This window comes from Martes martes (genome assembly GCF_963455335.1).
Source record: "Martes martes genome assembly, chromosome: 9".
Lineage (NCBI taxonomy): Eukaryota > Metazoa > Chordata > Mammalia > Carnivora > Mustelidae > Martes > Martes martes.
This window is the reverse complement of record NC_137896.1, coordinates 15,000,324-15,279,227: the sequence shown is the minus strand read 5'-3', so window position 1 is coordinate 15,279,227 and position 278,904 is coordinate 15,000,324. Positions and strand designations below refer to the sequence as shown.

At 47.8% G+C, this 278,904-nt stretch overlaps 5 protein-coding genes across 15 annotated transcripts; 3 read left to right on the top strand and 2 right to left on the bottom strand.

Moving 5' to 3' along the window:
* The first annotated feature begins 9,852 nt into the window (after positions 1-9,852).
* TTPAL (alpha tocopherol transfer protein like) lies at positions 9,853-47,239 on the top strand. 8 transcript variants are annotated; one of them, XM_080813264.1, is made up of 6 exons: positions 9,853-9,957; positions 10,265-10,424; positions 35,653-36,112; positions 38,425-38,618; positions 40,663-40,773; positions 43,007-47,239. In XM_080813264.1, exons 3-6 carry the CDS (start codon positions 35,668-35,670, stop codon positions 43,283-43,285), a joined length of 1,029 nt encoding a protein of 342 aa, XP_080669390.1. In that variant the 5' UTR covers positions 9,853-9,957; positions 10,265-10,424; positions 35,653-35,667; the 3' UTR covers positions 43,286-47,239. The 8 variants fall into 8 exon arrangements, with proteins under 8 accessions (XP_080669390.1, XP_080669392.1, XP_080669395.1 ...); XM_080813266.1 differs by having other exon boundaries at positions 9,918-9,957; positions 10,270-10,424; XM_080813267.1 differs by lacking the exons at positions 9,853-9,957; positions 10,265-10,424 and adding exons at positions 32,280-32,377; positions 32,889-33,000.
* Positions 47,240-51,710: 4,471 nt separating this feature from the next.
* Positions 51,711-73,837, bottom strand: SERINC3 (serine incorporator 3). The gene is made up of 10 exons (XM_080813263.1): positions 73,689-73,837; positions 67,992-68,153; positions 67,174-67,367; positions 65,585-65,664; positions 64,798-64,935; positions 61,981-62,150; positions 60,005-60,095; positions 58,987-59,167; positions 53,688-53,915; positions 51,711-52,665 (listed from the first exon to the last, which is right to left on the bottom strand). Exons 1-10 carry the CDS (start codon positions 73,725-73,727, stop codon positions 52,527-52,529), a joined length of 1,422 nt encoding a protein of 473 aa, XP_080669389.1. The 5' UTR covers positions 73,728-73,837; the 3' UTR covers positions 51,711-52,526.
* Positions 73,838-80,014: 6,177 nt separating this feature from the next.
* Positions 80,015-176,260, top strand: PKIG (cAMP-dependent protein kinase inhibitor gamma). 2 transcript variants are annotated; one of them, XM_080813907.1, is made up of 5 exons: positions 143,061-143,223; positions 152,918-152,987; positions 171,672-171,741; positions 172,145-172,318; positions 175,541-176,260. In XM_080813907.1, the coding sequence occupies exons 3-5, from the start codon at positions 171,705-171,707 to the stop codon at positions 175,618-175,620; spliced, it is 291 nt and encodes a 96-aa protein (XP_080670033.1). In that variant the 5' UTR covers positions 143,061-143,223; positions 152,918-152,987; positions 171,672-171,704; the 3' UTR covers positions 175,621-176,260. The 2 variants fall into 2 exon arrangements, with proteins under 2 accessions (XP_080670034.1, XP_080670033.1); XM_080813908.1 differs by lacking the exons at positions 143,061-143,223; positions 171,672-171,741 and adding an exon at positions 80,015-80,078.
* On the bottom strand, positions 176,033-203,853 carry ADA (adenosine deaminase). Of its 3 annotated transcripts, XM_080813905.1 has the most exons (12): positions 203,736-203,853; positions 193,136-193,197; positions 187,778-187,900; positions 183,097-183,240; positions 182,303-182,418; positions 181,151-181,278; positions 180,370-180,441; positions 180,181-180,282; positions 179,867-179,931; positions 178,237-178,366; positions 177,502-177,604; positions 176,033-177,037 (listed from the first exon to the last, which is right to left on the bottom strand). In XM_080813905.1, the coding sequence occupies exons 1-12, from the start codon at positions 203,766-203,768 to the stop codon at positions 177,024-177,026; spliced, it is 1,092 nt and encodes a 363-aa protein (XP_080670031.1). In that variant the 5' UTR covers positions 203,769-203,853; the 3' UTR covers positions 176,033-177,023. The 3 variants fall into 3 exon arrangements, with proteins under 3 accessions (XP_080670031.1, XP_080670030.1, XP_080670032.1); XM_080813904.1 differs by having other exon boundaries at positions 180,181-180,441; XM_080813906.1 differs by lacking the exon at positions 193,136-193,197 and having other exon boundaries at positions 203,736-203,829.
* A 48,059-nt stretch (positions 203,854-251,912) lies between these two features.
* CCN5 (cellular communication network factor 5) lies at positions 251,913-264,937 on the top strand. The gene is made up of 5 exons (XM_080813233.1): positions 251,913-252,206; positions 252,378-252,470; positions 256,302-256,518; positions 261,897-262,151; positions 263,877-264,937. The coding sequence occupies exons 2-5, from the start codon at positions 252,411-252,413 to the stop codon at positions 264,095-264,097; spliced, it is 753 nt and encodes a 250-aa protein (XP_080669359.1). The 5' UTR covers positions 251,913-252,206; positions 252,378-252,410; the 3' UTR covers positions 264,098-264,937.
* Positions 264,938-278,904: the final 13,967 nt, after the last annotated feature.

Below are 278,904 nucleotides of genomic sequence, written 5' to 3'. Positions count from 1 at the left end.
AAGAGGGGAGGGGTGTGGTGGGAGAGTGATGGAAAGATCTGGGGGGTTGGCAACAGGGTCCAAGATGGAGCCCAATTCTGGGTCCTTGCCAGGGACCTGGGCCAGCGACTGGCCACGGGGCATGAGTAGGCATGAGGAAATTTCATAAAGACAAGTGCCGTTTTAAAAAAGAGTAAAGGCGAGGACGCACCTGAGAATTTCTAGCCAGGTCTGTGGCCACCTTGGCCCTCTCCCCTGGTAAACTAGGTGGGTGGGCTCGTGCCGGGGCCCCCACACATCCCAGTCTCATGTTCCCTCGGAGGGGTGTGTGTCCTGCAGACAGGACTGCGTTTGGCAGTGTGACATGGATGGTGACGGTGGGACAAGACCAGGCAAGAGCTACAGATCAAGGCTTTGCCCCTGGGGAGCGGTTGCTACACATCACCAGCACGCCACAGCATTCAGTGATGGGGGATAGGGCTTGCGGGGTGGCCGGACTCCGGAGACCCAGGTGTGGGGTCCCTCAAGGATGAGAGTGGAGCAGGACAACCCTTTTCAGCTTCCCCAAGGGAGGTGACGACAGTTCTGGGCCTGGGAGTCACAGATCGGTGTAACTCCACTTCTCCCGAGCCTCATCTGGAAACCGGGAATGACGCCTCCCTCTGGGAGTGTCGTCAGGATTAAAATGAACGAGACCAGAGTAGGTGGAAGAGCTCTTGGGTGTGAGGTGCCCACCACCAGGGGTTCGGTGTGAACCCTCCATCCAGACTTTCTTTCTCATGAGATACAACCATCAATTTCTCCAGCCTCGAGAGCACCTGTGAGCTGCCTGCAGCTCCCCGAGGCCACTCCCGCCTTCCCCTGTCCCTTCCCTCCCCTCCAGAGCTCCAGGAAATGTTTTCCATAGTGTTGCAACACAAGCCTTGTCCATGTGGCTGCCAGCATGGACCTGGGGGCTGGAGGCCAGCGGAGGCTACCGCAGCCCCAGACTCTGCTTAATAAACTCATATCAAAACCATAAACCCTGGGCCCATAAATCCCTCTGGCCTTGGCTCCTCCACCTCATCAGCCCTTTGCCCCAGTTAATCTCAAATCTCTGCGTGGGCGGCCAGAGCTCCCAGTTTGATTTCCATTTCAGTTGCAAAACAACATCAGCTTGGGTGACAAACAGCGAATCCCATCACCGCCAGGTTCGAGTGGATGAAACCAAGATTCGGAGAGGCCAAGGAACTTGTCCTAAGGTGCCCAGCTCGGGAGCCATTGAGCCAGAACTTGATCCATGCTGCTTCTACCAACCCATATGGCCTCACTGAGGACTGGGAACTGCCCCCCCCCACCCCCACCTAAAAGGTTGCTTCCAAAGCCATGATGCACAAAGCTTCTTATCCCATTATTCTAAATGGCACCCCATTGCTCAGAGTGGGGAGGAGACGTGAAGGTGTTAGGCTGCACGAGGGAGTACCGTGTGGTGTGAATGACCCATCACCCCAAACTGGCAGGGATGCCCTACTTCCTCTTTCACAGAACACAGATCACCTTTGATCTACATTTCTCCAATGGGAATGTCATATGTAAATTCCAACATGTGATCTAAGAGACCAGAATCCCAGGATCCCAAGCAGCCTTTTTGATGACAGTGGAACTAAAAACCAAATTCCGATTCCAAGGACAACATTTGACTTCTTCCTCTTTGCCAGGCTTTGATGGACAGAATCTGATCCTCACGATAAACCCCCAAGTTGGGCACCCTGTTGTTCTGTCTTACACATGCGGAAGGGACTTGCCCAAGGTCCGTAAGTGATGTAACCGCTGAGATTGAAACTGCTAGTTGTCTGACCCCAGGGGCCATGGTGATCGAGGAGGACATCGATGACTGGGTCACTGCATGGGTGGACATAGAAACAGTCAACAGGCAAAGCCTCGCGCTAAAGCATCCTGGGGGTTATGATGAAGCAATGTCACGAGGGGCCTCCTTCTTGGATCTTATGATTTTCCTTTGTAGGAGACAAAAGCAAGCAGTTGAATATGAAGAGCCCAAGGAGTGAGAGCGACAGGCCGTGAGATGGGAGTTTGAGGGAGTGATTGCTGTGGTCGGGGAAAGGCATGGCGTGCTCTTACAGGGGTGGGATTCAGGGTCTAGGAAGGCAGAGAGAAGAAGCACATTTGAAGTGGAGGAGAGGGAGTGGAGCCAGAAGTGAGGGCAAGAAGCAGGAAGTGCAGCCTGTGGGCGGGAAGAAGGACAGGGACCAGTTTCCCACCCCACAGTCGTTGCACACGCCATCTAATGTTGTCCCTAGGTGTCCCTAAGGTCACTCAGCGTGCTACTGAGGTCCTCATCCCTCACCTGGAAGCGAGCTGTGGTGGCTCATCCCTGCCACGCGTCAGGGACCCCAAACGCTGGGCAAATGGAATTTCTTTTGGGGAAACAGGAAACCACCTTCAGATCTGCAATTGGGGCAAGGCTCTGGCCAGATCTGTATTTTAAAAAATTGCTTTTTAATTTATATATTTGAGAGAAAGAGAGAGGGAGCATGGCGGGTGGGGGACAGCGGGAAGAGGAGCAGAGCGAGAGGGACGAGCTGACCCCACCCCCAGTGTGGAGCCCAGCGCAGGGCTCGATCCCACAACCCTGAGATCGTGACCTGAGCCGAAATCCAGAGTTGGACGCTTAACCAACGGAGCCACCCAGGCGCCCCGAGATCATTCTGGCAGCTTCATGGAGGACAGACAGGAGGAGATGCAAATGTAAGCAGAGAGAGCAGGGAAGATGGGCGGGCCCAGGTGACAGATGGTGGCAGCAGAGATGGAGGGGAGGGAACCAGTCCAAAAAAGCCGCACATCTATGCGTTCACTCACTCACCACGTCTATTTAGTGAGCGCCGCGCACAGGTGAGCAACACAGAGTCCCCGACTCCACAAAGCTGGCTTTCTGTGGGGAGCAGGTAGGTAGGGTTTTCCAGTCAATAAAAAACGAAGGTGATTTCAGATAGTCGAACATCAGACTCTCAGAGAAGCAGCCAAATTCTTTAAAACAAGGTAACGTGGAAGTGTGGCTATAAAATAGGAATCACAAGACAGGGTAATTTGAAAGGACTGGGGAAAAGATCCCGTCAGGCTGAGAGGGGGATCCGGACTGAGGTCTGGAGGAGGAGAAGGAGCCAGCCACGCAGAGCTCGGGCCCGGCTGGGGAAGGCCAGCCAGGTGGAGGGACTCCAGGTATAAAAGCTCAGGTGAGAGACAGCAGAGAGCACTGGAGGCTGAGCAGAAAGGTCAGTGTGGCTGGAGAGGAGATGAAGTCTGTGGGGGGAGGGGCAGGGTCGGGGGGACCCTCTAGGCCATGAGAAAGATCTTGGATTTTATTTTAGGTACAATGGGAACGTCTTAGAAGTTTTTAAATAGGGAGGTGATGCGATCTGTGTTCATAAAAGGTCACTCTCCGCGGGGTAGAAAACAGATAATATGGAAAAGGAGTGCAAATAGCAAAGCCCAGAGGTGGTGTGTGCGGTGGTCCAGGGGAGAGAGGATGGCCGCTGGGCCAAGAGCAGGGTGGTAGGCAGCATTCGAAGGGGACCTCAAGACTCCTGCCCCCTGGGCTATACACACCGTCTCTCAATTATTCAATCAGACACTAATCTGGGTGCTGCTCTGAAGGGATTCCACAGATGTAATGAAGGTCCCAAACCAGCAGACTTTGTAATAGGGAGATCACCCTTGGTGGGCCTGCCCTACACAGCTGAGGCCTTCAAAGGAGCTACTCTCTTTCTGGTAAACGAAATGAGAAGCACGAGAGGGATTTGAGTTAAGGGAGCGTCTTCAAGCCAGCTCTGAAGACGGAGGGGGCCCCATGGCAAGGAACGCAGGCAGATTCTAGAAACGGAGAGCGACCCCCCCCAGGGGACAGCCCGCTGAGACACAATGACCTCAATCCTGCAACCGCGAGGAACCAAATCCAGGCAACAACCTGAATAAGCCTGGAAGTGGATCCTTTCCCGGAGCCTTCAGGTAGGAACTCAATCTTATAAGACCCCGGGGGGAAGAGAACCCCGTCACGCCATGCCTGGGCTTCTGACTGGATGCTGAGATAGTAAGTGAGTGTTGTTTCAAGCCACTAAGTCTGGAATAATGTGTTAAGGGGGAATGTACAGGGTGGAAGGGACAAGATGGCCAGATTGGGATTCGGGGAAGTAGCACTGCCAAGAGCTGGCTAATGGGTGGGATATGTGAATGAAAGAAGGGAAGTAGCTGTGGGACCGGTGGTCCTCATTATTGAAATGAGGAGGGCTTCGGGCTGCAGATTGAGGCGGGGGCTGCAGAGTTGGTAGCTGTAGAGTTAGAGGCTACAGATTTGGGGGTCTGAGATTTGGGGAATTGTCAATTTGAGGAGCCACAGATTTGAGGGGGGCTGTAGATTTGGGGAGCTATAGGTTGGGGGGCCGTAGAGCTGGGAAACCATAGATTTGGGGGCTGTAAATCTGGGTTTGAAGGCAGAATTTTGCTGGGGATGTTTGGTTTGAGGTGCCAGTGAAACATCCAAGAAATCATTGGATGGATATACAAGCCTAGAGATCAGGGCCAAGTTGGGCTGGAGAGGAGGCCAAGTCATCGGCATAGATGGAATTTAAAAGCCAAGTGGGAATATTGCTCAGCAAGAACAGGGAGCAAACTGCGGATCCCAGCCAGCAGGATCTCAAATGCATCATTCTGAGTGTGAGATGCCAGACCGCGAAGGCTACACGCAATAGCCATCTGTCTGATATTCTGGAAAAGACAAAATTCTAGGGTCGGGTGATGTGGCTGCCAGGCACAGGGGCGGGGGTGGAAGGTCCAGTACAAAGGGTCCTAGAGGAGGGGGCTTAGGTCACGGAAATGCTCTATATCTTGACTGTGGTCGTGGTTACGTGGCCGTGTACACTTGCCCAAACTTGCAGAACCATCCATTAAAGAGGTTAAGACTTGGGGCGCCTGGGTGGCTCAGTGGGTTAAAGTCTCTGCCTTAGGCTCAGGTCATGATCCCAGGGTCCTGGGATTGAGCCCCGCATCGGGCTCTCTGCTCAGCGGGGCGCCTGCTTCCTCCTCTCTCTCTCTGCCTGCCTCTCTGCCTACTTGTGATCTCTGTCAAATAAATAAATAAATAAATCTTAAAAAAAAGAGAGAGAGAGAGGTTAAGGCTTAGAATCTGGAAATGTATAACTTAATATAAAAGAGGAAAGAGAAAAAAAAAAGCCAAGTAGTTGGTGGAACTCATTTAAAGAGGGAGCATATGGGGTATCTGGGTGGCTCAGTGGGTTAAGCCTCTGCCTTCAGCTCAGGACATGATCCCAGGGTCCTGGGATCGAGCCCCAAAATGGGCTCTCTGCTCAGCGGGGAGCCTGCTTCCCCCATTCTCTCTGCCTACTTGTGATCTCTGTCTGTCAAATAAATAAATAAAATCTTAAAAAAATAAATAAATAAAAATAAAGAGGGAGTGTAGCCAGCAGTGATGAGGGGAGGACTTTACCCTGGACCATACCACCACCCAGGCTGGAAGAAGAAGAGGCACAAACAACAAATGGAATGGAAGTCGATGGCGAGGGAAAGGGATTCTAGCCACATCCCCAGCAGGCCTGCTACATGCTAAGTGCTTGCCGACACATCGTCTGGTATAAGCACCTCAGTGAGGCTGTGAGGCAGGTGACATCAGCTGTCCTTGATGTACAGATGAGAGGAAGTGACTTGCCCTGGGGCCCCATGGCGTGTCATGGTGGCAAAATCAGGAGCTCTGTACTGGTCTGCCTTGCAACCAGTTCCCTGTTTGTTGAATGAATGAGTGAACAAATCAGTATCACTGTACTCCAGGTGCTGGTCTCACCCCCCCAGGTTCACACTGAGGATATGAGAACACGGTATTTTTAGAGAAGTTGGGGCCATAAAACTTGTTCCCTTTCCCGACTTGTGTAATGCCCTGCCCCGCCTCCCCCCTCCCCCGGCACCGTGGCTCTGAAATTGCTCCCCGGCCTTGGGAAGGGCTCCCAGGCTTATCTCAGGGGGAGAGTGAAACTATAAAAGCCTTTATAGCTTGAGATCACGTCTAGCAGAGGCAGTGATTGTCGCCATAAACCTGAGCAGCCCTGTGAGGGCGATGCCCCAGGCCAGGAGAGTCAGGGGACAGTTGAGCAGCGCCAAGCAAGGGACAGCCACTGCTAAGCCAGGCACGCGGGGCCTGCGGTCAGGGCCCGTCACACACTTATCATGTTCTGGCCTCACGTAAACCCCAGGAGGATCATTAAACCCGGTTTAATTAATTTAAAGCCGTTATTGGGGCGCCTGGGTGGCTCAGCCATTAGGCGTCTACCTTCAGCTCAGGTCGTGATCCTGGGGTCCTGGGATCGAGCCCCGTGTTGGGCTTCCTGCTGGGTGGGAAGCCTGCTTCTTCCTCTCATGATCTCCCTGCTTGCGTTCCCTCTCTCCCTGTGTCAAATAAAGAAGTAAAATCTTTTTTAAAAAAAATTTAAAGGGGTTATTGTGATATTTCTATGAAGCACCTTTTTTCACCTTATGTCTCTGAAGGTAGGGTAGGTCTGTAAGTCAGTGGCAGCCTGCGATCACTGGTGGTAAGATCGGGGGGCAGTTTTCTTTCTTAGTGCTACACTCAAGGGAGTGCCTCTTACAGCTGAAGCATCTTGGGTTAGATTCTACTCATATCATAGACGAGAAAACCGAGAACACAGGGCATAGGGGAAATAAGTGATGAAGACAGGATTCTAACAGCAGATGGCATGTTCTTTCTGATCCCCAAGGCTGCCTTGGACATGGACGTTGACTTTCCCTTCTCCCTCCAGAGCCTTGCCCCCAGCCAAACAACGCCAGCCTGCCATCCCAGGGGGCTCTGGGAGGCAGCAAGCTGCCCTGTTGTTCAAAATTCAAGCAGGAGACAGTTTGCAGGGAGCCTTCTGCCCAATGGACCAACCACCCCTGGGACCCATCACCCAAGTCAGCAACCCCGGCCTGGCCAAGCCCGTGAACCAGACCTTTGGGCTTTCCCTCGGACTGTGGTGTATGTGCCCAATACAACCCCCCTTCTGACCACCTGGTCTTGCTCCAAGCAGTCTGGACTCTCACCTCATTTTACAGATGAGGTAACTAAGGCCCAGAGAGGTTGCCTGACTCTCTCAAGGTCACACACAAGTCCATGTCAGAAAAAGAGTCTGGAATCCAGGGCTCAAAAGCCAGTGCTCTTTCCAACTTTGCAGCTCTCCTAGATCCAGAAGAGAGAGGCAGATATGGGAGAGCAAGGGACTCAACGTGGATCAAAAGAAAGGACAGGGGGTGCCTGGATGGCTCAGTGGGTTGAAGCCTCTGCCTTCAGCTCAGGTCATGATCCCGGGGTCCTGGGATCGAGTCCCGCATCAGGCTCTCTGCTCAGTGGGGAGCCTGCTTCCCTTCCTCTCTCTCTGCCTGCCTCTCTGCCTACCTGTGATCTCTGTCTGTCAAATAAATAAATAAAAATCTTTAAAAATAAGATTAAATAAAATACTAATTAAAAAAAAAAAAAAGAAAGGACAGTATGACAAGAAGGATTGCTGAGTCCTGAACACGTAGCAAGATGTCTTTACCTGGGTCTCGTTAACACTAGCAAGTTCTGGGACAGCTGCACTTAGCGGGGCAGCAGAAGCGCTGTCTTGCTCAGAAGATGGGGACAAACTACACCAGCCATCTCTTCCATCCCTACCAGATCCTATCTCTCCCTCTTAAAACCCTCCAGTGTCTTCCCACCATCCCTAGAACAAAATTCAAACCCTTTACTGGGGCCCCAGACCCTATATGACATGGCTCTGACCCCTTCTCCAAAATCATCTCCTACCCCCCTACCCCTCAGTCATTCCATTGAAGCCCCCTTGGCTTCCTCCCTGTTCCTCAACACACCAAACCTGTTCTCATTTCACAGGCTTCACCCTGATGTCTCCCTTTTCTGGAACACTCATTCTTTCCCCCCAGCTCTTCCCATGGCTGCTTCCTTCTAACCATTCAGGTCTCTGCTCAAATGTCACCTCTTAGAAAGAGTCGGTCCCTGACCAACTTAGCTAAATATACGAGGCTTGGCAGGCTATATGGTCTCTGCTACAACTGCTTAAATCTTCTGTTACAGCGTGAAAGCAACCAAAAATGATACCTAATTGAATGGGCGTGACTGAGTCCCAATAAAACTTTATTTACAAAAGCAGGCAGCAGGCCAGATTGGGCCAATGACTGTCCTTTGCCAGCCCCTACTTTAATTTATTATCTTGTGTGATTTCCTTCATTGTGCTTACCACTATCTGAAAGTATCTATTTATTTGTATATTGATTTATTGCCTTCCTCTACTCTTCCCCCTAGACTGTTACACTCCAAGAGCAGGGTCTTGTCATTGTTATTGAACACTGCCGTGGTAACCAGCCTCTAAGACGGCCCTCCACGAGCCCCACTGCCTGATATTGACACATTCTGAGGTCCTCTCCCAAACTGACTAGGACTGGCCTGTGTCATCCGCAGGATACTCTGGACATGAAGGAGTGTGACTTTCAAGGCCAGGTTTTAAAAGGTACCAGGACTCCCATTTTGCCATCTGCCATCTTGGATCACTTGCTTTGAGAAAGCCGGCAGCCATGTTGTAAGGACATCAAGCAGCCTTGTGGCGAAGTCCACACAGAGAGGGGCTGAGGCCTCCTGTCACGGGCCAGCCTCGTGGATGAGCCATCTTGACCGTGGACCTTCCAGCCACAACCAAGCCTTCAGGTGACTAGGGCTCTGGTGGACACTCTGACGGCAACCTCATGAGAGACGCTAAGTCAGACTATCCAGCTTGCCCCTCCTGAAGTCCTACCATGCAAAAACTGAGATAATACATTTTCTTTAAATCCTGGTAATTTATTATGTAGCCACAGATAAAATACAGTTGCCAGCATAGTATCTGAGCATAGTATGTGCTTAACAAAGATTGGCTAATAAATAAGTTTGGTACTTAATACATATTATAGTAGGATACATGATAAAAGGAAACATTTGAAAGATGTGAATGTAATATTATATAAATATATGTTAACATATAAATTAAATATATAGAAGAGCACAGCTGAGACTTTCCTAATCCACTAACACCCCTTAGACGAGTTACCTGTACAAAAATTCTTCCAACCTTGAGATCCTGTTTTGGGGGTTCTCAGTTTGCATTTCTAATACTCTCTAATTGATGAGTCTACGATTCTGGGATTTCAGGTTTTCGTTTCAACAATCCATGATTCTCAAATTTTGTGATTCTGTGATTCTAACATATTATTATTGATTTAACAATATATATTTTGTTCAATGACTCTTCTCTGCAGGCATAGTGCCAGGAGCTAGGGGTTCAGTAGAGAAAAGGTGACCCCCTGTTTCTGCCTTCCTGTAGCTCATTTGGCTGATGGGGACACAGGTAAGCCCATGGGCATATGTGATACCTAGCATAGTGAGCAGTCATGTGGGGAGGCACAGGAATTGGGGACAGGGAGTGGAAGTGGAGAAGGAGGCACTAACCCAGCCTCCTTGAGAGGGGTGTGAGCAGAAATTCCTTCCCAGAGGAGACAGGAAGAGAGAGGGAGGATTCCAACCAAAGAAGGTGGCGCTGGTGCACACCACACTTGGTGATCCAAGTGGAGGGAACAGCAAGTGCAAAGGTCCAGGGGTTAGGAAGAGGGAAAGAGTGGATAATATCTGGTAAGATGAGGTCTGTATGAGTTGGTATAGAGCCGGTGGAGGGGTGCTGGAGAGCAGCAGAGTAGCAAGAGACTATGGCCAGGTGACAGAGGACCTAGTAAACCATGTTAAGGAGTTTGAACTTTATCCTGAGGGCAAAAGGGGAGCCAGTGAAGGGTTTTAAGGCGAAGAGTGGCATAGTGTGCCTAGAGTTTGAAAAGTTGCCTCAGCTGCTGCATGCAAGTTTGGGAAGAGGAGAGACCAGAGAGAAGGCTGGAACAAGACCCCAGGTGAGAGAAGAAGAGACCTAAACAGATGGGAGATGGGCCAAAGAGAGCTGTTTTATCCATGATGTGGTGAGAGGATGGGGGGGGGTGGATTATACTGCTAACCTGTGAGTCTGGGTCTCCTGGACCTCATGATTTCTCTGATTCTTGGATTCTGTGCTCAACACTCCATAATTCTTCATCCCAAGATGCCTGTTGATATCACTATACATTGACAATCCCTGACCTCACACTGCCCTGCACCCCACCCCCTCTTTTTTGAGCCTGTTTTCCTTGTTTGCAAAGTGGGTCACCAACACCTTCCTTGCAGAGCAGCCAAGGGAGTGAGAGCTGGTGTGTGGTCCATCCTTGCATGAAGCAGGCATCTGGTCCATGGGAGGCATGTTTGCCCTAAGGGCTTGATATACAGGCTTTGCCTGGAAGGAAGTGGGTCTTGAGAGAAAAAGAGAGATCAGCATGGAAGAACAGAGGTAAGGAAGAGCCCTGTTGTTGTCTGCTCCCGGTGACCTGGGTTGCTCCAGCTTCTGGGCTTCTGGCTGGGCATCTGGCTCCCAGATTTGGTTGTTTGCTGGTATACCAGTTGACTGTAGGATTCCCCACATCTGTCACCTGCTGGCCCTCCCAGCTCCTCCTTCTGGTTCTAAACTCTCCCTGGGGCTGCAGATACCTGCAGGGGGTAGCCAAGCAGAATCTGGTCTTTCCTGGGCAGGTCTGAGCCAGGCCAAGCACCATGCAACCTGCTTCCAACCCAGCCCACCCTCGAGGACATCCTGCAGTATTCCCTTCTTAGGCAACTATTCCCTTGACTCAAGCAAAAGCAGGTCTTTGGAGACAGAAACCTCACTTGTCTCCCCAAAACAAGCACATGTGGTCTCTGGAACCACACCCAAGGCTAATGTGTGTTCCTGGGTTACAATGTGCTTCTTGCCAGTGCTTCAGCTTTCATTCAGTTTAATCCACACAACATCAGTTGAACAACACAACTCTGGGCAAACCCTACAGGGCTGGCAGGATCCTTGGAGACTCACTCCTTGCTTGGAGGAGGAAATGGGAAACCACAGAGCGTTTGGTAAAGGGTTGAGCTTAGAGCCCAGAGCCAGAACTCCTGGTCCGTCTCTTTGCACACAGTAGGGGTTCCACGAACACCCATGAAATTAAGTCGAATTAGGAGTTTATACATTTCCCAGCTACCATTTGCCTTGATTCTTTCTAGAAGGTGGTAAGAGACTGGAGAGAAAGGTGGCCTCTGGGGAGGTGAGTTGGGTAGCTGGGGTCATGGGTGGGAGGAAGACCTACTTTTCATTTTATGCCCTTTTGTACCATTTGAGTGTTTTATTTTTACCCAGTGCTCATAGATCAGAGTCAATCAATCAAACAAACAATCATAATTAAATAAACAATTAAGTGAGCCAGGCTCTTTTGTAACTCTGTGCCTTTGTACGTGCTGTTCCCTCTGGTGGAAATGCCCTTTCCCGGTCTACCCCACCTGGAAAACTGCACAAGTTACAGGATTGAGCTCAGATGCCCAGTGTCTGGGGCCTGCTGCCACCTCCCTGTGACGGTTATCTTCCATTCGCCCATCACCTCCGCATGCCCTCATCTGCCCTGCTCTGTGCCCTGGGAGGCACCCACGCCTCCTGACTCCTCACTGGATCTGGCAGAGGGAGGAGTCAGTGGTAGATTAAAGGGCAGGATGACAAAGAATGAGGTGTTGATATGACCCGTCACCACCCGATTTTGCCTTCATCTTCAAGGGGGCCACATTTCTCCAAGACCTACACTCTTGCCTTGGCCTCGCTTCTACAGTTCCAGCTCTCCCCGGGAGCACCAACACTGTTCCCGGTCTTGCCCCTTCAAGCTTTGGGGTGATGACAGCTCCCCGCTGTTTCTAGTCCCTGGGTGCTTCGTTATTCCTTAAAGTTTCCCTGAGCCTGCCCATATACTTCCTTCGTTAAATTTGCTTCAGTTAAGTCATTGGTTCCCTACTTGGAATAATTTTGCCCCTTAGGGGACAGCTGGCAATGTCTGGAGATATTTTTGGCTGTCATTGCTGGTGTGAGGGTGCTACTTTTTTTACCCCTAGCAGGGGTGGGGGACCAGGAATGCTGCTCTTTATCCTAGAGTGCACAAGACAGCTTCCCACAACCGAAAATTGGCCCCAAATATTAATGTTGCTGAGTTGAAAAACCCTGATTTACACCCCTGAGATGCCAACCGCTCCCTGCTGGGAGCCTGAGAGTTCCCAGCTGGGGATTCTGGACACCGGTGTCTCTCCCTGCACTGTGACCTACTCAACCTACCCTTAATGGCAGAGAGATGAAAAGACCCAGTCTTTGTCTTCAAGCCACCCCCTTTACAGTGGGGAGAGAACCAGGGGAGCTGGGTCCCTCACCAGACTCAAGTCCTTGAGGGCAAGGTCTCTGTGTCATTCACCACATAGCCCCAGGGGTAGGAGACATTTGCTGATTCAATCAAATAATCCTTCCACAATGTCTTAAAACAGGCTACAGCCGACAAGGGTCTAGACTCAGTGACTAAACAAGATCCAGGAAACCTGGGTGTTTTGTAACAGAAATTTCAGGGAAACCACAGTTAAGCAAATACATACAGAATGAATGAAGAATGAATGAATGATAGTCCTGGAGATATGGGTGGGAGGGTAAGACGGAAAGCAAGAAGGCAAGAAGGTGTCTCATCTCTTAAGTGGGTGTCGTAGTAGAACCCACCTCCTAGGATTACTGTCGGAATCAAATGAAGGGAAAGCACTTAGTATGTTACTCAGTGCCTGGTGAGCACAAAGAAACCATATCCATCAGCTGTCTGGAGGAAGTGATGGAGGAGAATCGTCAAGGTGGGGGCTGCCACAAAGAGGGGGCTCCTTTGCATCTCTGGGCATCTGTAAAATGGGCAAAATGTAAGCAAGATTAGTGCTTTGCAGAAACTATATCATAAGGGATGCTTAAAAGAGGCATTGATTCAAATACTATTTTTGAAACCAAATCTATAATTTAATAAATTTAATAAATAAATAATATTAATTAATTAATAATTTAATAAAAGTAAAAGGCTCAGTCTGTTAAACTACAGTGAGATATAACTGTCAGGCAGGTTTAAAGTGACCAATTCATCTTTTTTTTTGCTTGGGATCTTGCCTGTTTTAGCAGCAGAAGTCCTGTGTTCTGAAAATCCCCTCAGTCTTAGGCAGGCTGAGAGGGTGTGTCTCCCTAGCAGGTCAGATGATCAGTCTGCCCACGTGATTTTTAAAATAATAAGTAGCTAACATACATTGAATGTTTATTCTGTGTTAGTTGCTTTTCTCATGACCTTATAAGTATTATCTTATTTAATCTTTATAAGAACCCAGTAGGATAAATATTATTAGCATCCTCTTTGTACAGTGGCACAGAGAGGTTTTGTAATTGCCTGAGGATACACAGCTCCCAAGTAACAGAGTCATGATTTAATTCCAGGTTGTCTGGGTTCAGAGTACCCACATTTAACCATGACCTCTATGAAACATATGAACATATTTTATTTTTTAAAAGATTTTATTTATTTTTTTGACACAGAGAGAGTGAGCATGAAAGCGAGACAGAGAGCAAACATAAACACGGGGAGTGGCAGAGGGAGAAGAAGAAGCAGACTCCCCGCTAAGCAGAGAACCCGACATGGGGCTCCATCCCAGGATCCTGGGTTCACGACCTGAGCCAAAGGCAGATGGTTAACCAACTGAGCCACCCAGGTGCCCCCATATGAATATATTTTAAAAGAAACTTTGAGATGATAATGGTATTAGTAATAGTGATAATGATGATGATGGTGGTAGTAGAAATATCCTTTTAAAACATGGTTTCAAATAATCATAATGATAATGCATTTTTTTGAGCCCTCGATATTCATCCCAAAGATTAACCCAGTGCAGACAGCTTAGGATTCTAACTTAGGCTGCCGGAGCTACCTAGCATGAAGATCTCAGGGAAAAACGGCCGCCTCTGCTGAATTGTAGACTCAGATATTTACAAGTATTTCACAAGCAGGGTTTCTGGGGGGGCTGGCTGGCTCCTCGTTCTTCATCGGGGGCCCCTGACACGGTGGTGATGGTGTTCTCTTCGTGAGGATTACCAAGCTGTCCATGTAGGCTTTGTGCATTTTAAAAATGCATATTTTTAAAATTACGTAAAACTTTCGAAGCACACTTACGCACAGATTGTTACCATTTAGAAATTTGTCTCTGGGTGAAGCAGAAGTGCCTTCGGATGTGAAGGAAACCAAATACTGAAACAATTGGATTTTGGGGACTGGCTTCCCTACAGGAAGCGACGGATGGCTCTTTGATGAAAAGATGCAAATAGAGCGATTGTCAGGTGTGCCCTAATTGGAAGTGGAGGTGTTTAATAAAATAGTTTGTTTTTCTCGATGATGTCTTCATCTAAGAATATCTGTGTTTAGAAGCATGTCCGTTTTGTTCACCTTGTCTCACCTTGAGAACCCAAGTTCTCAGGTATCTGAAGTTATAAAAAAAAAAAAATTGTATACATTTTTATCTATCAGCCTTTCCTGGGGAAAGGGTTTCGTGGCTAGCATTTAAAATGTGAGAACCTTAAGGTTCTAAAATTCTGCCTCTGAGAAGCAGGCTCCACACAGTGGGATGGGTGTGGGGGTGATTCACCCGCAGGGATGGGTGGCAGGGGAGTGCCCGCCCTTGGGGGTGGAGGGAGGACCCAGGAGCCACCGCAGCCACCTCTCCAGGGGCGTGTCTCCACTTACAAAGGGCCTTTTCATCTTTAGTCATCTCTTCAGCAAACATCCAAGCACCCACTCTGTGCCAGCTTACAGGGTGTAATGTTCATCCAGTCATCACAAAGACGGAACTACCAGCAGTGGCGAGTCCCAGGAGCACAGGCCGGGACCCTCATTGGTCTCCACCCCGCCTCCCCAACCACCCAAACCCACCCCTTCTCACGGCCTTCCTGGGCCACCCTGGCCTGGTCTTCCCCATCCCCAGCTCTGCAGTCGCCACCTCGTTGGGCTCCTTGTTCCATTCAGATCCCTAAATCCATTCTCCATGCTGTTTTTATAAAATACAAATCAGAAGGCCTTACCCCTGCCCTACCCCTAACTCGAGAGTTATACCCATGACGCAGAGTGGTAGCCCACTTACCACAGGCCTCCAATCACCATGGCTTGCTCTCCTTTCTCCCTCTCTCCAGTCACGTGGGTCCTGCCTCAGGGCCTTTGCTCTGGCTCTTCCCTCTGCCTGGACTCCTCTTCTCCCATATCTTCAATCAGCTGCTGTTTCTCTGATTCAGATGTTGCCACAAATGTCACTGCCCCCCCTCCCCGGCAAGAAAATGGCAATATGGGCCTTTTTGGCTGGGTGATGAGTACTGCCTGAATTTTGTACCATGTGTCTATTCAAATAAATTGTTAGTTCAAACAAAAACGTCTCCTTGGAGAGGTCTTTCTGGAAAGCAACCTTCCCTGCTTACTTCCTCTTATGGGGCTATAATTTTCCCTTATGAAGTATATAATACAGTCTGTAATCGCCATGGGTTGTTTTGTTTTTAATCTCTTTTTTAGTTTATTGTCTATCTCCCCCTCATGAGGACACGGACTTTGCCTTGTCTTACCTACCTACCACCTACTACAGTCCTGACACATAGTAGGTGCTCAATAAGTATTTATTGACCCAGTAATGAAAAGAAGTGGTGGGGGGAGGGCAGGAAGGATGCCTGAGCTGATAATGGAGAGTTACCCTACAAAACAGGGGGTGGGAGGGTTGGGCATAGTTCCAAGCAGGAGGGAAGAGTTGGCAGTTTGAGGGCTCTGAGAAGATCAGGCTGACGGGACCAGGGACAAGAAAGCCAGGGTGTGAGGCAGGCAAGATTGCACCCATGTTACAGATGAGAAGTCTGAGGCTCAGAAAGGGCAAGAGACGCACCCAAGTTGCCCAGTAGGCAAGGATTTGAGTTTGGAATCCAGGTCCCAACTCAGGGTTATGTAGAAAGAACCTCACGGTTACCGCGCACCTATATGCACTAACTTATGAGATGAGTACTATTATTACATCCTTATTTGATGAAGAAACTGAAACACAAAGAGGTTGAGTGACTTGCCCTAGGTCACACAGCTTGGAAGTAGCCAAGCCTCAGGTCTTTCTCTGGCTCCCAAGGTTTCCCAGTTTCCACCTCCCAATTCCCCCACAGCCTCTGGTCTCACCCAGAATTCCAGCCGGGACACGGAGGGGCTGTGAGTTTGAACACTGACCCTCTCTGGAGTGTGGGGCAAGGCCAGAAGCTTCTCTGAAACCTTTCAGAACTTGGATTCCCCTAACTCCAGACAAAAAGAGAGCAAAACTAGCCCACTTGCAAGGCTGCTGTGAGAAAAAAAAAGCGATAAAAAATAATTATGGGACTCGTAAGTGATAAAAATAATTGTAGGGCTCCTGGCAAACAGCCTGGGCTATAGAGATACTGACTAACGACAGCAGGAATTTATGGCCCTGTGGGCCCAGTCTTTTAGAGGCTGGGGTGATAGGAGCTGGGGTCATGAGTGGGGTCACAGGCAGAAAACTCCCAGCAGCCCCTTCCTATCCTACCAGCCTGGACAGGGATTTCGGGGTTCCCAGATGGCCATGCCCTCCCAGCCCAGTGGGATTTATCACCCCTTTCATTGGGTCTTGTGTCTCTTGCCACTTCTAAGAACCTGTAAATTATTCATGATTTGGTTTATTCGTTAATTCGTTAATTCTCAGGGCCCCAGGGAAGGCAGGACGCAGATCTGGGTGGTGGAGAGATGGAGAGCAAGATCCAGGCACAATGATTCCCGCCCCCCTGCCCCCGGGAGCCAGCGGACCCTTACTGAGGACCTACCCTGTGCCAGGGGCCTTGTTTTCCTGGTGGACCCTCCACCCTGGGGTAGGAGGACGTGATAGCTGGAACCTGAGTCCCCAACTCCAAGGACTGTGGTCTTCCCACCACAAAAAAAGAGTGGGAGTGGCTTGTCCCTAGAAATGTTCACAGCTAATTCTGAAAGGCAGCAAACACCCTCCTTAAAACCCCTCGTATTGTTGTTTTTCTAAAAACAAAACCGACATATCCGCAAAGCTCAAAGAACACAGAGAGATTCAAAGTTCAAAACACTGAAATTTTACCACCCAGAGACAGACCACCCTCCCCAGAGGTAGCGCTGAAGTGCTGAAGCCAAAATGTCGCGAGCTAGCGGTCAGCTCTGCTCTGCCTCAGTTTCTCCAACCAGCAAAATTGTCCCATGGCAGCACCTGGCATCCAGGGGTGCGAGAAGGCCTGAGCTAACTACTTAGAGAGCACTCAGCACAGCACCGCCACTGTTCCGCTCATGCGCACTACACCTGCTTGAGGAAGACCCAACGAGATATTCTAGGCACCTTTCCTTGTCTGCAAGCTCGTTTAGGGAAGTAAGGTTTTGATTTAAGGGCGGAGCAGCTCCCACAGGTGGGACCCCCTTCCCACGATGGGTCCACACTTGCGCCCTCTAGAGGCTGTTTATCTTCCGCCTGTATCTGCACCAAGGGCTCTCTGCAGATCCCTAAGGCAATCTGGTGCAGAAGTGTTGAAACTAGGGCTCGCAGACAGTAAGTCACTTATCCGCGGTCCCAAAGCTGCGACTTGAGCCTCTAACATCTGGAGTCCAGAGGCAGAGCTCAAGACTGAGAAACAAGCCCAGAGAAATTCAAGAGGGTTTGGAGTCAGGTGGACGTGACTTTGGATTCCTGTTCTGCTGCTACTAGCTGTGTCACCTTGGGCCAGTGCCTCAACCTGCCTAAGCATCAGTTTTCTCATCTGCAAAATGGAACTGCTGATACCCATCACACAGCGTTGCCACAGAGATGGCTCCGGTCTGGCTAATAGCTGCTGGTTTTGGAACAGTAATGCGTGTGGGGTTCCATGTTAAGTGCTTTCCCGACAGTATTTCATTTAACTAATAAGCATATATTTCATAAGAGCAGGGACTTTGGTTGTTTTGTTCAGTGTACAACTTCAAGGTCTAAAACAGTGCCAGATGTAGAGCAGATGCTCAACAAAAATTGTTGAATGAATAAATGAGTCCAATTTCCTCGATATCAGTGAAAAAAGGTTCTGTTACTAGGTATGTGACTTCGAGCGAGTTTCTGTCTCTGAACTTCCATTTGCTCCTGGGTCTAATGGGTACAATGACACTGGCAACATTTATTGAGCACCAACTGTGTGCTGGACCCTATTCTAAATGGTTTATATCTCCCAACAGTAAGTCCCCATTAAACCTTACAAACCCTTTGAGGTACTATTATTAGCCCATATTAAGGTTGTCACGGGGAGGCACAGGGAGACTGTCACCAGGTCTCACGAGCAGTTAAGAGATGGAACTGGAATTCAAATCCACTAGGCCTCTGATTCACCTGCAGGGTACACCTGCTTAACACTACTCTCTAGGGCCTAAGACTAACCTTCCCTTCCCCATCAACAGTAGAAGTAGTAAATATATTGAGGTATACTTGTAGAGTGGGATACTAATTAGTCATGAAGAAAGAGTGAATTGCCAATAACTCTAACAACAGGAGTGAATCTCACAATTATGTTGAAAGGGGTCAGTTGTGAAAGACACTGGAGTTGCCAGAAAAAATACGAGATGTTCAGGTGAATTTGAACTTCAGATAAACAGTGAATTTTTTTTTAGCACAAATATTTCCCAGGTGAAATTCAAATTCAGATGGCATCCTGGCTTTTTATGTGCTAAAGCTGGAAACCTAAATATCACATATGTATGACTCCATTTATACGAAGTTCAAAAAGAAGCAAAAGGAATAAATGATGATAGAATTTAGGAGAGCAGTTGCAGGCAGTGGGGGTAGGGTGGAAAGGCGGCAAGAAAGGTCATATATCTTGACCTGGATGCGGGGTTACCTGTGTATACACACTTGTAACAATTCACCAAGCTGTACTGTTAATATTTGCCCATTTTAAAAGATTTGTGAATTGTGACTCCTTAAATGTTTAAAAATTTGAAGGAACAATACACTCTATAAAATCCTAAGTAAACAGTATTTGACGGGGTGCTCGAAAGGATAAAATGAGATAAAAGTTGTGGGTCCCTTAGCACATTTGAGGAGCTCATAGTAAGAACTCAATAAATGTAACCACAGCATTCATATTATTATTATCATCGTCACCCCCTTTTCGTGATTTTCTCTATCGCAGGTTGATAGGCGCGCCCTCCAGTGTCTACATTTTGTCATAACACCTCAGTTACCACCCTTTAACCAAGCTTGGAGTCTCGCTGCTTGAAAGTGCAGGGTTTTTCCTTTTCTTTTGCTCCAGGACACAGACGAAAGTGCCCAAATCCACATCGGACTAATGGGTCCCAAGTCCAACTCTAGCCCTGCCCACAGTAGCCCCCTGAAGTTCGTGAGAAGGCAGGCAGAAGGTGAGGCACAGGTCTCTGTGTTTCGCTGTCCCAGCACAATCGCGAACATCCTGTTCCCCGGAACTCACATGATCTATCTGAACGTAGCATCGGACAGACTACAAAATGCTTTCACATCAACAAGAATCCCAGCTAGCTTTCAGTGAGTGCTTCCTGCTGTGTCACACACCAGGCGAAGAGCTATGTGTCCGTCCCCCCGCCCCCCCCCACCACCTTTTAATCCTTAAAATGACCTGGGAGGTATATCTTGTTTGTAGCCTTTCTGCCATCCACCCCTCCCCAAGAGTATGCTTTGGGCATCCTTCCATGTCAATAAATATAGCTGGGGCGGTAAGTACTTGATTCAAAGGCTGAGAAACTTAAACAGTCAGCAGCCACTGCCCAGGTGAAGATCAGTAATAGTTAACATTTATTGAGTGCTTTATTACACACCAGGCCCTATGCTAATTGGTTAACTCGAACTATCTCTCATTTGATCCTGGAGGCAGTCTCGAGGTAGCTTCTATTATTATTCAGATGAGGAATCTGAAGCTTCCAAGAAGTAAAGGAGACATCCGAGGTCAGACAGACGGACAGCGGGTGTAAATGGCAGAGCTGGGATTCAAACCCAGGTGGGTCTGATACTGGTCCTGGGCTCTCCACTGGCACATTTGAAGGACAATATGGGGGAGACTGCAAGGGAAGTTCCCCAAGTGGAGCAAGGAGCCACTGACAAAAATCCCAAAGGCAGATAGAAGGGCATTGTGGACCCAAGGCCATGGGAGAGGCAATTTCTGAAAAGCCGTAGTTTACCACGGTGGGGATGGAAGTCTTCCTGGAAGTGGTGCCGTTTGGGCTGACTATATATCTCCAGCCAAGAAAGGGGGGCTTTTAATAATTCACCAGCTTCTGGGTGGTTTCACATCAGACTTACGTGGCTTCAAAGACTAATTGCGCCACTCTCCAGTTTAAAAACAAACAAACAAAAACCAGCATTATTGAGACATAATTGATGTACAATGAACAATTCCTACTTAAACTGCGTAATTTTATTTGTTTTGACATATGTGCATACCCATGAACCCATCACCACAATCAGGAGGATGAACGTCTCCCTCACCCCAGAAGTTTCCTGGTAGCCTGGTGTAAGCCATCTCCTCCTTATCACACCCCCTCCCATCCCCACGCCACCACGGTCGCGGTGGAATACTTTTCTCTTCACTGTAGATTATGTTAACATTTCTGGTACTTTATAGAAATGGAATCGTACAAGATGGACCCTTTTTGTTTGGCTTCGCCATTGGGCATAATTACTCTGAGATTTACCCAGGTGGTTGGACATATCAATAGTTTGTTCCTTTTTATCGCTCTTTTTACTTATTATATGTATATCGGTTCATTTATCACACTCCCCTGGGGATGGGCATTGTTTTCCCCAGGTGGGGATCATCATAAATACAGCTGCTAAGAACATTCTTGTGCACGTCTCAGAGTGGACAGACACTCTCGTTACCTGAGGGCAAGTGCCGAGGAGTGGCTCTGCTGAGTCATGTAAGGGTATGTTTAACTCTTTCAAAAGCCACTGCAAACCATTCTCCAAACTAGTTGTGCTATCTTGCATCCCCACCAGCAGTGTACAAAGAGTCCCAGTTGCCAGGGTGAGTCTTTTTCATGTTGGCCATTCCAGCTGGACGCACCAGCGTCTCTTCTCCTATGGCCCCCACCGGTGGTCCCTTAGCCCTTCTGGAGCCCAGTTTTCTCCTGTGTAGAGCGGAAGTGACCATAACAGCTTTGAAGGGTAGTGAAGACATAGGGAGCGAGCACACAGGCAACATACGGTATCAGAACGAGCAGATCGTCGGTGTTTCTAAGAGATGAGGGTTCATTCTAACCCGTGGTCCGGGGCCTTACCCCAGGACACACCTTCGAAGCAGAGGGTAACAGCTGCCTCCTTCAGTGTGGAGTCAGGGCTCCTAGCCCAGAGGAATAGGAGAGGCAGTGACTGTTAGAGGCACAGGGTAGTGGGGATGGTAGTAAGGGGAGTGGGGGGTGGGGTGGGGGGTGAATAGCCCATTCTTATAAAGCCTTGAGGGGATTGGTTGGGTTGTTTTTTTTTTTTTTTCCCTCTATTTTCCACATGGGAAAACTGAGGTGTGGAAAACAGCCATTGGCCACTGTCATTCAGCAGTTAAGGGATTGAGCTGGGATTCGAACCTAGGTCTGTCTGTCTGATTTGGGATCTGGGAGAATTGCTAATGGAGTAGCTGGCTCAGGGCTAGCAACATAGCCCAGTCGCAGAATGCCTCCCGAGGCTCAGGGTGGTCTTCAGTCGGGTTCCCTGGAAACAGAGCCTGAGGCAGGGATGAGGTACATGCAATTTATTGAGGTGGGCACCCATAAGGGAGGGAAGAAAGCAGGATGGGATGGAACCAAGCAGAGAATTGTTCTCAGGTAAAGTCTGGCAAGGGGGCTGGCCTTTTGTACCTCTTATGGGTCATTGGCTGTGAACAACCTGTGGGTGAGGAGGGTAACCTCTTGGGTGAGGTGACGACTGAGGTCACGGTGCTCAGGAGGAGACGGAATGAGACATCAGATGCCAACCACTGGAGCATCTGGGGGGCTGTGGGGGCGGTGCTGGCCCCATAAAGGAAGGAATCAAGAGATCCTCAGAGGCACCACACTGCCTGCCTGCCTCATGAAGCCAACTATAGGGCATTCGGGAACATCCACCTCCAGCCTTGTTTCGGAGAATCGTCCATCCTGCTGCAACCATCATGCGGAACAGACCGGACTCGTGACGTAATCTAAACACACCTTTATTTTTGTCTCCCAGTGTCCCTTTCAAAATTTATTCAGTGGAGAGACATTTTCTCTGCCAACTAGGTGAAAACTCATCCCAGTTACTTTTCTGCTCATTCTCCAGAAACAGACAATTGTATAATCACTTTAGGTCACACACACACACTGTTGATTTAGAAATTAGAATGTCCAGTAAAGCTACTGATCACAACTCCCAGCTTGATTTGGGTTTAAAGCTTCTCCCCTGGGCCAGCTTGGTCCTGCTTCAGGCTGGCGGAGGTGGTGTGGGAGGCTCCTCTCTTTCTCCTCCCCTTCCCCACCGGTGGGGCTAAGGGAGCTGGGTAGAGATGGAGAGGGGAGAAGAAGGGTTTCCCTTGACCTGCCACCATCTTGGATGGCTTTGAGCTCTCTAGGACACATTTTAAGCTGCCCCTTTCTGTCACGGGACACTGTTGTGGGCTCGTGGAGATGGCCAATGCCACAGGCCCTTCTACCTTGACCTTGATGGACCCACCTGTCTTCCTAGGGGTCTCTAGCAACTCCTTCCTCAGCACCAGGAATCTAGCATCCAACTCTAGCTTTCTGCTGCTACCACCCCTCTGCCCTTCCACAGGGTCCTGTGGGATATGACTGCACTGTCCCCAGTGACCAAGAAGTAAGCTTGGACCCCTTGTAGGTACTCTCTGCTCATGCTGGTCCGTGGGAAACACTGCAGCCACCTTTGCCTTGGAGCATGTGGGCGTGTGAGCTGACCTCAGCACACCCGCATGCTCTAGCTCCTTCACCAGCACAGCTGGACAGCCCATTTCTCCCAACCTCCAGGCATCCCTGCCCACATTAAGCTCTTCAAATTCTGCCCCCCTGCCGAGAGCCCCCATCATTCCATTCCACTTTTCCAAGAAGATGGCCACCGAAGGACCGTTGTCTTCTCTCCTTACCATAGGAGAACTGTGGGTGAATGTAGGGGTAATAATACATATCGGGGTTTTAAGTGGTCATGGCCAAGTTTTAGCACTTGTGGGCTTTGGACTATGTTTTTGAAAAGTTATCGCTGGCTGACACAGCTGAGCTTTAGAGCAACACTGTACAAGCCCCGTCTGCCTCCCCGAGCCTCCGTTTTCTCATAGCTTCATGAGGGTGACAATACCTACATGGTGGGGTCATTGTGAGGGCTGAGTGACATATATAGGTTGTTGCCAGATCTGACTCTCTAGGATCCCATAATCAAAGACCTGAAACCCCATCTCTGTGTGACCACTGATGACAAGTCATTTTCCTCTCCTGGTCTCAGTTTTCTTACCTGTCCAATGGTACTGGTAAGAGCCCCCACCTGATAGCATTTCCACAAGGTTGGCGACATGAATATATATGAGGCGTGTAGCACAGCGCCTCGCAGTGGTAAGGACTCAGTACTGCTGGATGTTACTCATACAGTGGAGGGTGGTCTGGGTGGGTTTTTATGCTGGTAGTGGTGGGGCTGGGGGTGTGGAGTCTCTGCCCCTCTTGGTCTCCTACTATTCCAGGCCCTGTTTTGGAAATGCTTCAACCCAGCTGGGCTCTAGGGCCCCTGGGAACAGAGAGGACAGCCTGTACCTTCAAACAGTCATGCTGACTCAGATTTAAAAATCAATGTGTGACCAGAACAACACAGCTGGGCTCTCACCTCTTGTGGGAAGTTCGCACAGCCAGCCCCACTCACATCTTTATCTCTAGCTCAGAGAAGTGACAGCCCAATTCTGGGCCCTGACTCCAAGGCTTGTGAGCGAAAAGTCTGGCACAGAGAGTAACAGAAGCCTCTGGTTCCTTGAGGCAAGCCAGGCCCATGGGTCACAAGCTTCGCATGATCCCCTGGTTGGGGTCAGGCATGTCTGGCGCTTGCCAAGCCCTTGACTTCTCCCAGCCCTCGTCTGGACACTTCTCAAGCCAAGTCAGGCTCTGGACGGCTGGTTGGGCAACCCGTGACCTCAGACTGGGTCAGATCCACCAGATGAGCATCTGTTTAAGAGTATGGAACATTTTGTTCTTTAGAATCCCAAGGGCCAAAGAGTGTGAACCTTCCCCATCCACAATTACCATACCCCACCCCCAACCGCCATTCATTTTGGGCAAATTCCTTTGCCTCCCTGAGTCTGGTTTTCCCATCCATCAAATGCAAACTAGCCAGCACCTTCACCCACCAGGGCTGTTCTGAGATTCAGGTAGTGAGTCCCAGGAGATGGCACACACATCGGCAGGCACTCGGTAGGAGGACATTATGCCTGCAAACACTCACTGGACACCAAATGAAAACCAGTGAGTTATATGTTGTGCGTGTGAGTAGGGACTATAGAGGCGTACTGCTTGGGTTCAAAACCAGGCTGCTTTACCACCTTCTGTGTGACCACAGGTGACCTCTCTCATTCTCAGTTTTCTTCTCTGTAAAATGGGAATAATAATAATAGAATCGTGAGGATGCCTAGATTAGATGTACTGGGAACGGTGCCCGGCACATAACAGTCACTTAATGAGTACTACCTGTTTTTGATTAATCCCACAAGTTAGTAATGTTAGCAATGGTGCTAAAATCACACAGGCAAGGCTATTCGATAGGATTAACGGGAAAAGGGAAACGTATTTATTGAGTACCTACTATGTGCCAGAAGCCAGATGTTCAAACATGTGTACATACACACACACATATACTGTGAAGTAGGTAGTTCTGTTTTCATCTTTTAAAAACTTTATATTATGGGGGTGCCTGGGTGGCTCAGTCATTAAGTGTCTCCCTTCGGCTCAGGTCATGATCCGAGGGTCCTGGGATCGAGCCCCACAACGGGCTCCCTGCTCTGCTGGGAGTCTGCTTCTCCCTCTCCCACTCCCCCTGCTTGTGTTCCCTCTCTTGCTGTCTCTCTCTCTCTCTCTGTCAAATTTAAAAATATATATTTTTTTCTTTTTTTTTTAAGGATTATATTTATTTGATAGAGAGATCACAAATAGGCAGAGCGGCAAGCAGAGAGAGAGGAGGAAGCAGGCTCCCTACTGAGCAGAGAGCCCGATGTGGGGCTCGATCCCAGGACTCTGGGATCATGACCTGAGCCGAAGGCAGAGGCTCAACCCACTGAGCCAACCAGGCGCCCCTAAAAAAAAATATTTAAAAAAACTTTATATTATAAAATAAATGACAGATGTGGAAAATCATACAAATTAAATTTGTAGGGTAGTGATTACTTGAGGGGCAAACATCCCAGTAACCACCACCCAGGTCAAGAAACAAAACTTTGCCAGTGACCCCTGGAGCCCCTCCATGTACCTCATCTCAATCATAGCCCCTCCCCCCAAAAGTAATTCCTAGCCTGACTTCTATAGTAATTATTTCCTTGCTAATCATTTGAGTGTGTATCCCTAGACATTATAGTTCCATTTTGCCCATTAAAAAAAAAAAAAAACTTAATCTGTGTTTTAACTCATAGATTCCCCCCGTATCTCTTTCTTTTCCTTGTAGTCTATCTGTTATGCTGTTGGACCCATAGCCTTTCTCAAAGTCTGGATTTTTGTCTACTACATCTTCACAGTCCAATTCAACATGGCCCTTGCCCTCTGCATTTCCTGTGTATTAGCAGCTGAGTCAGTCAGTTTCCATCCCTTTGGCATAATTATAGGTGCTTCTGTCTTCTTTAATCAAGAAGCACATACATGGCTAGAGTTTGCTGTTCTTTGATATTAGCTGCTATTGTGGTCGATGGCTACGTACACTAATTCATGGCAGGGTGCAAAACCGCAATATTGTATCATTTTGTTTTCCTGTATCATTTGTAATAATTTTATAAAAAGATGTTTTTCTTCATCTATTACTTGCTCGCCCAAGTAGTACAGTTCATATAAGAAAAGTGGAACAAATACTTGATTTTTCTGTTTTATTTACATAATTTTAAAGAATGTAATTTGTTTCTATACCATCTTCAGAAAGTGATCAGTTAGTGATTTTTGCCGAAGATCACCATGAGCTTATTGAAATTTTTGATGCATTTAACTCGATTGCAATTACAATCTTCACTGCAGCTGAAGTTGTACCAACATTAGGCTGGTTTCCAAGTCCACCTGATAGCCTCGGTGGCTTCCTTGTTAACTGGTATGACAAGATATCCCAGGCTCATCTTTTATATTGCCTGCCACAACTCTAGAATCAGCAATTTCTCCAAAGGGTCCCTCTATTTTCTTAAGTAGAAAAAGGCATCCTAAGGCTATAAGATGAGTGTTATGTATGCTCACTGCTACTAGATTAGCCATTATTTCTAGACCTTTTTAGTAACAGAATTATGTATTTTATACAAATATAGACATAGATTTTATATATTTATTAATATAGATTATAGAGTATGTATATGTAAACCTCCCACATATATATCAGGAGATGCAAAATTTGAAAGGTTCAGGGTGCCTGGGTGGCTCAGTGGGTTAAAGCCTCTGCCTTCAGCTCAGGTCCTGATCTCAGGGTTCTGGGATCGAGCCCCGCATCGGGCTCTCTGCTCAGCAGGAAGCCTGCCTCCCTTCCTCTCTCTCTGCCTGCCTCTCTGCCTACTTGTGATCTCTGTCTGTCAAATAAATAAATAAAATCTTTTTTTAAAAAAGTATCGCTGTTGAAGATTCTGATGAGAATATCATTTTATTTCTTTTTTGCCTGCATGCCCGGGGCACCTAAAGAATTTTTTCTTTCTCTTTAAAAACCAGTAATTTTATAAACGTGTGCCTTGGTATTGGTTGTTCTGGGTCGATGATGTATTCCTTGCTTTGTTTTTGGTTTTTGCTGTTTCTTTGTCATATTTGTCCCTTCAGCGACTCCTCTTATTCCTAAGTTAGATTTTCATTTCCAAACTCCAGTATTTGTCCTTTTCCCTCAAATTCTCTTATGTCCTCATTTTACTTTAATTTTTTAAAATGGTCCCCCTTTCACTTTCTGTGTAGCTCAACTATCTGTTGATTATATTTTTTCATTTGCTCTTATATTTCGTTTAGTTCACTTTTCATCTTAAAAATAATTTTTCCTTTATCTCTGGTTCTTTCATGAGTTGGCACCTGGTTTCTGAATTTCTGTAGTTCTGATTTATGTTGTTCTCTTTTTTCTTACATCATTTTGTTCATGTTATTATCTTGCTTTACTCTCTCTCTCTTTTTTTTTTTTAAATAAATGTCTTTCCGGTTGGCTTTCCTTGTCTGTAGGGCCGTTATTCTGCTCCTCCTTTTTTCTCCCACTCTCTGTCTCTCTCTCCTCTTCCTCCTCTTCCTCCTCCTCCTCCTTCTTTAAGCCACCTTGTTTTCCCAGGATTTGACTTCAGTACTTTCCCATTGCTCATTTTTTAAAAAAGATTTTATTTATTTATTTGACAGAGAGAGACACAGTGAGAAAGGGAACCCAAGCAGAGGGAGTGGGAGAGGGAGAAGCAGGCTTCCAGTGGAGTAGGGAGCCCCATGCGGGGCTCGATCCCACCACCCTGGGATCGGGACCTGAGCTGAAGGCAGACGCCTAACGACTGAGCCATCCAGATGCTCCTCCATTGCTCTTTTTTTTTTTTTTTAAGATTTTTTGTTTATTTATTTGACAGACATCACAAGTAGGCAGAGAGGCAGGCAGAGAGAGAGGAGGAAGCAGGCTCCCCGCTGAGCAGAGAGCCCGATTGTGGGGGGGGGCGGCGATCCCAGGACAGAAGCACTGAGCCACCCAGGCGCCCTTCCATGGCTCATTTTTACGTGAAATTAGTTTTTCTGAACATTTAAGAGGAGGCTTGGTTAAGAAAACTTTTGTATTTTCACAGAGCTCCCCCTTCTGTTGTTTCTGCATATTGTTAACAAAAATCTGGCTTTACCTCTGAGTTTCTGGCTCTGTTTTCCTCCCCCACGTTCATCTAGCTCAGTTATTTCCTTGATTTCTGCTTTCCCTATCCTGCTCCATTGCAATCTCCTTCCCAGGAGTTTCTCAGCACGGGGCCTGTCCTAGAAGGAAGGTTTGGTGGTCTTTTCTGGGATTCACAGGCATTGAACTCTGTCAGCCCTTAGAGCTCATGGCAGACCCCTTGCCCTTCCCCAGTTGGAGTTGGCAAAACCCTTCCCAATTCTGGCTGCTGTTTTCAAGTGGCCGGGTCGTGCTTTCCCGCGAATAGATGTTGCAATTTGGGGACTCAAATTCTTAGGTCTGTTAGATACCTTGCTGCTTCCCTGTTGTACCTCCTCCCAGAGGCCCTAGTGGCGCTCAGCCTCCTAGCTGTTGCTGATTTATCCTCATTCCTTTGTTCCTGGAGTTCCTGAAAATACCTTGTCACCTAGCTCTGCTGCAAATATGGGTATGGAATGTTGTTTCTGTTTTTACGTGGGAACTTGGGAGGATTTAAATCTGGGTTGGGTATCATTGCCATCATCTTACCAGAACTCGCCAGCTGCTATCATTTTACAGATGAGGAAAACTGAGCCCCGCGGTCAGTTTCTCAAAATCACACAGCGAATGACAGGGGGTAAATGTATGTGAGCGCACCTGCCATCCAGCATGGTACACAGAAGATCTTTAATACAGACTACTTTCTCCCTGTCTCCCTTACTCTTACTTCTTCCTTCCTGCTTCCACCAGCCAGTGTCCCTCCAGGATTCTGTTATTGAAAATTAAATGTGATTATTCAGGCAAAGAGTTCATAGCACTGCCCGCCCCCCCCCCAAAAAAAATGAAAGAAAGAAAAGAAAAGGTGATGAATCAGTGGTAGCTGTTAATAGAGCATTTGTGGGTGAAGAAACCAAGGTAAGTAATTGTTCCGAGGTTCCCCAGCTGACTCGTGTCTGTCTGACCAGAAGCCAGCTTTCTTTTTCTATACCAGTGGTTCTTAGCTGGGGAAATTTTGTTCCCTAGCGCATATTTGGCAATGTCCGAAGGCATTTTTGCTTCTCACCACTGTAAGTGTGGGGTGCTACCCTCAAAAAAGACTTGCACAGCCCCAAAGGTCAATAATGTTGTGGATGAGAAACTATGTCCTATATCATGGTGCTATCCTAAATAACCCTTACCTTAGAATCAATACTAAAACCGGTTCTAGCAGATCGTCTGAAGTCAGAATCGCATGCTTTGAAAAAGAGATAGAGGGGCACCTGGGGGTGCTCAGTCAGTTGGGCGCCTGCCTTCGGCTCAGGTCATGATCTCAGGGTCCTGGGACTGAGCCCCATGTTGGGCTCTTTGCTGAGCAGGGAGTCTGCTTATCCCTCGCCCTCTGCCCCTCCCACAACTCATGCTCTGTCTCTTTCCCTCTCTGTCTCAAATTAATAAATACAAATCTTAAAAAAAAAAAAAAGATAGAGAACAGTGGTAGGTCAGGCATTTCTGGCCTCCTCTAGCACATATCCAATGGCCAGACTTCTTTCTTCAGAGACTGGGTGAACTTGGGAGGGCAGGGTGTGTGGAGCCCTCCAAACCAAGATGCAGGACAAGCTGCCCTCCCTCCAGTCACTTTTCTGCTCTCCATCAGGGCAGTCATCAGGAGTTAGCAGACATGTCATGATCCAATGTACGAGACTCTGCACGTGCCATTCTACTGACTCCTTCTAAGGACTCCCTAGACAGTGGGACACATACTCCCATTTTACCCACAAGGGAATGGAGCTTTCGAGGAGTAGTTCCAAGTGAGTTACTTCTGAGTTCAGAAAAGTAAAAGACAAGTTCGAATCCCAGCTCAGTCTTGGAGTCATCATGTGACCAAGGACAATTTCTTCTCCTTCTCTGAGCCTGCTTCCCAACCCGTGAGAACAAAGAGGAAAAGCAGCCTCTAAGGCCAAGTAAAATTTGGGGCTGTGCTGTCATACAGACGTGGGCTCAAACCCAGTTCTTTCATTGACTCTACTGAGCCCCTAGGCAAGTGACTTTCCCTTTCTGGGTTTCAGTTTCCCCATCCAGTTCACAAGGTTGTAGTCATTGAAATCATACAAACAATTTAGCACAGTACCTAGTACCTGGTGTATATAATCTCTCAAAAAGCAATTATCTGCGAATCTTCTAATCCTAAAATAACCTGGTGTCGTGATATGTAACCAAAAATAATGGCCCTCAGTTGAGGATGGGGCAGGGACTTTTGGGGCATCTCTGAATGGCCTCCCAACCAACCCTCCCCTGCCCTTGAGACAGGTTCTAGTCCTAGGTTCTTCTCCACCTGCTGGCAGTATCTGGGATTGCAACCTGGACATTCCACAAATGGGTCCTGGTCTGGGTGGAGGAGAGGAGTTTCTTCCAATGACTAGGACGCCATGTTTTGGAGAGGATCATCCCTTGCCCTTGGCCAGGAGAGCTGCCATTTGTAAAAACACTTTCTGTTTTCTGTTTGCCTGGCAAAGAGCAAGGTTTTCCCCCCTATGAGGTTATTTAATTAGCTTTTTTGCCCGTAAGGAACTAGAGGCTTTAGAAATTTGAGTGACTTAGCTGTGGTCACACAGTTGGACATAGCGTTGCCAGACTGTGGTAGGCTGAATAATGGCACCGCAAAGATATCCTTGTTCTGATCTCGGGCGCCTGTTATTATCTTATCCTGTATGATAAAAGGAACTTTGAAGATGTGATTCAGTTAAGGATCTTGAGATGGGAGATAATCCTAGATTATCTGGGTGGGTCCGGTGTAATCACAAGAGTCCTTATAAGAGGGAGGCAGGACACATTGTATCTATATCAACGATAATGTATTGCACACTTAAAAAATTGTTAAGAGGGTAGATCTCATGTTAAGTGCTCTCACCACAAGAAAAATTTTTTAAAAATTTAAAAGAGGAACTTGAGGTTCAGAGCAGTAGTAAATGTTCCAACAGAAGTAAGAGGCTGGAGTGACTTGAGAAATGACCTTAATTTTAGACTTCTGACTCACAGAACTGTAAAAGAATAAATTTGTGTTGTTTCACATTTGTAGCAATTTGTTACAGCACTGATAGGGAACTAATATATGGATTTTGGGGATAAAACCCCAAACAAACAAAACGCAGGATGTCCAGTTAAACTTGAATTTCTGATAGATAATATATTTTTTAGTATAAGTATATCCCAAAGGTTGCATGAGACATACTTACACTTTAAAAGAAATTGTTGTTTATCTGAAATTAAAATTTAACTGAGTACTCTGTTTTATCCTAGAAGTGGTGACGCCAGAGCAGGAGTCAAAATTTAGGACTCCTGGGCTCCGCTACTTTCCTCAACAGTCTGGGATCTGGCCAAAATTGCCATCTTCTTATGGCCCTCATGGGTCAGTTCCCACCTCCCAGAGCTCCTCTTGCCTCTGGGGTCAGGAAAGGAAAGGATTGTTTAAGGTCATCTCTTAGATACGCCTTCGGGCTCTCAGTCCTACCAGGCCACAGAATTTCTCTCTAGAAATGGTTTCAAGTCTTTACTCTGCTTGAAAGAGCGACCCAGGAGCTTGTTCTCAAAGCCATAGTTGCATGAAATGTATGTTGGGGCGGGTGTCCGGCTGATGGCGCTGGGTTTTAATGAACTGGGGGTGGGGCAGGAACACTTTTCCAAGCTACCACTTTCTGAAGGAGACTTTATGAGTCCCAAAGAAGGACACAAGTAATTATTCAATGGGGATTTCAAAGCAAGAATCATGTAACATATGAGGAAACTGAGGCCTGCAGTCACTGCGCTACAGACAGACAGATGTCCGCTGGATTGGCATCTCCCCTTTTGCAGCAGCCAGTCCTGATGGCAGCTGCTGTGGGAAGAATCCTGGAATGCTAATCCCCCAAGGTCGAGGTCGGAAGCCCCTTACACTTCATTGACTGCCAATTTCCCTTCCGTGAAATAGGGGGATTCCATAAATACGAGGATTTAATAAGACAGCGGATGTAAAACACCAGGTACATAGTAGTATGTTCTCGGAAACCGCAGCTTCTTTCCTTCTCTCTCTGGGCTTCATTTTCCCCATCTGTACTACCCAAAGCGGCTCGCGCTCCCCCTGACCCTCCCGACTAGCCTCTCCGCAGGCCTGACTCCTCCAGCGCGCAGATTTGGCCGCTAGGTGGGGACAGAGGGCCGGCACTGCGGCGAAATATTGCACATGCGCACTCACGGGCGGCGCCTCGCCTTCCCACGCCCCACGGACGTCACTTCCGGCGCGAGGGGCCGGGCAGGCCGGGCAGGGAGTGCGGGTCGGGTCTGTGCGCGTTGCCGGACGAGGCTCCCGCAGCCGATATACCCGCGCTCCGCCCGGTAGCCCGGCCGGTGAGTGCCCGCGGGTCCTTCCGTGTGTCATGGGGGTCGGGGAGAGGGACCCCTGAGGGGGAGGGATAACCGGAAGTTAAGGGACACAAGGAGAGAGACCCCAGGAAATGGGGACACCTGGGGAAGGGGTGACAGCCGGAAGTGGGGGGCCTCAGAAGGTTGTCAACGGGACATGGGGTCTCTGGGGCTCCAGGAGCGATGGCCTTCAGGCCTCTGGTTGGGATGGGGAGGAAGGCGATGCTCACAGCATGATGGGCTGCAGGTGAGGAAGATTCCAGGCTTCACCGTAACAAATGGTGTTTGCACGCATCCATACGCCCACCCATCATTTCATTCTCGAGACTGAGTCCTGCTCTGAGCCTGATAGGACCGAGGCCCTGGAGATTAAACAGGAATCTCCAGGTGGAGGGTAGAGCCCAGAGTGGGGCTAGACACATCCTCGCTGTGCCTCACTAGGTGTGTACCCTCCGGGCACATCACTTAACCTCCCGTCGTCCGCTAATATTCGCAGAGCACCGTCATGTGCCAGGCTAGGCCTCTAGACACTAGGCCTAGTGGACACGACAGTGGACACTGTACAGTGTGTCAGCACACTGTACTGGACACTACAGTCTGTCTCCCAGGTAAGCACTGCATTGGGATTACAGGCATCTGTTGGTGACTCCCATGGAAGCAGCCCAGGGTGGGTCCTGTGAACCGGGATGGTTGCTTCATTCCTCACTTAGCATTCCTCCGCCAAGCAAATACTTATTCAGAATGAAATATATTTCACTCAGCAAATATTCATGGAGTGCAGACTATGTGTCTGACACTTTGTTAGATGATGGGTTTAGGGTGATGAACAAGACAGATATAGATGTAGCCCACAAATTGCCTGTAGACAATTACAGCAGAAGGAGAGTGCTATGCCAAAGACCTCCTGGTGGGGAAGCTCCTACCCTGGCCTGGAGGGTGGAGAAGGCTTCCTGCTTCAGGTACCATCATCTCTTACCTAGGATACTGCAGTAGCTTCTGAATGGTCTCTTTACTTCTGTCCTTGTCCCTTTACAATCCATTTGCAAGACAGCCGAGCAATCCTTTAAAATAGAAATCAGATCATGTTACTCTACTCAGATGGGTCCCACCAAACTCCGTAAAAGTCAGAGTTCTTACTTGCCCTCAAAACCCTATACCCGTGGGGCCCCCAGACCTCTGTAAATTCATCAGCTAATATTCTCCACCTTGTTCATTAGGCTGTAGCCATAGTGGCCTCCTCTCTGTTCTTTGAAAAAAAACAGGTGTGTTCCTGCCTCCGGCTTTGCCCTTGTTCTCCTCCCAGATGTCCGACTGGCTTGCTCCCTCATCTCCTTCATCTTTCCTCAAATGTCATTTGCATGAACAAATCATCCATAACCATCCTATTTAAAAGTGTAATCCCTATTCCCAAGTACCTCTAACCCTCCTCATGCTTTATTTCTCCCCATAGCACTTTCATCTGTTAGATTATACAGTTTAGCTTGCTTATGGTCTGTTTCTCCCACTAGAATCTAAGTTCAACAAAGGCACAATTTTTTTTTGTTGTTCACTGATGTGTCCTTGGTGCCAGGAAGAGGGCCTGGTACATGGTAAGTACTCAGTATTTGTTGAATGCTTGAAATGACATCTAATTGGGACTTTAGGATGAATCAGTATTGGTCAGGTGAGGAACCGGAGGAAGAAGCAGCCAGCCAGAGGAAAGAGGATGTGAGCAAGACAAGAAAACACAGCTTTGGGAGGAAATGAAGGCAGCTGGGTGGGGCTGGAGGTTAGAATGCAAGGAATGGAGTGGGCATTCCTAAGATTTAGGGGGTGGGACCTGTGCACTAGCTATATGCAGAGGCTCCTGAGATGGGCTCTGTTCTCCTTGAGCTTGGAGTCCGGGACCAGTGGTGTCTGTGGACAGGAGCTTGGGCTTTAGAACTGGACAGCTGCTGCTACCTTATTCCTGGGATATCTAAAGCAGCTGTTTTGTTTTTGTTTTTTATTCAACAAATGTGTTCAGATATCCCAAGAAGCAGACACCAGGATCAGGGTGAGATCAGGCATGCAAGAAATCAATTGGAGGAAGCACCTGTGAAGCAGAAAAGGGAGGGGAGCTGCAGAAGTTGCAGGGAGAGCCTTCAGACAATGACAGAAGTCCAGCCCCCTGGGAAGGAGGTTTGGACAGGGAGTCATGGACCGCCGGGCAGTTCCACAGAAGGTTCAGGCTGAACCTCAAGGCAAAGTTAGAGGAGGCCCATATTTCACTCAGTCACTGGGAACAGTCTCTGGAAAGTGGCATCTGCTGGACGAAGGATCCAGGGGGACAGCAGCTGGAGCCATCCCTCAGTTATGCTCCAGGGAGAGCCAGTCAGCCCAGTTTCACAGCCATCATGATAAGACATATGTGTGCGGTCAAAAAAAGTCAAACAGTACAGGAAAAAGTCTCTCTCCCTCCTTACGTGTCCTGTGGTCCAGTACTCTTCCCTAGAGGAACCCACTGGGAACAGGTTTTTTTTTTTTGTATTTCCTTAAAGAAATTTTAGGTGCATTCAACATATAGATATATATTTTAAAAATATGAGATGATCTTATGCACACTGTTCTGCAACTTGTTTTCTTTTCCTTAATGTGTCAGTTCATAAAAACCTGCCTGATTCCTTTCCATGAGTGATAGTATCCCATTCTTGGGATGATATTATTTAACCAGTCTCCAGCTGGTTTGCAGTTAAAGTATTTCCCATCTTGTCCCCTTATAATCAGTACTTGCAGTGATCCTTCTTGTGTGTATTTTGCACACACATACGCAAGTATATGTCCCCGAAGCAGGATGCTGAGCCAAAGGGTGTGTGGTTTTAAATTTTGATAGAGATCAACAAACTGCCCTCTGACTAGGCTAGGCTAGTCTGTTCTCTGACCCACAGCAAGCATCTCAGCGCCCATTTTGCATTCTTGCCAATCTGACTTTGAGAGTTGTTTTAGTTCACATTTCTCAAATTACGCGTAGGTCGAGCAACCATCCGTACATCTGGAAGCAAGGCCATGGCGTTGGGTGGCGAGTGTGTGTGTCCCGCTGCAGCTGCCCGGGGGCCTTGGTGGGGATCCTCCCTCTGTTCGGTCTGGGGTGGGACCTGGGCACAGGGTTCTGAGCCACTTCATTCCAGCTGAGCACCCCCACTCTGACCAAAGTGCCCCCCCTCCCCCGCCCCACATGGGGCTGCCCTGAAGTGAGTGGCTCCGGGCTTTGTTCACTTGGCTCAGGGTTTGTGTTTTGGCAGGGATCCTGGTAGCTAATGTCAGAAGAAAGTGACTCTCTGCGAACCAGCCCCTCTGCGGCCTCGCTCTCGGAAAATGAGCTGCCGCCGCCGGCCGAGCCTCCCGGCTACGTGTGCTCGCTGACGGAGGACCTGGTCACCAAAGCCAGGGAGGAGCTGCAGGAGAAGCCGGAATGGAGACTTCGAGACGTGCAGGCCCTCCGTGACATGGTGCGGAAGGAGTGCCCGAACCTGAGCACCTCCCTGGATGATGCCTTCCTGCTGCGCTTCCTCCGGGCCCGCAAGTTCGATTACGACCGAGCCCTGCAGCTCCTGGTCAGTTACCACAGCTGCAGGAGAAGCTGGCCCGAGGTCTTCAACAACCTGAAGCCCTCGGCCTTAAAGGATGTCCTCGCTTCGGGATTCCTCACCGTGCTGCCCCACACCGACCCCCGGGGCTGCCACATCCTGTGCATGCGCCCAGGTACTCCCCGAGATGGTGGGCAGGGGCCCGCGTGCCCTGCTCTGTGTGGGATGCTTGTGCCCCGCACCCTCTCTCCCATGCCTCGTCTTTTTGCCTTCTCCCCGGTTTGCTCAAAGCTCTTTTGATGACAGATGACAAAAAGCTACTCAACCCGGCTTAGGAAGAAAGGAAGGAGTTAGTCTGATGAAACATGAGCCTCCCGCAGAACCAGCAAGCCAAAAGCATAGCTGCTTTCCCAGGGCCCCGGGTCCCAGAACCAGAATCCAGTTCGTTCCCCGATCCGGAACTAAGCTAGCCATTCTCCCTGTCTCTGCCTCTGTCCATCCGTGTACCCCTCTGGGCCACACATTTCTGCTGTGCCGTGCGTATCTTCTTGGCTCTTCTTCTGTAGACTGGCTTTTGCTGCCTCCATGCCCCTGGCGAGGTCTCCTACCCCTTAGTGCCCAGGCTTCCTGGGCCACCCAGTTAAGTTCCTCCGTGGAAATTCCCAATTTCTAGCATGGAGAATGTAGTGGGCTGAGAAAGCAGCCCTGATCATAGGGTACAAACAGGCCTGCCTGTCCCTCCTTTGTGAGTAGGTGAGGCAGGCATCAGTGGGGGCTGGGCGGGTGACTGGAAGGGTGTCTGTCCATCTGCCGCTTGCCTCTTCCACTTTCCCCTCCTTTCCTCTACTTTGTTAAGCTATTGATTCACTCTAGATTCACTTTTCGGTCTCAGTCCTTACTGATGGTAATCAGGACATCTTCTGGCAGTAGTTTTAATTAGGGGGACCAAATGTGCTGTCAACTCGGGAGTGAAGGAGCATTGTCCACTGATCCCCACCCCCACAGCTTTAACATTCTCTGTCAGACTGGAGCAGAGACAAAATCTGAAAGTAAGATTGCAGTGTTCTCCCAACCAAAGCCAGGAGCAGGAGAACATACCTGCTGGGAGCCCTCTTCCGCTCACTCGTACCTAGTCCTCTTGAAGGGACGCCTCACGGGGAGTGGAGACCTCCCTGCGCTGTCCTCTGTCTTAAAGCCACATCACTTCAGTCGTTTACCAAGCCCTTTTTGGAAACCAAACCATCCTCTTGAGCCTTTGCTGTGTGCCAGGCACAGTGTTAGCTGCTTAACCTGCTGTTTTTACCTTTCCAAAATTAGGGTGGTTTATTTTAAAATAAGCAGCGCAGTGGAGATTTTAGGGCACCAGCAGACCTAGGAACCAGTCAGCAGGTTTTTCCCACTACTCCTCTGTACTCAACTCATAAGGATATTACAAAACAGATTAGCACACTGGTTTCACCTCTTGGCTTATGTGGTTTCAACACTTGCGCTTATGTGATTTCAACCCTTTGCTTGTGAGATGAATTTCCCCTACGTGTGTCTGGAGCAGAGCTAGACCCTTCCCACCAATGCAACTCTTTAGGGGGAGGCACACTGAGGAGGTTTTGTTCTCAACTGGGTATTAGCTTTGCCTCTTTGGAGACATACGTTCTTGAGAAGGATGACCTCCGGTTATGCAGAAGCAGGTGTAGTTGGCAGCAACATCCAACAGCAAGCTGGCACAGCTTTCCGACAAAGACTTTGTTCATAGGAATTTTGCACATATTACATATCCCCGTGGTGGCGGCAGTTATATGGAGTTTCATCTTCCTAAGGAAAGGACACACAGGTGCTGGTGTGATTTTCTTGAGAACAGCGGTTTAACAGTCAAAAGTTGTCGTTTCTTCCCAGAGAAAGGAATGATTCCTTAAATATACAGGGAATACTAAGGGAGCATCTTCCACGGTCGCAGAGTTGAGTCCCCTTTGGCTGTTTGATCAGGCTGGGGTCACGCACTGTGGCCGGGAGGATGTAACACCCGCATTGACCATGTCCACCTCTGCCGCCAGGAGGCAGGTCACTGGTACCCAAACCGCAGGGCTAGCATGGGAAGAAGTGGCTCAGGGCAATGTTATGAAAATCTGGGCACACCTCTGTTGGCAGACAGCACAGATGACCATTAAGGTTAGTATTACGATCCCATCCTACTTTGGGAGACGCAGGCTGAGAGTGAGGAAGGAACTCACGCAGCTGGTAAGATTCAAACCCCTGGGTGTGTCTGACTTCAGGCACTCAGTTGCATTTCCATTTCAGAATGTGCTGCTGCCTTTGGAATTAACATCAGCTGCTGCTAAGGTGTCCCATTTACTAACCTGAATAGAGTCACGCCGGTAGAGTATCTTTCTTTCCATTTTTAAACAAGAGTTCTAGCAAGGAGATAAATCTTGGCCTGTGATGACTTGTTCGTATTCATCTCTGTAACATTCCGTCCATTTCTTACGACCTCAGACAGATGGATACCGAGCAACTACCCAATTACTGAAAACATCCGAGCCATATATTTGACGTTAGAAAAACTCATTCAGTCTGAAGAAACCCAAGTGAATGGAATCGTGATTCTTGCAGACTACAAAGGAGTGAGCTTATCGAAAGCATCTCACTTTGGCCCTTTTATAGCCAAAAAAGTCATTGGCATCCTTCAGGTATGGCCCTCGTTTGTCGTGTACCTATTCCGTGGTGGTTTGGGCTTTTTCCCAGGGAGCCCTGTCTGTTCACCGCTGGGCCCACATAATACACAAACCCCACTTCTTCTACAGTCTGAAAGAGTCAAAAACATTATGGGAAGAAATGTAAATGTCCTGTTTACCGCTCACTCTCGTCAGATTCTTCAGTAGTTTCTGAGGTCCCTTTAGTCTGGGCAAGATCAGCTTTAAGAGCCCAAACAGCCAGAGAAAGACTTTAGGTATGTTTTTTCTTTCTCCCTCCTTCTCTTTCTTTTCCCTTCTTTGGAGGACAGAGGAGCAATTCTAACAAATGAAACTGGGAAATTGTGTTTCTGTCTGATGTGCTAGACCCTGCCCTGCCCTCTGGGACCTGGGGACAGGGAGCCTGTTGGACTGTTTTGGACAGATGCTTTAACATCTTGTGTGTTATGTGTGTTTTTTTGTTTTTATTTTGAGAGAGAGAGTATGCGCCCACGCACCTGTGTATGGGGGCAGGGACAGAGGGTGAGAGAGAATCTTTGCAGACTCCACCACCAGTGCAGAGCCTGAGGCGGGGCTCAGTCTCATGACGCTGAGATCACGATCTGAGCTGACATCAAGAGTTGGATGCTGGGGTGCCTGGGTTGCTCAGTGGGTTAAAGCCTCTGCTTTCTGCTCAGGTCATGGTCTCGGGGTCCTGGGATCGAGCCCTGCATCGCATCGGGCTCTCTGCTCAGCAGGGAGCCTGCTTCCTTCTCTCTCTCTCTCTGCCTGCCTCTCTGCCTACTTGTGATCTCTCTCTCTCTGTCAAATAAATAAAATCTTTGAAAAAAAAAAAAAAGAGTTGGATGCTCAACCAACTCAGCCCCCCAGGCAGCTTGTATTTTAGAACTTAAGTGCAGGGCAACCCTCCCAGGTCCCCTTCCTCTTCGGGAGCTTTGTGCTATTACTTTGCTATTGCTCAATAAACCTTGCTTTACTGCCCACGAAAAAAAGTATGGGGAACCAGAAAGTTCCTCCCCTAGCTGCACAATGTTCAATGGTTCACAAAGTGCTCCTACAATTATTATAACTCATTCAGTCCTACAGGGACTCCTCTGAGATAGACAAGGCAAAAATTACTTTTTCTTTTCAGTACATGTGCTGCTGAAGCGAGCACGAATTACTTTTCTTTTTGATGGATAGGGACACAGCCCTCGCGGGGGTAGCCTGGCCTGAGTCTTAACGGCTCTAACAGTTTGGCTCTTTGTTCCCTCTGACCGGCCCATGGGTGCTGTCTCTCGTGAGCTGTGGGGCACCAGCAATAAAACAGTTTCCTCTGTGAATCCCACACTGCATGTGAGCCCCTACTAGGTGCCAGGCTGATTATTTAAACATCAGCATCCCATTTGGTCATTATCAGAAATGTGGAGCCAATACTCTGGCTTCCCTTAGCTTCTGTTCTTTTCATGCCCCGTAGATTCAAGTATCAGGATAAGGAGTTTGGATCAGTGTTTTCTAGTCTCCTAAGGTGATCTGGGGGGAGAAAGTTCCAGGGTTAAATAAGTTTGGGAAATGTGGTTTAGCATGTCCCTTTCGTGAGGACACATTTGCACACGACAGTCCTGCAGCTCAGGAAACCCGTGTGACTACATAGTGTGCTATTCTCAAACTTATCTACCTACCATGGAACCTTTTTTTGCATCACACCTAGTACCATCCTAAGAAATACCCTTTGGTAACACCAATCCTGAAGGTCTGATGTTTGCCAGATCCAGCTACACAGACTCTGTTTTTTGTCCTATTTTGTTTTTTGTTTTGTTCTGTTTGCCACCAGGGGAGCAGCCCTCCATTTGTTGGCCTAAGACTAGGCCCTAAGACAGACCGTCTCTCTGAGGCTTATCTTCCTGGTTAGCCCCCACTTAAGCTGGCTTTGAGGAGGCCATGACACTCAGACCAATCAGACTGATTTGGGGGCCTAAAGAAGATTTAAAGGAGGGAGGCAGGCTGTGGACTGTCTGTGGATGCCCCACATGTTCTAACATCTCCTTCCCTTCCCCCACAGGATGGCTTTCCCATTCGGATAAAGGCAGTCCATGTAGTGAATGAACCTCGAATATTTAAAGGCATTTTTGCCATCATAAAACCATTTCTGAAGGAGAAAATAGCAAACAGAGTAAGTGATGATTCTATTGACCTGATCTTTTTTTTTTTTTTTTTGGCTCCCTTATTTGTGACATCAATAAACTTCTCTTAGTTTATTATTTTTGCCATGGGATGATTAATTTGGAAAGTACGGAGTTACAGATAAAATAAATGAGCAATCCTTTCTGTGAAAAGAAGATAAAATTAATAGGATATAATATTTGACAGAGGAGAGAGCAGAGTGGGCAGCTCTCCTGAGAATTAAATGTTGCGTAGTCATTTAGACTCGTTATTGAATATCCTGACCTGGGCACTGTGAACCAACATTGTATTTCTTGCGTGAGAGGACAGGGAGAAGGGTAGTGTTGGGCAGGTAGTTAAAAAGTTATGGTGATGTTTTACTACAGCTCCTTGGGGTTTAAAAATGCTATTTTAAGCCCTTCTGTTTACCAAATTTGTTGTCTTGCTGTATCAAGTTTGTGGAATAATTCATGGTTTATGAGATAGATGAGTTTTAGCTTACCTGTTATTTAAGAAAGGATAGATGGCACATTGAAAGATGGTCTTCCTCTCTGACCTAAAAGAGCCACTTCTCACCCTCTGCTAGTACTGTGAATGCATGTGATGTCTGGTTTTTTTCCTCTTCTTCCTGAGGCCTAGGAACATTGTGGTCCCTCCAAAGACTGGGTTTTAAATTTTGTACTTTTTTTTTTTTCCAAAGGATAAACAGAGAGAGTCTCAAGGTTACAAGGGAAGGTCTTTAAAATAGAGCCGGGGTTGAGGGGGCACCTGGGTGGCTCAGTGGGTTAAAGCCTCTGCCTTCGGCTCAGGTCATGATCCCAGGGCCCCGGGATCAAGCCCCCCATCGGGTTCTCTGCTCAGTGGGGACCCTGCTTCCTCCTCTCTCTGGCTGCCTCTCTGCCTCCTTGTGATCTCTGTCTGTCAAATAAATGAATAAAATCTTAAAAAAATAAAAAATAAAATAAAATATAGACAGGAGGCATCTGGCTGGCTCAGTTGGTGGAACGTGCCACTCTTAATCTCAGGGTTGAAGTTCAAGCCCCATGTTGGGTGTAGAGATTACTTAAAAAGAAAATCTTTACAAAAATAAAGTAAAATCCAGATTCTAGGCCCTTTCCCTGAAGATTTTAACTCCAGTTCAGGGGTGGAGCCCAGGAGTCTGTGCTTTTAAAATCTTCTTAGGTGATTCTGATACACAGTCAGATTTGAGAATAATTTAGTGGCATCCCTGCCTGGGTTTGAACCTATCTCAGTACCTGGAGATCCTGTTTGGAACCTGCTTTTAAAGCCAAAGCAGCCTTTGGAACAGGCCTTTTATATCTATGAAATGACCTTATTTGTGGTCCATAATCTTGTTCATTTCGTCCTTCATATGTTCATTCATTCATTCAAAAATATCTATCGATCAACTACTATAGTGTACAAGTATGTTCTAGAATGAATAATACAGACTAAAATCTCTGCCTCCGGGGGAGCTTACGTGCTAGAGAGAGAGAGAGAGAGACATGGCCAGCGGATGTATATTATCTAGAATTAAGATGTGATAAGTGCCGTGGAGAAAAATGAAGCAGAGAAAGGGGCCAGTACCGAACAGGGGCACGGGGTTGTAGCATTCAGTAGGGGGGTTAGGGATGGCATCAGTGAGAAGCTGGCCTTTGAGCAAAGACTCGGCAGAGGTGAGGGAGGGTGCTGACAGATCTCGGAGGACCAGCAGCGACGCTGTCCTGAGGCGGGAGCACATCGGGCTTGGGAGCAGCAGCAGAGGGAAGGGAGAGGGGATGGAGGGGCAGCAGAAGAGCCACAGGGGTCAGACTGTCACAGGCCCTCCCTGTAGGCCAGCGTGCGGGCTTCAGCCTCTCATGTGAGGTGGGAGCACTGGCAGGCCCCACAGAAAGGACTGGCATGATCTGACCAGCGCCAAGAAGAGCGGAGGCTGCAGAGCAGGCTTCGAGTAGGGAGAGCAGGCACAGGTCGTCGTGGGAATCCAGGGGAGAGGTGGGGGTGGCAGGGTTCCACGAGGCGGGCCACAGCGTGGCCTGGATCCTGGAAACATTTTGAAGGAGCAGCCAACAGAGCATGGCATATATGGAAGGGAATTATGGATCCTCAAGCTTTTTGAGGAACTGGAAGGGTCCAGTTGCCATCAGCTGTTCCTTTAATCGTTCAACAGATGCTTGAGCACCTACCTGGCCCGCAGGTGACTGACTAACCTGAGGACACATGTGTTTCCATTTCCCCTTTAGTTTTTCCTCCACGGGTCTGACCTGAACTCTCTCCACACAAGCCTTCCCAGAAGCATTCTCCCCAAGGAGTATGGGGGCACGGCCGGAGAGCTGGACATCAGCGCCTGGAATGCAGTCCTGCTGGCCTCAGAGGAGGACTTCGTGAGGGAGTTCTGCCAGCCGGTCTCTGTGTGCGACAGCATCCTGGGCCAGGCCCTCCCGCCTGAGGGGCTGACCTCGGACGCGCAGTGTGATGATTCCCTGCGGGCCGTGAAGTCCCAGCTCTACTCCTGCTATTAGCCAGTCCCCTGTGAGTGCCACCCTCTTGAAATCCTTTCCTTTTTCTTTGGAGAGGCACAAGGAGAATTTGAGGTACCGTGGAGTCTGTCTCGCTCCTTGTAATTAAATTAAAGCCTGTAGAGTCTGAGGGTGAGCCACGGGGTAAGCCTTTGGTGACTTGAATTAATCCATGGAAGACATAGAAGATGTCGCCAGTGATTCCCAAACGTTTGGAATCCCAGTTTGCAGCCGCTAACCTGGAAGCTGTATCTGGTTCTTGGAGATCTTGGAACAAGAGAAATCAGGATCAAATCACTTTGGTTCCCCATTCCGGGAGAAAACCACCTGACTGGCCGGTCAGCACACTCCTGTGAAAGAACCTGGCTCTGCCTACAAGGTGGTCACACAGACGACTTTGGGAGTTTGTGTCTTTCACCTGAACCCTAACTACAGACTTGTGTTGCTCACCAGGAAGTTTCTAGTTGGAGGCCCCGGCCCCAGCTGCCACACTGGGTTTGGAAAGCACCTTAATCGACTCATGGGAGCATCAGGACATAAGCAGCATCTCCTGATCAAATTTGGGAGCCAGAGGCGTCAGAGAACCTCTGGGATTCATTGACTGACTCTTGCAATAGAAACGGAAGTTTTCCCAAACCCACAAAGCCTTAGCCCTGGTTCTCAGTACAATCATACAGGATCCTAGAGGGATGTGATTCTACTTAACCTAAAACGCTAGACGCCAGGCCCGAGGAGCTGAAAGAATTCTGGCCCAAGAATGAAGAGACCAGGGCTCCAGCCTCAGAAGTGTGCCTATAGACAAGACCTGGACCTCTGTGGGCCTCACCCTTCTCATCTGTAGAATGAAGCTGGATGAAATGATGCCTAGGGCCTTGGCTGACGTTCTGGGATTTGGTTTAGTAACTGAATGCTAGACATTTGTTTTCTGCCTAGATGGCTCTCAAATGGCTCTCAAAGAGGCAAGTGGTTGGATCCTGCTTTTTTGTGGTACACCTGGGCCTCTCCAAGAGGCATATGTCACCATCTGGCCCTGCCTTTAAGGAAAGTGTATGTATATTCTTGGGACCTGGCGATAACCAACTTCTTTTCGTAGGGAGGGTTGAACTGGAAAAGGGCAGGTGAGATGACCAAGGTTTGTGTGAATTCCTTCTATCCCTGAGGCTCTGGCCATACACTGGAAACCTGGCAGCACGGAATGGCTAATTACTTGGGATTCTTAGATTTGGTCTCTGGAAACGAATGCAAGCGGGTGCTATCGCCAGATCACTTCTGGGGCCCCCGCCCTCCCAGACACACTTGCATTTCTCTTTCTCTGGTACGGGTGGACAGACTCGTCTAGCGAGCGAGACCAAATGTTAGTTCTGCGTTTCAGTACCTCAGACCCTTCCTGTCAGAACTTCAGCCTTAGCCCAACCATCGAACTAGGTGTTTCTTCTGGTGGCTTTTGACCTATTTCCTTTCATAGTCATTCCTTAAAAATTCGTGCATTTCTGAAACCAGCAGGCGAGGGGACCATCTGTGAGGAGGAGGGCAGCGCTCTCGAAGGCAAAGGCCCGTCTACTGAGAATAAGCTCGTCATCTTCACACGCTGCTTAAAATGCCTGGAGAAGGTGGAAATGACTCACCTCATCAGTGCCAAGTCCAGGCAATGCTCTGCCCTGTGGGTACCAACCCTGGGTCCTCTAGGGGCCACGCCGAGCTGGAAGTGCCAGCATGCAGGCCCCTGGCAGCCCCCAGTTCCATCTGCCAGGAACAGCGAGACCGGCTCTGCTGAAAAGATCTTGACAGCACGAGCAGGATGTCTCAAGCAGAAGGTTCAGAATCCAACTGCTTGGATGTGGGAAGTGGTTAGAGGTGTTCTCAGACCTCAGAGAGGAAAGAGAGATTCCCCACCACCCCCAAGCGAGACAGAGGGAGAGGGACTGGTCAGCTCCACCAAGTTTCCCGTTTACACGCTGCACTGCGTTCCTGGCCCATGTGGCCCGTGTCCCTTGACTTGAAAAGCTTGAGTGTGTGTAAACTCACCTAGGCAAGGATCTCCAAGACCGGGACGTTGCGTTTCCTAATCCCTTCCAGGTGGCCCAGGGAGCGGTTTCATTCAGCTTCTGAAAGGAGACAGAGCCATGATCTGTTTGCCTTCTGCAGCTGCTGGGCTTGGTTTTGGTTCCAGAGGGAGATCAAATAGTTTGGACACCTCAGGAGGACTGGACCAGGCTGTGAACGCAGGAGCTCCCTGGGTGAATATCAAGGCGGTTTCTGTGCGGCTTCACAGGCGTCTGTGTAGAGCCGCCCAAGCAGGGTGGTGGGATGATCACTCGAGCACGTGGTGAGCCTGGCTTGGGAGCGGGGGTACACCAGTGGGGGCAAACAAGCGAGCATCGGGAGAACCGGGAGTGTTTTCCTTCAGGGAGAAGGTCTGGCCCATTTCATGAACACCTGGAAAGTAACGTTTCCCTAAATTTGTGGTACTGTGGAACAGGAAAGGGAAAGGAGTCGACCAGGAGACCCGAGTTCTGGCTTTACACTGCTGTGTGGCCTTGAATGAGCCACTGACCACCCCTGAATCACATGCTAAAGGGATCCCCACTCTGAGCTCCGAACCGTCTGTTTTAGGCATCATTTGGCTTTACTGCCACAAGGACATTGTACTCTACCTTTTAGAGGCTTCTTCCCCCCCCCCCCCCGTCCCCCTCCAGTCTGGGTTATTTTATAGGCGATGTAGGTCTGAATGAATTGCTCCCAAATGAATCTGTAAGCTTAGGTAATATGGGGGCTTTCTCCCTCTTCTCTTGTACAGAATCTGGGAAATTGTGCCTCTTCCTGGAATCCTGTTCTACCTTCACGGGGACAGGCTGGAAGAAATGTACAGAAACAGCTGTGCAACCCTGGCTTCCTCTCCCGAGCTTACTTGCTTTGGGCAGAAGTGGCTTTAGCTTCATCTCGCTTTCACAAGGACCCACTTGTCTCTAGAGGTTTACAAACACTTCAGCTTGTAAGATACATTTTTGCCGGACTTGAGAAGACAATAAGAGGTATTTTCCCCAAATTCCTATGAGACACTGAGCCGTTCTGAATTCTCCCAGTGGGCAGTTTCTTTAAATGCCACCGGATTCTCAGATCAGTCATGGAATTACTTTTCCACTTGGGCAGGCAAAAGCTGTGGCATTATTATAATACTTCATTGTAAAGTTTTTAGCTTTTAAGGTTGACCTTTGAAGCTTTTTCTTTCGAGGCAGTGAAGCGTTAGCAGAGGTCACGGTGCAAGTGTGGCTGTTCTGGGGCTCTGTGGAGACACCAAACAGAAGCATCTCAGCTCTTCGGGAGGGAAGTCCATCTGGTGATGTCTGTCAGTACTGGGGGCCTATTCACTTCATACATCTAAAGTAAATTCCTTTCTGCTTTCCCGACTCAGAATCGGTTTGCTCGAAATGCCAAGTGACAGGAATCATCAGTCAGAGATTCCTTAACAGAGTTTGTGCCACAGGAAGGCCCCGTGTGACTCGTGGATGGAGATGCTAGCGATGAACAGTTGGCCATTTTGTGGCTTCTCCTTAGGCCTCACCAGGCGGCACACTTAGTTGGGCAGGTCAGCCGCTGTCGGGGATTGTGGCTGTGCCTCCACCTCTTGGCACATCACATGGTAACCTGGTACGGGGGTGGGGAAATGCCTGAAGCCGCTCAGGGGCCAGAAGCCTCTGATCCCACTCTGACGGGGGTGGGGGAGTCGGGCTCACTTTCTCACCAGACTGGGGCACCATTTCAGCCACTGGTCACATTCCTCGCTTCAGACTGAAACTCCGTTTAGCTCTGAGTATACGGACACGTGGTGGTGGATTCATCTACTTCAGTGTTTGACCAAAAGTTTATTTTTCTAGTGCATTTTCTACGTCAAAAGTGGTGAAAACATGTAATTTTAGTATGCATGACTGGGTCTTAATAAAAATCCCTGTAAGGTTATGTGTGGAGTCCTTTTGTGACAATGACAGTTTGGATCAAGGTTCTGAAGTTTTATTATTCACGATACATGAAGGCCCGGGTAGAGCGTCACTCCAGGTCAGGCAGGGAGAGGCCCTGCGGCAACACCGTGCACCTGCGGTCTGGGCTGGCCGCCTCTGAGGACGACACACCATTAGAAGATGACAGCGTAGACGAAGAACGACAACCAGTCTACACAGTGGTAGGGACGATAGGTGCATTTTTCAGTTCTTAAGGCCCAGCTGTCCCTTCTAGACTGGCCTTGAATCCTTCACACAGCTAACAACTCCCAAGGGCCTTTAAGGGCTAGGCATCCATTATGTTAGGTGCTTCACGTAGATAACCTCATTACTGCCCCCTGCGGGGGAAATGAGATCTGGAGAAGTTTAGCAGCTCGCCCAAGGTCATATGTGGAGCTGGGCTCTAAAGCCAAGTAGTCAGACTATAGCCTGACTTCTCCTGATGGTTAGAACCAGGCTGTTTGCTTTTTACTGTCATTCACCCTCCGACAACACAGAAAGAAAGAAGGGAAGAATTTTTTTTTTTATAGGGGAACAGTCTAAAAATTAGATTGTTTCCTGGCTTCTTATAAAATATAAAGCAGAGGTTCTTAACCTCTGAGAACATTTTATTCTGGAAACACTTACAAGGAAACCAGACTCCTTGAGGGATAACTAGGTATGGCTTGATCCACTCTGGTCCCATGCATGCTTAGCCGTTCCTCTACCTGCTCCCTGCTGGTTTCTCTACAGGAGCGTGTGGTCTCCCCAATAGGAGACACAAGCTAGGCGCCGTGTTGGTGGTGGGTCAGCTGGGAAGGTCTCGTGCAGGACGTCCATACACTTACCACTGACCTCTGATGATGTGGCAGGTAAGTCCTTACACTGCGACACGCCAGCTCTTCAGCTCAGCCTTCCTGAGGAAGCTGCGGCCCTAAACTCAGTCCATTTCCACATCTGGGAAAACGGACTACTGGCTCTGACCAGTGCAGCAGAGTCACAAGGATCACCAAATGCTTTTGTTTACAAGCCGTGGGAGGTATTTCCCATGTTATGAGCCCACGCTCTCTGGTTTGTTTTCTGAAACACCTCTGTTTTCCCCAATGCCCTCTCCTCACACGGCACTGGGCCAGCACGCCTGTACCTGATGCAGCAAATGCGTCCTGCCACCGCATTTGAAGATGGTGAGGAAAAAAATCCTTTACGGTTGCCACTTTTCTGCAAACACACCGTTTTAACGAAATATTCCACCTCTTACCTGATACGGGGTCAGCCATTAGATAAAGTGACCTAGTTGTTACTGCCTTCGGGAGGATTGCTTACCCTCCCTCGTTGCTGATGGGTAGTCTGACGGCTGGTGCCTAAGCAGTCTCCAGTTATCTTGGTGCCTATAACCTTATGCCAAGATACCATGGAGTCTAACTGAAAAAGGAACTCTCAAGGCCTGGTTTATTTCTCTGTTTTGCCTCTTACTGAGTAACTACGAGCAAGTTCCTGACTTCTCTAAGCTTCAGTCTGATCTGTCAAAGGGGGAGAAGCTGCCTCACCTTCTGGGGCGTGGACAGCGTCTATGCACGGCTGCGCACACACACTGTCTCATGTTGCTATTCTTCACCTGAGGAGGTTGCGTGCAGCTCGGGTCACTCTGCAGTGATTAGGACGCCACTGGGAAGGCTGCCTGATTTGGTCTCCTAGGTAACCGGATGGACAGAACAACAAGAAAGGATAAAAGAAAGGAGCAGCAGCTCTCATTGATAAGCCTGGTACCCATCATCAATTTGTAGAGCTTGAACCATGACTCATGTAACAACACTCTCACTTGGATGCATAAAAAGGAAAAGGACTTGTAATGCACAAAAACATGTGCTGGTGTACAGCGTGGTCCAGAACATCAATAGCAGTGATAAACAGGTCCATGGCCATTCTTTGGCAGGATCCTTGATGGATAGGAGAAGCTTTTATTTCCCAATCAAGTACTTTACAAGACCAGTTTAGAGAGTAAACATCTGGCAGGGGCCACATGGGCCTTCTCCCAGCTAGCTCCAACCAGGTAAAGGTAGCAGCCACTGCTGTTGCCTCTGATGAATTCCTAGACCGTATCACTAACCTCAAAGCCAGGCTGTCAATCTGCAATCCTGAGGGACAGACAGGCCCATTCCTGGTGATGAAACACCAGATGACTTATCTAGAATGAGAGGACACCCCGAGGTCTGATGAGTCAAGATACTCTCCTGGTTGATCTGCTGATGTTACCTGTGTATACTCATGAGTAATTCAGCACTCCTGAGTATGGTTCCCTTGAGTCTTGAGTAATCTTGGGTTTCCTAGCAACAGACCAACTTAACTTAGAATACAGTCCAGCAAATAGGGATACTGTCCCCTAATTTTCAAAGAAATTTTGTTATTTCAAATTAATATATTAATTTTGTTATTTCAAATTAATATCAAAAGTTATCATGAGAGGGGTGCCTGGGTGGCTCAGTCGTTAAGCTGTTGCCTTTGGCTCAGGTCATGATCCCAGGGTCCTGGGATCAAGCCCCGTATCAGGCTTCCTGCTCAGAGGGAAGCAGGCTTCTCCCACTCTCAGTGCTTGTGTTCCCTCTCTTGCTCTCTAATAAATAAATAAAATCTTAAAAAAAAAAAAGTTATCATGAGAAAAAATACTTTACTGGACTTTGTTACACTTATTTTACAGTTTAGTATTGCTTTATTTTGCATTACATAAGGTAGGGGATGGGAAACCCTCATTGTTTCTGAAGTTTGGGACCTTTAAAGGTCTTAATCTAGCTACCCTGCCATTAAGGAAAACGGGGTATCTGCTTTACGCTGGCAAAGTAAGGGGCTAAGCCTCTCCTATTTGCACCACCCCCCACCTGCCCTGCAACTTTATCTCTGTACCCTGACATAAAGCACTGGTTTAAAACAGGTGGTTCCAATGATTCGTATCAAGCCCTGCTTCCCTACCCCACCCACCTCCATCCCAACTGAGACTGTCCCCTCTGTGTCCCATCTGTTTAATTCTGTATGAACACCTCAAATCTAGCCTCCATCCGACTGTGGCTGAACATCTCTGACCTTTGAATACTGTCTAGTGTCATTTTAACCCACAGTGAGATTAGCAGCTACCACCAGAGTGTTTTTAAAATGGGGTAAGCACTTTGCAAAGTAACTTCACTCTTTAAACAATAACGTGTACTAGGTACTAACTTTTATTCAAACAAGGCAAACACTGAGGCTCAGACAGATGATCACACGATCATTTGCCCAAGATCATAAGGCATAGTGTGTACTCAATAAATATTAGCCGACCAGTGTAACAGACAGAAAAGGCAATGCTAGCTACAAACCCGGTCTGACTTCCAAGACCATGTTCTCAGCCATTCTTAAGGGACCAACTCCATCCTCTGGCACAATGTGTTTCTCTTTCTGTCTCTCACATATAAACGGAAGCCCCATCAACTCAGGTGATTAAACCAGCATCACTCAGGAATCAGCCTCTCCCCTACAGCTAATCAAATGCCAGTTTTTAAATTTTAATCACTAAGTAGCTCTCAGCTGTCAGTTTCTCCCCATCCTCACTTCCTCTTCTCTGTTTGAAGCGGGGTAAGGCCTGCCCTGGTCTCCTCTCTCAACGCCCTCTCTCCGTGTCTGCTGCAGTGACCGAAGACCGTTTGTTCACGTCACCATCAATATGCTCCCTGCTGCTCTCAACTAAGGTTCAGACTCTTCGCTGTGGTTTGCAAAACCCTTCGTGACCCAGTCCTGCCCTCTTCCCCCTATTCCGGCTTTCCTGAACAAGTCTGCATCCCCTTCCTTCAACGTGAAGTTCTATCTACCCTGTAGCAATGCCAGCCCTCTGCCCCACTTCTCTCTCGGAAAACGCCTAACAATTCCTGGCCTCCAAGTCCACTTTTCCCAGGAAGCCTACCAGGACAAGCCCCCCCCACCACCAGCCCAACCCCAGGCAACTCTCCTTTAAGTTCTCTGCAATTCCTCTATCCCAGCACTCACCACACCAGGCTGTACACCTGTCTGCTCATCTTCACCCTCCTCTAAACTCTAAGTCCGAGATGGCAGAGCTGGTATCTTGTGTTTAACGTTGGAGCCCCGAACCTGACAGCGCCTGGTGCAGAGTAGACACTCAGTAAATGTGTGCTCAGAGAACGACCTGTTCTAGTCGACCTCCCTGTGGGCTACACTCTCTTGACAAAGTTTCCTGACAGCGCCTGCCTTGTGTTTCATATACGCAAGTGTCTTCCCCAGGCAAGGTATTATGAGTACAATTTTTGGACGAGTTCAAGACTTTACTTACTAGCCAGACCTCAAGTTTTAGAAGAAACAGGCACATTCTGCTCGATCCCTGATAAACCTGACTGCCCATGAATGTCTAAAAATCATAGAATGGCTGCGAACTCATAAAAGCTGTAAAAGAAAGGGGCTTAAAAGCTTATGTCTCTGTTTTAATCAAATACCTTTATAGTGCAAATATAATAAATTCACATGCATTTTACTTTTACATACTCATAACAAGAGAACGACATAGACCAAAGTGGCACTGTTTTCCCAAGTGACTTTTCATTTTCGCCAAACCTACAAAAGCGCTTATGGAGACGGACACTTCTGGCAAAGCTGGGACTGCGTGGCATCGCTGCTGTAGTGTCAAACACCGGATGGATGAACTCAAGCCGTAGAAGCAGTAGCCCGATCAGCCACCCTGCTCTTCTGGGGAAGGAGTCAGCGGCACACAACCCGCCCCCGCCCCCCCACCCCATCTCCGATGCTACACCTCATGGGGGATGAAGGACTGAACACACTGCTTGCTTGCATCACACAAGTGAAGACTTTCACAGAGGAAACCTGTCATAGAAATGGTGGGTTTTTTTTTTTTGTTTTTGTTTTGTTTTTTGCTTTTTAAGGAGACTGCAATAGAAATATATTAACGATTGGCCTCAAATATCCAACATTTCTCTTACATTTTAAATCAAAGTTGTAGGATCCTACAGATCTTAATAAAGAAGTCTCTTCACAGCACAGCTGTAGTTCACTTTAAAACGCAAAATGTTCCCTTTGCGCTATATCCTTACAAATAAACCTAATATACATATAAATGAAAAGTTCAGATCCTGCATCAAGCATTACTTCATCTTGCTCTCTGATATAAACTTGGATACAGTCAAATTTGCAAAGTGTTCACTTAATATTTTAGTTGAAGCAGAAGTAAAACAGGTAAGGGCTTTCAGCAAAGCAGACCTTTATGAATTCTCAGGGGTTCAGCTGAAGTCACGATTGGTGAGGACGAGTGGAGCCACAAGGGTCCAGACATAGAGGAGGAGGCAGACCCAGCTGGAGCTGATCTTGACCCACACAGCTGGCCACTTGCTGGTCATGCTCTGGAACTCTGCATCAGGGCTAAGAAAGCAGAAGATGGTCAGGTAAGAGCCTGTTGGCAGCATCCAGTAGCACCCCCCAGCGAAAGCAAAGAAAGTTGGCTAACACTACACTCTAGTAAGGTTCTAGAAGGAACTTATGAAAGCTGCTATTATTAGTTTTCATGTGCAGGGGATTCTGCCTCTCAAAAAGCTTTTATCTTGGGCGCCTGGGTGGCTCAGTGGGTTAAAGCCTCTGCCTTCGGCTCAGGTCATGATCCCGGGGTCCTGGGATCGAGCCCCGCATGGGGCTCTCTGCTCGGCAGGGAGCCTGCTTCCCCCTCTCTCTCTGCCTGCCTCTCTGCCTACTTGTGATCTCTGTCAAATAAATAAAATCTTTAAAAAAAAAAAAAAGCTTTTATCTTGTCAGCACGAAGAACTCTTTGCTGAGCAAAGCTCTTCAGGAATACCTAGCTGTTCTAGGTATTGGCAAAAGTCTAGACTGAAATGATGTCCCTGAAACTTTCCTTATCGCATCATTACTGTAACCAGAATACTCCATATGGCCATCTCTAGACACAAGGGAAAATTAGTGAAAAAAATGGGTCAGACTGCTTTATGTTCTGATTTTCTCTCTTAAGTAACTCAAGTCTAGAAGAATTGTCCATGATTCGTACTCTAAGAATTCCAACTAGGGACCCCTGGGTGGCTCAGTCAGTTAAACATCTGCCTTCAGCTCAGGGCATGATCCCAGGGTCTTGGGATCAAGTCCCGCACTGGGCTCCTTGCTCAGCGGGGTGCCTGCTTCTCCTTCTGCCTGCTCCCCTTGCTTGTTCTCCCTCTCCTCTGGTAAATAAATAAATAACATGCATTCCAACTGAATTTTAAATCCAAAAGGAGAGAAAGTCAAAAGTATTTCAGAAAAGAGTCCGCACTGAACACAACTTCACTATACGGGTAAATGAAGGGGATTCTGAGGTCAAGCAATGGAGGGAGATTTTACGGGCAGCCCACGGGGGGCGGGGTGTCAAGTGGTCTTCCATCTGGTTTGTCTGTGCCTCCTACCTGTACCAGCTGGTCAGGGTCATCATGATGTACAAGGAAGCCAGGCAGAGCATGAAGTGGAATAAGAAGTAGCTGTACTGCACCCCTTCCTTCTCGTTGTCCACAACCCGCCGAGGCTGTCCGTCTTCTTCATCGCCGCCACCACTGGCAGCCGTATCACGGAGGATCACGCTGTCACTTCCTGACAAAGTCAGCTTACTTACTTGGCTATTGTTGGAAGTACGGATGCTGGAAAGTGATCCGAGAGAAGACAGATCAGCAAGGGGCCATGAGATGAATCGCTGCCATTGGCCTATATACACGCAGGTTATTTCTGAACTGCCCCTATCTGGGGACTGAAGGCCTTCTGAAGGGCTCTGCTTCAAGTTCTCAACTGCTGCCTGTCATCACAAGACAGAGCACTCTCATCGGTTACCACTGAATGGCTAACTGCTCAGGAGTTTCATCATGCTCTCCATGTCTGCTTCCATGACTTCACAAGTCTCTTCCATGGTTGGAATGGACCACCCACCAGCCTTCTCCCAGCGAGCCTCGTTCTTCAATTCTCTATGTGCCACGTCTTCTAGAAAGCCTTCCCTGGCATGGAGTCATCACTACACTGGGTTAAAGTCCCACAGCTCCTTCTGCTCCCCTCTGCCATACTTACCATTCCTGTCTGTCTTGCTAGTCCTAGAACTCAATGAGGACCATAGTCATCTATGCATTTCTAGCACATAGCAGATGCTCACTGCAAGTTAAAATGACTGAATAAAGAAAGTACATACAACTAAAGAACCACATAATCATCTCAACAGACACAGAAAAAGTACCTGACCAAAATCTAATACGTTTTCCTGATAAAAACACTCGACCTAGGAATACTAGAGAACCCCTTCAAACTGATAAAGGGCATCTATGAAAAACCCATAGGTGACATCACATTTAATAGTGAAAGACTAGGGAGCCTGGGTGGCTCAGTGGGTTAAAGCCTCTGCCTTCAGCTCAGGTCATGATCCCAGGGTCCTGGGATCAAGTCCTGTATCGGGTTCTCTGCTCAGTGGGGAGCCTGCTTCCCCCTCTCTCTCTCTCTGCCTGCCTCTCTGCCTACTTGTGATCTCTCTCTGTCAAATAAATAAATAAAATATTAAAAAAAAATAGTGGAAGACTAAAAGCTTTCCCCTGAGATTGGGAATAAGACAAATAGCCACTGTCACCATTTCTATTCAATATTGTACTGGGAGGTTCAAGGCAGAGCAATTAGGCAAAGAAAAGAAAAAAAGACATCCAGATTGGAAAAGAAGTAAAATGATCTCTATTTGCAAATAACCAGACCTTATACATGGAAAATCTTAAGGAATATACACACTATTAGAATCAATAATTGATCTTCCAGAATACAAGATCAATATACAAAAATTTTACGTCTATACGGTAACAATGCAAAACCTAAAAGATAAATTAAGAAAACAATCTCACTTTAACTATCAAAAACACTTAGAAATTTAACAAGACATGTTTGAGACTTATACACTAGTAACTACATTACCACTGAAAGAAACTGAAGACCAAATGAAACATCCTATGTTACGAACTAGAAGCCTTAATAGTGTTGAGATAGTAATGCCCAAAAGATGAATAGATTCAATGCAATCCTTACCAAATCTCAATTAAACTAAGCAAAACCCAAAATTTACACAGAAATGCAAGGGACTTGGAATAACCATAACAATCTTGAAAAAGAACAAATCTGGATGCCTCATACTTTCTGATTTCAAACCTTACTACAAGGCCACCGTAATCAAAACAGTGTGGTATTGGCATAGGGATACCTATACAGTTCAATGACATGGAGTTAGGAGTCCAGAATAAACCATTATATTTAGGTTCAACTGATTTTGACAGTGATACCAGACAAAACAATGGGGGAAAGAATATTCTTTTCAACAAATGGTGCTGTGACAACGAGATACCCACACACAACTGAATGGAGTTGTACCCATACTCCAAGCCATATACAAAACAATAAGAAGACAGCCCAATTTAAAAATAGGCAAAAGATTTAAATAGACATCACTTCAAGACATACAAAGGGCTAACAAGCACATGAAAAGAATGCTCAACATCACCAGTCATGAGGAAAACCCAAATTAAAACCATAATGAAAAGCCACTTCATGTTCTCTAGAATGGCTACAATAAAAAAAAATGATTATGATCTAACAGTTAAGAGGTGATGAAACCAGCAGCCTCATACGTTGCTGGTGGGACTGGAAGATGATGTAGACACTTTGGAAAACACTTTCGCAGTTTTCAAAAGAGGTACCACATAGCCTAGCAATTCTACAACTAGGTATAGATCCAAGAAAACTGAAAATGTACATCCACACAAAAAACCTGTACACAAGTATTCACAGCAGCATTATTCATGATAGTTCTGCAGCGGAATCAACCCAAATGTCTATCCACCGACAAAGGATAAACAAAATGTGGTATATATCCACACCATGGAGCATCCTTTCCAACAATGAAAAGGAATTAAGTACTGATATAACATGTATGAACCCTGAAAACATACTAAATGAAAGAAGCCAGTCACAAGAAACCATATGTTTTATAATTCTACATATATGAAACACTCGAATAAGCAAATTTAGAGAGACAAGTTTCTGCCTGTGGCTAGAGCGGGAAGGAATAGAGAGGTGACTGCTAAGGAGACATGAGGTTTCTTTTTGGCAAAACAAAATCTTCTAAAATGGACTGTGGTGGTGGTTGCACGATCCTGTGAACAGACTAAACTACTACTGAATTGTACACTTGAAAAAGGTGATTTTATAGTATGGAAACTGTATCTCAAAAACAAAACAAAACACATTAGGCCAAACGCAAAACAAACAAAGTCACAGACAATATAAAAACACATAAGCATAGCTGTATTGCAATACAACTCTACTTACAAGGCCTACAGTTTGCCAATCTTTCTTTGAAACAATCATTAAAAAAAAAAAAGATAAATCTACACATACTGTGGAAAACTGTCCAAATTATGACAAATTTGTATTTGAGAATACTGTATACATGTATAGTATACGTTCCTATTTTAAAAAATTATTTATCAAGTGATATAAATAAAATTACATATATAACTGTAAATAAAATTATGTGTAATTTCACAAATACAAACAAATTGATAAATAAGGTAGTTAAGTGTAAGCGAAGGGAAAAAGTATCAAATAGTATGTATCAAAATGCTTAACCATGGAAGAAGTAAATTTGGAGGGAGGCTACTTTCAATTCCCACTTAAGAGTTATCTCACTTATATTATTAATTTATATAAATACATGCTCGCCCTTGTCCATTTTTATCTCATATTTTTAAATTATTCAAGGAATATGTGCCATTATATAGAAAATATCAATAAAAAATGGGTAAGAGAGTGAATGCAAAGTGCTAACACAGGTTCTATCTGAGGCCCTGGATTAACTAGAGATTTTAAAGTTAGATGTATAGAATTCTGTAGTTTTCTAAGTATTTTTTACAATGATCAGGAAATTAAGACCTTCTTATAAAAAAAGAGAAACCAACCAATTTTCAGAGTCACTACTCTAGCCGATGTAGGGTCAGGTGAAGACTTTATCCTCCTATCCAGGGAGACAGTATCTCTATGTCAGTTTGGAAGGAAGTATCTGATGAGAACATTTATGAGGCTTTAAGAAATATATATGATCATAGGGAAGCTCTATTTTTTTTTTTTTAAAGATTTTATTTATTTATTTGACAGAGAGAGATCACAAGTAGGCAGAGAGGCAGGCAGAGAGAGAGAGAGGGAAGCAGGCTCCCCGCTGAGCAGAGAACCCGATGCGGGACTCGATCCCAGGACCCTGAGATCATGACCCGAGCCGAAGGCAGCGGCTTAACCCACTGAGCCACCCAGGCGCCCGGGAAGCTCTATTTTTAATTTCTTGAGGTATCTCCACACTGTTCTCCAAAGTGGCTGCACCAACTTGCATTCCCACCAACAGTGTAAGAGGGTTCCCCTTTCTCCACATCCTCTCCAACACACGTTGTTTCCTGTCTTGCTAATTTTGGCCATTCTAACTGGTCTAAGGTGGTATCTCAATGTGGTTTTAATTTGAATCTCCCTAATGGCTAGTGATGATGAACATTTTTTCATGTGTCTGTTGGCCATTTGTATGTCTTCATTGGAGAAGTGTCTGTTCGTGTTTATAGCAGCAATGGCCACAGTCGCCAAACCGTGGAAAGAACCAAGATGCCCTTCAACAGACGAATGGATAAGGAAGATGTGGTCCATATACACTATGGAGTATTATGCCTCCATCAGAAAGGATGAATACCCAACTTTTGTAGCAACATGGACAGGACTGGAAGAGATTATGCTGAGTGAAATAAGTCAAGCAGAGAGAGTCAATTATCATATGGTTTCACTTATTTGTGGAGCATAACAAATAACATGGAGGACATGGGGAGATGGAGAGCAGAAGGGAATTGAGGGAAATTGGAAGGGGAGGTGAACCATGAGAAACTATGGACTCTGAAAAACAACCTGAGGGTTTTGAAGGGGCGGGTGTGGGAGGTTGGGGGAACCAGGTGGTGGGTATTGGGTAGGGCACGTATTGCATGGAGCACTGGGTGTGGTGCAAAAACAATGAATTCTGATACACTGAAAAGAAATTAAAAAAAAAAAGACAATAACAGAAAAAAAAAGAAAAAAGAAATATATATGACTTAGAACATAAAGCAAGTTGGGGACTTTCATTAAAAAGGAGTTAAGGGAAATTGGAAGGGGAGGTGAACCATGAGAGACTATGGACTCTGAAAAACAACCTGAGGGTTTTGAAGGGGCGGGGGGTGGGAGGTTGGGGGAACCAGGTGGTGGGTATTAAGGAGGGCACAGATTGCATGGAGCACTGGGTGTGGTGAAAAAACAATGAATACTGTTACGCTGAAAATAAATAAAAAATTTAAAAAAAAAAAAAGAAAAAAAAAGGAGTTAAGGGGCGCCTGGGCAGTTCAGCAGGTTAAAGCCTCTGCCTTCGGCTCAGATCATGATCTCAGGGCCCTGGGATCGAGCCCCTCATCGGGCTCTCTGCTCGGTGGGAAGCCTGTCCCCCACCACCCCCCACCTGCCTCTCTGCCTACTTGTGATCTGTCAAATAAATAAGTTAAAAATAAATAGATAAATAATAAAAAGGAGTCAAGTGCTTTTTCTCAATCCCTCACACTGCTTTCTGAAAGCAAAATAGCTCCTTTGCTCTACGATTAACCTTCATGAGAATCTTGTCCCAAGTACTTTTTAACTTACCTAGAATACAAAAGGCAGAGAACAAAGCCTGTCAGCCCAATGAACGTCTCTGCATCTACAAAATGCCCACTCTTTGCGGGTGGAGCAGGGGTAGGGACCACAGCAGTCGAATTCCCAGGAGCCAAGGTTGGCGCAGTCATGTGCGTGACGATGCTCCACAGGCCAGGGTTGCAGGAACGATCTGAAAGTGGAGAATTTTTTACTGTCCTTACTTAGAACTCCTCTTGTTCCGAGAAAGGATGTGAGGGAAGGGTTCACACATCATTCAGTCAGGATGTAAAACATGGGGATACCATACTTAGAAGAACCTGGAAACTTAGCAACTAGTTACACATTTGTGTGGCAATCAGTGACATAGTTTAAGGAAGAAAGAAAAGACACGACAACAAAGTACTTGCCAAATTCATGAATGTCAATCCTGATTTTACTGATCTTGAAGTTTAACTGGCAAATCTTTTTGGGTCTGTAGTTGTACAAAGGCTTTAACCACAGGGAATTTTTCCCTAGTTTTGTTTTTACAGTTAAATAGGGACTACAATAACAGTAAGTGAGTCATCACTGGAGGGTCTGGAATAACCGTTTTCCTTTAAAACAAGTTCACAGAATACCCTACTGAGTGAGACACAATGCAGTAATTATAAAAGGAAACTTCTTTCAGCCATTTCCTCTAGAGCCTGTAACACCAAAGTGAAATTCAATTACAACAATGCCACAAAGGGCCAAAACAATGTTGCCTTGTCCAATTCTTAACTAGTTTGACTTAGTCCAGGGAAAAGCCTTCACTGTATAAAGACTGCGGTCCTTTAGGCTGTCAGCTGTGAAGAGCTATGGACAGACATGGAGAATAAAACTTGAAATGCGAGTATCTGCATCATACGGTGAGCACCGTACATTCAAGCGAAGACTTGTGTGTGTTTTCCTATTTGCCATTTGTTCTACCTCTAGTGTTTGCACATGCCGGAAGAGTGATTTCCTACTTTCTCTCCATCAAGTGCATGTACTACTGACATTCCCTTACCGGGTTCATTGGTCATGGCTGACCAGGTGAGGTACATGGTGTAGAGGGTGATGACAGAGGACTGCAGGAGACCAGACCGAGGCTGGTGTTCCTGCGGAATCAAAAAGAAAACAATGCCATGGGAACTGTGGGGCTAACTTTCTAAAACCCAGCGGACGTCCCTGGCCTCTCCCCAACAACCCCCGCCCTGCCCCGAGATATTAACAACTGAGAACCTTCTGATTCCACTTGACAGTTGAAAGAGGGTAAGTAATCTTTCAATCTGAGTTAACCTGAAAAAACCTGAAAAAGAACCAAGAAAGAGGACTGTGTACTATTGGTTCTTGAGGCATTTGACAGCCCTGGAATTCCCATGTATCCCGCAGAGACTGATTTACTAGTCCCTACTAGCTGTAGAAGTGAAGCTCCACAGCGGCGCTAACCAGCTGAGTGACCGTCATCTCTCTGGAACTTCAGTTTTCTCATTTTTGAAAGGAGAGGTGTTCTACATATTCTTTGCGTATTTCTCATCTAAAACTTCATGAATTGGGGCAGCTGGGTGGCTCAGTTGTTAAGCATCTGCCTTTGGCTCAGGTCATGATCCCAGGGTCCTGGGATCAAGCCCCACATAAGGATCCCTGCTCAGAGGGGAGTCTGCTTCTCCCTTTCTCTCTGCCCCTCCCCCAGCTCATGCCCACTTGCACTCTCTCTCAAATAAATCTTTTTTTTTTTTTAAGATTTTATTTATTTATTTGACAGAGATCACAAGTAGGCAGAGAGGCAGGCAGAGAGAGAGGCAGAAGCAGGCTCCCCACTGAACAGAGAGCTCGATGCGCGGCTTGATCCCAGGACCCTGGGATCATGATCTGAACAGAAGGCAGAGGCTTTAACCCACTGAGCCACCCAGGTGCCCTTCAAATAAATAAAATCTTAAAAAAAAAACTCCATGAATTTTTTAAAGTATGGTGTTTAAATGATGAAACTCACATGCATGAGTTTTGTTTTTAAATATTAAAAGCAATGATTTTTTAAAGCAGTGATTTCCTAATTTAATCCCCCTAAAACAGCTTAGCTCATGATTCCTAAGAATCATTCTCCCAACATAAACTATTTTATAAGAGCTATAAAATTCCCGGGCGCCTGGGTGGCTCAGTGGGTTAAGCCCCTGCCTTCGGCTCAGGTCATGATCTCAGGGGTCCTGGGATCGAGTCCCGCATCGGGCTCTCTGCTTGGCGGGGAGCCTGCTTCCCTCTCTGTCTCTCTCTCTGCCTGCCACTCTGCCTACTTGTGATCTCTCTCTGTCAAATAAATAAATAAATAAAATCTTAAAAAAAAAAAAGAGCTATAAAATTCCCAGATTACCTAGGCTTTGTTTTTTTTTTTTTATGATAGGGAAATTATTCACTTAATCATGATAAAGGTGCTCAACGGTACATTTTACAGTTACTAAATTAGAATTATGAAGATCTTACAATATGGGAAAATGTTTAAGTAGATAAACTCACATAAAAGATTACATCAGGGGTGCCTGGGTGGCTCAGTGAGTTAAAGCCTCTGCCTTCAGCTCAGGTCATGATCCCAGGGCCCTGGGATCAAGCCCCACATCGGGCTCTCTGCTCAGCAGAGAGCCTGCTTCCCTTCCTCTCTCTGCCTGCCTCTCTGCCTACTTGTGATCTCTCTCAAATAAATAAATAAAAAATCTTAACAACAACAAAAAAAAGATTACATCAGCTTAAGTCTGGCAATAATTAAAAATTTTTCACAGAAGGATGCCTGGGTGGCTCAGTTGGTTAAGCGTCTGCCTTCAGCTCAGGTCATGATCCTAGGGTCCTGGGATCGAGTCCCACATCGGGCTCCCTGCTCAGCGGACAGTCTGTTTCTCCATCTGCCTCTGCACCTCTCCCCTGCTGTACGCTCTCTCTCTTATGTTCTCTCTCAAATGAACAAATACTAAAAAAAAAAAATTTTTCACAGGAGGATAAAGCAGAAAACCATACCTGAATTTTTGGATGGATGGATATAATAGAAACCAGAAAGCAAAGGATCAAATTAATACTGATGAAGAACTTATTCTCTGCGCAGCCGTCCGGTCTGGTGTAGTAAGTGTAGAGTAAGCCGGCAAAGACGATGGACAGAATGTAGCAGATGCTGGTGACAGACAGCAAAGCTGGAAGGAGGGAAACCCACAGGAATGCTCATAACTGTAACAAACTTTTCAAATGAAGACCAATTTTCTTCTACTCCATATAAAAATAGAGACATTCTTTTACTGTTATAGTGGCCAACATTTTACAGGGAAATTACAGGAGACCCAAGGATGACATTTCAGACAGCGCTAGAGGTGGCCTGGTGTTCAATTCAAGCAAGTGGATTCACTTTCTGGATTATCTACCTTGATTCCATGGGTTGAAAAACAAGCTAAAGTAAATTCGGCTAAATAACGTGCATTATAAGCTTTTCTTAGGAACTTGCAAAACTTGTAGGCCCTCAAACTGGCCCAGTTCCAGCAAGCTAAATGCCAGGGATGGTGTCAGCAGAAAACGACAGACAGGTATCTTTTACGTCATTTGTCTTCTGCAGCCACGGGCTACATAAGCCCGCTTCCTGTCCCGATGAGACCACCTCACTGTGGGAGAGTGGCGTATTTGCTATTTTCAAAAACCTAAAATAATATTCCTTTCTGTTCACATGGATAGTCGACAATTAGCTGTGTAACTCTGAAGATAAGAAAACATGGAAGAGTAACAGTATACTCAGACCAACTGCAGCAATGCTGAGCTCAATTAACCTGTACTTAATTCAAAGCACACTTATAAGAACACCAGTTTCTACTTATAACCTCCACGGTTGCATATTTAAAATTAAATGATGCATATGATGTTGGTATAAAATGATACTGTATGTCAAAGCACTAGCACAGTTCTTAATGTTTTTCCATATGAATATGTAAGATTTCTCTACTTTTTAGTTACTCCAAAGAAGGACAAATCTGTAACTCATTATTAAATTCTTCTAAAGTTGAGTGATTCCAGTGAATTTTAAAAAAGGAAATAAACAGATTAAAAGAAATAAATTTTTATGAGTCAGAAATGGGGAGGTGTTTCAGGATTTCCAACTTGTCACAGTAAAACAATTTCTTAAATCTCATGCTAAAATAAACAGTCATTACACAGAACTGAACTGACCAACAAAATAAGGCAATGGTTAAATAACTTATGGTATACCACACCACAGAACACCACAGAACTGTATACCATTAAGGGAGTAAGATGTATCTATGCTCATGGATATGTTAGAAAATACTCATCATATAGTTGATGAGAAGAGCAAGTAATGGAATATATTATATGAACCTATTTATATTTAAATAACAAAAGCATGTATAAGTGCACAAATTCATAAAGATCCAGTAATCATGGTTACATCTGGAGAGGAAGGTGGGTTGCAAGTGGGTGGAAATCTGCATGTTTTATTTTTTATTAAGTTCTGTCCTCTGTGCTTATGGTGAATGCAGTATTCATTTCTGGGGTTTTTTGGCTTTGCTTTTGTTATTTTTTAAAAAGCAAGCTAGGTAAGTAACAAAAAAAGAACTGGACAGTTTGATAATGTGTACTGAAAGCCTTTAAAATATCCATACCCTTCTACTCTTCTACTTCTAGGAATTTATTCTAAGGGAAAAGGCAGAAATGGGCTCAGAGACATATTATTAGGTATTTACTGCTGTACTGTAGCCACATATTCACAGGCTCCTTCTAGGTTTAAAAAAAGTCAAACTATAACCTATCCAAATGTATAACACATAAAAATTAGTAAGATAAAGTATTCAGGGCCGCCTGGGTGGCTCAGTGGGTTAAGCCCCTGCCTTCGGCTCAGGTCATGATCTCGGGGTCCTGGGATTGAGCCCTGCATCGGGCTTTCCGCTTGGCAGAGAGACTACTTCTCCCCCTCCACCCCGGCTTACTTGTGATCTCTGTCAAATAAATAAATAAATAAATATCTTCAAAGAAAAAAAAGATACAAGTATACATCTTTTTCAATGACTTTTTTTCTATACATAGAAGATACATGTGCAAGAAAAAAGACTGGATAGATACAGACTAATACGTTAACAGTAAGTATTAATTACCAGAGAGTTGGATAACGGGGAATTTGTTTTCTTCTGTGATTTTTGGCCGTTCGAGTTCTTGACACAAGAGGAGCTATCACGTTTAAAATGCGTGGGGTGCAGGGGCTAGAATTTCAACAACTGTTGTTTTTTTAAATGAGGTATGGCTGGGTCATCGCCCCTAATAAGTAGAGGATTCCAAATTCCCTCCCCATTATTACCAGCTATAAATCCTGTATTTCCACCCTAGAAATGTTAGGTGCCCCTTTTCTACCAGAAAGCTTTTACATGGAGTGTGGGCCATACTCTGAAGAAAGCAGTAAGGACTCTTCATTTCTATCTGCTTGAGGGATGTGGGCAGATGTCCCATATGTATAATCCACCTGAGTTCCCTGTCCGTGGAAACAAGAAAATCAAAACCAGAACTACATCACTAACACAACATTTTTCTCTTATCTGAACACATTTAGCTACGTTACAAATCTCAAAATAAATGAATTGAGAAAAGCCAATGATTTCTACAATCTGCGCTTCCCCCTTCCGGTAATGCATATAATTCAGAATTGACTCAACTGGGAGACTCTAGTTTCTAGAAAGTCAGCTCTAATTTGGAAGTTTACACACTTAAATCAATGGAAATGTTTACTGTACATCCAGCTTAAGACAGCATAATGCAGTATGGCTTTTACAGGTGAGTTCAGATACCTACCAGCATACCAGCACCTTGGATTTCCTTCTTCCATCCGATTTACCCATGACTCATTACAAGAGTGAGCGAAGTCGACCAGCAGCACTAGCTGGATGAGGATGAACAAAAAGGCCCCGACCATGCCCACAATGAACCAAGCTAGAACCCAAAAGAACAAGTTATTCTTACCATAGGAATAACATTTCAGATGTTATTACCCAATTTTAAAACAATTTCCATTCAATCAAGAGAGAGGTGGTAAAGACATATTTTGTCTCCAGCAGTACAGCAACATTATTCCAAACTCAAAGGCATTCTCTGAGAAGTTTTGTTGGGCTTCAGACCTTTTAAAGCTTGTTTACCTTGTGCCCAGGGTAGCCTGGGAGCTGACATTCCAAATGGTACAATAAGCCTTTCCCTCCACAAGGGAATAAAAAATCACAGTGGAAATCCACAGATGTCACTTGATGTTTTGGTAAAAAAGGTATACTAAGACAGGGATAGTAGAACACATATGAGTTACAGGTCCCCATGTTGACAAGCTCTCGGATTAACTTAGTACTGCCAAGTAAGGAGGTAAACTATTAAAATATTGGCAACATATGGTTCCAAAACAGCTAAAAAATGGGCTGAATGCCTCCTGGGTTTAATCAAGTAATTACTCCCTTAATATTAGTACGAAGTCATATAATTGAACACCACCTCATTTAATTGCCAGTTCTGTAAAACCGGTAAAGAAAATGTAGCTTCAACTCCATCATTTGTAGACCGTGTATATATAATTAGCCCTCTTAGTAGTGAGCCATACCTGTGGTGAAATGGCCCCCAGGGATGTAGAAAGAGCCAACCATGATACCAACAATGGCAGCAATTTTGAAGAACCAAAACCTATTAAAATATAAAAGTACATTTATGAAATGTTAATTTTTGCCCTTATACTGAGAAAGCCAATTTCTGAAATGCAAAAATAAGGACTCAGTAGCATTCCCGACATGACTGTCTGGGCTTATTTCTTCATTTGACATGAGACTGCCCCACTCAATCTTTCATACAATTTAAGGACAAATATCAGCCCAAAGAACAAATAATTCATAGACATAATAAGAGAAAAACATGTAACTTAGGACTTTCCCTACATTTAGCAATTAAAGATAGGAATTTTTCTACACTTTTTTCCTACAATTCTGGAGTATTCTAAATAAACAATGTTAGCTACATTGTAGCTATTAATTATACAGCAATTAATTATTGGATCTAGGGAAAAGTTATCACCTACCTAATCCTTCTTTCACAACATAGGACAAAGTGCCTTGTGCCCACAATCACACAGTTCATCATTGGTGAAGCTAGGACCAAACCCGGCTTTTAGTCCATGACCTTTTTTTTTTTTAAATTTATGTTTATTTTTTTAACATAGTATTATTAGCCCAAGGGCTACAGGTCTGTGAATCACCAGGTTTACACACTTCACAGCACTCACCATAGCACATACCTTCCCCAATGTCCTTTTTTTTTTTTTTTTAAGATTTTTGTTTATTTATTTGACAGAGAGGTCACAAGCAGACAGAGAGGCAGGCAGAGAGAGAGGGGGAAACAGGCTCCCCGCTGAGCAGAGCCCCCCGCCTTCCCACCCCACCCAATGCAGGGCTCGATCCCAGGAACCTGGGATCATGACCTGGGCTGAAGGCAGAGGCTTTAACCCACTAAGCCACCCAGGCGCCCCTTTCAGTCCAGGATCTTTAAAGACTGCCTCGTATGGCAGAGTGGAAAGAATCAGGTTTTGGAGCTGGACACACCTGTGTTTCAATCCCAACTCCCAACTCTCACTGGCTCAGAGATCTCAGGCATTTTATTTGACCTTTCTGAAATTTAGTTACAGCATCTATAAAAAGAGGATTATAATACGTAGAAAGTGTACAAAACTCCCTTCAGTCTTCAAGTAAGAATTATGTGTCAAAGGGGAACTGGGGGCAGTCAGGAATGGGAAACGAAAGATTTGTAAATCCATGGCCCAAATATATCTAGTTTATCTTTCTGTACACTGTTTAATAGATCAGGTACGTTTTCATCTTTTAACAATAAAAAGAATACATGTTTGTATGTATGCAGTGCCTAGCACAATCCTTGAACTGTTTCACAGGTGTCTGATAAAGATCTAGGAACTTGAAACAAAGGTATTAAAAAAAAAGGACAAGACTCTCCTTTCCCCCTTCAGCCCCTCTGTGCTACAGAACTCCACCTGAAAATGACACTCGAACAACTTCCCATGTACAATGGGTCAGAAATATATGCGGGGCACTGATTCAAATACTCTACTGCTTCCATCAGAATGGCAACATTAACTGTTGCCATCTACACCATAATCTAACAAGTAAATAATAAAATCAATGTACATACCCATTGTGCACGGCTGCTCTGGGATCTTTACTTGTTTTTACTTTTAACATGAGCAGAGAGAAGACAAAGAAAAAGATGGCCAAGGCAAAGTTGATCCGATACACAGCTTTATAACCGACCAGAACATCACAATCTTTATCCACTTTTCTATCAGCCACATTGATTTTAAATCCCCCTTCACAGAATCCAGGTATCTGGAAAAAGCAATTTCAGTGTTATGGGAATATCCACATTTAAATAAAGATTATATCCCATCATAAGAAAGCCTGAATTTATACAACTGACTACTTCAACAAGTGCGAGACTGTCCTGAGGGACTTTTCTCTTTGCCTTCCAATTCGCTTACAATCTTGTCACCAAAAAGTATTAACGATTTGCATTTTGCAAATAAAAATGAAGTGTTCTCGTCTCTGCTTTTCTTACTGATGTGGTTACTTCCCATTCTGCCATGAATTTTCATGCTACAACTGATTTCCTTCCACAGGTGTAGGGCTAGTCTAGGTCAAATGTTTAAATCTGAAACATACATGGGAAGATAATATTTTTCTGCCATCCTTTGAATACCTTTCTCTCAGTGGTTAGAGTAGAACCTGAATATGTTCATTCTGAGTACCCTGATTTTTGGGAAAGGACTAAAACTTTCATATTCTATGTCTTGACCATACCCAAAAGTAATGTCAAAACCCAACAATTACAACGAACTTGATTGAGATTTACGACGGTAAAGAAATAAGAATGTTAGTCACAACTAAAATTGTGCAAAATAGAAAAATAATACAAATAACCAGCATATTAAGGCCACTGTTACTTCTCCTTACCTTCTTCAGCTGTGATTCCATCCCTTCTGTCAGCATGATACAGGATACAGCAGCGCCCAGGAAGAGAATGAAAGCATAGATGAGGCGAGTCACTGTGGAATTCTTACTATTGGGACAGCAGCTACACAGCAGACACGATGCACCGCTGCAAAGGCAGGGAACCTGTAATAAGCACACCACAGCCATGTGAGACCTCTTTCAGGGAACTCCTTTGTATCATAAGGGTCACAGAGTAGAAGACGAGGCAAACCAGGCTTTGATGGCTTTAACTGAGAGAGTTATGGCTGGGAGGAAGTGGCTAAAAGCGTGGGTGCTGGGGGCGCTTGGGTAGCTCAGTTAATCGAGTGTCTGACTCTTGATCCTGGCTCAGGTCTTGATCTCACAGTCATGAGTTCAAGCCCCACAATGGGTGTGGACCCTACTTTAAAAAAAAAAAAAAAAAAGGATGGGTTTTGGAGTCAATATTATTTCTGTCACTCTAACTCAGCAAGTTACATAAGCTAAGCTAATTTCTCCATCTGCAAAATAGACTGAATAACAGAATCTTCCTCCCTCAGACACTGCTGTACTAAACAGTGCCTAAAACATACGAGGAGCCCGATAAATGTTACTTATACAGAGAGCATATTTTATTTAAAAACAACATAAAAATCTACCTCCACTTGCTATTTAAGGAATCCTAGTTACCAAATCTGGTATTATAGCACCAAGTAACACTACATGGAAACCCTTATATATAATGATAACAAGAGCCATTTAGCTCAATTTAAGAGTAATCTGGAGATTCCTCAAAAAATTTAAACACAGAATCCACCATCGGACCCAGCAACTCCTCTCCTAAACATATACCCGAAAGAACTGAAACAGGTATTCAAACAAAAGCTTGTACATCAATGTTCAACGCAGCACTATTTATAGTTGCCAAAAGGCAGAAATAACCCAAATGTCCACCAACTGACAAATGGATACACAAAATGTGATATAGCCATACACTGGAATATTACTCGGTCATGAAAATGAATGAAGTACTAATACATGGTACAACATGGGTCAACCTAGAAAACAACATGCTAAGTGAAAGAAACCAGACCCAAAGGTCACATGTTGTATTTCACTTATATGAAATACCCAGAATAAGTAAATTCATAGGCAGAAAGCATTAGTAGTTTCCAAAGGTTGGAGGAGGGAGAAGGGATGGAGAGTGACTGCTTAATGCGATGGGGCGATGAAAATGTTCTGGAACTACACAGATGTGATCACATCAACAACGGCGTAACACTGTGAATGTACTAAATGTCACCAAATTATACACTTAAAAATGGTTAATTTTACCTCAATTGAAAAAAAAATAACCTGGATATCTGGTGAGCATTTCAGATGATGGCATGATCTTGAGTCGTTTTATGTAGGCTGAATTAGGAAAGCGTTCAAATTGCTTTTACAGATGACATTAAGTCACATTATAAAGGCAGGTGAAGTCAGAATCATCAGCAGAAGCAGATGTAAATAATGGGAGATGCTGGTCTCACAGTATAGTCCCAGTCTTTACTTTTTATAGATGGTACCTTGGGGGACTTTATCATAGTTCTGGGTGATTGGGAACAAATCATCTCAGCTTCAAAGCCCAGTTTGCTCATCTGTAAAAATGGGCATAACACTACCATCCTGAACAGTTACTATACAAAGAATGAGCTAATATCAGGAACAGACAACACCTGGCATGATGCATGGCATAGCAAGGGCTCAATATATCATGGTAGCCATTAACATCTGTAACTGCAAGAGCCATTGGAAACTGATCATCCAGTTTCAGTCTTCAATTCTTAACTACAATCTGGACCAAAAGACCATAATAGAGGTCTATAGCTGGATGCAGACAGAAACAGGTTTTACAGCCCAAAACAGTGACACTGGGGCGCCTGGGTGGCTCAGTGGGTTAAGCCTCTGCCTTCAGCTCAGGTCATGATCTCAGGGTCCTGGGATCGAGCCCCACATCAGGCTGTCTGCTCTGTGGGGAGCCGGCTTCCCCTCTCTTTCTGCCTGCCTCTCTGCCTACTTGTGATCTCTCTCTGTCAGGTAAATAAATAAAATCTTAAAAAAAAAAACAAACAATGACACTAATTGTTTTACATTTATATTGTCTGCATTCTCATACTCTTAACTCTCTATTTTCTGGCCTATCAAATAATCTCACAATAACTGCCTACTGTTTGTTATGGGTTGAACTGTGTCATCTCCCCACCTCCCCACACACAAATTCATATGTTTAAGCCCTGATCCCTAGTACTGTAGAGTGTGACCTTATTTGGAAAGAGAGTCATTGCAGATGTAATTAGCTAAAATGATGTTATACCGGAGAAGAGTAGGCACCTAATTAAATATGACTGGCGTCATAAAATGGAGAAACTGGGGTACAGACATGCAGCGCAGGGAGAACACCACGTGAGGACAAAGGCAGAGATCTGCAAGCCAAGGAATATCAAAGACTGCTAGCAAACCACCAGGAACTGGGGAAGAAGTATGGAATAGATTCTGCCTCATCACACTGAGGATGAGGGTGTCACCCTGCTGGCATCTTAATCTTGGACTTCCAGCCTCCAGAAACGGAGAGACACCACACTTCTGTTGCTTGAGCCACGCAGTTTGTGGCTTTTTTTTTTTTTTTTTTAATCTAGCCCTAGCAAACGAACATACCCATTTATTTGTAAGTATCATGAAAATATAAGTGCCTTTTGGAGGGACCACCTACTGTTTATCTCTTGCGTCTTTACAGTAGCTACTTAATCTGTGGACCAGAGCTGTCCTACTGTATGTTATGTCACTTCCTTATCTCAGTAAGTAACAACTCTATTATTCTTCCTGTTACTTAGGCCAAAAACCTTGTCACCCTTGATGTTTTCTCTTTTTCCAAAACTCTCATCCAAACTGTCAGCATTATCAGCTTTATCCTCAAAATATATCCAAAATCTGGGGAACATAGCTAGCTCAGTCAGTAGCACGCACATACGACTCTTGATCTCAGGGGCGTGAGTTCAAGCCCCAAGTCCGGTATAGAGCCTACATAATTTTTAAGATAATAAATAATAGTTAAGAACAAATAAGATAAATAAACAATAAAAAATAAGTATCTCCAGGGGCGCCTGGGTGGCTCAGCGGGTTGAGCCTCTGCCTTCGATTCACGTCATGATCTCAGGGTCCTGGGATCGAGCCCCGCATCGGGCTCTCTGCTCAGCAGGAAGCCTGCTTCCCTCTCTCTCTGCCTGCCTCTCTGCCTGCTTGTGATCTCTGTCAAACAAATGAATAAAATCTTTAAAAAAAAATAAGTATCTCCAGAATGTGACCACTTTCTTAGCACGCTTAGCTATCGCATTGGTCCAAACCACTACTATCATCTTTCAAGCTGGATTAAATGCAATGGCTCCTGTCTCACTCCTGTAGCCACACGAGCAGAACCCAGAGGTGGTATAAAGATTGTCTTAAGGTGACGACATGTGAGATTCAACAGATACAGGGAAAAAAGTCTACTTGGAGGTTTCCTCATGTGACTAAAAGCTGAAACTTCTGGGATATGAGGGTGCCAAAAATTCTCTTTCCAAGGGAGTTTTATGGCCATAAAGAAGAAAAAGACCTCTGCAACTACATAAACAAGTATTATCATCAACTTACTGATCTCCTCTGTTCTTCCTAACTAGAAGCCCTTTTCTTCCTTTTTCCTTTTCCTTAGTAAGTAAGGTATATAATAAGCCCTATTTTCTACCATCCCTTTGCGTTATTCATCACTGAATGATGAATAATATCCTGCCAGTATGTGTGTAGCACATGTACATAGCTCTTTTTTCTCTTGCTAATCTTTCATCACTTTAATTCACAGGCCACTAACCCAATAGAGGATGCAAGCAAAGTTTTTTCTCCTCTACACTGCTTTACCCTTTCTTTTCTATAGTCTGTTCTCCAACAACCACCTTGTTAGAACACAGGTCAGATCACATCACTCTTCTTTTCTATAATGGATCCCCATATCTGTTAAGAGTAAAGGCCAATGGGCGCCTGGGTGGCTCAGTGGGTTAAAGCCTTTGCCTTAGGCTCGGGTCATGGTCCCGGGGTCCTGGGATCGAGCCCCATTTCGGGCTCTCTGCTCAGCAGGGAGCCTGCTCACCCCCCCCACCTCTCTGCCTACTTGTGATCTGTCAAATAAACAAATAAAATCTTAAAAAAAAAAAAAAAAGAGTAAAGGCCAATACAAATACAAAAGGCCATACAATGGGTAGCTACATGATTTGGCTCCCTGCTACCTTTCTGACTTCATTTCCTATTTTTCTTCCCCTCACTCATCCCATTCTCTGGTACAATGCACTCCTTGCTATTCCTGCTGAATAAAGGGGATTAAAAATATAGAAAAGCAATTTACAGATAGAAATGCTTTGATGGCATGAATATAAATATTAGAGTTACATCAAAGGCAAAATGTGTTTCAGGTTATCACAGTAAGAAAGACCACTTTGTTTCAAATTACAAATTCACTCCTTAATTACCTTAACTGTATATTTTTTCCTAAATTTACTTTGCAAATAGTTTGACCTACTGCTGGATTGTAAAATTCCACTTACCTGGATTTGTTCTAACGTGACAGAAAAATTGTACAGCAGATGATAAAGGTAAAAATTATTTCATGAAACTTGTATGTAAATGGGCATATTAAATCAGCTATGTAAAACATATTTCTTACTTTGGGTCAAGGTCAAAAAATTGGAAAGCCACTGCTCTCAAGGAACCTGTAAATGACCAAATACCCTTTTGACTTAGGATCAACAACCTTAAAGAACGGAAAATACACTTTGTACTTTGTCCCTAAGAAATGGTAGTGGAATGAGCTGAGATTGAGTCCTTGGTCAATTAAATCGTTGGAAAGTTATGAGACAAGAAGTGATTTTAAAGAATCGTGCTCCTCAGGAGAAACTACATGAGGGAACTCACCATATTCTCTTTCACAGATCCTAAAATTTCCTTTTTAAAACAAGGCGTTTACAATCTACAAAGCGATTCCACCCATTTATTCACTTTATCCTCACAGCAGCTCTCAAGAGGAGGAATGCTGGGGTTATTAGCCTCATGTTACGGGAAGCCAGAGATAAATGCCTTGGACAAGCCTCAAAATGTTCACGCCATGGCTTCCAATTTTGAATAATAATCCACAAGGCCTTCTTTCCTTTGCACCACAACTGCACACAAGCCTGGGTTAAAATCCCAAATCTCCCACATAGTCTGTAGCAAAGGCAAATCCATGCTCCGGGATAAAAATATCACTTAAGTCGCCCAAAATTAAACGACGCCACCTTATATAGGTACTTCGAAATGAAGCACAGCGCCCGCGCACCGGAACTCTCATTCCGGGGTCCGGGTTCCAGCTCCAGAGGAACCCAGAGGCCGGAAGCCTCGCGGGGGCGGGGCAATCGAAATTGTAAACAATGACGGCCTGGCCTCCGACGTTCCCCCCCAAACCCGGAAGGCGAGCCGCCCGATCCCGACCGGGGGGGTGGGGGACATCACGGATTTCGGTCTGCGCCTGGGATACTCTCTGCAGCCCAGGGCCCGTCCCCCCAAGCTCCGGGCCAAGGCCCGATCGCGTCTGGGCTTGGGGCTCCCTATCGCCCTCCCCCAAACGACACGTCCGACGGAGACACCAGACCCCGAACCCACCCAGCTGGCGAGGGAGAAGACGCCCAGCACAGCCCCCATGGTGACGCCGGTGATGCAGGCGGCCGGTCGGGAGGCTTCTAGCGCGGTGGTAACTGCCAGTCGAGGCGTCTCTTCAGAAACGCGACGTTTTTCTGAGGCTGGAAACGCGCGGTGGCGTCATTGCGTGGCCCCGCCCACCGCCCTAGGCCGCCGCTGCCAGGAAAGCCTCAGTCATTGGCAAAGGTAGAAGGCGGGGCTAAATCAGCAACGAGCCGAGGGAGAAGGTGGGGCTAAATCGACCAGACACTTAGGGGGAGGCGGGGCTAAGCCCGCCAGGAGGGGTGGGAGGAGGCGGGGCTAGCCTAGCCTGGCGCGGACGGTGGAGGCGGGGCTAACCGACCCGCGCGGAGGTGGGAGATAGGGGAAAGCGATCCAGAGCTGCAGGAGCTGTGAAGGCTTTATTCCTTCACCTCACCTGTATTCCCTTGGCAGCCGGCTATGTGTCGACATCTGACGTACAGAAGTGCTCAGGAGTTTACGGCCTACTTGAAAAAAGAGTCTGACACTGAACACACATGCACCACGACACATTGTGATGAGTACCAGGAAGTAGTATGAGGGACCACCCTTTCAATAAAAGTTTATTTAATGCTTACTGTGTGAGGGGAAGGTAATGTAGCTGGGGGGGCGGGGGGCAATCCCGGAGGGGTGGGTTTTTTTTTTTTTTAAGATTTTATATCATTTATTTGATAGAGACGTGAGAGAGAGAACACAAGCAGGGCGAGTGGGAGAGGGAGAAGCAGGGAGCCGGATGCGGGGCTCGATCCCAGGACTCTGGGATCATGACCTGTGGGGAAGGCAGATGCTTAAGGACTGAGCCATCCAGGCGCCCCGGTGGAGGGGTGTTCTGGGAATTTATATTTAGCCTGAGAACCAAAAGATGAGTCCAAGCTAATGTGGGAAGGATGGGCGTTGTTTCTGAAAATGAGGGGTATACATGCCACTGGGGGTACACGAAAGGGCCTCGGGGTACATGAACACATTAGGTAGCACTCAAGGGCAGAGTCAGGAAGTCCTGTTTCAAACCAAAGAGAGTTTGAGACTAGGACTTAACATATTTCTAACATTTGCTTATCTCCATTTTTGACAGAGCGAAGGCTTCATTTTCCAAATCTCTCCAAAAGGTAAGCCCATCCACAGTTAAATAGCATTTTTTGTTTTGTGGTTTGTGTGTGTACTTGCAGAAATTCTTTGATTTCTCCCAAGAAGTGTTACCGAACCCCAGATTGGCTGCCCCTCGCTCCAAAGGCCCATACTCAAGAGAGTTTTGCTTGGAAAGGAGTAAGAGCTTTATTCAGGAGTCTGGCTACCTGGAGAGAAGGCACAGTCTTGTCCAAAGGCCAATTCCGAGGTTTCTGCCTGGCCCAGGGACTTATAAAAGGGTTTAGGGCAGTTAATCAATAAAGGGAGTGCAGTGGCCCCAATATTTCTCGATTACGTGCAGACTTGATGGTGCCGGGTTACAAACGTTATCGCAGTGCTGGGAGGTTGTGCAAGGGGGGTCTGGTTCCTTAGTTCCCAGGGTTTGTGCAAGAGGGTCTGGTTTCTGTTTTGTGAGTGAGGTGCAGATGTACTCTGTTCTTCATAGGAAAGAATGCACGATCTACAGATACACAAAAAAAGGGTTAGTTAATCAGTCATTCAGGCTTAGACTGTGTGCTGAAGTTTATTTAGATTACTGGGGTGGTTGGAGGGGCGGAGGCAGCTTCAGCAATGCTGGTCTTTCATTTAAGAAGTGATGGAAATTAAATTTGTAAATTTAAGTAAAAAATGAGCCTCTACTTAAAGAAAAAGTTTTGAGATATATACATCAAAGTGCAGGTGGTATGCAGCTATGGCAACAATGATAAGAGTGTGATACAGATGACTAAGAAGGGAACATTTACCTGGGAATATAAGAACCTGTAGAGTTTGGAATCCTGGAATATTTAGGTTGGAAGAAGCCTTAGTAATATATTTGAATCTGTTTTTTTACAGAAATGGAAAAGGCTCAAAGTGCAATGGTTCACCCCAGGCCACAGAAAAGGCTGTTGGCAGAGGAAGGAGAATTAGTCAAGCTTTCCTAATTCCCCCCTGAGCCCTTCACCTCACTACCCCCTCCCCCAAACCCTACCACCAATACCTGCTCAAGTCAGGCTGCTTTGCAGTTACAGAAAGTAACCCTTCCAGGTAACTGTGGAGGCCAAGAAAATTAAGGCCATCCCACCTCAAGTTTAGCTGATGTGGAAAACAGAGGCAGAAGAAAATCATTAAAATTCCTTACCTACTGACAAGCCCTTGAAACAGACAGAGTGGCTCTCCCCTGGGGACTCAACTGCCCTCACCTTGAGGTTTTGCTACGGACAATCTTAGCCTGACCGACCCTCTACTCCGACAGGTCCGACCAGGATCCGGTAAGTCTACTTTAGGAAACTTTATCTCTAAACCTCCAAGATAGTGTCAGCAATCATTCCCAAGCATATGGCTCACTGATACATATTTAAAGGGTCTCACAAGAAGATTTTCACTACTGGTAATAAATAACCTTTCTCCCAACAATAGCTAGCCCCTCAAGGTCCTGGAGACCTTGCTTCCAAAAATCCTTGGAGACTTACATCATCCATAATCCCCTTTGTCCTCACCCACCACCGAATCCACCTCTACTCTGCCTTTAAAAACTCTGACTGTAATCTGGTTCGGGGTCCAAGTCCCTACTCCGCTGTGCCGGTTATACTTGGGCCCAAGCTTAAGCCTGTCAAATAAACCCTCGTGTGATTGCCTCGGTGCTTGGCTCCTTGGTGGTCTCTCAGACGCGAAATCTCAGGCATAACATTAACCCTTAAAATCCTTACGTCTTCCTGTTTGGATACTGCTGGACTGGGCTGAAGAAACCTAAGACTGATAGAGTCCACGATCAAATCCCATCAGGAACATACCTGTATGCAAAAAAGAATCAGATTTATTTAGCTTGTTCGCAAGAGCAAGGGAGAATTCACGTTAGAGGATACATGAGGTATCTTCCTAAAAGGGAATTGGGAAGAGCTTATTGTAGGATTTGGGTTTGTGTCGGGTGTCTGTAAGGAGGGTTTAAGCAAGAGGGGAACAGTTTTGAATTGGATACAGTCAAAAAGCAGGAGCAATTCAATGGGTAGGGATCTTACTGTTTTACCCAGGAGCTGGGAGGATTGAAGTGAGGCCAGAGTTAAGATTGAGAAGGAAGCAGGACACTCTCATGTTAGAAGAGGAGGATGTTGTCATTATTTGTGGTTCCACAGTGGCCTTGTCCTTGCCTTGTTCCAACATACTGGCCTTGCCTGATACTTGTTTATATTCTGTGAGCACTGTTTACGTTCAGTGAGGAATATTAGGTCTAGCTGGCAGCAGAAGTTTCATTTTCTGGAGGTGCCTGGGTGGCTCAGTGGGTTAAAGCCTCTGCTTTCGGCTCAGGTCATGATCCCAGGGTCCTGGGATCAAGCCATGCATCCGTCGCTCTGCTCGGCAGGGAGCCTGCTACCCTTCCCCCTCTCTGCCTGCCTCTCTGCCTACTTGTGATCTGTGTGTGTCAAATAAATAAATAAAATCTTTAAAAAAAAAAAAAGAAAAATTTCATTTTCTGGTCTGCACCATTCTGTCAGTGGGACCCTGTCCATCTCTCGGTGTTTCTGACCCTAAGTTGCTGAGTGTTCCTCCTCTAGGTGACGAAAGTGGGGAAAGTGGATCACCTCCAACTTCCCCTGTCATGCAGGAACTGCATTTCCTCTAGGGTGTGAAGCTCACTGTCAACCAAGGCAGCCCCTCCTATCTTTGCATGTTGATTGTCAAAATTAGGTTTTTTCCCTCTAAGGGGAAAATTTTTCCTCTACCCTCTAGCTTCAGAGATGGGGCTGAGTAGGCCTGGAGGCTTTTATCCTGACAAAGGATGATAAATTTTAAATTTGTAGAGAAGTGATAAGACAATGAAAACGAGTTTAGGGTGTTAGGGAAGCGGATTGTAGGAAGGTAAATACACCCAAGAAACTAATAGAAGATAAGGATTGTTTTAGTACTACTCTGGATTGTTATGTAGATTCCTCTCACTGATAAAAGTCGACAGTTGGTTATCTCCTGTGATTAAATTCTGCTTTTCCTGGTGAAGAGCACCGGAGCTACACCTTCGTATATAGGAATTTATAGGAGTGAGGGCGAGAACTTTCCTGTGTCTACTTCGCAAATGCTTTTAGCTCAAAATAATCTTAATGCTAAAGTGGCGTATTCTGATTTGTTACATTCATATATATTGTTTGAAAAGATAATACATGTACTTGGATTTTAGAACTACTGCACAAAAGAACATACAGTGAAAATGTTTTATCTTATCCTCTCATCTCCCAGATCTCTTTCCAAAGTTCATATATGCCTATGCCAGTCTTGTATGTATTATGTCATTCCCTTTTTACATGTGGTAGCATTCTAACCACATAGTGGTGCATGATTGCTTTTTTTCACTTAACTTTTTTCATTTATTCAATAAATATTTATCATGCTCTTACTACGTGCCAGGCAGTTCCCAGTGATGAGAAAGCAGCAGGGAACAAAACAAAATGCCTGCCCTTAGAAGAGCTTCCAGTGTAATGAGAAGAGACAAGTAATAAACAAATACAAAATGTCAGATACTGACAAGAGCTGTGAAGAAAAATGGGAAAAGAGGCGAGGAGAACACAGAGTTGGGGGGGGGCAGCTTAAACAGAGTAGTCAGGGCAGGTGTGTTTGAAGACCTGATACTTGAACAGGGATACTAAAGAAATGGGAACGCGAGCTGCAGCATTATCTGGAGGAAGAGTGGTCCTAACACGGAACAGCAAGAGGAAAAGCCATGAAGCAGAAGCACGTGTTAAGTAACAAAATTCAACCAAAGTACATATGAAGATCTAATTGGCTTTATTAAGAGATTCATCAATCCAGGAGCACCCATCTAGCAAGTAGAGAGGCACTCCCAAGGAGTTAAACAACATGGAAACTTTTATGGAAGGAGAGTGAGAGGGAGAATGTCATTAGGAAAAGAAAAGGATTGTTCTAGGCAAGGCCACTTTCTAAGGGAAAAAGCCTGTTGTCTTATGCACATTACCTTGTCCTTCTTTGGGGGATGGAGAGGGCGCAGGTGGCAGACCCTACCGTGAGGATTGAAAAATTCCTGGCTGACTGGTTAAGACTCTATCTCTGGGGGAGGTTGAAACTGCAATTAGATTACGTATTGAGCACCATTTGGGAATTCTAAATGACACCATTTTGGGCCTGTGTAGTGTGTGTGTGTGTGTGTGTAAACACGTACTTTACCTAAAAACAAGGCCAGTGTGTGGCTGGAGCATGAACAAGAGGGAGAATGATGACAGATGAAGCTGAACGTGGTTACTACTCTGGATTTTATTCTGAATGTGACACAGGGATAAGTGTTGAAAGGTTTTGAGCAGGGGAAGGACATGATCATGCCCATATTTTAAAAAGGACATTTTGGCTGCAAGGTGGAAAACAGACTGGGGGCAGGGTTGGGTAAGGTTGGAAGTAAGAGTAGAAGCAAAGACAAGACTAGTCAGACAACTCATGTAAGCTTAGCTTCAAGATGAGTCTTTATCGAAACTATAGCCACATCTGTACCTACTTCGTTCCGTCTCTCTTAATTCCTGCTGTGAATGAATGACTTCATTTTATGGGAGCAATGGATATCCTTTGTGCTCACCTTCCAGTATATCTGCAGGATTATTTCAAGAGGTATAATTGCTGGTCAGGAGCTAAAGTAAACTTGCCACATTGAAATGAGATCTGATGATCTAATTCTCACCTTGAGCCCCAAGAAACAAGTTTATTCATTCTTTGCCACACGACCCCGTCTGAGATGAAAGGGAAATGCATCTGTCACTCCTCCCACATCAGTTTTCTCGACTTTAAATAGTCCCAGGCTAACAAGCTTCTGCCTATGCCCCTGTTCTCTTCTCGAACGGTTCCGTATCTGGTTACAGAGAGAGAAACAGAGGCAAAGGCAGGCTCCGAGGTACAAGTCCCCACCCCTCTCCCGCCCTACTGTCCCGGTTTCCCTCAGCATTCCTTTCCTTTCCCCTTCTCCCGGGGCCAAGATCCAGGCTGCCAAACCCCACCTTCGTCCCTCGCGGCTCAGGACCCCAACTTCCCCCTCCTTTTCCCTTCTGCCGCCGCTCGGAGGCGGCGGAACGGGACGCGAACCCTCCCGGTCCCTTCCGAGCCGCCGTAGCGCCCGCCGCGGGAGTTCGGCAGCTCCGGTCGCCAAGGCAACGCGCTCCGCTGCGCGCTGCGGGCGCCAAGCAGCCCGGGGGAGGCGCTGCGGGCCGGCGGCCCGGGCTCGGCGAGGCGGTGGAACTGCAGGTGAGCAGGGCCGAGCGGGCAGTCGCGACCCAAACGCGCCGCCCCGGCGTCGACTCGTCGCCGCAGGCCGGGGCTGGGGCGTGGGGAACCCCCGGGAGGGAGGCTGCGGCCAGAGCTTTATCCCCTCCGCCGCGCCCGGGCGGCGCCCCCTCCTGCTCTTTAACCCCTCTTGGCGCTGGCTTGGTGTGCGCTTTAGGCTGTTTGCTTATTTTGGGCCCATTGCATGGCTTTACCTGAAAGTTTCTTTAAAAAAAAAAAAAAAAAAAGGAAAGCCCCCCCCCCCCACCTTGTTAGGGGCTCGGGGAATAACTCAAAACCGCAGAAAATGTGTGTCCGTGCGACTCTCCTGGGACCAGAGAGGATTGACTTCATTGTGCATCAGTTTTCCCATCTGCTAAATGGGCATGATAATGGTTGTCTTATAAGGCAAATTATATTTAAAACCCTTGCAGGTAAGTCCTCCGTATCTTGGAGCTTTTATCATGACTACTACTACAAGGAAGTCCATCATTGAGCATGTATTGTATGGCAGGGCCTGGGGTGATCGCCAGGGGTAAAGTGAGTGAGACATCTTGTCCTCAGGAAGCTCCACAGTTTCACAGTAGAAATAAGAATTCATTGCGATTTGAGCCATGGTTGTGGACATACAGGGGACTGAACGCTTAGAGAAGGCATTTTACCTAGATTTCAGGGACTGAAGCTAGGGAGGGTGGTCAAAGGGAGACTCTTCCAAAAAGATGACTTCTCAAAATGAGACATGAAGGCTGGTGGTGTATTGGCCAGGTGAGGCTGGTGAAATGCACAGTGTTCTAGGCAGAGAGAGCCTTATGTGCAAAGCCCAAGGGATAGAGTGCAGGCTTATTGGGCCTCTGCAAGGATTTCATAGGCTGGGTAGAGACTGATTCCAAGAAGCTGAAGTGGTCTGGCTAGACTATGTTTCAGAGAGAAGTAGGTGCCCCTTCTGAAAGACTTTCCTTGTATCTCCTTTTAAGTTTTGAAGAGTTTGGATTTTAGCTTGGGGGCATTGGGGAGTCATCATAGGATTTTAGGCAGGCAGTGCGTGTATATTGCATGTGTTTGATCAGAGGTATGGTTTCCAAAGATCAGGGTTCCAGGGGTTTTTTGTTGTTGTTCTCTCGTGGTCTTCATTCCTCCAATCTGTTTTTCACACTGCAGCCATTCATTTAAGGCGATTCAAAAAAATATTTCTTAAAATATTTATTTATTTACTGAGCGTCTGCTATGTGCCAGGCATTGTGGGAGCAGTAAGGACTCAGATCCTTGCCTCTCCTGGCGTGCATTCCAAACACGTTCCAAGGTATGTTCATGGGGTACAGATATGAATCTGGTACAGCTGGAACTTAATATTGGAAGAGATTTTAAAAAAGAGAAAAGAAGAAGAAAAAAAGAAAGGCCTAGATTATTCAAGGCCACTGTGTTGCACACTCTTGGAAGAAGAATTCACTTAGATTATACTCAGAAGGAATGACCAGAAGAGTAGAAGGAAAACTAGGAGAATGCAGTGAGGAAAGCTGAAGCAAGAGGTTAATTTTGCTGGATGCTGCTTAGGTTTCAAGTAAAAGAAGTTAAACATTAAAATGTGTCTTTCGGGTAAATGAATATGGAGGTCACTGGGGACCTAATTGAGCAGATTTGGTGAAATGGTGGGGGTGGAATCTAGAATATCGGCAGCTCCCAAAGGTTCAGTGTAATATATCAGTGGGATGAGGAGAGAGTGGGATGTGAGAAAGTAAAGACAAAGTGTAGGCAGCTCGCAGGAGTTTGACTGTGAAGGGAGAGGGAGAAGGCTGGAGAGCCACTGGAATAAGGTGGAGTCTTTTAAGCACGAGAGAGACGTGAGCAGATTTAAAGGCTGATGGCAAAGAGCCAATAGTGAGAGGAAAGGCTGAGAAAATCCAGATGAAATGGGCAAATCGATGGCAGTCCTTTCCTGAGGAGGAAAGAGTGGGTGATGTCCACAGCCCAGATCCTTCACGAGGAGCCTGACGGCTTCTCCAGAAACAAGGCAGTTGCCGACAAGGAGTGCATCAGTGTAATCCAGCAACAAAAAATAAATAAAAGGTGTAAGTAAGTGTGGAGGGAAAGTTACATTTTCATTATCGTCAGATATTAGACACTTACTGAACTAATATGCGTTAAGCGCTTTTCATGTACTTGTCTCCTTTAATAATATGATCTTGACAACAATCCTGTGAGATAACCTCTAATAGGATTCCCAGTCTATGGGTGAGAAAATTGAGGTGTAAAATGCTTACTCCGGGGGCGTCTGGGTGGCTCAGTCATTAAGCGTCTGCCTTTGGCTCAGGTCAGGAGCCCAGGAGGATTGAGCCCCGCATCGGGCTCCCTGCTTCTCCCTCTCCCACTCCCCCTGCTTGTGTTCCCTCTCTTGCTGTCTCTCTGTCAATTAAATAAATAAATGAAATCTTAAAAAAAAAAAAATGCTTACTCCAGACCATATAGGATTTGAATCCAGGTCTGCCTCCTGAGCCCAGAGCTTTTACTCTTAATCACTGTGTGGACAGTATATTGTCTACCTATGATCTGCTGAGAAGATTCAAGAGAATTAAGTTAAAAATAATTAGGTATAATAAGGTTAAGTAAACAAGCAAGTAGAACGTAGACAAAAAGCAATAGCTTTGTAGAATAGTAATAGTAATAGTCACAAAATGTAACTGTAGGAGACATGGGAATAACAACATGAAAAATAAATACCTGGGAACAGACTTTCAAATAAATGTGCCCATACTAGCTACACAGAGAACAAGAGTGGCTCGAGGGGAGGACACTGGATACAGATGGGTGTTTGGTTAAGGAAGAGGTATTTTTGTTTGGGAAACTCAGGGTATTGATACCAGAAACAGGGCACATTAAAAAAAAACCCAGGGACGCCTGGGTGGCTTAGTTGGTTAAGCCGCTGCCTTCGGCTCGGGTCATGATCCCAGCGTCCCGGATGGAGTCCCACATCGGGTTCCTTGCTCCGCGGGGAGCCTGCTTCTCCCTCTGCCTCTCTGTCTGCCTGTGCTCACTCTCTCTCTCTCTCTCTGACAAATAAATAAATAAAAAATCTTAAAAAAAAAACCCAAAAAACAAAAAACAACAAAAAAAGTCTATCATAAGACATAATGAGAAAATATGCAAGATGTTGACTATAATGTTTTTATTATATGAAAAGCTGCAAACAGACTGGTTAAATTATGGTGCAATCATATGATATATACTATCAGCCATTTAAACAGAATGAGGTGGGAGCTATATACATGAGAAAGATGTCTACATCTTATGGTTTGATGTGAAAGGCTCATTATGGTACAGTGTGTTCTCATTTTCGTTTTTTTTAAATGTACACATACACATTTATAGGAAAAATATGTAGAAAGGTTAGTTCTTTAAAAATTTTTTTTTAATTTTTTATTGTGGTAAAATACCCATAACATAAAATTTACCATCTTAAACATTTTTAAGTGTTCAGTTCAGTACTGTTAAGGATATTCTCATTGTTGTGCAACAGATCTCCAGAATTCTTTCTTCTTGTAAAACTGAAACTCTGTATCCATTGAATTTCTCATTTTCCCCTCTGTCCCCCCAAGCCCTGACAGCCATCCTTCCACTTTCTGTTTCTATGAATTTGACTACTGAAGATACTTTATAGAATGGGATCATACAATGTTTTTTTGAAACTGACTTATTTCACTTAGCACAATGTTCTCAAAGTTCATCTGTGTTGTAGCCCGTGTCAGATTTTGCCCCTTTTTAAGGCTGAATAATAATTTATTGTAGGTATATATACATGTTGTATATATATTGTATGTATAAACATTTTGTTTTTCCATTCCACAGATGGGCACTTGGGCTTTTTTCCACCTTTTGGCTGTTGTCAGTAATGGTGCTTTAAACAGGAGTGTACTAGAAAGAGAAGTTCTGTATGTCTGTGTCAGGAGATCATGGGAAGACTTTTATTCCTTTCCTTATTGCCTTATTTTTCTTTTTTTATGAGCATGAATTGCTTTTGTAATCAGAAAAAGCAATAAGGATATGTCCTGATTGGGGAGGTGGGGGAGTAAAAAAAAAATAAGGCGGTGGGGGGGCGTCCTTGATCGTGAACAGTGGAAGCAGGAATGGAATGGAGAGGGCAGATTTGAGAGACATTTCAAGAGAATTAACTAGAAAGTATAGGAGAGGAGAGTGGAAGACTTCCCATGCCAGTGGTAAGAAAGGACATCAGTCTTGGAGGGGCTTAGACTAAAGGGAAAAGGGAGGATGTCAGGCTGGAGAGGCACCTGAGCCTTTGTTTAGGAATTTGGACATTTTCCTGAAAGCAGAGGGAAGCCATTGAAAGGAAGGGAAATGACTTAATCAGAGCTGAGTTGTAGAAAGATCACCCTGATTCCCTCCAACCCATTCTGCAGGCTGAAGCCAGATAGTGCCAAGTTTCCCTTTGTGTTACTTAGGCTTGGGCCTCTGCTAATTTCCTTTTATTTAAGATGAAGCATTGGTGCTGAAAGATATATATCTACTCTCCTAAAAGCACCTGGAATATTTTAAACAAAGTGCTGTGTAGATTACATTTATTTCTAATTGTGTTCTGTTTTATCTCAACGACACAGTCTCCTGTAAATTTACTTTCTACCTTTAGCAGAGGAAGTATGAATAATTGGGGAAGTAAACAAGAAATGAAAACAACTTGTTAGAGAACTTTGATATATTGCTAATAAGTTTTGACTCTCCTTTTGGGAGAAAAGGGCCAGTGTTCAGCAAACACTGTCATATTAAGGAGATAGAACAAGACAAAAATTCTGGAAAATTCTAAGACTCAGCCAATTACCTATTTCTACTCTGACAAAACTGTTATCAGTAAGAGCTGGATTTTCAAAAGAGGTGAACCCATGATCTCATTTCTTTCCTCCTAACAATTGTGTGAGGCAAGGATTATCATCCCATTTTCAGATGAGAAAATTGAAGATCAGAGGATTCAAGAGACCTCCAAAGTCCTACATCTACTAAACCCTGGAGTTTGAATCCAGGTTTTATTTTCTTTATATATTATAGTTTCTTTCTTTCTTTCTTTCTTTTTTTTTTTTTAAGATTTTATTTATTTATTTGGCAGAGAGAGATCACAAGTAGGCAGAGAGGCACGCAGGGGTGGGGGGGAAGCAGGCTCCCTGCTGAGCAGAGAGCCCCTGATCCTGGCTGGATCCCAGGACCCTGAGATCATGACCTGAGCTAAAGGCAGAGGCATTAACCCACTGAGCCACCCAGGCACCCTTATAGTTTCTTAATATGGAAAATTTTAAACATTTACAAAAGTACAAAGAATAGTTAATAAATACCAATATACTTATACCCAGTAGTTCTCAACATATGGTTAGTTTTATTTCATCTATAATGCCCACCTGCTCCCTCCCTTGGATTTTTTTTGCACCGATTATTTTAAGGCAAATCTTAGCCGATAGGTCATTTTTATATGTAAATGCCTCAATATGCGTCTAAGAGAGAAAGGACTTTTCCTCCCCTCCTTTTTTCTCTATCATCACAATACCACTATCACACATGAAAAATGAACAGTAGTAATTCCTAAAAAATAATATTTATTTGGTAGTCAGTTTCTTCAACTATCTCATAAATGTCGTTTTACAACTGGCTTATTTAAATTTGGATCCTAACAAGGTCCACCTATTACATCTAGTTGGTTGTCTCTTAAGTCTTTTAATTTATAGCAATTTCTCCTCTGTTTTCCTCCTTGCCTGTTATTTGTTGAAAAAAACAGATTATTTGTCCTGTACAACTTCTCACATTCTGGATTTGCCTGATCGCATCCCTTTAATGTGTCCTCCCTTCCCTTTATTTTTGTGGCCGTTAAACTTTATGGGTGGTGCTTTGTATCTCATCAGCAGGCAGTAAAGTCTAGTTTTCTCATTGGATGTGATTTTAAGATTGATTGGGGGTTCAGGTATTGTTAGCATGGTCCACCCGTTTTAAGTCTCTCATCAGTCTTTTACAGAATGGTTTTAGCGTCTATTAATGGTAATTGTCCGGATCTATTATTTCTTTAGGGGTTGAAAAATGAATCTAGGTTTTCTGATGCCAAGTCATATACTCTGGTAAATCCCACTGTGTCCTTATTAGAGGAATGTTTTGCACACTGTCCCGTATTCGCTGCTCTGATAGGTGGAGAAGAATCCCTCAATTAATAATTCATCTTAATGTATTTTGTTAACAAATAGAGCCCATATGCTGTGTCCAGTACTGGTTGCTTACAACATTGCATTCCTAGGTTGGTGTTACATGTTGGCAAAACCACATGGTGGAAAGGCTGCCTATACCAGTGACTTTTAAACTACACATTGTTACACATTAGTATTGTAAAGAATTATTTGGGGGGAGATGTTCCAGCATTTTTTTTTTTTTAATGAAAAACCATACTAGAAAGAACAACAACAACAAAAAATTCAGAGTGCATCTTATATAGTAAGAGTAATCTTTGGTTTGTAAAATTTTTTCAGCTCTTTTTAGGTATGTCTGAGCCATGGTATAGAATGTATTTCCTATTGAGGTCTTGGTCAAAACCACATTGTTCGAGTGTTCAGATGACCGCCCTGAGACATGGCAAGTTTCTCAGTCAAGGATTCAATTATGTTCCAGCATACTGCTTATGAAATAGTACAGTATATTGATTGATTTTAGAATTTCCTCTGAAGGTTTTTTTGGGTGACTGCCAGTTCACCAAAATTATATTACCCCAGTGACCTATCCTCTAGTATTCAAGCTGAAGAAATGTGAACTCTTCAGGGATATATATATATATATTTTTTAATATATTCTCCTCTATCCTCGAGGGTAATGTTGCTTCCAGTCAGCCCTGGCATCCTTAAAAGTCGTGCTGGAGGGGGAACCTGCTGTCTCAGTCAGTGGAGCTTGGGACTCTTAATCAACAGGTTGTAAGTTCCAGCCCCATGTTGGGGTTGATACCACTTAATACTAAAATCTTAAAAAAAAAAAAATCATGCTGAAGCCTCAGCTGCATGAGTTGGTTGGAAAGGGTGAAGACACCAGGACTGGGCAGGTGGAGAAACTGACAAGCCCTTTGACTGGCTTCTGAGGCATGGGGGTGGGGTAAGGCAGCCAGATCTCCCGTGCACATGATGGAAACAAAGATAGCCCTAATACTATTCAGACTTTGACTGGAATTGGCTTAGGACATGGGCAGATGGGATATTTAGTGACAGTGTGATACGGGATTAGGAAATGCAGATGTTGGACTAGAGTATACAGCTAACATCTTAAAGGTGTGGAGACTGAGGTTCAGAGAGTAAGTTGCTCTGAATCAGCCCTAAGTGGGAGAAATAAATTTCAGGGGTTTACCAGATCCTGGAAATATTCTGAATAAATGTGGATGCTGAGTGAGTTCCTTAATAATAGTACCCACTGAACGGAATTGTTATAAAGATTGAATATGTAGTTAAAGCACTGAGCACAGTAAGTATTAAAAGCACTTAGCACAGCCTTCCTGTGAGAACCACTCGGTAAATATTATCTGTTATTATTTCCTTTTTAAAATAATGAACCCATTTTACTTTGTCTATTTTTAACCTCTCCTTATTCCAGAAATGATTAAAGCTGTATTACAAGGATTCTTTTGTTATTATTGAGATATAATTGATGTATATCGTTGTACTTGTTCTAGGAAAGCAACATAATGATTTGATTAATATATGAAATGATTACCACAGTAAATTTAGTGAGCATCCATCAACACACATAGTTACAGATTTTTGTTTTATTTGTTTTTCTTGTGATGAGAATTTTTAAGATTTAGTCTCTTAGCAACTTTCAGGTACGAGATCATGTGGTATTTGTTTTCCTCTGGCTTCTTTCACTTACCATTATGCCCTCAGGGTTCATCTATGTTGTTGCAAATGACAGCATTGTCTTCTTTTTTGAGGCTGAATAATACTGCATTGAGTATATGCACCACATTTTCTTTATTCCTTTTTTTTTTTTTTTAAGATTTTATTTATTTATTTGAGAGAGTGAGGGAATGAGTGAGCAGGAGAGCATGGACGTGGGGAGGAGCAGAGGGAGAGGGAAAAGCAGATTCCCAGGACTTCAAGATCATGACCTGAGCAGAAGGCAGACGCTTAACCGGCTAAGCCACCCAGGCGCCCCTTCTTTATCTAGTCTTCTGTCAGTGGACACTTAGGTTGTTTCTATGTCTTGGATATTGTAAATAATGCTGCAGTGAAAATGGAAGGTGCAGATATCTTTTCAAAATAGAGATTTCATTTCCTTCAGATCAGTACTCAAAAGTGGAATTCTTGGATCATATGGTAGTTCTATTTTTAATTTTTTGAGAAACTTCCATAGTGTTTCCATAGTGGCTGTACCAATTTACATTCCCACCAACAGTGTAAAGGGTTTCCTTTTCTCCTTATTTTTGCCAGGACTTATTATCTGTTGTCTTCTTGAGAAAAGCCGTCCCAGTAGGTATGAGGTGATACCTCATTGTGGTTTTGATTTGCATTTCTGTGGTGATTAGTGATGCTCAGTACATTTTCAGGTAGCTTTTGGCCATTTGTAAATGTCTTCTTTGGAAAAAAGTCCATTCAGATCCTCTGCCTACTTTTTAATTGGATTGTTTGCATTTTTTTCCTATTCAGTTGTGTGAGTTATTTGTGTATTTTGGATATTAACCCTTTATCAGATATATGATTTGCAAATACTTTCTCCTATTCTGTAGTTGCCTTTTAGTTTTGTTGATGGTTTCCTTTGCTGTGTAGAAGCTTTTTAGTTTGATATAGTCCCCCATGTTTATTTTTGCTTTTGTTCCCTTTGTTTTTGGTGTCACATCTAAAAAAAATCATTGCCAAAGACCAACACTAAAGAGCTCACCTATGTTCTAGGAGTTTTCTGGTTTTAGGTCTTATGTTCAAATCTTTATTCCATTTTGAGTTGATCCTTGTGTATGGTTTAAGTGGCCCAGTTTTATTCTTTTGTCTGTGGCTGCCCAGTTTTCCCAACACCATTTATTAAAGAAACCATCCTTTTCCTCATTGTATATTCTTAGCTCCTTGTCACAAACTAATTGATATATGTATGGGTTTATTTCTGGGCTCTCTATTCTCCTTTCGATCTGTGTGTCTGTTATTTCCGAAATATTATCTCACAATGTAAAATGGATAAGCCTCTTGCTACCGCCTACTTGGTTTCATTTTTTCAGCGGCTGCCTTTGCTTCTATATGGACTGCTGACACGCCCTTCTAATTGCGAAAATGATGAGCACTCTCCTTTGGCTGGGGACAACTAATGGCTACAAGATATTGGAGAGGAACTGGCACCTAGTTGGGATGACTCTGAAAGTGGTAGAATTTGGGGAGGTAGGCAGGTGATCAGCAACTTTTGTACAAAAAATGGAGCAAAATATATTGCACCTAAAGCCATTTTTTGTTTTTAATTTTTATTTTTATCAAAGTAATAATAAAGACTTCTGTGCTGTAACATTCTGTTTGGGGATTTCAGATGAGGTGTTTTGTTTTGTTTTTGTTTTTTAATTTTATTTATTTGTGTGTGTGAGAGAGAGAGTGAGAGAGAGTGAGCGAGAAAGAGCACAAGCCATCGGGGAGAGGGAGAAACAGACTCCCCATTGAGCAGGGAGCCCAATGCGGGCTGGAACCCAGGACCCCTGTGATCATGACCTGAGCTGAAGGCAGATGCTTAACCAACTGAGCCACCCAGGCACCCCAGTTGCTTGGAAAATGAGAGTATCATACACATGTCATTTAAAAATAAAACTCCTGGGCACCTGGGTGGCTCAGTGGGTTAAAGCCTCTGCCTTCGGCTCAGGTCATGGTCCCAGGGTCTTGGGATCAAGCCCCACATCGGGCTCTCTGCTCAGCAGGGAGCCTGCTTCCCTTCCTCTCTCTGCCTGCCTCTCTGCCTACTTATGATGTCAAATAAATAAATAAAATCTTTAAAAAAATTTTTTTTGAAAAAAAATATAACTCCTAAGTTTTCATAAACAATATGATAACATTAGTTGTACATGAGGCCAATTTGGGTAGGTTTTTAAAAAATTTATTTATTAGAGAGAGACCCTGCTCACTCTCTCTCTCTAATAAAATCTTTAAAGAGAGAGAGAGAGAGAGAGAAGGAGAGAGCACACATGGGGGAGCAAAGGGAGAGGGAGAGAGAATCTTAAGAGATTCTGTGCTGAGTGCTGAGCCCCATGTGGGGCTCAGTCTCACAGACCTGAGATCGTGACCTGAGCTGAAACCAAGAGTTGGATGCATAACCGACTACACCACCCAGGTGCCCCTGGTGGGTGTGTTTTATTTTGTTTCGTTTTGTTTTGTTTGAGGGATTGTCTGTGGCCAATGTACTTTTTGAATATTTGTACCAAAGCTTAGCATTTTACTGCTTTCTGTTTGTATTTTACTGCCTAAGAAAAGAAATACTATATGTGTTATCTTAAGTCTGTTTATCTGTATAAGCCTATATACCTATTTCCTTGCTTAAAACTTGACGCATTAGATCTTTTCAACTTGGGTTATTTTCTTATGGATAATCTATTAAAGCTAAAGACACCATGATTGAAAGTCACTGAAACTTAATTAAAATAATATTTCCAGGGAGAATCCAATAAGTGGCGTAGGTTTCTTGTGGCTTCAGAGTCACTGTTCTCTCCCAGTCAGCATTTGGGAAATGCTAGTGCTTATAGGAATGCAGAGTTATATAGTGGGAAGAACAACAACTTGGGTTTCAGGCAGATCAGGCAAAATCTTTGAGTCTTGGTTCCCTTATCAGTGAAATGTCTTATGAGATCCTTCGAGAATTAACCATTACATAAAACCTGGCCACTAGAAGGGGCTTAATAAATATGAGTTATCTTCAATTCTGCCATTCCCATGTCCACAAACCTACTTAATGTGTGCTTCTGCGAATCACCAAAAGGAAACTTGAAACAGAGAAAAGTTGGTGGTCTCATCCTACTTTCAACATTAGTCAAACATATGTAATTATGTTGCTTTTTGTGTGTGTGCAGGGTTTCACATTCAGTGGTTCTTAATGATCTCTGCATGTTACATGTGGTCCATATGGCCATATTTTCCAAACCAAAAAATTGGTTTGATGAGTATAGTATACTCACAGGATCAAGAGAACAGCATCCTTTTTTTTTTTTTTTAAGATTTTTTAAAGTAATTTTTATACCCAACATGGGCCTTGAACTCACAACCCCGAGATCAAGAGTCGTGTACTCTACCAACTGACCCAACCAGGCCCCTAGAGAACAGCATATTTTAAAATAGTACAGTCTTGGGGAAATCCTAGATGTGCTTTTATGTATCCTGAGGCAGCAGTACAAAGTCATGGTGAAGAGGCCTTGGAATCCTTTGGACATGACTTCCAATCCTAGCCTAGGCACTTTCTACTTTCCTACACGAGTTCCTTTGCCTTTCTGAGCTTCAGCATTTCCTCATTTGTAAATGGATAGAACAAGAGTTTCTTGTCTCATAAGGACTGCATGAGATAAACGGCCCAGCACAAAGCCTGGCAAGTAGTAAGTAGTTGACAAATAAATGTTAACTATTGTCCTTATCATGAGGCCTTTGAAACAGGTGCATTAATTTAGTACCTTTTTTGCAAAAGCCTGTAGAAGAACAAAAACTTACCATATAATAACTTCTTTATTAGGCCTGCTATGGAAAAGGCGCAGAAATATTTTGAAGACCCAGTGGCTAACTTGGCAGGCCCTTGGGGAAGACCTGACCTTCTCACAGTATTCGAATAACTCTAAGTACCTATTCTATTGCCTCTAAGATGATCTCTTCAGAGTATGGATATTTTTTGGTTCATATAAGTTGTATTTGTTCCAGAGAAGGACAGACTCCAGCATGAACTTAACCCACTGCCAGGGTTCTTTCCCTTGAGATTGTCTTGACTGTGCCCTCCTCAGGTCATTGGCTCTATCCTCAGACCAGCAGCAAAATAGCTGTGGCAGTTCTGGGCCCCAGGTCCATGTATGAACCCACCAAAGGAACTGAAAATTCTTTCTTCCTCTGTTCTCCTAAGTGAGACTTTTTCTCAGAAGTTCCCAGAATACTAATCCTAGAATCTCACTGGCCTGCATTGGCTCATGGGCCCATTCTTGAACCAAGTCCTGTCACCAGGGCAATGCAATGCCTTTGGGCTTAGGCTTGGTTCTTAAACAAGTTATTTACAAGGGGGATGGAATTATCTTTAGGCCAGTCAGGAACAGAACTGTGTTGCTATTAGGATGTTTCTCTGTGAGCATGAGGAATGGCCTCTGAGAATGGTTAGTTAGGAATTATTGTTGGCTGCTGCTAACAGCGCTTTAAATAAGACAAATTATTTTTCTTTCAAAAAACATTAGTCCAGAGTAGGCAGTCTGTTGCTGGCATGGCGGTTCCACAGTGCCATCAGGCCGTCTATACCTCTCTTTCTTTCTGCTTTACCATCTGTATCACGTGGTGGTCACTCTCATGGTCACCTTGTGGTCACCAGTGGGTTTCTGGCTCTAACCAAACAGTCTTTCCTCAAAGCAGAAAGTAGAAAGGAGAAGCCAAAGGACGTGTGTTAAAGTAGTGGAAGTCCCAACCAGCACATTCAGTTTGCATCTTAATTGTCCTTTCTTACAGGCGAGGGGTGCTGGTGAATGTAGTTTCTCAGCTGGACCCATGGCTGTTTCCAGCCACCTAGGAATTTTGTTGCTGTGGAAGAAAGGGAAATGGCCGTTGGCCTGACAACGTGCAGTGCCTATCACAGAAGGCAGCCAGCAATCTCTACTATACCTTTCATTTGGAGGAGACCACAGTTGTTGTTGTTGTTTTTAAGATTTTATTTATTTATTTGAGAGTGAGAGCGAGAGCAAGAGAGAGAGAGCACATGCGTGCTCAGGAGCAGGGGGAGGGGCAAAGGAAGAGGGAGAAGCAGACTCTCCACTGAGCAGGGAGCCTGATGCATGCGGGACTGGATCCTGAGATCATGACCTGAGCCCAAGGCAGACATCACCCACCGCTACACCCAGGCATCCCGGAAACCACAGTTTTGTATATATTTACTGTCTATTTATGACTTTTTAATCAAATAATGAGATCATATTCTACATGTGTTATAATTCATGTTTTCCATTTAACAGCATCTTGAGTATCTTTTCACGTCAGTTAATAAACAATAGAAGCTTCTTCATCTCCACTTAACAGATGCTAGATTAACAGATCCTCTTCATTTTTTCACTATAAAATGTAGTGTTTAATTCCCATGGTCCTTTGAATGTTCTTGGCAGGTAAACAACTCTGTACTATGCTGTCCGATACAATAACCACTAGGCAAATGTGGCTGTTTAAATTTTAGTTAATTTAAATTACATTAAAAATTCAGTTTCTCTCTCTCAGGAGTCACGTGTGAGTAGCGATTACTGTATTGAACAGCCCAGGTCCAGAACATTTCCATCATTGCAGAAACTTCTGTTGGACAGCCCCGCTCCATAGCACCAGCACACTGCAGCTCTCGCCTGTGTGGGTTTAGGGAATTTGAGTGTAGGGATTCAGGTCACCAAGTTGGTGACTTGTGCCTCTGTTTGAATTCCCACTCTGCCGTTTACTAGTTGTGTGACTTCAGGTAACTTCCTTAGCTTCAGTGTGCCTCAGTCCCCTTATTTGTGAAGCGATGGTCACAGTGGTACCTAGACTGTGAGGGGTAAATAAGGATTCAGTGTATGCAGAGTGTTTAGAACAGTGCCTGGCACGTAGTAAAGAACTGTTAAGTATTTGTTGCAATAATGTGATGATGGTGGTGATGGTGATGGTGGTGGTGGTGGTATTATTGGTGGTGGTGGTGGTGGTGGTGGTGATGGTGGTGGTGATGGTGGTGGTGTTGTTGTTGTTGTTGGTGGTGGTGGTGGTGATGGTGGTGGTGGTGGTGGTGTTGGTGGTGCTATTGGTAGTGGTGGTGGTAGTGGTGATGGTGGTGATGGTGGTGGTGGTGGTGGTGGTGCTATGGTATTGGTGGTGGTGGTGGTGGTGGTGGTGATGGTGATGGTGATCGTGGTGGTGGTGGTGATGGTGGTGATGACCAGTTAGAGTCAGCTAGCTTTGATCCCAGATCTGTTCGTGCTGGTTTTACTTGCTCTTGTAATTGTGGAATAACTAAGTGTTATGTTGGCTAATGAGATTTGAAAACATAAAGGGAAAAAATGACACTGTTTTTATGAAAAATAGGTTTATTATGTCTGAAAGACCTGATAAAGGTAAAGGATGAAAAGAAAGTTCTGGTGAAATTAGAGAGAGGTACAAGTGACCTCTAAAGAGGTTGAGGAAAACAGTTCATCAAAAGGTAGGATTTGGCCTTCACACTACTTCCCCGTGGGTGTGGTTCATGCAGGAACTTTAATTCCTAGAACTAGAATTTATTTTCAAAGAAAAAGCCTTCAAAAAGAAAAGAAAAAGCCTTGGCCCCTTATCAAGTATTAGGCAAAGGAACATATATTTTTTAATGATTCCTCTCTTTAAGTGACTGTTTCTGTTTTTGTTTTTTTTAATGAATTTTACCATGATTAGTCCTGATCCCATCAGGGAAGAGTGTTGGTTTTCTTTTTCCTCCCCCCGCCTTTTCTTTTTTAAATTGTTTTATAGGGATTAGTGTGCACAAGTTGAAATGAGACCAAACCCTGTTATTGGGCATTTACATTGTTGATCACTTTTTAGTGTTACAGTTGCTGCTCTGGTGAGCCTCTTTACAGATAAATCTTCTCCAGTATGTTTTGATCTCAGCAGTTCACAAGAATCCTGCCCTTTTCATTGAGAGGCCCAGATTTTAGTCTGGAAATGATTAGAATACCATAGAAGAGGGCATGGTGGACATTCCAGCCCTAACGTTGCTTTTGAATTTAGCACCATTTCTTCTTGTGGGCCATTCACTGATTGTAGGTAATGTTTAATGTTCAGTACACCAAAAAGTTTGGACTGTCCCAGAAAGTTCAGCGTAATGGAATATGTCCTGATGTGGCTTTGTTTGAACTTTGTTTGAACTTTGCTTTTTATAGCATTTCTCATAAATAGCCCTCCTCTGTAATTATTTTTGCATTTGTGTTGTATTTGCTACTAACCTCTAAACTTGTTAAGGACAGGAGTCCTTCCTTGGGCCTTTCTGTATCCTAACATAGTGGGCCCCCACTTTGTGTTCATGAAAAGAATGGATGCATCAATGTCCCTTTCTTCTATTATGACATAGCCATCTTCCATGACGCTGCCTTCGAATTCCTTGTTAGTGGAAGCCAGTCTTCTAGGCTCTTTAGTAGGTCAGATTCCATGTTAGAGCAAATCGTGTTAAATGTTTGTAAGGTGGTTTTAAAACATAAACAAGGGTAGAATAGTATAAAAAGAAACCCCCATTACCTGTCATCTAGCTTCAGTACTTATCAACATTTTAGAATCAGTTGGTTTTTTTTAAAGATTTTATTTATTTGACAGAGAGAGATCACAAGTAGGCAGAGAGGTAGACAGAGAGAGAGGAAGGGAAGCAGGCTCCCCGCTGAGCAGAGAGCCCGATGCAGGGCTCGATGCAGGGCTCGATGCAGGGCTCGATCCCAGGACCCTGAGATCATGACCTGAGCCGAAGGCAGAGGCTTTAACCCACTGAGCCACCCAGGCGCCCCTTAGAATCAGTTTTGATTTGATAGAGAGAACATGAGGATTCTGGAGTGCTCCTTTTGATTTATGGGGAAAGAAGCCGGGCAAGTATGGTGGGCAGGGTGGAAAAAAAAGGTGGTGATGGGCCAGGACAAACCTTCCTACCTCCCTCCTAGAATTGTTGCGAGGGTTATGTGAGTGAGGTCACATGTGAATAGTGCAAAGAACGGGGCCCAGCACAAGGTGAGTACAACTTGGCACTGCCACTGCCACACCATTACTATTGCCACTATGTAGCTTGAGGGAGCGGAGGTTGGTGGCCAAGATACACACTAACTTGGTGACCTTGGACATCAGCCTTTCTGAGCTGCAGTTTCTTCGCCTGAAAAATGAGAATGATAGTAGCATGTTATATACCACATAAGGCAGTGCAGTAAGGCATGTTAAAGGTGTTCTGGATTAATTAATGTTAAACACAATTTTCCAGAGTGATGTTCTGGCCTGGAGGGACCAGACTTCTGGAATTATGGATTCTTGTTTTGAGACTTCATGATATTAACAGGCCCCAGAGTCATTTGTCAGCCTAGCAAATAAATATTATAGCACAATAAGCTCTGTTTCCATTTGCAAAATATTTGTTTCTAAAGCATGAAAACAATTTTGCTTTATATAGCTTGTCCAAATATGCACTGGAAATGAAATACTTATCAACCAAGTTGATAAAGGGATAAAAATAGTTTTCCTAAGGAACAGTTTGCTGGGAATTAGTGTTGGAAAAATGTTGTGGCAGAATCTGTTTCATCATCTTTGAAATATAAACAGTATTTTCATTTGTCTTTATTTTTCTTATAACACTTTGCTCAACTCCTAATTAAAAATAGCTTTCCCAAATTCCTCCAGGATTCCTCTTTAAAAAAAAAATCAGTTTTCTTTTTCTTTTAAATGAAGTCTAAGTTTGAAACACTTGGCTTTCTCCTTAGTACTGCAAAGAATTCTAATTATGCAGAACATTCATCCAAATCACATACATATCTGTCTGAGATAAGAATTAGTAGATGCTGTGGGAAGAGAAATAGAATATCCCTTGTGGCTATAATACATTTCTGCAGTGTTTGGATGGGACAATCAGCTGACACGTCTCCTGAGCGTGAGAGTTCTATAAATCCCATTCTGAGGGTCAGTGTCCTATACTTACATTCTCAGGAAGATTTTCTCTTTTCAAACTACTACTTGCCGTAGGTTTGACTTTTTAAAAGTTTGATTTTTGTTGTTTTAGTTCATAAAATTTGGCCTTGTTACCATTTGTGATTTATAGCATCTTGGACTTTTATAAACTAATTCCTTCAAACAAACTACGCCCCCCCATTGTGTACCCACAAATAACATAAATAAATACAAAATGCAGTTTTGTCTCAAAAAGAGCAATATCCTAATGCCACTATTTGGCCCCGGTGACATATGACCTCTCTTAGCTTTATTTCCCATAGACTATTCTATTTAAATGTTTTATTACACAGTTTCTTTTCTGAAAAGATGCTTTTTTTTTTCTGGGTTTCCAGTATATTTTGTTGATATTTCTTTTGAAAGGATCTAACTTAAATCATCTCCAGTAGTCATCCAGCTAATGTCGTGTTAGAAGATGGGCTTTTTCTGATTTTTTTATTTAATTATTTTTAAAAGATTTTATTTATTTATTTGAGAGTAAGAGAGAATGCACAACCAGCAAGCGGCAGGGAGGGGCAGAGGGAAAGGGAGAAGCAGGCTCCCCACTGAGCAGGGAGCCCAACATCCAGGACCCTGGGATGATGATCCCATCCGAAGGCAGACATTTAACCAATGAAGCCACCCAGGAACCCCAGTGCTTCTTCTAATTTAACCTCCTAGATTGGTTCTGGAGATGTTGACAGGAAAGATGTTGGATTTTTAGAATCATGGGAATGCTTCTTATCTGTGATAATACATGTTTACATCTCCTTGAGTGAAAAGGAGGTTAGAAAGGGGCTGAATGTACTCCGTGATCTAACTTGTTGATCATTGAAAAGTGAAATTTGGAACTAGTTTTAACTTCTGAAGGAATTATAAGATTTTTATCCAGTTTATGAGGTGTAACTTCAATTTTTTTTTATGTACTAGAACTTTAGGATGAGTTTTTTTCTTTCAACATATATTGAACACCTATTATGTGCTTGGTATTATCTTGGGTGTAAATGAAGTAAAGTTCATTTACTTCTCAGAGAGGCACTGGTAGGTAGATAGGATTTAAACACCCAGTTGCTTAAGCTGAAAACCTTCTTCCTTGATCCCTCTTACTCTCCTGTCCACACCCAGTCCATTTGGCTACCTTCCCCTAATGGCAAAATACACCCTGTTCCATCTGTAACCTGTGAGCTGTCAGCAGCATTAGCTGTCTCCTCGCAGGTCTCCCTGATTCGCTTTTTTAAAAAATTTAAATTCAATTAATTAACATATAGTGTATTATTAGTTTCGGTAGAGTTCAGTGATTCATCAGTCTTATATAATACCCAGTGCTCATTGCATTTAATGTCCATCACCCAGTTACCCCATCCTCCTGCCTCCATGCCCTCCAGCAACCCTCAGTTTGTTTCCTGTGATTAAGAGTCTTTTATGGTTTGTGTCCTTCTCTGATTTAATCTTATTTTATTTCGACCTCTTTTCCCCTATGTTCCTTTGTTTTGTTTCTTAAGTTCCACATATGAGTGAGATCGTATGATAATTGTCTTTCTCTGATCGACTTATTTTGCTTGGCATAATGCCTTTCAGTTGCATCCTTGTCATTGCAAATGGCAAGATTTCATTGTTTGATGGCTGAGTAGTATTCTGTTGTATATATATACCACATCTTGTACTCACTTCGGCAGCACATATGCTATATATACCACATCTTCTTTATTCATCTGTCAATGGACATGTGAGCTCTTTCCATAGTTTGGCTATTGTGGGCACTGCTGCTATAAACATTGGGATGCAGGTGTCCCTTCGGATCACTACATTTGTATCTTTGGGGCAAATACCCAATAGTGCGATTCCTGGGTCATAGGGTGACTCTAATTTCAACTTCTTGAGGAATCTCCATACTGCTTTCCAGAGTGGCTGCACCAGCTTGTATTCCCACTAACAGTTTAAGAGGGTTCCCCTTTCTCTGCATCATTGCCAAGATCTGTCTTTTCCCGACGTGTTCATTTTAGCCATTCTGACTGGTGGAGGCAGGATCTCATTGTGGTTTTGATTTGTATTTCCTCATGCCTGTGGTGTTGAGTATTTTTTCATGTGTCTGTTGGCCATTTGCATGTCTTCCATGGAGAAGACATGTTCATGTTCTTTTGCCCATTTGTTGATAGGATTATTTGTTCTTTGGGTGTTGAGTTTGATAAGTTCTTTATAGATTTTGGATACTAGCCCTTTTCCTGATAAGACATTCGCAGATATCTTCTCCCATTCTGTTGTAGTCTTTTGGTCTTGGTTTTGTCAACTGTTTCCTTTGCTGTTCGAGAAAGCTTTTTATCTTGATGAAGTCCCGGTAGTTCATTTTTGCCTTTGTTTCCCTTGCCTTTGGAGACATTTCTAGCAAGAAGTTGCTGTGGAAGGTTGAAGAGGTTGCTGCCTGTGTTGTCCAATGGGTTCCTGTCTCACATTAGGTCTTTCATCCATTTTGAGTCTATTTTTGTGTGTGGTGTAAGGAAATGGCCCAGTTTCTGCATGAGGCTGTCCAATTTTCCCAACACCATTTGTTGAAGAGACTTTTTTCCATGGACATTCTTTACTGCTTGTCAAAGCAGTAAACCCATTTCTGGGTTTTCTTTTCTGTTCCATTGATCTGTGTGTCTGCTTTTGTACCAGTATCATATCATACTGTCTTGATGATTACAGGTTTGTAAGAGAGCTTGAAGTCTGGAATTGTGATGCTGCCAATTTTGGTTTTCTTTTCTTTTCTTTTTTTTTTTTTAAGATTTTATTTATTTGACAGGCAGATCACAAGTAGGCAGAGAGGCAGGCAGAGAGAGAGGGGGAAAGCAGGCTCCCCGCTCAGCAGAGAGCCCAATGCGGGGCTCGATCCCAGGACCCTGAGATCATGACCTGAGCCGAAGGCAGAGGCTTAACCCACTGAGCCACCCAGGCGCCCCCAATTTTGGTTTTCTTTTTCAACATTCCTTTTGCTAGTTTCCTACAAATTTTAGGATTATTGGTTTCAGCTCTGTGAAAAGTGATGATGGTATTTTGATAGGGATTGCCCTGAATGTGTAAATTGCTTTGGGTAGTACAAACATTTTAACATTTGGGTAGTATAAACATTATAAATATTTGTTGTTCTAATCCATGAGCATGGAACATTTTTCCATTTCTTTGTGTCATCCTCAATTTCTTTCATGAGTGTTCTATAGTTGTCTGAGTATGGATTCTTTGCCTCTTTGGTTAGGTTTATTCGTAGGTATCTTAGGGTTTTGGTACACTTGTAAATGGGTTTGACTCCTTAATTTCTTGTCTCATTGTTAGTGTATGCACATTTCTATGCATTGATTTTATATCCTACCACTTTGCTGAATTCCTGTATGAGTTCTAGCAATTTTGGGGTGGAGTCTTTTGGGTTTTCCACATAGAGTATCATGTCATCTGCAAAGAGTGAAAGTTTGACTTCTTTGCTGATTCAGATGCCTTTTATTTCTTTTTGTTGTCTGATTGCTGAGGCTGGGACTTCCTTGATTTCCCTCCCCCCTTCTTTTTTAACCTACTATAAGATTTATGGTTTACACCTAAAACTAATACAATGTTATGTGTCAATTATATCTCAATAAAACTACACGGGGGAGTGAATATAGAGAGAAATAAGGGTTGACGTTAAATGCCCATGATTCAAGACCTTAGGTAGAACTCTATAGCTGTGCTGTCCGGTATGGTAGCCATTAGCCACATGTGGCTATTGACACCTGAGATGTGGCTAGTTGAATTGAGATGTGTTGCATATAGTGGAGTTCAAAGACTTAGTGCAAAGATAAAGAATATGTTATTAATAATTTTATATCAATTACATGTTGATACAACAATGTTTTGGAAATACTGGGTTTACTAAAACATTAAAATTTTAAATGATTTTATACATAGATTAAATATTATGTATGTATATAAATCTCCACATGGCAGCCAGGGTGATTTTTTTTTAAACTTTTTGAGCTAATTTCAGATTCATATGCAGTTGTAAGAAACATTACTGAAATCCCGTGTACCCTTTACCTAGTTTCCCTTAGTAATAGATCTGAGCTCCCGTGTCACCTCCTCAAGGCATCCTTGCTCAGATACAGGCTGCTCTCCCCACTTTCATTCACCTATCCTATTCTGCTTAATTTTTTTAATAAAATTTGCTAATGTCTGAAATTATCTTATTTATTTGCTTAGTTGCCTTCTGTCCAGTGAAAGGTAAGCTTAAGAGAATGGGAACCTTACCTGTTCCCATTCATTGCTTTATTTCTAGTGCCTAGAAAAGGGACATGCACATGGTATGTGCTTGATAAATATTTCTGAAGTGACTGAACTTTATGCAGGCAGAAACTGAGTTTCAAAGTGATTGAGTAACTTAACTGTGGTCACACAGCTGATAAAGAGTGGAACTGTGACTTGAAGCTACAGACACAAAGACCCTAAAGTAGAGTTGAGTTTGTCCTGTTCAAAGAACAGGTAGGACCGTGATGCTGGAGGATAGGCAAGGAGTGGGAGAGTAGTACAGTTTCAGACAAGAGAAATAGCCCAGGCCCAGGTCACCTCAGGCTTTGCAGACTGCGATGAGAAGAGTGGGTCTCATTCTGAGTACAGTGCTGGAAGCTTCTAATGAGGCAATGCTATGAACATTGTGGTCCAGCTTAGCTCATGGGAGTTTTGGGACCAAAACCCTGGTCTAGAGTGAAGCTTTCCTGTTCCTTGCTTTGCCCCCATGTGTATACATTTCTCTTGGAGACCACTTCAGGAAAAGGACTCTGGTCCTGTCACCTTCAGAACATCACCCATTAATCACATTGGTCCTCCCAGTAAGGAATTCAGGCAGAATGATGGATTTGCTGGGAGGCAAGGGAGGCTGCCTCTCATGCTGGCTTTTGGTTATGTTCAGGAGGAGGCTGCACGTGACAGCCAGTGTACCCTGGCCTCTGGAGGTGTAGCTCATGCAGCTTGGAATTCTTTGGGACCACCCTCGGCTTTATGTTAGCACAGAAGATGTTGTCAGCTCAAGCATTCTGTATGGGGCGAAGCCTTTGGATCCAGTTTTTACCTGACACAGCATTAATAACAAGGGCAGGGGCGCCTGGGTGGCTCAGTGGGCTAAGCCTCTGCCTTTGGCTCAGGTCATGATCTCAGGGTCCTGGGATCGAATCCCGCATTGGGCTCTCTGCTCAGCGGGGAGCCTGCTTCCTCCTCCTCTCTCTCTCTCTCTCTCTGCCTGCCTCTCTGCCTGCTTGTGATCTCTCTCTGTCAAATAAATAAATAAATTCTTAAAAAAAATAAAAATAAAAACAAGGGCAGTTCTTCAGAGAGCAAATGCAGCAGCCGAGATGGAAGAAAGATTTCCTCCTGCATCTGCTGCGAGGGACCATGAGAAGCTCAAGTTAGCAAAGAAGGGGGTAGCCCTTGTTCAAAGAGCTCAAAATCATTTAGAGAGATGCCTGCAAATTGAGAAGTAGTTGACACTTCAAAGTGGTCGTCTTCTACCTGCCTGGGAGGAGGACTCCAGAGGAGGTCAGCCAAGTGTGGCTGAGCCTGGTAAGGCTCACAGAGGAGCTGGTGCTTGGCCAACGTCCTGAAGGATGCAAAGAATTAGGAGGGAGAAAGGAGGAATGGTGTTTAGGTGGGATGAGAGAGAGCAAGGTCAGGAGGCATCTGAGAAAAGAAGGAGCGGAGGCTAAGGAGGATCCGGGAGCAGGTTCAAGAAGGGAGAGAGAGGGAAAGGATCTCATTGGAAGGAGACGGTGTGACCGTCTCTTGGTCAAGAATGTCCAGCCCCTTTCTTTTGCTTGTGCAAATAACTCAGGATGGAGAGATGGGCAGGTGCATGGGTGGGTGACTGTTCACTGAGGTCTGATGAGAATAGCTGTCGCTTCAACAGCATCTGCTCTGTGCCAGGCTCTGTTCTAAGCAGCTTCCATAGAGTAACCTGTTTTATCCTTGAAACAGCTCTGGGATGCGGTTACTATTACGATCCACATGTTACAGATGGGGAAACGGAGGCATGGGGAGGGACAGTGGCCTGCCTAAGGTCACAGAGCTCTAGAGTCTGTGCTCTTAGCCTCTATTATGACCTCCCACTTAATGGGTGCCTGGTGGATTTTTTCCCTCAACTTTATATTATGACACATTTCAGACATACAGGAAAAACGTTTTTTTAAAGTATTGTGAGCATCTGCATCAAATACCTAGATGAAACAGTGCTAACATTTTGGTGCATATGCTCTATTATAAGTGTGTGTGTTTCAACTTTTTATTGGACTGTTTGAAGGCAGGCATGACAATTCCCTCTTGAATATAAAACGGCATCATCTTCCTTTTGTATGGTATTTACTTCCTCCTTTTTCCATGCATTCTTGGACAATACATTGCCTCTAAAGCCACATGAAAGTACACTGTTACAAGTGAAAAGGAGTAAATTCTAGGCTCATCATTATAAATAGGTTTTCTGCTTACATGAATGTCTTGATATTTGCAAGTCGGGCATGGTAGTGGCAGTTTTGTTTCTGTAAGACTGCCTCACAGTTTGCTGGACATTTGGTGTCGTGGTCCCCACCTACTAATACCCATTTGAGTGAGTAGGTAATCAAATACTGTGAAACCAAAAATGCCCTTTCCCGTCCCCTCTTCCAGAAAGCCCTCTAGTGACTATGCCTGAGAACATTGACCTAATTGGTCCTAATGATGGGGCTGTAGGTTAAATTAAAAGAAAATGTATGCTCCCAGAACCCATACTATAATGACTCAGTGTTGAAGTAATGAAAGTGGTAAAACTTACCTGTAGTGTTCCTATTGTTATATTACCATGTATGTTCTGCATTTGTATGCATACATTCATTTAGTCCGTTATGTCCCCCACTGCCACCACTACCACTCTGTTCCAGAAAGGCTGTATGACAATTCTTGATTTATTTAACCAGTAAGTGTGTCTCCTCATGTGTTGACCTGAATCGACTAGGAAATATCTGTAATTCTTTTTTTTTTTTAAGATTTTATTTATTTATTTGGCAGATAGAGATCACAAGTAGGCAGAGAGGCAGGCAGAGAGGGGAAGCAGGCTCCCCGCTGAGCAGAGAGCCCGATGTGGGGCTCGATCCCAGGACGCTGGGATCATGACCTGAGCCAAAGGCAGAGGCTTTAACCCACTGAGCCACCCAGGCGCCCTGAAATATCTGTAATTCTTGTGCTTTTCTGTATAAAAGGACTTGAAGCAGACTGAGGGCCCACTCGGTTTTCTTCTCCAGCTTTATTTTCCCGGTTTTGCTAGAAATACTGAAGAATTTATCTCAACTGCATTGCTCCCTGGACTCCACCGTCTCTTTACTTTTCACTGTTGCCTGTCAAAGTCCCATTTGTCAAGCTTATCTCAAATGCCATCTTGTTCATGGATCTTCCTCAGAACCCTGTGTCAGGATATAATCTAAACCTCATAATACCTTCTTGCTCATGACACTCACCACAGGCTGCTTGTGTTACATTTGTGTGTTTCCCTTACCTTCCACATGTATTTCAGTAATAATTCCCCAGGCAACTTGTATGTGGCAGGCCTTGTTCAAGGTTCTAGAAATAGAGATGAATCTCCCATAGATAATCCGATTTCCTTCTTTGCTTTCTTGGCAATTGGAGGAGCCTCTGATTCCCTTGTATTCTTCATGATACCTGGTACACTGCTTTGCACATGGTGATGCGTATGTATTTCTGAATTGAGTTTGGGATACAGGGAAACAAGCACTTCCAAGTCAGATCTGAGTTAAAATCATGGCACTGCCACTATGCAACCTGAGTAAATCACTTAACTGCAGTGAACTCCAGGTTTTTGTATCTATAAAACGCTGGTAATAAGGGCCATCTTACAGGATTGTTGCAAGTTTAAAGATGAATTGTCTGAAGTGCCAGGCACAGGTTAGCACAAAATAGGTGCTCATTCAGTGGTAGCTCTTGTAAGGGAGGCTCAGTCATTCCTTTAGGTCAGTTGAGTGAGCAGTAGAAGTATTTAAGATCTTAATCATCTTAAAGGAAATGCTTACTTAGTCTTGGGGCTTCTCCAAGAAGAAGCAGGCCCTGGAGAAGGTCTGACCAATCGCTGATTAACTGTTCCCTTTTTAGAGTCAGTGATCTGAGTCTCTGTTTTGGAGCTACTTATATAATGTATACCACCTGTTATTTGTGTATTTTTAGCAGTGGGAGTCGGGTAATCCTAATCCTGTCTGTAAAAGAGCAAACTGTTTACCAGAAGCAGAGCTTTTTTCTTAACACTGACTCACACTGACTCATCCTTCTCATTTTCCTTCCCACCGCTCATAACAACCTTGCAAGGGAGAGAATTTTTAGGGAAATCAGTTGGGTTAAATTTTTTTTTTTTTTAACTTTCCAAAGTTGAAAGCTTGACGGTGTCACGTCATTAATTCCATCTCAGGAAGGACTGCTGTCCTGGAGTGGCCACAATGACCAGTGCCATGTAGCTGAACATCTCACATAAAACCTTGTCTAGACAAACCAATTCTCTTGGCTGGGAGATTAGACAAGTGCCTGAAATGTACATGTTAATTGACTAAACACATGTTGGCCCCTTAACTTGCATTCTGTTATAGAAAATGTCTTCTTCTGAGATAGGAAAACCTGAACAGAATTAAAGCCAGAGCTATGATACCTTCACAGTTGGCTTTGAGATGACAGACAATAGAATTCAGGCAGTACATTATAGCCAGCACAATGGAGAAAGGTTATAGATCAGGTGACTAATACCCTCGTGCCTTCCTTTTGATGAAGTCTTAGAATATAAGTGAGGTTCAGTGGGGTGAGGTCCGTAGTTGATGACCAAGAAAGAATTCTCGAGACATCTTTGGTACAGAATGCTGGTTTATTAAGGCGCGGGGACGGGACGGGTGGCCAGAAAGAGCTGCTGTCCCCGAAGCTGTGAGGAATGGTCCATTATATACTTACTTGCAAGTTGGGGAGGGGTTAGGGATGGGGTAAGTCTCTGAGGAATTTTGGCAGCAAGGTTTCCAGGACCTTGAGGAGCTAGCTATTGTTGGGAAAAAGGTTATTCATTAATGGTAATAAAACCTTTGTTGTTAGACTCTTTAGATATATATCAGTGGGCCATATGCTTGGGAATGATTGTCAACACAAATCTTGGAGGGTTTGGAGATAAAGGAAGTTTCCAAAGGAATGGTTGGGGGTAGGGGTTGGTCAGACTACGATTGCCCTTTTGCCTTTAACACGTTAGCAAAGTGTTAAGGTGGAGGCAGGTGAGTCCCTAGAGGAATGTCACTCTGCCTGTTTTAGAGGCTTGTCAGTGGGTAAGGAAATTTAGTAATTTTTCTTCTGCCTCTGTTTCCCACATCACTTTGATATTCAATAAGTGAATATTTACTGATCATCTGTGATATGGTAGGCGCTAGTGCTAGAACAGTGAATAACAGACACGGAGCAGGGTGCCTGGGTGACTCAGTTGCTTAAGTGGCTACCTTCGGCTCAGGTCATGATTCCAGGGTCCTGGGATCGAGTCCCGCATCGGGCTGCCTGCTCAGCGGAGAGCCCGCTTCTCTCTCACCCTCTGCTTGCCGCTCTGCTTACTTGTGTTCTCTCTTTTATCTCTTTGTCAAATAAATAAAATCTTAAAAATCTTAAAAAAAAAAAAAAAGAAAGAAAGAAAGACTCGGAGCCTGCTGCCATGGACCTTATATTCTAACGTATCTGCCATGAATGCTATGGTGGTAGAAGTGGAAGATGCTAAGGGAGCAGAGAGGTGCCTTGGCCTGTACCCGTGAACGTGTGCTTATGCGCGAAGGTGAGGGGAGGAGAAGGTACCCAGTAGGTGTTAACTAGAAGGAAGGGGGCAGGGTGGGGCAGGGAGAGCTGACGGATTCCAGGCAGAAGGAGCTCCGTGTGTAAGGCCTTCAAGTGGGAGAAAGAGCTTGCTCATGGAGGAACTGAAATAAGCTCCAGGGTGACCCAAGGACAGTTGAGTGAGGGAGAAGTTTGGCGCAAGAAACATTTGGAGAAGCTGCAGGGTTCGATCGTGCAGAGCTTGGATCAGCTTACTTTTTGTACTTTTGTTAACAATGCCCCTTTATAAGGACCTTTGGCTTGATACTGAGGCAGTGAGAGGAATGGGTTTCGAGCGGGGCCCAGGCTTGATGCTAATTGCTGGCTTGGAACCGTCTGGGTGGCAAGGGCACTCACTAGTAAGGGTAGGGCTGGAATAGGTGGTTGTCTGCAGGTGAGTGGGGAAACCCAGCTTGGGAATGGACCAGGATCTCAGATTTCCTAAGATTCTTTTTTTTTTATATATATAGATTTTATTTAATTATTTGTCAGAGGGGGAGAGAGCACAAACAAGGGGAGCAGCGGGCAGAGGGAAAGGCAGGTTCCCCGCTGAGCAGGGAGCCTGATGTAGAGCTCAATCCCAGGACCCTGGGATCATGACTCGAGCCAAAGGCAGACACTTAACCAGTGGCGCCACCGAGTCACCCCTCCTAAGATGTTTTTAGCAGAGGTCAAATCCCTAAGTGTTTTGTAGGATTCGTGATATCTACACAGAGCGCAGAATACTGTTGTTTTTCAGGGTCTTCCTGGAAAGACTCCCAGGCCACCTTCAGTTTGGAGAAAACCTTCTGAAAGCATGCCTAGCTAGCTACAGGGGCAGTGTTTCTCCCAACTCCACTGATGAAACCCAAGAAAATAATTACCTTACAGATGTATTTTTGTTACCTACAGTACCTGTGACATTTTCCTTTTCTTTCTTTCTTTCTTTTTTTTTTAAGATTTTATTTATTTGAGACAGGGAGAGAGGGAGAGAGAACCACAAGCAGGGGAGAGGGGCAGAGGGAGAGGGAGAAGCAGACTCCCCGCTGAGCAAGGGAGCCCCGATGTGGGATCCCAGGACTCTGAGATCATGACCTGAGCTAAAGGCAACACTTAAAATGATTGAGCCACCCAAGCACTCCGACAATTTCCTTTTCAAAGAGTAGGGTGTTAAAAATATTGTTACAGTTTTGGGTTTTAGGGGTTTACTGAAGCTTATTCATTTAAGTGTTCTGATTATTTCAATATCTGGATTTTTGGGGCACCTGGGTGGCGGAGTGGGTCAAGCCTCTGCCTTCAGCTCAGGTCATGGTCTCAGGGTCCTGGGATCGAGCCCCGCATCGGCCTCTATGCTAAGCAGGGAGCCTGCTTCCTCCTCTCTCTCTCTGCCTGCCTCTGCCTACTTGTGATCTCTCTGTCAAATAAATAAATAAAATCTTTTTTTTTTAAATCTGGATTTTTGACATAGTACCAGAAATCATTTAATGTGTTACTGTGCTGTTTTTGTTGTTGTTACTCTTAAAGAAAGAATGAAAAGATACTATGTATAAAACTAATGATCCTCAGTATTTCTGATCAGGAAATGTTTTTTTTTTCTATTAAAAACAAATAAGCAAACATAAAAATGGTACTGAGAGATCCAGGTGTATTCTCTACCTCCCTCTTTTTCTCTTCTAGAAAACTGTAAAGAACAGTGTGTAAAAACAGTTTATTGCCAAAACACCCTGAAATACATTTTCAAGAAGTTTGTTTCTCATCAGGTTTTATTTGTTTATTTCTCCAAAGCTTGACAAACTCAATAGGTTTTATAGAAGTTGATAAACATTTTTGTTCGTGGGGCTTAACCTAAATTCATCTGAGTATCCATACTGCGTTGTATCTTTCTGTGTCTAAATTCAGAGATACCATCTTGCTGGTTTGGGGAAGATTACAGAGCAGTTCAGGCCCATGGGGTTTAAGCTCACCCACAGTTCTTTAGTAATATTTGAGGACTTCCTCTGAGAAGCATCCTGGTCTAACTCAGAAAATACTTTGGTTTAGTATTTTTGCTGTGTGTGTGTGTGTATAGATGATTTTGTTTATTTTTCTTCATATTTGTTATTGTTCCTCATGTTTAAAAATTTATTTATTTTATTTTTTTCAGCTTTATTGAGGCATGATTGACAAATCAAATTGTATGTATTTAAAGAACACAACGTGTTGATTTAACATATGTGTACTTAGTGATTACCACAGTCAGGTAAATTAACACGTCCATCGCCTCAAATAGTTACCTTGTGTGCATATGTGTGTTTGTGCGTATGTGTGGTAAGAATGCTTAAGGTCTTAGCAAACTTCAGACAGAATATTACTAACTCTAGTCATCGTGCTGTTCATCGGATCGCTAGAGCTTAATCATGTAACTGTCTCCCCACCTCCAGCCCCTGGTAACTACTACTGTTTGTTTCTATGAATTCAACCTTAATGTCCTCTGGATTCATCATGGTATTCAAATAGCACATTTTCCTTCTTTCCCATGGCTGAGTAATATTTCATTGTATGTATATACACCAGGTCTTCTTTATCTGTTTATCCGTTGACAAGACATTAGTTTGTTTCTGTATCTTGGCTGTTGTGAATAATGCTGCAGGGAGTATGGGAGTGCAGACATCTCTTTGAGATAGCAATTTCGTCTTCTTTGGATATATACCCAGAAGTGGGATTGTTGGATCATATGGTAGTTCTATTTTTAATTTTTTGAAGAATCTCTGTACTCTTACCCAGTGTGGTTTTGATTTGTATTTCTCTGATCATCAGTGGTGTTGAGTACCTTCTATACCTGTTGGCCATTTTTTTGTCTTCTATGGAAAATGTCTGTTCAGGTCCATTGTCTATTTTTAAATTGGATTATTATTACTATTTTGCTATTGAGTTGAGTTCCTTATATACTTTGGATATTAGCCCCTTACCAGATATATGGTTTACAAATATTTTCTCCAATTACATAGGTTGCCTCTTCACTCTGTGAACAGGGTACTTGGCTATGCAGCAGTTTTTTAGTTTGATATAGTGTCACTTGTTTTGCTTTTGCTTTTGGTATCATATCCAAAAGGACATTGCCAAGACCACATCAGGAGCTTTTTCCCTATGTTTTCTTCTAGGAGTTTTATAGTTTCAGGTTTTATATTTAAGTGTTTAATCTGTTTTTTTTTTTAAAGATTTTATTTACTTATATGACAGACAGAGATCACAAGTAGGCAGAGAGGCAGGCAGAGAGAGAGGGAGAAGCAGGCTCCTCGCTGATCAGAGAGCCCGATGTGGGGCTCGATCCCAGGACCCCAGGATCATGACCTGAGCCAAAGGCAGAGGCTTTAACCCAGTGAGCCACCCAGGCGCCCCCTTTAATCTGTTTTGAGTTCATTTTCATGAGTGATATAAGGTAGGCCCAGGTTCATTATTTTGCACATGTATATCCAGTTTTCCCAATACCATTTATTGAAATTATCTTTCCCCATTGTATGTTCTTAGAGCTCTGTCAAAGATGAATTGACTGTATATGCCTGAGTTTATATCTGGCCTCTCTGTTCCACTCCATTGGATTATGTGTCTGTTTTTACGCTAGTACCATACCATTTTGACTACTGTAGCTCTCTATTCTAGCTTGAAATCAGGAAGTGTGATGCTTCCAGGTTTGTTTTTCTTTCTCAAGATTACGTTGGCTATTTGGGATCTTTTCTGGTTTCATTTGAATTTTAGTATTTTTTTTTCTATTTCTTGAAAAATACTAATGAAATTTTGATAAGGATTGTGTTGAATCTGTAGATCACTTTAGGTAGTATGGCCCAAATTAAATAACATTCAATTAATAACATTAATAAATTAAATAAATTAATAACATTAATTCTTCCAATCCATTAACACAAGCTATCTTTCCTTTTACTTGTATCTTTCTCAATTTCATCAATTTTGTACAGTTTTCGGTGTATAGATCATATATTTCTTTAGTTAGATTTATTCCTAAATATTTTATTATTTTTGATGCTATTATAAATGGGGTTGTTTTCTTAATTTCTCTTTCAGATAGTTCATTGTTAATATAAAAATAAAAAGCACTGATTTTTGTATATTGATTTTATATACTACAACTTTACTGAATTTGTTCTAAGTTTTTTGGTGGCACCTTTAAAGTTTTGTGTTTTGTTTTTTTTTTAAATATAAAATCACGTCATCTGCAAAAAGAGTTTTACTTTCTCCTTTCCAAGTTAGATACTTGTCCTTTCTGCTGCTTATCTAGTTGCTCTGGTTGGGCCTTCTTGTACTATGGTTGAATAGGAGTGGCAAGAGTGGAGTATCCTTGTCTTCTTCCTGATCTTAGGGAAGTTTTCAGATTTTCACTGTTGAGTGTGATGTTAGTTCTGGGCATGTCTTTTATGGCCTCTCTTATGTTGAGGCACCATTTCTTCTCTACTGAATTCGTTGAGTATTCCTTTCATCATAAAAGGAATTTTGTCAAATATTTTTTCTGCATCTATTGAAATGATCATATGATTTTTATCCTTCATTTTCATTAATGTGGTGTATCACATTTATTGATTTGAATATGCTGAACCATTTTGGCATCCCATGGATGAATTCAACTTGATCACAGTATGATCTTTTACTGTGCTGCTGAGTTCAGTTTCCTGATAGTTTGTTAAAGATCTTTGCATCTATATTCATCAGGCATGTTGGCCTGTAATTTTCTTTTTTTTATAGTGTCTTTGAATGGCTTTGATATGCTGGCCTTGTGAATGAGTTGGAAATCTTCCCTCCTCTTCAGTTTTTTTAAGAGTTTGAGAAGGATTTGTTATTAATTCTTCTTTAAAGTTGGTGATGGAATTCTCCAGTAAAGCCATCAGGTCCCGGACTTATCTTTGTGAGGAGGTTTTTAGATTACTGATTTAATAATCTCCTTACTCATTATCAGTCTGTTCAGATTTTCTGTGTCTTCATGATTCAGTAGTGGTAAGTTGTGTGTGTTTCTGGGAATTTTCCAATTTCAATTTGTTATCCAAATTGTTGGTGTACAGTTGTTCATAGTAGTCTCATAGTAGGATCCTTTGTATTTCGATGGTATCAGTTGTCCTGTCTCCTCTTTCATTTCTAATTTTATTTGAGTCCTCTCTCTTTTCTTGGTTTCTAAATGAAAGTTCGTCCGCTTTGTTTATCTTTTCAAAAAAGCAGCTCTCAGTTTTATTGATCTTTTCTGTTGTTTTCCTGGTCTGTCTTTTCCTTTACTTTTTTCTCTGATCTTTTGTTATTCCCTTCCTTCTGTTAACCTTGGGCTCACTTCATTCCCTTTTTCTAGTTCCTTGAGGTATAAAAATAGATTGTTTAATGGAGATTTTTCTTTTTTTCTTAATGCACACATACATTTATTACTTGGACTGTGCTCCCACCCTTCCCTAGCCTGTAAGTTTTCTTTTTTCTTTTTTTTTTTTTTTAAAGATTTTACTTATTTATTTGACAGAGATCACAAGTAGGCAGAGAGGCAGGCAGAGAGAGAGGAAGGGAAGCAGGCTCCCTGCTGAGCAGAGAACCTGATGCGGGACTTGATCCCAGGACCCTGGGATCATGACCTGAGCTGAAGGCAGAGGCTTAACCCACTGAGCCACCCAGGCGCCCTAGCCTGTAAGTTTTCTGTGGAGGAATCTGTTGAGAGCCTTCCGGAGATTTCCCTTGTATGTGAGGAATTTTTTCCTCTTGATGCTCTTAAAATTCTCCCTTTGCCTTTGATTTTCAACAGTTTTAGAATGTATCTTGGAGAACATCTTTTGTGTTAAACCTTTTGGGGGGCCTATGAGCTTCATGAATTTGGACATCCAAATCTCTCCCTAGATGATTTCCTCAAATAAGCTTTCTCCCCTTTTCTCCTTCTGTGACTCTAGTAATACATAGATTTTTTTTTTTCTCTTGATGACATCTCATAATTCACAGAGGCTTTCTTCACTCTTTTCAGTTCTTTTTTCTTTGTTCTCCTCTGACTACATAGTTTCAAATTATCTTCGACTTAACAGGTTCTTTCTTTTGCTTAATTAAGTCTGCTGCTGATGCTCTTCGTTGCATTTTGTGTTTCATTCACTATACTCTTCAGCTGCCGAATTTCTCTCTGGTTCTTTTTTACGATTTCCATCTCTGTTAAGAGTCTCGTTTTGTTCATGTTTTGTTTTCCAATTTTCATTGAATTGTCTTTCTATGTTTTTTTTTTTTTTGTGGCTCATTGAGCCACCTTAAAACAACTATTTGAAGTCTTTATTGGGCAGATCGCAAATCTCCATTTCTTTGGGGTTGGTTATTTGAAAATTATTATGTTCTTCTGGTGATTTCATGTTCCTTGAAGTCTTAAGTCGCTCTCTTCACATTCAAAGAAGGAGTCACCTCCTCTAGCCTTTACTGAGTGGCCTCAGGAAAGAAACATCTACTGTCCACCCTACCAGGGATTCTGAGGCTTTATCAGACTTTTTCTATGGATACACATGCTCCACACTTCTTCCCTTTTGGGGATGTATGCCTTAAATGTATGCCTTCTCTCAATCCTGTGAAGCCAGGTCGGGTACTCATAGCCTCTTATTTGCTTTTCTTTAGGTGGTTCTCAATGCTCTAGTTTGTGTGCTTTTTCCCAGTGCCATATGGTCAAGGTAGCTTTCTGCATGTGCTCACTTGCCGTGTGCAAAGGTTTGTACCCCTTGCTCTCCCAGTGTGCCCTTGGAGCCAGCAGTGGAATGGTGTGTGTGTGGGTGAGGCTCATGGGACATTGTGGGTACCCACGGGCCAGTTGTGGGGGGGTGATCTTCAGATAAGGTGTTGCCAGAGGCTTGTGGGCAGGCTTCCTGATGGAGTCCAAGAAGGGACAGTGTGATCTGTATCCCTTTGATGCCCTCCCAGAGCCTTCAGGGCTGTTCTTTGAGCCCTTCCCCGACCCCACAGTCATATGGAACACTGTAGTCTTCTGGATGGAGCAAGAAAGAAGTAGGCCTTTAGGCACTATCTCGCATAGCTAGGGAATTTGGACACTCGCACACACTCACTTTTCCTCTTGGGAGAAATCATGGGCCAAAAAGTTCTCTCTGGGTTTTGAGCTGTGCTGTGGGAGGGGAGGGATGATTCAGGTAAAGCGAAACTGTTTCTCTTATCCTCTTCAGTGAGTCTAGTCTCACATTTTTTTGCTGTAACAATGTGCTGAAAATTTTCCGCTGGATTTCTGGACCGCCACAAAGATACTCTTATCCACGGGTGTTTGTCAAAATTATTGTTGTTTGGGGAAAAGATGGTACAGCACCCTTTCTGCTATTTTGCTAATGTCACTCCCATATTTTTTTTAACAAGAAAATATTTTTTACATGATGAAATTCATCTCACAGAACCCAGGAGTTAAGAGAAATATTAGAGACTTGTACTAGTTTTAAGGTTTATTGTTGATTAATTATTATTAACAGCTAAATCTTTTACTGCCTAAAATAATCTGGTTTTTGTCCTCATTTAGCTAAATCTCCAAGTTTTAGAAAAATATTTCTCACATATATTTCAGGTGATAAATATCTTGTTCCTCATATGTGACAGTCAGAAGTTAAATATTAGTAATAATTATACATTTTGGCTAATAATAATATTAAGTTTGTAAAAATTGGGATTCCCAAGTATAACATTTTCATTTATAGCAAAGTATAGATTTGAGAGATAGTTATTTTTTACTAATTGTTTCAGGCTGGGATGTGAAATCGTAATGGAAGGGTAGGTTTAAGTCTCCTGTATGTTTCTTTTCACCAAGTCTGAATATACCCTGTTATTCAAAAGGTCCCAGTCATTATTTTTATGGTAGTGTAATAAGTTTTTACCTTGGCCAAGGTCCTTTGTCCTCAAGCCTTCAAGGATTATTTGCAGTTTCAAAGTAAATTTCAGGGGTTGTATAAGTCTTACAATATCTTACTTCATTACAATTAAGTGGGTCATGAATCTTATCTATCTTGTAAGAATCAGATATAAACAAATGATTTTATTGGGATTTCCAGTGTATTTAGAGTAATCTGTACTTAACGAAACTGACCTTTTCTGTATACTATTTTACCAGTCATCTCCCCAATCTTGCCTGAACAGTAAATGTTTAAAAAGAGGCTACACTCTTATACCTTAGTCTCAAAGAGCTGTAGCAGAGTACAGAATGCAAACATGAGATGTGGTGCTGCTTTGGATTCCCGAGACTTTCCATGTCGGAGGCTGGAGAACTCAGGAGGAGGCTTTTGTAGCAGAGGGGCTAGAAACATCTCTATTTTTTTTTTTTTTTGAAGTTGACCAGCTTTCTGCAAGAGACCCCTGTAAAGCCATGAGTCATTAGAAACAAAACTTTCGGTCTTTAAATGACCCACAATATTTTAATACAGCAGAATGAATATATGAGACCTCATCCCATAATGTAGATATGTTCCTGAAAGAGACACTTTGTTATTTTTGCTATTTAAATTATCATCCTCTCCATTGTACTAGTTCTATTTAAATTATCATCCTCTCCATTGTACTAGTTCTAACTAATTACGGAATACATAATTAACATTTATGGAAGTAATTAACGTTTATGGAAGACTTAGTATATTTTATATGTGTAGTTTCCTTTAATCCATATAACAATCCAATACATTAGGTATTCTCTCCATTTTACAAGAGAACTGAGACCTAAACAGGCTGTGTATAATTTGGTTGGTTGGTTAGTTTCGGTAAAGTTCAGATTCTTTTTGCCCTCTGTTTGGCACTCAGTAGTAGGCATTCAGTAAGTTCTTGAGTAATAAATAACTGTGTGAGATACAAAGACATCTTGTCTTTTGCACAATTCCCTTCTATTTCATTCTAACTGCCATATTTCATATTACTGCCAGTTCGAGCTCATATTTCTTCTAGTTTCATCAGTTTGCCTTTTTCTAGCCTCTCTTTACTTCAGTGCATCCTTCTAATGGGGCTCCTTCTTCCAAAGTTTTGTCTAAATCTTACTTTGTACATGTCACTCTGCCATTTAAAATAATTCAGTCATTTTTTTCATCACCTATCACGTATGGAATGATAATGGACTTTGGCTTCAAATGGACCTCAGTAAAAATAAGCACCTAGAGATTTCAGTGTATCTCAACTTCAGAACAGTCATCTCCTCTGGTTTTTGTTTTCTTTTTTAAAATAAACTGTTGGGGCGCCTGGGTGGCTCAGTGGGTTAAAGCCTCTGCCTTCGGCTCAGGTCATGATCCCGGGGTCATGGGATCGAGCCCCACATTGGGCTCTCTGCTCAGCAGGGAGCCTGCTTCCCCCCCTCTCTGCCTGCCTCTGTGCCTACTTGTGATCTCTGTCTGTCAAATAAATAAACAAAATCTTAAAAATAAAATAAAGTAAACTGTTTCTGGGGCACCTGGATGGCTCAGTCAGTTAAGCGGCTGCCTTCAGCTCAGGTCATGATTCCAGGGTCCTGGGATCGAGTCCCACATCCGGCTCCCCGCTCTGTGGAGAGCCTGCTTCTCCCTCTCCCTCTGCCTGCCACTCTGCCTACTTGTGCTCTCTATCTGTCTGTCAAATAAATAAATAAAATCTTTTAAAAAATAAATAAAAAATAAAATAAGCTGTTTCTTAAAAAAAAAAATTGTAAGTGGTTCATTTCTAGAAATAACCATTATAAATTGCCTGGACAACCCTTCCAGAAACTGCATCTCCAGGCAGAAATATTAGATCTCTTGTTTGCTTTAAAATTATATAGATGAGCTCATATTGTACATACTGTTCTGCCACTAGTGTTCACATAGATCCATTTTATTCTTTTAAACAACTTCACGGTTCTATCCATTACAAACCTTTTGGCTTCAAGTAACAGAAAACAAAGAATGTACTGGAGGGATGTAGGACAAAGTTTGGAAAATGGTCAGCACCAAGGCAGGCCTGAGAACCATGAAATAAATAGGCTCAGTGAGCCTCTTTTAGCTGAAGCAGCCAGGCCAGTATGTTGACATTACTGCCATAGGACTCAGTCAGGAATGAATTCCAACTGTCCCTTTGTCTTTGTGTCACCAGCTTATTCAGGGTCTAAGTGGACGTCCAAATAGGAGGAGGCAATTGGATGCTGGACAGCTTAAAAAATGATACCATTGCAGTGGTATTCTGTTGTACAAATATGCTGTAATTTATTTAACTAGCTACCTCTTGGTAGATATTCAAGTTGTCATGTTCAGTTTTTCACCAGCAAAAAACTGTTGCAAAGAAAATTAGTTGATGTCTTTGTGAATTTTTGTTTAAGTGTATCTGTGAAATTAATTCCTAGTGGAAGACTGTGCCATATCAAAGAATATGTATATTTTAAATTTTGATGAATATTGCCAATTCTTCGTTAGAAGTTTGCACTAGTTTACATTCTACAGAGGGAACTGGCTTTCTTTTAATTTAGAAGGTACACGTTATTTATAACTAAATACTCCATAAAAACTGCAAGCGTCGAAACAAGTGGGAAACCAAATTCATGTGGCTAGAGTATAGAATTTCAACATTAGCCAAGCAATAAGTGTGTTAAGAGAGGCTTTAATTGGCTGATTATATTTTTCCCTGAAGTGACTAACATGTTTATCAATACCCAAGACATTCCTGCAGACATTCTGTGAAATACTAAAAGGTAAATAAACTTCCCTTATTTTCTCTCCTTTACATGTCTGTTTTCCTCAGTATTGGGTTCTTTGATCATTTTCCTTATCTTTTCAGGGTTTGTTGTATTTATTTATTTGAATAGGCAATACCATTATATTGTACATGGTACAATATATACCATTATATTGTACATGGTACAACAAACCATTGTTTATGGTACAGGATTCCCAAGTTACTTGAAAGGTATGTGGTGGGATTTCTGCTTCCAGTAACGGCAGACTAGATCCCTAGAATCAGCTCTGCTGATGACAGTATGGAAAGATACACAAGATATAGGAACGTTTTCTCGAAAGGTTCAAAAAGTTTAGAAGATATTGAAGGGTTGTAAGAGAGGTTAAAAAGCTAAGAGAGGTAAGGCTAGATACCAAAGCCATTTTTGTTCTGGAGGCATTTGTTTATCCTTAGAAAGCATCTGTGAAGTTAAGTGATAATTTTGGTGGCCTCATCTGTGAGAACAGAATTCATAGCTTGTTGCCTGTCAAGGACAGGGACTCAAATAAACCACCTTTCGAATTTGAATGGGACTGCTAAGGTCGTGAAAGGGGATCTTGAACTAAATCAGTCCTGATACAGTTTTGCAACCAAAGCTTCCGGGGAATCTTTAATCTTTTTTTTTTTTTTTAAGATCTTATTTATTTATTTGTTAGAGAGAGAGAGAGAGAGAGTGAGCGTGAGCACAGGCAGACAGAGCAGTAGGCAGAGGCAGAGGTAGAGGGAGAAGCAGACTCCTTGCTGAGCAAGGAGCCGGATGACCTGAGCCGAAGGCAGCCGCTTAACCAACTGAGCCACCCAGGCGTCCCGGAACCTTTAATCTTGATGGTCTTAAGCTAATGATGCCATCAGGGAACCAGCAGAAGCAAGCAAAAATCCTCTCTAAAGGAATATGTTATCCTGTATATCAAAGTAGTCCTCTAAAGTAATTTGTTATATAATGATCAGCTCATAGAAGAAAACCAGGTTCACAAGGAAACAAGATACCCATGAAAAGAACTAGAAGAAACAACATACAGCAAAAACACCCTCAAAGCTATGAGATATTGGAATTTAAGACATGGACTATAAAACAACTTATTTATTATGTAACAAGAAATAGAAGCCAAGAATGAAAATATCAGTAAGTAACTGGACACTGTCAAAAACAAACAACATTTGAAAAATAAAGGCATTGTAGAACTAAAAATATAATAACCAGAAACAAGAACACAGTAGATTTAAAATCACTGAAGAGAGAATTAGTGAACTAGAAGATAGGTTAGGAGAAAATGATCCAGAATGAACATCAAGAGACAAAAAATATGCAAAGTATGAAGAGATGGTAAGAGAATTAAGAGGATCCAGTGAGAAGGTCTAATAAACATTTAATTGGAATCCCAGAAAGAGAAGAGCAAGAATGGTACAGAGGCAGTTATTTGAAGAGGTAATAGCTGAACATTTCCCAGAACTGTTGAAATATGTGAATTCAGAGATTCAAAAGTATATAGCCCAGAATGCATATATTAGGAAATAAAAAAGGCTAAATAGCAAGCAAGCATCTATCTTAAGAAGTCTGAAGAAGCACAGCAAAATAATTCTGAAGAAAATAAAGACAGGTTATAAGAAAAGTAGAAATCAATGAAATATAAAGCAAATATATAATATAGTCTATCAACGAGAGCTTAGCAGTCTTGGAAAAGATTAAGAAAAATGATATACCCTTGTGAGGTTGATTAAGAAAAGGAAGGAAGAGAGGGAGAGAGGGAGAAAGGAAAGAAGGAAAGGCACAGATAACCAATATCAAGAGTAAAAAGAGTGATGGGGGGCGCCTGGGAGGCTCCGTCGGTTAAGCGTCTGCCTTCAGCTCAGGTCATGATCCCAGGGTCCTGGGATCGAGTCCTGCATCGGGCTCTCTGTTCAGCAGGGAGCCTGCTTCACCACCCCCTCTCTGCCTGCCTCTCTGCCTGCTTGTGATTTCTGTCTGTCAAATAAATAAATAAATAAAATCTTAAAAAAAAAAAAAAGAGTGAAAAGAGGGGGGAATCATGTAGTCATTAACAAGATAATAAGACATAGTGAACAGTTTTATGCCAAAAATTTGGGAAATTAAGGTGAATGGATAAATTTATTAGTATTATAACTACTAATAAAAATTGAATCAGCAGTTAAAAAACCTTCCCACAAAGAAAACTGCAGGTCTGGATGGCTTCACTAGAAAGTTATATCAAGCATTTAAGAGAGAAAGAATTAATATTATGCAAACTCTTCCTGAAAATAGTAAAAGAGGTGATCAAAACAAACAAAAAACCTGATGGTAACATTGTGAGGAAGGAAAGTTCACAGGCTGTTTTACTCATGGATATGGAAAGTCCTAAGCTAAATATTAGCGAAGCAAAATCCAGTTTTTCACTTACTATTGTGGTGTAGGAAGCTGACCAGAATGTGACTTAAAACGTCTATTTTATATACCTGAGATTCTGTGGGTTAGGAACTTGATCAGAGCACAATGAGGGTGGCTTGTCTCTGCTGCTCCATTTTGTTTGGGCCCCCAGCTGAGAAGACTCAAAAGTAGCTTGAAATCATCTGGAGCTGGTTTTTACTTGCATGTCCTACAGTCAGTACCGACTGTTGTGTAGACCATCAGCTGGCTGTTGTATAGAACCTCAGTTCATCTCCATTTTAACACCTACATAGGATGCTTCTTGTGTTCTGTCTGTCTGCAAGGACTAGTTTGAGCTTCCTGACAGCGTGACAGCTGGGTTCTAAGTGCAGGGTTCTAAGTCAGTTAATTGGAAGTGCTTAACATTTTTATGGTCTAATCTTAAAATTCACATACCACCACGCCTCCAGTAGTCACTTGGTTGAGACCGTTACAGAGGTCAGTCTAGATTCCTGCAAATGTGTCAAAGACCCCACCACCCAACTGGAGGAGTGTCAAAGTCACGTTGTAAGAAAAGCACTCAGGATGGAGTAGTATTATTGAGGCCATCTTGGGAAAACATAGTCTGCCCTATCTAGCAGTATGTGAAAAGGATAATACATCATGACCAAGCTGGTTTTATACCCGAAATGCAAGGTTGGTTCAACACCATAGACTCAATTAGTGTAATTTGCTAACATTAAAAGAGAAGAATCATGATCGTGTGATAAAATTCAGCATCCATTCCTGATTAAAACAGTAGCAACAATTTCAGCCCCCTAGGGATAGGTGGAAAATAGGAAGGGAACTTCCTTAATCTGGTGAAGAGAACTATAAAACATGTAGAGCAAACATCATACTTAATGGAGAAGTTTCAGTTTGAGTAAGTTTTCACTTGGAGGTCAGGAATCAGAGTTGCCCTAATAACATTACTTCTATTTGACATTTGTCAGAAGTTCTAGCAATTGCTATGAGACAAGAAAAATAAAAGCATGGGAAAGGATGAATTAATAACTTACTGTTTCTATGATGACATGATTGTTTATGTAGAAATTATAAAAGATTTCTACAAACAAATTATTAAAGTCAACAGTTTTCGCAAGTTTGACCAATACTAAACCAATATACAAAATCAATTGTATTTCTACATACCAGCTACAAGTAGAAAATTAAATTTTAAAAGATACTTTGTACAGCAGCATCAAAAACCACAGGCTTCTAGGCAGAAAATTATACAATTTTATTGAGAGACATTAAAGAACACCCACATAAAAGGAAATAGATCTTGTTGCAAATATTAGAAAACTCACTACTACAGAGACATTGGTTCTTTATAAGACATGGTGTGCTATTCTAGATTAGAAGGGATTTAAGAACTAAAACCATCCAATTCAAGAACTGGGGTTCTAGATTGGATCCTAAAAAGAAAAAAGAAAAATTTTCCGTCATCCTTATCCTTCAGCTACCCTGGAGAGACCTACCATTTCCCGTTTTTCATGCATCCTAGAAATATTCCATGTGTATAAAAGTAAATATACATATTTATTTCTTTCCTTATTATGAAGTAGATAGTATACTGTTCATATTTTTCTGCATCAGGCTTTGTACTTTTTTTGGTCTTTTTTTAAAGATTTTATTTATTTATTTGGCAGAGAGAGATCACAAGTAGGCAGAGAGTCAGGCAGAGAAGGAGAGAGGAGAAAACAGGCTCGCCACTGAGCAGAGAGCCTGATGCGGGGCTTGATCCCAGGACCCTGAGATCATGACCTGAGCCGAAGGCAGAGGCTTTAACCCACTGAGCGACCCAGGCACCCCAAAATATACATTTTTCGGAATTATTTTTGTATCATTAAATATCATTGTGTATCTAAATTATTATGGCTGTATAGGCTTCTTTTGGAAGTACCTTGATTTTATTTAACCTCCCTCTTATGAATGTTTAGATGATTTCTAATCTTTTGCTATAATGAATATATATTTCACATTTTTGGAAGTATGCCTTTCTGATAAATCCCTAAAAGCGTATCTGCCACAGCAGATGATATGTGAATTTTTTGTATTCATTGCCAAATGATACTATACCAATGTATGACTCTATCAGCAATAGATGAGAATTACTGTTTTCGAACACCAGTGTGTTAGACTTTTTGATCCTCTCCAATGGTAGATGAAAAATAAAATATCAACTAAGGTGAAGTACTTTTCATATAGTCAGAGCCATATGTATTTACATCTCTCTAAATTCCCTGTTCATACTCTGAGCTTTTTTCCTCCTTAGGTTGTTGGTCTTTGTCTTACCAATTTCTAGAAACTCTTTGTAGATTAAGGAAATAGGCTATTCATGCTATGAAATGTAATTTTTCCCAGTTTGACTTATGACTTTTACTTTGCTGATCATGATTTTTGCCACGCAAAATATTTTTATTTGTATACAGTAAAATTTATCACTCTTTTCTTTAATGACTTCTGGGTTTTATTTCATACTTGGAATGGCCTTCCACATTGTGAGGCTACAAAACATTGTGTCGTGTATTTTTCTAATACTTATGTGGTTTGATATTTTTGCATTTAAATCTGTAGATCCATTGGAAGTTATTTTGTGTGTGTGTGATGTCTTAAGACTTTGCTTATTAACCTTACCTTTCTCAGGCAGATGGAGAGATGAATTTTGACTTTGGGCGAGAGGGGTCTGATAGAGTCTTGATCCTCTTTTAGGGTATGGAATTCCTTTCACTCAGAGGAACTGGAATGAGCACCTGAAGCCAGAGCTCCCCTTTTCCCACAGCAGGTGGGAAAAATAGTTTTAAACTGAATCCTTTTCCAGTATTACATTTCATTTCTCAAAACTTTCCATTACTGCAGTACCAGGAGGCCTCATGACATGTTACAATTTTGATTTGCTTTTATTCCATGTTAAAGTGGCTCTTTTCTAAAAACAAACAAACAAACAAACAATAAAGTGGCTGTTTTCTGATGTCACAAAAGGGCACAGCTTCATTTCATTTTTAAGCTCTCTCTAAACTGTGATGTAGTGTGAGCCATAGTGCATTCTAGTCATTTTTTTATGATCATTGCTTCCAAGGGCTTTCCTTTGTGATTGTGTTTGTCTGGTCCCAAATCCAACTCCTCCAGTGATCTTTCTTTAACTTTCTGTAACTCTCCATCCCCATATCACTTTATATAAAAGACAGGTTGTGAGCACAGGAGGAATCACACCTTCTTGATCATGATATCACATTCCTGTCATTGTTCCAGCATAAGTCTTACAGAATCTTCCAAACCTTTGAAATTCATTTCAAACTTACCAGTGGAAATAAAGAGAATTAGAAATCATTTTTCTTCACTGGGACTTGTGGTCCTGGGTATGAATACTACTGTGCTACTTGGTCTTGTATGGACAATAGTAACTTCGACCAGGTGAGGCACTTAAGAAAATATATTACAACATCATTTAAAAATAACTCATCTCTCCACTCTAAAGACACGGTTTCCATCTTTTTGTGGGTTTTTTTCTGTTCATCTACACTCATTTATTAGGTGCCTTCTGTTTTGCCTGCCATTTGTGCTAGGGTAGTGGGTCTACAGAGATGAGTAAAATACTTTCTCCATCAGCTAAGGGAGACAGAAATATCACAAATAATGATAATGTACTATGCTGGGTTCTATAATAGAGATGCTTGTTGGTGGCATATCATATTGGTCAGGGTTCTTCAGAGCAAAGGACAAAATCCAATCCAGTTGGTTTAAGTAGAAAGATAGTTCGCAGAATCCAGGGGAAGCTAATAGATCTGGGCTTGAATGTTTACCCAGATGGAAACAAAGCAATCAGGGATGATATTTCCATAAGAAATGCCCAGCCACACTAAGAGGGATTGTTTTAGGGAAAACACCACTGCTGCCTTGACTCACTTCTTCAGCACACGTGGCATTAGATATTGGACATTAGAAGGCGCTCCAGGGTGCCTGGGTGGCTCAGTGGGTTGGGCCTCTGCCTTCGGCTCAGGTCATGATCTCAGGGTCCTGGGATCGAGGCCGAGTCGGGCTCTCTGTTCAGCAGGGAGCCTGCTTCCCCTCTCTGTCTCTGCCTGCCTCTCTGCCTACTTGTGGCCTTTCTCTCTGTGAAATAAATAAATAAAATCTTAAAAAATAAATAAATAAATAAAGAAGCTATGCTCCAGAACAGCCCTGGAACATGAGCTTAAAATGGCCTTGTAGGTCTCCAGTGCAATTAGAAGCAGTAAACCCAATTCCTGATCTGTATGTTCCTCGTGCCCCTCGTTGGTCTGGAGGAGCAACTACTGAGCTTGAAATAGCTTTGCCTTCAATTTGAACTTCACTTCAGATGACTATAGGTGATTATTTTTAAAACTCTTTCAACATTTCATGCTATATCGGCGACCAGCATCCCATCCTCTAGTGCGGGAACTGGCAAATTGTAGCCTACCACTTGTTTTGGTAAATGCAGTGTTACTGCAATACACTATATTCATCTGTTTACACATTGTTTATGGCTGCTTAAAGAGTCAGACAGTTGTAACAGGGATTACTTGCTGGGCAAGTTCCTTATCAGTTCCTTGTTCAGAAAGATACTCCCTAAGTAAGAGCATCCTGAGGGCCTGGGCCAGCAGTCAGTGCCCTCCCTGCCTTTCGTAATGGACCTCTTGGAGCTCCTGGAGTTAGATGATGTTCTCAACAAGGTTCCTTTCAGACCTTCCAGCCCTTTCCGTCACAAGCCTCGGCTGGCAAACAGGGGTTAATCAGTGCAGCATTCCATACTGAAGTCTTGTCTTCATTGCTCCAGTCCAAAGGTCCTATTTGGCTCAACGTCTGTAATTAAATTTTCTTTTATTTTATTTTGCCTTTTGCTCTGTTAAGTGCCTCTTCTAGTCCTTAGCTTCAGACGATGTTATCTCCAGCTCACAGAGGATTCTATTGTTAGACATCCAATAAACTCTCTGCCAAAACATATGGATAATTTGGGGATGTGGCCAGAAACTAATGGATGCTGGCGAGTGCTTGCAAGATCAGTCTTCCCTATATGTTAAGATGAAATCAGAATTATCCTCGGTGATATTTGCACAATATGGAGTTAGTACAGAGAAGTAGTTAGGGTGCAAAAGAATTGTAGGAACTGTAGTTCAGGTATAACTTTGTTCTCTTCTTTGAGCCCATGTAATATACTTAGGTCACACTGAAGGCTTCTGTTTTTAATGCCCTATCTTACAAGGCAGTAGCCTGGCTCTCTTGTCATAGGGTCCACGGAATGGAGAAGTTCCAGTATTATTGTCCCGTCTGATTTTCTTCTTTCAGATTCACACTATTAATGAGCCTTTCAGTCAGCTTCCTCTGGTTTCTGTCTAATTTGTTGCTGCTTAAAATTAATCTTCAAGCACATCATCTTTCTCTTTGTTTTCCTTACTGGGACTTTTTAGAAACTTCAGCATCAGTTTGTACAGAGTCATTTTATCTCTGGGCCAACAGCCTCAGTCCTCCCCAAGGGGGGAGGGAAGAATCCCTTTTATCTTCTGCAAGCCTGTTCTCTTTTAAAGACTGCTCTGCTTCAGGCCTGGAATCTTTTTCTGGCCAAGAATTTTCATCTGTGGACACAATAGCTTCTTTGCAGCTCTGCATAAATAATCATCTCTGTTGGTTAGAAATCATGGCCTTGGCGCACATTAGTTTGAGGTTACCTTTAGTTCTGTGGGCTAATAGCCTTGTTCTTGATCTCATCTTTCATTGTACTGAAATCCACTGGATGTCTGCCTACCATCGACCTGTCAGAAGCAGTGTGATCAGTCATGGGAAATGAGAAGAAAGCTCTGGGGTCCTTTCTCTGTGGTTTTCCCATCAAAGATTTGGAAGAAGGGCTGTGGCTGAGGAGCCCAGAGGCTGCCCAGGGCTTTTCCATCCCACAGGATCTTGCCCCCTTCTCTCTCCTCTCCATCTTGCTTTATTAAAGATCCTCCTTTTTCTTTCCGATTTTATTTCCCTTTTCTTGGTATGTGTTGCCCAAAGGAACTTAAAAATAGCTTTTTATATTTTTTCTTTTTATAGAATACTATATTTTTATTACAAAAAGAGTGCTTTGCAGAAAACATTTAAAATGCCAACAAACTAGGGCTCCTGCGGTGGCTCAGTTGGTTAAGTGTCTGCCTTCAGCTCAGGTCATGATCTCGGGGTCCTGGGATCCAGCCACACATCCAGCTCGCTGCTCAGTGGGGAGTCTGCTTCTCCCTCCGCCTCTGTGTTCTCTCTCACTCTTGCTCGCTCTCAAGTAAATAAAATCTTTAAAAATTTTTTTAAAAAGATTTTATTTATTTATTTGACAGACAGAGATCACAAGTAGACAGAGAGGCTGGCAGAGAGAGAGAGAGGAAGAAGCAGGCTCCCCACTGAGCAGAGAGCCTGATGCGGGGCTCCATCCCAGGACCCTGGGATCATGACCGGAGCCGAAGCCAGAGGCTTTATTTAACCCACTGAGCCACCCAGGCGCCCCTAAATTTTTTTTTTTTAAATGAAATAAAATGACAACAAACTGAAAGAAGAAAATAAAAATTACCTGCAGTGTTACTACTAGGTTCATCAGTTATTTTTTTATGCAGAATTTTTCTTTACAACCATGAGCCCCTATTATATGCACTATATTATATATAATGTAATATAGAGAGAGACTATTTTTCTCATGCTGTGAGATACTCTTCTATAGCATCACATGGTAACTGCATAGTACCCCATTCTGCAGGTGTACCAAAATGTATTTTGCCACTCGCTAATTGTGCAGTGTGAGTCAGCACCCTGAGTCCAGTCTTTGCAAACATCCCCATAATGATCTCTCCCAGGATAAAGCCTTAGAAGTCACATGACCTGGTTAAAGGGCATGTATACATATTTTTTATTTTTTATTTTTAAAGATTTTATTTATTTATTTGACAGAGAGAGAGATCACAAGCAGGCAGAGAGGGGTGGGGAGGAAGCAGGCTCCCTGCTGAGCAGATGCGGGGCTCGATCCCAGGACCCTGAGATCATGACCTGAGCCGAAGGCAGAGGCTTTAATCCACTGAGCCACCCAGGCGCCCCCATATTTTTTTAATCAGTAAACTTTATTTTTTAGACTAGTTTTAAGTTCAAGTAAAACGGAGCACAAAGTACAGAAAGTTCCCATATCCCTCCCCACCCCCGGGTCGGGGTTTTAAGGATTTCAGTACATGTTGTCAAATTGCGTTTTAGGACTGTTGTGCTATTTTTTCATTCCTAACCACCATTTTCCCGCATCTCCGCAATACTGGGTGTTATCATTCAAAAGAAATCTTTGATGAGGTACGTTTAGAGCAGAATACCTTCTCCAGTCACCTTAACACTGATTTTTTTTTCTTCTGAAATTCATTTTTATGTTATTCATCCCATTACTATTTTTTACGGTGGGTGATGGCAGAGTTCCACCAACCTTCCTTCCTTTGCCAGTTTAACAAAAGTTAGAAAAGTAAATACTTGTACATAAAAATAAACACCTAGATAGAACAGAAAGATACAAGCAAAAAAGGATGGGGGAGAGTCTCCCTCCTCACTTACCCAACTTTCTCCTGAAAGCCACCCTCCCTCCCTCTTTCTTTCTTTCGAGATTTTATTTATTTATTTGACAGAGAGAGATAGTGAGAGAGGGAACACAAGCAGGGGGAGTGGGAGAGAGAGAGAAGCAGGCTTCCCGCTGAGCAGGGAGCCCTGTGCGATGCAGGGCTCCATCCCAGGGTCCTGGGATCGTGACCTGAGCCAGACGCAGACACTTAATGACTGAGCCACCCAGGCGCCACCACTTCTTTATTACTTTAGAGGTTTTTAGTAATTGTGGTGATTACCTCCAAAATTGTAAATAAGATTCACACACACACACACACACACACACACACACACATATTTTTTCTTTATTTGTGATTTTAGACAGTTAACTTTAAAGTAGCTTTGTATCATTAAATGGCAAATGCCTTTAAACCTTCCGGTGCTTATCTTATCTTGCCCGACTTGTGCTTGTTTGATCTCAGAAAACTTCCCATGCAGGCTCTTAAGCTCAGGCATGCATTCGACATATTTGCTAGGGTGATGGCAGGAAGGTTTGGGGATATTTAATCCATCATGTTGGCTGAAATGGCAGTCAGTCCTGATGCCTTCGCGGTCTCTGATTCTCCTCTGTAAAAGATAAATTAGCATCTGTTCATTATACTCTCCCTCTTTTCCTCCCTCTACCTTCCTACATTCAGATGAGATAGATGCTATTATTGTCTTCATTTTACAAATGAGATCTCAGAATTCAGAGAGATCAAGTGATTTGCCTGAGATCCCATAGCTCGTAAGTGGGGGAGGGAGCTAGGATTTTTTCCCAAGTGCATCTGATTTCAACACCCAAGCTTATCCTGGTGCTACATTAACATATTCTCTCCACTCTATCCTTCAAGGCTGTTACCTCCTCTGCCCCTCCTGTGTCTGGCACTGCTGTCATTTTCCCTGGGAGTTTAGGAAAAGGTAGGTAGGTCTGTATTTTGATGTTGGCTACAGAATTTATAAGCTGTAAATTACCAAGTCATCATGCCCTTGAATGTAAGCATTTACAACAAGATGGTTTTCAGAAGAAATGAGACAATCTCGTGTGAAAGTTCTTATGTAACGCAAACAGCAGACATGATTATTTCAGAACTCAATAAATATTTGCAGATCTAACAATGCAAACCAGCAATGTGGATTGTAGGTTTCTCTTAGCATAGATGAGTTTTCAGAACAATCTCAGTTTGTCAATTCCTTTTTCTTAAAAGTGGCATTTAAAAAAATATCCATGGTTACTGTTTATTAAGGAAAAGAACTCTTGTTTTTTTGTTTTGTTTTGGCTTGGTTTGGATTTTGGAGATATTTGTATGCAGACACAGGGAAATCAAAGGCCACAGAATAGCAGGCTGGCCATTTAAAATGGCCCCAGGATCTTTAAAAAAAAAAAAAAAAATGGGGCACCTGGTGGCTTAGTCAGTTAAGTGGCTGCTTGCAGCTCAGGTCATGATCCCAGAATCCTGGGATAGAGCCCCACATCGGGCTCCCTGCTCAGCAGAGAGGGTGCTTCTCCCTCTCCCTCTGCCTGCCACTCTGCCTACTTGTGTCCTCTCTCTGTCTCTCTGTCAAGTGAATAAATAAAATATTTTTTTAATAAATAAGTAAATAAAGTAAAATAAAATAAAATGGCCCCAGGGGCACCTGAGGTGCTCAGTCATTAAGTGTCTGTCTTTGGCTCAGGTCATGATCTCAGGGTCCTGGGATGGAGCCCCACATGGGACTCCCTGCTCAGCGGCAAGCCTGCTTTTCCCTCCTACTCCCCCTGCTTGTGTTCCCTCTCTCACTGTGTCTCTCTCTGTCCAATAAATAAATAAAATCTTTAAATAAAATAAACGGCCCCAGTGTCCTGGCCTCTTGTTGATTTCCTCTGCTTGTACTCTGTATTCATGTCACTCATTTCCACCTGTTGTTCCATTTGTAGTTAGTGAGTCCTAGGGCCAAAATGGAAGTTGAGGGGTGAGGTTAGTCTGAAATATACAGTCTGACTTACCCCACCCTATTGTAGCAGTCTGTTGTCTTTCCTTCCCTCAGTTAACTATAAATCAGTACAGAGATCACATTGCATTGTTTATACCTTCAGGATTATGTGTATTTTTATAAATCAATGAATGTCAGCGGTGTTCTTATATTTTCTGCATAAACTGCAAGGTGGCTTGGGGTACCCATTGTCAACAACAAGCAATGACCATCAATGCTGTTACAGTCTCCCTATAGTGAATGTCCCAGAGATGGCCTCCAGAGAGGTCTGCAGACCCCTTGAAATGATACGCATTTTCCAAAGAGCAGGATCTTAGCTTTCATCATATCCTCAAAGGAATACATGACCTAAAATGAGTTAGCAGTGCCACACAAATTGTGAAAAGCTTTTCAGTGGTGTGAAAGAGTAGTCGAGTTAATTTATTTTTGTGCCCACATACATATCAGTTTGTTCCTTGATAAATAAATATCCCTCTTGATAAATAAACCATATAAACTCTGATGTGTTAGCACTTTAAGATCTAGATAAGATCAGCTTGACCCCTTGTTTCTTGCCATGTAGAAGTCTGAGGTTTCCCCCAAGATTCTGCAGGTTCCTAGGGGGTGAAGGTGTTCTCTGGGTCATCTCTGCCTCCTCTTCCTCTGTTTCTCAGCCTATCAGTTCAGAATTGAAACTTAATCCCTTCCTGGTTACCACCAAGAACAAGGGAATACACTCACAAAAAGAATTTTAATTGTTACCAGCTTTGCTGGTGATTTGGGAACCCCAGACCCTGGACCTCTGGCAGCTCCCTGGGTCCTTGCTCCTTCCCCTTCTTTTATTCCTCACAGATTCCCCCTGGAATTCAGTTCTTCCTTATTTATTGTGCAGAGCAACTTGGCAACCTTCGGCTTTTATTTCTGTTGTTTTTTTTGCATGGCTGAACTCAAAAAGGTGGCCAGTAGCTAAAAGAGCCTCATATTTGACAGTCTTTCTCTTTAGAAGGCAGATGTGGCTATAAAGATTTTCTTTCATTTTATATTTATTTTTTTTATCATCTTTCTAAATTTCTTGAATCCATCTGAGTAAATTCTGTAGGTCTTTGTTCTTATTAAAAATCCCTCTGAGTTCACTGTGAATGCAGGCCTTTGCAATGGGGTAGGACCCATAAGCCCACTGAAGATCTTGCTCCTTCATAGCACAAAAGAGGAGGAACATTTTTAAGATTTTTTTTTTATTTATTTATTTGACAGACAGATCACAAGTAGGCAGAGAGGCAGGCAGAGAGAGAAGGGAGGAAGCAGGTTCCTTGCTGAGCGGGGAGCCCGATGCGGGGCTCGATCCCAGGACCCTGGGATCATGACCTGAGCCGAAGGCAAGAGGAGGAACATTTTTAGTTTGAGATCTACTAAACTAATTTCCCTCACTGCCCCATAAACTGAGTTTTCTTCTCCAAGTTTCTTTAACTTTTTCCTCATGTTCTTTTTTTTTTTCCTAAGATTTTATTTATTTGACACAGAGAGCACAAGCAGAGGGAATAGAGAGAGAGGGAGAAGCAGGCTCTCCGCTGAACAGAGAGCCCAGACATGGGGCTCGAGAGAGACCCTGAGACCCTGAGAGATCATGACCCGAGCCGAAGGCAGATGCTTAACCAACTGAGTCACCCAGGCGCCCCTTCATATTCTTTTTTTTTTTTAGTAGTAATATATTTATTTTTGATGACTATGACATCAGTATGAATTTTATAAAAATTAGACCAATGTGGAAGTACACAATTTAGTTAATGAAAGCCCTCCCCCATAATCCTGCTGTCCAGAGATGGCCTCTGATAACAATTTGGTTTCTTGTGTATCCTTTTAGAGATATAAATGCATATAGCAAACAGTAAAACCCTGACTATGAGCCACGTACTGTGCTCTGTCTCATTAAATCTTCACAGTATCTCTGAGATGGGGCCTTCTGTTTACCACAAAGTAAACTTGAGGCTTATAGCTAACTGATGACTTGCCTAAACATATTTCCAATATTTGCTTCTGTAAGCAGCCTGCAGTACATAAAAATGTATCTCACCATTGTTCTTGTCAGATTATCTCCATATAACAAATTTCCAGAACTGTAATGCTTGGTCAAAAAGTGTGTAGTTTGAAACTTCTGGTTCATTTTGAGGGAGGTAGTTAAGAGCAAAGGCTTTGTGGTCATACATAGCAGTGTTCATATTCCCGCTGCCACTTGCTGGCCACTCACTAGACTTAAAACTGTGCCTCAGTTTGCTCCTCTGTAGAATGGGATAATAACAAACCTCATACGGCTATGAGGACTGAATGAGATGACACATGTAACATCCGCGGCTAGTACCCAACACATAGGAAGAAAGCAGTACATTCGATAAACCTGGTCTCTGCTCCTATAAAGCTAACATTTTAGTGTGGGTGGTAGGGAATGGCAGTGAGGATGAACGGTACACAAATTAATGAATAAGAAAAATAGCAGTGCTGTGCAGACAATTAAAAGAAAGTGATCTGGGGCTCCTGGATGGCTCAGTTGGGCGTCGGCCTTTGGCTCAGGTCATGATCTCTCAGGGTCTTGAAATCGAGTCCTGCATCAGGTTCCATGCTCAGCAAGGAGTCTGCTTCTCCCTCTCCCTCTGACTCTCCCCCCACTTGGGTGCTCTCTCTCTCAAATAAATAAATAAAATCTTTAAAAAAGGAAAGTGATGTGATAGGTAGATGGGTAGTTACCTTAGGTTGAGTGGGGTGGAGAAGTCCCCAAAAGGTGACATTTTAGCTAAGGTCTGAATGATGAGGATCTTGTTTAAATTCCTAGAAGTAAACTCATGGGATCAAAATTAGGTGCATTAAAGCCTTTAGTCACATATTGCCCAAATATTACCAACTGACCAGCAAAATATTTCTAAAATAATTTACATTCCCTCTCTGTATAAACATACTTCTTTCCTTCACCCTTTTACCACTCTTACTTTTCTCCTGACTTTTTAAAAAAGTGGGTTTAATCTAGGGGCACCTGGATGGCTCAGTTGTGAAGCATCTGCCTTCAGCTCAGGTCATGATCCCAAAAGTCCTGGGATCAAGCCCCAGGTCGGGCTCCACACTGGGTGGGAAGCCTCTTCTCCCTCTCCCACTCCTCCTGCTTCTGTTTCCTCTCTCATGCTCTCTCTCTCTGTCAAATAAATAAGTAAATAAAATCTTTGGGGGAAAAAGTGGGGTTAATCTAAAGATTATCTTGGAGACATTCCGTGTTTGTCTTCTAAAGAGCTTCGTTAGCAGGGGGTAAAAATAAGGAAACAAGTTGGTCCCTTGGAGGAATCTCTTAATTGTCCAGCATCACCCCCTGTACTCTAAACCTTTCTTCTCACTCAGTGCCCTTTCTCTCTGCACCAGTTCCTGCCCGATTGGGTGATGGGACCGGAGGCCGCCAGCACACTGGCCGGGGCATACATGTCGATTACCATCCACATCTCCCCTTCGGAATGAGGCAGTGCCTGGCTCAGTGGAGGCGGCTGATCAGCATTGCCTTTGCTGTAAAAACAAGGCAGCATTTGGAGGTACGCTGGTTTTTCCAAACAAATGAGTTGGCAAGGGTACTGTAACCTTCTGTGTATTGAAATGGTGCGGAAGGCTCTGCACGTCTTTTTGTTCCAGTCAAACCCCTTCTTGTGTGGCACATGCTGGGGGCAGCGGCATTGCGGGCACCGTCGGGATGTAGTGCCTCCTCTGTTTGCCTGTAACGTGTGTCTGGTTGCATAGCATTTGTGGGTCTGTTCTGTAGAGCCTTTTATCCTCCTAGAACTGTCGTCAGAAACATTCTCTTTGCAGGGCTTGACTGGGGCTCAGCATCATTACAGTGATCGACTACCTGTGAAATTACAGAGCTCATGCGGATACTGTTTTAATTTGTCTTATTTTTTAAAATTACACATGTATTAGAATTTATTCTCTGATTCTAGCCTGAAAGAAAATGATACCATGTAGTTTAAGCTCCTAGGCAAATGGATTAAAAGTCGCTTGTTCCTAAAATGTGATTTCTTTTTATGATCTTGATTTTTTTTTTTTTAACTCAGCAATTTAAATAAAACATCCTAAGGGCAACACGAAGGGGCCCGGGGGTGGCGTGGGGAGGGAGTGTGTTTGATGAAATTGTCCAGGAGCAAAGCACGGCTCACTTGCAACCCAGAGATTTGTCATCCAAATATGTGCAGATTGCTGGTCCTATAAATAGTTTGAACTCGAGTAAACAGCTCCTTCCCCCTAGCTGCTGCTTGGCCATTGTTCAGATGCCAGAACAGCCAGGGAACAGGCTCTCAAGCCAAGCTCGTGGCCCTTGGGCCCAGCTCTTAGTCTGCTTCTTTGCCAGGCAGGGCCATCAGCTACCCAGGGTTGGAGATGACCAGAGGACAGACATTCAAGCCCTTCAGTTCCCCACTTTGGGCTCCCCTAACCCCCTGCCCCCGCTCCAGCCTGTCATACAGCTTTATGAACTGCTCGGCTCTAGAGTAGCACCGATCTAAGCTTCCTGGCAACTATCAAAAGCCCTGGGGCCACATGGCCACTGATGTAAGTAGATTTAGGGGATGTAGACATTTTTTTTTTCCCAGGGCCAAAGCATGCCTGGCTCATTCCTTTCTTTCGGAGCCGAAAAACGTGGCACCGGTTGTCAGAACTGCGGCAGGCTGCCCCTGCCAGCCGCCCATCTCTCTCTGCCAGGAAGACAGGCTGCTGACATTTTAAGAGCCCCTTTGAGGACTCGAGTAAAATGCTGACATTGGAGCAACTAAGGACATTCCATGGTTTATTACTATATTTCCTTTGGAAAAAATAAGTCTCTTTTTAAAATTCCTGCTTCAGCTGCATTCATTTACAATGACTCTTATGTCACATGCCTCTGAGGAGGTTATGAAAACAGCATTTTGTTGTAGAGGGGACAGATGATGGGGATGACAGAGAAGTCCTGAGTTAAGGAATGGGAAACCTGGACGCTTCAGCAAGTTACCTTTCAGCTTTCATTCTTCATCTGTCAGGTAGATGAAGAATTTTGTCTCTCCCGATTCCTGGATCGGATGACAAAATGGATGCAAAAGTACGTTCTGGACTGTCCCAAACCAGTGGGCTGTGAAGGAGAGCTAGGGTAGTGGAAAGCGTCTCAAGCTTGGCCTTCTGCTCTGTAACCTCAATCCGCGGCTGATGTGTCTCTCACCCTTAATCTTACCATCTGTAAAATGGGAATACGATATCAGTCTTGCAACAGTGTTATAAAGATTAGAAATAACATATATAAAGCACTGACAAATGGTAGGTAATTATTAAACCGTAATACTAATTATTATTACATTTAATGTGGAGATACTCACTCTTGGTTATTCAGGATTCTTTACCTGGAGAAACAGATTCAGTTTGTAAACGTCGAGATTAGCAAAGGCCCAGCTAAAAGCTGATGGCAATAACTAATAAAAATAGATAACATTTTCTAAAAATCATAATATATGAACATCAGTTGAAAAAACTGCAAGTCCAGAAAGGTATCAGTTTCCTGCTTACCCCCTCACCTGAGGTAACATCCGCTTTTAACCCTCCGTTTCTTTCTTTCTTTCTTTCTTTTTTAAGTAATATCTTTTTTTTAAAGATTTTATTTATTTATTTATTTGACAGACAGAGATCACAAGTAGGCAGAGCAGCAGGCAGAGAGAGAGGGGGAAGCAGGCTCCCTGCTGAGCAGAGAGCCTCATGCGGGGCTCGATGCGGGGCTCGATCCCAGGATCCTGGGATCATGACCTGAGCCGAAGGCAGAGGCTTTAACCCACTGAGCCACCCAGGCGCCCCTCTTTTTTTTTTTTAAGCGATCTCTACACCCTTGGGGCTCGAACTCACAGCCCTAAGATCAAGAGTCGCATGCTGCACTGACTGAGCCAGCCAGGCACCCTCCCCACCGCTTCCATTTCCTTTTTAAAATTAATTGTGTTGGGGCACCTGGGTGGCTCAGTCACTTAAGTGTCTGACTTCGGCTCAGGGTGTGATCTCGGAGTCCTGGGATTGAGCCCCATGTCAGGCTCTGTGCTCAGCGGTAAATTGCTGTGCCTCTCCCTCTGCTCGTGCTCTCTCTGTCTCACAAATTAAATCTTTTCAAAAAAATTAAATTCATTGTGTTTTGGGGCCATCTGGGTGGCTCAGCGCATTAAGTGTCCTACTCTTGATTTCAGCTCAGGTCATGATCTCAGGGGTGGAATCAAGCCCCACACCAGGCTCTACAGTCAACAGGGAATCTGTTTGAGATTGTTTCTCTCCCTCTCTCTCTGCCCTTTCCCCCTACTCTTTGCCTCTCTCTCTCTAAAATAAATACATATTTTAAAAAATTTTTGTTTTAGTCAAAATGGCGCATGCACGTAGGTTTGCTTTATTCTTTTTAAGATCAAATATCATTATAAACTTACACTAAAAACAGCTGTCTCCTGCTCCCACTGGTCCCCTGCCTCCTGCCCTGCCTCCTGCCCTGGTCCCAAGAGCATACGCTTTTGATCCTGCTGGCTGTTTGTTCTGTTACTTCCAAATATCCAAATAACATGCTTATACAGCTCTCTCTCCCTGTGAACATTTTCTTATGGAAATTTTCGAACATGGACAATATTCGAATAATATAATGAGCCAGCTTCAAGAATCATGACCTGCCTTGTTTCATCTATGCTTGTGGCCGCTTTTCCCCCCTGCTACTGGCTAATTTTGGAGTAAGTTTTAAATATCATGTCATTTCATCAATAGCTACGTTAGCATGTAGGAGGACTGTTTTTTAAAAAACATAACTATACTACCATTATCACACATAAAATAATTAATAATCCCTTATTCCTTGCGAAAATCGCTGATCAAGTATTTTTTCATTCAGATCAGATGCAAACAAGGACCACACACTACCATACTGCTTTTTCTTTGTTTTCCAGTTTTAGGTGTTACCTCTTGACCTGCTAGGGTGGAGCAGAGGGACTTTAGCTTTTTCACAAGCACCAGAGCCCCCTTCGCACTTCTCCTTTATCTTTTTCTCCGAATATCACAGTTTTTTGGTTAAGTCAGTTTTCAGTGTTTTATAGCATTATGGCATCATAAATACTATCTCCTGCAGAGCCAGTAACTTTCTGGTTATTTTTCCTTTCTGTATGACTTTTCCTGGATTAATAACAGCTTCTTTAATATGCTCCGTTTTCCTTGTTTCTTCCTGCAAAGGCTGTCCTTGCTTTCCCATGGACTCTCAGTACAGTTTTCAGCAGACCTGTCGGGGGGGGGGGGTCCCCTCAGCTCTGCTTTCCTAGAGGCTGCCACCGTCGCGCAGTAGTGAGTCTGGTGCTCTCTAGGTCCGCAGGTCTGCTGAGGTCCAGAGCTGCCCTCATCTTCAGACTTGGCATTCCTTCCATCTCTCTTGTGAGATCCCGGCTTTCAAATCCTACTTTATAGCTTAAACCCTCATTTAGGTAAAGCACATTCTCCAGGAGCTTACTGAGAAAACAGTGCACAAGAGAGAAACAGTCCTGAGTCCTTGTATGCCTCAAAAATGGCTTTATTTTGTCTGGGTGAGGATGAATTCTAGGTTCCAAGTCATTTTCCTTTAGAACGTTTACCTTTTTTTTTTTTTTTTAAAGATTTTATTTATTTATTTGACAGACAGAGATCACAAGTAGGCAGAGAGGTAGGCAGAGGCCGGGGGAAGCAGACTCTGCTGAGCAGAGAGCCCGATGCAGGGCTCGATCCCAGGACCCTGGGATCATAACCTGAGCCGAAGGCAGAGGCTTTAACCCACTGAGCCCCCCAGGCACCCCTAGAACGTTTACCTTCGAAAATATTGCTCTGGTGTCTTCAGGCAGCCATTCTTGTTCAGAAGTGTGGTACCAGTCTGATTCTTTTCTTTTGAAACAGTTCTTCTCTCTAGAAATATGTAGATTTTTTTTCCTTTTGAATTCTGAAAGGTTAGGAGACTACATGCAGGCATGATCGACTCTTCCCTTCTCCTCAGCACTTGATAAACTTTTCAGTTTAAAGATGCAATTTTGGGGCCGCCTGGGTGGCTCAGTCAATTAAGCATCTGCCTCCGGCTCAGGTCATGATCCCGGGGTCCTGGGATTGAGGCCCACCTTGGCCTCCCTGCTCAGTGGGGAGTCTGCCTCTTCCTATCCCTCTACCCCTCCCCCCTGCTCATGTGCTCTTTCTCTCTCTCTCAAATAATTAAAGTCTTAAAAATGCAATGTTGACTCTAGGAATGTTCCCTCATGATTTCTTAGATAATTTCCTATTGTACTTTTCTTTGTATTCTTTCTCTGGAACTCCCGTTTCAGACTCATGTTGAGCTTCCGGGATTATTGTTCTATATCAGAATTCTTTTTCATCCTTTAAATATTTTTTCCCTATACTGTATTTTGAAAGATTTCCTTTTCTTATTTTCCAGTTTTTCTACTGAACTGTTAATTTAATATTATTAATTTCCAAGAGTCCAGTGTTATCAACTTATTTCATTTTGTGGACATGATATCTTCAGAATCTCTCTGAAAACATAAGAATTTTTTTAAAGGTTTCACTTGTCTGAATTTTCTTTCCCATAAGAGTCCATTTTCTTTTTATTTTAGTTTCTCTCATGCTGTTGGTTTTCCTCAAATGCTCTGTAATTTTTTTTCCCCAATTGTAAGCAATAATAAAAGTCTCCTTCAAGGAGATAAGCCTTTGTTTCCTCTGGAATTGGTGTCTGTTTGCCGCATAGGCCTCAGCCCTGCCTGGAAGGCTGCTAGAAGCTCTGTGTACCACACCGATGGGTACAGTTGGCTTTAGGGCACCTGACCAGCAGTGAGACTGAGGGTCCTTCAAAGGACAGGATAAGGACGCCCAGTCTCATACTAGAAGGGAGGTATTCTGTGAACCTACCCATTTTTTAGGTGCATACTCTCTGGGATCAGGCTTCCCTTCTGCCGTATCCCTCCATTGGGCACGCTGGCTACATCAGCAGCCTTCCGAGGGGGCCTAGGAGGCGGACCCTCCGGATATCAAACCCTGTAGAGAAAGCAGGCAGGTGGGGGTGCCTGGGTGGCTCAGTCGTTAAGCATCTGCCTTCGGCTCAGGTCATGATCCCAGGGTCCTGGGATCAAACCCCACATCGGGCTCCCTGCTCAGTGGAGAGTCTGCTTCTCCCTCTCCCACTCCCCCTGCTTGTGCTCTGTCTCTCTCGCTGTGTCTCTCTCTCTGTCAAATAAATAAATAAAATCTTAAAAAAAAAGAAAAAAAGAAAAAGAAAGCAGCCAAGTGTACTCCAAAACCAGAAGAAAAAATAACATCAAACGTTTCTTTGTCATCTTTTGTGGGATTGACTCCTCTCTGTCCCTGAATGACTTGTGTGTCTGATTAAAAAAAAAAAATTTGTTGTTTTTCTAAGTAGGTTCATACCTACTTAGGTAGCACTGGGCTCCACATACAGGGTGGAGCCCAGTGCAGGGCTTGAAATCATGACCCTGAGATCGAGACCTGAGCTGAAATCAAGAGTTGGACACTTAACCAGCTGAGCCTCCTAGGTGCCCCCAAATATTGTTTTCAGTGTAGGTGTGGCTCTTTTGGGGTCCGTATGTAGGAAGTTAACTGGTTATTTCTGGGTGGTTGAATGATGGATGATTTTCCTCCCTTTTTTCTGTTCTTTTATATATATATATATTTTTTTTAACAATAAACAATTATGATTGGAAAGAAAACAAAATCTGTATTTACAACTTGAAGTCTCAATCAGCCTTCTCAGTGAATAAGTGAGTTTGAAATGGCATGACAGCTGAAACCTACCTTGGATAGGGTGAGGAGGTCATTGCATTTTGCGGCAGCTGTTTGGACTCGGAGGTCAGTCGCGGGGGCCCAGAATTTATTCATCATATACTCCTTCCAGCAGGTGCCAGTCAGTTGCCAGCTGAACACGCTCCGTGACCGACAGGTCTAGAATCTCCTCGTTTGTCGGGTGGGGATAGTAAGACCTACCTCATAGGACCCTCGTGGGGGTTAAATGAGATGATTTTTGTAGAGCAGTTAGAATACTATCTGGCATATGGTAAGCATCCGTTAGAAGTCTTCGTTATTTATAGCTTTCCTTATTTTAATAAGTGTCTCCTATGTACAAAATGCTCATAAATTAAACACAGAGCTTTTCCATAAGAAGCCCAGATTCTAGCAGCAGCGTAAGAGCTGTCCAGAAATAAATATGCCTCAAAGAGGAGAAAAGGGTAAGTTTCTTGAGAGAGGAACAGATAAAGTCCTACAGAACATCAGAGGGAGAGACCCCTTCCACACGGGGGTGAGGGGTGGGAACTAGGGCAGCCTCGTGGCAGGGGCTGTCTGAGCCCGTCAGACCAGCTCTGTGTGCAGGAGCAGGCGGAGTTTCCTTCCTCTTCAGATGGAGCTGAGACTGCGGGCTGTGACGAGCTGCCAGCTTTCCTGCAGGGAAACCCTCCCGAAGGCAGCGGAGGAAGGGACTCCGAATCCCGGCCGGGCCCCAGCAGCCCTGGCGAGGAGCCCAGGCTCTGTCACTTAGTCCCGTGAGCCTCGCGCCGGTCGGTCAGCCCAGCAGCATCGGCCTCCGCAGCTGTGAGTGGAGGGGCTGTTAAACCTCCTCACCTCCTAGGTGTAAGGCTAATGGAAGGTGGTGTCTCGAGAGCAGTCAGCACAGAGCGTGGCGCCAGGCCGCAGTGTCCCTGCCGTCATCTGTCGTCGGCAGTCCGAAGGCAGAAGGAGCGCCCGGCCCTGTCTGTTCTCCATGGCTCTGTGACAGGTGTACGGTTACTCAGTGTTACAGGTGAGGGTCAGAAAATGTATGTGGTCGAAGAAAACAGTATCTTTGTTTTTATGAATGGGCTCCTTACTATTACTTTTGTTCAAATAACAAAGCACTGAGAGTGATTTTGGCAAACTGACCTGTCCAGGGCCCAGCTCATTTCCTGATGCTCACTTGGGCTTCTAGAATAAAGGCCCGGCAGATAACGGCCCCAGCCGCCGCCTCCGGGCCCTCCAAGCTGCGTGTTGCTGCTGAGAACATGCCTCACTGTTCCCGGTGGATCTTTTTGTTCCTTATTCATTCTGACATTCTCAAGAAATAGTGGGTCCTTCTTCTGGCTTCCTGACATTCTTGACTTTATTCATTCACTGTTACATTATCCTTGGGGTAGAGGATGGTGACACTGAGTCAGAATTAGAAAATAATGCCTTTACTTTAGGATGTCGCAGCTTATTTTTGCAAGTTTTTTTTCCTCAGTATTTTTGAACTTGTAGTGTGTGCCAGGCACTTAATCCAGACAAGAACCTTTTATGGTAAGTGCCTTTATTATTCTCACTTTACACAGAAGTTAACTTGCCCAAAGTCATCCAGTGCTGGAAGATCCAGGGACAGGAAGGAAACTCAGGTCTCTCTGAGCTGGGAACAGGCTCTGAGATGACTCCCGTTAACTGGAGTTCTTTTCATTCCACTACAGCCCCACGCTGGCTTATGGGAGAGCCTTCAGACCGCCAAACTCCCTCCTAACGTACAGTCTGTTTGCTTGGTCCTTCCTGATTACAGCATCAAAGAGTTCTGAGAATTAAAGTTTTTGTTAAGTCACAAACTCCCACAGCCTTACCCCCACCTCTAAATAGCTGCTGCTTTGCCTAAAGAACAACAATCCCAGCTTCCCATCCAAGTAGGTTTAAGACAAATCAGATCTGCCTTTTGGAGGAAGGGGTGACTAAAGCCCAGACTTCCTTCGGGTCACATGGTATTTGGGGAGCAAAGCAAGTGAGTACCCCCTCTTACCTAGTGGCCTGTAGTATTTCCTTTAGACAATAGATTGACTACTCCCCCCAACCTCGGGCCCCGGCCTGGCTGAACCCACCCCTTCCCCATTTTTTAAAAAATAAGTTTAGCTCATTTTTCTAAGTAGAAATGATCCCATTTAGAAATAGCTTTGGCAGGGCACCTGGGTGGCTCAGTGGGTTAAAGCCTCTGCCTTCTGCTCAGGTCATGGTCCCAGGGTCCTGGGATCGAGCTCCGCGTCTGGCTCTCTACTCAGTGGGGAGCCTGTTTCCTCCTCTCTCTCACTCTCTGCCTGCCTCTCTGCCTACTTGTGATCTCTGTGTGTCACATAAATAAATAAAATCTTAAAAAGAAAAAAAAAGGAATAGCATTGGCATGTGTATGACACGTGTGCTGGACTGAGTAGGAGTTAAAGACTCAGTTTCCATATCTGCCCCTTTAATCTTGAGCTGTGTGACCTTGGGCATGTCACTTGGCATCTCTGTTTCATTTTCCTACCCAGGTAAAGCAGACTAGTAATTCAGCCCCTGGGTACTAATTCTCCTAAAATGAGAATCAGATGAAATTACATAGGACAACGAAGCTACCATCCATCAGCACTTAGTATGTGCAGGTGCTTTCTGGCCCTTGTATGTGTTCCTCAATCCTCACAGTCCTGAAAGGGAGGCCCTGTTACCCCAATTTACAGTTAAAAAAAAAAAGTTCAGAGAAGTGAAGTCACACAGGACTCAGATCTATAGCTCTGGTTCCCAGATCGCTGTTCATAGGCAGTGTACATGTCACACTGCTTCGCTCTGTACCCAGAAGCGCAGAGGTTTTTTCTCTCTTTGCCTGCAGGCACTCCACAAATGCAGGAGATTATTATGGTCGCTCCTAATCACTGCTTTTCCACGTTAATCCCTAAGGACAGCTCTCCTGCTTCTTTATCTTATGGAGTAGTATGTGCTGCCTCTTTCCATGTTCCCCAGGCCTTGTTCAGTGAATTCTTTGGGGTTTTCTCCCAGAGAAACAGTTCAGCTCCACCACAAAGGGGGTCGAAGGAGCCAGGCTGAGCCTGGCATCGTGGGCATTGGCCTCTGACCTGCCAAGGGTTCTTCCCTCCCTAAAGCGTGTGATCAGCCAGCTTGTAGTACAAGTCTTTATCTTGCGTCTGTGTATAATTCAGTCGGTGAATTTCAGAAGTGCAAGACCCCCAAACCGTCATCTTATTGATGGGGAAACTGAGGTCAAGGGAGTTAGGAGTGTGATTCATTCAGTTAGGAGTGTGATTGAGGCCAGAAAGAACCGAGTTCTCCAGGCAACAGAGCAGTGCTGCCTCTGAGCCTTGCACTCGGGCACGTATCATCTCCCCTAAGTGAAGGACAAACATACACCGTGCCCAACACGCACCTAGGAAACTTGGTGGGGAAACGGAACAACTTGGAACATAGAGCTGGAGGAAATGAGGGTGGGGTGGAGTGGGGATGCCAATCTCCACCCTAACGAGGGTATTACACACCAAAGAAGTGAGTTAAAACCCAGCAAAGCAAACTAGATCGCTCTCACTCAGTGGTGACTATAGGCAAAGGGACTTACACCAGGAGCCCTGGCCCAGTGAGTGGATAGGAAGCCTTTTGTCACTAAGTCTGCGCTGTTGAAAATTGAAGGAAGGATGTTAGGCAAATGTGACTGCCCGGGATGAAGTTACAGCCTCCCAGCTCATTGTCCAGAGGAAATGGATCTCCCCGTGGACAGAGAGGTGGAAACCGAGCAAGGGAGCTGAGTGGTTGACATCATCAGGCTGAGCATTGGGTTACAACAAATGGGGACTTACTTGGCCCGAGACGTGGGAAACACCCACTAAAACCTCGAAGTGCATTTCATTTAGAGACGCCGAGAGGGGGAGAGGGCAAGAAAGAATCCAGACTGCACCGCTGGCCTGGTCTGCTAATCTCGCTAACCCTCAAAAGGGAGGCGTTTTGACTGCTGGTTTCTTAAATTCTCCCTTGGCTTGGACTGAGGAGCCCTGGACTTTGGAGAAACTCTCCTCTTGTAAGTAGAACTTTATTCTCCACCATCACCCCCACAGCCCTGGGGAGAGCAGGGAGGGAGGCAGAGCTCTCCAGAGGGCTTGGCCTGCTTCACAGCCTGTCGGTCAGAAAGTGTCTATTTTTATATTATATTATTGCTCTGCAAATTATGGCTTTGTCTGCAACTGCCTGGGGCTAGAGTCTGAACTCAAGTTTCACGGATGGGCTCCATTCAAACGCTGTTTGAATTTTTACCCCCAGAACACTGACACATTGGCTAGAGCTTTAAAAGCGGCTCGTTGCCCTGAAGAGAGGTGAAGAAGTTAAGTCCTTCATTAGATACTGGGGGTTTGTAAAACCTTTAGTTTTTTCTCTGATTACCAAGGCAGTACAAACAATTTTAGACATCCTAGAAGAAAGTGTCTCTGAAAGTGACAATTCCCTGTAATCTTCCCCTCACAAATACAAGATTGGTATTCTAAATGCAAGATAGAGAAATGATTGGGTTTCTGAAGTTCGCTTATCACGGGCATCCCACTGCCGCGGCGGCTGGGCGGACTCCCAAGATGGAAAGAAGCGTCCGGAGGCTTTAACTTTGGCTTCGTGGTCTTTTTATTGCTTCCTTTTAAAAATTTGCTGTTGATGCCTAGAAAGTAAACAAAACAATCGTGTAAGTAAGCACTTCAGCATTTTCTTTGTTGGGTCTGTCCTCTGGTCTTTAAGCCAGGTGCGCCCTTCCGAGCGCGGCGGAGGGGAGGGGCGGGCCTTGTTGCCCCGGGCCCCTCACCGGCAGGGGCAGGCGCCTGAGCCGACCATTCTCCCTCCCAGGGTGTGCGTGTGCGGTACAGGACGTGCAGCTGCTGCCTGCGACCCACCGCCCCTGCCCGCAGGTCGAGTTGGGAAATCCTGGTTAAAGGGGAAAGACTTCTGCTTTAAGAAACAAAGGGCCAGGCATGGAAAGTTTGCAGCCCCGAGCCAGTGTTCCACACTCTGGGCCTGTTTCCTCTTTGTACCTAAATAAAGGGACAAAACTAGATGATCGCTATATTTTGGAATTCAGCTTGAAATGAACCATCCGTATCTCTTTTGCCTGCGGAGAATCCTCAGGGCTTGAGGATCAAAGTACTCTTGGTTTCCAGTATCCCAGAGTGGCTAAAAACCGGCCCCTAGAAGGACAATTAAAAGAGGACATAAAACAGGCAACAGTAAGTTACTTTTGAGTTTTTTATAGTTTTGTAAGGTTTGGTATTTTTTTTTTAAGATTTTATTTGTTTATTTGACAGACAGAGATCACGGCAGGCAAAGAGACAGGCAGAGAGAGAGGAGGAAGCAGGCTCCCTGTTGAGCAGAGAGCCCGATGCGGGACTCGATCCCAGGTCCCTGGGATCATGACCTGAGCTGAAAGCAGAGGCTTTAACCCACTGAGCCACCCAGGTTCCCAAGGTTTGGTATTCTTGAAGAAAGACTGAGCGTGGTATGCAGATGCATGCACAGTGTGGGGGGGGGCGGGGCGGGGAGAAAAAGAATGATCCCTATCGAGTGTCTCTTAAGTGCTCAACCCCACGTTATGCTCAGCCTTTTCCATAACCTGAGGTGGTCAGTATCCTTGCTCCTAACTCCACTGACTGAGGGTTAATCTCCACGGTATGTTCCTGTATCATCCCTACCGCCTTCCCCGTTCACCTGAACTGTGCTCACATAATTACTTGCAGAACTTCATTCACTAGACCATGTGTCCCCCTCCTGAGTCTGTCTCGTCCATTACCAGAACCCCGTCCCCTGGTAGAAAGCCTGGCGCACAGGTCCAGAGGAGACCCGGCATACTCAATTTTAACACAGAGCCCACCCTCCTAGTCCCTAGCTTGGCAGTAAAGAGAAGAGGAAGGGAACATCTCTCTGGGCCCTCCCGCCTCATGTCGCCTAGACACGGCGACTCCTGCTTCAGGACAGTGTGGCTGGAGCCAGAGTGCAAAGAAAAGCAGAAAATGTGGTCAGATCTTGGATTTTTGAGCGGCCAGGGGGCCAGGTGTTGGCAGTTTAAGAGATTTCCGTCTTTAAGGCTACCAGAGTCTCCGGCCCTCAGGAAAATGCAGTATTTAAAAACTGAGTTAAGATCATGGTCACCAGGAGGGTTCTTAAAGCCCCTTGGCGTATCTGAGTGTTTTGGTCTTCTCCACGGCTCAACCCTTTGAAAGTGGACTGTTGCTACCACGGAGCCACGCATGGTCTTGGGCAGTGGGCCCAAGGCTCTCTGCCTCGGACCAGCTGCTCGAGAATCTCCAGACTTCGGCTAATTAAGAAAATGGTCCCAGCGGCGCCCGGGGGGCTCAGTCAGTTACGCGTCTGTCTCTTGATCTCAGCTCAGGTCTTGATCTCAGGGTGGTGAGTTCCAGCCCTGCGTTGGGCTACAGGCTATGCACGGCGCCTATTTGAGAAAAAAAGAAAAAAAAAAGGTGGTCCCTCTTCCAAAGACGGTGGTGAGGAGGTGATATTCTGAAAGGAAGGTATGTGGTTTGGGTTTTTATTTTTGTTTGAATTTGAATGTCTTTAGCAGGATTGTTCTCCGGTTTAGTACTGTCTGTGTCATTTGCTTGCCCATCTGTCACCATCTCTGGTCTCATGCCTGCTGCTTGGCCCCCGTGGACGTTTACCTTCGCGACCCCTGGGCTGATGGGTGTCCACAGTCCCTGTTAACTTCAGACTGTGTAGAGGTCAGTGAGAAGCTGGGGAGGGTAGCAATGAGAGCTCTGCCCTTACCATCTCCTAGTGGAGACATCTCGGACAGATTACCTCCTAGAGCCTGCTTCTCTTCTGAAACGTGGCGGAGAGGGGGATGTCACAATTACACACACCTTCCTCCAGGGGTGCCACAAGGATGAGACAGGATAAAGCTTGTAGTGCACCTAGTTGGCACAAAAAACATGCTTGGGGTTGCCTACTTTATGGTTTCCAGAAAGAGAATGCTAGCCAACGGTATATAGGGCCTGGCCCCCGTCAGTCACAGGATGCCATTTGTACGCGGGATGTGGTGTCATCTCTGAATTGATCAGAGCTCCCATGCTGGCTCTTTCAGCCAAGCCTTAGCACCATTTCCTATCACTCAGTGGGGTGCTCAGACCGAAACCAGAAGTAGGTGCTGTTCTCCCGGGACCCGAGGATGCTAGCCCAGCCACTTAAGGACGAAACTGGTGGCAGGTGTTATTCTCTGAGTGTGATGAGAAGCTGAGTTCACCCAATTAACTCTGCTGAGTGTTTTCACAAGGGACCAGGAGTAATTCCTAAGTGGAGACAGACGTGGAAAATCTCAAGTTCTTGGAAACAAGTCATTAATCATGACCCGAGGCTGAGCTCACTACCTCCTGGAAGTCTTTCAGAAAGGCCTTATGAAAACTTTGAGCGCCTTCACAGAGTGGCTCCTTCGGAAGCTGCGATGCTGAGTAATTGTGAACAGCAGATTAAAATGCATTGGCTCTTGCTTGAGGAGGCCAGCATTTCCCAACTTTATTTAAAAGAAATCTCTTGAATCTTCAAGAAATGACTATTCTTCAACTGGGCTTTTCCAAAATGAATAATGGACCTTCGGGGCATTATAAAAATGAAGGATTGGTAGCTGATGCCTTCTTATTATGTCCCAGGGACCTAGGTCAGTCATTATGTTTGGGACTTCATAGGCGTGATCTCTGCCATTCAGTAAATTACGCGGGAGGCAGACTAGTAAGAAGCACTAGGGTGGAGAAACGGCTGTGAGGAGACAGCCGTGGCCTTGTGAGGTTCTCCGCGCATCAGGAAAGACAGGCTGGTCAATGAACAGTTGAGCTGGACCAGCATCTAGCGGCTGCGGGTCCTGGTCTTGAGCTGGTTGGTTCCCCCCACACTTCCCCTCCATCTCCTGATTCTCAGAGCTTTGCCAGCATCTGCATTAGGGAGAGATGAGAGCTGCGCCCTGCGGAAGCTTTCACTCCCGGCTCCTTCCTGCCCAAGGCATCTGATGAAAGACGGGAACTCTTCCTGACTAATTGCAGGGGGGACCCCACCCCGGAGGACCCGGAGTCTGCAATCCCAAGTCGAGTAAGGAGACATAAGGACAGGTGATTCTGCGGTCTAAGATTGCCACTGGATTTTCTGCTGGTTTGTTTTTATAACATTTATTGTGGTGGTTCCCCCCCCACCCGGATTACGAAATTAGAACATGTTCATGGAAGGAAAGCTAGACAGTACGGAAAAACACTTAAATCATCACCCAGTGGTTTCATGTCTCTGGTTTTTTAAATAGGGCATGGCTAGGTCAGAGGGGAACTTGCTTAGATCTCCTACACATAATTTTGGTTTGGCTCCAGAAAGTTTCTGCCAGGGTAAGAAACTCCCCTTTAGCAGTACATGCTTGTCCTGTCCTCACCCTGACATCCTCTCACCCTCACACTACCATTGCTTTCCAGGTTTCACTTCTCATTTTCTGGGCAGAGTCTCTGCCTATCCAAGGTACTCATGGCTTGCGCGGCAGGCCCCTAGTAGGAGAAGCCGTTGTCTGTGGTTGACTAGAGACTGTGGCCTTTCTTCATACTTCCCTATGTTGGTGCAAGAATTCATCCACTGTTCAGAAGAACCCTTGTGTTCAGGCATTACACAAGGCACGATAGGGAATACCAAGGTATGTTAGACTTCTAAGTAGCTTGTAGTCCGATAGGAAAAAAAGACTCCGATAACTCTCACACATGTCATCATGTGCCCTAAGAGAGGGACAGTGCCGTGGAAAGCCTGAGAACATGGCACACTAGCATCTGAGTCCAGCCTTCAGCTCAATACAGTTTCAGCTGATGCTCACTGAGCACCTCCTTATCTGCCAGGCACTGAGCAAGGTGATAGGTGGACAGTAGGTCATAAAACAAGCATGACCCTTCACTCACTGTCATTCACAGCCAAGGACGTATGGTCTTACAAAGTAAGTAAGTAGGAATGTGGTCAGGTCAGGCTTGCTGGACAAGGCAGTGTTTAAACTGAGATGAGGTGCTCATTAGGCCAAGAGCTAAGGCAGGAGGTAGGGAAGAAGGGCATTGTGGGAAAGGATAATCCAGGTAGGGACAGGTACATGTGGGTAAGGGCCCAAGGCAAGAAAGCATGTGGACTGTTGGTGAGCCTGAAGGGAAGCCAGCGTGGCTGAAGCATGGAGAGGAAGGGAACTGAGGAAGAGGCGGAGGTGAGGCTTCAGAGAATTAGTCAGGGGCCTGAGGACGATGATTAATCAGTAGGCCTTTGTGGGTGCTATTTGCTGTGTGGGGGATGGATTGAGGGGCAGTCACAGTAGTCATGGGGAGAGAGGATTGGCGTTGGGTAGGACCCTGGCGGGGCGTGGGGGTGGATGGAAGAGGTAGGTGGATTCGAAACTACTAGAGATAGAAACTTAGTGGCTTCTAGTCTGTGCCAGACCCCAGGGCTGGACCCCGAGGCCGTATAGACAAAAGAGATGCATCCTCTGTCCCCTGGGCTTTAGAGGTCTAGTGGCCTTGAAGGTTGGGTAGGATGTGGGCGGGCAGACCCAGGAGCATGGGATTTCCTTCCCATAGTCAGCAGCTCTATTCCAGTAAATGAGGAGAGTTTCTCTCTGAGGTGGCATAGAATATTACTCCTAGACTACAATCTTTTTTTTCCTAAGGGTCAGGAAGAGCTGTTCCTCCCAAGAGCCTACTTTTATTCATTGGCTTACCTGTAGTTCTCCTTTGTCCCTGTGATTTCATACCTGAGCTCCCTGCTGGACTTGGGGTTTGGAGACCAGAGTTTGAACCGCAGCTCTGTTAGCAACTTGCCACGTGACTGAAAATGCTTGAACTTCTCAGAGTCATTTTCACCTTATAAATGGGAGTGATACTGATCTGATACCTGGCTCCTTTAAGGTATCTTAAAGTGCTTTGTAAGATACCAAGTGCTGTAGAAACATGAGGTATCATTATTATTTCAGTGCAGTATTTATTACCAATGAAATAACAGCTAAAAGCGAAGCATTCCACCAGGGAAGGCCAGAGTGTACCTTGCATGTGACTCTGAAATGGCAGGTTCGGTAGAGTAGCTGCCCTTCAAGAGCTTGTCGGGAACGCTGGTCCTCTTCTCTTCTCTTCTGTTTCATCCGCTGGGATAAACCATTTCCTCTTCTCCTCCTCCGGTCAGAATGGTTTGCAAAAGCAAGCCATTTCACTTCTCTGCATTCCGGAACCCATTTGATGTAGAAGCCAAAGCATCTGCTTGGAGACCAAGAGAGCCTGTGAGCAGAGATGAGGGGGTTGCTCGGCTCTGGTTCCCAGCAGCCAGTTCACTCCCGGGAGTGTATTCAGTTGGTTTGCGGGGAGGAAAGCAGGCAAGGGCACCGAGCCATGGAAAACCGTCAACAGCACAGAACCAGCCCACACACCACCACCTAAACAGGGCGGTTTCAAGCCAGAGTTTTAGGCTTTCTTTGGGATTTTAACATGGGAAATTCTTTTTTTTTTTCCCCTTAAGTAATATTTTCCCCCTTCTTAAATAAAAAGCATAAATCCTTAGGAATTAAGTACCCTCCCCATGAAGCTTTTTAAAAAAAATTTGTCTTCCGGCTATTAACGTGTTCTATTTGACCAAAAAAGAAGTAACAGTAAATGGAGTTAATTATCCGATGTAAAGACAAGTGGGTAGCGTATAACACAGCTTATCAGAGTTTTTTCTCTGCCCTCATATGCTTGTCATTGTTTTTATCTTCATTAATTTTCCCTAAACTAACACATACGCTCATTGTAACTAAACAATTTGAAGATGTTATAAAGAAAAAGTTATAATCTCTCCTTTCCCCTTACTCCCCATTTCCATCCTTCTGAACTCAGTTCGGTGTGTGTCTTTTCTCCAAGTTCCTATTGAAATGGGTGTAGGGTTTGTGTAGATGTGTGGTTGTTTGGTCAGAAGTGGGAGCATACTTTTATTTTGCACTTTATTTTTCCCACTAAATAATAGGTCCTGGGTAGGGATAAATCTAATGCACCTTTTAAAATAGCTTCCGGGGGGGGCGCCTGGGTGGCTCAGTGGGTTAAAGCCTCTGCCTTCAGCTCAGGTCATGATCCCAGGGTCCTGGGATCGAGCCTCACATTGGGCTCTCTGCTCAGCAGGGAGCCTGCTTCCTCCTCTGTCTCTGCCTGCCTCTCTGCCTACTTGTGATCTTTGTCCAATAAATAAATAAAATCTTAAAAAAATAAAATAAAATAGCTTCAGGGCTGTCGACCTAAAGGTCCACAATATATTCAGCTGTCTCTCCTTTGACAGATGTTCGAGTTATGTTTTGTTTTCACTAAAAATATTGTTGCATTAAATATCTTTATATACATAGCCTTCTCTACTGGTGCATTTATTTATTTATTTATTTATTTATTTAAATTGACTATAGTGGACACGTAATGTTACATTAGTTTCAGATGTATAATATAGTGATTAGACAAGTCTATAAGTTATGCTGTGCTCAGGACAAAAGGAGCCACCGTCTCTCACCATACAACACTGTTGTAATACCATTGACTCTACTGGTGCTTTTATTTCTGTAGGTTGCATTGTCATAAATAATATTGTATGTTAATAATAATATATGTATATTATATGTATTTGACATTTTAATAGAGAATATCCTACTCTATAAAGAGTTCTAGTAATTTACATTCTTCTCAGAAATATAGGAGTACTTCCATTTCCCTAAATCTTTACCAATATTAGATATTCTTTCTGTGCTTCCTCCTGCCCTCTGTCTCTCCCTCCACTCTCCATTCCCCTCCTCCCTCCATCCCGTCTTCTGTCTGTACTGTCTGTGACCAAGCTGATGGCAGAAAATGGTATCTCGCAGATGCTTACCTTGTATTTTCTTTACTACTGGAGATTGAACATTGTTTCATGTGAGTTGGCCACTATTTTCCTCTTCTCTGAATTTCCTTCACTTTTTTCCTTAGGAATTGTTGCTTTTTTTCTTAAGTTATAGGAGCTATTTATATATTAAGGATTCTATATGTATTGCAACTGCCTTTCCTAATCTGTTGTTTGTTAAATTTCTTCTATTTTTTCATCATAGTGTCTGGATTTCTTGCCTTGTTTAATAATAATTTCCCCACCTCACAGATATATAAATATTTTCCTAAACATTCTTCCAGTACTTTTATGGCTTTAATTATTTAATCCTGAACCTTTAATCCCTTTGGAATTATGTTTATACGTAGCAAAGAGGTAGTGGCCAGGCTTTGCTCTAGATATGCCAGCACCATTTATTAAATAAGCCATCTTTTCGGTTTTGCATTGAAATTCCATCTTTGTGGATGTGTATCCATTTCTGAACTTGTTGCTTTAGTCTACAGACCTGTTTGTTCTTATGTTACAACCATATCTTTTTCTTAAGTCTTTATGAAGTAAATTTTTATTATCTCTTAAGACAACTCCCCTTTTTACTTTTTAAAAATAATTTTCTTTCCCACTTCTTGGCTAAATTTTGGGGAATTTATTATTCCATATGAACTTTAAAGTAATTTTACCCCTTTTCACTCTCCCCCAAAAAACTATTTGTATTCTTATTGAAATTTAATTAAAACTATGTAGTAATTTGGAGAGGATTAATGTTTTTGGATAATTAGACTTCTCTACCCAGGAACATGCTAACTGGTTTGAAACTTAAGTGTTCTATTTCTATATTTTGTCATTTTACCTTGAAAGTTTTTAGTAGGCATCATGAATATATTGTCTCAATTAAACAGTGTTACTGCTTGTCCTGGTTAACAAGGACCGTGCAAAGTTTTAGTTCTCATCTCTCTTCCATCCTTGACACTCTTATAGTCAAATGGGTAATATTGTCAAATTCATGTTTATCTCCCCACTTAGCTTGGTTTCACTCACTCAGTGTTTTAAATTTACCAATACACTATACTTACTAATTTGTTTCACTGTTGATTCAAAATCTCACTTACTTTATGAGTTTGGTTTCCTTTCTGTTGGAGAATGTTCTTGGAGACTAAATGGCAAACTTTTGCTCAGTCTTTGTCTGAAAATGTCTTTTGCACTCTTGATATTTTAGAATTCTAGATACATGGCACGTGTAATGATTATGACAGTTATGTGTGCCTCTTTAAAAGTTTTCAACCAAAACAGAAATTATTCATATAAAGAGGAAAACTCTTTCACTCCTTTTTCCCCCAGTTTCCGAGTCCCAGAGAGAGCCACTCTTCATAGTTTGCTGGTGGCCTTGTTCTGTGTAGATACAAATGTGTATGTATACAAATGGTATACTTTTCTAAGCATAAACAATCATGTTTATAACATGATTAGAACAGTCATGTTCATATTTATATTAAAAATGGTGACATGTGAAAATGATGACATTTCCTTGTCGGTGCAATGATATCTTTCTCATTCTTTGTGATGGCTGCCTAGTTTCTCACTGTATTGGGACACTGTAACTTAACTCTTCCTATTAACAGATATTTAACTTGTTTCCTCTTTTTTTTTTTTTTTTGCTATTACACAGAGTGTTTTACCGAACATCCTTTTACTTACGGGAACATACCTATGGGAACATACCTATAGCATAGATTCCTACCTATTTGGCTGGCCCAAAGGATGTGCACATTGAACATGTTACTAGATACACTTAACTTGTCTTCCCAAAGATTGTTTTAGTTTACAAACCTAGAGTATGTCTGGCTCTAATTTTGGTTTTTCCTCTGTTCCCGTAGAATTTCCACACTGATTACTCAACGGTGGAAAATCGGAAGAGATGCATGTAGGAAAAAGAAACTAAACCAGGTGAGTAGTCACACCGTTCTTACCACTCTGCTGTCGCATCCCAAGCGTTTTTGTGTAAATAGCTTTCTTTCTGTTTGAACAAATAAATCGGTCCCAAGTGAATTTAGAAAGGAATTCTGGTCCCATGGAGATAAAGCAGGCTGGCACTTTGCAGAAGTTACACAATATCACACCCCAGTTTTACAGACCGTTTCTTTATAGCATCAGAAAAACAAGTTACTTGTGGCGGCTCCAAAGAGCGTGGGTTTCTCCAGTCATCCACTTACGCTGATGGAATCATACACAGAAATTATTAGCAAATTTGGGCATGGTGCCAGCTTTCCTGTCCACCAATTGTTGCAAAGCTATTTTCATAAAGCCTAGGGCACATTATGGGCATTTTAATACTGTGGTAGAGGAGCAAAAGCAAGCAAACCCAGCCTGGAGAAACCAGCACAGCCCACTGGTCTGATGAAGAGAGATGGTGCCTCTAGGTCCCCCCACCCCCAGTTGGAAGAATATTGCATTTCATGAAACATGAATGGCGTACTCTTGGAGTATGGCCGCTCTGGGTCAGTGTTCATAGTTAAACGCTTGTGGCGTCAGTTAATCATTTTTAACAGCCTCTGATCCGTGGTTCAGCCCCCTCCCCTCCCCACAACCTGCCCACCCTCTTTCGGCTCTGTCTCCCTGCAGTTAGAGCTCAATCTGTCCAAGGCCTAGTAGTCCCGGGAGCTTGGGGGATTTCCACCTCTGAATTCCTGCGCTTGGCCTAGCCTGGCCCTAGCCCCTAAGGTTCGTCCTCTCTGTTGCTGGCAGAGTGAGAGTCTGGCTGCTGCCCTAGGGCTGGAACTCCCCAGCTGCTTATCAGCAGGGCTTCTGGGCCTCGCCCTACGGTAGCTTCCCGAGCTGCCATGCTTGTGTCCTGCTCTGACTCAGTGCCCCTGGGAAGCCCCTGGATGCAGCTGTTCGCAGTGACTAAGATGAAGCAGTCAGTTCCTGGGACCGCTTGTCTGGCTAAGGCTCGTTTAGGAGGGCAGGCCTCCAGAAGGCCTCTGTTCCAGCTGCCGTGGGAGTGCTGGGGCTCACGGCCACCGAACCTTGAGGGTGCCGGGACTATAGGAAGTTTTTAGCCAGGGGTTTTTAGCCAGGAGTTTATGGTTAGCTTCTGGGATTCAGGATTTCCCCTGTACCTACGGGTGCAGCATATGTAAATAGACTTTCCTGGGCCAAGAAGTGTCCTTGGCTTTGCTCAGATTTTCAGAGGTATCTGTGACCTCTGAATTTTAAGAAACACTGGTCTAGAGAAAGTCGGAAGTGTTGGAGACCACTGTGTCCCCCTGGGCACAAGCCTCCCAGATCCAGGATCTTGAGAGACCTCCCCAGGCCCCTGGGTTTTTCTGTTTGAAGCTGAACTGGGACAAATTACCCAGTATCACTGACGCTGAGAGCCTTCCCGAGGGATGTCCCAAAGTCCAGTCCTGAAATCGCACTCCCAGCCTGTTTCATCTCATTGAGCACAGTGGGTGTACTGAACACCCTAGGCAGGTTTTCCGGTTTCTGAGTCCGTAGCTCAGAAGGGTCCCTCTAGGCAGCTGTACTGACAATGGGGAGAATAGTGTTGATGGCCGGAATTCAGTCCGGCTCCCCACTGCCAGGAACAGCAATAAATGCTTTATTCACATCATCATCTTTAACTCCCACAACCCTCCAGTGAGGTTACTACCGCTGTTTTACAAACAGGGGACCAGAGGCACTGAGAGATCTAGTCACTCACCAGAGATCACGTAGCCAATAAGTCAGTAAGTGATACGTGACCCGTGCTCATGAGCTTAACCACCAAGCTTTCTGGTGAAAGTAAAGGGCATCGACAGAAAAACTAGAGTAAACAGCAAAAACAGGGTCATTTAGGACAGACTGCCCTGTATGTTGTAATAGTGAGAGCGTTGCTGGATTATAGCAGATACACAGCTGTGATCTTAAATCCTTAAGGAGAAGTTGGCAGTACATTAAAGTGTCATATGAGAAGAATTTCTATCCATTACAATTCAGATAAGGGTTTTTTTATAGCTTTATCGAGATATGATTCGTATACCATACAGTTCACCTGGCTGTAGTGTACAATCCGGTGACCTTCGGTGTACTTATAGAATTGTGTGTCTGTCACCTTAATCAGTTTTAGAATATTTTCAGTACCCATCACCTTCCCAACCCCCCATCTCTCCCCAGTCCTAGGCAACCACTGATCTATTTTCTCTCTCCAGATGAGGTTTTCATCTTACAAGAGTAACAGTGTGGGAATCTTGGTGATCTGGAGTGAGTCATTCCCTAAGGGATAATTAGACAAATGAAATTGGACTCTAACGTATTTTATAAATGGCTTTATTGGCTAAGAAGCTGCAAGCATGTCTTTGTTATGCCCGAGTTGGGGGTTGACATAAGCAAGAAACAAGTATTTTCTGAGTCTTTTCTACTTGGGGACATTGCCCGTCAAGCAGGCTCTTCTCGGTGCCCAGCTGTAAAGCAGTGGCTTCGTGAGGCCATGTTTCTCCGCTGGTGTCAGAACCAGTGGTAACTCGGCATGGGATCTTTCTTTCTGTCATCTGAATCCCTGGTGTGGTTTCTCTGTCCACCTTGCTGTAGTCATCACTGGCGTGAAGGCTGCTCGTGTAGATGACTGTCACTCTTTGAAACTCAGGAGATAGCTTGCGCAGGGTCCTGCCAGGCCCTCGGACGACATCCAGCTGTGTGCTCTCTGGAGCTGTTCGCACTCCATCATCTTGTCTCTCCTGACTCATTCGTTTATTCCTTCTTTTAGAAAGCATTTCTTGGGCGCTATGCAACAGGCGCGGTGGTAGGTGCCCCGAAAGCTCCTTGTGCCATTTTTATAGCATGTGGCCTTGTTTCAGCCAGGCCGGTGCGGGGGGCGGCGGTGGGGGGGTGGGCATTTGTGTTGAGAGCAGCCAGGGGGGCCAGGAGTTCTCTGATGGGGACGAGACAGGTGCAGTGTCGTCACATCCAGACAAAGCCATCCCCAGAATGTGTCGTCCTGAATGGGGAACGAGGAACTGCGGATTCAAGTCCTGATTGACTCACTCTCTGGTGGGGGCCTTCGGTGACTCATGCCAACCTCTGTGAATCATGGTCTCTCCATGGTGAGGGTTAGCTAATGCAGTGCCTCTCAAATACTTTCAGGACCATTGCTGGAAAGAGTATGCACTTATTAAGCGTGGAGTAAGTGACAGGAATGCGGGAATGTTCTGTGATTCTCGGAGCCAGGGTAGAGCTCAAACAGGTCAGGTGAGTAGGTAGAGACAAGGGTAAACGAAGACAGAGGAGAACCTCCCTTTCCGCTCCTTGGCAGCCTGCTCCTGCCTCATCAGCCGCTTCCCCTCACCTACTCCTAGGGGGGCTCCCACGTCCTCTGCCTCCCTGAGCCGGAGAGGCACCACCTTTGAGGCCTGGGATCCAGCCAGTCCTGGGGGGAATCCAGGCTCCAGTACCTCCCAGCTCTGTGTCAGAGGCATCTAATTATACGGGGCTACTGTAAGGTAGCTCAGAGGCTGTTACCATGTCCCGAGGCACAGTAGATACACCCCAGAAATGGTAGCCGTATTAATTTTCCTATTACCATTCTTACTTGGTCAGGAGCCGGGGCTCAGATGGTTATTTCAGTCACTGGCTTGAGAGCGTGGATGTCCTTAAGTTTTTATCTTGTTTGTTGACTGATTCAGTCACGTGACTGTATTTATTGAGCCCCTTCCACATTCAAGAGCTACACCGTGTGGCGGTGATACGGTGACAAACGCGAAAGTCTGGGGACCCGTCCTCTCGGAACCAGTTGGGAAGGCAGTCAGTGAACACCTGTGTCAGCACGTGCATCATGGCAAAGCAGGGCTCTTGTCTTTGCTGCTGGGTCCCAGGCGTATAAACACGTGGCGTATAAACACGTGGTTCCACGGGAGGCTGTTCAGTTAGTACTTACCTAGGTTGTGTTTTGCGGATTCTGATCTCTACGCCTAGCTCGAGGCGGAAGGGAGGCACCAAGAACTTTGTTTCTCCTTCAGCTCAGACAGGAGGATCCAAGTCTGACTGGCACTGCCCTCAGGAGGGCAGCATCTGTGCCTGGGTGCGCTGTGTGAGGAGGTCCCCTCACTCACCCCACACCAGGGAGAAAGCTCAAAAATTGGTGTGGAAGGGAAGCATTAAGGCATCCAATTGGAAATGCCTATGAAAGGGTAAAATCCAAATCAGAGCAAAATCCAGAGGCACCCTTGTCCTCTAGGACCCTGGAAGGCGCCAGCCACCTTCTGTCTTCCTTCCCCACCAGCCCTGCACCCCGGCGCTGAGCCTCCTGGTGGTCTTTCTGGACACTGGGCAAGGCCCGCCTCTTGCATTTCCTCCCTGTGCCTGGCATGGTTTCCCCAGGTATTTTGCCTGCCTGCCTGCCTCCCTCATTCCCTCCCTCTCTCCCTCCGGGTCTCCACACCAGGGTCCCATCTCTCAGAGGCTCCCTGTGCCTTCGGTAGAGAGTCGCACGCCTCTCGCCCTGCTTTAGTTTTCCCCTTAGTACTTTTGCCACTTGATAATTTATTCTGTGTGCTTGTTAGTAGAGTCAGGCCACTAGACCTTCGGCTTCATGAGGGCCAAGAGTCTGTTTCATTCACTGCTGAATCCCCAGTGCCCAGCGAGTGATAAATACAAAGGGAGGGAGAGAGGAACTTCCTTAAAATTAGTGACTGTGGGTGCCTGGGTGACTCAGTGGGTTAAGCCTCTGCCTTCGGCTCAGGTCATGATCTCAGGGTCCTGGGATCGAGCCCCACATCGGGCTCTCTGCTCAGCGGGGAGCCTGCTTCCTCCTCTCTCTCTGCCTGACTCTGCCTGCTTGTGATCTCTTTCTGTCAAATAAATAAATAAAATCTTAAAAAAAAATAAACTGAGCTTCTTTTAAAAAAAAAAAAAAATTAGTGACTGTATAAATGACTGGCCTCCTGAGCCCCGACTCTGCTGTATACATTTTCTCGTTACAGCTCTTAACTGCGAAGCTCTTTAAAGATTCTTAAAATTTTTAAAGATTTCTATACAGAAGTGGTCCCTAAACTCTTCTCTCTCTTCTTACTTGTGTGGGCTCTCAGCACCCTCCCAGCAGCAGCAGAGGCCGCTGCCCTGTGTCCCTGCCGCCCCATGTCCCTGCCACCCCGTGTCCCCACCTGGTGTTATTAGAATCCTTGTGGGAGGCAAGGGATGCAGCTTGAAACGTCTCCCAGCAGTCCTGGTAATTCTGGTAGGCGCCCCCACACTCATCACGAATATTGGGTCATGAGTCGATCTCTCCAACTAGACCATGAACTTCCCTCAAGGACACAGTTGATGTCCTACTGTTCTTGAGTCCGTGGCATCTAGTCCCAAGCCTGGTACAGACTGAGTGACGAGTAAAATTTTGTGGAATGAAATGGATGGATAAATTAATATTACAGAGATCATATCTTGCTTTTCATTCTCCTCAGTGGATTTAGGGAATGCATTTTACAGACTTCTGGAGGCCTGGAGAGGCAGCATGCTGGAGACCACTCTGGCTATCCATTGCTGAATAACACTGCAGACCGAGTACTTAGTGGTTTGAAATAACAGCAGTGATTTATTATCAGTCGTGATTTCCGTGCATCAGAAGTTGGGGAAGAACTTGGCTGGGAACTTAGGGCTTGGATCTTTCCTGCACCTGCTGTCAGGTGGCGGCTGGTGCTGGAATAGCCAGAGGCCGGTGCAGCCAGGGGCCCCCGGCTGCTCCTCTCTCCCTGCGCCGGCAGGACCTCTCCATGTGGGCACTTCCCTGGGCTGGTTTGGGCTTTCTCAGAGCGTGGCAGCTTCAGATTCCTTACATGCAGCTCAAAGCTCCGAGAGAGAGCCAGGGGGAGGCTGTGTCTCTTCTCCTAACCCCACCTTGGGAGTCACACAGCAGCACCCCTGTTGCATCCCATTAGTTAGGAGCAAGGCACTAAGGCCACATCATTCAAAGGATGCAAATTAGATTCCGCCTCTCGATAGGAGCAACGTCAAAGCATTTGCATACGTGTTTCAAAACCACCACAAAGACCCCGGCTTACCCACTTCATTTCCTACTTCATTCCACCCAGGGTCTGAGGGGGAAAGAACCTTGCCCAGAGGTACCCAACAGAGCTGGAGCTCAGGCCACCCTCTGGACCTTTGGCTGGTCTGCGTGGAAATGATCGCGCTTTCCTTTCCTGCCCTCCCTCCACAGTACGCCGGGGACGGCCAGTCTCTGGGAACCACTTTAGCCAAGGCCTCAGCAAGCTGAGATGGTGTGTAAAGAGCAGAAGGCCCGGGGGACCCAGCGTGCCCGGTCCCCAAGCGGTCATCCAGCTGGCCTCTTCTGCCTCTTTGCAGAGACCGCTGCAGAAGCACAGGTGTCCGTGGACTGAGGAGTGTGGATCCCTCTCTCAGTCCCCAGCCCTCCGGGCAGGACTAACCCTGTCCCGTCCCAGGGAGAGATGTGGCTACGGAGGGAGTGAGAGTTTTAAATTTCGTACCCCCAAGTAATTATTTTTCCATTGCCGTAAAGTGAGATAACAAAAAAATGGAATTTGGGGACAGAATTCAGAGAACGGACCTAACATCACCAAAAAGATTCTGAAGATTTTTACCTCCAGCTGAAAATTCTAAATAGAACTTTGCTTAAGTGCGGGAAAAGTACACGTGGGTGTGTGTTTCAGCAGCACTGTAGACTGTCTTCTTGGGGCTCCGGTGCTTTCTTGCTCTTCCTTCAGAAAGGCCCTGCTGTGAGGCTGGAGACAGAGGGGAGAACAGGGAATGGACCGCATTTAGCAAACGCTTACTACGTGCCAGGCAGACGCCGATTCATTTCTGGGCTTCCTAACCGAATGACACAGGCTCAATCCCACCCCACACTCAGTGGTTATATGACTTTGGGGAAGCTACTCGACCTGTCTGCACCTCAGCTTTCTCTTCCATAGAACAGGATGAAGAACATTTTCCACTTGCTAGAGAGCTGTGCTAGAATTAAATGAGGTAGTGCTTATAAGATGCTTAGCACACAGTGTGGCGCGCAGGAGGGACTCTGTATGGGCTGTCTCTGATTAGTCCCCACAGCTACCTTGCGAGACAGTTGTCATACCTGCATCTTCCAGAAGAGGCATCTTTGATCAGGCAAGTTGCCCAGCTGTAGGGGCAGAAGCTGGTGGGTACCTGGGTGGCTCAGTCGGTTAAGCATCTGCCTTCGGCTCAGGTCATGATCTCAGGTCATGATCTCAGGGTCCTGGGATCGAGCCCCACATCGGGCTCCCTGCTCAGCAGGGAGTTGGTTTCTCCCTTTCTCTCTACCTTTCCCTTCTGCTCATGTCTATCTCACTCACTCACTCCCTCACTCTCTCAAATAAAATCTTGAAGAAGAAGAAGCTGGTGACTCCTCAGTCCATCATGTCCACCACACCACAGACTCCAGGTGGCTCAGCCAGGCCTCCCTGACCTGCAGGAGTGGTGGGCAGCGGGGCTCTGAAGGCTGCATGCCCTGAAGGCCTCTCTGGCCAGAGTCCTAGAGCTGGAACATTCGAGAAGGCAGGGCCAGGAATCCAGGTTCAAGGCTCTGTAAGGAGCAGAGTAGCAGAGAGCGTTCCGGGCAGAGAACAGTCTCGTGAAGGCCCCGAGGTCGGAAGAACATAGTTTGAGGGATTAACGAGCAAATGGGCCAAAAGACAGCGGGAATGAGGAAAAAGGTCACAGAGGGAGGCAGGGTCTGATCAGAGCAGGACTTCAGGTGGGGGGGGATGAGTTTGGATTTTGCCAGATGTGGAATGGAAAAGCATCAAAGGTTGAATGAAACAGGAGGTGACCCAAGGTCTGCTAGGCAGACATCCCCCCGGCTGCTTGTACAGAAAATAGACCTTGGGCCAAGGGCAAGCGCAGAGCAGGGATGCAGTAAGGAGGCTCCACCAAGGTGCAGGTGAGGCATGACAGAGACCAGGTGGTGACCGTGGAGGGGGAAGGAGGACAGATCCACGCTGAGCTTTGCAGGTGGAGATGACGGGAGCTGGCGAGGGGTCGTGTACGATGGAGGACGAGGAGGAATCCAGCATGACTTCAGGCTTCCAGCTAAACAGTCCGGACAGATGGCACCTTCACTGAGCTGGGGAAGGACAGAGGGGACAGGTGTGTGACTTGACGTGTCAAGTTTGAGATGTGAAGGAGGCAGTCAGGTTGGCAAACGTAGAGCTCCGGAGGGAGCCATCAACACATACTATTAAGGGAAAGGGTTAAGAATGTCCAGGGACCAACAGAGAGAGAGGAGGACCCATGCCTGGTCCTGATCCCGGTCCTAGGGACCCTGTACCACAAAAGTCCCTAACAGAGGAGGCACCTGTGTGGAAGGGCTTGCGACATGGCCCAAGATGTTAGGAGAGGACCCTGGAGTGTGGGGGACATCTGAGAAAAAGGATGACCCGCGAGGACTGACAACCAGAAGGTCGCTGAGGACTTTGGGTGACTCTGTACCCCGCCCTTGCCTCCTCAGTGAGCAGCCTCCCGAAGCCTGTGTCTCCACCACCATCTGCCCCGGAGGCTGCTGTTGGTGTGGACATTGCCCAGGCAGGAGACTGCTCTTTGGTGACTCGGCTCTGGGTGTGCCCGAGGCACTAGATGGAGCTTGGTGCCAGTCCGCCCCTTGGTGCAGGCCTCCCGTGGTTAGAATCCCTTACCCTGACCCTCCTCGGGTTCTGGGAGGTGCTGTTTGGGGCCCTGACTTTCCTGCTTGCCTCCGTGCCTCTCTGGTTCTGGCTGCCCACCAGAGGGAAAAGCCGTTTCCCTGTGAATCTGAGGAATGCCCGCTCAGTAGACCCTGGTAGTTCCATCAGGTTTCCACAGCCCTTTTTCCCCCTCAGAGAAGCCTTCGAGAGCGTTTTCCCCATTCCCTGAGGAGACTTCTCCCACGGGACCAAGTCTCACTCTGTGCCCTGTGTCCTTTGCAAAAAGATCTGCTTTCTTTTGTATGGTGTCTGCAAATATTTAATTTTTGAAAAAAAAAAACAAAACAAAACAGGAAATGACCTTTCTGGTAAATTTGGAAACAATTTAGAGTTGTGCTGGAATCTGCCTGAGCAATGAGGCCTCATAGTTGCAGTCTTGGAACAGACCATGTAGCTCTTGGCAGAGTCTGGGAACCTCTTCCGTTACAGAGCTGGGGCTGGGCAGGGGTGGGGGGGTGGGGGGGGTGGCTTGACAGTGCCCAGAGCCAGCACCTGCAAGAGCCTCTGACCCCGGGCCACCAAAGGGTCTGGATCTGGATCTGGGTCTGGGAAGCTTCGTATAAGGGTCTTCCCTTCCATCGTGGGCATTCAAATGCCTTACAAGTGACCAGACCCCAAGAAAGCCCCCGAATCTCCTGAGGTTGAGGAAGAGCAGAGGAATGTCACTCTTGGGCACTTCATAGGGTTGGAGATGAGATGGGAGATACTAGATCGCTGTAGCCCCAGACTGGCTGTTGACTCTGCCGGGACTACCCCCATCCAGCTTTTCTGTAGATCTCAACACGAAGTCACCTGCTTAAGGAGGCTTTCCCTGACCACACAACCCTTAACTAAACATCCACATGCAGAGAACCTGGTCTCTTCTTCCTTTGCACTTAGCATTTATCTGTGATGACCAGGCATTTACCTGTTCAGCTCCTTTTTCTCTTATCAGATTGTAAATGTCTTTTTAGTCTCCAGCGCATACCGTATACTGGCTCAGCGCCTGGCATGTAGAAGGTGCTCAGTAAACATTGAGTGAATGGATGAGTGGATGAGAGGAAGGAAGAAATGAATGAAATGAATGAATGAGAGGGAGGGAGGAAGGAAGGAAGAAATGTTAGGACCAGAAGAGCTGTAGAGAGCATATTTCGACCTTTGTTATATTCAGATGGGGGGAAAGGGAAGCTGGGAGAGAGTATGGGGATCACCCTTTAGCATGGAGACTGAGCCAGAGCTTTGGCCACTGTTTTTTGTTTGTTTGTTTGTTTGTTTTTGTGTTTTGTTTTAAGATTTTATTTATTTGACACAGAGAGAGAGAGATCACAAGTAGGCAGAGCAGCAGGCAGAAAGCAGGAGACTGCTTCCCCCTGCCAAGCAGAGAGCCCAATGTGGGGCTTGATCCCAGGACCCTGAGATCATGACCTGAGCCGAAGGCAGAGACTTAACCCACTGAGCCACCCAGGCACCCCTTGGCCACTGTTTTGATGCAGGGCTGCACACCCTTTGCTCTTTCTGCCCTGGAATCTAGAACATCTTCTATTATTTACTCATTCATCAAATATTCATTGAATTTCAACTGTGTGCGAGGCCTTTCAGCTGTAGTGGGATACCCAGAGTCCCCACTTGTGCAGAACTTACTTTCCCTTCAGCACCGTAAAGAACAAAAGAAGGAAGTATAAGTTTTCCGCCTTCTATGCACCACAAAACGTAAAGATAAAGGAGTTAAATGAAAATGTCAAGAAGACAGTTTTACTGATAAGACACGCAGTGAAAACAGGCCGTACTAGTGACTTATTAATTGCGTGCCTCTTAACGTTTCCAGGTGTCTTATCAGACTCTTTACACACATCATCTCTTTCAGTCTTGGCAACAGCCCCCTGATCCCCAGGGTGTTCCTGTTCTCCCCACACTGCGGCAGAGGAAGCGAGTCCAGAGAGGTGAGGGGAGTTGGCCAAGGTCTCCAAGCCAGTGAATAGGGGCACCGGATGGCTATTTACACTAGATGCCTCATGCCACACCACACGTCCCCGTTGGAGATTTGTGATGTCACTGGGGCTCCCGACAGGGCAGGGCAGTGTAGGAGAAAGAGCTCTGGACCAAGAGTTAGCACCCCTAGATGCAAAAACTTTGGGCAGCTCACTTTGTCTTGCTGGGCCTCAGTTTCCCCAGTTTTCAATGGGAGGCCTCTCAGCACGAGCTCTGCGGTCCCCTTCAGTTTGATTATTCCACAAATGGTCTTGAGGTAAGTGGAAAAAGTAATTAAGGTAGATCTCTAGCCCATACCTTACAGTAAATAAATTCCAGATAAATCAAAGACTTAAATGTGAAAAATGAAGCCATGAAAGTGTAAGAAATAAACAAGGGAGATTTCTTTACTAATCTCAGAGTGGGGAAGATATTTCTGAGTGTGATCCAGAACCACTCCCCCTGCTTGTGCATTCTCTCTTTCTCTCTCTCTCTGATGAATAAATAAATAAATAAAATCTGAAAAAAAATTTTTAAAAAAGGGAATAATCACTACTATAGTAGTGAGACAACACAATACCGTACAGTCAATGAAAAAAGAAAAAAGTTTCAGCTATAAAGTGGGGTTTGTTTCTTGGGTTTTGATGTGATCAGTGCTGTGGTGTCAGGGTGATCTGGAATGGTTTCCAGGATACATTTTTAAATGAAAAAAGCAAGATTTAAAAAAAAAACAATCAAATTTCTGTTTGAAATGAAAGAAAAAGGAAGGAGTGAGGGAGGGAATATATATTTTTATATTGTATACAGTATATTTGGAAGGACAGAGGAAGTGCTTGCCCTGGGGAGGGTGTCTGAGACCAGGGAGGCCTCTGAGTGCTTGTGCTTTTCCTTTTGTACCTTCTGAGGTTTGGAGTTTCTTTTCACTTTTCAGCTTTATGTTACATGTTACATTTCTCAAAGTATTTTCATATGTGTATTTCTTGCATTTTAAAATCTCCATGGTGCTGATTTTCAATCTGAAATCTGAACTTAATTTTTTTTTAAGATTTTATTTATTTATTTGACAGAGATCACAAGCAGGCAGAGAGAGAGAGAGAGAGAGAAGGAAGCAGGCTCCCTGCTGAGCAGAGAGCCAGATGTGGGGCTCGATCCCAGGACCCTGGGATCGTGACCTGAGCCAAAGGCAGAGGCTTTAACCCACTGAGCTACCCAGGCGCCCCTGAAATCTGAACTTAATTTCAATTTGAAGTTATAACTATATTCAAGACATTTAAGTGAAAGATGAAACCAGTAAGCGTTTGTCTTCATACGACGAGACATGATTTTGGAGGACAGTGTATTGGGTCTTACTATTTTCTTGATGTGGAATTTAAAGTGTATATCGTTAATTATTATAAATGTTTGAGGCAGAAATAATTGTTTAACAATATAATACGAGGTTTTGCTTGTCTCATTTTGATCTCTGCTTCTGTTACCTATACCAGTTTTTCTAGCAAATTCCTTGTCTGCATTGTTACCAGCCTCTCTCTCTCTCTCTGAAGTGACTGCCTCTGTGGACGTTATTAGAAGTGCCCGCAGATGCGACAGGAATGACCCTGTAGTCGCAGTGCATGCGAAAGCCCTGGACTAGGAGCAGCTGCTCTTTCTAGCTCTGTTTCCGTCTGGAGGTTCATTCCTTCTCTCGCGCGCTCTAAGTGTAGTTGACGTACAATGTTCCATTAGTTTCACTGGTACGAGGCAGTGACTTGACAAGTTTATGCCTTATGTCGTGTTTGCTACGGTGCTATGATATCATTGACTATATTCCCTGTGCTGTGTCTTTAATACCCGTGACTTACTCGTTCCGTAACTGGAAGCCTGTACCTCCCACTCCCCTTCACCCACTGTGTGCAACCTCCTTCCCCCCTCCCCTATGGCAACCAGTTTGTCCTCTGTTTCTGCTTTTGGTTGGTTTGTTTGTTTCATTTTTCAGATTCTACATATGAGTGAAATCATATGGTGTTTGTCTTTTCCTCTCTGACTTATTTCACTTAGTTTGATACACTCTGGGTCCATGCATGTGGTCTTAAATACCAAGATCTCCTTTTTTATGAAGTAATTCCATTGTGTACATATACCACATTTTTATCCATTCACCTGTGCATGGACACTTGGGTTGCTTCCACATCTTGGCTGTTGTAAATAATGCTGCAATAAACGGGGCATCTGGGGGGCTCAGTCGGTTAAGCGTCTGCCTTCAGCTCAGGTCATGATCTCGGGGTCCTGGGATGGAGCCCCGCATCGGGTTCCCTGCTCAGTGGGGCATCTGCTTCTCTCTCTCCCTCTGCCCCTCCCCCTGCTCATGATCTCTCTCTCAAATGAATAAATAAAATCTTTAAAAAGGAATAATGCTGCAATGAACATAGAGATGCATATATTTTTTCAAATTAGTGTTTTCATTTTCTTCAGATAAATATGCAGTAGTAGAATTGCTGAGTGATATGGCAGTTCTATTTCTGATTTTTTGAGGACCCCTCACAACTGTTTTCCACAGTGGTGGTACCAATTTATATTCCCTCCAGTAGTATATAAAGGTTCCTTTTTCCTAAATCCTCACCACTACTTGTTATTTGTCTTTTTTTTCTTCTAGCCATTCTGACAGGTGTAAGGTGGTATTTCATTGTGGTTTTGATTTGCATTTTCCTGATGCCGAGTGATGTGAGCATCCTTTCATCCGTATGGCCATCTGTATGTCTTTTGGAAAACTGTCTTATCAGGTCCCCTGTTTTAATCAGATTATTTTGTGTTTTTTTCTGCTGGGCTGTATAAGGCTGTATTTTGGATGTTAATCCCTTATCAGATATACCATTTGTAAATATCTTCTCCCATTCAGTAGACTTACCTTTTCATTTTGTTGATGATTTCCTTCTCTGTGCAAAAGCTTTCTATCTTGATGCCGTCCCAATAGTTTTTATTTTTGTTTCACTTGCCTTAAGAGACACGCCTAGAAAAACGCCAGTTACGGCCAATGTCAAAGAGCTTACTGCCTGGTTTCTTCTAGGAGTTCCCTGGTTTTAGGCCACACATTTAGGTCTTTAATCCATTTTGAGTTTATTTTGGTATATTGTGTAGCCCGGTTTTCCCAGCACAATTAATTAAGAGGCTGTCTTTTCCCTGTTGTATATTCTTGCCTCCTTTGTCATAGATTAATTGACCATATAAGCGTGGGTTTATTTCTGGGCTCTCTGTTCTGTTCCATTGATCTGTGTGTGTGTGTTTGTACCAGTACCATACTGTTTTGATACAACAGCTTTGTCATCTGTCTTGAAATGTGATACCTCCCACTTTGTTCTTCTTTCTCAAGATTGCTTTGGCTACTCAGGGTCTTTTGTTGGTTCCATATAAATTTTAGTATTTCTTACAGTTCTGTGAAATATGCTGTTGGTATTTTGATAGGGATTACACAGAATCTACAGATTGCTTTGGTAGCCTGGACATTTTAACAATATTTATTCTTCCAATCCATGATCATGGAATATCTTTCCATTTGTTTGTGTCATCTTCAGTTTTTTTTATCAGTATTTTATCACTTTCAGAGGGTCTTTTACCTCCTTGGTTATCTCTAAGGATTTGATTCTTTTGGGGGGCATGTCCTTTTTTGAGTTTTATACTACATGCACACATATTCAAAAATGAAATAATTTAAAAATAAGGTGAATGGGGGCGCCTGGGTGGCTCAGTGGGTTAAGGCCTCTGCCTTCGGCTCGGGTCATGATCCCGGGATTCTGGGATCGAGCCCCACATTGGGCTCTCTGCACAGCGGGGAGCCTGCTTCCTCCTCTCTTTCTGCCTGCCTCTCTGCCTACTTGCGATCTCTGTCAAATAAATAAATAAAATCTTTAAAAAAGAAAAAAAATAAGGTGAATGTTTTCACTATGAAGAATACAAAAAAAAATTTAAGTCATAACTTAAATATGTGATGATATTTTTGAGATTTTTCTTCTTTTAACAATTGTGAACATTTCCCTGTGTCTTTTAAAAATATTCACAAACATGGGGCACCCGGGTGGCCTAGTCAGTTAAGCGTCTTGACTTTTTTTTTTTTTTTTAAGATTTTATTTATTTATTTGACAGAGAGAGATCACAAGTAGGCAGAGCAGCAGGCAGAGAGGGCAGGGGAAGCAGGCTCCCCACTGAGCAGAGAGCCCCATGCGTGGCTTGATTCCAGAACCCTGGGATCATGACCTGAGCGGAAGGCAGAGGCTTAACCCACTGAGCCACCCAGATACCCAAAGCATCTGACTCTTGATTTTGGCTTAGGTCAGGATCTCTCAGGATTGAACCCCAAGTCAGGCTCCATACTCAGTAATGGAGAGCCTGCTTAAGATTCTCCTGCTCTCCCTAAGCCCCTCCCCCTGCCTGTGTTCTCTCTCTCTCTCTCAAAATAAATTCACAAACATTTTAATGCTACCTATATTTCATTTGGCTATAAATTGGTGAAATATGTTTATATTTCTGTTTTCCATAGAAGCTCATTTCAGTGTCTTAGTTTTGGACTATTATAAATAATGCCATAATGAATATCTTTATACATTAATTTCATGCACACCTTGAACTCTTGTCTTAGAATCAGTTATTATGAGGGACTCCTGCATGGCTCAGTCAGTTAAGCATCTGCCTTTGGCTCAGGTCACTATCCCAGGGTCCTGGGATCGAGCCCTGCATTGGGCTCCTTGCTCAGGAGGGAGCCTGCTTTTCCCTCTGCCTCTGCTGCTCCCCCAGCTTGTGCTCTCACGTGCTCTCACTCTCTCCCTCTTTCTCAAATAAATAAAATCTTAAGAAGAAGTCAGTTATTATGAGCTTAGTTGCTCAAGGATATGAAAAAAGTTGAGGTTTCTTGATGCATCTGAGCAAATCACTCCCCAGAGAGGCTCTGGCAAGTTTATACTATCATTAGCAGTCTGATAATGACCATTTTCTGACGCAGTTTCCAACTCTAAGGATTTATTTCCCCGTTGCTGTTGACTTTAAAGAGCAGAGAGCAAGAATTCAAATGTTGAAGAAAAGTGAAATTGTGTGCTTGTGCTGCGGCTCAGGGGGCTCCCCTGACTAAAGCCTAAAATCGCTTGGGAATCCCTCTTCCCCAAGAGGGTGCGGATGGAGAACGTTGGCCGCATTAGTGTTTTCCTTGGGCTTTGCGCTTGGCACACTTCCCTCTCCGAGCCAGGAGGCTCAGCTCCCTGCACAGGGCAGCCTGTAGGGAAAGGGCAGGAGCCAAAGCCCCAGGGTGTCTATTCCAGCCGGAAGCTGGCCTTTTAGATGAAGCCTGTGACTCCATCCCACAGTGGCAGATCCTAGAGAGAGCAGACAGAACATCACAGCAGTCTACGGGGGGCAGAGTCCTTTCCCAGCAGTCCTAACAAGTCCCTTTATTGGCCGCACAGGGAGGGAGAGAGAAATGGAGGGTAGGTAGATAGGTAGACAGACAGAAATTTGAGAAATACTTATTTTTACTTATTTACTTATGTATTTATTTATTTGACAGAGATCACAAGTAGGCAGAGAGGCAGGCGGGGGGGGGGGGCGTCCCCCGGGAAGCAGGCCCCCCGCCAAGCAGAGAGCCTGATGCGGGGCTTGATTCCAGGACCCTGGGATCATGACCTGAGCTGAAGGCAGAGGCTTTAACCCACTGAGCCACCCAGGCGCCCCCGAAATATTTATTGATCACATAGTCTTCGCCAGGCACCATCTTGAGCTCTGAGCGTGTTGGCTCAGCTGCCCAGAAGAGGCCTTTTGGTCTGGCTGGTGAAATCCCTGTTCTCATGGAACCAACACTCTAATTGGAAGAGAACGAAGGAGACAGGGCTTGGGGAAATGGTGTGGCCTGCCAGGGGTCTGTCTCCTGCCCTTGGCCGCCTGGGCCTAAGAGCCTGAGGGGTCCACCCAGGACCTTCCTGAGTCATGGTTATAAACTCACCTCACGGACTGCGAGCGGTTTTGTGGCAGTTTAAATGAGGACCAGAAAGCATAGAATGACTTGGTAACTTTTCTCTTTATTATTGCTGTTCAAATCGTCAGAAATGTTCTTGTTACTCCTGTTACTGCAGCCGGTCAGTCCCCTGGTCGGAGGCTCTGAGCCATTTCCCAAGAGGGGGAGTGCAGAAGTAAAACTTCTGTGACCTGCGGAAGGAACCCCTTCTGGGACTTCGGAGAGTTTGGTTTTGCTGTGTTGTTTTTTGCTGAGAAGACAAAGCACTAGGGCAACGTCCCTACCAACCCCCGCAGCCCGGAAAGGTAGTCTGAGCACGCCCTCTGCTGGAGCTTGGGGGGATTGCCTTGGGCTCTAGCCCTGCCTTTATTTTCCAAATGGGGTAACAGGCCCAGGGAGGCACAGGGCATTCTTGGAATGCCCCAGATGTATTCTTAGTTGTCTCTTCTGAGCTAGGTGTTGTGGGGAGGTGTGAGGCCAGCCCTCTACACTGGCAACCCGACCTCTCTCTCTCTCTCTCTCTCTCTCACACACACACACACACACACACACACACTTACTGAGCCCCGCCCCACCCCAGGCACCTCCTGCCAACGTCAGTCACCTAGCACCGTACAAAAGCGTCCCACAGTAACTTGGGCTGAAAAGAACAAAGATAGTCTTAGAAGTAAAAGTTCCCCTTAGTTACAAAAAACCACACTTGATAAGGTTTCTTTCCTTGTATCTGCTCTTTTCCACAGAAACTAGCTTCTGTCCTAGGTGTTGTTTTGCAATTAAGTTTATCTCAGAAACCTTGCTGCGTCAGTATACCTGGTGTGATCTGCCTTCAGAAAATCAGTTTCTTAAATGTTCATGTCCCCCTAGCAGATGGACATGTGTTTACGTAATAGCAATACTGACCGTCGGTGAGGGTGCACATAAACAATCTTACGTGCTGCACGTGGGAATATAAATGGGAATAGTACAGAATTTAAAAAGGTATTTTCCCCCTCGTTTTTTGTCATCATAATGCCTGTGCTATTTGCGAAGGCAACTTGGAAATGTGTCTAAACGGTGTGGCTTTAAAATCCTCCCATCCTTCCCTTTAGCCCAGCAATTTTGCTTCTAGAGGGGTACTCTGATAACTAGAGCGAGGCAGAGACATACATGAAGACCTCGTCCTGTCTGTGATGGTAGAAAACTGGAAATATCTCCATGTTTATTTTTAGGAGACTGATCAAATCGTGGTACATCCAAATATATATGTACCAAACTCATCTAGAGGGAACGTTAATGACATGTTCTAGAGTTCTACAGAGTAGGCTATAAAATACAATGTGTAGTACGATTCCCCCAGTGTTTTCAAATGTATATGGCTTTTCTTTATATGTGTGGTTCTTTTCGGTCTCTAGGCTATATTATCTACCAGCAGAGCTCTTAATCATCTCTGTAGCAGTAACTTCTAATTTCCTGTTTTTCTTCCCCATACCCTCCCCCGTCTCTGAGTTCCAGCCCCCTCCCTCCATGTACCTTCTCAGCATCTCTACTCACAGGGCTCACAGGCATCTCCCAAGTCGGTGCGGTCAAACAGAACTCTCAATCTTCCCCGCCCGTCAGGCCCCAAGTGTGCCTCCTCTGCTGTCCGTCTCAGGCAGCCACACGTCCACTCAGTCGGGTCAGAAAGCTCACTTCCCCACCAGTCAGATACCAGGTCCTGTGGATCTAACCTCCAGGTCACATCTAGAATCTGCACCACCGCCTCCTTCCTCTGCTGACCGTCTTCTCACACCTCACCTGCAGGAGCCCACAACTTGCCCACTTCTGGGCCCTGCCCAACCCAGATGCTAGAGTCTTCCTTGAAAACGCAGCTCTGATCTTTTGGGACCTGCACCAGTTGCAGATGTGACCCGGGCCCTGCCCCTCGCCCAGCACACTCCAGCCTGGAGCTCTTCTGGGTCTCATGTCTCCCCCTACCCTTCCCTTACCGCCCCCCCCCCCCGAGCCTTCACATGCTCTTCCCCTCCACTCGTCTAGATAACACCTGTTCTTCCTTGGAGCTCACCTAAAATGTTGCTTCCTGATCCCCAGCCTTGGTCAGACCCTGGTAAGTCACTCCAGCACCCTGCCTTCTCCCTGGAAGCCCTGAGCCCCCTCGTAGTCCTGCGGGTGACTTAGGCAGTTCGCTACTGCCGCCAGCCGACTGGTGGCTCCGTGGGGGCAGAGGCTGCGGCGGGCTTGTTCACGGCCGCATCTCACCGCTGCTAGACCCGCATCAATAACCTTACAGGGAAGACAAAGGCTGTTCTTTAAACTGTTGATAGTGGTTTCCTGGGTGTGAAATTATGGGTGACTTATTTTGTTCTTCGTATTTTTCTTGGCTGTTCTGTCTTCAGTGATTGAGGCAAAAACTGTCATTTTGTCAAAAGATGTCTGTGCGGGGCCTAGAGCCGAGTCTTCCTCGCGGGCTGCGCCTGGCCTCACAGGTCCTCCTGCCCCTGTCCCCACAGGTCTGAGGAGCGATGCGACAGGCATGATGGAGGTTGAGTCCTCCTACTCGGACTTCATTTCCTGTGACCGGACAGGTCGTCGGAACGCAGTCCCTGACATCCAGGGGGACTCTGAGGCCGTGAGCGTGAGGAAGCTGGCTGGAGACATGGGCGAGCTGACACTCGAGGGGGCAGGTCAGAACGCATGGGTCTTCGTTCTTCTGGGCTCCAGGGCCACCCTCCAAGTCCTAGACTGCCCACGTTAAATCAGGCCCCAGTCTCATGGTCAGTGGCCAAGGGGCCAACCAGTTTCTAGCTAGAGGGCCCTAGTGTCTCGGGCCCTAGGACTCTCGGCCAGGCGTCCGGCCTCCTCCCTTTTCCTCATCTCTCTCTCCATCCACAGGTCCTATCCCTTCTCTTCCCAGACATGTCCCCGGTCCATCTACTTCCCTCTGTCCCCACCAGCCAGCCTGTGGCTAGCAGGACTCAAACTGTCCCGTTCCATCACGTCTCGGCGGTGAGGCCCCTGTCACACTGACAGTGAAGCACCCTACTGTGGGACCAGGCCCTGCCCTGCCTCTCGGATCTCAGCAGGGGCCCCTTTGCCCTCACCTTCTGTCCTCCAGCCATACCCACCATGGATCTCTTTCTGTCAGGGCACGAGCCTGTCCTGTTCAGAGCCTCCTGGGTCATGGTCTCCTCTGCTAGAACCTTTCCACCCAGTCCTATGGCTGAATTCCTACCAAGTGCTCAGAGGGGCCCGCCCTGACAGTGAAGGTGAAGGTTTCGTGTGTTGGAATGTGGGCTGCAGGAGAGCGTTAACGGGGGAGATAGCAGCCGCCACCCCCCATCGTGCCTGGGGCAGCCCTCCTTCCCTCCCTGTCCTAGTGGACTCCCCTCTGCTCCATCCACTGGTCAACCCTGGGGCCTTGCTCTGGGCGACCTGCCCTCATCCTCATGCACTGGGTAGAGCTCTCTCCTCCCTGTCCCCATGGTTCCTCAGAGGCAATGTCTCTGTCACATCACCTCCCATGGCTGACTGCAACTCTAGAGCTCCGTGGGTCTCCCACAGAGCTGTCCTGGAGAGCCACCATCTTCCCCCCATCCCCCTTTGTAGTCTCCAGCCTAGAGCCCTTGGTGCACGTTGGCCAGAAGTGACCCCTGAGTACAGAACAGACTGTGGGGACATGGACCCAACCCACTCCTGTTCTAGACAGACCAACAGGCCCAAGAAGCTGGGTGGGTCGCTCAGGGTCACCAGCAAGTTAACACAGAACAGCACCCTGCGCAAGGAAGAACACCGCACACCCTGCCCTGCTCCGGGGGTCTGTCCGCCCTCCCTGTCCTGTGGCCCACCCTCCTGCCAGCTCACTCAGCCTAGCGCCTCTGACCCAGCCAGAGGAAAGCACATCTGCCTCTCAACAGCCCCCGACGGACCGTAACACGCTGCTCCCTGGGGCTGGGTCTTCCTGCCTTCCCCTCCCTCCTCAGAGACCCAGACTGCTCTCTGCTGAGAAACCTTCCCTGACCACCTGCCCCTCAAGCAGGAGGTGGCCCCTCTCCTCCCGGCCACCTCCATGGCCCCACTTCGCACAGCACCCCTCTGGGCTGTGGGCTTCTCCCCCCTGGATCTTTGTCTTGTGCCCTGGGACATGGCACTTGGCAGCAGGGACAGGTCGCCTAGTCAAGGGCTGCTCGCGGCCCGGCACGCGTGCCCCCGCCACGGGCTGTGCTGCCACAGGGCTTGCTCTGAGCTTCTGCAGCCTTATTCTCGGCTCTGCGAACCTGTTCCATCCCCCTCTGCCTCAGCAGTGGTAGCCACTCCTTCGTGGACCCTGGCCCTTCAAATACCTGTTTCCTCTCATTTGGAATCCCTGAAGTGTCTGGGTCCTCTGGGTCTAGGACACTAGCCTGCCAGGGTGACATTTAAAAAGGGGACCTGAGGAAGGAACAGTGGTCACTGCAAGGAGGTGAAGCACTCATGCTACAGCTGTAGGCCGGCCCGGCCAGGGAACCTTCCAGTGGGCCCTGCAATGAGTGGCTTCCACAGGCAGGCCTGGGGGCTGTGCTCAGTCCCCCAGGCTCCCTGAGGGAGTGGGCCTACACAGATTCGGACCCAGCAGGCCTGGCTGAGAATCTGATTGCTTTAAACAGCCCAGGAGATGGACACCTGGTCGTATGGATGGGGAGGCCGGGCCTTGGCCTATCCTGAAGGACGGGGGGCCAAGTCTGGGGCCTGCTGGTGCTTGTTAATGCTTCCTTAGCATATCCCACCTTTCCTGATCCCTCCGCATGTGGAGAGCGCAAACATTTCCTTACTTTGCCTAATAATGAGAGAAACAACAGACAGGATGTGAAGAAAGGAGTACACTTCCCAGCTGTACAGTAGTGGCTGGTAAAGCAAGTGTTCAAGAAACTTCTCCCCCGGGCACCGGGGTGGGTTAGTCAGTTAACCCTCTGACTCTTGATTTCAGCTTAGGTCATGACATTGAGCCTCACCTCAGGCTCCACACTCGGCGAGGAGCCTGCTTCAGATTCTGTCCCTCTTCCTCTCCTTCCCTGCTCACTCTCTTGTGCTCATTCTTTTCAAAAACAAACACAAACAAACAAAAGCAACCTTCTCCCCTGGCCAAGAGAGAGCTGGGACTGGCCGAGAGGAATTGTTACCATGGGCAAAGAGCTTCCCACGTGCCCGATGACCACCTGTGGGCCTTGCACTCCCGTCACATACAGGTGGAAATGTGCAAAGGCTCAGAGAGAGGAAATAAGTTGCCTGAGGTCCCACAGCAAGGAAAGGGTAGAGCAGAAACTACTAGGGAATCTGAGGAGAATGTTCTACTTGCCAGGGCAAGAAGCTCACGGTCAAATAGAGCATCACGAACTAGACAATTTGCCCAAAGTGCAGACTAGTTTGTCAGGCTTCTGGAAGTCCAGAAGGACCCTCTGGGCCCAAGCTTCTGCTACAGTTACCACCCCAGGATAAGGGGGTCGTGGTGGGCCAGGGTGAGGCCCGTCTGGTAAGGACATGGCAGAGTGAAACCACCGTGGGCTCTGCCCCAGCCCTACCCTGGTTCTCCCTGGAGCACCTGCTCCCGGCTGGGACTTCATCTGGGCCCTTTCCTCTTGGAGAACCCACACAAACTTCTTTCGCTCAGCAGCCCTGCACTGGATGCTAAGGCTTATAGCCGTCGTCTGTGGTCCTGGCCTTTCACTGACCTTAATTATACTAGTAGCACCGCATGCAAGTTCTTTGTAAACATTAACATGTTAGAGGCCAGGTTAAAGGTCCCTTTGGCCACTGCCACCCCTAATCCAGCTCGTGTCCTGCACCCCAGGGCTCTGCTATTACCACTTTGGGCCCTTCCAAGTAGCCTGTGCTTTATGTTTGTGTGTATGTTCCTTTTCTCTCCTCTCCAGAAGGACAGACAGAGGTGGGCACCCCAGACAAGGAAGCTAGCAACCAGCCTGAGAGCAGCGATGGGACCACCTCGTCTTGAGTCTGACCTTGCCCATGGAGGATGGAAAAGAGACCTGCTGTCCTCGCCTGGACTGGGAGCCCTGGCACTGGCCTGGCAGTCTCTTCTCTGAGCCCCTGTCCCAGGCAGGCCAGGCCAGAGTGAAAAGGCACCCCCAGAGGCCACCGCGGCCCCTTCCCTGGGAAGGCCCTCCACCTGCACCCTGAGGCTCCCCTCGCCCATCACCTCCTCACTGTGCCCAGGTACACTTCCGGGACCCCGCAGCTGTGGGGCATTATTTATTCAGTGGGTGCCTGAGCAGCCCCCCCAAGAACGCACCTCCAGAGGTGGCCTGGGCAGCAACCCCAGCCCAGCTCTGCCCCACCCCCCCAAGCCCAACCTTCTGGGTCAAGATCTTCATATCCCTTTTTTTAAAAACACTTTTAAACTTTTTAAAAACTTTAAACTTTTTTTCAGCAGAGGGGGCGGGAGCTGTGTTTGGTTTTTTTGGAAGGCATTATAAGTTAAACTGACTGTGCGGCTCTGCGTCCCCTCATGGAGCTCCGCAGATCCATTTCTAGGCAAGGGTTTTGTGCTCAAAACTGTCTGATCAACTCTTTGCCCTTTCTACCGAGATAAGTGACACCTAGGACCCAGGAAATAAATGCTGATGATTTGTGTGACTGGTTTATGATTATTTCTTCTTTAAACAGCAAATGCAGGGGTGGGCCTGGTTTCCCCAAGTCCACGGTTAGCTGGGATCTGTCAGTGCCCCGGGCTTCCGTGCAAGGAAGTACCTGAGAAGAGGATGGTCTTCACAGAGGCTGGCACCCTCCTTGGCGTGGTGCCTGATCAGTCTTCCACTCTCTCTTGCCACCCCAGTCCACAGCTCACCCAGACGGGCAGGCCCAGCCCTTAAAACCTACAGTGGCTGGGCGCAAAGAGGGAGCATTTAAGCAGATTCACTCTTCAAGAGAAGCCTTGTTTCTTCCGGAGGGAGGGCAGACTAGGGTCCCGTCTTTGCCCCCAGCATTAGAAGCTCCAGTATCCCCCCACCCCCACCCCCGGCCCACACCAGTATCTCAGGACCCCGCTGCTGGGCCGGTTGCCTGAGTCTGGGAGCCCAGAGGCTCCTTCCATTCTCACTCTGCCCTAGACCATGGCGCTGCATAGTACCAGCCATTGGCTGCTTTATTGAGCACCAGATTTTCAGCACGAGACACCATAGGAGGAAGGTTTCAGTCAACCCGAGTCTGGCCCGTAGGCAGAGATGCGGCATGCCGAGGTATTGGTGGGTGTAGAAACGGGCACACGGGCTTCAGGAGCAGCCGTAGCTGACTGTGCCGGTCTTCCTTGAAGGAATCAAGGTAAGTGTTGTTCCACCCCCACAGTGCTGGGGAGGCTTCATCCACAGGTGAGGGCTTGGAGAGGCGGCCACGATGTCTTCAGGGTTGCGGCCCTGCTTGCCACACCAGAGACACAGAAAGGTTAGCAGCCGCTAGTACCGCTAGGACTTCAGAGCCAGAGAGGAATCCCCTTCTGCAGATCGGGAGACTGAGGCTTAGAGCAAGGGAGTGATTTGCCAAAGTCACAGCAGAAGGAAGGAGCGGAACAGAGCTAGAACCTGGGCCCAGCTCCCCTGCCCTTGGCTTTAGGCGACCATGGAGATGACCCACGTTGCCAAGATCCTTGGGACTGGGCTTCAGAAAGTCTCCCCCAAGACCAGCCTGAAGATGGCACTATACAGAAGGTAAGTCAGTCTAGTGGGAGGCCATTAGCCTCAGCCATGGGAAAAGGGAGGCCTCACGTATCCTGAGCACCTCCCCAGAGGGGAAGGAAGGGCTTCTTGTAGGAAATCCCACAGAGCCAGGTCAAGAGCCTCCCGGGCAGGTCAAGAGCCCAGAAGCCCAGCTAGGAACACACCTGCAGTGGCCAAAGATGGCATCCCATAGGCTTTATAGAGCAGATCAAGAAGCTGCTGCTTCTCATCTTCCGGGAGGAAACTGGACTTCGCCGCGTTGATGTTCTAGAAGGGCCAGAAAGGCAAATAATGTGAAACCAGAGAGCATGGAAGGAAGCCTTGACAGTCTAGTGATGAGCCATCCTCTTCAATGAGCATGGTCACTGATTAAGCTCACAGTGGGGAAGGACATGTCCCATGTCACCTGGCAGCAAGTGCCAGAGCACAGACCATGGGGTTCAGTGCTCTTAAAGTGCCATGACTTGACACAGGGATGAGAGAAGGAAGCTGGAGAAACTGGAGACCGGGCGGGATGTGTGGGGCCAGAGAGATTCCTGCAGGGCAGATTTGGGGTATCAGCCCCTAAAATTAAGGGCTCAGCCCGGGATCTGTGAATGGCTGGGAAAGTGTGCGCAGAATTTTATAGCCGAGCACACCGTTCTGGGAAGAGAGGTGACAGCTTTTAATTGATTCTTTGCAGGCACTCGACCCAAGCAAAGGCTGAAAAACCTGGTCCTTGATCAGTGTGCCAGCCCGAGACCTTGTCCCTAGAAGGCACCTAACTCTAGGGCCAGTGTGGGTTGGCCTAGTGAGGCAAACTCTTCATCTCCAGAGGCCCCGGGCCCTGGCCAAGATCTGAAGACATCACACGCTCCCAGGGCCAAGAGTCAAGGCCACCAGAGCGCACACCCACTCACCAGTCTCTTGAACTCCTCTTCGGTGAGGCCCATGCTCTGTTTGGTCATCTGGTAATCCGTTTCCAGGGTGGACTTGAAGATGAGTGGGTCATCTGTGTTGAGTGAGTAGTTAGCCTGGTCCCGTTTGAACCTGGATGCAGGGGTGAGGGGGAGAGGGAAGAGCCGCCTGTACTCTTACGTGAACAGTGCCTGCCACCGAGAGCCCGCAGCCCCCTATGACCTGGAAGAGCTGCTCGCCATACAGGGGAGGGAAGTTGGGAGAACTCAGGTGACCTGTCTGACAGCACGGAACTAGCATCTCCAGACTTGAACCCACCCAGGCGGGCCAGAGCCAGGCAAAGGCAGAAGAGGAACAGGTAGAGTGGGGGGCCTAGAGAGGTCAAACAAGCAGCACCCCCTCCAGCTACCACCCTGTCCAGCCTTCGCCTTCACTGCCAACGTTCTGGGAGAGTCGTCTGTACCCCCTTTACCCTTAATCCCACTAAGATCGACTTTTCTAAGATTTTTTTTTTTTTAATTTGACAGACAACGATCACAAGTAGGCAGAGAGGCAGGCACAGAGAGAGGAGGAAGCAGGCTCCCCGCTGAGCAGAGAGCCTGATGCGATGCGGGGCTCGATCCCAAGACCCTGGGACCATGACCTGAGCCGAAGGCAGAGGCTTTAAACCACTGAGCCACCCAGGCGCCCCTAAGATCGACTTTTCAACCACCCCCAATGGAAAGGGCTCCTGGCACCACCCCAGATCCCCGTCTCCTTACACCCAGAGGGCCTTCCCCGGCTCTTTACTGACTCAGCTTCTGTAGAATTTTACACTGTTGACTGTTCTTAAAACCCTTTTTCTTGATTTCTTGGACCAGTCTCTTCTGTCTGTCCCTTCAGTGTCACTGTCCTGGGTTCTCTCCTCGGCCCTCTCATTCCACCATCTCCTGAGGCTGTCGCTTCTCCAACCACCAAATCTGTGTGGCTAATTCGCGCACCTTTCTCCAGCCCACAAGCTGTGTACCCGTGTGCCTCCAAGAACCTCCCCTCAGACACTCTGCCGGTACCACGCACTCCCCTGTCCTGAAGCAGACTCCAGGACCCCTTTGTAAGGAGAATATCAGAGCCCAAGATCCTGCCGTTAAGCTTGGCCTGACCGTGGTCGCCCCATGTTCTTGCCACCTTATCCTGTGTTAGGAAAGGGTGGCTTTGCCCTCCTGAGGCCTGATGCGTCTCCCAGGGCTCAGTCACAGGACAGCTGGAGGAAGGACCAAAGCCTCTAGTTAGATGCTAGGTTAGGAGCAGGGACCACGTGACCTGGAGAGACTCCTCTCCCAGATGCCCAGGAGGCAGGGTCTAGAGTGTGGAAGCCCCCCTCCCCCTCAGGGCAGCAGGGCGCTCTGCCATGACTGCTCCATGAGAGGGACCCCCCAGTTCTGCTATTTAGGACCTGGGCTCCCTCAGTCATGTCATGGCACATCGGCTTTGCCCTCATCTTACAGATGAGGACAGCAGCACCTGCTTCCCAAGGACTCGAAGAGATTTCCTAGCGAGAGGCTCTGCCTGGGCCAGGGTCCAGTCCCTCCACTGCCTTCCCACCCTCGGCTTTCCTGTTACAAAACTGAATGGGCCCCAGGGACCGGGCCTCACCGAACCACTGCGTGCTCCGTGTCCGACTTCCAGGCGCCTGTGAGGTAGCTGGACCAGGGGCACACCTGGAAGAGCAGGTGGGTGGCTGGCCCACGTGTCCCCCCAGCCACGCCCCCCCCCCCCCCCCACCTCGTAAGCCCCAGGCTGGAGCCACACCGGCTCCCAGCCGCTGAGTCCCATGACTTCCATCCTGCCACCTCCGCCGGCTGGCGGCTCTGAGGCCCACTGCCTACTCCTGCCGCGCCGGCCTGGCTCCTGGCACTCCCGGGGCCCTCCTGGCTTCCCAACTGTCCTCCCACCGCCTGGCCGCCCACCTCGAAGTGCATGTTCTCCTGCCGCAGCCGGGCGTAAAGGACTTCGTCCTCCAGCGTGTGGTAGCCGTGGCCCAGCCTCTCCGTCTTGAGCACGTCCACAGCCTGCAGAGAAGCAGAGTGGAGCCCAGGACAGGGGTGGGGGTGGGGGGGAGCAGGCGGAAGGGCCCCATGGCAGCCCAGCCTCCTCACCTCTCTCACCACCTCCGAGGAGCCCACCTCCCCTGCATGCACGGTGCGGTGAATGCCACTCCTCATAGCCTCCTGCAAGGGTGACAGGCGGTCAGGGACGGCCTAGGGGAGGCCCCCGTGGGCCCGGCCCCTGCCACACTTCAGCTCCCCATTCGGCAGGCTCAAGCCATGCCCTTCCTCAGTCAGCTGACCTGCTTCAGGACAGGGCAGTCGGGGTTTCTGTTTGCGTGATCCTAATTTAAGCTGTAGCTGCCATTTACTAGACGGTGACCATGGGTCAGTCACCATATGAAAGGGCTTGGCCACGTTACCTAATCTCCACAAATACTCTAATACCTGTTTTATAAGAGGAGAAACAGGCCCAGGAAAGTAACAGGATGGTGATCAAACAGGAAGAGGGGAGCCAGGCTCTGAGTCAGGGCGGTGAGACTCCAGAGCTCTGGCCCCAGAGCCCACGCTGCAGGCCCGGGGACGCTCCAGGCTTTGAATGTTTGCTCGGACTCGGTCATCCCAACAGATGGAACAGCAGCCCCGAGAAGGGACAGTCGCGCCCAAGGTCACACGGCAAATGACAGGCAGAAACAGGCTCGCACACAGGAGTGCCCACACCGGGTGGGAGCTTTTGCTTATACCAATTCCCAGTTTCTAGCACCCCCGAGACCCCACCAAGGTGCACTGGAGCATGGAGGTGGCCCCAGCCTCCCCTGTCCGCGTGACCCCTCCCTCCTCCTGTGGCTTCCCCGGTGCCAGCCTATCCCTCCCTCCTTCCCCGGGGCCCTACCTCGAAGGCCTTCACGTGTCCCGGGAAGAGGCTGCTTCCCTGGATGGTCTCATCTCCAGCCAGGTCCACGGCCACCACAGAATGGTGCCGGTACTTCTTACACAGCTCCACCACCTCCGAGGACCAGCCTGCGGGTAACACGCCCCTGTTGGTGGCACCGAGAAGTCCCCCTGCTCCCCGTCCCCTGGCCCAAGCCTAGCTCTTCACCGCCTCATGGTGCCATGGCCTAACCCCACTTGGCAGAGGAGGAGACAGAGGCCCCCCGCGATTGCACAGAGAAGCCCAGAACGGCACTCGTCATACCGCTGACCTGCTCTGGCCTCTTAACTAACCAAGTCCTCGCGAGGAGTTTAAAAATGACCAGTCGAAGGCTCTGGAGCCAGAGGGCTGCATGTGCATGTGCGCGCCCGACGCCGCCCCGACCGAGGAGCAGGAGGCCGTCCCCCTCTCAGCCTCAGCCCCACGCCCAGCCGAGGAGGCTGGGCGATGGCAGCCCGGCCCCACAGGCTGCCACGGGGACCGCGGAAGCCCACGCGAGTCCCTCTGCACACGCGGGCCCATCGGCGGGCGGGAACCCCTTGGCTCGCACTGCCTGCTGGAGCAGAGACTGAGCAGAGACCGTCACCGGCTGTGACGCAGCTGCGGTCCGAGGAGGTGAAGGGACGTGTCCAAAGTCACACCGTGGGGCTCTGCACACGGTGGGAGCTGGAGCTCTAGACCCCTGACCAGCGTCCCTCATGAGGGAGACCCTCGGAGGCCCCAGACGGCAGACCTGTCCGCAAGGCCTGTGGCCCACACGGGACGAGGCCTGGCCCCCAGGGTCTCAAGGGAGGACCGTGGGCTCATCAGAACCTGGCTTAGATGGTTTTTTCCTATTATTCAGGTTCCTGTGGTCTTATGCTTCCTAAATGCAGGTCACGTGGCTGGCAGGCCCGGTCTCCCCAGGGAGGAGGGTCTCTCTGCTGCCGGGAGTTCTGAGCCTGCCCAGGGTAAGCTCCAGTGACTGCAGAAAGCCCCGAGGTCCTGCCGATGGGCTCCACAAATACTGTGGGGTTGGGGGCGTGTGGGGACCAGACGTGGCTCCAGTGCCAGGCTGGGGCGGGGGGCGGTGGGTCAGGGCAGTGGCTGGGGGCAGGGCTGAGGGGTACTCACGGGGCTGGTGCCGCATACAGCACAAGATGGACCGCACCTTCACCCCGAAGTCTCGCTCTCCCTTCTGCAGGCCCTGGCTCACCAGGGCCACCACCTCATCCGGGGTGAGGTCGCCCCTGTGTGGGGAGAGGAGCAGGGATGGACCAGAGATAAAGGAAGGTCTGAAGGACAGCCCTGGGACAGGGACATGGCGGGTGGTTGGGGGAAGAGAAAGACGACTCTTGGAGAAGCAGCTCCAGCTGCTGCCAACCCACGGGCTCTGGGGAAAGACCTGGCCCCCAGCCCTGGCACAACCCCCCACTTCCTGCTTGCGTGGGCACTTCCAGACTGGAAGGTGTGTGGGGTGATGAGTTCAAGCACAGTCCTCCCCCGCGGACGGGGGGTGCTGCTAAGCCCGCCAGTTCTGATGCCCACGCATCCACAGCTGTCAGAGTCCTGGCTGGAAGGGGGCAAGGAAGTTGGCTGATAGCACTCAGAGCTCTCGGGGATCCAGACAGTGGGCAGGAATAGGCCACACTCGCTTCAGTGACAAGGTTAGAACAGGACACCTAGAAGTCCCTAGACAAGGGGGTTACTATTCCTAGATTGTGGGCCTGTGTCCGGGGCAGGGAAACATAGCCAGACACTTTTACCAAAGGTCGAAAAATTTTAAAAATTAGCCCAAGTGAGGGCTAGGAACCATGTCTCTTGCAAAAGAGTTAAACCCATCTTTCTGAGGCCACAGAACAGGACCAGGGAGCAAGAGTAGGTCCGGGGCTCCCACGAGTCAGGCCGCCCCAGCAGGCATCACTCACTCGGGCTGGTTCCAGGGAATTGGCTCCACTTTGGAATTAGCCAGCAGGTGTGGGCTGTAGCGTACCTCCACGTACACCACGCCCTCCTCGGCCTTCATCTCCACGAACTCGTAGGCAATCCTTTGAATGGCCTCCCGGCAGCCCCTGGGAAGGGAAGAGAGGGGTTGGGGACAACCTTCCCCAAGTCTCTTGGGAGCCCCAGGAGCAACAGGGCTGTTCCCAACCCATGGCAGCTCAAACCCACTTCTGGCCCCCCAGCCCCAAGTTCTGGTAGCTGTTGGAGAAGATCCTAGAAACAAGGCAGGGCCTGTCAGTTCTACCTCCAAACTACATGCCATTTCTTGTCCCCTCCACCCAGGTTGTAACCACCTCCTAAATAGATCTTCGTGTCTACACGCTTGCCCCTCCAACTGTTTTCCACACAGCAGCTAGAGCAATCTTTTTAACATGTGAATCAAACCACAGCGCCCCTCCACTCTGAACCCCTCATGAGGCCACCAGAGCCTTCTTTCTGTCCCAGGCCGGGACCTCCATGCTCGCAGATCCCCTAGCCGGCAGGGCTCTTCCCCAGGACCGTTCTACACTCCTCGTCTCCATATAGATCCCACCCCAGCCCGGCCGCCTCAGAGAGCCCATCCCTGACCGCCCGGCCTCCGAAGGGCTCCTCTGCCATTCTCTACCTGTTCCCCTGGACTTGACCAGTGCTTTACCCCCACTTGGCGTGATTCTCTCAAGGCTTATCGGTCAGTTTTCATCTCTCCTACTAGAATGTAGACTCCATGAGACAGGGGTCCTGCCCTCAGTCGTGTCATGGCTGGGACCCCCCAGCCCAGGACGGAGCCCAGGATGTAATGGCCACTCAGATGTTTGCTGGCTGATGGGCGCAGGTCAGCAGGGGAGAGAAACGAGAGAACACGGGCACCACACACAAACAAAGACAAGTGGGATTGCATCAGACACAAAAGCATACAGCAAGAGTAAAAAGGCAGAGTGAAAAGAGTGAAAGAGTGAAAAGGCAACTACAGAGTGGAAGAAACCCGCAGATCCAATCTGACGAGGGGCTAATACCAAAGGAACTTCCAGCCCCCAATGGCAAAAATACCACATCATCGGATTAAAAATGGGCAAAGGACCTGAATAAACATTTCTCAAAAGGCATACGAATGGCCAACAGTTTCGTGGAAAGGTGCATTTCCCTGGCGATTAGCATCACTGATCACCAGGGAAATGCAAATCGGAACCACAAGGACAGATCACCCCACACCTGTTAGTGTGCTACAGTCACCAAGTGTCACTGAGGACCGACGAGAACAGGGACCCCTTGTGCGTGTTGGCAGGAGTGCAAATTGGTGCAGCCACCGTGGAGAACAGCGAGCAGTCTCCTCAAGAAATGTTTTAAAAAGTTACCATATGATCCCGAAGTCCTACTTCCGGATCTTTATCCAAAGGAAATGAAGGCAGTATCTCAGATATCTGTACCACGTCGTTCACTGCCGTATTATCCACAACAGCCAAGACGTGGCTACAACCTAAAGTTCCGTCGACAGATGAATGGATAAAGAAAACGTCACAGACACACAGACACACACACAGAAATAACATTCAGCCTCGAGGGAATCCTGCCATTTGCAGCACGGATGAACCTGGAGGACGTCACTCTCAGTGAGATCAACCAGACGCAGAAAAACAAATCCTGCGCCATCTCACTTGCACATGGAACCTAAAATAGCCCAACTCATAAAAGCACAAAGTAGAACAGTAGTTGTTGGGGCAGCTTGAGCGGGGGAAGCGGGAAATGGGAGATGTCGGTCAAAAAGTACAAAGTTTCAGTTCTACAGGAGGAGTTTGGTTCTGGAGATGGAATGTGCAGCGTGGCGATTACAGTTAACAATACTGTAGCGTTCTGGGTGCCTGGGTGACTCAGTCGTGAAGTGTCTGCCTTCGGCTCAGGTCATGCTCTCAGGGTCCTGGGATCGAGCCCCACATCAGGCGCTCTGCTCAGCAGGGAGCCTGCTTCTCCCTCCCTCTCTCTGCCTGCCTCTGCCTACTTGCAATCTCTCTCTCTGTTAAATAAATAAATAAAAATTAAAAAAAAAATACTGTAGCATATACTTGAAATTTGCTAGGAGGATAAATCGTAAGTGTTCTCACACACACACATACATACACACACACACACACACACACACACACACGCAGCCAAAGCCAACGGTAACTATCTGCAGTGATGGATATGTTAACTTAGCTGGACTGTGGTGATCATTTCACAACATACATGTATATTAAAACACCTTAAACACATAATTTCTACTTATCAATTATACCCCAATAAAACTAAAATGAGAGAGGGGAAAGGACACCAACAGACAAATCCAGAGGGTACCCTGGGGTGGGGGAGAAACCCAGGACTCCTGAATCCCGGTTCCCACTTACCTGTTACAGGACTCTGGTTAGTCCCCCGACACTTACAGCAAATGTTACTGTGAGGACAAAGATGCTGAACTTCCTGAAACTCACCTAGGCCAGTGCTCCGAGTCGGAGAGACAGAGACCCCTGAAGTATTTTAGTTGTTGAGTGTTGGCTCTAGACGCAAGGCACACATCAACCTGCCAGGGCCACGCTAAGTGGTATCAAGGGACCATGAGCTGGGCCTAGCTGGAAGTTTCCACCAGGAAGGGTGAATACAGAATGGTCACCGGAATGTGGGATGTGCGAGCAAAGGCCCTTGGGGAAACTGGCCACACCCAGGAGAAGGGTGACCGGAAGCACCATGCTTTTGAGGATAAGGATGAACAGCTGCTGCCTTCCCTGGCCTGGATCTGGGACCTCGGGCCTGCTGCAGGGGAGCCGGCCTCCCAGGAAGAGGGTGCCCGACCTCCCCCAGAGCGGTGACACACACTCACTGCACAGTGACCAGCACTAGGGATACAGCAACCAAGGTAGACAAAATCCCTGTCCTCCCGGAGCCTACAGTTAAGCAGGAGAGACAGGTAAGTAAGTGAAACACACAATCTACAGTAGGTTAGGTGTGAAATGGTCTGTGGAGACACATAAAACAGGGGAGGGGACTACGAGTTTCAGCAGTACCGTCAGGGAAGGCCTCACTGAAAAGGGAACATTTGAGCAGACCTGAGAAGGAGGCGAGGAAGCTAGCCACAGGGCATCTACAGGGAACAGCATTCCAGGCAGAGGGAACAGCACGCACAGAGGACCTGAGGTTGGGAGTGTATTGCCCCAGGTGCCACAGGAGGCCCATGCTGTGGGAGAGAAGTGAGCAGCAGAAGGATAAGGGCAGAAGATGAGGGCTCCTATCAGACACCTGTCTGACGGTGGATGGTGGCAAGGGCACAGTATGGACATTAGTCTTACGGGCAGAGCCCCAAAGGCCAAGCAACTCAGAAGGAGATGATGCCAAACAGCCTGGTCATCTTGGGCCTTCAAGGAGCTGGGCATCTTCTGTCTTGTGGCCAGAGGGACAGGAGCTGCCTTGGGGGTGACATGGGAGAGGTGCCTCAGCCTGTACAGAAGCCCTACCCATGTATATGCTCTGGGGAGTGGGTGTCAGAGGAGATAGGACGGGTACCTCCAAGAAGGCGTGTGCGTGTGTGTGTGTGTGTGTGTGTATGTGAGTGCCTCTGCTTACCAGGGCCAGGGATGGGGACAGGCGGTGTTTTCCAGGCTGACTCCAAAAGCTTCCAGCAAGCGGCCTTGACACATGACACACATCTTCCTTCCCCAGAACTCCTCCTACCTGTCCTGCCACTTATCCAGCCAAGGGCCTCCATCTGCCTCGCAGACCTTCACCGGTCATCCAACAACTCATACTTGGCATATGCTCCAAACCTTCCCTCCAGTCTAGCCCTCTGGACAACATTACACCTTCTCTATCCCAAAGCCTGGGCCATGCTTCCTCCTCCAGGCAGCTTTCCCTAACTGCTCCCTGTTCATTTGCCTCTTCCTCTTCCTGAGCTCTGGCAGCAGACCACAGAGGCCTGCCTCGTGTCAGGAAGTTCAAGGTGGCCTCCGGGTGGGATCTGGGCTTCACCCCTTCCAGCTGTGTGGTCCTGGGCAAGCGCCTACCCTCCCCTGAGCTTTCGTTTCCTCCTCTGCAAACGAGGAGTGTGTCCACCTGGCGGGACCACCAACAACTACAAAAACTACAGTTCTGAGCGCTGCACGTACAGTCTTCCAGACCTAAGATACGCTGCTATGAAAAGATGGAAGGAACAAAAGGGACTATAAGAACAGCTGAGCCTGGTTGTCCATAAAGGTAGCAACTGTCTTCATGGCAAGGGGATGCTTGGTGAGGAAAGTTCTACGTCCATTCCAAACTCCAGCCCCAGGAGGTAGACAGGATCACAAGACCCATGGTCTGGATGAGGGAACAGAGGCCCAGAGAGGGTAAATTTGCCCAAGGTCACAGTTATTTCGTGAAAGATTCAGGCACTAGGATGCCAGCTCTTGACCTCACACTCTCACTTTCCTGTAGAAGTTGAAGAACTTTGTAGACATTATACCCACTTTTCAGAAGGGAAAATCAAGGCCTGGAGAGAGTCACACAAGTACATACAAGGATAAGCTGCAGAACTGGGGCTTCCGAGCACCTTCTCCCACCCCACAGTGGGAGGCGTGGGCAGCAGGTGGCAGGCACAGCTGGGGTGGGGCTGGGGGGGTGACTCACGCGATGGCGGGCATGTAGTAGTCAAACTTGGCCAGGAAGCCCGGGAGGCTGAGTGGCTTGTCCATGCCGATGATGTCCCGCAGCTCCTCTGCTGTCTCAGCAGGGAGGGCAATCCCCCTCTTCCTGGGAACAAAGAAGTAAGGGCAGTGGGCTACAAACTCCTCCCAGGGTCCAGAGCAGGAAAGCTGGGGACCTCTTCCTCCAACTCCTCCCATTGAACAGATGGGAAACCAGAGGCCTGGGGCATATAGAACCCAGGCTGGAATCCTTCCAGCACCCCTCCCTGCCCCCCAAGTCCCCAAGGTCATGACCAGCCAGGGAATCTCAAGGGGGACACTGGGGGTTGAAGTCTGTACGCATACATGTACACACGCACGCACACATGCACGCCCCTGGCGCCTGGGAACTGGGCAGCTGCTGGTGCAAGCCCACAGTTTCCTCCTCAGCCCCGGAGTGGGTAGAGCTAGCTGGCCCCCGGCCAGGTCAGAGGTTTTCAGGGCCATAGCACCACAATGCCCGGGGCAGGGGCCGGACTTCCCACCTCCGCCCTCCATCCGGCCAGCACGTGGGAGAGGCCTGCCCCGCCCATGAGCTGGGAGAGGGTCCAGCAGAGACTCCCAAGAACGTGTGCACTGGCCACCTCCCTCCAAGCATCTCCCCTCTCCGCCTACAGACCCCGGCGTGGGGCCTGCCCACAGCCGCCTCTCCGCCCGGGCCTCCTCCTCCTCCCCGCCAGGGGCAGCAAGGGTGAGCCTCCCCCACCACAACTCTCAGGTCACCCCGGCCTCAGTTTTCCCACTTTGAAGACAAAAGGGGCAGGCAAAGCACACCAGACATCCGAGAAATGCTTCCACCACGAAGGGACAAGACAGGAGACAGGAGGAAATTCCGAGGAAACAACGCAGGGAAGAGAAGAAAACTTAAAACCCTTACAGCGGAGCGTCTCCAGGACGGGAGAAGAGCTTCCTCCCCGGAAACAAGACACCCCTCTCAGAAAGGCGACCCTGAGAGAAAGAGAGCGCTCCTGCAAATCTAAATGAATACGGGCCGGTCATCAGGATGTAATAAAATGAATGGAAAATACAGCAGAGAAACTCCTCCAGCAAGTAGAACAAAAGAAGACTGAAAAAAAACAAAAAAAAAGAAGCAAACAATTCCGGAAATGAGGTGATTAAATCCGGTTCAAGCATCAGGCTATCCGCAAAGCAACAACAGATGATGGAAGGGAGGGTTTGCCAGGGACACCGGGGGACCTCAGTCCCCAAAATACTACGATGCTTCCTGGCATAAATGCATGTCCCCCGAGGCCCCGACACAGGCCCTCCTCCCCTGCTGGGGGTCCCAATCCCTAGGAGTGCCCCCCAGCGTGCAGTCAGCCCCCTTCCCCGCAACACGTGCTTGGTCCTCTGGACCCGCTACGTGCGAGGCCCCTGACAGTCTTCCTCCAGCTCCCTCGACCCCCGCTTCCTGGTGGGGCCCTTCCTCCTGACCGTTCTTACAGACCCTCCCTTTTACACACCTGCCCACACAAACTCCTCCCCTTTCACGGTTTTCAGCCCAAGATCCAGAAGTCTCTACTTCCATACACCACCACTTGAGGGCTTAAGATGTCCCAGGCACTGGACAGATAGCAGTGACCAAGACAGACCCAGGTATCTGACCATCCCCCCCCACCTCATGCCACCTCCCCCCCTCTCTGCCCTATGCTCCATGTTTCCAAATATAGCTCCACCATCCCCCCACCCAGCTGCCCAACCCAGGGCAGGGGCCTCCCCCAGGCTCCTCTGCCTCGCCCACCAGCCAGTCCCATCTCATTTATTTTACTCCCTGAAGGCCTGTCCATTCTGCCTACCCTCTCCAGCCTCTCTCCTCATCAGCCACCAAGAGATCTTTGACCACACAGAGTGGTCTGGGAAGGCTGGTCAGAGGAGGGGACATTTAAGCAGAATTAGAAGGAACAGAAGGGGCTCCAGGCCCAAGCTGGGAGGGGAGACAAGGGCAGGGCCGCTGGAGTTCAGCGTGGGGGCAGTGGTAGGTGAAGAGCCAGAGGGCAGGCAGAGCCTAGTGGAAGCTTCGTAGAAGTTCGGGGCCTTATCCCCAAAGCACGGGGAAACCACTGAAGGATTTCAAGCAGGGGAGCGGCGTGAAGAGATTTAAGAGCTCCTTCTGGCTGCCGTGTAGGTACCAGATCTGAGAGCTACTGCAGGAGTCCTAGCAGGAAACAAATAGCATGAGGCACTCTCTGGGATCTCACACGGGACTGGGCCTCCAGAAGCTGCTCAGGTCAAGCTGTAATGCTCCGGTCTGGGGCCCAAAGTGGAGCAAGAAGGAGTTAATCATAGGGCCCTGGGTCCTCCTGCCACCCACAGCCACTTGGCAGCAGAGGCTCCCCTAGGGCCTAGCTTGGTCATCAGATGCTCCTTATACTCCCAGTTAGCCATGCCTCAGCCAGTCCTCTTCCTGCCATGGTGGGGGATGTGCCTACCAGAAGCCTGGCCACAGAGAGCCCAGAGAGCAGGAAGAGCCAGGCTCTGGAGTTCCAAGTCCATCCCCCTGCCATATGTGCCCAATCACCCAGGGGCGGAGCCATCCCATCCAAGGACCTCCGCATCCTTTTCAGTAACACAGATAGCTACGGTACAGAGAAGAAGAAAGGAGACAGTTTACATGCCCAGGGTCATGCAGCAAACCCCAAAGCCTGATGGACTGGTTCTGAATCCCAGCTGGGTTCCTTAAAGGCTGCGTGACCTTGGGAGAGTTACTCAGCCTCTCTATGTTTACCAAGTCTGGCAGGGTTGAGGAACCTCCAGTGTAGATTAAGGAGGAGAGGTCAGAGAGGCAACTCAGGCTTTGCTGGTCTTTAAGGGCTGTGAATGGACCTTGGCTTTGGAGTCAGCTGGGAGTGTGGGAGGGTTAGAGCTGGCGAGTGACTGGTCAGACTAGGTTTTAAGACAGGTGTTCTGACCCTAGTACTGCAGAGACAGGAAATGGGGAGGCCAGAGTGGCCACCTGGACACCAGCCAGGAAACCATTGCCGTTGCCCAGGTGAGGGATGCTGGTGGCCCAGGCCAGGCTGGTCAAGGGAGGAAAGCGGGGCCAGATTCAGAATGTGCTGTGGCAAAAGAGCAGACAGGCTTATGAAGGAGACGGAGAGAGAGGTAGAAGCCCCAGAGAGGACAGAATCACAGAAGCTAAGGGAAGAAGTAGGTAAAAACATAGTCAGCAGAGGCCCAAATCAGAGAGGCAGAAGACAGGCCACTGGATTTGGCCAGAGGGAGAGAAGGGCTTCCTTCTTTCTCTCAGCCCACCACCACCAGGAAGTCCTCCGGTATGTTTATGGGTTTCCATAGCCAAGTCTGACCAACTCCCAGACTCTCTGCCTGCTGTCCTCGAGCTTAGATTCCAGCTGGCGCCCATAACACCCCTGCCCCATGGGCCCACCGAGGCACCTTGACGGCTCCTGAGATGCCAAGGTGTGGGGGAAAACAGAAGATCCGACCAGGGGCGGTTCCTCTCCCTCCTCCCTCCACCCTGCCCCGGACTCCGGCCTTCTTGCTCCACTAGTAAGTGCTCTCTGACCCCTTAATGAGTACTCAGTAGGCAGTCCCAACCTGGTGCTTGATAACCCACCCAACAGCCTCATCTGGGGCAATGGCTGGCACCTGGCATGGGCAAAGGACAGGCAGAGATAAGCCAAGCAGCTTCACCCCACTTAGCCAGAGCCCTAGCTTATCATTAAGACTATCATTAAGTGCCCGGAGCTAAGTGGTTTCTGGGCACTGCTTCATCTAAGCCTCTCGCTGGCAGGAGTAATGGTCAGGGGCGTGGACTCGGGCTCACACCCGTGCTCCCTAGGTAAGTCCCCTCACCCATCACGGCTCAGTGTCCTCCTCCATAAAATGGGGCCACAACAGTACCACCTCGCAAGTTGTAGTGAGGATTCAGCACATCGGCCCCGATGCAGCGCCTCAGGGAGCACAGTAAATGCTGACAAATGACGTAGGAGAGTCAAGAATTAAATCAGTAGGGAAAAAAAATCAGTAGCGACTTCCTAGGGCAGAGGGAGGGGTCTGTGAAAGTAGGAGAAGGTGGAGAAAAGGGTTCGTGGCAGAACTCTGCCTCAGGGAGTTGGAAGAGATGCTCCGGGGAACTGGGGACAGATGCCCCAGCCTCACCAGTTCTCTGGAGCAGCGGTGCCTGGAAACTCAGGGGACTGGGGCTTATGGAGCTGAGTGTTTGCATCTGGGTTTACAGCGGAAGTGCTCCGGGCAATGAGAGAGGCGGACTCCTTCCAGCTCCAGATGAAAGGAGTGTCCAGCAAACAGGCGGGGGCACAGTCTGTGGAGGGAGGGGTGGGGAGCAGCAGGGGGCCCCCCCTCTCCTAGGTCAGTTCTGGAAGGAGGCCCTGTTCCCCCCGCTCAAGCTCAAGGCCAAGGCCACGGTGAGGAAACAGTGTGCCCATATTTAAATTCAGACCCTCTGACCTCCAAAGTCCCTGCTGTTAAACAGTGGATCCAAGAGAGGGTCCACCATGAGCCCTTGAAGTGGGGACGGAGGGGCAGACACCCCTCCCTGGGGGCCCTAGTGACCCTCCTGCCCATGCAACCCGAGGCAGGAGGCACGGCCTTACTCGGAAGGTGAAAATAGTCCCCAGAGGAGGGGCTGCCTGTCCACATTCCCCAGCAGGCGACTGCCCTGGCGACGCAGGGAAAGCCTTGGAGAGGGCCCTGGGTCAATTCTAGACTCTACTGTTTATTGTCGCCTTGGCCTCTGGCAACTGTTTTCGCTTTTCTGAGCCCCTGGCTCTCCTCAGTGAGATGCGGATAGCAGCACCATCCTCCTCTGTGGAGGGATTATAGTTGCTGACTCCAGGAGGGCACTCAGCCTGGCAGCCTGGCACTAGGAGATGCTCAGCAAATGGTCCCGGCATCCTGTGAGGGGCCATCACCTCTGCCACGGGCTCTCTGCAGAGTCCGAACACAGTGACTGCTTCAGCCCTGGGAACTGCCTCCTCTCGTGTGTGTGTTTGTGTGGGTATGTGTGTGTACGTGCACAAGCTCAAGCACCTGCAGATAAGGAAGGGCAAGCTCTATCCTGGCCCCTTGGCAGCAGGAGGACAAGAGTCAGAATCAGGGAAAGTAGAAGCCTTGGGCTGTAGGTCTCGGGCTCAGAGCTGAGGGGCCGCCATTTCTCCACAGACCACCTTCTTCCGGCCAGGGGGCCAGCTTCATTCCATGGGGATACAGGAAGGAACGACAACCCTGGAATTCTCTAGAGGCCTCTAGGTTGAGCCATGGAGCACCCCCCACCCAACGTCCCCAGATGCCGGGGAGGAAGGTCTCTTCCCTGCGGACTTACCTGCCATAGTATAAGATGGTTTCAGGCTTGATGGCCCCATCCAGATGGACGTGCAGCTCAACCTGCAAGGGGGCAGGGGGAGGAGAAAGGGGGGGGGGTCGCGAACAAACACCCATGAATGTCGGCAGGACGGCAATAACCATGAGACCCCCGACTGGACACTTGTCGCAGACACTCCACTAAGCTCTGAATACACAGCATTTTGTTTCCTCCTCATCTGTTGGGGTGGGGGTGGGTTTACAGTCATCTCTACCTCTTTCAGGGTTAAGACCACAGAGGCTCAACCACAGTTGAGTCTCAGGGAGGTTAAATAACTTGCCCGAGTTCACACCGCAAGCCACAGAGGCAGGAAGCCCACACGGTTCCTCTGTTCTTCACCACGGCTGGTAAATGGCAGAACCAGAACCCTAGCCCAAGCCCAGGCCAGTGCCCTTACACCCAAGGCCAGCCCAAGGCCGGCCACGGAGCCCCAGCCACCGAGCCGGCGGAGTCCGCTCTCCGCCCACCAAGCAAAATCCAACTCTAACAAAAAGTGTTGAGTGCAGACTTCCTGGGCCTGTGACTACCCCACAGCGGGTTTCAAACATCCAGACTCTGTTTTCCAAAGTTGGTGTTATGTAAGCCCTGTTATCGGGAATCAACAGGCGCAACACAGGATCTTTCCATACTCCAGAAAGGGTCCTGGATACTCAGCCATCCTGGTGATCGTCCCCTACGCACGGAGGGCCCCACAAACACTGCTTGGTGCACAACGCCAGGAGGTTAAGGACACGGGCTTTGGAGACAGCCCATCTCCAGACTCCCAACCCCACCCCTTGGCCCGTGGTGTGATCTCAGCCGGGACACTTGATCTCTCAGACCCTCTGTTTCCTCAACTGCAAAACAACAGGGTATTTCTGCCTCCCTGTCCAAGAACAACCGTTAAGGATTAAAGACAACAATAACAACACACCGCGTAGGTAGACAAGTGTGGTTTCTAAGTCCGCCTCTCAGCCAGGCCATTCCCAGGAGCTGGGAACCAAAACAGGGTCTGGGAGACACGGGGAAGGGGACTTTCCCTGGGCCAGGGGGAGACCTAAAACTCCACTGACATCTGCCAGGTTGGGGTCTTCCCTGGAATTTGGGGACCTGGACGAGAAAGTCGCTGCCCTGGCAAGGGAGGGAACTACAGGCCCACTGAGGCTGGCAGGCGCAGAACGGCTTAACCCGCCTCTGAGCAGGAGGTCCGAGTAACCAGACTTCTCCGAACGTCACCAGCCTGCAAAGGACCCAGCGACACTCCCCGCCAGGTGCAGAGGCAAGGGAGCTGTCGGATTCCCTGACAAAACAAGTTCAATGCCCACTTAGCTAAACGTTCATCACGTTCTCAAAAAAACATTCAGCACTGGGAACAGTGAAGCTTCCAGCCCAGGGAACTGCCAAGGAGTTGTGTGACCTTGGACAGGGGCCCTCCCCTCTCTGAGCCTGCAGGGTTTGTTGTCCTAAACCCACACACACAGCACACCGCCCTACTGAGGATCTGGCCAGAGAGGGAGGATACTCTGGGGTTACATCTGGAATCCTGGCTCCTCCACTCAATCCCTGGTGGCCTGGAGAAAGTGACTTCACTTTTGGTGCCTTGGGATCCTCATGGATCCAACAGGGAGGAGACAATGCCTTCCTCCTAGGGCTTTGTGAGGCTTGACCACGTTCACGCGTGTAGTGTGCGAGCCCAGCACTTAGCACACAGCAAATGCTAAAACGGCATCCGTGAAGAGGCCAGAACTCACCAAACTGCCAAGTGCTAGGGATGGAGAGCAAAGCTCAAGGCATAGAGTCCCACTTCTGTGATGCTTACGGTCCCGCCAGGGAAGAGGCAGTACATAAATGTGACAGATGTACAGTCACAAGCCTACAAAAGAGCTGACAAACAAAAGACCTCACCTAACAATGGCTTCCCAGAGAAAACAGAGCTTGAGCCAAGATCCAAAAGATGAAGAGGAACCAACCAGGCAAAGGCAGGCCAAGGAGGAAGGCAGGAAGAACATACCAGGCAAAAGCAATAGCACGTGCAAAGGCCATGTGGTAGGCAAGCCCGTGGTACAGGGGAGGAACTGAAACCCGCCTCTGAGAAGGGAGGGATCGTGAGTCTGGACAGGCTGCGGGGTCACTGAGGCCACAAGGAGTCATTTTAGCTGAGAGCACAGAGAAGCCACGACAGGGTCTGAAGCCAGGTAGAGGGCGAGGCAGACTCAGAGCAAGAGCAGCAGGAGGCTACTACGGTCCAGTTTATGAGAGAGGATGGTGCTCTGGACCAGGGTGACAAGACAGATATGGAAAAGCGGGGGGGGGGGGTGGCGGAGCACAGAAAGAGGGGTCAAGGAGGAAGCCCCAGGTCAGGCCTGAGTGGGGTGGGTAGTGATTCCCATGCTTTGGACACTACCCAGGAAGAAGCCCAAGTGCTAAGGGGGAAGGAAGGACAGGGGTGTGGGGAGAGGGACACGGTCAGTTTGATCTTCGGGATGTTCAGCTGGGACGCCTTTGAGCTCTCCAAATGTAAAAGGACAGAGCCGATGCATGGGAAGTTCTAGCGCGGTCAGACACCAGGCTGGCAATGCAGGTACGAATACGGACAGCTGCAGCCGAGCCCTTGAACAAGCTCACCCGGGGAGAGTGGGTCAAGGAAGGGGCGGGGGAGGAAGCCTTCAGAAGTACGAGCGAGCGCCCAGTGGCTCTGCAGGAGAGGGGGAGTCCGGAGAGGAACCGCCAGACAGGCAGGAGGGGAACCAAGAGGAAGGTGTGTAGAAGGCAAAGGGCGGTCTGATTGCAAGGGGTGGTGGCAATGCACTGGGTCAGTGAGGCGGTAGCCCCCCCAAACAGCTCTACTTCCAAATCCCCAGAACCTGTATTACTCCCGTGGTGGGAAAAAAAGAGAGAGAGAGAGAAGTAGTTTAAGGACTTGAGGAGTTTATCCTGGGTTATCTGGATAATGCAATTACCTACCTCCTTACGAGGGAGGCAGAGTTTTGAGTGAGAAACTCCTAGAAGAGGCAAGCAGCAACCTGAGCTCGGAGGCAGACGGGAGCTGTGTGGTCGCCAGCCAAGGATGGCCCGGAGCCACCTGAAGCCGGAGGAGGCAACAAACAGATCTCTCAGAGGACGTGGGACCCTACCAACAACACCTTGATGTTGGACTTCTGACCTCTAGAATGGGGAGAAGATTATGTTGTTCTAAGCTACTGGGTGTGCATGTGGTAATTCGTTACAGCAGCTACATGAGAGGTACGGTCAGGTCCGGCCAGAGGTCAGGCAAGAGAACAGACACCTGTCCCTAGGGCCAAGGCCACAGGGCACTGGGCCCAGAGGAGAGGTGCTTAGCCCTGGCTGACCATGAGGAAGGCCTGGGAAGCTTTGGAAAGTTGCCTACGCCTGGGCCCACCCTGGTCCGCGATGTCACAGTCCTTCGGCCTGGGCCTGAGCATGGGGTTGTTGCTGGTTTTCAACATGTGAAGCCAAGGTTGAGAACCACTGTCCTATAGGGAGTGCTCCAGAGGCCAGAGGGGACAAATCCATGCTGGACTGGAGTAAGAAATAAGTAGAGGTAATAAAATGGAGAAAGTGCAGATTCTCCTTTCCAAATTTCACCCCTGGAGGGGCAGAAAGGGCCGGAGAAAGGACTAGAGGCAGGTGGGGGTGAAGAGAGTGGCTTCTCTGGGCGGTGGGAGTGACTGGGGCAGGTTGCAAGGCCGTGGGAGAAGAGGGGTTTCAGGAGACAATGACAGAGAAGGGACAAATCAGGAGGAGCTGGGAGGAGGAGCTGACGGGGGGGGGGGGGTGGAGGACAGAGAAGGGCCCGGGCAGAGGAACTTGGGTCAGGAAGCAGGGAGGGAACTGGCTTCATATGGAGAATGAGGTTCATGGGGAGATAGGTCGCCACAGAAAGTCAGTGGGTGTTGGGCAGGGAGTGGTCCCAGGTCACAGTTAAGGGGACCCACTGAAGGGTTTTGGATCAGGAGGCACCGTGTAAAAGCTCTTTCTGGCTGCCTTACCCTAAGTAGGGGAGAGGGAAGCCAGAACAGAAAACAGGCCTGCTCAGTAGTGAGGACAAGAGATAAGCGCCCACGGGGAGTACCCGCCTGCAGCTCCAGACGCAGGAGGTGCTCCCCAGTGCAACAGAGCAGGGGAAGAGGGGCTCAGAGAGCCAGCCGGGAAGCAGGAAGCAAGAGCACCCCTGGGGACAGCGAGAGGAGAGCCTGCTGCCCCATCATGCCCCACCATGCCCTACAGGTCTTTCCTGAGGCTTCCTGGGAAGCTGCCCGGACACGTTTGAGGGGAGAAGCAGAGGCAGCAACCACCCTTAGGTAGCTCAACCTCAGGCAAGCCTCCCATGGAACTTTCTGGAAAATAGCCACTACCCATGAAGACGTCTGTCTGCACCACCACCCCCCCCAGGTGACAATGGGGTGTAAGCTCAGAGACTGGGTGGGGACCCTGCTCTGCTGTCCCCATTCAGGGAAAAGGAACAGCAGTGTCCTCCGATTATTGAGTATCTACTATGTGCTGGACCACGTACAGACGTCCACTGATTCCATCCTCACAACAGCGAAGGCAGAACTTGACAACCATTCTGCAGGGGGGGAAGCTGAACTCCAAGAAGGATCCGGGAGCACAAAGGCAGGCAGGGACGGAGCCAGCATCTGAACACAGGTCTGAGTCCCAGCGCTCTTACTACGCTTTCCCTGCAGGCCTAGCCTCAGAGAGGCTGTCAGGAACCACTCAGCAGTACCAGCAGCTACTTCCTATTACCAGGTCCTTTACCTCAATTAATCGTGACCCCGAGGCAAGGTGCGGGTTAGCCCTGGGCTGCAGACTGGGGGTTGAGGGGGTGGGCACGGGGATGGTAAACTCGCAGGAACTCAGCCGCCTGCCCTGTGCTGCCCAGGCTGATTGCCGCAGAGCTGGCTTAGAACCCCAGTCTCTCTACCTCTAAGCCCAAGCCCCGCCCAGGGGCCACACCCCTGCCCTGTGCCCAGCCTCGTGACCTCTCTGGAGGAGAGTCTCACCCCTACTCCCCTGCACTTGCTCTCCAGGAGGCTGACTTGGCAAGCACCTCACAGAGCTGCAGGAAATCCCAGAGAGGAGTAGGAAACATCCCCATTGACCAAATATTTCCTAAGCCCCACTAGGTGCTGGGCATACTGGGGGGGCGGGCAAACACATTAAGTCTTGCTCTCAGGAGATGCCAGCCAGCCAGCTGAGGCCCGGGGAGGTAAAATTCACACACATGAGGTGTCAGGGACAGATCCAGGGCAAGGTCACAGGTCATGAACTCCTGGGCCAGACACTATGAGATGGAATTCCCACTCCTAACTGGGAGGCTGTATGTCTTCAAGGCACGCCCGAGTCAAACTACTTCTTCCCAGGCTCCCCTAACCAACCATCTGTTTCTGTTTTCAAAACGCTGACTTTTTAAATTCACTTACCATAGCTGTCTCCCTAGGAGTTTCCTCAAAGTGGGGTCATTATGCTGCGTCTTTGGGGTTTAGGACCATGCCCAGCACAGCCAAAAGCACTCAGTACACATCAAATGACCAAGAGCTGTCTTAGGTCAGCAGTGCTGTGTCCTCTCCCCGGGGCAAGGAAAGGACTGACCAGCACCCCTGGGCCTGGAAGAGGAGCCCCCAGAACCCAGATGAGCCGCGGGTGCCCTCCCTCCCCCACCAGCCAGCCAGCCTCTCTTTCCCTAGCCCGGCTCTTGGCAGTGAGCTGCGTGGTGCCAGGGGTCAGTGCCCACCATGGCCTCTCAGCAGACTTTAGGGGTAAAGCCAGGAGACAGAGCCGCCCTGGGTGGACATATTGTTTCGGTCACACTTCCTCTAGGAGGTCCTCCCTCAGCCCCATCTGAGCTCCCACAGCTCAGAGGTTCAGTAATGAAGCCGCCCAGGGTTGGTGCCTCCTGCCGTCTTGGGGCCTGACTGAGCTCTCGGTTGCTGCTGGGAGCCTCCCCCGGGAGGTGTCAGAGCAGGGAGGGCCGGTCTTCAGCCAGGGCCACATCTTATGGAGTAACAGCCTAGAAACCCCCAACACAGCTATCCCCTAGCTATCCAGACGGAGACACAGAGAAATTAAGGAATAAGCCTCAGGCCAGACTAATAAGTACCAACAGCCGGAAGCTGTTTGAGTCAAAACCAAAGCTTGTAAACCCACAATCCACTCCCTTCATCCTGCTATCAGTGCTGAGTCAATGCTGGTAAAAGTCTAAAGGGGACTGAGAACAGGGACAAGCGTAATGATGGACAGCGGCCAGCACTGGTGTGCCCCACCCCTCCCCGGCCTGGAGACAAACTGGATTCCCACTGTAAAGATGGGAAATCTCGTGTTCTGCCCTGTGGTCACAAGGACCCCAAGGCTTGTGTTTTCCCTCACCTTGCTGCTCTGGGGCCTCAGAACCCTAAGGGGTGAGAGCGAGCCTGCCCCCGAAACTCTGAGTACATATAGGCTTGAACCTCACTGTGGCCCCCTGGCTTACTCTTCTCCCCAGTTCAAAGCCAGTCACAGTGCTCCCTTCCCTGCCCCAGGGGGGCAACACCTAGGACCACTGGATAGGGAGACACATTCCTCCAAGCTCACAGGGCCCCTCGCCATCCAGGCCAGGCCAACCCCAAGGTCGGATGCAGAATCAGGAGCACGATCAGCCTCCCCTACCTCACTGTGTGACCATGTCTCCCTTCTCTGGTCCTCGCTTCCTCTGTCAAACAAAAGGCTTCCTTGAAACCCAATCTCATTCATTCCCTTCCCTCCAAAGTGCCCCATGAATTATAATGGGTAAGGCAAGCTCCTTGAGGGGCTTTTTAAAAACAGGTGGCTCCGGGTACCTGGGTGGCTCAGTTGGTTAAGCGTCTGCCTTCGGCTCAGGTCATGATCCCAGGTCCTGGGATGGAGCCCTGCATCAGGTTTCCTCCTGGGCAGGGAGTCTGTTTCTCCCTCCACACCTCCCCCTAACTCATGCTCCCTCGCTCTGAAATAAATAAAATCTTTAAACAGTAAGTAAAAAATAAATAAAAACAGGTGGTTCTAACAGTGGGCTTTTCGGTGGCTTTGCGGCAGGAAGTCAAGAGTAAGAAAGACTGTGGGGGAAGGAGGCTTCCCAGAGGGCCCCAGTTAGTGGGGGAGGGGGCGCACTACAACCCCAGAGGAAGGAAAAGCACCCTTAAGGGCCTGCTGCCTGCCAGCCAGGGGCTTCACGTGTGCCACTCAGCACAGTGTCCCCAGGAACCCATGGCCTTGGTTTAAAAAAAATTTTTTTTTAAAGACTTTATTTGAGAGAGGTAGAGAGAGAGCACAAGTAGGCAGAGCAGCAGGCAGAAGGAGAGGGAGAAGCAGGCTCCCCACTGAGCAGAGAGCCCGATGTGGGGCTCGATCCCAGGACTCTGAGATCATGACCTGAGCTGAAGGCGGACGCTTAACCGACTGAGCCACCCAGGTGCCCCATGGCCTTGGTTTTAATCAACCCATTTTTACAGAGAAGGAAGCGGAGTTTCAGAGAAATGTCCACCCGAGCTCTGGGGCTGCCAAACAGAGAGGCGGAGACCTACCCCCCAGTCTATCTGAGGCCCAAGGCGACTCTGAGTCCACCCCTGGCCCCAAAGTGGGACCGGCCAAATGGCAAGGGAGTGGACAGTATCTATCTCGGTTTTAGGTAGAAATGGGTTCGAGTGTAGCTCTGCTTTTCCGGCTGTGTGACTTTGGAAAGTTCCTTCCCCTGTCTGAGCCATTTCCTCCTATAGAAGGGAAGAGGAGCCATCTGAGAGTGACACTGCGAACATTAAATGAGTATATGCAAATCAGTTAGAACAGTGCCTGGTACGGAGCAAACATTCAAAAAGGAGAAAGAAAAAATGATGTGGGCATGGTGCCTGGCTGGCTCAGTCAGTAGAGCATGCGACTCTTAATCTCAGTTGTGAGTTTAAGTCCCAAGCTGGGCATAGAGCCTACTTAAATTTACGTGAGAGACTTAGCCGAAGTTCTCTGCGTCAGGGAGGGACAGCATAGAAACTGTGCTTTTCCAACCTGGGCCAGCTCACTTGCTGCTCTACAGCTTTGAGATGCTCATTTTGTGTGACCTTGGACAAGTCACTTTGCTTCTCAGTTTCCTGGTCTGTTAAAGGGGGAGGAAGAGATCTACCTTGTCCACTTGTTCGGAGAACTGGGATGTAAATGACGGAAGGTGCCTGGTACCCACGGTTATTACAGAAACAGGCATGCGATCAGCATTGTCCTCCATGACAAAGAACTCCTGAACACCACGGGATTTCCAGCCTTGCCTCGTGTAGAAATAGACTGATAAGGGCCAACCCTCCACCTCCTGGGTACCTCTTCCAATGCCCAACAGGTGCTCAGAAAGCATCTGTTAGAATAACACAGTCCAACCAGGGAGGCAGCCACCTAGGGCCTTGCTACCCCAAGTGTGGTCTGTGGTCCAGCAGTGTCAGCATTGTCCATGAGCCTGTTAGAAGGGAATATCTCAAGTCCAACCCCAAACCTCCCAATTCAGTATCTGAATGTTAACAAGGCACTCAGGTGACTTGAGTACCCATTGAAGTTTACAAAGCACAGTCTTGCTCTGCCTTCTTAAAGCTGGCCGGGTCCTGGGCCTCACCTAGTAGTAGGCATGAGAAGCCAAACAACCCAGCAGAGGCTCCTGTTCCGGAGGCCCCCACAAAGGGCACCAGCACCTCCACTCCAAGGGCTTCTGCAAAGGCAGAAAGCTGGAAAGCTGGCTCCGGGATGTTTGAAGCCAGCCTGCCTGGGCTCAACCCCAGTTTGGCTGTTTCCCCACTGTGTGATCTGAGCCGTCATTAATCTCTCTGTACCTCTCTATTCATCTGTATAATGGGATGATAACAACCTCACAGAGTCCTTGCTAGAATCAAATGAATTAATGAAAGTAACGAGTTCAGAACAGTACCCGGCACAGAAGAATAACAACTTAATGAGCTCCAGCTACTAATACTAGTTCTCATTAGGATCTGCCCCACCCACGGGAAGGCAGGGAGCTGGCTCTGGTCGCAGTGGCTAAGACACGCTCGTTTTTGCTTCTCCTGCCAGCTCAGGCACGTTTCCTCCTTGCGTTATAAAATTTAATCACATCTCCTCTACACAGTGGAGAACACTCGCCTTCCCTCTCAAGCATCCCTTGTAACCTCTGGACGCCTCCCGACCAAGCAGGTGGGGCCCATTTCCCAGGTGTGGAAACTGAGGCCCAGAGAGGGGAAATAACCTGCCAGCCTGAAGCAGGTAGGATTGAATGAGACCCCCAAAATAGTAAAATAGCCCCTCCCTCGCTGGGCTGTGACAAGTGTTGCAAGGGCGGACTGGGTGCATATAGTAAGTTCTACAGAAGCATTGCCTCACTAATCCCCGAATTCCAATTTCACTTCTAGTCAAGGGACTTTGTCTACTGCCTCAGGATTCACATCAGGGGAACCACCTTCCCAAGGGCAGGGGGAATCCAAAAGCATTTTTTAAAAAGGAAAAAAAAAAAACAAAAAAAAAACAACAACTTCACAAGGAAAGAAGCTCCAGTGATGGGGCATCCAGACAAAGCGTAGAGGCACGGGGTGGGGTCTGGCAGGAGGGCTCCCAGCTCACAACAAATGGCAGGGGTAGCTGAGCCTATGGTGGGGGCAGCTGCAGTGGGGGCTGGGCCATACCTCCTCCAGTGCTGCCCACCCAACCCCACACCCCCGCACTCCCATACACACATGCGATTCTCACCAACACTTGTGATACCTGCCATCATCATTCACACCTCTTTTTCGGAGCGGTAAGTTGAGTCTGATTACAGCTCACTCCTTCCCGTGACCCCCCACAGCAGTCTCAAATCCTGCTAGCTGACTCACTCTGCTGGACAGACCCCTGGACCCCTCCTCTCCCCGGTAGACTGAATCTCAGTGCTCCGAAGCGGGCCCAGTGGGCCCAGACCCTCCCTGACCCAGCCTCTCCCAAGAGGCCACAGCTGGTGGGAGGAGGGACCACGGAGTTATCCCTTGAGGCCAGTGGCTGTGGCCTGGCCCTGAATGAACCTAAGGTCCACTCAGCCCCTAGCAGGGAGAGAGGGGCGCCCTGATCCCCTCCCTCCGCTCTTCGGCGTGGTCCTCCTGACCGGCACATCCACAGACCTGAGCACATTGGCTCACAAAACCATGACAGTGCTGGACTGTAAAGCTGTTTCCACAACACTTGAGGTGCCTATGGATGTAGACACTGGGCCCCATTTTACAGCCGAGGTTCAAAAAGTCAAGCCCCCTGCCTAGTCTCCCACAGCTACCCAGCGCTGGCGGTGTCCCAGGCCCATTTGACAGGTTGTGAAACTGAGACTCCGAGAGGTCAAATCAGGGGCAGAAGCAGAAAGCGGAAGCCAGTCGGGGGCGCCTTGGGGTTCGGGACCCTCCCTGCTTCATTGTTTCTCATTAAACTGCCCGGCAGCAGCGAGGGCCTGAGCTGAGGAGGGGAAGCGGCTGCAGGGGCCCCCGTTCGCTCCCAGCCTGTGGACGCCCCTAAGCCCTCCAGCCAGACCAGAAGCCAGACCCCCCGGACCCCGAGTCCCGCCCGCGCTCACTTTGGGCTTGTCGAAGGCGGCCGTCTGGGTCATGGTGCCAAGAGTGCGCCCCTGCGCGGCTCCCTCCGCCGATCGGTACTCACTCCAGGGACCTGCCGGGATGGCTTCGCGCCACGATCCTTTTAAGTGGGCCCGGCCCCGCCCCCGCCCCCGCCCCGCCCCGCCCCGCCCCGCAGGGTTCCGCCCCCTTCCCGAAGCCCCCGCCCCGCCCGGGCCCCGCCCCCTGCCCGAAGCCCGCCTCGCAGACCAGGGATGTGCATTTCCTGGAAATCCTGGCCTGGCTTGGGACAAGTCCGAGTTCCCCGGACCCAGGCCCACCCGAAATCGCCGGCTCCGGGACGCAGGGCTGGATCCACCTGTGGGCTCAGGCTCCAGCCGCCTGGACCGCTCTGTCTTCCGCCTGGCCCCTCGAGCAACAGTCAAGCTACCGCCCAGGCGCCTGCAGCGTGCCAGGCCCGAGCGGCTGGGCTGGAAGCAGGGGAAGGGTGAGAGTCACAGACCTCGTGGGTCTTGCACTTTACTGGGCGAGACACACGCTCATCACATAAACGCACAACATAAATGTATAGTTAGGGGGTTTAATGCCGACCAGCCGTAGCTTGCAGGTTGGGGGAGGGTTTTCTGAGCTTCCTAGGTGAGGGGGTTGGGTGGGTGGGAGTGGGGTGGAAGAGGGCAGTCCAGGGGGAGTTGACGTTCTCTGAGACTCCAGAGAGCTGGAGAATGAAAGGCGGGGGGGGGGGGGGGGGGGGGGGGCATAGCGCACATCCTCCTGGGCATTTACCCTCAGAGAAACCTACTTGTGTGCAGTCAGAGAACTTATCGAGGATGTTCACGCCAGCACTGTTCTAACAACAGAAACATCGGAAACACTCCCAAATGCGCGTTCACAGGGAGTGAGAAAATAAACCGGATTATTCACGCCATAGACTGTTCCACGACGGTGGAATTGATGGACTTTGCAGGCAGAGAGGGGCTAGATCTCGGCAACAATTTTGCATGAAAAAAAGTTGCAGAAAACTGTATATGCTATGGTGCAACTTTTAGAACGTACCATAAAAGCAAAACCAAAAATATGCATGTTTAGATACATGCATGGGTAGAAGAAACTTTTAAAGGGAAAGATAAACACATATTTGAGAAGAAAGTTGATGATCTCAGGGGAATAGGGAAGGAGGGGTAGTGGAGATTCTTACAGGTACATCCTGGTTATCGGTAAGGTTCCACCACTTGGGTAGCATGGTGGGTTTATTTCATTTCATAATATTATGAATAAGTTAATAAATAAGGGGAAAAGAGGATGAGGGTGAGAGGATGAGTCAAGAGAGAGCTAGATCACACGGGGGTTCATCTGGGATACAGTGAAGGACTGATCGTTCTTTCCCCCCCGAGAACACTGGAAAATCAGTGATGGGTATAAATGGAGGCAAATCGGGATCAAGCTTTTATTTGGAAAAAAAAATTAGTCTCCAGCTACTCAGAGTACAGTCTGGAAATCGGCATTGGTATCTGGGGCTGATTAGAACTGCAGACTCAGACCACATCCCTTTTGAATGTGAACCCAACTCTAGAGCCTTCACTCTCCACCTTATTACTGTCTCCCCAGCGCCTGTCACGACCTGCAAGACCCTCTCCAACACCTGCCCTTGACTCCCCAGCACATTCCCCAAACACTAGTCAACTCGATGACTTGCTGGTTCAGTAAAGGAGACCACAAGTTCTTTGCTGGTCCCCCCATTGCAAGATTTTCCTCCTTTTGTATCTGGGTTGGGTGGAGGGACTTGTTCAATAGAATGCAGTGGAAATGACATTCCTGGACTTTGAGACTAGGTTGTAAAAAGCCTTTCAGCCTCCACTGGGGCCTCAACATTCTCCCAAGGAACCCTGAGTCGCTGTGTAGGAAGTCCAACTACCTTGAGCCCATCATGCTAGAGAACCCATAGTTTTTTGGGGGTTTTTTTTGGTAAGATTTTATTTATTTGACACAGAGAGAGAGCACAAGCAGGGGGAGTGGCAGGCAGAAGGAAAGAGAGAAGCAGGCTCCCTGCCCAGCAGAGAACCCGGTGCGGGGCTCAATCCCAGGATCCTGGCATCACAGCAAGAACCAAAGGCCGATGTCCAACCAACTGAGCCACCCAGGTGTCTTGAGAGCCCATAGTTCTTAAAGTCACTCCAGTCTTGCTGGTCCTAGCCTTTCCACGTCTCCCACCAAGAAACAACACATTCGGGGCGCCTGGGTGGCTCAGTGGGTTAAAGCCTCTGTCTTCAGCTCAGGTCATGATCTCAGGGTCCCGGGATCGAGCCCCATGTCAGGCTCTCTGCTCAGCAGGGAGCCTGCTTCCCCCTCTCTCTCTGCCTGCCTCTCTGCCTACTTGTGATGTCTGTCTGTCAAATAGATAAATAAAATCTTTTTAAAAAATAAAATTAAAAAAAAAAAAAAGAAACAACACATTCATGAAGCCGCGTTGGACCCCCCCCCCCACCACCGCCAGATCAGAACAGTTGCCAGCCAAATATGGGACTTCAGCCATGCTGTGTGGAACAGAAGAATTACCCAGCTGACCCCAGCTCAGATTCCAGACCTACAGATTTGGGGTATGTAATAAAGTTGTTACTCGAAGCCACCAAGTCTTGGGGGCAGATTGTTATGAAGAGGGTAACAGGAATCCTGGTGCCTGTGCACCCCAACCCCTCCGGTCTCTGCACCTAAGTTTACTCCATCCGGACACCTGGAAAAGCCTTTTCCCAGATCCTGGACTACCAAAAGTCTGCCTTCAAAGCAGCTCAGAGACCAAGGGAAACAATCAGGCTGTGTGCTGCACATCTGTTTGCCCCTCCAAATGCAACCCCTGCCTTTCTCCAGGCTGCTGTGTGCCAGGCAGCCTGACGACTATGGAAACACCAGCAGACTCTCTTACCCTCTGGATTCTGGTTGGGTTTGGTCGATAGGGGGCACCAGCAGGAGATCAGAAAGTGGGAGGAGGGAGAAGTCAGGATGTTTACTCCTTCTGTCCCCCTTCCCCCTTGTACAGTCAGTCACCGGGTCCGCTGTGTCTCTCCACCAAGCCCCCAGCTCCTGGCAGGTGGTCTTGTCCATTCCACACCGGTCCCTCCTGCCCATCTTCAAAGGCAGGGATTCCTTTTGTTACTAGCCTCAGGCTACTGCACCACCCTTTACTGCTCTCTATAAACTCTGCCCTGGGTTAGGGTTCCCCCAGAAGTAGAGCCTGAAGCAAAGATTCAAGGGCAGGTCATTTATCTGAGAAGAGATCCTGGGAAACCCTGGAAGGGCAGTGCCAGTAAGACAGGAAGTGAGCCAATGCAGGCAGGCTAGGCACCCGAGGCGCCTAGAGCTCAGTCCTTCAGGGGAGCTCTGGGAGACAGTGTGGAATGTGTCTCTCAAAGTTACCCCAGCTGAAGAGTGAGGAAGCTGGGAGGTTTATCTACCAACTGCGCTTTGAGTTTGTTGGAGGGCTGCTTCCAGAACATCGATTTCCCGGCACTCTGGGCTGCCTCAACACGCTGGCTAAGCTTGCTCCCTACAGCAGAGAGAGCAAGCAGGAGCCTGACTCCCGTATTAGCAGTAAAGCATCATGCAGAGGTGATGCTGAGGGCATGTGGGCTGGGCACTGAGGGCTTCACTGACTCACGGCTTTGTAAATCATTTTCCCCCCAGCTTTATTAAGGTATAATTGACAAATAAAATTGTAAGATATTGAAAGTGTACAATGCAATGATTTGATGGACGTATACATGTGAAATTATTTCCCCCCCATCAAGTTAATTAACACACTCCCCACCACATATTCACCTCTTTTGGGGAGGGGTGGTGGTGAGGACATTGATATTCTACTCTCTTAGCATATTTCAACGTCTCAGTTATGCAATAGTGTTATCAACCATAACCATCCTGTTATACATTAGAGCCTCAGACCTTATTCATCTTATAACTGAGTGAATATAATTTCTTTATTAAACTCCCCTCAGTTACTCAGTCTGAGTGTTTGCCTGCTTCCTTCCAGGACCCTGGGTACTACAGACAGGTCTTGAACCTCTCCACAACAATCCAGGGTAGGCCAATGTCTACAGACTTGGAAGAGGGCTGGGGAGAGAAAAATCTAGCTCAAGATCTACTTCCAGACAACAATGCCAACAACAAATGCACGAAAACAGAGAATGAATGAGAATGTGCCAACTGGAAATAACACTGGTCAGGAGCGTCATCTCCAGTTGCACAAAGAATTAAGCCGGACAATAGCATTGGTAAAGGTAATTGTTAGAGTCGTGCTTTTAGGGTAGATTATCAGCTAGGGTAACCCTAGCCACTATTCCACATAGGATGTTACAAATACAATATGCTAGAAAAAGAGTTCTTGCTTCTGTAACAAGAGTGGTGTGGACTCTACCTGGTCCTTTTGGGACTTAGGCTGAAGCTTCAATATGCAGGTCTCAAGGTGGTCCTGGGGGTCATCCCTGCTCTAGCCATTCATAGGGCAAAGAGATGAAGGAGCGTTTGTGGGTTTGGGGGCAGGGCTCCGAAGAGGCACCCATCACTGCAGCCCACATTTCAATCCCCACGGCTGGGTGACGTGCCACACTGTACTGCGGCAGAGCCTGGGAGATGTAGTCCAGCAGCACACCTGGGAAGGCGAGGAGCTAAAGATGTGGTGAGTGTTAACAGCCGCTGCTGCAGCGGGAATGCATCTTCCTCGAGGTAGCCCTTGTGCTCCTCTCACAGAAGACTTGTCATCAGCTGTGTGTCGGAGAGCCCTGTAACCTTGTCTTACCTTACCCGCCAGGTGGATAGCCTACAAAGGCAGGACAGGGTCAACTTCTCCTGGATCCCCAGCCCTCACCCAGGGTCTGGTGGAAAGTAGGAACTGCTACCTGTTGGTGGAATGATAGAATGTAAGTGGGCAATTGAGGTCATTGTTGTCAAGCTTCTGAGATCTATGGAAAGCCCTTGCCTGAGCATGACCTTGTGTCCAGGCCGGCACAGGGCTCAGGCTGCCTTAGATTAAGGAAGGGCAAGATGATGCCTAAGAAAAGAATTTCAAGACAAACCCCTCCTTACCCCACACACTCATACAAAACTCGTGTCACGATAATATCTATGCCTATTGAGCACCTATTTCGTGCTGGTCACTTACTCACATGCGGATGATTTCACCCAAAGATTACCCCCAGCGGCCTGATGGTGTAGGTTCCGTACGTAACCCCATTCGCTGCTGGAGAAATCAAGACTCCAAGGAGTGAGAGGTGAAGTGGGAATTTGGGTGTGAGTATGCTAGACTTAGAGCCTATGCTCTTGACCTCTGTCAGTATCTAAGAGAAAGCAGGGTAGGCTGGAGAGCAGCCAGGTCTGGGGCAAGAGCATGGGACAGGCAGGCGGGAGCCCTGGGTCCACATCCGGTTCTGTGTGACTGAGGGCGGGTCACCTCACTTGTTTAGCACATCCTTCCCTCGGCTGGCTCTGCGCCAGGCACTGAGGACATGCAGAAAACATCCGTTCTCTAGGTAGTTTACTCCCGGGGCAGCAGAAGAACCAGCATTTGATATGATATGACGAGGATCATTAAGTATTTCTTCCTCCTTGGCTCTATTGTGTTCTATGAAACGTCAAACAAGGAGTTCGAAAGTCAAGCGTTGCCAACTCAAAAACCGACACAGCAAGCATGGAATGCAGACAGATTGGAGTCTTGGCTCCGCCACTTCCAGGTCCATGACTGGGGTCAGTGCTCTCTGGGCCTCAAATTCCTCATCTGGTGAGTGGAGGTGACACAGAATACAAACCGAGCTCAGAACATAACACATAGACATCCCTAATTCATAGGATAACCCATATATACCTACCACCTAGGACAATCCATATAATACCTAGCTTGTAAGATAACCCATATACAAATGTAGCTCATAGGACAACCTATATATACACCTAGCTCATGAGCTATCATGAGCTCACACACACACACACACACGCACACACACACACACACACGCCTAGCTCATGGGAGAGCAATGAAGGACCATGCAACAAGACCACAGATGCCCCATCTAAATGCTGCCGGGCCAGAAAGTGGATCCAGGGGCACCAGGCCCCCCAGTCATGCAGGAAAATCTGGAAAACACAATTTTAATGTTTAAAATTGTGTTCAGAAGCTGGCGATTATACTTACGGTGAGCACTGAGTAATTTATAGAACTGTCAAATCAATACATTGTATCCCTAGAACTAATATGACATTGTATGACAATGATGCTTCAATAATGAATTTTTAAATTAATTAATTAAAACCAAAAGGTATAGCTCTAAAAATATTACTAATAAAAGAAAAAAGCAAGACTGATTTTTTAAAAAAGTATTCAAATACCTCCTAATTTTAAAAACTTTGCTGGAGCTAAGAAAACCATCAGTGGGCCAGATTTTGCCCCTGACCCTATGGGCTTCATAACAGCCAAAATCTCTGCTGATTCTGATCTCTGAATAGGAAAGAGGACAAGGGAGGTGCTGTCCCCAACTCAAATTTAGCCAGACAGAATTAGGTTCAGTTGCACAAAACAGAAAATTCTAAAATAACAGTAGCCACAAGCAAGAAGTTTATTTCCCTGCCATGTAAAAGAAGTCCAAAGGTGGGCAATGCAGGCTGGTATGGCAACTCTGTGAAGATGGTACCTTCCACCTCTCTGCTCCACCATCCCTAGCATGTGGCCTTTATCCTCATTGTCAAGCATGGCTGCTGGAGCGCTGGCCATCACATCTGCAACCCAGAGAGCAGAGTGGAGGAAGAGCTCTCCTCTTTTAAAATTCCTGATTTCCTCACAACACTTTCACTCCTATAGTCAAATGGTCACACCTAACTGAAAACGAGACTGAGAAATGTCCGTAGCTGGGAAGCAAGGTAGCTAGCTAAAAAGCGAGGTTCGGTTACTCGAGAAGAGGATAGTAGATATTGGGAGGCAATGAGCCATTTGCGCCACATCAGAGAGTGTGAGGAGGGCATGCGGATAGGCAGAGGGGTGTCCCCAGGTGGCCAGACTCTGCGGTCCACTCCACCTCTCCCACCTCCTACATCTTTGAGACTCTGTCTGACCAAAAGAAAATAAGAGGACCAACCCGAATGAGGCCAGCTGAATATAATAATGAGAGCTGCAGCTTCCAAGGACAGCTCGAGTCCAGGCCTGGAGCGGAGCCCAGCACAAACATGACCTCAGATTCGCATTGTCGGGGCTCTCCGGTGGGCGAGCCTCCTGCGGTGGCAGAGACGGTCCTGTCCTGCCTGTGCCAGCCGGGCAGGGAGCCCCGGAAACCCTCTGTCTGCCCGACGGATAACCACCTGCCGTTCTGTTTCCCGTCCTGCCCCTCACCTCGGTCTGTGGAGGTTTTTGGTCTCCCTCATGCCTGAGCCTACGGGACGGTCCTCGGTTGTCCTGTGTCCTGATGGCTCCCCGGAGCAGTCAGTCAGGTTTCAGCTTTCTGGTTTCTTAAGTCAGCCCCCACTCACCATCTGTTCCAGCTTCTAGAATTTGGTTGACTGCCCTCGTCTGCTGTTAGCTCCTCACATGGTCTCTTTCTCCCAGTGGATAGGTGTGCATTTTAAAAAATGCTTTTATGCCATTTTATTAGAATTTCAGAGAACAGGGGAGGTAAATGCACGTGTTCAGTCTGCCATGGGAAGCCCGCAGCAGCCTGCATTCTTGCCCAGAGGCACCCCAACACGTGGGGTGATCTCTCCCTCTCCTTCTCTCTCCCTCTCTCCCTCTCTCTCTCTCTCCCTCTCTTCCTCCCTCTGCCTCCCTCTGTCTCTCTCTGCCAGGCACATGTTTCTCTCCCGCCTCCATAGCCCAGACCTGCTTGTCAAGGGCAGGCGCCTTGCCTCCCTCCACTTTGCACTTGGACAGGACTGGGCAGGCCTACGGCAGGTGGATAAAAGTCCTGCGTGTGGCTCATTCCTAAGAAGTCAGGTGTGGGCTTTAACAAGCTAAAATTAGAAGGTAGGGGTGAGAGCTGGTCATTTCTGAATTTAAGTACCAGAGTAAATGTCCCTGCAAAGGAATATTCCCACTGTGTTTACAATGGCATCCAAAGTCAGCGCTCAAGGGGAAGGCTGGATAGAGTCACACTTGTCCTTATAAACCCCGAGGCAGGTGCCAGCCTTGAACACAGACACCCTGCCTCTTGGTGAGTCTGACGTAGCCCGCATTTCCTCTAGAGTTTTCTCCCAGTGTCTTGGTTAAGTGTCTGCAGGAGATCCTGGTTTGGGTTGAGAAGCCATGTTATGTGAACATACACACATCTTCAGACCCTGGGATCCCCCTCAGTGGATCGGATGCTCGGGACACTTTTAAGAGGGGAGACACGTGGTCCCCAAGAACTGGGGTGACCAACCATCCCAGTTTGGTGGGACTGAGGGGTTTCCAGGGACACAGGATGGTTCCAGGGCAAACTGGGTGGTTGGCGGCCCCTGGAGAACACCGGGAGTATGGATCCGCTCCCCCCACAGCCTGGGGTGGGGTGCATACTTCCTGCTGTTTACCACCCTACCCCAGGCAGAGGGGGGCATGGTCCAGGGAGGAGGCTCTGGAACCAGGATGCTGGCGTCCAAGCCCCAGCTCCAACACTCACCAGCTTTGAGGCAAGTCACTTCACCTCCCCCTGCCTCAGGTTCCTCATCTCTAAAATGGGAATAATAGTAATAAGGAGTTCTCCTCCATAGGGTTATTGCGAGGAGTAAGCGAGTTAATAGATACGTCGCACTTAGAATGTACACAGGCCACAGTCTCTTATCTCCACCCGGATACCTCAGGGCCTTCACATGCTTTGGGATTTTGGAAGTTTGAGGTTTAACGTCGCACTTAGAATGTACACAGGCCACAGTCTCTTATCTCCACCCGGATACCTCAGGGCCTTCACATGCTTTGGGATTTTGGAAGTTTGAGGTTTTTAGAAATCACACACCAGGGGTGCCTGCCTGGCTTGGTCACTGAAACGTTTGACCTCAACTTGATCTCAGCATTGTTAAGTTCAACCCCATGTGGGGGGTAGAGATTACTTAACAATAAAATCTTAAGAAAGACAAAAAGAAAGAAAGAAAGAAAGAAAGAAAAGGGAAGGAAGGAGTGGGGGAGGAAAGGATAAGAAAGGAAAGGAAAGAAAGGGAAGGAAGGAAGAAGGGAAGAACACACCATATGTCATATAATACATCAGTGGGGTCTGGATTAACATCCCATAATTAAACACATTAATATTCCTGCAGAACATAATGCGTGAATATTTACATACCTGTTCAGGTTAGATTTTTTTCCACCAAATGAGTTTTGGTGCCAATCTTAAATTATTTCATTATTTCCTGGATTCACAAGTGCAGGCAAGACATTGTAGACATGGGTATGGGTTTACTGGGTCATTGTTTAACGCACATCTGGTGTAAGTGCCGCGTAATTGCTTCTTAAAGACAACTCAGGCTTTTGTGCCCGAGGTCTCCATGGTTTTGTGAACCTTCATAGTAGGACCCTTGCACAGCAGCTCTGAGAGGATACTCTCTTTCCTTCTTTCTCTACCCAGATCCTCAATGTAGTAATCTCTTTCTGTTCCTGTCAATATACTGACAGTGGGTGGTGGTTGGTTCTGGGGTGTTTGGTAATTGGCGGTGATTGGTGGTAGTTGGTGGTAGGGTTTTTGGTTGTTGTTGGTGGTGATGGTTGTTGTTGGTGGTGATGGTGATGGTTGGTAGTGGTCGCGGTTGTTGGTGGGGTGTTTGGCGACTGGCAGTGTTTGGTTTGGCGGTGGGGTATTTGGTTGTTGGCGGTGGTAATGTTTGTTGGTGGTTGTGGTTGTTGGTGGGGTATTTGGTGACTGGTGGTGTTTGGTATTTGGTTGTTGGTGCTGGTGATGGTTCATGGTGGTGGGGTGTTTGGTGATTGGTGATGGTTGTGGTTGGTGCTGATGATGGTTGGTGGTGGTTGTGGTTGATGGTGCAGTGTTTGGCGGTGAGCAGTGGTTGGTGGTGGTTGGCAGTGGGGTGTTTGGCAATTCGTGGTGGTTGATGGTAGGGTGGTGGTGGTGGTGGTGGTGGTTGGGGTGGTGGGATGCAAATTCAAGTCTCCAAGTGACTTTCTCGGTCTGAGCTGGGGAGCCCGCTAGACCCAGTGGCCATGTTGAAGGGGTGGGGGTGGTCATAAGCTGTGGAGAAGTGAGGAACAAGCTGAGCTTCTGGCAAAGCTTCCGTGGATTCCAGGCAGTCATCTGGTCTGGGCAGGTAATGGTAAAGCCGAAGGATGCATGGCCCTTCAACAGCTGCTGGGTGTCCACAAACACCTCACAGCAGACAAGTGTCAGAGGGGACCTGGGATGTCCCCAGATGGGGTACGACTTGGGCCCTCCAGGAAATGCATGCCTTGGCAGGTGCTCGGGGTACTAGGGAGTCATAGTGGCTGCAAGGGGGCAGGGGAAGTGTCTCCCCTCCTCCCCCACCCCCGCAGAGCTGCTGGGAGAGGCTCACCCAGACCATCTCTCCACACTTCACAGAGCACCCTATCCTGCTCCTGGCGTTCCCATTCCTGGCACAACTACCTCGACACAGGATTGTTTAGCAAATCATTTCTTTCTGGACTGGATTGTCTGGAAAGGAAAACTGGCTTCTGCTTCTTTGTAGTGGAGGTTTGGCAACGAAGGACACCGGCCCTTTCCCAAGAGGGATAGAGAAAGGGAGGATTGGGGTCAGGCCTCCACACCAGACGCAGGTCTAACCCCTTGGGGAGGGGGCCTAGTTTTGCCTGCTGAGCATTTCCAAGCCTTCTGCAAACTGGAATCATAGAGAAGTCATGGTCCCCCCATCTTTTCACCTCCTTCACCATCTGGGGTGCCCCTTCCCCTCTTGGTCACCTCGCTCTCCCTTCACCCCAAAAGGGTGCTAGACTCTGAACCTCTCCCTCTTTTCCTCACTTTCTACTCAAACCTCTGCTCTGCTCACAAGTGAGAAAGATCTTGAGAAAGAACTCTGGAGTACTAGCTGGGAGACTTCAGTCCAAGCTCAGCTCTGCCCCCAATACACCGTGACCTTAAGCTGGCCCCTTGTCTTCCGTGTGCCTCGACTTCCCTGGATACTGAGTCGGGCAGATTGAGGTTAGGGATTAGGGGAGCTAAAAACCCCAGCCGGGCTGAAGGGTGCGACAGCTAGAAAATTCTAGCTCTTCGCTGCCCCTCGGAAAAGTAAGCCCAGCGCCCCCCCCAACCCCACCACCTCTGACTTTTCAGAGGAAGCCACATTAGTCAGAAAAAGCTGCTGTAACAAGCAGCCCCAAAGCTCAGGACTTTACCACTGCAACAGTTTATACCCTGCTCCCACTGCAGTCCAGCATGGGCCAGCCCTGGATGGGCCCCGCCCAGCCCCCTCCTCAGGCCTGGGAGGCCTCCCCACGTCCCCTCCCGCTGCAGGGTCCTCCCCCGGACCTTCTGTCTCTGGTAGCAGGCAGGAAAGAGAGGGTGCAGGACTGGGAGGGAAGTTTGGGGGCCCAGGCAGGAAGTGGTGCCTATTACTTCCACCCACCTTCCTTTGGCCGGACTCTGTCACACGGTCCCCACTAACTGCAAGGGAGGCTGTGTGCCTGGAAGAAAAGGGCGTGGGTTTGGTGAAAGTAGCCTGCCTCTGGCCACAGACTGGAAACCGGGATCCTGTGTGAAACCTTCTGACCTTTACAGATGGGCAAATCATTCAAACTTCAGAGAGGTGTCGTGTAGAATAAAGAAACCCTGTGTGTGAGCTGGGGGTCCCCCAGGCCTGTGACCTGGGGCTGAGGCGGCCTCCTCTTACCGGCTGGAGCCGTGATTCTCCCCGGGGCCAGGAGGCGGCTCTCACCCTCCCACCTCAAACGGCAGCTGCAGTCTTGCCCCACGCCGGCCCCACGACAGGCAGTGAGGACATGAGAACGGCAGAAAAAACCATGTCTTCCCTGGAGAAGCTCACAGCTGTTTTTATCTCTGGGTAGAAAATAGCATTAAATTTTTAAAGCGAAATGTTAGAGTGATTTGCCATAGCGGTACATTTTGGCAGAGGAGCGTTCCTTAATGGAAAAGAAAGACTCCCTGAGGGGGAAATGCCAGGCATTTCCATTTCTGGAAGAGCAGTGGGGACGGTCCCCTCTGGGCTCTAGTGCTCCTTGTGGGGGCAGGTTCAGACAAGTGCTTTGTCCTGGCTGAGCCTCAGTCTTCACCTCTGGGAAATGGGGATAATGGCACCTGTCTCGCAAGGCTGTGGGGAAACAAGAGAAGCCCGTCGAACAGCGGAGCACGGCCCGTGGAACACTGGAGGCACGTGCCCCACGGTCCCCGGTGGCCACCGTGGTGAGTCAGGGGTGACTGCTTTGGGGACAGGCCGTGTGTCAGCCTCCTCCCTAATTCCCAACCAGCGTTGATGGGGTGTGGCCATGGGCCGGTCCCTGGGCTGGGTGCTGGGGACAGGTGGTGAGGGAGGTCTGGGCCCCACTGAGAGGAGCTCAGTCTAGGGGCAGCTGCCGTCCGACTTCTGTGTGGGTGGGGAGCCTGGCCCTCCCCTGACCCCTGGTGGAGGTGAGCCAGCCCTCGCCCTCCAAGCAAGAGGTAGATGGAGGAATGCGTGCGGATTCCAGAGTCCCTGGCGGTAACAAGCAGGTTGGTATCTTGGTTGACCTCAGCAAGGCAGCATCCGCAGAAGCTTAGGGATCACTGGGTTGGGGGTGGGGGGGGAGAGGAGGGAGGAGGGAGGAGGGAAAGGCTCCTGCTTAGGTCTCACCTTGAAGAGCTAATGCTGCACTTGCTGACGCTGCGCCAGGACCAGAGCACTTCTGCTGAGTTCACATTATCTATAGTCCCCTCACTCCGGGGGAGGAGGTGCGGCCATAAAACCCATTTTACAGATGAGGACATCAAGGTGCCAAATGGTGAGACCAAACTGCTCAAGGCTACACGGCTGCTAAGGAGTGGCCTGGAGGTTCAGACCCAAGTCCACACTCCCAGGCACTGCTGGAGGGAGATTTCTGTGGAGGGGCTCAGAGGACCCGCGCTCCGGGTTCCTGACCAACTATGCAGGAAGGAAGAAGGGAAGCCAGCCAGCTAGGGCTCTGAAGGCCTCTGGCAAGAAGTGTATTTCTCTGAGGTCCGCAGTTCATCTGGGAAGCGGGGTTCCTCCCTTCCCTCCTTCCTTCCAGGTTGACTTCCGGCTCTGGCGGTTACTCTCTGGGTGACCCTGGCAGGTCACTTCCGCCTTCTGGGCCTGTGATTCTGCTGTGTACCAGGCACTGCTCAGAGGAGACTAAGGGCGCCAAGTGAGCCAGACAGACTTGGTCTCCCGCCTCCTGGGACGGCTAACTGGTTTTGCAGGCCTCCTAGAAGAAGTGATGCTTGAGTGGAGGTGGGCCAGCTGTGCTGCCCTCGCACCCATGGGGGGGGGGGCATTTCCTGCCAGGGGAGAGAGGGCAGTGGATTCCCAGGTTTACTGGGAAAGTCACAGAGCTTAAGCCCTGGAACCCCTCCCTTGCTGGGCATCCTCCTAGGACTTGGGAGAGGCCAAAGTAAGCTATTCTCATTGCCTCTCCCCACTGTGACTTCCTCCCTGTCCCACTTGCCCTCCCTTCGGATGCTGCTGGAGCTGCTGTGGCATTTGGGGGACTCTAGCGAAGGGGAAGTTGTCACAGAATGCGGACATCGATGAAAATCTAAAACAAAACTCAAAAAGTAAACAGGATGTTGGCAACGAGCTGGTTGGTAGAGGCTTCCATTCAAATGCTGTTTAAGTTTCGTAAATCAAGGAAACATAAAAAGTCCTGAGATTGTCTATGTAAGATCCTCGATCCTGATCGAAGTTTTTCTAAATAGGACAGTAATCCTAAAGCTTTTGACGCTACCAATAATGAGTTGTGAAGTTGAAAGAAACCTTTTGAAACTATTAACAATGGTGGGGGGAGTGTTGGGTCAACTGTGCTGGAGAAAATTGAGATATCTTCTTATTCTCTCTAAAGAAAATGACAGTACTAAATCAATGTCAAGTGAAGAGGTTATCCCAAAAGTACATGACCCAAATGTAGGAATAAAAGTATTATGGAAATATATGGGGATTAATATAAGTATTATATTGTTTTTTCTGGACACTGTATTGTGTTTGTCTGCTTTTTATATGTTGTGGGTTTGTTTCTCATTCAAAATACTCACATTTTTATCTGATTTTGTGTTTTCCTTTTTTTTTTAAATTTTATTGATTTATTTGAGAGTGAGAGAGAAAGCATGAGAGCACACAGGTGGGGAGTGGGGAGGAACAGAAGGAGAGGGAGAAGCAAGCTCCCCACTGAGCCCGAAGCCTGAAGCGGGGCTCCATCTCAGGACCCTAGGATTATGATCTGAGCCAAAGGCAGATGCTTAACCAACTGAACCACCTAGGCCTCCTTTGTGTTCTTTTTTCTTAAAGAAAGTCTCCCAGCTTTATAAGTTTTAGGCCCACAAAATCTAGATGCAATTCTATGGAGAGAAGGTGGCATGTGCAAAGGCCCAGTGGTAGTGGAGTAGAACTTGGCTGTGTTTGAGGAATAGAAACACAGAGAGGACAGGGAGAGGAGGAGAGGAGGTTATTTCCCATAATCCTACTGGACCTCTCACTGGCTATATGGCCAAACAGGGGAAGGAATTTTGGGATCATTATCCAGAAAGAACAAGGACAAAGAAACGACCTCATAGGTCTTTATTCAACCTCCAACTAGTGCAGGAATCCTCTCTCTGACAGCTGCCCACTGACTGTCTCTACAGACCTCCTGCAAGGAAGAGCTCACCCCATCCGCCAAACCCTATGCTATCATAAACCAAAACCCTAACTGTGGGAAGATCTTCTGTCACCCTAACCACTAACTGTCTTCAGTTCCCCCTTGGGTCTTCATCTTCCTTCAAGCCCAGAAATAACTGGTGGCTCTCTACTTCCTTTTTTTTTTTTTAAGATTTTATTTATTTATTTGACAGAGAGAGAGAGAGAGACAGCAAGAGACGGAATACAAGAGGGAGAGTGGGAGAGGGAGAAGCAGGCTTCCGTGGAGTAGTGAGCCCGATATGGGGCTCAATCCCAGGACCCTGGGATCATGACCTGAGCCCAAGGCAGACAGTTAACAACTGAGCCACCCAGGCCCCCTGCTTGCTACCTACGTCTGCCCATTCATTTTAGCTCTGGCGACACTTGAGGGCAGTGCTCAAGTTCTATTCTTGCCCAAGATAACCTGGCTTCTTTCAAAGATTTCTCTTGTAACTTGACTTCCAAAGTCTTCCTTATCCATTAACTCAATGATTTCTTAGCCACTCATACGCATATGATGATGAGATAACAGTGAACATGAGTCAAGTGCCCAGCTATGTACGAGGCTCTGTGCTGGGTGTTGTTTATGCCTCATCATTAAGGCAATCCTACAAAACAGGTGCAATTATGAAGCCCATTTCACAGATGAGGAAACTGAGGTTCGAAGAGACTAAATGAACAGCCTAGGTTACAGAGCATGAAGGTGGTACAATCGGGCTCTTTGACTTCAGAGCTCGTGCCGTGAGTCACATTAAATGGGTAGAATTAGGGGCTCCAGTGTGCAGAGGAGAATAATTCTGCTTCAAGACTGTAACACAGGGGCGCCTGGGTGATTCAGTGGGTTAAGTATCTGCCTTCAGCTGAGGTCACGATCTCAGGGTCCGGGGAGTGAGGGGAGCCCCGCATCAGGCTTCCTGCCCAGTGGGGAGTCTGCTTCTTTACCTCTCCCTTTGCCTCCCCCTCTACACGTCTCCCCCTGAGATAAATAAATAAAATCTTAAAAAAAAAAACCAAACATAGACAACCTGAGTTTCCAGTCTGTTGACCTGTCCAGTGGATTGTGGATGGACTTGCCTTATAACTGTAGGAGCCAACCCTTAAAATCCACCTCTGTCCTCCACCTTCCTCTCCACTCTCTGTGTACACACTGGCATCCCTACACACACATACACACCCACATGCCCACACGTATCCACATACCTTCTATTGGTTCTGTTTCTCTGGAGAACCTGACTGGCAAGGGTCCTGTCTCCCCACCTCCAGCTTGCAGGTGTCTTAAAGAGGCATCTGAGCTCACCCAGTCCTATCAGCACAATATCACCAATAGATTAGACCAATGTGGTCCTTGTGGGATGGCGAGATGGTCCTGCGGAGCTGGAGCACTGACCCGTTGAAGAATGGTGGTCACGGTGAGCTGCTGTCCCCACCAGTGACATCAAACTGATGTAGGAAAAACGCTGGGGTTCAAAGCCGATGGCCAACAAAGAATTCTTGAGATGTCTTCGGTGTGAAAGGTGATTTTATGAAAGCCTGGACCTGCCCCTGTGGGCAGAAAAGATCTGTGCTGGGGTCATGAGGAGTGGCTGATTATACTTGCAAGTTGGGAGGGGGTTAGGGATAGTGTAAGTCTCCAAGGAATTTTGGAAACAAGGTTTCCAGGACCTTGAGAGGGCTAGCTATGGTTGGAAAATGTCATTTATTACTGTCTAATAAAACCCGAGTCATGAGCCCCTTCCGATGTGTATCAGTGGGCCATATGCTTGGAGGATGATTGCCAACATGCATCTTGGGGGGTAGATATAAAGGAAGTTCCCATAGGAATTTTGATATGTTAACGTAGACTTGCAGGATCCTGGGGTATATGTGTGTTGGGGGGGTCGGTTTAAGGTTGCCTCTTGCCCTTAACAAAATATTAACATCGAGGCAGCTGAGTTCCAAGAAGAATGTCACTCTGCCTGTTTCAAGGACTTGTCAGTGGGCTGTAAGAAGTAAGGAAATAAGTTAATTTTTCTTTGGCCTTTGTTTCCCACATCAAAACTACTCTGGCATGGGAGTATTAGTTCACCAACCGTGTGACCTTGGGTAAGTTGCTTTCCTTCTCTCAGTCTGCTTTCTCCTCCGCAAAATGGGGTTCCATGACCTTCAAAGACCCTATTATTCCTTCTGATCCTCATCTGGTGGGCAGGCCCAGGGGCTGTGGGCTGTTGACAACCTGTCAGTTTCTCTCAGGTTTTCTTCCTTGAGGGACGGAGCTGGTAACCCAGCTCGTGGTCAGCTGTGCCGCTAAAATGCAGCCCGAGGCGGTGAGCACCATGATGGAGGGCACCGACTCCAGCAGGTGGCTGGACTTGGACTCTGAGGTCCAGCAGCTCTCGGCCGTGAGCAGCACCTGAAGCCACTCACTTCGCCTCTCGTAGCCCGTGTCCTCGTCCGCTCAATGAGGACCAGCGTCCCGGCGTCGAAGGGCTGAGGATGAACTTGGATCCTGGTTCTAAAGTGCCTGTTGCATCTTTCTAGGTCTCCTTTCTTCCTGAGTCCAAGCGGTCACAATCTCGGAGCTCTGGGGTCTTCACGCACAGTCCTAGAACCTCCTGGTGACCTCACATACTGCTTTGATTTACTGCAAGTGTATCTGCAAGACAGAGGCTCACAATCTTCTTTTCCACTAGGGAAACGGGAATGAAATGAAGGATAAACACTCCAGTCCCTTAAGCACGGGGTGGAGGTGGGGGGATGGGGGGTGGGGAGGGAAAGTTTGGGCAGGAATGGTCCAAAAGAGCAGAGGGGAGCCCCTCAGAACTGATTATTTGGGGCCTCTGGCATCCTGTTGTTCCCTGGGGTCCCTTCTGGGAGGAGAGCAGTGAAGTTTGTAGCAAAGAGAGACTCACAATAGGAAAGACATGGGGTTGGTGGTGCCCCGCTGCCTGACCCAGGCCCTCCTGGCTCCAACACCTGACCCCATGGGCATCCCCTCCCAGCCTCAGCTGGGCCCCGCTAAAGGCCAGGCTGCACCGGGAGGCAGTGAGTTCAGAGCAGGGTCTGCAGAACCTAGCCAGGTGCAGCCTGGGGCAAAGTGGGAACCAGCCTGCCTTTGTGCGCCTTCCTCTCCTGCCCCTGCCCCTCCTGCTCCTCTGGGGAGCTGATCCCGACCCGCCACCGCAGCCCATACAGCAACTATTTACACCTGCTCTGCCCCTGCATGCTTCCCCAAACAGGCACTACCTCCTGCCCTGGCCCCACGGCTCTAATAGCTGGCAAGGGAGGAGGCAGTGGTGGGGGGAGACTGGCAGATGGCCACCTTCATCTTATAGTCTGAGGAGAACAGGGCCCAGAGTGGGGCCAGTGTATGTATCTGCCTCCTTCACCAGACCAAGAGCAACTTGAGGTGAAGAACTAGGTCTCCATCATCCGGTCATGGATCCCAGGCAGAGGAAACAGCAGGTGCAAAGGTCCTGAGGCAGGCATGCTCCTGGCGTGTTGGAGCACAATCTCTTGTCAGTGAGCTGAGAGCAGTGAGAAGAATTACAGGCGAGTTGAAGAAGTGGGCCCTAGCCAGGTCACATGAGGCCTTGCAGACCATGAAAACAAGTCTGGCTTTTATTCCAGTTGCTAAGGAATTCACTGGAAGGTGCCTGCTCTGAGAGTAGATACTAAGAAGACAATAGCCAGGAAGACAATAGCCTCATCTTCTGGCTTCTAATGTTGGAGACAGACAGTCCCAGAGAGTATGACCACGTGCTGATGTGGGCCTCACTGGGGCTGTGGGAGCACAGAGGGGGCCTTTCCCAGTCCGGGAGCCAAAGAGTACTTCTGGCAGTGGGGGGGGGGGGGGGGGTGGAGGGCGGAGAGAGAGCTTCTGCTGAGACCGGGGGCTGAACCAGAGTCAGCCAGTTGGAAAGAGAATGAAAAGGAGGGACAGGAAGAGGCATTGCAGGCAAAAGGAGAGGCAGATGCCAAGAATGCCTGAGAAGAGAGAGAGTGGCGGGGACTGGGGGTGCATTTGGGGACCTTAAGGAGTTAAGTGTGGCTGGGCAGTAAGATACAGTCTGGGGCTGGGGCGCCTGGGTGGCTTAGTGGTTTAGAGCCTCTGCCTTAGGCTCGGGTCATGATCTCGGGGTCCTGGGATCGAGCCCCATGTTGGGCTCCCTGCTTGGCGGGGAGCCTGCTTCCTCCTCTCTGCCTGCCTCTCTGCCTACTTGTGATCTCTGTCTGTCAAATAAATAAATAAAATCTTAAAAAAAAAAAGATACAGTCTGGGGCTGTCTGAGTGGTGGGAGGACAGTGGGGGCAGCTAGCAGGGGTCTGCGGCTCTCACTGGATGTACTGTGAGCCATTCTCTATGTCCACAAGCCTTCTACTGCAGGAGCTCTATGGGCCGTCTCTGATCCCTCCCCTGCCCATCCCCTTGCATAGTGACCAGTCCCTGAGTGCTAGGCCTTTAGGTTCTCTCTGGTTTTTCCTTACTACAAACAATGCTGTGATGGGGCACCTGGCTGGCTCAGTTGGTTTGGTGGCCAGCTCTTGGTTTCTGCTCATGGTCTCAGGGTCCTGGGATGGAACCCTGCCCCAGGCTCCACGGTCAGTGGGGAGTCTGTAGGCGGATTCTCCCTCCACCCCTGCACTCTGTCCCTCCCCCTGCTCATATGTGTGCATGTGCATTCTCTCTCTCAAATAAACAGATCTTTAAAAAAAATGTTGTGACGAACACTTGTCCTTACGTCTCTGTGCACGTGTATGAGTGTCTCCGTACAGGAAAGAAGGGAAGTCTTGGGGGCGGCCCCATGGACAGATCTGTTTGCCAAAATCATCCCGGGGCCCCTCAGGCTCTTTGATGGATGTGATGGGTGTCCACTTGAGGGGTCCTGGACAGGGCGATGTTACAAGAAGACTTGAGGAAGTGGTAAAGGACCTAGACCATGAATGACTGCTGGTGCCCAGGCCAGATAAAGGGCAGGGAGGAGTCCCTGATCCTGGGCCCCCCATGTCCTGTCGCTCTACGTTTATCTGTCCAGCTGGCCCGGTGCACCAGCTCCTGGCCTCTCCCGAGGAGGCGACAAAAGGACTCCAGGTACGGGTCTTAAAAGTTGGGGTACCAGATGTGGGGTTCACCTCCCTCACTCTTCAGGGAAAAGCTCGGAGGTCTTGAGTTCCCTCTCCTTTGTGGGTCTACTCACCAGGGGTGAGGTCTGTGGTGAGAATCTGTCTGAGCCTCTCCGACCTGCCTTGATGTGGGTTCTCCTTCGCCCGATGTGTGGGAATCCTTCAGCTAATCGTTCCCGTATGTAGCTGTAGACCCCGTGTCCCTGGGAGGAGGAGAGCTCAGAATTCTTCTACGTTGGTTGCCATCTTGAACCAGAACGATGGCAAAAGTGCTTCACGCTGAGTGTGGATCTGGGTTGCACATCACAGCAAAAAGCTGAGTGACCTCAGGCCGATTGCTCCAACTCTCTGAACCGCGTGTCCTCATCTATATAATAGGGAAAATAACCCAACAGGTTTATCGTGGAGGTTAAGTGACATTAACAAGTACCCGGCCCATGGTCCAGGCTCACAATAAATGACAGTATATATTTCCATTGTCGCCCTGGGTCTCCAGCCTTTCTGAAAAACCTGTAACAGCTTTATAGAGAGAAAACTCACATGCCTTACAATGTACTCATTAAAGTGTGCAATTCAATGGTTTTTGGCATATTTTTCACAGTCACTTTTGGAACCTTTTCATCATTCCCCCAGAGAAACTCTGTACCCAATGTTAGTCATTCTCTAGCTCTCCCGCTAACCTCCCTCCCCCTCCAGACCCAGGCAACACCAGTTTACTTCCCATCTTTATGTATTTGCCTATTCTGGACATTTCAAATAAATGGAATCATGCACAATGGAAATCTTACTAAGTCTTTTGTGATTGGCTTCTTTCACTTGACAGTGTTCTCACGGTGTGTCCGTGTTGTATCATGAATCCGTACTTCATTCCTTGGTATTACTGGCCAATATTCCATTGTGTGGCTAGACCATGGTTCATACATCCATTCATCAGTTGAGGGACACTTGGACTTTTCCCCCTTTTGGCTCTTATGAATAATGCTGCTGTGAGTATTTATGTATGAACATGTTTTCGTTTCTCTTGGGCACAGACCTAGGAGAGGAATTGGCTGGGTCATATGGTAACTCTATGTTTAACCTTTTAAAGAATGGCCAGACTGATTTCCAAAGCAGCTGTGTCACCTTCCGTCCCTAGCAGCAGTGTATGAAGGTTCTCATTGATTGTAATTTCTCCACAGCCTTAGCAACACTTGCCAGGGTCTGTCTTTTTGATTATAGCCATCCTCGTGGGTGTGTTGTGGGATCTCACTGGACTATGGGCATGCATTTCCCTGATGGCCAATGTCTCCATCTTTTTCAACGGAATCTGCTTCGTTGCCAGGGACAGATAATCCTGGAATATCCCTTTCCCGATATGGAAACACGAAACTATCCCCCAAAAAGGAAAAAAATCTCACATGGAAAAAGATGTCCGTTACGACTTCGTAACATTCCTGAGGCTGGCTCTTCTATAAAAGGATATTTCCCTGTTTGGGGACATTAGGTAGTTTCTAATTTTCTTCTATTATCTCCAGTAATGATAAAGACAGGTTGTCACATGGGAAATGCTCGCAAGAAGTAAACAAAGGCAGGATTACAAAAATACTCAGTTTAGTCATCATTGTTGAAAACAATGTATGTTAATTCATCTCAATGTGTTTTGACCACTGCGGTGTGCTCCAAGCCCCACCATGGTGTGCTCCAAGCCCCAAGCGAGATGACAGATGGGCAAGGTCTGGAAAGGAACAGTAACAATGCAGAGACTGCTTGTTGGGGCGGGGATGGGGTTGGGGGGAGGGCGGGACCCTGGGTAATAGATTCCCCACCCTTCCCCACCTCTATTTCTAAACTCTCTTGACCCAGTGTTACCAGTGCCCGTGCAATGCTAAGACTGAGGGAAAGATGATTGATCTGAGGATGATGGGTATAATATATCTTGAGCCAGATCCTTCAAAGCTATTATTTTCTGGAATCTCCAGCAACTTGGGAGGTTGATAATACAGTAGTTATTATTATGGCACTTATAGCATGCCTGGAGCTGTCCCACCAGCGAGGTGCCACTGTTGTCCCCACGTTACACAGGAGGAAGCCGAGGCAGGGCAAGGAGGTGCATAGCCTTCTGCTTTGGTTGTCTGTCTTTGTGCATTATCTGTGCAGAGCTGCACAGAAACTCAAGTTCACACCCAGGTCTGCATCATCGGCACCCTTGGCCACACCCGGGGGTGTTCGTGCCACACCCAGATTCCCACGTGCACTCGCATGCAGGATGGTTCATATCCGCAGGCGTGTCTGTGGGAGCCCCATGCACACATATGTCCATGTGCACCCTGGCCCTACACTTTAGGACTCACATCTTAAAGTGGGAAAAGGAGTACAGATAAAGGGGTCACAGTCTACCTCTTATCTTTTCCCTCTACCCTCAAAGCGCTAGCTGCTGCTAGCAGGTGTAGACAGGACAGGGTGAAGCATAGGCTATAGGCTCTATAGGTGTCTACAGGTTCAAAGGGCAGCGATGACCTTGCATTAGAAACCAAGGGCCACCTACTAACTTCTAGATGGGCTTACAGCAACCAGAGGACCTTATCTGCCTGGGGGGTGGGGAAAGGAATGCGGCCGGAGGGCCTGAACTGAGGGCCTACAGACAACACACCTCACCTTGTGGCAGGAGCTCCAGGGCCTGCACAAAAGAAGGCACGATCCAGGCCCTCCAGGGGCTCCCAAGGGATCAGGAAGGCAGGAGTCACACCTAGAGGTGGCTTCACATAGTTGTCAGGGGCAAGCATTTTAGTGACAGACTGCCGGGCTTAGAATCTTGGCTCTACCATTTACTGGCTGTGTGATCTGAGCAAGTTAGTTGACTGATGGGGTCCTCAATTTTCCTGTCTATAAAATGGGTGGAATTCTAAAACCTACCCCTTAGGATTGTTGCTTAACAAGTACTACATAAGTAGGAATTCGCAAAATAAGCTGTTTTGGGCAAAGGAAGTTTGGGGATGAAGGATAGGCACTGAGTAGAAAGAAATTTCTCGGGATATGGGCCCTGTGTCCCACTAGCTGGGTAATCAAGGAAAAGTCACAAAACCTCTCTGAACCTTAGCTCCTCATTTGTAAAGTCTGCAGAAATCACTCTTGATCAGTATACAAATATTTTTTGAGGACCTACTATGTGCCACACATAGTGCTAGGCACAGAGAATATGGCAGTGAGCAAGGCAGACAGTCCCTGCCCGCGTGGAGCCTATGGATTTGGAGGGAGGATAAAGGAAAAATACCCAGTGCGTAGCAGGTGCCTGTTCCTTCTTTCCACCCTTGTCTACCGTTGAGAGGACAATGCATCAACACTATGGAGAGTTTGAAGAATACAGAGGGGCTGAGGTGGGGAGACCTAGCACCCAGAATCTCATGACCCCTAACAAAACCATTAGTTTCATTTTGCTAATCAGGCCAGTACAGGGCTTGCCTCACGGTGAGATGCTTTAAAAGCATTTGGAGTAATCAATCCATTGCATTTGTGATCAGCAGAAAACAGCTGATTACCCTGTAGCATTCTTGATGGAAAGAAACAAAAGCGATTATGACCAGCCCTCAGCACACAGAGGCCTTTCCCTTCTAGGCTGCTGTCACATTTCCTTTTTTTTTTTTTTTTTTTTTTACATTTCCATTTTATAGAAAACGAAGCTGAGGCTCAGAGAGGGCACGTCACCTGCCCAAGGTCACACAGGTGTGAAGAGTCAGCTTCAGAAGCTAGCGCTCTTTTGCCCACACTGTCTCCTGTTCGTGGGATGCCTCCAAGGAAGGATGGTAGGGCTTTGGGCGTGGTGACTGGGCTGCCTTTCGTTATTTTACTGAAGCTCAGGGTTTGGGGAATCTTTCAGTGCCAGGCCTAGCAGCACAGGATGATTGCCAGGCTCTCAGATGGTCTTAGGGGTCTCTTCTGAGCCCAGAAACCCCTCACTCTTACCTCCTTGGGAGCCTGGGGGCTTGCTCAGCCAGGGTCAGAGTCCTGGACAAATGCCTGATCTCTGGTGCCCTCTAGTGGGCAAAGAGCGCAAACCTCTGGACAAACCCCGCCCCCCCGCCCCCCCCCCACCCCCCCCACCCCAGGGACCGGGGGCGCCTGTGTGCGGAGGTCGGCAGCTCCTGCTGCTGCTAATGATGGTTGCCACGCCAGGGCTTACCCCGTGCGGGCACTCTGACACCTAATCTCCTGTAATTCCTGCAATCACTCTCTCAAGATGGGAATCATTATCACCACTTGATAAAAATAATCTGAGACTTGGGAAAATGACTTACCGAGGACACATCGCAGGACAGGGGCAGAGCCGGGAGGTAAGCCCTTGGTGCTCATAGGAGAGAGCACCGTCAAAGAAGGCTTCCTGCACGGAGAGAGCAAGTTTAGGCTACAGTGGCTTGGAATGTCAGAGTGACATTCAAGCTGGATTTCTTTGGCAGGCGGTGGGGGTGCTAGGGGAGGTTTTAGAGCAGAGGGAGGATTTGAGTATAATTGTCAATTACACAGGAGTTGAATGTCACATAGGACGGCAGAGCCCTGTGGAGAGGTGGCAGGGGTCCGACTGGCTCGGGGGTGGGGGGGGTGGGAACCGCCCTCTCCCAACACCACCAAACAGCTGGTGCTCAAGCGATGTGGTCATAGGAGTGCTCCCCCTCCCCCCCGTCCCCTTCCCCTTCGGGTGATCCTGTCTACAGGGCCCCTGGGAGGGAGGGTCCAGGCTAGGAGCGTCCAAATGCCTCGGTGGGTGTTCAGCTTGGGTTTGTTCAACATTCTTGTGTGCCCAGCCCCATGTGGGAGCAGATGGGGGTCCAGGTTAGGCCTGGGGTGGTACGGATGTGAGGGTCCCAGGCATGGCAGCTCGTCCCAGCCTCTTGCTGCGAAGTGAGGTAGCCATTCCCCAGAACAGGAAACAGGCCGTTCCCCATGAACGTCCAGCTGCACCTGTGCCTCCTTTACTGGGCTCCATGCCACCCTTTCTCGCTCCTCCAGGAACAAAAAACTACCAACTCCCCACCCCTCAGTACCTTTCATTTAGTCCTTGTGCATGACACACCCTGGGAAGCTCCCCTCATGTCCCATCACCCGATTATCCCCCCAGCAAACCTGGGATCAGAGGAATGGCAGATGATTTCCATGTTACACGTAGGAGGTGCAGCTCCGAGAGGGCTGCGGTTGCTCACCCAGGTCACAGGGCAGTAAATGGTAGTAAATGGTGAGATGGAGCCGGGCTCCAGCAGCCCCGCCTCCTCTGCTGGTCCAAGCCGAGGCGGCAAATCTCAGCACTGCCAGCAGAGGGAGTCACGTCCTCAAAGATAAGCCCGGCTTCCCAGGACCCCGGCCGACAGAATTCTTGCAGAACAGGATTCTGAAACACCTGGCCGCGGGCGCCCCCTGTGTCCCAGGTTCAGGTGGGGCCTGGGGAGCCCAGAGCCCTGTGCAGAGGAACACAAAACAGCCCTCAAATGAGGCGGGCCTGTGGTTCACAGAAAAGGAAACACAATGGCTTTTTAACATGTAAAGAGATGTTAGCTCCTTCCTAATCGGAGAAACCTGAGTTAAATCCAAAGCAAGCAGGCTCTTGCGATCTATCAAATTGGCAGGTGTGCAGACGAGGGAAATGCAACCGCATACATTGCCAGGGGGATTAAAACTCCTACGGAAGGCAACCTGGCAGGATCTCTCAGAAGTGCAAGTTCAGGGCACCTGTGTGGCTCCTTGATGAAGCGTCTGCCTTCAGCTCAGGTCATGAAACCAGGCTCCTTGCTCTGCCTGCCTCTCCCTCTGCTTGTGCTCTCTCTGACAAATTTTTTAAAATCTTTAAAAAAAAAAAAGGGACTGCAAGATCACACGCATCCAATGGGAATGCCTTAGACATGAATAAAGACGTGTACTAGCCCTGCAGTATCCAACATGATACCCACCAGCCACCTGTGGTTATGGGGCGCTCAGAGCTGGCTAGTCCGGCTTGAGACGCGCTGTAAGTATAAAATACACACCAGATTTTGTTAGTGTGGGGAAAAAAGTGAAATAACTCTTCAACAGCTTTTTTAAAAATATTGATGCTGTGTTGAAATGATATTTTTGATAGATTGGGTTAAATAATTTTTCAATTGTTTCTTTTTATTCTTAAAACATGTCCACTAGAAAACTTGAAGTTACATCGGTGGTTTGCATTTGTGGCTTCAAGTTTTCTTTTCTTTCTTTCTTTTTTTTTTTTTGTAATAAAACACACATAACATTAGATTTATCATTTTCACCATTTCTAATGGTACAGCTTAACAGCATCAAGTTCATTCACACCGTTGTGTAACCATCACCACCAACCCCCCTCCAGAACTTTTTCACCCTCCTCTACAGCAGCTCTGCCCCATTAAACAGCAGCTCCCCATTCCCTCCTCCTCCCGGTCTGTGGAAGCCACCATTCTAGTCCCAGCCTCTCTAAATCCGACTGCTCTAGCTAAGTGAGTCGTACAGTATTTGTCCTTTTGAGTCTGGCGCATTTCACCCAGCATAATGTCTTTAAGGGTTATGACATGCAGCACGTGTCAGAATTTCCTTCCTTTTTAAGGCTGCGTGATATTCCATCATATTTATGTACCGTTTTATCTACTCATCAGCAACCTTGGGCTTGCTTTCCACCTTTGGGCTGTTGTCAAAAATGCTGCAATGAGCGTTTGTGTACAAATATCTATTCAAGTCCCTTCTTTCGATTCTTGAGTATATATTGGAGGAGAATGTGGTTGAACAGCACTTCACGAGTAATGTCCATAGCAGCCCTGTTGGAAATGTCCCCAAACTGGGAACTGCCCAAATGCCCAACAACGGTAGCAGGGATAAGCAAATTTCGGTGTATTTGCATGCAACAGTGCTGTGAGAATGACCGTGTGTCCGCAGTGGTGTGATGAATCACACACAGAATGAGGTATGTGCCGTGTGCGTCCACTTACACCAAGTTCAAACGAGGCAAAATGAACCCGTGCTGTCGGAAGTCAGGCTGATGACTGCTCCTCTCTGTGGGACATGACGGGGGCTGCTGTGGGCTGGAGGGTTCTGGGGATCAGGCCCTGGCTGCAGGAGCCCCCGTGCTCTGTGAGAAGTCACCAAGCTAAGCACTCAGGATTGGTGCTCTGTTTGGTGCATAGGTTAGGCTGTTATAAGTTTTGCAAACAATGCACAAACCCTTTGGTCCACCAATTCTAGTTTTAGGAATTAAACCATAGATACAGTTTCACATGCGTGAAATAAAGCGTGTACGAGATAATCCACAGCCGTTTCTTATTGTAGCAAAACACTGGAAGCATGCCAGCTCACACCACTAGGCTGGCTACTGTCAAAACAATGATGATGGGGCGCCTGGGTGGCTCAGTCGGTTAGGCCTCTGCCTTCTGCTCAGGTCATGATCTTGGAGTCCTGGGATCGAGCCCTGCATGGGGCTCTCTGCTTGGCAGGGAGCCTGCTTCTCCCTGTCTCTCTGCCTGCCTCTCTGCCTACTTGTGATCTCTGTCCATCAAATAAATAAATAAAATCTTTAAACAAACAAACAAACAATGAAGATGGGATGCCTGGGTGGCTCAGTCAGTTAAGCATCTGCCTTCGCCTCAGGTCATGATCTTGGAGTCCTGGGATCGAGTCTTACATCAGGCTCCCTGCTCAGTAGGGTGTCTGCTTCTCCCTCTGCTCTTCACCCTGCTTGCATGCTCTCTCTCTCTCTCAAATAAATAACTAAAATATTAAAAAAAATGAAAATACCAAGTGTTGGCGAGGATGAGGAGAAATGGAACGTTTGTGCCCTGCTAGTGGGACAGAAGACGGAGTTGCCGCTGTGGAAAACAGCATGGCAATTCATCAAAAAACAGAAGTCAAATCACCATATCATTGGACAATTCCACAACACCCGAACGATTCGAACGTCAACTCTTACGCAGATATTTGTACAGCCGTGTTCTTAACAGCATGATTCCTAGGAATCATAAACGTAGACATAGCCCAGGTGTTCGTTCACAGATAAACGAGCAGCATGTTGGTAAAACCACGGAAGACCGTGCAGCCATACAAGGGAAGACAATCTGACTACAGCACGGGGGAAGCTTGAGTTCGTTGTGCTCAGTGAGACGAGCCAGTCGTAGGACAAATGGTCCCACTTGGAAGCAACACCCAGGGCGAGGAACGTCACGGACACAGGAAGCAGAAGGGGGGGGTGTCGGGGGCGGGGGGACACACTGGGGAAGTTGTTCAAAGCCTACAGTTTCAGTATTACAAGAGGAGAAGCCTTCTGGGGATGGGGTCAGGGGTGGGGCCGAGTGTGAATGTACTTAGTACCACTGAACCATACATCGAGAAATGGTTAAAATGGCAAATTTTATATTATGCATGCATATTTTGCCACAATTAAAACTTCTAAAAAGGGAGGGGTCTATAAGGAAAGGTGAGAAAAATATCTAAGATACAGCGGGTAATAAAAGTCAAGGGGGGAACAGAGTGTACAGGGTGTTCCCATTTGTTTAAATATATCAAAATATTAAACAGAAGACACATGGATAGGACAGAAGTGACCTTCCCGACCAGATCATCACGTACAAAGGAGTCCCAAAGGAAGCGGGTGGGACGCGTCTCCCCAGTCTTCACCCCTCATCACTTAGAGAAAGGGGGAGGGGACTTGGTCCCTCCCCCTGAGGGACCCCCACACCCCCAACTGAGGAGGCCAAACAGAGACTGCGCATCCAAATGCCAGGCCGGGGACCTGGAAGGGTTTCTGGATCAGATGGGGCTGGGGTTGGGGGAGCTGGCAGGGGGTCATCTTGGGTCCCAAGAAGTTGGAGATGGACTTGGGATTCCTAGGGTTGAGCAAGGAGTGGCAAGTGACCCCCAGGAGGAGAAGAGCATCCACCAAGGTCAAGGGTGAGAGGAGCCTGCAGCAATGACCAAGTTCATGGAGCCCACAACACCATCCCATGATGGAAAAGGGGCAGCTTGAAACGTCTGCTGCTAGAGTGCTGGAGGCCCGCCAGGATGGCGGCAACTCTGGTAAGATCTTTCCTCTCCCCTGGCCGCCCCCGCCCAGTCCCCTCAGCCCCCACCTGAAGGAAGAGAAGGAGGAATGGAGAAGGAGTCCCCACCCCACCTCCCACCATCCGCAGTACAGGGAAGAAGCAGGGAAGAAGGTCTAAACCCAAATCAAATTGGCAGTTCCCCTGAGTGGCCTGACTGGACATTGAAAATTTGAGTGGAGACCATGTTTGTGCCTGAGAAAGGCAGAGAAGCGTCTGTTAACCCAAAAGCTGTTGAGATAACATGGTTCCAGTCCATGTGCTCTCCTGTTGTCCGGGGGGGCTGGCAGAGGAATGAGAGGAAGCAGAGAGAGAGAGGGAGAGAGAAAGAGAGAGAGAGAGAGGTAGAGAGGGAAGCGGAAAGGTCTCTTAAGGCCACGCCCGGAACCAGCACAAGGTTGCTTCTGTCACATTCTGTTGACCAAAGAGAGATCCAAGGCCAACCCATCTTTTTTTTTTTTTTTTTAAAGATTTTATTTATTTATTTGTCAGAGAGAGAGAGAGCGAGCACAGGCAGACAAAGTGGCAGGCAGAGGCAGAGGGAGAAGCAGGCTCCCCACTGAGCAAGGAGCCCGATGTGGGACTCGATCCCAGGACACTGAGATCATGACCTGAGCCGAAGGCAGCTGCTTAGCCAACTGAGCCACCCAGGCATCCCCAAGGCCAACCCATCTTTGAAGGAAAAAGGGGAATTGGGGAACTAGGTCAAAGTCACATTGCAAAGGGGCGTGGGAACATGGAGAATTGAGTAGGAAATGGAGAGTTGAGTCCACTTTCAAAACTAGTCTACCCAGAAGGCCTTGCTTCCCCTGCGAGGGAGGCTGGGAAATGTAGGCCAGATGCGTGTGCACAAAGAACCCTGCGTAGGCCAGGCTTACTTGTCTCTGCCACACCTGCCCCTTCCCTTGCTGGTGCCTGTGTAGAGACACGCCTATGCAGGCACACACCTCCTGTGCTCTCTGCCCAGCTGGGGGCTTAGTGAGAGCCTCTCTCCTCAAGGCTAGACGTCCTGACTCCCCCACTGTGTGACCACTCACTTCTGCTCCCAGGAACTTCATTTCCTCCTCTGTAAAATGGGGATATAACAATCACAATTGCCTCCCCTCGACATGGTGGTGATGAAGGCACACTTCAGCTCACGAAAGCCTCAGATTTTGCAAAGAACTGGACAATACCGTGCCCTCAAAAGCATTAAGTAACTAGAGGACACAAGAAATCAAAACCTATGTGCAGACCTGGGGAGATGGGTTAACAGGGCCCGGGGGAGTGATCAGAGGAGCTGCTGCAGAACAGGTTTCTGCAGCCAAACCTTGACAGGTGATGAGCAGAATCAGAATAGACACATGAGACAGGGAAAGGCATGGCAGGGAAGAGGAATGGCATATGCAAAGGCGTAGAGGCTGGGATACACGTGGTAAGTTAAAAGGTCCCATGCCCTACTATTTAAAGCAGAAATTCCCAAAGGGTGGGATGTTGGCTGGGCCAGGAGCTGACGCACACTTATATGCTTGTTCCTTGGCAGGATGGGTTTGAAAAAGGGGGGAAAGAAGATTGAGAGATTGAAAACAGATTATTGGAGGGAAAAGTATTTCAGGCTCGAGACAACTGTCTCTGCAGCCTCTGGCTCCCGTCCCACCCATTCCCCAGCCCTGACACAAGGCTGGCTGGAAGAAGGTGTTTCTCCTGGGATTGTTCAAGCCAAGGGCCTGGCTGGCAGGAGCTAATGCCTACCCCATTCCTGCCTGGGTGCCAAACTCTGCACGAGGCTTATATAAACCGACAGCCTGACAGCGTGCCTTAGGCTACGTGGAACGCTCCTCAAGATATCTTCTGTTATTGTCCCCAGTTCCCAGATGAGTAAACTGAGGCTTAGAGAGGTTAACTGGCTTACCCACAGCCACACAGCCAGCCAAGGTTGAATCTGACCAATTCCATTGCCTTATCCGGGGCTTGGGGTGTAGACAGAGCAGGGTGATGTTAAAACAGTGAGGAAGACTGTTCCAGGGGGGTACAGGGTATACTATGTAAGGTGGTAATGTTCAGTGAGTGTTCAACTCAAAAGTCAGATTTGGGGACTGTTTGTTACAGCAGCTTGACTTAGTCTATCCTGACTGATACACGTCATGATAAAGTTACATGTAAGTTGTAAAAAGATTAGGACTTCCCCATCTTCCTCGCAGAAGCAGCATTATTTTAAAAACTGTAGTTTAAATTTTATTTATTTTTTAAAAGATTTTATTTATTTATTTCACAGAGAGAGATCACAAGTAGGCAGAGGCAGGCTGAGAGAGAGGGGGAAGCAGGCTCCCTGCTGAGCAGAGAGCCCGATGCAGGGCTCGATCCCTGACCTGAGCCGAAAGCAGAGGCTTTAACCCACTGAGCCACCCAGGAGCCCCAAAACTGTAGTTTAAATTTAAAAAAAAGATTTATTTATTCGTTTGAGAGAGAGAGTTGGGGGAAGGGCAGAGGGAGACAAGCAGACTCCCCACAGACCACAGAGCCTGATGTGGGGCTGGATCCTAGGACCCCGAGATCATGACCTGAGCCCAAATCAAGAGTCAGACACTGAACTGACTGAGCTACCCAGGCGCCCCTAAAAACTTAACTTTTGAATGTTGTCCAAATACATGAAACATAAAATTTTCTGTCTTAACATTTGAAAATGTCCAGGTGTATGGCATTAAGAACATCCCATGGTTATGCTACCATTGCCACCATCCATCCCCAGAGCTCTCTTCATCCTGAGAAGCTCAGACTCTGTTCCCATACACAGACTTCTCATTCCCCTCCCCCAGCCCTGGGCCACCACCCTTCTACCTTCTACTGCTCTAGGTACCTCAAGTAAGTGGAATCACACAGCATCCCTCCTCTTGTGGCTGGCTCCCTTCACTCAGCAGAAGGTCCTCATGGTTCATCCATGTCATAGCCTGGGTCAGGGTGTCCTCCTTTTTTAAGGCTGAGTACTATTCCATTGCAGGTATAGACCACATTCTGCTTATCCATTCATCCATCTATGGACACTTATACTGCTTCCACGTTTTGGCCATTGGGAATAATACTATAAATATGGGTGCACAGATATCCAGGGCAGCATTTTTTAAAAAAGTTGTTGGGGGGATACATGCACTGACCAGGAAGCCAGGACTCCAGGCTCCACCACTAACTTGCTGTGTTGCTTTGGACACATGGCTTTCTGCATCTGATTCAAACTTTCCTCACTTTGCTGCCTACCTTACGGTCGTGTGCTGAGACCCAGTGAGACGGTGCCGTGTGGACGCTCTCTGTGAAGGGAAGCCTCAAGGGACTGTTCCTGCCGTTACTCAGTGTGGGGGAGGGCAGTGATTTCCCAAAGGCATGAGTCACTCATGGTGGAATTCCAGGCATCAGGAGATGCAGTTCTGGGCAGCCGAGACCAGATTCCACACAGAGCCATGACCCTGACCCTGAGCCTGCCAGGGAGCCACACCCTTTCTCCTTGGCTGCTGGCTGTCGTGAGGAAGGAGTCCGTGAATGTCGTATCATAGGGTCCATAGGGTAGAGCCCGCAGTCCCATTGCCTCACATGATTGTTAAGGAGGCTCAGAAAGGCCGATATACTTGCCCGGGGCCACACAGCCCGAGAGCAGTGGAAGCTAGACTAGAACTCGAAGCTCCCGACTCCCAGGCCTGCACCACACTGGCTCCCACGTGGTTCCGATTCTAGGAAGAGGGCATAGGAGCTGGAGTCTGGAAGAGCAACTGGGGCAGGGCAAGAAGGGGACCGAAACGGCCTCCGAACTTTCTTCTTTGGTGTCTCATGGAGACCGACCTAAGAAACTTTCAACTTACAGCACTCTCCGGACTTTGCAAAATCCTGAGACCCCTAGTGATATAATAGCTGCCACTATTGCCTGAACCCTTCCTAAGTCCCAGGCTTAGAGCTGAGCATGTCACGTGCCTGGTCCGCTTTCATCTCCCTAGGAGCTAGGAACCAGCGTTATACCATTCAAAAGCCCCAAACCTTAATTCAATGGTATTCTCAAGGTTATAAAATGTGAGGAGGCCACCGCTGGCTTTGAACCCAGGGCAGGGTGCCTGTCGACTCTGTGTACTGAGGCGCAGTGATTGGTTACAGCTGTGAGGTGGAAGCAGGGGAGGCCTGACTGTGCCCATTGTTCAGGTGGGAACATGGAGGCTTGGAGGAGATGAGTGGCACGTGGGCAAGAGGTGGACTCCGGGCTGGGCCAGGGCAGGCTTCTGTCCAGGGTGTCTGCTCTGGGGAAGAGAAAGCTCTACCAGGAGTGGCCTGGCCCCTGCCAAGCCTTGGTAAGATGGGGAGGGGGCAAGGGCAGAATGTGGTCCCCCGCCACTCAGCAGTAACCATGGCAGCCAGACGCAAGGAGCGCTAGCTGGGCTCGTGGTTTTCGGCTGGACACTTTACGTTGATTATTTTATTCCGTCTTCACCCATGTTGAAGGAATCCACTTTCCTTCTCCTACATTTAAGTTCAGGGAGGGGAGCTCACTTGTCCAGCGGACCGGGCTAGAAAGTTGTGGAACTCAGATGCTAACGTCGGGCCTCTTCATCCGTCCTGCAAGTTCCCCTCCCCAGGCTGAGGCCCCCGAAGCAGGCCAAGCCACCCCTGCTCAGCCCGCTAGGCCCGAGGCTCTGGAGAGTCCATTTGCCAAGGGTCCCCAAATACACGGTTCTCGGAAACCCACATTCCTCGGGTGGATCTGACGGCCTCCCCGGTTCTCTGCTGTCCACAGGATGATCCACGGGATGATCCACAGGGTATGGGCTAGAGGGCTGAGCCAACAGGGGGGCCGGCGACCCCACTGACAGCAGGTCAGCCCAGACAAACGTGGCTTTCTACAGAAGCCTTCCCTGCTCTGCACATGCTCTTCTTAGCAGCAGCCTGGGAGGAAGGCTGTGTCTCCCAGGCGCTGCCCTTCTGGGGCCCAGGAGCCAACTCCAGTCCAGAACCCGTTGCCCACTCGCTTTCCTGCCTCCAACCTTCTCTCCAGAGCCTTGCCTCTCTTCTAGTATGGGGTGGGCCGTGTGCCCAAGAAATCTCTTCTCCAGCCCCAGTGGCTAAGCCGTTCAAGCTTCTCCAGTCCCGTTGGCTGGTTTTCAGGGACCGGCATGTGTATTGGCTGGGTTAAGTCATGTTAGCCGCTGTAACAAATACCTCTAAGATTTCAGTGGCTTTCCGCCACAAATGTTTGATTTTTTTCTCCCATACTCTTGGCAGGAGGACCGTGCTCTCTGCCACCATTTAGGGACTGAGACTCTTCCTGTCTGTGACTCTGACTTCCTCATCCATCCAGAGCCCTCTCCATTCAGCAGGCAGATGGGGAAAGAAAGCAAGGATCATAGGCCAGACCTGAAAACGATGCATTTACTGTTGCTCCTATCCCATTGGCCAGACTCAGTCACATGACCACACCTAACTGCAATGGAGGCTAGGAATTGCAGTCTCACTGTGCGCCCAGAAAGAAGAAGGCTATTATCGGTGAGCACTGGCGGGCTTCCACGGGAATGTAACCCAGTTCTTGCCAAGGAGACAACAACATTTGCTGGGGTTTCTGAGCAGGGCTTGCCTCAAGTTTAAGAAGCGGTGTAGGGAGAAGTTCCTCCATTCTTCCCCTTTAGGTGGTTGTGTGAGGAAATGATGTCTGAAACTTTGGCAGCCATGTTGAGACCATGAGGTACCAAGCCTGAGCACTAAAGCCAGTACACCAAGGACGGCTGGAGCTGTGGTATGCTTCCTGGGTGCCATCACTCAGCCTCTGGACTAACCAATCCTGGAATGACCCAACCTGCAGATTTCTTGACCCCAAAGGTCCTTACGGTTGAAATCAGGAGTATTGGGGTGGGTATTTTATCACTTAGAGCCTCAAATCTCCTACCTGACCTATGCTCAGGAGTGAATGCTGAGAACACCTAAGCCACTCCACACGGTATTGTGCTTCTTTGGGGGAAGGGATGGGGACGGCACAGCAGTTCAAACACAACATGAACAACTACTATGTGCTAGGCCCTTGACATACACAGAGTCTGTCTATGTCTGGATTCCAATCTTGGCTCCATCACCTCACCAGCCCGTGACCTTGGGCAAGTCACTCAACCCAACCTCTCAGTGCCACAGTTTCTCCATAACTAACATTGGGGTGCTTTGAAACAGTCCACCTACTTGGTAGAGGAGTAAATGTCCAATTCCGGTCAAGAGTTTACCATGTCACCAGTGAACATGAACTTAACAATCCTGACCAGACCCTGGGAGGTGTGAGGAATATCAACCCCATTGGAGAGATGGGGAATCTGAAGTTTGAGGAAGTGAAGCCCAAGGGCATACACGTAAGAAGAGGTAGAAGCTGGATCTGCAGCCAGGTCTAGCTGAGCACCTACTATGTGCCCAGCATTGTGGCAGATGTTAATTTCATTAGCCTAGTGGATGTGCACAGGAGATGGTGTTCTTGTTGCTATGACTACTTATTCTTATGGATCACAGAGGAAAACCATGGCTCAGGGAGGTGAGGAAACTTGCCTGCAAGCAGGGTCAAGAGGTCAGCATTTGAACTTGAGTCTGGGTCCAAGGCTTTCTACTTTCTGCTATTTATAAGCCTCCCTCACGAGGATCCGCAGACTGTGACGGCGGAGTCTCGGGCATCAGACGAATATTACTATTGGCCCCCAGGGCTGTTCAGGGTCTCCTGAACTCCTTCCCCAGAGCTGGCTGCCAGTTCAGCCTGTCTCCAAGGTTGCCCTGGTGATGGTTGCAGGAAAATAACCGGGATCTGGAGTTGAAGAGCCTGCAAGAGGGAAAGTTTGACTCACTTTATAAAAGCAGAACTTTTTTGAGCTGATCCATAATGGAAGAGGCTGTTCTGGTAGGTGATGAGTTCTTTGGTCCTGGGAGAGTACAGGCAAAGACTGGTGGCCAGTCTTCTTCTGTGAAGAAGGTTGTAGAGGTAACTCCTGCTTGGAAAATGATACTGGATTCAAAGGGCTTTCGGTTTTGAAAATCTGTGATGGTCAGATTCTCACACTCCGATCTAGGATTGCACAATACTCAAATCTAGGAGTCTAGGATCGCATGCGTTTTCCTGCTTTGTGTTTTCTGTTCCCCCTTCAGATGGTTGGACTATGGAGCAGTTACTGACTCAGGAAAGGGATGTTTCAGTGAAAGCAGAGCATCGCTTTTTAGGTTTCAAAAGCCTTTGGGACTGTGGCTGTTCTATCGGTCTAGATCCTGGGGTGAGGGGCCACAAAACTGGGCTGCAGAGGCCTGAGGGGGCACGCAGCACGGATAACTGAGAAACAAGTTTGGGGGTAGTTGTTACTGCACTGTGACCTAGCTGCCCTGACAGATACACATCTCCCCTCTCCTCCTCCCAAACAAGAAAGCTGGGAGGGGAGCCAGAGAAGAAGTTATGAGTGAATATTTTTTGAATTTTGTGGGTCAGCCTGACCCCAGACAGCTTTGAGGAATCCAAAAGCAGAGTGAGGAAGGCACTGAAAGATGAAATGGTCATGTGGTCTGTCTAAGGCACGGGGCACGGAGACACAGCCACGGGGAAAATGCTCGCACTCCCTTCCTCCCTCCCTCCTTCCCTCCCTCCTCCTTCCTCCCTCCTGTTCTTTCTCTATCTCACTTCTTTTTCTTTTGCACTTTGTATTTATAAAACATTTCAAACATACAGAAAACACCCATTTGCTATTTGCCCATCCCCTAGTTTAACCGCTGGTAACGTTTTACTACATTTGCTTCATATTGTTTTTTGATACCAGCATCTGCTAAAGTAAATAATATTCGTCATGATATTTCCTCTTTAAAATCTTGAAGGCAGAGTTTTGTCTCCTCTATTCATCGCTTTATTATTTGGAGGCCAATGAATAGCTGTTGAATGAATGGGTCTCATTTAATTAATCCTCACGCAAGTCATTATTATCATCTGCATTTCTGGAAGAGAAAACAGGCACAGAGAAGCAAAGTAATGTGTCCGAGGACACACAGCTAGGAGGCAGTGAAAGGGGGACGTGAGCTCAGGCAGGCTGAGTCCAGAGCAGAGGCACTTCCTGCACTAGAACTCTCTACGGGGCTTCCTCTACTGGGATGTTCCTTCGCCTTCTCTGTCCACCTGTCCCATCTAACCACCCTCCACAGAGGAGACCCAGGGGAGGCAGACCAGGGTGCACAGATCAGGCAGGAGCAGGTCATCCCCATCTGGGCACCTAGGTGGTCTCCATAAAAGCTGGAGTCCTCGCTCTTGCCCAGGGGTGGAGACGGAACGCTCCTTCCCAGATGAGTGACCTTTGGGGTTTGTTATGAGTAGAGATTCTTTCTGGGGAACGTGATGGCTGATGCTGGGAGCCTGGGTCCCCAGACTTAACCCACAGGAATGTGGGGCGGAACCTCCAGGCCTCTGCCCTGCAGGCCAGCTCTCTGGGCCGCCTTGGGCCAGCCAGAGGAGGGCGGTTCCAGGCAGCTCTCCCGGTCGCTGGGCCTTCTGGGGAGGTGGATTGGGACCCTGGCCTCCTAGGCTGGAAGGCAGCTCCTTAAGGTAAAAGAGGTCCAGGCTTCAAAATCTAAGAATCCTGGGGTCTTCCTCTTCCTAGTCCTGTGACACAGGACAGGGGCCCAGCCTGGCGAGGGCTCGGTTTTCACATCTATCAAATGGAGCTAATTATGATCCCAACTCACAGCAGACCTGGGACTAGGATGAGGCAAGCCGAGTGCCCAGGACGTGACATTTAAGGAGGCAGGAGAGATTCCGTGCCTCGTAAATTAGGTCCCTCTGTCATCTCACTGCCAACCCTAATCCTGGCCCTTCCTCCCAGGGCTGTCGTGGGAAAGAAATGAGCTTTTCTGTGCAGAGCCCACGAGCACCGGGGCTAGCACATGCCTCAGGCGCACGCTGCTTGTTTGTTATTCTTCCTGACTGTTCTTCAGAAGGAGGCTGGGCCACTTCCCAGCTGCGGCCCCGTTTCCCGGCTGTCTCCATGGCCAGCGTCTTCGCCCACCTGTGCATACGGCACAGTTTTCAGGATTTATCGCCCCCTTTCCCGGTCTTTAATTGCTGTGAATTTCCTGACCTTTCCTGTCTTAGGACTCCTGCTTCACAATGATGGTTAATATTTACCACGTGCTTTGCACGTGCCAGACCCTGTGCTAAGTGTATATACACCCCCTCTCCTAATCTTTCTTTTTTTCTTTTCATTTGAGAGAGAGAGAGAGAGAATGAGAGAGAAAGTACAAGCAGGGAGAGGGAGAAGCAGGCTCCCCAAGGAGCTGAAATGTGGCTCGATCCCAGGACCCCGGGATCATGACCTGAGCTGAAGGCAGACGCCCCACCAACTGAGCCACCCAGCGGCCCCCTCTCCTAATCTTTACCATGACGCTGTAAGGTAGGAACTGTGATATGCCCATTTTGCAGATGAAGGAGCCAAGGAACTGGAATGTGAAGTAGCTCATCCTGCGACAGATTGTGCAGGAGGGCCAGAGCTCAGGGGAGGCCAGGGTGGTCTAACTGCACAGCCCACGTGATGGATCCCAGACATGAGTCCTTCCGCCTTTCACCAGCCTGTGCCCTACAAGGTGCAGGCACATGACTCAAGCCAGGGACCCCCAAGCCTGCTGGGGGAAACTGACTTCCCTGAGCTAAGTCAGGCGCCAGGCACCTGGGGACAGGGGGATGGCCCACATGCCTTCTGGGCCTCACCAGGCCACAGTGGGCAGCTTCTGAGCTCTTCCCAGACCAGACAGCGGCTTCTGCCTTCAGGCTGCAGCGGTCATGACACTGAGCTCACAGGCATAGAGCGTTTGCCCTGAGCCAGCGGCACGCTCCATGCCCCACGTCCAAGACCCTGCTCAGTCCTCACAATATCCCTCTCATTCATGATTGTCTATGTCATGAACGAAGGAAACCTCCAGGCACCTGGCTGAGGACACAGCCCACATACATGACAGGTCCAAGAGTGAACCCCCATGTGTCTGAATTCCAGGTGGGCTGGGGGGTGAAGACTTGGCTGCTGAGAACCTTGTAGACAGCTGCCCCCAGTCACACTTTCCGGGCCTCCTCCAGCTGCTGGCAGCCACGGTGAGCAGAGTGGGATTAAGCCCAGGAGTCGTTCATCGCTGGGGCTAGGGCTGAGGCTGGGCTGGGGAAGAAGACACGTTTCTGGGCTGCAAGGACTCCCGGGCTGGCCACTCCATGCTCCGGCCCTGGGCCCCGAAGGCACACGTTGCTTTGGATGAAATGGAACATAGGGCAGGTAAGGTTTGATCTGGGCAAGATAGCTCATCGCCAGTAGCAATGCTGAGGTTTGTCATTTGCACCAGTTGGTTCCCCCCACCGGTATCCTAACTCCTTCCTTGGTAATTATCTTTGATCCTGGCCACCCAAGTGGGCATCCCATCTGGTCACATGCAAACTCTGCTCGGGACTGGCCCAGGGTTCACACCCTGCAGGACAGTCTGAACCTTTCCCTGGCATTCCAGGCTGTCTGCAGAGATCCCTCAGTCCTCCCCGCTGTTGCTCGCACCACTCCCACACCCCAGCCCTGCATACTGCAGTCTTTGCTAGTGCACAAGCAGCTCATGCTAGTCATACAGTGGCCTGTGCCTGTCTCTTTGCCTCTCCACAGGCGAGTTCCTCTGCCTAGAGGGTCCTCCCTCCCCCACAATGCTTCTGGATGTTCTCAGGCCAGGCTGGGCACAGCTCTGAGCTCCCAGGCCAGAGGGCTGCTGTGCAATTTAATACTGCACTGACGATGGGGAGCTTAGTGGTTAAAAATGCAGGCTCTGAACTTCGGCATGGGTTCAGACCTGGCTTTGCCACTTACCCACTGTGGGACCTTGGGCTGGCACCTCTGAGCCTCTGTTTGCTCCTCTGAACACAGAAAGAATGACACGACCCACTCCATCTGGGTGCTGAGGAGCTGGAAGGGTGTCACGCTGGGCTCAGGGCCTGCCGCCCTCCAGCCCTCAGAAAGCATGGGTGTTTGTTTATTGGCCTCCGTGCCTGGTGTAGGGGTAGAGGGGTGACTGGGCTCGTGTGGATCTGCTCCCACAAACAGAGACAGAGAGGGAGATGTTCACCCTTTCATATCCGTTGTGACTATGGTCATTAGTCCCACCCCTCTCACCCCCGACCTCCCAACACCCCCCAAACGCTCACCTTGACCCTGAATCTCACTGGGGCAGGAACTAAATCAGATTTCTCTCCATAACCTCAGCTCCTCAATCACCGTAGGGACACTCAGCAGATATTTAAGCCGAAAAGATTTCTGTAACAAACACGCACTTGGGGCATGACTGGGGCAGCACCTGGCACATACGAGATCATTCCATTCTATCAACATCTCCATGAAGTGTGTGCTGTTATCGTCACCCCCATTTTACAGATGGGGAAACTGAGGCACAGAAAAGTTGAGCGAACTCTCCAGAGTGATACAGCCAGTGAGGGCCAAGGCAGCCTCGCTCCAGAGTCCACGGACCGCGTGCCTCTCTTACATTGATGCCATTTTACAGGGGTGTCCAGAAAGGGCCTGACCCCCTAACCTAGCTCAGGAAGCTGGACCAGGAGGACCCAGGGCGGGCCTGAAGCCCTCACCCCCCCATTCCCTGGGGAGCTCCTCAGCCTTCCACTCCCCAGGTGTGCCGGGAGGAAAACAAGACCTCAGCTGCAGCCTTTGATGTCCCCCCACAGGCTGGCACTTTGAGGCCTGGGGGTGCCTCAGGGGATCCCGGCCCAGCAGCTGGGCCGGAGTCAGGGCCAGTGTTTCCGTAAACACGCCAGCGGGCCAGCTCCACGTGGCCAGTGCGGGGGCTGCTGGCCTCGGGGGCCGAGGTTTGGCTGACCCTGTGAGGTTTCCTCTCGCACGGCCACTTCCACCCCCTCTGCCTGGCCGGGCTTCCAGTAATGAAGTGTTTTCTCTGGGGCTGGTGGGGCGGGGGTGGGAGGGGAGATGGGGCGCTGGGGGCCTCCCTGTCCCACTTCCTGCCCTGGGCTCCTGGAAGCTGGTCCGGATGCCCCTCACCGTGGCCTCAGGCAGCCCATATGCCCCTCCGGCATCTGAGAGTGACATTATCTCTGGGGGGGCAGGTCTTGGGATCCTGAGAGTGGGAGCTGTGCCCAGAGGGAGGCTGTGGCTTGTCCTTTCTGAGGGGTTGTGGGGTTAGAGAAATAGCTTCTCTTAGAGACAGAGCCAAGCAGCTTGAAGATGGAAAAGCGAGTCTCAGCAGTGGCTCCGGCCTCCTCCCCGCCCAAAGCCGGCGGCTGCAAACTTGGGGGAAGGACTGGTCGGCATGAGCTGCCATCCCCTGAGTGCAGCTATCCCCCAGCCTGTAAGTCTCAGGACAGCTCTGCTTGGAAACTGAGGCCCAGAGAGGTGGAGTGACTCGCCCAAGGTCACACAGCGAATGACAGAGCCGAGATGTGACTGGGTGTCTCTCTTCCTTCTGAATCACTTCTTATTATCTGAATCCCAAACAGTAGAAACCGGGAGGTGCTTCCAGACCATCTTTTAAGAGGCACAGTGGTAGGGCCCTGGGGGCTGCAGGGGGGTGGAGAGGACCCAGAGCCCCAGCTGAGGGCCCCCACCCTCTGCTTCCTACCAAACCAATTAAACCATTTTCCTTGGCCCTGTATTAAGTATTAGAGTTTTGTATGGGAGTTTGTTCTGAACAGGGGTCTGCTGTCTTGGGAAGGGGGCTCTAGGGTGACAAGGAGCTAGGAGTGGGGCTTCCTTTCCCCTACCTGGGGACCCTGGGCCCAAACTGATGACTGGCTGGTGACTCACTTCCCTCTTAGCACATCCTTCTGTCCTGTGACCGCGAGCCCTATGGGGGCGGCCCCTAACTGGGATCCTCCTAACCAATGCCCTCCCACCCCCAACATACACAGGGACTGGGAACAATTAACTTGTGCCTCAGGCCAGGCCAGATGTTCACGTGGGTATTGGTTTTGCTAACCACATGTGACTCAAGGGCTCCCTCAGAGCTGGAAGGCTCCCAAGAGGCCACAGAGGGCCACCCTGTCATGTCACAGTGGGGAATCTGAGGCCCAGAGAGGGCAGGTGACTTCCCTAAGGCCACTCAGGAGTAGACAGGAGGAAGGAAGGTGGTACTCTGATGCCTGACCCGGAGCTTTTCTACCTCTCTGGTTGTCTCTGGATGTCTCTGTCCCTATTCCTACCCCCAGCCACAAATGTCCTCCCCAGCTGAGAGAGGGCCCTCCGCGTAACCAGGCCTTTCCAGCTTTATTTCAGTCTACCTCCCACCTGGCTCTCCAGGCTTTATCCGGACTCAGCTACGCACAGCTCCCCAAATGGCTCCTGCTCTCATGCTACCTCTAGGCCTCTGTTCTCCTGTCTTCTGTTTAATTGCCTTTTTGCCTGGACAACTCCTCCTCTTGCTTCAAGGCTCAGCTCAGCGGTCACCTCCTCCAGGAAGACTTACAAAGCCACCTCTCCCACCTCCCAGACTGGGTTAGGTCTTCCTCTCTCATTGCTTTCCCACGGACTGCGTTGTAATTACCCCCACTTGTCTCTCTCTTCCCCTCTAATCTGTGAGCTCGTTGGGCAGAGACCTTATTTTAATTCTTTATGTACGAGTAGGGGATGGCCCACCACATTCAGTGTTTGTTGAATGAATGCATGGCTGGATGGATAGATATACAGGTGGATAGATAGAAGGATAGATGGATGGATGGGTGGATCTATGGCTGAATGGATGAACGGACAGACAAATGGACCAATGCTTGAACAGATGGACGGATTGATGGACAGATGGATGGACGGATTAGGTACGGATATGGACGGGTAATGGCACCTGTCGGGATGCAGACAGTGAGAGGTAAGTCCCTGGAGACTGGATATCCCCACTGATGGAGGGGTTCTCTTGGATGGGGAGGGAGTAATCTAACTTATCATCTGCCTCCTCTGAGAGATATCGGGCCAAGAGCAAAGCTAGCTCTTCCCTGACACCCAGTCCCCCATGAGCAACAACTCGTTCCAACTCAGTGGGGTCTCCTGAACTCTGGTAATTAGTCGATATCAACGAGTCTATAGGAACTTCCTCTGCCTCCTGACGTTCCGCCTCCTGACGGCCCTCCCTCCATGCCTCCCTCTGGATCAGAGCTGCCACTCCATGCTTCTGGACATAAGAACAGATTCCTAGAGCCAAGAGGTTGTAGAAAGCATGGAGTTTGCCCCTCTCCTATTAAACGGATGAAGAAAGTGACGCCAAGCAAGGCCAAGGAACCGGCCCAAGAACGTACAGCTACAGAGCTTTGGTCCCCCAGTTTGTTCATTCATGCACGCACGCACCAAAGCTGTATCTAGCACCTAACGCTTGCCATGTTCAGCGCCTTCTCCTTGGCATACTAAGTCTGTAAATAAACCCTCGTGCCAATTTCCAAAGCCCTTTCCATGTCCCTTCATGACTTCCTCCAGCTCCCCAGCAGGCTTATCAATGCTTCACCAGCTCTACCCTTGGCACAGCCTCTGGGCCAACCCCCTCATCCAGCAAGTGAGAACCAGTTCATTGCCAGGCCTCCCGGGTCCCAGTGCTATGGGAAGCACTGGGTCCCGTGTGCAGAGGCGATCCCATGTGTGTGCCAAGAGCTCCACAGCCCAGCCCCTCTTTGGGGGAGCACCATGTCGGTCCCTGTACGCAGAACCTGGCCAGCACAGACTGAAGCCAGGTGTTAGATTGTCCAAGCCCCACAGCTGTCCCAGGGGTGGGAGAAGGAGCTCAGCACAGTTGATCATCTGGGATCTCAGGGTCGAGGGGCAGACCTCTGAACTCCGGTGCAGACTGGGGAATGTGTGGAAGACGGGGCCGGGGAGAGGTGCCGGGGGGCGAGACCGGTGCAACAGGCAGAGATCCGCCAGCTCCTCCCAGCGTGGCCATCAGCAAGGGCAGCGTGGAGTCGGCCAGTCTTGGAGAGATGGGGCCTCATGTTCTGGGGCAGGAGCCCAGACCTCGGCAAGCCATGGCCATTCACTGGGCCCATCCTGCGGACTTCCTGATGGAGGTAACCCTGCTGAAGACATGGTTGGCATCTGAGGACCCAACTGAGGTCCAGCTGCACAGAACAGAAAAACTGCTGGGGACAAATCAATGAACTGGAGAACCAAAGAAGAATGTGGAAAACAACAGAACAGCTGCTCCTAGGATAAAATTCATACGGCACAGACGAGGCCAAGGAAGCACAAGCAAAGTGCTGGGCATCACCTCTGGGCGGAGGCAATGAAGGCCCAGCGTGCCTTCTCAGCCCTCTCCTCCAAGGTGACCTTGGGTGACTCCCAAACGGAAATGCGCATACAGAACACGGTGGGCCTCCTTAAAATGCAGATTCTGCTTCTGGGTGAGGCCTGAGATTCCACATTTCACAGGAGCACCTGGGGGGTGCTGACACCCCCGCACCCACGTGGGGAGGGAGGAGCCAGAGGGTCAGCTCCAAGATGGAGAAGACCTGCTTGACCCCATTGGACTCTTTGGGAGCAGACATAAGCCTTCCGTTGGGTCAAGCTGCCGAGATTTGGGGATTTGTGGCCTCAGCATAGCCTAATGTACCCCGATTAACACATTAGGAGGAGGGAGTACCATTGAGTCAGGCAACCAGCGTTCACTGAGTTGCTGCCATGAACTCATTTTGGGCTGCAGGTGCCACTCACTGCCCGGGGGGCTCAGTGCACGAGGTGGGGGCACCCGAGAGGGCCCTCCAGAGCTGCTCGCTCAGGGCATGTAGGAGCCCCTCTTACCACAACCCAATCCCAGCACCGCAAGTCAGGGCAGAGCCAGGATTCGAAGCCAGGATCTTCGGATTTAGGAGCCCGTGCTTTATTCCAGTAATGCAAAGAGCAGCCGGGCTCATTCCGGGGTCTTGGTGGGGGAGCTACAGCCGCCACCAAGAGCCTCATGGGTTCTCTGGACTGTCTCATCCCTCTAGCACCGAACTTGGCCCTTTGGGGACCTGCCCCCGTGTAAGCCGTCAGTAAAGCGGCAGTTCTTGCCGCAGGGTTTTCAACACCCCGAACCGCGTGTGGGAGGCTCATCTCTGACACTTATACCATCAAACACCCCGATGCCAGCCCACACACTTCCAGGACTGGCCAGGCCCCAGGGCCTCCTGCTGACGACACGCTGCCATCCCCAGTGACAAGAGAGGACACGTTCCAAGCACACGGCCACACTCTAACTCAGAGAGGCCCCCGGGGGCAGGGGTGGGGGAGGATGGTGCAGGGAGCACTTCGAGTCAACTCTTGTCACCTCCCTGGCCCTCGCTGACCCATGACTCCTTCACTGTCCTGTGAGCCCACGGCAGCCTCACCGCCTGGCTGTCAGCAGAGGTTGTCCCTTCCACGTGGCCGTGAGCAGTGCGCCTCCCGCCAGCTCCTCCCCACACCCAACTTCTCCTGTCTTCCTTGTTGCCTCAGACGGAGAAGTGGTTCCAGGAAAAACTGATCAATGATGATAGAGGTCAGAAGAGTGAGTACCTGGAAGGGGCATGAGGAACCTTCTGGAAATGTATCTTGCTCTGAGTGGCGGTGACAGGGGTGTGCACGTATGGGAAGAGTTGTCAAGACGTATACGTCACACTGGCACATTCCCCTTGATCTAAAAAATATATGCCACTGAGAGTTTTACAAGCAGTAGCCAAAATAAATCACAACCAAAACCATGACAGAAGGTTTGGGAGCCCAGGGGACCTGCACTGAAACCTGGTTCTATTTTCTCGCTGTGCAACCTTAGGCAAGTTACTTAACCTCTCTGAACCTCCCCTTATTGAGGCATAGATTGTGAAGATTAGAAACACCACTTTTTATAAAAAGTACTTAGCCCGGGGCTGGCTTCCTCTGCGTGCCCTTTATGTAATCACTTTCATTGTTCTTAAAACCAGGGGTCCTAGCAAGGACTGGTGGGGCCCGGGACTGGTCTTCCCTGAGCACAGACAATAAGATGGGCACAGGGTCTGCAGAGAATTTAAAGATAAAAGGAAACCGATGAGAAGTCAGTATATAAATAGAAACCATGTCCGTATATAAATGTAAGTCCTGTCCATCGTAAAGTACTTTGTCCTGAAAACATCTTGTCTTGGTCCAAGTTCTCAACAATTGATGTGGTAACCGTTGAATTTTAATTACGCTTTGAATTTAGCACATTTTAATTTCTTATCCTATTTTTTTTCTTTTAGAGAGAGAGGGAGAGCAAGAGCAGGGAAGGGGCAGAGGCAGAGGGAGAGCGAGAATCTCAAGCAGACTCGGTGTTGGGCTCAGTCTCTCAATCCCGAGATCATGACCTCAGCTGAAATCAGAGTTGGACACTTAGCTGACGGAGCCATCCAGGCAGCCCCTAATTTCTTACCTTTTTTTTTTTCTTAAGTTTTATTAATTTATTTTAGAGAGAGTGAGAGAGCACAAGCGGGGGAGCAGTGGGCAGAGGGAGAGGGAGAAGCAGGATTCCTGCCAAGCAGGGAGCCTGATGCAGGACTCGATCCCAGGACCCTGGGATCTTGACCTGAGCTGAAGGCAGATGCTTAACCAGCTGAACCACCCAGGCTCCCCCCATTTCTTTCCGTTTAATAAACCTATCCTACACGGAAGGGAACTTGGAGATCTCTAGGAAGACAGCGGCCCAGCGCCCATGAATTCAGGAGCACACATTCACTGGCAGCAGAAGCTCCCGACAGTTCAGAATCTTGCTCAGTCCTGTCTCCAACCCTGGGGGTGCAGCTCTGCACCCCGACAGTAGACTCAAAGCAACAATGGTCATAGAGGACGGTGAAGATACAGGTATTTTTGTTTCTCTCATTCTATGTGAGTCCTTGGAGTTTGGGTTTGTGCTTAAAATTTAAAACAGTGAGGGATGCCTGGGTGGCTCAGTTGGTTAAGCCGCTGCCTTCGGCTCAGGTCATGATCCCAGGGTCCTGGGATCGAGTCCCACATGGGGCTCCTTGCTTGGCAGGGAGCCTGCTTCTCTCGCTGCCTCTGCCTCCCGCTCTGCCTGCTTGTGTGTACTCTCTCTCTCTCTCTGGCAAATAAATAAAATCTTAAAAAAATAAAAATAAATTTTAATACAGTGAAACAGTGTGACCGCGAAGGGTGGGGGGGCTGTTTTTACTTGGTAAGGGCAAACTTTAGTTCATACATGAAGACTATTTGTCTCATCTCAAGGTCATTACTGAAAACGATCCTGCCGTGCAAAGGAGTGGGGCGCTCAGCCATGAGAAACTAGGCAAAGAGCACCCAGGCTTGCCTTGGACTAAAACATAAGTACAGATAGACAAACAGATGTATCTCCTTCCCTGCCCGCCTGGGGACACCGCCGTCCCCACCCTGCGCTCCTCCTCCAGCCAGAACCCACCGAGACCTAGCGTGCATTTCCATCTTCACCCCCCATCCCATCACCTCCTTCCCCAGAACTGGGAGGAAGTCTCCCCCTCAGCAAGTCACTCTGTCTGACCCTCTATCTGGTCACTCTTCTTTTTCCTCACCCACCACCTGTTCTGGAAGCCAGGGCCCTCACTTCAAGATTTGGGGTCCTGGTGGAGATTAAGGGGGCCAAAGCCTTCCCCAGCCCCTGCTAGACACCCCCTGTTGTGACCTTTACCAAATTCTATAGTCCAAGCCCTTGTCCTCACACTCCTTAGCCCCGCTGGCTGGAATGCTGGAGATGCCCCCAGGAATGGGCGGTTTGAATTTGGGTGTTCTGCTCCCCCCATACAGCACCACTCCCCTCTTCCCCCAGCTCCCAGAATAGGCACGTTATCGTTATCGTGCTGACTCCTGCCTAGGCGTGCGTGCTGTTCCCTCTGCCTGCAAACCCTGCCTGCTCTCACCCCCTCTGTCTCTGTAAAGACACCTCCTCCAGAAAGCCATCCCTCACCTTCCCTCTGCACAAGGACCTCAGTATGCCCAGGAATGCCACCTGTTTTCCCGCTGTCGTCTCCCTCTCTGAGCTTTGTCCCAAGGTCGCCGTTGTGTCTCCAGCTCCTACAGAGAGGGCCTCAGAGATGGCCAAATTCAATGCAATGGATTTGGTTCTTCCAGGCCATCCAGCAGGGCCGGCACGCAGTAGGTCCAGCCTGCACGGGCTCATGCACCGTGGGCCACCTTCCAGAGCCCAGGGAAGCCGGCCGGAGGGAGGCCCCTTGTTGCCAAAAGCAAACAGGCCGCCCAGGGAAGTTTTGCTCTGGGTCACACCCGCCTCTGGGTGGCTGCCAATCTTCCTGCCAGAAACCACAGGCCCAGCCGAAACTGCCCAGAGTCTGGACCACGGGGATTCGGAGGACTTGGGTCAGCGCTGCAAGGGGGGTGTCCTGCGGAGCTCCTGCTGGGTCCACAGCGCCCCGGGGCTCAAGCTGGGGTCTGGGGCAGGGTTGCGGCGGCCACCCCCTTGGGCTGGGAGGAGCAAGAGAGGCTGCTGCCAGCCTGTCACAGGCTCTTGGCACTGGCACTGGCTCTGGCTTTCACACGCTCAAACACACACACACACTCACACTGGCAGGCACCCTCTCGGTGGCCTCCGCGGTCTCATCTTCAGGTAAATGGGCTCATCAGTGGGAGCATGAGGATGGGGACAGGAGGGGGAACGCAGAGGCCAGTGTGTGCGCACGCACCCGTGTGTGTGTGTGTGTGTGTGTGTGTGTGTGTGTCTGGGAGTGACCTCACAGCCGCCGGAACATAAAATCTTACAGTAGGTCCTGCCTCCCAGGCTCAAAGCTGGCTCCGTGGGGGACACGGTGACATGAGAGGTGCGCTACAGACCCACCTTCTGACCTTCTCCCTCCTCTGCCTCCTCTCAAAGGTAAGGGGGCCCCGGGCCCCAAAATGTCCTGCTGACTTCCTTGGTGTGGTGGGAGAGGTGTGGGATCACTACCAAGGATCCCCTGGAAGATTTCCTGCAGGTCCCTGGTGTCGGGCACAGCCCAGCTTCCCTCCCCGGTGCCCAGACATTTGTCTGTGGCCAGCTCTGCTGTGCTGCCTTAGGCGAGTCCCTTCTCTCTGAGCCTCAGCTGCTCTCTCAGCTAAATGGGCATAATGATCACGAGGCCTTTGTGAAGATCACAGTGGTAATTCAGCAGAGGTGCTCAGCACAGGACCTGGACCGTGGCAGGTGTTCCAAAGGAGAGCGCCATGACTACTGGCAGTCCCCAGAGCCCTTCTACAGCGCTGCAGGGGGTGTCCTCATTATATATGGGAAGACGCAACATACAACCTGCTTTGCCTAAACTGGAGCCAGGATTTGAATGGATGTTGGTGTCTACCTGATGGGAAAGTTCATACCGCAAGGGCATTACTGCTGTTGGGTGTGAGGGACCTGCAGACCCCGGCTGAAAGGCGACAGGGAGACATTCATGGAATTCAGGGAGATCATGAGTGATCTCCCTCAGGGAACATTTTTCACAAGGTTTGTGAAATATCTACCTTGCCTAGCATATCCAACAACCTCATAAGGAATTATTAGCCCCTGTTTTCGGGCAAGCAAGGCTCAGAGAGAGCAAGCAACTTGCCTAAAATCACACAGCGAAGAAACATCAGAGTAATCAAGGCGGTGGAGCCCAGATGGGCTTGGCTGTGTCGGGGGTAGGGAAGGGGCACTTCCATTTGTGCCTCTCCTGCTGCCCGTGCCTCTTCCCCTACCTGGACCAAGGCCCCAGCTGCCGAGCCCCGTCATTCCCTCAGCAAATGCTGAGTTCCCGATGCCATGGAGACTGGCCCCACCACAAGCCACGATCTCATTGTACGTTCATGCTTCTCTGAGGATCATGGCAGGAGCGTTTCACTCCCGGGTCCTGAGCAGGAGTGGGGGGCAAGGCTGTGAGCCCAACTGGCATCCTGACCCCACTGTTTTTCTCCCCCAAGGGGCTGGCTTGGGTAGTTGGAACAGGGGACTTGGGGTTCCGGGGCCAGGTTTAAATGAAAGACTCAAAGGAAGCTGTCTGGGACTCACTGTCCACCCCTCCCTTATTCCCTGTCCCCGGGAGCTGGGCGGGCGGCATCCCCGCACAGAATCAGGGACTTAGTCATCATGAACACAAAAAAGCCACAATCATCCTCAGGGAGAGAATTCTAAGTCTTCCAGCAGCCTGTGGGCTCCTGGGCTCAGGCCTGTGAACAGGGGCAGGTGGCAGAGACCCGGAAACGGACAAAGTCACCATGACCAAGAGCCAGCCATGACTTCATTTAATCCCTGTCCCCATTTCCAGATAGGTGGTCTCCACCCCTTTGAGAAAGAAACAGCCTCCTCCCCACGAAGCATTTTCATGGTGTGTTGAAGGTCACACAGCCCATCCAGGTACAACCTGGATTTCAACTCTTTTCTAGAATATTCCACGTCCAGGGCTCATCCCCCTGGTGACTGCAGCAAGGCTCTGGGGAAACAGCATGAGTCTAGGGTGGTTAGGAAGGGCCTGGAGATCCAGGGAGTCCAGAGAAGACAGGTCTCTCCTTGGCTGGGCTCCCTTGACCTCTCACTGTCCCTCCTGCATAAATAGGTAAACTGAGGCAGAGGCTAAGCTGGCAACAGAGCTGCCCAAGGACAAAGGTGGGTTGTGGTGATGAGAGCCTGGGCCTTGGATTCACCTGCACCTGGATTCCAGTCCTGACTCTACCTCTTATTGGCCTCGTCCCCACACTGTTTTGAGCTTCTGTTTCTTGGTCTTTCCTGTGGACACAAAACGAGTGCCTCATCTGGAAGGTTGAATTAGCACATCACAGCTCACGGCATGCCCGTAGTCAATGCTGGCCACATCATCGGTATGATTAGTGGCCCCGCCTGGGTGTCAGGACCAGCACATCCCCCCAAGCCGAGCTCACCCCGTAGGCAGACTGGGGCGGGGAACCCAGGTACAAAGCAGAAGGCCTGTGGCCTGGCACCCCTGCTTTTGGCCGGGAGGGACCCGAGAGCCAATTCTGGTCAGGGGCCCCACTTCTCATTAACCAAGGGAGCCCAACCTCTGCTTTGCACAGGGACCCCAAAGTCCGGCTGATGGCTCCTCAGGGTGATTGCATGAGAATTGTTTCCAGATTTATTACAGTGCAGCACTGGGTTCATAAAGAGGGGCCCTAGATTCTGCCGTAGACTTCCAGACAAGCCGGATGCTGCTGGTCCAGACCAGGCTTTGAGGGGCAAGGCTAGGCCATCTTCTCTAGAATCTCTTCAGTATCGCCCAGTCTCCAGCATGGAATTCCCGCAGAGATGGCGACTCGCTCCCCGGCGAGGCCCGGGGCACAGAGCTGCCCACCTGCCTCCTGACCAGTGCTGTCCCTGCCTGGAGCCACCACCCCCACCCCGGCCCCCCAGGCTGGTCGGCCAGTCTGGGGCGGCCCCTGGTGGCTGGGGTGCGAGCTGCAGGCCACTGAAGGCAAGTTTGCAGGACTGGGGGATCCTAGGGGTGGAACAAAGAGGGCCAAGGGTTTCATTGCCTGCTTTGGGGCCACACAGAAGTTCGGAGGTGATTCGTTCCATTTTTGTCAACTGTAAGTCTTCCATCCTCCAGAGGAAACCCTCTGGTCCTCCAAAGATGCTACGGAACTAAAGATCGGTCCCCGACCGAGGGGACTACCTGGGAACATCTTGAATTATGCCTGCCTCTGGGTCCCCACCTTCAAATGGACATATGGGGAGACCGTGGCATCTGGCTTCTGGCTTGATTGTTTCTCTGTCCTGAGTGTGAAGGAACAACCAGGACACTTGGATCAATACCTTGACCCTGTCCGTAAGGGGTGGGTCCCTGGCTCAGGCTTTTCCCAATTACAGGATCCTTAAGGAGGAAGTGGGCTCAGCTTTGCAGCTAACACACTCTGACTTTCAGCAAGATGCTTTCTCTCGCTGGAGCTCAGTTTCCCCCATCTCTCCCTGGCAGGGGAATGGGGGTTAGAACTGGAGCAGAGGTGTCAAAATCCAAGCTATGCATCAGAAGCCCCAGGACAGCCTGATAAAAACACAGATTCCAGAGCCTGTCCCTGGAAGTTATATTTGGGAAGTCCCAGGGGAGGCCTGGGGATCAGTATTTTACCAAGTTTCCTGGCGGATCTGATACATATCCAGAAACATATTCTGGATTTTTCCAAAGATCAAAAACATCTATGATACCGTGTGATTTGTTCAGCTGTCAAGACAAATATTTACAGTCTACATGCTAGAAAATGTGCAGTGCCCCGCCATTGTAATCCTTTGTTTTGTCGATTTTGCCTTTCTGTAAGCTTCTGAGGGTGGGGCCCAGGTGATCCCTTGTAATTCCGGACCGTGATCACCATGGCTAAGGCACTGAGCCTCTACAGCACGGGCTCTGTGTTCAGGGTTTAACACGCATCATTTCATGTATGAAATCCTGAAAACAATCCTTTGAGTTAAATATTACTGTTGCCCCCTTTTCACAGGTGAAGAAACTGAGGCTTGGAGAGCTTGAGTAACTTGCCCAAGGTCACTCAGCTAATAAGGAGCAGAGTCAGGACTGCGACTCTAGGCCAAAGTCCTTGCTCACGACCACAGGGCCACACTGCCTCTTAGGGAAGGGTGTCGCCACACTGCCAAGGTTCAAGGCCAGGTCTGTGTGACCCTGGGGCCAAAGCGTGGACCCCTCACTGCCCACCTGGAATGCCCATGGCCGAGTGACGTGCTCTGTCTCTGCAGGTGGGTGCCCAGCTGTGCCCGACGCCCTGTGCCTGTCCCTGGCCACCACCCCGATGCCCACTGGGGGTGCCCCTGGTGCTGGATGGCTGCGGCTGCTGCCAGGTGTGCGCACGGCGGCTGGGGGAGCCCTGCGACCACCTCCACGTCTGCGACCCCAGCCAGGGACTGGTCTGCCAACCCAGGGTGGGCCCTGGACGCCGAGGGGCTGTGTGCCTCTGTAAGCAGGTTTGCCGGACGGATGTGGGTGTGTTTGGGAAGGTCAAGGCTGAGGGGTCCTGAGTCCAAGAGAAGCTCTTCTCTCTCTATCTCCTCACTTCAGGGGCACCACCTGATGGCCCACATTTCCCCAGGCCCTCCCTCGACTCCTCCCCTCTTGTCTTGGCTTCCACCACGCCGCCCACCTGGACAGCGTCCCCTCATTCCTTTCTGTCCAAACCACAACCGACTGTCAAAGCCAACCTCACACACTCCTCCCCCGAGAAGTCCTCTCAGATTCCTTAAACCGGGAATCACTATCCTTTCTCAGGACCTTCGCAACACTTCTGAGAAAATAAAAGCGCAACCGTTTACTTGGGGGGGAGGGCATGGAGTAATAGGTGTCGGGCAGTATGCTGAAACCTACCCCAGGACCCTCACGTAAATCACATAATCCTCACAAGGACCCTTTGAGCTAAGTCCTTCCAGACTCACTTTACAGATGAGCCAGCTGAGGCTCAGTAATATAAACTGGCATGATTACTGTTACGCAGCTCGGGACTGGACCACGCAGGGTGTGATGCGACATTTCATTCTGCCTTCCTCCTGGAGTGGGAGCCCTAGGACCAGAGTTCGAATCCTGAGTTTGCCATTTACTGGTGACCTGGAGCATGTTCCCTCTCCCACCATTCCAAGCCTTCGTGCCCTTGGATGCTTTAGATCAGAGTTTCTCAACTTTGCTTTTTGTTATCATTCTATATTGGGGGAGGGGAGCTGTCCTGTACCTGGCAGGACCTTCAGCAGCATCCCTGGTCTCTGTTCCCTGGACACCCCTAGCATGTCCCTCATCCGCAAGTCGTGACACTCTGTCTCAGACAAATGTCCCCTGGGGAACAAAAGCATCTCCAACAGAGAACCACAGAGAGATAGAAAAATGGGAGAGTGTTCTTTTTTTTCTCGATAAGTCTTACAGAGCAATCTATGTCTTTCATCTGTTTGCATGTATCAGTTTAAAAAAAGAACAAGACAGAGAAGGGCTCATGGATCACTGACAACGAGTCCACTTACAGAAAAAAAAAAACAAGGTTTAAAAATAACCCAACAATGGGGCGCCTGGGTGGCTCAGTGTGTTAAAGCCTCTGCCTTCAGCTCAGGTCATGATCTCAGGGTCCTGGGATCGAGCCCCACATCGGTCTCTCTGCTCAGCAGGGAGACTGCTTTCCTCCTCTCTGTCTGCCTGCCTCTCTGCCTACCTGTGATCTCTGTCTGTCAAATGAATAAATAAAATCTTAAAAAAAAATAAATAAAAAAATAAAAATAACCCAACAAGACTAATAGACATAAAGTTATCAATACTAAATCCTTGTTAAAACAATTTTTTTTTAAGTCAGGGGAGGATAATCATGAGAAGACAGTGATTTGTTTTATAAAATCATAGATGATTGCTAAGAAAAATGTATCTAGGGAAAAAATGAGATAAGTATCTCTTATCTTCCCAGGCTGCTGTTTCAATGAGCCAGGACACATCTAAAGCATTTGGAAGCATTTTATTTATCCAACACTTTCATAGCCCTTACCATGTGCCAGGCACTAAGGGCTTCACAAATACCACCTCATTTAATCTCACAGAGATCATATGAAGTTGGTACTAATGTTATCTGCATTTTATAGACGGGTGGAAAAAAGAGGCACAGAGAGGTTAGGCAACTTGCCCAAGGTCACACAGCTCATACGTGGCTGAGCTGGGATTTGGACTCAGGGAGCTGGCTCCACAATCTTCAAGTCCATCACTCTACTGCCTGACCCTCAGCATATGATTAGTACGTATTGGCTGTTCCTGTCACTAAGTTTACTAAGGGGCTTTTCTTATTCCATCTTGATTCCGACTTTAGACTGTAGCTGGTCTTTGCTTCTTCCTACAACTCCCAGCCGTGGTCAGGCAACATAGTGTGTGCTCATGAGCCAGATCTGGATCTGTGGGTGAGCCCCACAGATACGACCTTACAGAGGCGGAGTCTACGTCTTAGCTCTGGAGGAAATATGCAGCCTCAAACTCTCCAGTCAATTCCTAGCCGGACAGACCTCTGACAACAGACTCCGAGCTGTGTGCGTGTCCACCACACCCCGAGTGTGCAGCCTCCCAAGCTCAGCCAAGGGCATCTCCACCCTTCCTGCGGCTTGAATTCAAAATCTTACAGTCATTCTTGACATCTGTCATTTTGTACACCCCGCATACTGCCCACCAGCGAAGTCTTCACAATATTCTAGAACTTGACATCCTGGTCCCTTCTCAGTCCCTCCATGGCTACCGGCCTGGTCTGAGCCTCACCATCATGTGCTGGCTGTTGCAGCAGCCCTATAATAGTCTCCCCACTTCTGTCCTCACCCCCTATTCTGTTCCCAACAGAGCAGCCACAGGGTTCCTTTCAATACATACATCAGATCCCATCCCTCTTCCTCCTCAAGGCCTCCAACAGCTTCCCACCACCTCCAAGTAAAAGCCAGACCTCTCGGGGCGCCTGGGTGGCTCAGTGGGTTAAAGCCTCTGCCTTCAGCTCAGGTCATGATCCCAGGGTCCTGGGATCAAGCCCCGCATCAGGCTCTCTGCTTCCTCCTCTCTCTCTGCCTGCTTATGATCTCCGTCTGTCAAATAAATAAATAAAATCGTTTAAAAAAAAAAAAGCCAGTCCTCTCAGCGGCTACAAGCCCCATAATGTCCTGCGCCTGTTTTCTCTCTGACCCTGCCTAACTCTCTCTCTCTCTCTCTCTCTCCTGCTCTCTGCTTCAGCCATGCTGGCCTATTTTGTTCCTTAAATACCCTAGGGGAGCTCCCACGGCAGGGCCTTTGCACTGGCTGTTTGCTCTACCAGCATTCTTTCCCCCCAGATATCTGCATGGCAAGTTCCTGCATCTCCTTCTCACCTTTCTCAAATACAACCTTCTCTGGGAGGCCTTCCCTGATCACCGTATTCAACACTCCTGAACCTTGCCCCTCATTATTTTTCTAGCTCTAATCACCAGTGGACATCATAAACTCTACTTGTTTATAGTGTTTATTTCCACTAGAGCGAAAGCTCCAATGAGGGCAGGATTTTTGCCTGTTTCAGTCATTGTTGTATCAGTCCCAGACAAAGTCCCTAGAACATGTCTGGCACATAGTAGGCCCCTAGTAAATAAGGACTGACTGAATGAATCAATGAGAGTAAGAGCTCTGGAGAGGCTGACAGTAACAGGAGCCGTTCAGGGCGCGTGTCTTATGGGCACGCCCTTTACACACGTGATCTCATTAATAAGGAGCATGTTCCCTCTCCCACCATTCCAATAAACCCTTAATAATGAGGTAGGTTCTATTTTTTTTTAAAGATTTTATTTATTTGTCAGAGAGAGAGAGAGAGAGAGAGCGAGCCCAAGCAGGCAGAGTGGCAGGCAGAGGTAGAGAGAGAAGCAGGCTCCCTGCCAAGCAAGGAGCCCGGTACAGGACTCGATCCCAGGGCTCTGGGATCATGACCTGAGCCAAAGGCAGCGGCTTAACCGACTGAGCCACCCAGGCATCCCGGTAGGTTCTATTATTAAAATGACTTTGCAGATGAAGGAACTGGGGTTCAGAGGGGTGAAGTCACCTGCCTGAGGTCACACAGTTTGCAAGTGGCTAAAGGGAAAAAAAAATCCTCTGTTGTTCCTTCTCCTGCAAGGACTCTCAGAGGGAAAGAAGGACGCAGAGATCACCAGATGACATGACTGGGCTCTGAAGTTATTTGAGGGAGGTTGCCGGACAAGGGGGCATTGGAAGGACCTGGAAGAGGAAGTAGGGTTCTGGCAACTATATGTGTATATGGTTGGCAGGGGGCAGGGGTGGCAGATTGAAGAGTGAGTACGTTAGGAGGTGCCTCCTGGTGTTTGGGACCCCGCACAAAGGTACACAGACCCCAGGGTGGGGAGTGGCCGCCCAGGGATCCTCAGCCCCGCCGCCAGCCAGCTCTGAGCTGGAGGACCAGGAGAGGTGTCAGGAAACCTTGCTAAAATTATCACCCCTCCAGCTGACTTTCCGAAACAATCCCTCTGTTTACCAGGTCCTCCCGGAGCCCAAGAGCCCAGGGCTGTGGCCCCAGGAGTCTGGTGGGAGACCCCTCAGGATTGAGGGGCAGCTGCCCCTAGTTTCCAGGAAACCAGCAGCCACATGATCCAGGCCCAAGGTCAGGGATTTGGCGTCAGAGGGCTATGGCCTGGACGGAGCTGGGAGAAAGCTGGCTCCAGTTCCATCCTCCCCGAGGAACGGACATCCCCCACTCCCATTCACTGAGCATCTGCTATGTTCCAGGCTTTCGGCAAAATGCCTTAAGTACACTAGTTCCTTTAATCCTCCAGCGGCCCTGGGAGCTGGGTAATTTGGCTCAGAGAGGTACAGTGACCTGTCCAAGCCCCACAGTTAGCAAGTGGGAACAGGGGCTGGCACCCACATCTGCGCAGGTCCCAAATCCCTGCGTAGGTATGGGCCTGCGCTGGGTCTTGCATGAGGCATTCATTCAAATCCCCTGGGTGTGTCCCAGCCATGCTCTGAGCCAGCATAGGGTAGCCCCAGCCCTCAAGGAGTGCTTGTCCAGTGCAGGAAGTGGGACTAATGCCCGTATCTTGAAGGCTTCATTTGAAGAGTGTTTCTTGAGCACTTACTGTATGCCTAGCACGGCGTTAGATGTTATGGATTACTGTCTCCCGTACCTGACGGTATGGAGCTGTTCTTATCATTGCTATTGTTAAGGCGACTCAGAGAAGTTAAGCAACTTATCTAAAGTCACAAAGCCAGCAGGTTAAGCCCAGGCCTGGCAGGGATAACTACAACCTGGCAGATGCACATTGAAAGTGTGTTGCATGAACTCTCAGTGTATATGTAAGTTATATACTTAATGATATAGTATATAGTAATATAGTATATAGTAATTAATTACATTAATAATAACAACAGCATCTGGGATCTGTCGGAGGTCTCTTTTATGTTGGATTCATTACATATATCATTTCATTTGGTCTCTACCACAACCCTGTAAAATAAGTGCCATTATAACCTATTTTCCAGATAACAAAACTGAGGTAAGAAGAAGTGAAGTCACTTGTCCAAGCTCCATAGCTAATAAAAAGCAGAGTGGGGGCTCCAACAAGGCCAGTGTCCCCACAGCCCCAATGCCAGGATGCGGTACACCACACTGTCTTCCCACGGGCATCAGGGGAAGCTGGCGATGGGGACCAGCTGGAGCGTCTTGGCACTGAGCAGGTGCCAAAGGGACCTGGTCCCCAGCAGGATCTGGGCCAGCTCTGCAGGGAGATAGGGTGGAGGATGTGGCTGGCACGGTCTTGCCCAGGGAAAAGTTGGGGGTCATGGATGGGGGTCCGGTTTCTCCTCTGCAGGGGGAGAGGATGATGGGAGCTGTGAGGTGAACGGCCGCCTGTACCGGGATGGGGAGACCTTCCAGCCCCACTGCAGGATTCGCTGCCAGTGTGAGGACGGGGGCTTCACCTGTGTGCCCCTGTGCAGTGAGGACATTCGGCTGCCCAGCTGGGACTGTCCGCATCCCAGGAGGGTTGAGGTCCCCGGCAAGTGCTGCCCTGAGTGGGTGTGCGACCAGGGAAGGGAGCTGGGGGTCCAGCCCCTCCCAGCCCAAGGTGAGTGGTGGGTGGGCCATCTGGGGGTGGGGCTTCCCAGGAGCCAAGACACTTGGACTTGTCAGAGCACAGGTTTCCCTGACCGCCGCTGGGAGGGGCTGGTGGCTGAGGACACTCAGAAAGCCCAGCAAGAGTTACAAGACTACTTTAAACTGACAAAACAACAATTACATAATTCTAAATCATAAATAATGGAAAATAAAAATTGGTGGCTGAGCGGGGAAGGGGAGGGAGGGTTAGGATACTTGGATCGAATGCTCACATTTCATAGCAGAGGTATACTATTATGATATATACTAGTATTCTATTTCTAATATATTGATACACATTCATAATACATTTATATAATTTAAATATTATGTAATATTATGAATATGTAGTTATTCGGGCTTATCCAAAGGGGAACTCAAAACTGAACCATGCAAGGTGGTTGCCTCTGGGATGTGGGCTTAGGGGTGGGCAGAGGTGGAGGAAAGACAGTTTCCTCTTGCTATAAACTCTTTAGTTCTAGAGAATTTGTTACTGTTATATCAGTGGGTTATTATAATTATATGAACATGATCTTCTTAAAGAAAGGCAGCTGAAAAGAAGGCATTGGTTCCTTGATGGTGGTGCCGCATCAGAGTAGAGCAGGGTGGGTTCAGCATGGAGTCTGTCCGGGTTCTAAGCCCAGCTTCTCTATTTCCTAGCTGTGTGACTCTGAGAAAGTTGCTTAACTTCTCTGTGCCTCAGTTCCCCCAAATATAAGATGAAAGTAAGGGTGTCCAACTTGCAGAGCTGTTGTAGGGGCCTGGATGAGTAAACCCAAGGAAAGAAGTCACAGCAGCAGCTCGCACTGAGCACTCCATCCGTGGTGGCTGTCACTATCCCTGTTGTGGAATGGGACACATCCACTTAAATACATAGGAGAATGCCAGTGAGTTCATCTTATATATGAAAAATCGGGGTGGGACACTGTAGATGCAATCTCATCTCCATTATGCGTGTCCGTGTGTGTGTGTGTGTGTGCATGTGTGTCTGCGTATGCCTTGCACACACACAGGTGCATATCACACAGGCTTTCTCAACCTGGGCACCAGTGACACTCGGGCTGTGTGATGCTCTTGTAGGGGAGCTGCCCTGTGCCCTGCAGGGTATTTAGCAACATCCCTGCTGGGTTCCAGTAGCCTCACTCCCAGCCGTGTCCATCAAGATGTCTCTGGACGTTACCAGAGTGGGGGAGCACATTCACCCCCAGCTGAGAACCATTTGATTAATAAGGACCAGAAGAAAGGACACCACAATATTAAGAAAGCAGAATAAGATGTGAGGAGGAGGAGAAGCTAGACAGTGCTGAGCCCTCCCGTCTTGTTCCAGGCACAGCCTCAGAAACCCTAGCAGCTTTGCCACCGACTCCCAGCACCTCTACTCACAGGCCACAACCTCCTTCCTGGAAGATGCCATGGGGTGCAGAAATGAGAAACCCACCACGTACTGGGGGACCATCACGGCCGGCACCATTGTAGTTGCCTAGTACCTGGCACAAACGAGGTGCTCACAGCACCGTGCTAAGCATACCCCCTCCGTTATTTAATTCAGTCCTATCACCCATTAGAAAACTTACATGGGAAGAAACTGAGGTCCAGAGAGGCAAAGGGATGTGACCAAGAGGGCGCTGCTGGCAGCTGGGTTGACTTGGCTGCCAGGCCCTGACCTCACAGTGCTGACCTCTCTTTCTTCCCCCAGGACCCCAGTTTTCTGGCCTTGTCGCTCCCCCACCCCCTGGCGCCCCCTGCCCAGAGTGGAGCACAGCCTGGGGCCCCTGCTCAACCACCTGTGGGCTGGGCGTGGCCACTCGGGTGTCCAACCAGAACCGCCTCTGCCGCCTGGAGACCCAGCGCCGCCTCTGCCTGCTTGGGCCCTGTCCACCTGCCAGGGGCCGCGGCCCACGGAACAGCGCCTTCTAGAGCAGGGCCGGGGATCTGGGGGCTCCGGGCCCGCCCTCCTCAGCAGGCAAGCCAGCGCTTGGGCCCTGAGCAGAAGGCAGATGGCCCTCCCCACGCCCTTGGCTGGGCAACGGCATCCAGGCCCTGGAGGACCAGAATGTTCACAAGCCGTCTGCTCCATCTGGACCCTGAGATAGAGCCGGGATGTCTGCCCCAGCCCCCTTCCTCTACCTCATGGCCTAGGGGGCTGGCCAAGGTTTCCAGGGTCTTCTGCTCCATTCCCAACAGCCTTTATCAAACAAGTGCATAGGCAAGCTTCCCAGCAGATAGGGCAACCAGCTGTCCCTTAATCAACAGGCCGAGGCAGGTGCTGGGCTGGACTGGCTATTTTTCTGGGGGTGTGGTGAAGAGGGGCACACAGATATTCTGAATCTCCTGCTTCCTTTCCTGGAGTGACACAAAAATGTCCTCATATATGTGCCTGTGCGAGAGCTTGTAGGTCAGGCTTATGCTGTCTGAGAAAGCTCCCCCCCCGCCCCACCATCTAGGGTAGAATTCAGAGGTTGCATGTTTTGTGAAAGTCACAAGGTGAAATCACACTGTCTGGAAGAAAGTCGGAAAACAGGCCTGAGAGTGATCCATTAAACCCAACTTGTATTCATAGGAATGAACCTTTCTCAGGCACCTGCAATGTACCAGGCGCAGAGCTAGACACTTTATATATAGGTTGGTGCTTTGCAACATTTAAGACCGAGAAAAGTAGGGGAGCATGAAGGATAGCCCCCTGGGGACTGGGAAACGTGGCCTGAAATAAACCAACCCAAGTGTGAAATTCTGTCTGAAGTCTCATGTTTTATTGCTTAAAAAAAAAAAAAAACCTATGTACAAATGTTCCATCCTCCTCTGTGATCTACATGTTATGTTTAAAAATAAAAACTGTGCTTTCATCAGACTCCAACCAGGAAATTGGAAAGCTCTCTCCGTATTTAAACAGGGATTTCTTCTTATTAAGCTAATTTTATGGAAGCGCGGTTTACATGCCATGAAACATGCAGGTCTTAACATACGGTTTACAAAGTCTTTGCAAATGTGAACACCTGTGTTATCAAAACCTCCATCAAGGTACAAAACACTTCCAGAATCTCAGGAAGTTTCCTTTGGCCCCTTCCTGGTCATCCCCTCCGCCCCTGAAGGCAAACCCTGTTCTGAGTTTCATCACCAAAGAGGATGGAAAGCCGGTTCTCGAACCTCACATCAATAGACTGGGTACTCTTCTATGAATGGCTTCTTTCACTTGGTACCAGCTGTTGGAACGGAGGGTTTGAAGGAGAGCCCAGAAGCTGGGACCTGCCCACGGAAGTTGGAATCACAGCAGGTCCCTCTACCGGGAGCAGGTGCAGCCTTATAGAACGAACAAAAAGCCGACAGAGCTGGGGAGGCAGACCTGGCTTCTGCTGTCCACCACCTGCCCCCCGGTTTCTAGGGGTGCCTCCCATGGGTCACCCCTATTGGGAAGGTAAGAGGCAAGGGAGCCTGGGAGTGTGGGGCGATGAGGTATGAAGCTGAGCAGGGGAAGGACGACCCCACTCCCAGGATGCGCACGACCCGCCCCTCGGAACAGCTGCCCCCGGCACTTTGCTCAGGGACCACCTCTTTCCCAAACCCCAGATTGAGAATCACAGGCAGTATCTGACCACCCAGTCTTCACAGACTAGAACTAACTTCAGGGCACAGAGGAGGAGACTGCTTGGGAAAGTGATCTGTCCAAAAGCTGGTCTGCAGCTGGGGAGAGATTTTAGCCCATGCCAAGCTGACCTGACTCAAGACTGGGCTGGTGGTCTCTCACACACTGAGAGTTTCAGTGGGTCAGATTCCGCAAGGCAAACTCTGAATACATTGCCAGGAAAAATTCAGGTATTCTCTCTAGAAGTGATGACAGCCAGGATGAAGACAGCTGCTAGGGGCTTTCCCCACAACTCTATGTTGCACTTGGGACACCCCCTAAAGGAAAGTGCTACTGATGTTCCCATTGTAGAGATGGGTAAATGGAGATTCGGAACAATGAATGAGTTGTCCTGGGGTTGCGGTGCTGGACCCCTGGCCGGCTGGCTGCAAGGTCTGCGACCTCACTACCCAGCAGCTCAGAACAGAGTGTGGCACAGGGTGGGCTTGGCCACCTGCCCCGTCTTGGCTTGGAGGTTTCCTAGTGCGATCTTAGGCAGGTACCTGACTTCTTTACACCTCAGTGTCCTTTCCTCTAAAACGGGGATGACGGCAGTACTCTACACAGAGGGCTGTTGAGTATTATGTGATTTAAATAACAATTTTAGCCATCATTCTCTGGACCTTTTAGTGCTTTAGTCTTTTCACCTGTAAAATGGGCATAAATAGAAGTGCCCGCCCTATGCAATCACTGTGTTGAGGGAGTTCCCATCACGTAGTGGTATTGTATCAGGTCAGTAATTCCTCTGTGTTCACTTGAAATATAATCTGTATAATCCTGCCTCCATGATTCTTTGCAAGTCAGAGAGTGATATGAGGCAAAGGCTGAGAATTTTCTTGTTTATAAACAAGAGAAGGTGGTGTTGGGGACCAGGTTACAGGTAAAAATCAGACTAACCCCCACTGAAACTCATAGCCCAGAGGTACCGGGCCCAGCCATTCCCCATTATATATTTATTTATATTTAAATTAAAGATTTTATCTTTAAGTTATCTCTATACCCAACGTGGGGCTCAAACTCACAACCCCAAGATCAAGAGTCACACTTTCCCCGAAAGGAGCCAGCCAGGCCCCGCCCCTCCCCCAGTCGTATTTATATTATAATATCCATGTTATCGCAAGTAACAGGAGTGCATTCCTTCTCAACACTGGGTGGCATTTCATTGCATCAATATACTACACTTCATTTATTCATTCTAAACTTAATGGGTAGTTTCCAGTCTGGGCTATTATGAAGCCTAGTCCCATTCTAGCCCACGTCTCCTGCTGGACATTGGGGAACGTTTCTGTTGGATAAACATCCAGAAGCAGAACTGCTAGGGTCTGCACTCTTTATCCTGGGTCAGACTATCTCCCAGTACAATGCAGGTCTCCATCCAATACATGCTCAGTAAAGACTTATTGCATAAGCCATAAAGGTAAGAACTAACTTTCATTACGTTCTCACCACATGCAAGACTCTGTTCCAAGCATCTTCTATGTAGTCACTCACTTGACCTTCCGAACAACCATTTGAAGCATAATTATGCCCATTTCACAGAGGACCTGAGATATGGCAAATGAAGGAAAAAGCCCAAGTTCACAGAGTTCACAGTTGGCAGAACAAGGATTCAAACCCAGGGAGTTGTGCTCAAGAGCCCACACCCGTGGCCGCCAGGCTCCCCTGCGTGCAGTCACTGCAGGGTTCAGGGATAAGGCAAGCCAGCCTGGACAGGTGGTAGGAGTGGGAAAGAGGAAACAGGAGAATCGCCATGACCTGACATTTCCTGTGGGGTCTTGTCTGAAGGGTGGATGTGAGCACTGGGGGAACTAAGATATCCAACACGGCCCTGGGCTTTGTGCTGGAGGATGGCAGAATGGAGGGGCCACACTGCCAGAAACCGGGGTGAGTGGGGGAGCCCCTACAGGTGGCAGACGGAGGGGTGCCTCAATGGTTTTTTTTTTTTTTAAAGATTTTATTTATTTGACAGGCAGAGATCACAAGTAGGCAGAGAGGCAGGCAGAGAGAGAGAGGAGAAAACAGGCTCTCCACGGAGCAGAGAGCCCAATGCGGGGCTCGATCCCAGGACCCTGGGATCATGACCCGAGCCGAAGGCAGAGGCTTTAACCCACTGAGCTACCCAGGCGCCCCAAGCCTCAATGTTTTGAGTTTGAGGATGAAGTAGTCACCCAGGACAGTGTAGCTGGAGTCCGCTAGATATCAAAGATGGGTCAGGGGGACATGGACAGACATAGAGACAAGAGTTCAGGTTGGGAATTAGAGTCACTCGCAAGAGGAGTTATCATCAGATTGCCCTGGCCATTTAGTTACAGAAACACAGACAAGTACGTGTGTATGCTGATGTATATAACCTCTTACCACTCCTGTCTTCCCGCTGCTTCCCCGGCCAAGGCCACCACCGTCTCTACCTGGATGACCCCTGCAGCCTCCTCTTGCTCTCCTGGCTTCCTCCCTGCTCCTTACAGTGTGTGCCAGAGGGATTCTGTGAACACCAAGCCAAACCATGCCACGCCAACCCACAGAACCCCACTCTGTGCCCCAGTCCCCTCTCTGCCCTCAACCCCTGGCTCATGCTGCTCTGACCTCACTGTCCTCCTGGCTGTTTCTTGAACATGCTAGACACACTCCCACCTCAGGACCTTTGCACTGGCTCTTCCCTCTGCCTGACATCATCTTCCCCAAGATACCCCTATGGCTACTCCCCTTGCTTTCTTTCAGGTGTGACTCACAAGTTAACACTTCATGGAGAGCCCACCTCGGCACCCTCTTCTATCCTCCCGATGTATGTTGCACAAACCATGCTTTAACACACTACGTGACTTGTTCGTAACATTTATTATTCATTGACTGACCCCATAAGTGTTGGTGGCGGCTTCCTTTTTCTGCTTTGTTGCCTGATAAATTCCCAGGACCTAGATCAGTACCCAGGACAGACCCAGGCTTGGTCTTTATTGAATGAATGAAGTAATAGATCTTCCTTTTGAAAAAGCCCAGGTGACAGGGATTTCCCAGTGGCCACGTCCCCCCATCCCCACCCAACATTCAACTCCAGTAGTTCTCAAAGTGGGGTTCCCAGACCAGAAGCATCAGCATCACCTGGGAACTGGTCAGAAATGCAAATATCTTGTGTCCCACGCCAGACTCACAGAAACTCTTGGGATGGGACCGGAAGTCTGTGGGTTAACAAGTCCTGCCTCTCATTAAAGTCTGTGTAAGATTTCTGGAGTGTGGCTCAGGGATGCGAATGAGAGAAGACAGTGGTGTGCTGCTGCCCCCTCGTGGCACTGAGGTTCCTGAACGGACCAGCAGCCCGAGACGGGAGGCAGCCAAGGACATTGAAGGGAGGCGGGGACAGAACTGGGCCTCCCTGTTTGTGTGATGCCACAGTTCCCTTTCCTTCAGATACTACAGAGATGCCTGTGAGGACCCCTGCACTGCTCTGACCCAGAGCCCCTTCAGCTGTCCCCGGACGACTCCCTCCTCCTCCCGCGGCCAGACTGTGCAGCCAGAGGCTCTTTCTGGAGCACAGTTATGGTTAAGTCACTCTGCTCAAACCCCTCTGAGGCTCAGAGCTGCCTTCTGGGATGGGTCCAGGCTCCTTCCATGACTCACAGGCCTCCTCAGTGCCCCACCACACTGGGTGGTTGGGGCTCCCCACTCCAGCTCCCTGGGGGCAATCTCCCTACCCCCCACTCCCATCTAGCCTGGATGACCCCTGATTATTCTCCCTTAGTGCCAGTTACCATGTCTACCTGAGGCCAACCCTCCCTTTGTGCACTGGCTCCCCTCTCGCCCTCCCGGGTGATGCTGCAGCCCTACCAGGCCCCCTTTCCCCTTCTGCACCTTCCATTTCTCCCTCTCTTCCAGATCATTCCCATCAACACACACACGTGTTGGCTACTCCACTAACAAGAGGGAGGGGGTCTTCTTCAAGGGGCAACTCCAGCAGGCTCACTGGGGGTACCAGGTACTATTAAAAAAATCCACCCGCCTCTTGATGGCTAAAATGCGGTCTAAGATCTCAGCCATGTTCTCAGCAACAGGGTCGCCATTGAGCCAATTCTCAAGAACTTTCTCCTCTTCTGCTATGATTAATGACAACATCAGGAGGAACCCGAGGGCAACAGCCCAGGCCTCTTGGACACCCTGAGGTTGGCCAATGAGCATAGTTGTTAGCGTCCCATCACACTGATCTTGTTCTTATCCGTGGCCCATTCACTGCCTCCTGGCCCCTCACTACTGACTTTCCCGAAAGTATTCTGAATCGCATTGCTGGGCGAGGTCTTTTCATCCACTCTGGGCGGGATGGGCAATATTAACAGGAGCTGCAAGCCAGCGGCAGCCAAGCACAGGTGGTTGACTTTGACCTTGACCCTCTTCTCCCCTCGAGGACTGGACCTCCATGTCCTGATAACCCTCCTGCATCCCCCAGTCCCAGAGACATCCCCCTCACACTCCGTGGCCCTCCTGTCCTCTCCAGGTCCCTGCTCTGTGCCTCATGCTCACCCCCATTGAAGCCCAAGGTCTTGAAACCAGATGCCCCATCTCGCTGCTTACGCCGGTTGCCCGGGCAGGCCCCGATGGGAAGTCTCCCCGGGGCCTTCCGCTCAGCAGGTTACTCAGCCATCCGAATTTGATCCCCAAAAGAAACACACTTACTTTAAACTTTCATGTCCTATTTGTTACGTTTCTTTAATCACTGTGGTGTACATATGGGTCTTCATCATATGGCTACTTAAACCCCGAATCAGGTCTTTATTAAACTGGGGTGAACAGGAGTCCAGTAGTAAGGAGCACCCCCCCCCCTCCGAGTCAGGAGCGTTCTTCCTGGGGAAGGAATATTGTAATGCTGGCCATGTTTAGATTTATTGGTATGGGGTGATGCTAAAAAGCAGATCGAATCTAGCCAGTTTTACTATAGTTTTAAATGTCTTTAAAGACAAGGCCCCCCTTTGTCACCTGCATCTGGGGGCAGACCACCCCACCACCATGACCCCCTGTGGCATACCACAGCTTAGTGGTTAAACCACAATTTCTCAGTTACGTAACATTCCTAGCAGGTGTTTCTGGTGGGTGGTCTCCTCCACAAAATGATTATGAGACAGACTCAGGCTCCTTCGCTTTTATGGCTCCACCCCATCCCCTCCTTACCTGCATCCAGAATGGCACCAACAGGTCAGATAGGCGGTTCGGCCATTCCGTTCAAAGCCTCAAGACTGTTTCTGGAACAACTGGGATAGGGTTACCATCATTTTGACTCAAGTAGCTAAAGGATTACAGGGTAAGCCTTCAGTTGCCAGAAGCTATGTCTGCCACCCTGAGAAGAGAGTGCCTGAAAAATAAAATCATACAGAGCCAAATAATTAAGAGAAACAGATACCAGGCAATAGGGTTTGAGCTGCTGGATCCAGCCATGCCTGAAGTTATACATCCTTAAATGTTTTGGTTATGTGAACCAATATAAATTCTATTCATATTTAAAAGAGGCTGAGTTGGGTTTCTATCACTTGAGCTAAAAGAGTCCTGATAAATATAATTGTATAGGGCAGTGTAATTACCAGTCTATTCTTGGCTTTTCTGTTGGGCTTTGCTCAACTAGAAGCCAATTCATTGGCTGATTCATCCTTGTGTCCCTGAAGCCAGCACAGGACCTGGCACATGGTAAGTATTTACCACATCCCTGCTGAATGGCGACAGACACGTGGGTTCCAGCCCCAATTCTGCCTCTGGTTTGTGACCTTGCGCATGTAAGTCTCCTTTTCGAGCCCCATTTCCAGCTGCGGTGGAGATGGTTGTCTCTGCCCTGCCTTGCTCGAGGGCTGCGGTGAGGACCCAATAAGTCCAGGCTTATGAAAGTGCTTGGCAAACAAAAGCTCTACATACACGGGAGCTATAATTATATTTTCAAGGATGTACATTTTGTCCTAATTTCACCAGCCCCCGACAGACTGCGGATTCTTGGGACACAAAGCAGACGGCGTGTTGGAAGAACAGAAGGAAGATGTGCGAAGAGCAGCCTCAGCTGCCCCCAGCACCACCTCCCAGCAACATTTGATTTGATGCACCTGCAGATGAGATGAGCAAGATGAGCCCCTGGTGCCCAGCACCCGCCTCCCACAGAAATCACGGAGACAAGGGGTCCCAGTGCCTCCTCGAATTCGAGTCCTTGTAAGTGACATGAGGCTGGATGCTTGTTCTCCAAACTGTCTGTCTTTTCCTCCTGGGAACCCAGAGAGAGACCACATCTTCTTGGCAGGTGACTGAGGTCTGGCCTTGGGCTATGATTCCAGATCTGAACCATAAGCCCCCTCTCCCCTGCACCGTCCAATCTACTGCACTCGCTCTCTGCCCTTGTTCTCTGGTCCCAGGCAGGGGACCCAGTGGAGGACTTCAAGGCTCTAGAACCTGGTTCTTAACTTTTCTTTATGAGCCTAGGTCTCCTCAGACAGCTTGTTGGGGAACACAATAAAAAAGATGACTGCAGGTTGATCGCTGAGCTGTACCCGGAACTCAGAGACTCCCCACCCCCACCCCTGTCCTTGTAATGTGGGTTCCACTTGCCTTCCCTGGGACCATTCCAAGGATACAGCCTAAAGATGCTGATGTGGCGTTGAAAACACCTGCATGGTGTGTGTGACTGAGCCCAGGTAGGGCTTCTTTATAAGCTTTTAAGATCTGGGGGGCAGGTGTAAGGCGTCACTGGTCTTGCTGCTGCCCAAGACAAGCCTCATATGGGAGTTTCCTTGGCTATGATTAGAACTGTCACCTACCAACCTGGAGTGTCCTGTTTCTTCCTTCAGTCTCTCCCTGCCCTCTGCATATGGGGACCTGGCTTCAGTCTATACCCAGAAGTGCCCAAGAGAGTTGTAAGCCTATGCTGGTAAAATCTATGCTCTCCTTCTCAGAGTAGTAATATTAAATGGATAAAATTAAATATATGGCATTACAAGGGAAACAACCGAAATACAGTCACTAAAACAAAAAAAGTGTGCGAGACAATTATATACGGGCTTCTTTTTTAACAAGATTGAGTCTAGTTGTCATAATTTTAGTGTGGTGGCTAAGGAGGGTCAGAGTACTTTGTGATGTCTGCCGTAACTGCAGTGAGATATGAAAGTGCCTGTGATTTCTACTGGCAACAAGTAAGTAGGGCTAATACTACTTTAAATTCCATCCACAGAGCCCTGTCTCTGGGATAAGAGTCTCTGTGTTCAGGCATGATGGAACCCAGGAAAGAAGGAGCCTGGGTCCCTGGGTGACCACGTGGAGCAGAGGCCCCTGGAACACATATTCAACCCAGAGGAGAAGATGGATTTTTTTCCAGGAACATCCAGACTCGGACCAGCTGTGTGAATCTCAACAGGTCATCCAGCCTCTCTGAACCTCAACACCCTCATCATGAAAATGCAGATGACGATCCCAGTCCTACAGGGCAGCCATGAGGACAGGGCACAACAGCCCTAGGGGCTTGCAAAATCTATGTCATTGGTATCGGAGGTCTTCAGACACCAGCCAGTGAACTGGGACTAAAATTAAGGACAACACAGTGGAATGTCATTAAGTCAAATGGACACCATCTGTAGGACGGTCCTTTATCCTGAACTCATGACCCTCCTAATTGGAGAGGTGATGAAATTCATTTTTGTATATTTTGTATAAGCTGAGGATGATTATAAACAATACCTGTGGATTTCTCCCCCATTGTTCTTACTTCACAAACAGAGTTAGGAGTGTTATTTAAATTCACACATACTGGGGCACCTGCGTGGCTCAGTGGGTTAAAGCCTCTGCCTTCGGCTCAGGTCATGATCCCAGGGTTCTGGGATTGAGCCCCACATCGGGCTCTCTGCTCGGCAGGGAGCCTGCTTCCTCCTCTCTGCCTGCTTCTCTGCCTACTTGTGATCTCCGTCTGTCAGATAAATAAATAAAATCTTTTTAAAAAATTCTAAAAAAATAAATTCACACATATTTTATGAAATCTGGTGGTTTACAAAGACCAAGTAGGAGACCACAAGAAAACCCACAAAAAAAGCTATTCATATTATCACCCCCAATCAAGCTTAGAGAGGATTTGATCCCCCATCTGGCAGAGGTTTGAATAACAATAATATTTAACACGTATTGAGGGTTTCAATGTGTCCCAAATTGATCTAAATACTTGACCTGTATCTCTGGTTTATTGACCAATTTGAGCTTGGTGAAGGACGCAGAGAAATGGGTTTAGTTTTTCTTCAACCACTGTCTTCGAACACATTCACTCAAACCTCTCCTTATCCATGCCTTTCAATCTAGGCTTGAACATCTCATCATACCCTATTGAATGCTTCTGCTAAATCGGGACTGACTCTTCACCTCAAGAATGCATTGTTATTTAACTTAACAAACAGTTAAGTGGCCTAACTAGGTGCACCTTGAAACACTATGTGGCAGGTACTATTATTAATGGCATCTTACAGATACTAAGGCCCAGAGAGGTGAGGCAACTTGCCCCAGGTCACACAGCTAGTAAGTTATAGACACAGGATTCAAACCCAAGCTGTCTGGCTCCAGAATCTTGCCCTTAATCTCTGCCTTATAGTTCTCCGCAGCCCTGAGAGCAATGTGAGGGTCCCTCTCACACCTTTCTCACCCCCAATCCGTCTAAGTTCTAGCTTCTCCTGTTTATGAGGCCTGAAGGGAGCAGTGAAGGAAAGGGGGCAAAAATCTAGCTGGCATTGCTTCAGGTCCTCTCAGGGGGATGGAGTCCTTCTGCGTGGCAAGTGTTCAAAGGCTGGTATCCCTGGGCCATGTGAGGAGCTTATTCAGGGCCCTTGTCGTGGTCTCTAGTCTGGTGGGGGAGACCTAGAAGCCCTGACTTCTCTCAAACTCTGTCCCCAGAAGTACAGTTCACAGCCTCTTTCTGCCAGAGTCCTCTTTCCTGGAAAGCAAAACGATCATCCCTTTTGGGCAGGATACCGAGCAGATGGCCCAGCACCTACTCAGCTCATGGGAAGCTCGCCCATCCTTTCGTGGCCAAACGGTTGGGAGTGCAGAGTGCTCCCCCACCCGCCCTGCCATCTCTCTTTAACCACTTTCTCCCAGCTCAACAAACACTACGGGCAGATGAGCGAGTCTGCCCGATAAGCAGTCAGAGAATCAGATATCACTCACTACTTCTGGCAGGAACCCCAAATATCTACCAGCAGAATCTGTCAGGACGAGGGGAGTACCCCTCTCTTCTTTCCCCAAGAAAACAGGAAAAGGAAAAGTAGGTCATTTCTCCTTACTCTAAAAATTCATTCTCAAATTCAAATCTTCTGCTTATGGAGAAGAATCTTCTGCTTATGCTGAGGGGGCCAGAATGGGGTAGGATAAAAGCTGGCATGGCATCCTTCAGAAGGTTCTACAGACATGGGTCTTGTGGCTTTCTGGAATATGGGGGGCATTTAGCATCTTGTGGTTTTAGCTGGACATATGAGGCAACAGGAAAAGTCTCACTGAAGAGTCTGTGACGTGTCTGTCATCAAATTTCATCCTCACAACAGCCCTATATGGTAAGTTTATTAATTAGGATAATGGTAGTTGCTATAACAAGCAAACCCCAAAATTCAGCTGCTTCACGCAACAGACATTTATTTCTTACTCACATAATATTCCAAGGCAGGTGGTTTCTGGTTGGATTTCCCTCGCGTGATCAGCCAGGAGGCTTACAGGCTATGGTTCCACCAAACTCCTGGGCCTGGGAGCCCTCTGCAGCTAGACTGGGGGCAGGGATGGAGAAGCTCACCTGCTCCCTAAAGGCGAGGAGATGATGTGTGCCACTCCCACTCCCATTCCACTGGTGGGAACTAGTCATGTGATCATGCTAAGACGCAAAGAAGGCTGGGAAATGTAGTCTCTGGGCAGGTATCTTCCAGAGACAACGCCACGCTAGCCTTTAGTTAGTGTGACAAAGAAGCTTTCTTTCTTTTTTCTTTTTTTAAAGATTTTTTTTTTTTTTTTATTCATTTGAGGGAGCGCATGAGGCAGGGGAGGAGCAGAGGGAAAGGGAGAAGCAGACTCTCCCCTGAGCAGGGAGCCCAATGTGAGGCTCCATCCCAGGACCTGAAGATCATGACCTGAGCTTAAGGCAGCTGCTTAACCACCCAGTCTCCCCACAAAGCAGCTTTCTTTACCAATGTCTGTTTAATCAGCTCACCAGGCTAACCTGTGCTCCGCATTCCTTCTGAACACAGCTTCTACCCCAGGCATAATGGATGCTCACAGCTGGTGGGCCACTCTCTGGCACTCTTGCCCCCTTCTGCTCCCCACCACAGAATGATGTTTTGGATCAAATGTTTGTACACACCCTACCTCCAGATTCCTATGTTGAAATCCTAATCCTCAATGATGGTATCAGGACGTAAGGTCAAGAGGGTGAGCCAATCTGCATGGGATTAGTGCCCTTACAGGAAGACGTATGAGAAGGTTTGCTCCCTCTTTCTGATCTCTGTAAACGCAGTCTGTAAACCAGGAAGAGTGCTTTCACCAAGAACCCAGCGTGCTGGCACCCTGATCTCCAATTTCCACCTCCATTGCCATATGAAGTAAGCCACTTAGTCTATGGTGTTCTGTTATAGCAGCCTGAACTAAGACAAATGGCACATTTGCCAAGAGTCTGTGGGGTTTGTTCCCAAACCAGTTTGCATGGGCCACACTTGTTATTGTAACAATATTCCGCACGCAGATGAAATATGAGTGCAAAAAGGAAGAGATCTGTTGTTATGAAAATTCGATAGAGATGAGTTGCTAAAAAATACTGTCAATTTAGGCAAGGAAGAAACAATGACAAGAGAGCCAGAAAAAAGCTGCCATGAGAATCTAGAGAGTTTCTGTGCTCAAGTGGCTGTACTATGTCTTCAAACGCTTGTTCCGCTTGAAATAAACCCAAATCGGAAATCAGATGAGAGATTCAGTAGTTATGTAAGGAGGGTGACGTGAAAAGCCAATTAACAGCTCCACACTCGAAGATAAGAATGGCAAACATTCAAGGTGCATTTCATTTAAAATAATTCCGCACGTTCGCAAACTAACCCTGGTCGCAGCTGAGCTGGATATGGAGGGTTCTCCAGGATTATTAGCCTCATTTTACAGGTGAACAAACTGAGGCCCAGGATAACAGCAGCTAAATGGTGGAGCCGAGATTCAAAAGCAGCCAGTCTGGTTGCAAAGTCTGTGCTGACTCCCTGTACCAGTGGAGTCCAATGGAAGTTTCGTGATGACGGAGAGGTTCTGACCAGCTCTGTCCAATGTCCTAGCCACTGGCACTTGTGGCTGATGAGCACATGAAATGTGTCTGGTGTGACTGAACAACTGAAATTTTTTTAAGTTTTTTTTTTTTTAATTTGACAGAGAAATCACAAGTAGGCAGAGAGGCAGGCAGAGAAAGTGGGGGAAGCAGGCTCCCCGCTGAGCAGAGAGCCCGACGTGGGGCTCGGCCCCAGGATCCTGAGACCATGACCTGAGCCGAAGGCAGAGGCTCAACCCACTGAGCTACCCAGGCGCCCCAAAGAACTGAATTTTAAAGCTGAATTGAATTTTAATTGATTTAAAGTTCAGAGGTCACCTAGGGCTAGTGGCTACCACAGAGGACAGAGCAGCTCTGTGCTACACTAACTTGAACACGTGCCTTGCTGAGTATCTTTTACGTCTTTGCCTTGACCTTTCCAGACAATGATGTCTTCTGAAATCTAACCCTGTCCCCTTTGATTCAGATGTCCCTTAATTCTAGTCCATTATGCTGACAGGGGAATGGGAGGGGTGGGCATTAGCAGGAGAAGGGACAGGCCTGTCAGCAATGGCTGAACCCCAGTTTCCATGCGGCCAAGACCCGCCATCTTATCCTGGTACTCTGCTATGCTCCTCAGGGCGGGGGAAGTGTGGCCTTTTGGAGCGAGAGCTTGCCAGCAGGACAGGCTAGGATGGCTCCCTCCCCCCATGACAGTTGCTTCCTCCCCTGGGAGCTGGGATGAAAAGTTCTGGTGTGAGGATGACATGAAGAGACACCTGCTGAGCACCTAGCTTCCTGCTTGGATCCTAGTAACTGCTCAATAAATGTCCTTCTAATTCACTCCAACCCACAGAGAAACCCTCCTGTGGAAACCAAAGGGGGATGGGGATGCAGAGAGAGAAAAGGTTCTTTTAAAAATCAATTTTGTCGGGGCACCTGGGTGGCTCAGTGGGTTAAAGCCTCTGCTTTCGACTCAGGTCATGATCCCAGGATCCTGGGATCGAGCCCTGCATCGGGCTCTCTGCTCAGCAGGGAGCCTGCTTCCTCTTCTCCCTCTGCCTGCCTCTCCGCCTACTTGTGATCTCTGTCTGTCAAATAAATAAATAAAAAACCTTAAAAAAAATCAATTTTATTGTGAAAATTCTCCAACGTACATGAAAGGACAAAGAATGGCTTAGTAACTTCCTGTACTCCTATCACTTATTTTTTAAATTTTTTTTCAAGATTTTATTTATTTATTTGTCAGAGAGAGAGAGAGAGAGAGAGCGCGAGAGCACAGGCAGGCAGAGTGGCAGCAGAGGCAGAGGGAGAAGCAGGTCCCCTGCCGAGCAAGGAGCCCCATGTGGGACTCGATCCCAGGAAGCCGGGATCATGACCGGAGCCGAAGGCAGCCGCTTAACCAACTGAGCCACCCAGGTGCCCCTCATTTTTTAAATTATTAACCAGAGTAAAGGTTTTAACCTCTCCATTAACCCAAAGATACCCAACCTCAGGAAAGTGGAGAACTCCCGAAGGCTCCAACCAAATGGCCACAGACTCACGCTGGGAATCCTTTGAGCAGCTCAGGCAGGTCCCAACAGTCAGAGACAGGGTCATGCTCAGAGAGCTGCCACTTGACTTGTCCCCGAATAGTGTCTGCATCAGGCTGGGAACCATCATGCCCCCCAGCCCCGGCACTGGGTATGGCTATGTGATTCCCTGATGTAGGTTCCAGCTCTCTGGGTCCCTCAAAGCATACGGTTTGTGTGCCAGTGCCTGGAAGATTCTGCAAGAACCCCAGATCTTGCCTGTAATGTTCTTTAAACTGGCAAGAGGCAGCTTTTGATTTCTTGCCGCCCTGGATCCCTAAGTGATACT

Excerpts from the sequence above, each read along its gene's own strand:
- TTPAL (XM_080813264.1), top strand. The coding sequence starts at position 35,668 with ATGTCAGAAGAAAGTGACTCTCTGCGAACCAGCCCCTCTGCGGCCTCG. Across the intron at positions 36,113-38,424 it reads CATCCTGTGCATGCGCCCAG|ACAGATGGATACCGAGCAAC; the intron begins GTACTCCCCGAG and ends TTACGACCTCAG. Across the intron at positions 38,619-40,662 it reads AAGTCATTGGCATCCTTCAG|GATGGCTTTCCCATTCGGAT; the intron begins GTATGGCCCTCG and ends CTTCCCCCACAG.
- PKIG (XM_080813907.1), top strand. The coding sequence starts at position 171,705 with ATGTTGCTTCCTGATCCCCAGCCTTGGTCAGACCCTG. Across the intron at positions 171,742-172,144 it reads CCAGCCTTGGTCAGACCCTG|GTCTGAGGAGCGATGCGACA; the intron begins GTAAGTCACTCC and ends CTGTCCCCACAG. Across the intron at positions 172,319-175,540 it reads GCTGACACTCGAGGGGGCAG|AAGGACAGACAGAGGTGGGC; the intron begins GTCAGAACGCAT and ends TCTCCTCTCCAG.
- SERINC3 (XM_080813263.1), bottom strand. The coding sequence starts at position 73,727 with ATGGGGGCTGTGCTGGGCGTCTTCTCCCTCGCCAGCTGG. Across the intron at positions 68,154-73,688 it reads TCTTCTCCCTCGCCAGCTGG|GTTCCCTGCCTTTGCAGCGG; the intron begins GTGGGTTCGGGG and ends TGCTTATTACAG. Across the intron at positions 52,666-53,687 it reads ACCCTGACCAGCTGGTACAG|CCCTGATGCAGAGTTCCAGA; the intron begins GTAGGAGGCACA and ends CTGCTTTCTTAG.
- CCN5 (XM_080813233.1), top strand. The coding sequence starts at position 252,411 with ATGAGAGGTGCGCTACAGACCCACCTTCTGACCTTCTCCCTCCTCTGC. Across the intron at positions 252,471-256,301 it reads TCCTCTGCCTCCTCTCAAAG|GTGGGTGCCCAGCTGTGCCC; the intron begins GTAAGGGGGCCC and ends CTGTCTCTGCAG. Across the intron at positions 262,152-263,876 it reads CCAGCCCCTCCCAGCCCAAG|GACCCCAGTTTTCTGGCCTT; the intron begins GTGAGTGGTGGG and ends TTCTTCCCCCAG.
- ADA (XM_080813904.1), bottom strand. The coding sequence starts at position 203,768 with ATGACCCAGACGGCCGCCTTCGACAAGCCCAAA. Across the intron at positions 181,279-182,302 it reads CTGTATGCGGCACCAGCCCC|GCTGGTCCTCGGAGGTGGTG; the intron begins GTGAGTACCCCT and ends TGTTACCCGCAG. Across the intron at positions 178,367-179,866 it reads ACGGAGCACGCAGTGGTTCG|GTTCAAACGGGACCAGGCTA; the intron begins GTGAGGCCCGGT and ends CCCTGCATCCAG.